Source organism: Lagenorhynchus albirostris, chromosome 18, assembly GCF_949774975.1.
Source record: "Lagenorhynchus albirostris chromosome 18, mLagAlb1.1, whole genome shotgun sequence".
NCBI lineage: Eukaryota > Metazoa > Chordata > Mammalia > Artiodactyla > Delphinidae > Lagenorhynchus > Lagenorhynchus albirostris.
The window spans coordinates 4,149,199-4,389,757 of NC_083112.1; the positions used below are offsets into that span (position 1 = coordinate 4,149,199).

The 240,559-nt window shown below is 43.0% G+C and overlaps 2 protein-coding genes across 26 annotated transcripts; one reads left to right on the forward strand and one right to left on the reverse strand.

The window, feature by feature from the left end:
* Positions 1–8,192: 8,192 nt before the first annotated feature.
* On the reverse strand, positions 8,193–21,072 carry RNF6 (ring finger protein 6). 13 transcript variants are annotated; one of them, XM_060129062.1, is made up of 7 exons: positions 20,825–21,072; positions 20,059–20,132; positions 18,269–18,479; positions 17,275–17,370; positions 13,673–13,791; positions 9,922–10,039; positions 8,193–8,752 (listed from the first exon to the last, which is right to left on the reverse strand). In XM_060129062.1, exons 3-7 carry the CDS (start codon positions 18,459–18,461, stop codon positions 8,748–8,750), a joined length of 531 nt encoding a protein of 176 aa, XP_059985045.1. In that variant the 5' UTR covers positions 18,462–18,479; positions 20,059–20,132; positions 20,825–21,072; the 3' UTR covers positions 8,193–8,747. The 13 variants fall into 13 exon arrangements, with proteins under 13 accessions (XP_059985045.1, XP_059985048.1, XP_059985044.1 ...); XM_060129065.1 differs by lacking the exon at positions 9,922–10,039; XM_060129061.1 differs by lacking the exon at positions 8,193–8,752 and having other exon boundaries at positions 8,759–10,039.
* A 14,882-nt stretch (positions 21,073–35,954) lies between these two features.
* CDK8 (cyclin dependent kinase 8) lies at positions 35,955–156,549 on the forward strand. Of its 13 annotated transcripts, none has more exons than XM_060128804.1 (15): positions 35,955–36,164; positions 88,019–88,094; positions 88,808–88,846; positions 99,370–99,480; positions 102,744–102,884; positions 121,115–121,172; positions 123,504–123,635; positions 130,270–130,413; positions 132,838–132,907; positions 133,714–133,786; positions 136,374–136,471; positions 137,085–137,163; positions 137,287–137,445; positions 155,131–155,225; positions 156,017–156,549. In XM_060128804.1, exons 1-15 carry the CDS (start codon positions 36,037–36,039, stop codon positions 156,078–156,080), a joined length of 1,467 nt encoding a protein of 488 aa, XP_059984787.1. In that variant the 5' UTR covers positions 35,955–36,036; the 3' UTR covers positions 156,081–156,549. The 13 variants fall into 13 exon arrangements, with proteins under 13 accessions (XP_059984787.1, XP_059984788.1, XP_059984789.1 ...); XM_060128805.1 differs by having other exon boundaries at positions 137,290–137,445; XM_060128806.1 differs by having other exon boundaries at positions 130,285–130,413.
* Positions 156,550–240,559: the final 84,010 nt, after the last annotated feature.

The following is a 240,559-nucleotide window of genomic DNA, read 5'->3' on the forward strand; positions in this document are numbered from 1 at the left end:
TTGGGTGTTTTACTCTAGTTTTAAATAGAAGTCTTCTCAAAGGCACTGAGAAGACTAGGAATTCAGTGGCAATGGGGTAGCACTCCTCTGGCATCTCCCCACACTATCTGTAAAGCTCCTGGAAAACAAGAGGCTACACCTCTACAGGCTACAAAACTTGGAGCTAAACAGCCTCTAGCTTCCTGTGACTGAGTTTACCTGCGTCTCCCGCAGAGCTCCAGGGGGTGGCAACCTACAAAATCAGGAGGACGCTCCGGTGGGTGAAGATCATCGAGGTGTTTGTTCTTAGTCACTTAACTTAAATTCTCCCCCTTTTCCCAAGGTCTAAATTCAGCCCTGCCATATGCATGCTGGGAGCTGGGAATAGATTGTGTAATTCGCATTCACGTTCTGTACTGCTGCTTCCAAAAGATAGATGAACTGAAATACTGTAAATAAAGCTAACTAATTTTCACTCAAATTTCCGACAGAAAATGAAAATCTGTTTTTTTCAATCCAGCTTCTAGAGGTTCTGCGGCTGTTACTGTAAAGTTGAAAGTTCATTGGTGGAGTGAATTATCTTGACTCCACCTCTCCATTGTTTAGGAATGGATACATTTTGTAATTAACATTTGAGGTCTCTCCTTCCCTTTGGCTTTCTTATTTGGACACTTTGTTGCAAAATGATCTTTGAAGTTTGTGTATTTTCTTTTAGGCGAGTTTGCCTTTAAGACTCAGAATAAGACTCAAATTCTGACTTCTTTGGCTGCAGATCAACTTCAGCCATATTTCCCAAGACCTTCTCAATGACTGCTGGAAGTGTTTCTGGCATTGTTTTGGTTGGATACAAATTTGTATCCTGTGATGATAATTTCATTCTCAGTGATTCTTATTTTTAAATTTTGTTTGGTCCCTAAGGGGGTGTGCTGAGTTGAAACTTGAAATTGTATTATAAGAGGGGGCAGGGTCTAAAATGAGAACTAAAAGGTGGTACAATGCTGTCTGTGTAAACAGTGGAATGATAATGATATCATCCTTTCAGTTCTCTATAAGGTTCTGGAGAACTCTGATCGCTCTCTTCTTTTACTACCTGTATCAACTCAGGGAACTTGGGCACGACTACTAGCAAAGATCAGTGGTTCCCATTCCCATAGGGCAAAATGTAATCCTTCTGGGGCAGGTGACCACAACTTGCTTTATTTCCTTATTTGTACATGAATTTGGATCATAAAAGATACAACATGATTGAGACAATTTGAGCAAACCAAGCCCTACATATTTTTTTAATAGATCTTTATTGGAGTATAACTGCTTCACAATACTGTGTTAGCTTCTGCTTTACAACAAAGTGAATCAGCCACATGCATGCATATGTCCCCATATCCCCTCCGTCTTGAGCCTCCCTCCGACCCTCCCTATCCCACCCCTCTAGGTCATCGCAAAGCACCAAGCTGATCTCCCTGTGCTATGCTGCTGCTTCCCACTAGCTATTTTACATTCGGTAGTGTATATATGTCCATGCTACTATCACTTCGCCCCAGCTTCCCCCACACCCCCATGTCCTCAAGTCCATTCTCTATGTCTACGTCTTTATTCCTGCCCTGCCACTAGGTTCATCAGTACCTTTTTTTTTTTTTAAGATTCCATACATATGCGTTAGCATATGGTATTTGTTTTTCTCTTTCTGTCTTCACTCTGTATGACAGACTCTAGGTCCATCCACCTCACTACAAATAACTCAATTTCGTTTCTTTCTATGGCTGAGTAATATTCCATTGTATATACATGCCACATCTTCTTTATCCATTCATCTGTCAATGGACATTTAGGTTGGTTCCATGTCCTAGCTATTGTAAACAGTGCTGCAATGAACACTGTGGTACCTGTCTCTATTTGAATTATGGTTTTCTCAGGGTAAATGCCCAGTAGTGGGATTGCTGGGTCATATGGTAGATCTATTTTTAGTTTTTTAAGGAACCGCCATACTGTTTTCATAGTGGTTGTATTAATTTACATCCCAACAACAGTGCAGGAGGGTTCACTTTCACCACACCCTTTCCAGCATTTATTGTTTCTAGATGTTTTTGATAATGGCCATTCTGACAGGTGTGAGGTGATACCTCATTGTAGTTTTGATTTGCATTTCTCTAATAATTAGTGATGTTGAGCATCTTTTCATGTGCCTCTTGGCCATCCGTATGTCTTCTTTGGTGAAATGTCTATTTAGGTCTTCTCCCAATTTTATTTTATTTTATTTATTTATTTATTTTTTGCGGTACGTGGGCCTCTCACTGCTGTGGCCTCTCACATTGCGGAGCAGAGGCTCTGGACGCGCAGGCTCAGCGGCCATGGCTCACGGGCCCAGCCGCTCTGCGGCACATGGGATCTTCCCGGACCGAACCCGTGTTCCCTGCATCGGCAGGCGGACTCTCAACCACTGCGCCACCAGGGAAGCCCTGTTTGTATATTTTGGAGATGAATCCTTTGTCTGTTGTTTCATTTGAAAATATTTTCTCCCATTCTGAGCATTGTCTTTTTGTCTTGTTTATGGTTCCTTTGCTGTGCAAAAGCTTTGAAGTTTAATTAGGTCCCATTTGTTTATTTTTGTGTTTATTTCCATTACTCTAGGAGGTGGGTCAAAAAAGATCTTGCTGTGGTTTATGTCAAAGAGTGATTTTCCTGTTTTCCTCTAAGAGTTTTATAATGTCTGGTCTTACATTTAGGTCTTTATTCCATCTGGAGTTTATTTTTATGTATGGTGTTAGGTAGTGTTCTAATTTCATTCTTTTACATGTAGCTGTCCAGTTTTCCCAGCACCACTTATTGAAGAGGCTGTCTTTTCTCCATTGTATGCTCTTTCCTCCTTTGTCTTAAATTAGGTGACCATATGTGCATGGGTTTATCTCTGGGCGTTCTATCCTGTACCATTGATCTATATTTCTGTTTTTGTGACAGTACCATACTGTCTTGACTACTGTAGCTTTGTGATATAATTTGAAGTCAGGGAGCCTGATTCCTCCAACTCTGTTTTTCTTTCTCAAGATTGCTTTGGCTATTTGGGGTCTTTTGTGTTTCCATACGAATTGTAAAATTTTTTGTTCTAATTCTGTTAAGAATGCCATTGGTAGTTTGATAGGGATTGCACTGAATCTGTAGATTACTTTGGGTAGTATAGTCGTTTTCACCATATTGATTCTTCCAATCTAAGAACATGGTGTATTTCTCCATCTGTTTATGTCATCTTTGATTTCTCTCATCAGTGTTTTATAGCTTTCTGAGTACAAGTCTTTAGCCTCCTAAGGCAGGTTTATTCCTAGGTATTTTATGCTTTTTGTTGCAATGGTAAGTGGGAGTGTTTCCTTAATTTCTCTTTCTGATTTTTCGTTGGTGGTGTATAGGAATGCCAGAGATTCCTGTGCATTAATTTTGTATCCTGCAACCTTACCAAATTCATTGATTAGTTCTAGTAGTTTTCATGTGGCATCTTTAGCATTTTCTATGTATAGTATCATGTCATCTGCAAACAGTGATAGTTTTACTTCTTCTTTTCCAATTTGTATTCCTTTTATTTCTTTTTCTTCTCTGATTGCTGTGGCTAGGACTTCCAAAACTATGTTGAATAAGAGTGGCGAGAGTAGACATCCTTGTCTTTTTCCTGATCTTAGTGGAAATGCTTTCAGTTTTTCACCATTGAGTATGATGTTTGCTGTAGGTTTGTCATATATGGCCTATATTATGTTGAGGTAGTTTCCCTCTATGCCCATTTTCTGGAAAGTTTTTATCATAAATGGGTGTTGATTTTGTCAAAAGCTTTTTCTGCATCAATTGAGATGATCATATGGTTTTGATTCCTTAATTTGTTAATGTGGTGTATCCCATTGATTGATTTGCATATATTGAAGAATCCTTGCATCCCTGGGATAAATCCCCTTTGGTCATGGTGTATGACCCTTTTAATGTGTTGTTGGATTCTGTTTGCTAGTATTTTGTTCAGGATTTTTGCTTCTATGTTCATCAGGGATATTGGTCAATGCTTTTCTTTTTTTGTGATATCTTTTTCTGGTTTTGGTATCAGGGTGATGGTGGTTTCGTAGAATGAATTTGGGAGTGTTCCTCCCTCTGCAATGTTTTGGAAGAGTTTGAGAAGGATCGGTGTTAGCTCTTCTCTAAATGTTTGATAGAATTCGCCTGTGAAGCCGTCTGGTCCTGGACCTTTGTTTGTTGCAAGATTTTTAATTACGGTTTCAATTTCATTACTTGTGATAGGTCTGCTTATATTTTCTAATTCTTCCTGGTTCAGTCTTGGAAAATTGTACCTTTCCAAAAATTTGTCCATTTCTTCGTGGTTGTCCATTTTACTGGCATATAAGTGTTTGTAGTAGTCTCTTATAATCCTTTGTATTTCTGTGGTGTCAGTTGTGATTTCTCGTTTTTCATTTCTAAGTTTATTGATTCGTGTTCTCTCCCTTTTTATTCTTGATGAGTCTGGCTAAGTGTTTATCAATTTTGTTTATCTTCTCAGAGAACCAGCTTTTAGTTTTATTGATCTTTGCTATTGTTTTCTGTGTTTCTATTTCATTTATTTCTGCTTTGATCTTTATGATTTCTTTCCTTTTACTGACTTTGGGTTTTCTTTGTTCTTCTTTCTCTAGTTGATCTCAGTGTAGGGTTAGATTGTTCATTTGAGATTTTTCTTGACCTAAATAGACATTTCTCTGAGTAATGTAAATTTTTGTGGGCTGGCCTGGAACAGAAGCCTTCTCCTCTTGCCTCAAAGTACAAACGTGTGGTATTATTTCCATGGTAAATGTATTCTGAATTTCCAAAAGAAAATCTTACCAACAACTTTTAATGTACTGATACAAGCTATTTGTAAGCCAGCATCTACCTACATACCCAAACTTTTATCCATTACTTATTAAATACATAGAGTGACCTGTTGTGTACCTGGCCTCATGCTAGGGACTGAGGATGACTTGAAGAAGCTCACGGTTCTCAGGGGAAGACAGAGTGTAGCCGAAGCTCCTAAATGGGGGATGACATGATTCTTGGCGCATTTACCTTGGCCCCTTCCTCCATAAAAAATATCAAAATTATATTCTACTGCTGTGTTGGTATAATGATAAATGTGATACAGGTTACATCATAGTTACATATACATATATATTTTGATGATTTTAAAAGAAACTAAAACATTTCCATGGGCCCCTAAGAAGTACTGCGGGTCCCAGACCTCGCGTCTGCTGTGCCCTGGAGACAGGACAAGAGGAGCATTTGCAGAAGCGATGCTGGAGGTGAGAGTCGAAGGATAAACAGGAGTTAACCAGAAAGGCCGTCACAGGAAGAGAGAACAGCACGGTCACAAACTTGGAAGTGCGAAGGGCAAGGTGAGGACCCCAAGAGGCACCCTAAATGGTAGAAAATGAAGTTGCGAAAGGTAGGCAGAGGCCAAAAATATAAAGATCTTATATGTTATTGTGAGAACAGTGAGGACGTAAGGGAGACAGCTGGGGACGTGGACATGGGACGCACCCAAATGAGCCTGCGGAAGGACTGCCCTGAGAGACTGCAGGGGGGTTGCCGCCACTTACGGGGTGACGTGGGACACGAGCACGGCCCTCATTGACCTGACACAATGGGAAGGAGACGATGAGGATTCCAAAGGACGCAGGCTGCTCAACTGGATGTGAGGAAAGAGGCAGGAATCCGGGTTCTTATTTATCCCCTTCTCAGCCCTTTCTTTAGTGCTTGACTCCCCATCAAACATACACCAACTCAAGGCAAGCAACCAACCAGCTATGGGAACAGCCACCGTCGGAGGGATTTTTCCTGATCACTCTCCCATTCATCGGATTGGACTAATTCCTCCTGGTTTTTGACCGTCTCTCCAATCCCTCCTGTTCTGACACCCTATTTAAACCCAGTTCTCCACCTCTTATCAGGCTTATCAGTGTATTGATCACAATTTTGTACTTGAACTTTGACTCTGCACTCACAGCCAAGAGGCGGAGGTTCATTCTGACCCCTTGGAACCATCCTCAGCAAGCCAGTGCCACCTGACCTCCCCACAGGGGAAGGGGATCAGACGTTCCTGCCTTCATTGAACTGGTGAATGGCAGAGGCATTGAGCTCAGAAAAAGAAAGTGAGTAACACTCTGGGTGAAGATTATTTCAGTTCTGAATATACTGACCCTCAGGTTCCAAAGGGCCAGCCTAGCAGACGTTAACCAAGGCTGTCAAAATGCGGTCCTGGAGTACAGGAGAACGTTCTGAGCTAGAGATGGAGATGTGATGCAGGAGTGTGCAGAGAAGAATTCACGTAGAAGCCTCAGACGTCCTCGGAAAGCCCTGTGTGCAAGGTTGGCCCTTGGCTAGCATCCAGGAACTTGACTTGGGGGTGTCCCCACTGTTCCCTGACAGGCGTGTCTCGATGGGCCTGAACTATCTGTGCAAATCATCTGGTTTACGCTGAACACCTGCTTCCCTTCCAGGAGCTTGGAATTTTAGTACGTGCCAGGCAGAGGATGCCTACACGCCCAGCCCTCAATAAATCTCGGCCACTGAGTCAGTGATGAGCTTCCGTGGGAGACAACATTTCTCCCACATTGTCACATTCGATGCTGGAGGAACTAAGTACGTCTGTGTGACTCCACGGGGACAGGAGTCTTGGAAGCTGGCCTGGCTTCCTCCAGACTTTGTCCCATGTGCCTTTTCCCTTTGCTGACTGTGCTTTGCCTTCTTCCCCTGTAATATATCTGAGCTGTAAGCACGACCGTATGCTGAGTCCTGAGTCCTAGCCAACCACTAACCTGCAAGTGGTCTCAGGAAACTCCAGCACAGGGAGTTGTCAGGAACACCAGGTAATTCAGTGCTGGGAATTAGAATGGAATTGATCCCCTCGCAGTCTACATGGTTGCAGTGGACCGGCCACATGACCTGACCCCAGCTGGTCAGAGTGCAATGGTCCCTTTGCCTCATCCTGCAGATAAAAATGAAGATGGTGCCCTCCGACTGTAAAGCACACTGGTCTGAAATGCAGCAAAGGGTCAAGGGAAGATTAACGAAAGGCTCCCGGCTATGCCAGAAACAATACCTTATTTAACTAAGATTTAGAGCCATAGAAGGATACTCCTAACAAAATTCGAAAAACAAACAAACAAAAACCTAAGGTGTTACGGCCATGGCTATTCCCCCAAGCAAATCAAGCATAAGACAAGATTTCTGGCATTGGATGCAAGACCCCAAATGAAGTTGTTAAGGACCTAATTAAAGTTTTAAGGAAGCTGCACTGTCACAAAAGCCTCAGCCCGTTCCACAGTTATGACTGTTCAATATTGCCGCAGTTCCCGAACCAAGCACGCATATCAAACGTGCTCACCAGCACCCCTCAAACCCTCCCGCCCCTGCCTTCACTGGTGCCGCCACCAGCGCCAACAGGGAACTCCTCCCTCGGGGCCTCTCTGAAGGGGCCCCGACTCAGGACCTGAACCAGCCGTATTGGCTGACCAAACACGTCCAGCTAAGTGAGGCAGCAAAGAGATGCCATGAGACCGTTTCTGTCCTTCATCCTACTAAGCTTGCTCAGCAAGGCCTGGTGTATATTCTGCACCAGCAATCGATGTGCTCAGGGACACGTCCTTCCCCCTTTCTAGTTTGATCTTGATTCCACTTCACTCTAGCAGGTAGATACAAGCTACACGGATCATTTATCCCATAAGCTGGATGGTGAGGAGTTGAAATTAAACCTGATCAAATCCAAGCTAATGAACTAGAGAAAGCCCGCGCGCAGCAACGAAGACCCAACGCAGCCAACAATAAATAAATACATTTTTAAAAAAGCGCTTATTATCAAATCCAAGCTAACGGAAGAACGGACACCATCCAGAGAACCTGAACTCAAAATTGTGTCACTTCACACTACAGAAGCTATACGTGACCTTGGACCGTCTCCCACCGGGAAGAATGTGAACATGTCTGAAGCTGCACAGAAGACAGTTGGATTATAGTCAAGTAGGAACATTTTGTGATTAAATATGTAATTGTCTTCAAATGAGACATTAATAGAGGAAAAATACGTCTGAAAGTGTTGAGTTTCCAGAAGAAGTGTGACTGTTGTTTTTTTAAAAATGAAAAAAGAGAAAGAAAACTATAGGGGCCAACTCAAGAGTCTTCAGAGATGTAATGCTCAAAATAAAACAACAAACATACTTGCTGTAAGTATTTATGGATCCCCAGTTATCACAAGGGCAGATACATCAGGGCCTAATACACTCAGTCACTGAAAAGCACCCCCAACCTGTCTGACGACATCAAGGAAACGAGCACCACTGCCACTCAGTCATGTCCTCTGGAACATGGAACATTTGGCCCTCTTGATGAGAGATGGCTCTGGCTTCCTGGGAAATCTGTGCATCTGTGTTGAGAGATATCCCAGGTCTCTGATTGCCAGAGTCATACAAGGTTGAGGGAGAGACCCTACAGGAGTCGGCTGCCACTGCAAAGGTAACAACCACCCACTTCACATGGGCTCCTATTTCTACACCATTTCTTCCTCCTCTGGCCAGAGGTTATTCAAATGGAGACATGTAGGAAGATGAGAAGTTCACTGTAAGTTCTTGTCTGGGAGAAATATTCACGGAAAGGCCTCAGACAGCTTATTAACTCTGACCTTAACACAGCATCTTCAGATGCCTCATTCATCTCTTTGCTGGATTCATCCTCATAGTATAGATTCTGTTTGATATCTTTCAGGAGTGGTCCTTCTCTTTTCATTCTTAGGAAAGAAAAGGTGTATTTGCACATGGAAACAAACACATGATATAACAAAGTTACAAAATTAGACAAGTATCTTTGGGAAGGAGTTAGGCTGAAAACTTCCCAAAGCATTTCAGCTTCTCCAGGATGCAGGGTAGTGGAAAGAGCACAGGCTTTGGAGGCAAATGGTCCTGTGACTGACTCTCTAACTCTGCCTCCTACCATGTTAAGTGGCAATAATATTTCAAGGAGAGCATGGGAGATTTAAACTAGGAATTCATGTTAAAGACTGAAAGAAACACAACCTAAGAGTGAAAGATAATCAAGTCGTAACAATGCTAGTCGAAATTATAGAACTCTGAGATACAAGAAAAAGAGGGTAATAGGATGTAATACGTAGGAAGGCAGCTAGGAAGCTGACAGTTTAGAAACAGAAGTTCACAAGACAGCCACACTATATAGAACAAGCTCTAAGGACATGTCATGGAAAAGAGTCAAATGAAGAATTTTTTTTTATAAATTTATTTTATTTTTGGCTGCGTTGGGTCTCCGTTACTGCACGCGGGCTTTCTCTAGCTGTGGAGAGCGGGGGCTACTCTTCGTTGCGGTGCGCGGGCTTCTCATTGCAGTGGCTTCTCTTGCTGCAGAGCACGGGCTCTAGGCGCGTGGGCTTCAGTACTTGTGGCACATGGGCTCAGTGGCTGTGGCTCGCGGGCTCTAGAGCGCAGGCTCAGTAGTTGTGGCGCACGGGCTTAGTTGCTCCGTGGCATGTGGGATCTTCCTGGACCAGGGCTCTGCAATGGCAGGCAGATTCTTAACCACTGCGCCACCAGGGAAGCCCCCAAATGAAGAATTTAAATGATTTGTTCCTTTCTTTATTGGAAGCACAAAGGGTACAATCCTTGCTGAGTAGATGCTATAAATAGACAATGAGCCTTTGTGTTTGTCATCAGCCTTGTTTACTGGGAGATGAATGAAAATATTAAAGAAAACACTTCTTTGTTCCCAACTAGGGTACCAATCTACCAAATTCATTAGGCTTTCCTGCTGCTTTCAGGGACGTTTCCATACAGTGCACAATCCAATTCTGCTTCCAGTGCCTACGTGGGAATCCCTTCACGTGCTGGTCCTCCCATGTCTTGCAAACGACTGAGGATCAACGTGCTTTTTTCTCTTCTTTATCCTTACTTTGTTCATTTCCCCTTTTGTTTTCCTCTTGATTTCCCGAACTGCTCAAACCAGGGGAGGTAGAACTTCCTGAGGAAGGTTCCATATGAGCAGTAACTGCTGGATTTAGTCTCTTGTCCTATTGGGGACAAATGGTGCCACGAAAGTGAGTGTGATAGATACATGAATACGGCTCCATTTCAGGTCAATGTCTACACTGGCCGAGCTTGTAACTTGTCCGCCCTCCTCCACTCAGAGATTCTCCACCTGTGAACACATGACTCTCCCACCTCCTCACAGTGAACTAGAAACCAAATAATGTCTTTTTTTTTCAACATTTTTATGCCCTTTTCTTTCTTTCCAGTTTCACTTCCATCAACCTAGGTTAGATAATAACTGATGATGATGATAATTGATAGTAAAAATTGATCATAATATTTCCTTTATTGGTTTCTCGCTTCCCATCTCTCTCCACTCCACCGCATTCTGCACACTGCACCGTACCAATCTTCCTGAAACATGAAAAGTGATCTTACCCTTCGTCAGTACGATTTATGAAGAGCCATCTAGACTCTGTAAAGCAAAAATCCCGTAAGTCTGGTATCTAAAGCCTTCAAATCAAACTCCCCAGTCCTATGTCCCATATGTGACCTACAGAAACCGTTTACTCCAAACAAAGTCACCACCTTTACTAAAACCTCTCACTCCACGGGCTAAATGCACCCCCTAACAAGTCCTGTGCATGCATCTTACTGAACGAACTACATATAATCACTAATTGGAAACAAAAACTAAACCTTGAGATATACCTAAATTTCACAGAATCGGCCTTGAGGTATTTGTTCTTGCGATTTTGTCCAAGTGGTATCACCATAGCGAACTATGTCATTTATTCATAAACAAACATCAAAGTCAGAACAATAACTCATTGTATTGCTCGATTTCCAATTTTCTAAGAGCAAGTATGTCTTTCCCATGAAGACAGGGACTTTGTCCTCTACTGAATCCTCTACACCAGTAACACTGCCTGGCATCGAGTTAGTGCGAAACAACTACTTCTTTCAGTGAATAAACCACGGTGGACCAATAGAGAAGAACAGTTGACACATTTTAATATTTATTGGTAGAAACAGATCTTCAATGCATACTTTGTGTTTTAAAGTCTACATTCTCTTAACTTTTTTTGCTGTTGTTGTTATTGTTTCATTTGGAGTTTTTTGGTCTCCAATTGAACTTAACATATTATCTATGCATTTGATTCTTTATAGACCTTTGTTTTTAGATTTTAAACTAAATTTGAAAACCATGCATATTGTATATCTTACTTAATGTAATCCAAAAAATTGTTTGCACTTTCAAAAAGGTCACAAAAAGGTAGAACTCAAGTTAAATAACCTGTATGTTCTAAAATGTCCACGTTCCATTTCTGAAAAAAGAAATACTTGTTCAGTGTTATATATTGCTTGCTGTCTAATAAGTCAGATTGTCAGAGACGCTTCATAAATTATGTCTATTTTTAAATATCTTAATCTACTTCCTCCCAGAGATGATCCTGTAAGTATTAAACATTGTGCCATACGCAGTAATAGCCCAACAGTTTAAAATAAGAACCAAACTGGTAGTTTTTAGACTGAATACGTTAACCTTAAAATTATATACCTATATATACACATGTGATATGCTGCATATTAAATTTAATATTTCAAGTAACTTTAATGCATTTAGCAAACATTCAGCCAAATATTCTTTCATGAAAAGATACTGTCCTTAGAATAAAAAGTTAAAGAAAGGCTTATTTAGACACCAATGTCTGGACATGGTACGAAGCCTGAAAGTCCAAGCAAAATCTGCTGGACTTCTCAGAAAAAGAATATTGATTTGTAACCTACTGAGTTGTGCAGATACAAAAGTGCTTAGCATGACAAAATTACCAAAATAAAAACATTTTAAAAGTTATTTGGTTCTAGCAATATTAACTATTCTGTACTTTAGGATAATTTAACATTTGCATTTTAAATTTTCTATAAATTTTCTCTTTTTAACAAGTTAAAAAAGCACACAAAAAAATAGTTCAAACTATAATCATCTGTTATTTTTCATCCTGGTTAGCTCATCACAAATAATTCAACAAAAGAACGCCTGAATACTCAGCTCTACTAAGATGCAACATTTGACTGGATCCAGCATGTCACCCGTTGTTTGCTGTACTGGACCCTAAGACAGGCTGCCGACAGATAGGACACGTGCAATTCTCTGAGAGCCACCGGTCGATACAGTGGATGTGAAATTCATGCATGCAAGGTAACTGCCTGAGCTTGTTTCCAGTTACGTAGTCACTGATGCAAACGCTACAGATTTTCCCTCGTTCACTATCGATACTGCTGTGCTCATAGCTCCGGGTGGAAAGATTGTCCATCTGCTCTTTGGTTAAACCGCGCATGCGGTCACCGTCCTCCCCGTCGTCAAGCAAGAAGTGAGCGAGGCGAAGGATAGGGAGGGTGCCGGTTCCCACCCAGTTACTTGAATTTTGCGGCTGCCTGCCGCCTCTGCTGGGGGCGCGAGGCGGGGTGTCCGGGCTGTCTTCTCGGGCCCACCTGCCTTGGGGGGACCCTCCCCTGTGCTGGCTGACGGCCTCACCGAGGAGACTCACTTCTGAGTGTGTCTCTGGCCGACGCTGACCACTTCTCTGCGCCTCTGACTCCGATTCGGCCTCCATTAGAGAACCCAGTTCTCCAAATCCAGTCATGATCTGCCTTAAAACTGATCGAAGAGCCACTGATGATGGTTCAGCGAGCTCATTCTCAGAAATCCTACGAAGAGGAACAGTTATGGTACTAACGTAGGTTCGCATACCTGAGCGCTCTAAACGAGAGATGGTGCGCCGAAAGCCCCCACTACTGCTTTCGATAGTGACTGTGTTTGCTGCCAGCCCCACCCTGGATCGAGTTCTATTTGCAATACTGTCCCAGTCTCTGCTTTCTCCAGGACGAACCCTTCTCACTTGAAGGTCCAGTGTGATTGTTGGGTGTCGTCGTGCAGCAGTGGAGGACCTGCTGGACTCTTCTTCTTCTACTGTGATTCTTGACACAAGTCTTGAGTTAGAGAATGGAGTATAGGCGGTACCTCTGCCTTCTCGGCCTTGCTCTAGAAAGACACGAGTTATACCTCTCCTCCTAACAGACCGCCTACTAGTTTGCTGAAAAGGTCTACTTTCCCTTTGTGAACTGTGATAAACAGTGCCACTTTGCCTCTGAATCGGTGACCGGCTTCGGCTATTGAAAGTAGACCGTAATCTTATTGGCTCTAATCTTTGGTTTGTATTCCTCACTGTGACATTAGTTCTAGCCCCATTTTCCCAAACATGGGCTGCTCCAAATCGCTGCCCCTCCCTTTGCCTGAGTTCACTACCACCTGATGGATTAGCGCGTGCAGCACCAGTTCTAGGGGTGCCAACTGCCCCCCCAATCCCATTTCTTAATCTACCCAATGCTGACAAAGATCCTTCTACTGAACTCCGCCCCCTCAATCCAAGCCTAGTTCTCGGAACGCTGGCACTACTACCACTGAGAGCCCCTGCGGCTTGGCTCCTGGTTCGCCTGGCCACAGGGCTACTTGATCTCTGTGGCCCATCTGTGGTGTGATCTTGGCTAACATCTGAAAGTGGAACGCCCACATAATCTTCGCCGTCCATTTCAAATCCTCTATTCTCGTGATTTATGTGGATTTCCAGACAAAATTGGAACTCTCCACTGTGTGGGTTTGTTCGACTCACAGCTCTCCAAGTCTGGTTCCCATTCTGTCCACTTCGAGTTGCGTTTCCCGTGCGACGAAAGGTGTTGAGCCATTCCAGCAGAGACTCTTCATTTGAACTTTCTCGAGGGACCCCTGAGTCTGGAAAGCAAACCAAATCAACTTAACATCAATTCCTAAAATCTATCTTTAGATCTTTATTGAAAGCTTGTAAGATAAACTACGTTTTTATTAAATTAAAAATATAATTCAGAACATCTGTGCATTTTAATGAATGAAAGACGGCCAAAAAGCTGAACTTTCTAAAAGAAAGGTGTATACTATAAGCATACTATAATACACACTGTATCAAAATTATACAATTTTAAATACTATTTGTGCAAAGTTGTGAAGAAATCCTCACTCTTGCTTTCTATATGCCTGTTATTGGCAAAATATTAAGGCAAATGAAAAATATATCCAGTATCAAAACTGTACATTTAAATTGCTTTATTGGGACTTCCCTGGTGGCACAGTGGATAAGACTCCACGCTCCCAACGCAGGGGGCCTGGGTTTGATCCCTGGTCAGGGAACTAGATCCCACATGCATGCTGCAACTAAGAGTTCGCATGCCACAACTATGGAGCCCACCTACCACAACTAAGACCCGCTGCAACTAAATAAAAACTTTAAAAATTGCTTTATTCATATGGCAGTATCAATAAAATACAGTGGCAAAACTTATGTATAATTTATCTTGAATTTTTAGAATTCTTTGGTAAAGGTAACTCAATCTTTTTTGCAATTAGGTATTTTGGAAACCTTCAGAATTTTATCCTATTTCTCAGAAACTGCCCAAAATGTGTAAGTCAAGAAATATGGCATCATGAGTAAAATGTTAGAACCACATCATATCTTCATGTGAGGATAGGAGACTTCAGGCATGTTACTTAAGTTCTCTGGCTAAATCCTTATCTGTAAACTTGATAATAATAGTATAGATGTCAAAGGATTATCATGAGGATAAAATAAGACACTGTATATAAAATGATTAGTATAATATCTGGCACATTGGAAGCACTCAATAAATGTTAGCCATTATATATAATACAATAAAATACATTTTCTGTTCATTTAGAACATGAGCTGCATGAAGACAATGAGTTTTGCCTTATTTTACTCACTGTTAAATCCCCAACCTCTACAACAGTATTTGGGACAAATCAGACTCTCAATTAATACTGTTGAATGAATCGATTTAGAAATAAATGTGCCCTGGGACTTCCCTGGTGGCGCACTGGTTAAGAATCCACCTGCTAATGCAGGGGACACGGATTTGATCCCTGGTCCAGGAAGATCCCACATGCCGCGAAGCAGTTAAGCCTGTGCACCACAACTACTGAGCCTGCGCTCTAGAGCCCGCGAGCCACAACTACTGAGCCCATGTGCCACAACTACTGAAGCCCGTGCGCCTAGAGCCCGTGCTCCGCAACAAGAGAAGCCACCGCAATGAGAAGCCTGCGCACCGCAATGAGAAGCCCGCGCACCGCAACAAAGAGCAGCCTCCGCTCACTGCAACCAGAGAAAGCCCACACACAGCAACGAAGACCCAAAAACGCAGCCAAAAATAAAATAAAATTAAAAATATATACACATTTAAAGAAAGAAAGAAAGAAAGAAATGTGCCCCTAATAAACTTCTTTGAGTATGATAGTGCTACTGTGGGAAGCTTTAAGTTTTCCATTTTAACCAGTGGATTATATAAAGTACAAAACTCAGTGAAAAGCATTCTAATGCACGTTAACTACACAGACTTTACCAAGTTCGCTCTTCTCAAAAACAGTTGTTAAATGAGTCTGCTTTGATTTTGTTTCATTACTGCAATCTCTCATAAAAAACGTTTTTAAATATTAAAGTTAAACCTGTCAGTCAGCTGCTGGCATTACTAAGAACAGCAACCGCAGCCACATTCTAAAGGTATAAGCTACTGCACACGTGACGAGTACATTCTCCATTAAAACATATTCAAAGGACCAGTATTACCAGCTATACCAATATAGTACAATTTGCATATCTAAACACAAAGAAGAAAAAGGGTTAACATCCACTTTCCATTTTAATTTGCAAAAAGATATAAGTAAAGGGCAGGTAAACATGAAGTCATTCCAGATGCCACTTCTTCCTTTAATTACTAGAATATAGTGATGGCAGTGTGTGAAAGAGGTCACTCATGTCTCACAAAATCCGTCACCCCATTCTTCCACTGGAAATGCACTGCAGTGTCCTGTGAACAACCTGGCATCTGGGTGTGGCCACGGGACTAAGTTCTCATCAATGGAACGCGAGTAGAAGTGAGAGAGCTCATTTCCGGGCAGGGGCCTGGGCCTTCTCCTGGAACCTGGAACTGCCAGCTGGAACCTAGAAGTGGCTGTGACTTAGCTTGATCATGCAAACCATACCTGGAGCAGCAGTCAGTGCCCAGTGAACCTTTCTGCAACAGTGGAGATGTTCTGTACCTGTGCCGTCCAGTACAGAAGCCACTAGCCACAGGGGACTATTAAACACTTGAGTGTGGCTAATGTGCCTGAGGAACTGAATTTTCAATCTTATTAAATTTAAATAGGCCCATGTGGCCGGTAGCTACCGCACTGGACAGCACAGTTGTAGAAGCACTGTGCTGGCTGCGTGGGTCCCAGAAGGCTTTATGGATTGACGTGTGTCTGCCCTGGACTGAGCACAAAACGGAAGTAAACTTCCATCTCATCCGCCGATGCGTTTGGGGTGTTTAATAGTCTTCACCCTAACCAATACCATGATCCTGATGTAATATGTGAAACCACTACTAACGAACACCTCTGGAGAAGGAAGTAGAACTGGTAAGAGGGACCTTAAAGTTGGCTTTACTTTTAACTCTACACTTCTGTTTAGTTTGAATTTTGTTTTTTTACAAGTGATTTGTTTTTTTGTTTTGTTTTGTTTTTTTTGCGGTCCACGGGCCTCTCACTGTTGTGGCCTCTCCCGTCGCGGAGCACAGGCTCCGGACGCGCAGGCTCAGCGGCCATGGATCACGGGCCCAGCTGCTCCGCGGCATGTGGGATCTTCCCGGACCGGGGCACGAACCCGTGTCCCCTGCATCGGCAGACGGACTCCAAACCACTGCGCCACCAGGGAAGCCCCGATTTGTTTTTTTATAAGAATTTCTTATATTATGACTTAGTGTCTGTTCAGTAAAATGACACAACACAAAACCAATAAAACAAAGCAACAAAAATAGGTTTTCCTGACTCAGTCTTTCTGTATTGTTCTGTATAAATTTTTAGAAGCTAAGTTTAGTTATATAACTTAAAAAAAACAGTAGTGTGTAAAGTCTAAGATTAAAAAGAACTCTGCTGGTAATTAATTGTATACTATTTCATACACATGAGCTCCCTGAAGGCAATGGGTGTGTAAGACATCTTTATATGCAACCCCTGTCCTGTATTACCTAACTATACTGCTCAGCATATAATATGTAAATACTACCTGAATGATTATCACATTTAATCTGGAAAACACTAAAAACAAACATTGTACAAGGTCCTGTAAGTTCATTTCTGCAATTACTCCAATCAAACCTGTTCCTTATGGAAAGGAATCTACAATACCTCTGGTGTTTGTCCCATTTCTCAAGTCAGGCTGAGATGCTAGCTGTTCCTTGACTCCATCTAAACGTTGCTGTAATTCTTCTGATGTTATTTCTCCTAAAACAATGGAAAAGTGCCCACTAAAGTTAAAATCTTTAAATTACTAAGTTTTATGAAAACTCATGAAGGGTAAGACTAATCTTTAGCAATCTGTAGAAGACATTCTATTGTTTTCATGTTCTATAAATTGAAGACAACAAAAAACGTTTATTCATGCAAATACACATCATTTTCGTTGTTTCATTTATTAATGTTTTATTTAAATTAAAATAAGATTTAATTTGAATCATTAATGAAGTGCTCCTAGTTGATATACTTAGAACCTATAAGCTATAATTCTGTGGATTTTCGTCAGAGTTAAAAAGAAATTAAGGAGGGAGTACTTCTAGAGAAAATTTCAAATCTTTATTTACTTGAATTCTACCTAGTTCATTATATGGGTAATGAATGCCCTTCATTATATATGTATACAGAATGCAAATATGCAACACACAAATATGTACAAGCATACAGTTTCGATTAGTTCATCTGTGAAATTAATTTGTAAAAAATTAATGGAGCACATTGAACTTTTTGGGAGTCATTAATTCAGCTAAATAAATAAATAAATGATAAGACCTCAAATGAGTTAGAATTAGGTTTTAAATGAATAATATTTTATTTGTACAAATATTACTTAAGAGACATAGGACTTCATAAATATCTGACACTATCATGTATGTTAACCTGTTGGTTTGACACTTGTGTAACAGTGCTATATGTTCAATATTCTTACCTACTTATAAAATACAGAAGTAAGCCAGTGATTTTCTATGTTGTTATGTTACAATGCTCTTAAGGTCACAAAAACAGTACACTATATTTTGAGAGAGGGAAGATGGGGTACAAACCCCTCCTTATTTTGAAACTTCTAATAATGCTGAAAAAGGTATTTCCTCTTTTACCCATCTCTTACCAGGGGTGCCTAAAAGATTATGGTCTCTCATTAGCCGGTAATCTTCGTCATTGAGATCATTAATAAACTGATAATAGGCTTCTTCTCTGTGGAGACGCTCTTGTTGCCACCTTCTCTCGTTTTCATGATGATTCTGGTCTTGAGATGAGGTTTCTTCACCACCACCATCTGGTCTAGATCTAGACCAATTCATGCTGAGATTCCTGGCTTTCTGTTCAAACAGTATATACAAAATTCAAGGTATTAGCCGTGGACTACACATGGCTTCATATTTTAACTTAGTTTTTTCATTTTCATTTTAAAATTCTGTCCGCTACTCAAATACTTCATATGCCAAATCTTGCAGTGAAGAACTTACATATAAAATGAATAGCAGCTCCTAGGTGATAGAACACAATTGGACCTACTTCTTTGCCTAAAGCCATCCTCTAAGTCAGATTGGATTTGGTTTCACCACACATTTCTCATAGCTGAAAATCAAAGTGATTATCTCATTTTCTACGTCTTTGACTCTCCTGTTGGCCCAAAAGCCCCCACTGATGTTCCAAATATCCGGGTATTTCACATTACCATACAAATTCTAAGCTTGCATTATGCACGTTCTTTACTTCATAAGCAAAGGACTATTGGGTATCAAGAGGGTATCATTTACATTTATTTCCAGTAAGGGTATTCTTCCCCAAAAAAGTTCATAAATGTAATATTACCCCCCCTGCACTTTGCTGAGGTAAAAATAACTTAGCTGAACAGACCTGGAGTTGATTTCTCTTACAGCCAACAGGAAACAACACTCTGTGCACAGCTCTGGGGATTGTAAAAGCACGTAAGAGCTTTTGGGTTTCCCCACAGGAAACCTTGTTCCTAAGCCTGGAATGGTTAGTCCCGGAGGTCTCTGAGTGCCAGTGAAACTTCCTGACCTCGCTAGGCAAACACTGCTTTTGGATTATACTGAAATGTCATTCCTGAGAAGTTTACTTTTAAACCATAAGGAAATCAAGGGAGGAAAGTAATTGTTTCATAAATATCTTAGAATTTCTTAAACACATCTATTTACTAAGTCGTTAAAGCTACAGTTCTCAACTGGGAATGCACATCAAACACCCTTGAGGAAATGTTTTAAACTACAGATGCCCAGAGCTCACCCCCAATCCTAGGTCAGAATTTTCCAGGGTAGGGCCCAGGTCTACCTTCGAGAGCTAATCTGGGTGTTCTGTGGCTGAAATAAACCATTCCTTGACAATTTCTGGTATGTCACTAAAGGGTATGTGTAATACAGCACATGACTTAATAAAGGCTGCAGGATCGAATGACTAGGTGACCAGGGAAGCAACTTCGGTAACTAGGACTCAGTGTTTAATAAGCAAACTACTTTAAAAACAGAGTGAAATTAGCCTACAAGTCTAAATTATTGTATGAGTTAGCAACTAACCACTCTCATGCACATTCTGACATTAAATTACAACTTCAAAGGATTTTTTCACAGTGATCCCTATGTCATTTTTTTAAGGAAAGATCTAGTAGCACTATCCAGTCACATGCAAATTAACATTATCAAAAACTACAGATTTCTTTCCATTTTCAGAATAATTAGGACTAGACCATCATTAGCAAAGAGCATATTTGGTAGGTACAGCAGTAATAAGCTTTTTGTATTAAACAGTTTAAATATCTGAAACCTATCATAAAGTCAAGCTACTTTAATATTATTCAAAACTTTAAGAGCTTCTCCTTAAGTGGTAATTTTCTCGTGCAATTAACCACAATTAAATCCACGTGAATACCTTACTTGCCTTTCCACATACTTTTAATATATGCAATGGTATCCATCCTTCCACTGTTTGTGCTTTTTTTGACAGCTGCCCATCTGAAGCGATAAAGAGAGTCGAATTATTCAATAAGTTGCCTCTTTGAAGGCTAGGAACGGCTAGTCGTCTCCCAACTCTACTGTAAAGTTAAAGCAAAATCTCCAGTGGATTCTGTTAGAAACTCACCTAGAAAATGAGATCCCCAAACAATTAGGTCATGGAAATCTCCCGCACGGCCCGTTTCTGCCACAACAGAAACTAGGCCTTTCTTTCCTCCACCGTCACCCCTCTTGGGATGACAACTCCTCTCTCAAGGCCTTCCTTCCCACCCCGCTCCCACTCGGGGTTGCCAGGCTTAGGGGCCTCCAGCTTACTTCTAAACCTTCACTCGCTCGCCACCCCTGCCCTCCGTCCCGATACTGGTTCTCTTCCTGGAAGTTGCGACATAAGCTCGCGCCGGGGTAGGGCCCCCAGTACAATAAACAAACTGGACTCGTGCCCAAACAACCTCTCCCCAACCGGTTCTGGAGTAACGCTTCCCTTAGCGACCTAGATTCCCACAAGGAAGCCAGTGACAGCGGGGCCTCGGAGCCAATCACCGGCCAGGGCAGGGCATCTAGACCGCAGGTAGCCAATCAGGAGAGGCGGGGCCCAGGGAGGGCCTGCGGTCCCCGCGTCTCCCGGAAGCCGCGGAGGGCCCGGAGCTTCCCCCGAGCTCTCTACGCCGGGGACCTGGCCGTCTTCCCGCTACCTGGAGAGAAGCGTGCGGCCCCGGAGGCTGTGACCGGGCGGCGGGCGGAGCTCGCATCCGCGCCTCCGGAGGCCGCTGCGCCCTCTGCTCGTCTGCTGAAGAGGAGCCTGCTGCAGCGGGACGGTCCAGCCGGAGCGGAGGCTCTGGAGGAGGGACGGCAGGCCCCACCCGTCTCTCCCTACGGCCGGGCCGCCCCCTGCGCGACAGGAGACGCTCAGCCGCCGCCGGGCGCTAGCCTGTACGAGTGGAAACTGCGTCCGGTGGAATCCCGGATGCCGCGTGCCGCGTTCCGGGTTTCGGCGCTCGCGCCAGCGCTGATGTCACGTGGACGCCTCTCCAGCCGGAGTGCGGCGGCCCAAGGACGACTTGGGCTGGAGTGCAACCCAGCGATCTGTTCTTGTCCCTTGACTGCCTGGGTACCACGTAGCTCACCACCCAGGCGCTTTCCCTTATTGCCGATCGGAAATTACAAACCCTAATCAATTCTCGAGTGCCTCTACTCGGGTTTCAGTGAAAAAAGGGAATTCCCGCTAGGAATGCACTTTGAACCCACAACCCCTCCCCACAGTCGTGTCTCTGGTTTTATTTCTGAGATGTGACGCTTACCAAACTCGCCTCACCACTAGTTACGCCCTTGACTGAGTCCCTGCCCATCCTGGTATAGGCTCCCCGACTTCCCTACCCTCTAGAAGATTTAATCATTGCACCGTGCTCACCGTGCTGTGATTCTTCATTCGTTCGTTCGTTCATTCATTCATTCGTTCGTTCATTCATTCCTGCCTTAACTTTGGAGGAGCTAATCTATCCCGGCTCTCATGCTTAGCGCCTGGGTAACAAACTTTAGCATCCATGAGCTACCAGTGTAGTACGGGTAGAAGGGACAAGATTTTTTTAAATCGGCATATTGTTATAGATACGAAAATGGAAATATATAAACGATACAGTCTTCAAGGCCCTTCACGATATCTCTGCTGTATACCACTACAGACTGGGTGCTTCTTGGCATTCTGGAACTACTTGAAGTTCAATTAAGCAACCCCCAACCCCACTTTTACCTAATTTCCTTTATCTCCCAGGATTCATTTCATATCTCATGGTCAAGGGATTTTTTTTCTGATACCTCTGAAGTGGCACTCTAACCCCATCGTCCAGCCACGCATAAAACTAGGCCCATGTCCCTAGTACGGTGGCTCTCTTAGCTTCCTCTGTATAATTATTTTAGCACTTACTCATTTAACAAATATTTACTGGGTGCCACTAGGAATTAGGTGCTCATGCTAACAGCAGAAGATAAGACAAACCAGGCCCGTGCCCTCCTTTTGAATGGAAAAAGACAGCCACTGAACGAGTACCTACAATGATTTTCTGTTCAATTATAGTCCTCTTCCATCTAAGAGTCCAAACTCCTTCAGTTCAAACAAATGGATTTATTCATTTTTAGAGTCCCAGAGCTCAGCATGGCACCTGGCACAAAATGCCCCTCAGCCAACTGCAAGGATGAGCAGAGAAACATGCAAACTTGTTACAAACAGGATTAATGCATGTTAGTACAATGACCTCAGGAATTCCGAGTACACGTCTGAGAAAATCACACGTGAGATATCCAAAATTCAAGCAGAAATCATTTTAAATACCTATACGGGTTGTAATGAGTGTAATACGCCATCAAGTGCAAATACTTTAAAACGTTAAACCGAAAAGACATGTATATATCCTAAGAGTCAAAATATACAAAGTCTCATCAAGTGATTTACCTGGTGGCAGGCTGCAGATTTCTGTGGATAGATAGTCAGGTAATGTATGGAACTTTAATCCAATACCTTGCTTCAATTTTGTAGCCCAAGACAAAGTGACTATAAAAGGGTTCTACATATGATAATTGGGACAGAGAGGTGGATCATTCTGGATATCTGTATTTCCAGCTCTCATAACCTGCCAAAATCTTTGGTCTAATTAACCTCGTTTACTGGGATGCTACCTGGCCTTTTTAGTGTGTAGGCGTCTTTTAACTCCAGGACTTTTTACAGTGAAGAATAAAAAGGTATAAAAGAAAACCATAACATTAAAAGGATTTTCTGTATATTTGCTATTTTATGTACTTATAGTGTTTAAGTGATTTTGGCTTCTTAGAATGACAGCCTTAATTAAAATTTAAAATCCAAACTGAGATGTTGATTTAGACTTTTATGTTTAAATCTTTTTTTTTTTTTTTTTTTTTTGCTGTGCCGCCTGGCTTGCAGGATCTTAATTCCCCCACCAGGGATTGAACCCTGGCCCACGGCAGTGAAAGCCACGAGTTCTAACCACTGGACCACCAGGGAATTCCCTTAAGTTGAAATCTTAATAAGTTTGTGGACAGTATAAGAACAGCTAAGAGAAATTTAGGCTCATCATATTGTTTTCTGATTAATTTTAAGATTATTATTTAAGGATTCAGGAAGACATTAAATCCAACATTTGAAGTACTTATGGATTCAGGAGGACATTAAATCCAACATTTGAAGTACTTATGAATGAAAAAATATTACATTTATAAACAGTTTAAAATGTTTGTTTGAAGATGATTAATTAAATAAGTATTAATTAAATAAGTATGTGAATGAGATCTAAATTTAGTCAGAGTCTAATTCCAAATGACTGTTAAAGTTTACTTATTACTAGAATAATGAGAGCTGTAAACTAGATTTAAAAGCCTAAGGTTTAAGTAGGGCATTGAATTGGAATTTGATAAGTTGAATATTAACTGTTTAAAGCAAAGATTTTTTAAGAGTATTTTATTAATTTCCTCTTAAAATATTTTTTTAAAAGAGCTTTATTGAGCTATAATTTACATACCATAAAATTCACCCATTTAAAGTGTACAATTCAGTGATTTTTACTATATGCACAGAGTTGTGCAGTCATCACCACAGTCTAATTTTGGAATATTTTCATCACCCCTAAAAGAAATCTCACACCCATTAGCAGTCATCCCATTCCTTCCCACCCCACTCCCAGCCCCTGGTAGTCACTAAGACACTTTCTGTCTCTGTGCATTTGCTTATAGGACATTTCCTATGGATGGAATCATGCAAGAGCAGCCTTCTTCTTTTTTTTTTTTTTTTGCGGTACGCGGGCCTCTCACTGTTGTGGCCTCTCCCGTTGCGGAGCACAGGCTCTGGACGCGCAGGCCCAGTGGCCACGGCTCATGGGCCCAGCCGCTCTGCGGCATGTGGGATCCTTCCCGGACCGGGGCACGAACCCGTGCCCCTACATCGGCAGGCAGACTCTCAACCACTGTGCCACCAGGGAAGCCCGAGAGCAGCCTTTTACACCTGGCTTCTTTCACTTAGCCCTGTTTTAAAGGGCCATCCATATTGCAGCCTGGGTCAGTGCTCCATTCCTAAAGAGAAACTTCTTAATAGCCTTTTTCTGCATATGAAAACCACCTCCAAGGACACCCCCTGTTATGGGTTGAATGTGCCCCTCCACTCATATTCTGAAACCCTAATCTCCCCCCCTCTCCTCCCCCATCTCAGAATGTGACTTAATTTGGAGATAGGGCCTTAAAGTGTTAATTAAGTGAAAATGAGGCTATTAGGGTGAGTTCTAATCCTATCTGACCAGTGTCCTCATACGAAGAGGAAATCTGGATACGTGAAAAGATACCAGGGATGTGTGAACACAGAGGAAAGGCCATGTACAGGCACAGCAAGGAGGCAGCCATATGTAAGCTTAGGAGAGAGGCCTCAGAAGAAACGAAACCTGCTGACAGCTTGATCTTGGACTTCCAACCTCCGGAACAGTGAGAAATAAATTTCTGTTGTTTAAGCCGCTCAGCCTATGGTGTTTTGTTATGGCAGCCCTAGCAAACTAATGCACCCCTTACATCAACAGCTTAGAGTTTTACTCTATCAGAAACTCCTCCAGATAGAAGCATGTGCCCAGGGAAATGGAGCAGTCGAACTCCTAAACCTGTGTTCTAGAGAAGTCCATCATTTCCTTTCAGAGAACCTGCCAGCTGCTTGCAAGGAACCACTCTAGACCATGTGACCCCACCTCTCTGGCCATGGCTATTTGAGATAAGGTACATGTTCCAGATTTTCTGGGAATTTGGAATTCTGTCATGGAGATTTTGTCAGTTAACTGTGAGTGAAAGAACTGAAAGGTCATAGAGATGAACAGGCTAAGACCTCTCAGATGGCGGCCATGAGCATGTAAACAGTAATTAGAAAAGGAACAGAGAGCTTGCCAGTTCCCTAGGGGCTCCGTTACTTTGTCAGCAAATGGGTCTGTGTGATTCTCCTATTCCTTTACATCATCCTCTGTTTGTTTTTTTTTTTTTTTTTTTTCCTGCGGTACGCGGGCCTCTCGCTGCTGTGGCCTCTCCCGCTGCTGAGCACAGGCTCCGGACGCGCAGGCTCAGCGGCCATGGCTCACGGGCCCAGCCGCTCCGCGTCATGTGGGATCCTCCTGGACCGGGGCACGAACCCTCGTCCCCTGCATCGGCAGGCGGACTCCCAACCACTGCGCCACCAGGGAAGCCCCATTCTCTGTCTTTAATTAGGTTATTTTACTGGGGTTCTTGCAGCTAAAAATTCTTCCTCTGAATCAAACAGGATTCAAGGCAGGATGCAAAAATCACTTTACATTTTTAAAGCAGAAAGGTATTTATTACAGGGAATTAGGTACCTACAAAATCATTGCAATGGACAGAGGAGTGTGGGCTGTGGGTTGAGCCTCAGACCAACTCCCACATACGTTCAGGACCGACCTCAGAGGAGAGCTACCACCTCTCAGGTTGCCACTGGAGTCCTGGGTTCAGGAATGTCCGGCATCAGCTGCTGTAATACAGCGATCTGGAAGCCAACAGCAGAAATCCTGTTCCCAGAGCCATGGGTTATCTCTTAACACCGTCAAAGCTGGTAACCATGCTGAATCACTACTGCAGAAAATCCTCACACTCCAGAGCCTTGCTTACCAACAGGAAAACAGCCCAAAGCGGGTAGAAATACAGCTTCTCCTTCAGCTCAGTTTTCCACATCTTGTTGAACCCTTTTAACTGGCAGAACCTAATCTGCATCCAGAGCTGTGGTTGCAAGAAAGCCTGGGTAACGTCATTTTTAGTGTTCCAGGCTTTATACAAGATGGCACACCAGAAGAAGGGAAGAATGGAGGTTGAGCAAGGAGGTTGAAAGTACCCAATGTCATTCTCATCAATCTCACCTATCCAGTTCAGCCAGAGACTGTCATGGGTCAGGTTCTCTAGAAACAGAGCCTGAAACAAGGATTCTTGTTCAAGTGATTTTATGAGGGGAGTGCTCTCTGGAAAAGGCGAGCGAAGGAAGCAGGATTGGCCAGGAAGGCAAGGAAATAAGAATGAGCCTCAGCTGATCCCACACAATTCACCAGCAAGTGTTATCCAAGAAGGCCAGCTTTTTGTACCCCCATTACCCCTGGATGAGGTCTTCGATGCAGGAGGACAAGAGAAGGTGGCATCTGGAATGGTTATCCAATGCTCACAGCAGCTGGGGTACAGATGCACTAGCTTATAAGTGGGTTTGGGCAGGGCGCTGTCTTCCACCTTTGCAATGTTCAGATCGCTTGCTTTTTGCATAAAGGTACTCCATCTAAGCACAGTTTCTCCAGAATTCTTATTAGCCACAACATCTGGGAAATTTTATAAGAGGAGGGTGATGGGCCAACCTACAGTCCCTGCTGCTGCAGCTGGTCCCAAGGCCATAACTGATACTATTATACATGATGGTTTAGTTTCTAAGTTGCCCATAAAGCTTAAGTGGTAATTGATTGAAATTCATTTTTCATTTTATTTGATCCCCTACTGTGCCTGACCTGTAGGTTTATCCTTTTCTTTTTTCAGTTCCTTCTTTGGTTATCTGTGTGACCTTTTGCAAATTACTTAATCTCTGCATGCCTCAATTTCCTAATCTGTAAAATGAGTATAACCATAGTACCTACCTAATTCTGAGGATGAAATGAGTTAATGCCTTGCACGTAGAAAATATTCTATAAATATTAGTTGCTATTACTATTATATTATCATCTGTCCTAGGTTGGCTCCCTCCTACCCCCAGAAAAGCAGAACCTTTGACAAGGATTCATGTGAAAATGATTTAGGAAGTGTTCCCAGGAAACACCAGTAAGGGAGTGAGGGAGTAGAATTGGGAAAAAAGAAGCCTAAGTCAGGGTTTTAATACCAGTTCAGACCTAAATTCAGCGGGACACAGGAGACAGTGCAAGTTACCCCAGTGTGGTCCCAATCAGAGGTCATGAGAGCTGGAGTATTCATACTTGCACTCACAGTCACTAAGGTGGGGGTGAGCTTAATTCCCAGAACTTCAGTTTTGTGTGTGAAAAGGCGTTCCAGTAGCCTAAGGGTGGTAGCTCTACAAAGAGAGAAAGAAATCTGAACGGATATGGTCCGAGCATTGACTTGGCATCTGCTACACCATCAACACTCTCATCATCATCACCATCACCATCACCAACATCACCATCTCCATCTCCATCATCATTGTCACCACCACCATCACCATCATCATCACCATCTCCAACATCACCATCTCCATCTCCATGATCATCATCACCACCACCATCACCATCATCATCATCACCATCTCCATCATCATCACCATCACTGTCATCATCACCATCATCATCATCACCACCACCATCATCACCATCTCCATCATCATCACCATCACTGTCATCATCATCACCACCACCATCATCACCATCATCATCACCATCACTGTCATCATCACCATCATCATCATCATCACCACCACCATCATCACCATCTCCATCATCATCACCATCACTGTCATCATCATCACCACCACCATCATCACCATCATCATCATTATCGTCATCACCATCACCATCTCCCATAAATCACACAATGGTACCTAGTTGGAAAGGCATTGTGTTAGGTTCTGGGGACAAAAAGAGCTATAAAATGCAGGCCCTGTTCTTCTACACCTTAGAATCCCATTGAAGAGACAGGATAAACACACAAAAAGAAGTATATGCAAAGTGCCAAATAAGTGTAAATGGTATTGCTATGGGAATGTATTGGCATTGGGTGATAAGTTAAGATCCCAGCAGTACCTGAGTTGGATATCAAAGAGGGGATAGGGTTTAGAGAAGTAAAGAAGAAAGGGAGAGTGTGGATAGGGAAGGAGGGGAATGACGAATGTTTCAGGGAGAATCAATAAACTTGTCCTAATGTAGCGGTTCTCAACCTTGAACGCTCATTAGGATCACCAGGGAGCTTTAAAAATCCCAACACTAGGGGCTTCCCTGGTGGCGCAGTGGTTGAGAGTCCGCCTGCCGATGCAGGAAACACGGGTTCGTGCCCCGGTCCGGGAAGATCCCACATGCCGTGGAGCCGCTGGGCCTGTGAGCCATGGCCGCTGAGCCTGCACGTCCGGAGCCTGTGCTCCGCTACGGGAGAGGCCACAGCAGTGAGAGGCCCGCGTACCGCAAAAAAAAAAAAAAAAAAAAAAAAAAAAAAAAAAAAAAAAAACCAACACCCAGCTGTAGCCCAGGTCAATTACACCAGAATTGCTAGGGTGATTCACCAGGTGTTTCCAGTGGACACCCAAGGTCGAGAACCACTGTTTTATTTGATGGGAAGCAGCACAGGGGAAACTGGCTAGAACCCTACTAGAGATAACAGAAGAGCTCAGATTGTGGGAAACTTAGCTATGTGGAGCTGATTAATCTAATTCTAACGTTTCTATTGCAAGCTGCCTTAAGGTATTTTCATAAGTCAGGCTAAAGTAAATACAGAGGCTGGAATATTAGAGGAAGGAGTTTGAACTTTATGCTGTAGGTGATGAGAGGTCACACAGGGTCCTTGAAGATTTCTGAGCAGAGTAATGATGTAAATAAAACAGCATTTTAAAATTTAAACAGGATGTAGGGTTTCAGAGCAAGAAGGACAATACCTGATGGAACTTGACCTTGGCTGGTAAGGGGCAAAGGCTACTAAGGGTGAAAAAGTCCCAGAGGTTCTGGGCATGGAGTTGCACGGAAACAAATAACCCCAGGTATCAAGTATCAGGTGGTTGCAGAAATGACCTAAGCGTGTTTATGTTCGGTAGAAAGAGACCTCTGTGGCTCACAGGAGATCCAGGTTTGCACAGAAACCAGCCATAAAAGACTCAGCTTTTCTCGTGATTGGGTCTGAGTAACATAGTCCAGCTACCTGGAAGGTGAAACATATTGGAATGAGAGGAGAATCCAGAGTAATGTTACACCTTGAAAAACTGAACACAAACCTAAATGGTGTTCTAGAGATTACTTGCTACGCTGTTGTGTGGCAAAGTATATTTTGAACTGAAAATTAAAGTCATATGCTTATTCAAGGAGAAAAGGACAAGATTATAGTACTGAATATCAATTTAAAGAGGTAAACTTTCTTTAATACTTATAGAACGTGAAAGCAGAATTCGTCATCAACAAATGGGAGAGGTTTTCAGTTTGGGATGGTCTTACCGGTCACTGGAATGGGAATCCCTCAGCTAAGAAAAGGAGAAATCATTTTTAACCTGTTATATTACTTTTTCAGCTGTCTGTTTTATTTAGTATGTATTTGATGGAAGGATTTTGGCCTCATACACAGATATTAATGAAGCAAGGAATGAGGGTAGGTATTTATTTTTAAAATTACTTTGCAAAAAATTAAATGAAAAACTTCAAGCTAGTATTAGGATGTAAGAGGGGAAATCCTGTCTTCATTTTCCTCCTTACCCAGCTTAATGTCATGGTCTGTTATTCTAACTACTCTGCTGCCAATAATCCTCGCTCCCCGCCCCTCATCTTCTTTTCATCATACCCAGCTGGCAGGGCCTTAACCCCGGATGAATCCAACATCTGTCTTTACCCGGTCTCCACCTGGGCTGTTGAGTGCTGGTGATGAAAATCTCACAACAAGGCAGATGGATATTGATACAATGCATAGCTGCACCTGCAAACGGGCCCTTGACATTGGCTAGAAAGTCCTACGATGATCTGCCAGATATCTCTCTGATTCTGCCGAAAGATTGTTTTCAACCCACAGCCTTTTCAGATATGAAACCATTGCTTTCTCTCCTTCCACCCCGTCTGCTCATTCACAGCAGGTGAACTTTTCTTTTACCTTCGAGAGAAAACCAAAGCCATCTGCAAGGGAACTAATTGCACCAAATCTACAGATTCATATGTATCTGTGCCTGGGGAGACTGAAAGGCATGGATGCGATGATATTCTGCACTTCCTACTAACAAGAGGTGGAGTCTACTTGCCCACGCTTTGAATCTGGGCTGGTCTTGAGTCTTGCTTTCACCAACAGAATGTGGTAGAAGTGACATTGTGTCAGTGGTAGAGCTCAGGCTTCAAGAGACCTTACGCTTTACCTTTGCCCTTTGAGAGCCCTCCCAGGCAATGTAAGGAAGGGTGAGATTGACTGCTGAGAGGGGAAGTGGGTTAAAAGGCTCTATAACCTGTGCCTGCCCACCTCTTTGTCCTTATCTCACACAACCTCCCCCCTCACTCATGACACTCCTATCACACAAGGCCTTCTTTCTGCTCCCTGGCTCCCAGCTCAAGGCCTTTGCACCTGCTGTCCCTCTGCTCCATCCACCTGGACCACTTTGCTCCCTCCCCTTAGCAGGTTTTGCTTCTCATCACTCAGATCTCAGCTGAAGCCTCATCTCAGAGTGTCTTTGGCCATCCACCCAATTTAAGGAATCTCCTCACGGACCCACTTTCCATTCATTGCCCTGTTTCACTTCTTCGTGGTACTTCGAGCTTTCTCCCTTCTCCTGTGAGCTCCCTACCCCCTGCTTCCTCATCCCTCCAAATGAAGGCGCTCTCATATTCTTATATGACCCTGCCTCTGTGGCCATACTTCACTGGTCCAGGATGGGCCCCTAACCTAGTTGGTCCAGAGCCCTTCCTGGGATTTTCAGAACTGGAATTGAGAAGCAGAATCCATTATTCTCTAATGACAGGCATCTTACATCAAATTCAGCAACTGTTAGTGGTCATGTGTCGAGTCATGTGGAGCAAATGACTCTGTGAGAACAAATGACACTCACATGATGAAGGGGAGAAAGGAAGTTGTTTTTGAAAGTGTTTTTTTGGTTCTGACTGTTTCTAAGGTCTGAATTAAATTCTGGATGCTTATAGAGTTAGTTGAGAAACTTTCTGCATCAGGATTTTCTTTGAAAAATTATAGAAGACTAGAGCGTTGATTGATTTAACTTGCTATTTCTTGTGTCTAACATTACACTCAAATATAGATGCTTAATATGTGTTTTTCGATAATAAAGGTGATGTGTATTCTACCTGCAGGAAGGGAGAGTAGATATTTTCCGTTTAAATCACACTTTGATACTGAGTGAGAAAACGGAATTAAAAGTTGTAGAGACAGCAAGTGATCACCACTGAGAAGGCCCAATAGGACTCTCTTACGTTCATATATCACGAAGCACCAAATCCTTCTGCATGCTGCCAAAAAGTATGTGTTCAGAGGCAGGACTGAGGAAAAATGCCAAATGGTTTAAAAGGACTGCCCCCCTTTTATTATTATTAAGGTCCATTTCAATCTTTATAGAAACCAAGCCAGTGAAACACATTCTAATTCTAAATAATTATGCAAACTGTGTCCTGGGCACTGTGGGGAGACACAAGATAAGTTACAGACTCAGTCATTAAGGTGTTTATTAAAGGAAAGATATTTTTTTAAGTACATAAAATAAATGACTACAATACAAGGCAGCTGTGATGTTTCTATGTGAGTTACAAATAAAGTGCAATGGTGCCAGGGCTGGGGTAGGAGTTCACGGTAGAGAAACTTCATATTCAGTTGTAAGAACCAGGAAAGGCTGCATGACTAACTTAGGCATTTGAGCTGTATCTTGGAGGATGGGTAGGCCTGCAAAGGTCAGAGATGGTATGAGGAAGCATCCCGCCTTTGAGGATTGGACAAAGGTATACTTGGCATGAGCACGAAGCACACTGAGCAGCTAATGAAGGCCTGAGCTCGTAGGGTTGGCAGGAAAACAACAGAACGTCTGTCTACTGGCATCGCTGTGCTGGGGAATTGGGAGGTTCAGGACACGGTATGGTATGTTCAGTTTCAGAAATTTTACGTTTGCGATGACAGCACATTATCCCCTGAGGCTGAACAGGAGGCAGTGGAAATGTGGGGCTGGTGTCTGAGAGGCATGTTTAGACTGGAGATGTTAAATTTAGAATGAAAAGAACCACATTTTAAGAAAAGAAGCATGAGCGTGATTTGCGCATTGTCTGGGACATGGACCAACGAGGGTCACAGACTCTACAGTGTCACTGGAGGTCATCGTGGAGCAAAGAGACATGATATCAGGATGACTGGAGGCTGAAAATCAAACTGAAACAGCAGCTCTTAGGTCCCTGATGTGTTCAATTCAGTCAAATAACAGTTAAGTCTGAACCTGATTCTTTGATCTATAGCAGGGTCCCCAACCTTTCTGGCACCAGAGACCAGTTTCATGAAAGACAAGTTTTCCACGGACGGGGGTGGGGATGGTTTCGGGATGATTCAAGTGCATTATGGTGAGCTGTGCACTTTATTTCTGTTATTATTACATTGTAATATATAATGAAATAATTATCCAACTCACCATAATGCAGAATCAGTGGGAGCCCTGAGCTTGTTTTCCTGCAACTAGATGGTCCCATCTGGGGGTGACGGGAGACAGTGACACCTGAAGTGTGTTGCTTATGTCCAGTCTACTCCGTAAGATGCAGCTTGTCACTTGCCACTCACGGATATGAGTCTGCAAGCAATTGATTTATTATGGTGTCTGTGCAGTCAAACCTCTCTGCTAATGAGAATCTGTATTCGCAGCCGCTCCCCAGCGCTAGCCTCACCGCCTCAGCTCCACCTCAGATCATCAGGCGTTCAATTCTCATAAGGAGCGCGCAACCTAGGTCCCTCGCATGCGCAGTTCACAGGAGGGTTCGCGCTCCTAAGAGAATCTAAAGCCACTGCTGATCTGACAGGAGGCGGAGCTCAGGTGGTACTGCGAGCGATGGGGAGCGGCTGTAAATACAGATGAAGCTTCGCTCACCTGCCCTGGTTCCTAACAGGCCACGGGGTTCCAGTCCATGGCCTGGGGGTTGGGGTCCCCCGATCTACAGGAAATCCTTCCCAAAACCAGGTTCCCTCCCTCAAGTTTTTGGAATACAAGCATGTGCCCCAAGGGCTTCCCAGCTCATTGCTTTGGCTCTGCAGGCTACTTCTTATCTCCCGTAATTGAGTCTCCGGCTGCTGCCCTTTCCTTTCCTCCAAGCCTGGACACAGGCTCCACAGGTAAGACCCAGCTGGTATCTCGGGGATAACAGAAGGGAATTACCACGCAGAAAAGAAAAACCTCAAGCTGGATATTAGATAGTACTGCTCCTAACACATTAGCCAAGCTCCCCTTTAAGGGGCCCTCGTGGCTCTCTCTTCCTTTGCTCCCCATCGTGATGCTCCTTTAAGGGGCCAGCTTACCTCACACCACCGTGTGCCCCCGACCTGGAGTCCAGACCCCTAACTCACACCATAGCTGCAGAGAGCAAAGCAAGCCATTCTCTTCCCTGGTCCTAGGCTGGCGTCCTTTCCTGTCCCGGGATTACTCATAGTAAGAACACTGTTAGTTAGCTTGACTATAGTAATCATTTCACTATGTATACGTGTATCAAAACATCACGTCGTACCTCTTAAATCCATATAATTTTTATTTTTAAAAAACCCTCTGTTTCTTCATGGGAAGGTCTTATCTTCATCCACAGGGTGGACAGAGTCAAAGCAGTAGTCAAAAGTACAGTTTAAGAAGCCAGAGACCTTCAGGGTTCAGGAATATCGTGTGCAGGGGCTGTGGGAGACAGGTGCAGGGGTGAGGTGGGGCAAGCCCAGTCTCATGCTTCTTACAACCTTTTCTCTAGCGTGGTGGTTTGGTTTCTCAAGATCTATGAGTAAAAACTTGGACAAAAAGACAGCACTGAAGAAATACAAAATATATATGTTTCAGGAAGTCTATTCTAAAATCATATTTAGGAAAAAGAATTGAATTCTGTAATTATGCAAAGGAGCAGTCCCGCTAGAGAATCACCCAACTGACATCACTGACTGGAAACATATAACGCCCCATTCATGAAAGCTTAATTTTCTGGTGCACTTACCCTAAGCTGAGGTCTTTTATATCTCCATTTTGCAAAGAAAGGAATTGAGGGTCCAGGGACATACTGCTAATAAATGGCCCATCAAGATTCAAACCCAGGCCCACCTAACCGGTCAGTGTGCTTAAACACTAAACAGTATTTGATGTACTAGGAAAACCAACTTTGTTTAAACCAGTGGTGAAGTCACTCTTTTCTCCAGGGAAATCTGTATAAGATCCCTTCTGAGGATTTTTCATAAAATGGTATCATGGTCATCATTTGTACATAGATATTTTGGACACAAACATCCTTACTCATTAATTCAACAAATGTTTACTGTGCACCAAAATCAAGCCATGATACTAGGTGTTATGGAAGATGCAAATATTACTTCCTATAGGAATTTATAATCGAGCAAGGGAGAGGAAATAAAAGACAAAACAGAATTTGATGAGTACCACAGGAAAAATGAAAAAAATGTGTGATGGAGGTTAAAAATGGGAGAGATTATATGTCCTTTGGGAGCTGGGGAGCTTTCGTGGAAACGATAGCGATTGGGAAAAGTAAAATAAATATAAATACAAAATTAATATAAAATCAAAAAATGAAAAACAGACGTCTAAATAAGGGGGATAAAACAACATGAGGGATTATTATCAAGATATCAGCACTCCTGCAGCTGACACCTTTCCTACCTCAAAATTATCAACGGTTTCCATGGATTTAGATCAATTGCTGTAATCATGGCTAAAAATTGCTGCGCGTATGGGCAGTGGTGCACAGGTCATACTCAAAATAACGTCCCCTCTGAAAGGATGGGGCGCACTGGGATGGTCGTCTGTCACAAGACTGGTGCTCTTCAGGAGCAGCGTAGCCACACCTCGCTGACTCACTTTTACTGATGTTTGTAATGTGTGTCAACACATTGCTATCTTTGTGCAGCCCTTATCAGACTGTGAACGACAAGAATACACCAAATAATAGTCTGTGAGCTGTTGACCAATACTTCGACTTTTTTCGATAACGATAATGCCCTTTAAACTCTGGAGTTCGGAAGTGGCGCAAAATGTGATTCTGATACAAACTAGCCTCCCTCACACTTGAATTTCTTTGGTTAAGTTTCTAGCCCAAATCAGACTCTAAAGACATCGCTGTAAAAAAAAAAAAAAATTTTTTTTCCCCTAGAGATTGAAACGACTCACCTCCCCTTGGACTACGAATCCCATCATGCAACGCGGCCAAAACCCCACCGCGGGGGGTGGAGCCGTAGGGGGGCCGGCCACGGCAGCGGCGCGTGCATTCTGGGCGTTGTAGTCTGGGGCCCCAGCCGCCGCCGGGACGCCCCACGTGGTGCGTGTGGCGGCCGCTCTGGGCAGCAGCTACCGCGCTCTGTCCGCGCAGCCCTCGGGGAGCGGGTCCCGGTGGGGGAGGCCGGCCGGCCGGCACGGCGCGGGCTGCAGGGAGGGCCGAGCAGCCCGAGGCTTCGCGACGTTTTTGCGACAGCGCGGCCGTGTTCCGCGAGTCCCCTCCCTCCGCTCTCTGAGGAGGTACCGGCTGTTGTGCGGCGCTGCCTTTCTGTCTGAGTGGATGGGAGAGCGAGCGAGCGAGCGAGTGAGTGAGTGTGAACGTGTGTGAGCGCGGCGAGGTGCGAGCGCCCGAGGGGCAGTCCGCCGCGCCGTCCTGCCGCTGCCCGCCGCGGGGGCCGAGCGCGCGGCCGGAGCGCAGGGTCCGGCGCCCCGCAGCCCGCGGGGACAAGGGCAGCGACCGCGCTCCCCGCCCCCAGCCCTCGTCCCTCACCCTTCTGCGCCCGGGGACCGCGCCGTCCCCCCCGGCCGGCCCCCGCCCCACCGCCCCCCTGGATGTCCCCGGCGCCCTCGCGGGGCCTCCTCCTGCCGCCGCGGCCGGGCCGGCGTTGCGGCCGCCGGGCGTAGAGCGGGCGGGTTCCCGGGGGCCGCGGCTGCCGGAGCCTCCCCGGTCCCCACCCCCGCCCCGCGGCGCCGCGACCCCGCTCCCCGGCCTCGCAGGCCGTGACAATGGACTATGACTTTAAAGTGAAGCTGAGCAGCGAGCGGGAGCGGGTCGAGGACCTGTTTGAATACGAGGGCTGCAAAGTTGGCCGAGGCACTTATGGTCACGTCTACAAAGCCAAGCGGAAGGATGGGTGAGTGTCGGCGTCGGGCGGGCGGCGGCGCCGGGCAGGTGGGCAGCCTCCCTCCGGCCTGGGTCCGGCCGGCCGGGCTCGGGGAGGAGCTGGTGCCGAGGGGGCCGGGCCCGTACGAGACCCGGCGAGCCGCTGCCTCTGTCTCTCCTGGCGCCGCTCGTCGGGCAAGGGAGCTGTGTACTTTTTTTTTTTCAGGGGTTTCGGTACAGATTTCTTTAAAATTTCGTTATGAAACGTCAGTTTAAATGATCTTTAAGGGGGGTCGATTTATTATGGGAACCTTCTGGGGCTTTCCTCAACCGCCTCTGGACTGACATCCATCAGTCTGGAAGGGAAGCTGGGATCCTTTTCCCCCACCAGTTTGTGATTGATTTACGATCAAATTCGGATTTTATTTTGGGGAAAAAAATCAGCAAGTCAGTGTGGTTCTGAAGAGTTCCTCTTGGTGATCACCTGCCGCAGAAACGTAGTAGTTACTCTTTCGATATCATTAGCTGTGAGTTTTACCTAGAACAATGGGGGTTTGGTGCAGGGTGGGTGGTGAGGAAAAAGGCTGATGACAAATAGGGGAGTCTTGTTCAGGCCGTTCCCCCCAGATGTAGCAGCTGGCAATGAACTTTCAATAATCTCTTTGCTTCAGATATTCTTCCCGAGAAATATTAAGTCTATGACTGGTAACGCTCCCAATTTAGTTTCCGAAACGGGCAGGTGAAGTGTTCATTTTTCCTTTGTCACTAGGTGAATAGCTTGTGATATTGACAAAAGAGAAGGCATTTCTTAGTTGAGAAAATATAATTTATTAACTCCTGTTTTCCTCTTCTAAAAACGGATGTTGTCTTTATCGCCTTTGACACTGTAGGAAACTGCTGGAAAGAGAACGTCAAAGCTTGTTAGATAATCTTTAGATTTTATTATAAACAAAGTAGGTTTACTTGAACATCGCTGTTAGTTTGGTTAGCTGCTGTTTAACGTTTAAGATAATTGCTTTTTTCCCCCCAAATCACACAGGAGGGTATGTTCAGAACTATATTAGCACTAAAAAAATGAAACCATTCAAAAAGCTGAAGTTACCTGGGTTGGGGGGGAAGCCATATTTATAAATACTTTAGTATTCTAAATATTGGCGAAGGAAGGATCTACCTATTCAACATTTTTTCTTAGATTTACTGAGATATCTATCTAAAATAACTTAAAATGGACTCTAAGAGGAAGAAGATAGTAATTCTCATTAATTTGGAATGTGCATTTCAGTGCTTACATGCAGCAGTAAAGCAGTACTGGTATATGGAGAAGGTAGGGATTTGAAAACTTGATACTGTGGGTGCTGCATGTCTTTAAAAGTACTCTTTAGCAGAATGGATAGTCTGGTGACACTTGAGAAATCAGCTTCTGGAGATGTTGTTGACTCTGTTGTTTAATTATATTTCTCATTGAAGTATTACTCTGTAATAACGTACATATTTAAAAAGTTATCCTTGTTAACTTCCCATACAATATTTTTTAAAGGACTTACACCATCTCCCTGTCCCCCAATATTATGTAATTTGGGGCATATTCATAAAATCCCTGATCCCATGAGATTAGACATTGTAGTGCATTTGACAAGTCTGTCATCTTTTTTATAAAATTCTGGTGATCGTAATTTCTTTCTAATCTCTCTGAGAAAAACCAGTGCTATTTTCATCAATTACCAATTTAAGCTAATAAAACATACAAATTTTATTAATTTTGAATTTACATTTTATGAAAAACTATAATATTGTTTACTAGCAAGAGGTACTTTTGACCACATTTTATATCTCATGGTCAAGTTTTAATTTAGGCTAAGAATAATTTTAGAAGATTAAATTATACAGTTTAAAATTAGCTGAATGTATAATATATGAACACTTCTTTGTCATTCATGATAACCAAAAAGTAGGTAGCATTGCATTTTGGAAAAAGTTAACTTTTTGTTTATAATTCTTTGGGCTTGTTTTCCAGTAGCCTCTAATGATTTTGTATATAGGAAGAACTGTTTTTTAAAAAATGGATGAAATGTCAAGAGAGTTTTAAAATTACTTAAAACAGTTTTTGTGCTCCAGAGGGAATGTTTTTCGGCTTCTTATAACCTCACTCTGGTAAAATGAAGCATTGTATTTATGAAGCTCTTTTGATCTTATGTCAGTGAAATGTAATTTAGTGCATTTTAGTCCTGGTAAAATAAAATTTGTGGCTGTTTAATCTTTTATAAAAAGATGATGATCAAATAATTTGTTTCTAGTATTGATTTACTTTCAAATGAAATTATATATTCTGCAACTGGAATTTCAGAGAACTCTAGGAACCCAGACAATAACACCTTCAAAGAGAATACTGAGATTTACAATAAGATGAAATAAATTTCATTTAGATATATTTGGCTATTAAAATGAAGGTATCTAAATGTATCCTTTCAGTTGTCCAGTGAGCATCATAGACATGAATAACTAGTAATGGAATTTAGACCAGAGGAATTAGCTGCTTAAATTATTGTTTTAGGAAATAAAACAGCTTGAAAGGTCATTTCTTTGATTTTAAGTATTAATAATACTCTCCTGCTAGTATACCACACTTTTGGTAAACTCAGCATTTTAAGGAATGTGGGGAAGGTGGAACACTTTATTTGAGGCATGATTATATACATGGAAAGGGGGCCTTTTATAGTTGTGTTATTTTCAGATTCTAATAGAGTTAAAACATAAATGCACAGTAAATCTTGGGAATAATTCACTCTCGCTGTCACCATAAATGAGATAGAGAGTGTCCTTTGTGTCTGAACACCAAAAGGGTACTCAGTGGGAAGCAGGGGGATTCATTTTCTTTCTGAGTCAATTGCATTTCCTCTTTGCAGAATTTAGGCAACCAAACTTATCTTGTTTAAAGGAATGGAAAAGTGTGAGAACCAGAAAACAGTTTGTGTTTTTAAATTCTAAATTCTCATTATTGGCACTGAACATTGTAGAATTTAAAAATTAATTTGGGGTAAGAGTTTGATTTCCAAATAAAAAAAGCAAAAAGACTTTTCTTGAATAGGGTTCTTAGGCTGCTGTACTCTGTGTTCAAAAGAACAGATACTATATAATTGGGATTGTGTGTGTGTGAATGTGAGAGAGAGAGAGAGAGAGAGAGAGAGAGAGAGAAATATACAGAAAACTTTTGTTGGGGCACTTTTGTAGACAGCACAGAGATTAGTAGGCAGTGGTAATGATAATAATAGCTAAGTTACTGAGTAAGTCTTAGGATCTGGGCAGAGCCCTTTACAGCCATCATCTGTTGAATCCTCACAAGTACCATACAAGTCAGTTGTGTTTTTTCAGTTTTATAGTTGAGGAAACTGAAGTTTTAAAAGGTTAAGCAAATTTGTTCATGGTTACATGACTAATTAAATGTCAGAGCTGGAATTGGGGGATTACAGGCTGGTCTCTTACTCCACAGTCCAGGCTCTTAACCATTATGCTTCATATTAAGATAAATATAAACATAGACATGGGGATTTGGTGTTTTAGTGGGTCATTCAGAAAACATGAATGCCTTATCACAGGACTAGTCTTTTCAATTAACTGATACTTTTTTAGTATGTTTCTGAACAGCCCTAGTTTTTCTAGTGCTGCAAAAGTAAGTGTGTAGCTATGTGGTGTATACACACACACGTATACGTGTATGTCTGTGTGTGTGTGTGTGTGTGTGTGTGTAGGACCAGACTCTAATAGGGCATGTTAGGATGTGAAAATTCTTCATGTAGTGCAAAGAACTCTAAGTTGGGGAGACTGGAGAACTGAGTTTGAGTTCAGACTCTGCCTCTGATCACCAGTATGACCTTGGGCAAATCATTTGCCCTTGTAGACCTTTGTTTCCTTATTTCTAAAATTACGGGGTTTGAGTTGATCATTTTTAGGGCCTTCCTAGTATTATAATTTGAGGAAGTAAAAATATAAAATACTTTTGCAAGATCAGGTAAGCAACCACTAAGACAAAAATTTTACTTTAGACAGTAATACACATCCATGTTTCTTAGTCTCATGCTTTAATGTGGGTTCTCATCAACTGCCAAAAAGAAAATAAGTAGCTTCCAAAGACTTGTCAGCTCCCTTACCTAACATGCCTTGTACCACTGTGGCATTCCCTCCTGTTTACATCTTAAGGTGTGGGATTTATGTGGCTGCTCCCATCCTGTGAACCATTCATTTGGTGGCTAGCACGAGGAACGCTTCTGATTTGATCTGCACTAGAGCTTTTAAGTCAGCTTTAATTCCTTAGCTGTGATCAGAACTTGGTTGGAACCCTTTATTTCCCCTGAAGGATTTGAATAGTTTTTCTTCTGAATATTGCTGAACCCTGTATCTAGGCTCAGTTTGATTTAAGTATTTCTTTAGATGTCAGAAATGCCAAATACAACATGTAATAATCCCCATCAGTGGGGATTTTGCATGCCCAATAAGGAATATTCCTTATAACATTTAAAAAATGTGATGGAAAGGGACAAGCAGAATATTCACTATGCATTCTTATCTACTTGCAGTTGAATTTATCTGCCTGAATACTCAGTGCATTCAGATCCACTGGGTAGGCCACTTTGAGGTTTCACGCTTAGATCCCATTTTCTTTTTTTTTCCTTTTTAAAATAATTAATTAATTTTGGGCTGCGTTGGGTCTGTGTTGCTGCGCGCGGACTTTCTCTAGTTGCAGCAAGCGGGGGCTACTCTTCATTGCGGTGCGCGCACTTCTCATTGCGGTGGCTTCTCTCGTTGCGGAGCACGGGCTCTAGGCATATGGGCTTCAGTAGTTGTGGCTCACGGACTCAGTAGTTGTGGCTCGCGGGCTCTAGAGTGCAGGCTCAGTAGTTGTGGCGCACGGGCTTAGTTGCTCCGCGGCATGTGGGATCTTCCTGGACCAGGGCTCAAACCTGTGTCCCCTGCATTGGCAGGTGGATTCTTAACCACTGTGCCACCAAGGAAGTCCCAGAGCCCATTTTCTTAGTAGCAAACTGGCAAATTAATTCATTTTGCATTTGCTTATTTGATTATTTTACTGTTTCTTCTAACATTGGAAGAAATCCATTCCCTCAGTCACTCAGCGAATATTTACTGGACCCTTCTATCTGCCAGGCACTGTACAAGGTATTGAGAATGCCAAGATGAATAAAATATTCCATTATTTCAGAAGACACCTACTGAGGAAACAAACGTAAATAAACTATAGCAATTTAATAAGCATTATGATAATTAATACAAGGTGCTATTGGAACACAGACATGGAAGCTCCCAACTGCTGAGGGTTTTCAGGATAAACCTCTCAGAGATGGCAGCACTTCGTTGAGTCTTGAAGGACAGGGAAGATTTCATCAGAAAGGGCATTTCTTTTTTTAACTTAGTTTCTTTTCTTCTTTTTTTAATTTTAATTTTTTGGCCATGCCACAGGGCATGTGGGATCTTAGTTCTCCAACCAGGGATTGAACCTGTGTCCCCTGCATTGGAAGGGTGGAGTCTTAACCACTGTACTGCTAAGGAAGTCCCAGAAAGGGCATTTCAAGAGGAATAGGACAAAGGGTTTTTTTTGTGTGTGCTCTTAAACATCCCAACAAATTTTGTGGGTCTGAATTATTTCTTCCCATGCCTTTCCTCGCCGCACCTTTTCTGTTGCCGGCATCTTTGAGCTCCTGCTCCTTGTGTAGTGCTACATACATGTGCTACAGGTGTTCCGTTGTACCCACTGGACATGATGAAGTCTCTGTGATTCAATATGGGGATACATTTATCAGCATGTACTGAGCACCTTAATTGTCTCTGTGGCAGTTTCCCATCACAAGAACATTGGTGAATCAGGGTACAAGCAGCCTCTGAAATCCAACTGTCTGATTTAGGAATATCTCATATGTAAGACTGCCATGGCAGAACAGTGGCTCTGGATAGCAGATGACTCTCCTTTGGCCTCATCTCCATGAGGAGTAGGGATCCAGAATTTTCTGTGCTGCTGAGATGGTGGTGGCCAACAGGTCGGAGGGGAATTCCTCTTGTTGGGACTCTCAGTTGTGTGAGAAGATGGTAGGGAGGTGGCTTCCGGCAACTGAATTTCAGCTAGGAAAATAGAAATAATGACAAATTATTAGAAGTTACTGTAGGTCATTTGCAAGCTTACCTACTTTTTCAAAAATTAGTTCTCTTGGCAATTGTGTTCAGAATTATGATTTACAAACATTTGAAATATGATCCATATGTAAGTTGGGACTGTATATGCCAAATCAGTGTTGATAAATATATATTCTTCCCTGTGGCTGGTGTCATCTTTTTTGTAGTGCCTTGTATTGTTGAATCCAACCCTCATTGTCTCTTTATGTTTTTATTCTTTTTCTGTTCTTAGCTGCTGCTAGAGAATGAAAATCCTACTGTCCTTACCTCTTTCAGAACAATTTGTAAATCCTTTCCTTCACAGCAGCTTAAGTAGGCCTTGGCCATCTATCTCTTTGTTATTTAGAAACTACCGTGATATTTTTTGTCTTAAAATATCTGTTGTCACCTCAAGGCAGTTCTTGAAGTTGTCACTAAAAAGTGACTTTCACCCGTTAGTTTGATCTTAATGCTTAAAGACCTTTAAGTTATCATTTTCTCAAGATTCTTCAGTATAGTGATTGTCAAAGTCACAAAACCAGTCCCTGCTGTAGTAGGCTGCTTTTACTGATAGAGTTATGTCTTGTCCTTCAGGTGTGTTGTCACAGAAAAAATGCTGAGAATCCCCTTTTTAAAATTGAGATATATCACGTACCATAAAATTCACCCTTTTAAAGTGTGCAGTCTACTGACTTTTAGTGTATCCACAAGGCTATGCAATCATCACCACTACCTAATTCCAGAACATTTTTATCGTGTCAGAAGAAACCCCGTATCAATTGGTAGTCACTCCACATTCCCTCTCTTCCCAGCCCCTGGCAACCACTAATCTATTTTCTTTCTCTATGGATTTGCCTATTCTGAACATGTCATGTAAATAGAAATATATAGTATGTGGCCATTTGTCTTTTACTTAGCATAGCGTTTTCAGTGTTCATTCATGTTGTGCATGTGTCAGTGTTTCATTCCTTTTTATGGTTGAAAAATATTGCTTTGTATGGATAGACCACATTTTGTTTATCCATTTATCAGTTGGTGGACATCTAGGTTGTTTCTACTTCTTGGCTATTATGAATAATGCTGCTATGAACCTTCATGCGCAAATTGTTGTGTAGATATATGTTTTTGGTTCTCTTAGGCAAATACCCAGAGTCATATGGTAACTCTATGTTTAGCTTTTTGAGAAACTGCCAAACTTTTGAAAGCAGCTGATAACCACTTTTGAGTGGCTTTACCTTGACTTTGGTTTAGAACCATGATTTGTCCTCTGTCCACAAAACCTGGACACCTTAATTCCCAGGGCACCTTATTAATCAGTAGCCCACCTTATTCCCAGGAAGTGTTCACACACTAGTCTATTGTGGCAATTCTGCAATACAGACTAATCCAGCTGCTCCTCCTCCATCAAATCAGACCGCCTTCCGAGCTTGTTCTCAGGCAGCACCTTGTGCTGGGAGCAGTTTTCCCTCAGCTGAAATTGGTTCTAACATTTAGCTTCAGAAATCTTAACTACCTTATCTTAACATACAACTCCAGTAATTCTCTCTTCACTCACCACCCCGCAAAACAGTTAGTTCTTCATAGATATATTATGTAACTACATTAGTGTATATGTGGTTAATGTTTATATGTCCTTTGGGTCTTTCTGGTGAAGGTTTATGGGTTAGATATTATGGATTTCCTCTAGGGCAGTAATTGTGTTCCCCTTACTTCCTGGCATATTGTCAAATGTCGACAGGTATTTAATACTTTTTAATTTTTGGTGTACCTAAAATTCATATTTGAAAATTTTCCTTTTAAACTTGCTAGACTTAAAAACTTGAGCATATTTTGGAATAGAAAAGCAGCGCCTTGTGAAAATACCCTGAGAAGCAAAGTTTGATGGGCTGGTTAAATTGATACCAGGAACAGAATTGAACAAAACCAAAGGCCAAAGGCAGATGCAAACTTTGTTAATTGACTGAACCAAATAGAAGTCCCAGGTATTTGAAAAATTGAGCCACTACAAAGAATAAAGTATTTTCTAAAGTATACCTTGTAAATGAATCAGTTTACATGGGGATCACACCTATATTTCTAACCTTAAGGAAAATATAATTAGTCTCTGAACCAGAGTTGACATTTAGTTTGTTTAAACTCTGTGGTTGTTTCATATTTGAAGTTTCCTTTTGTTATGTGAATAAAAAATTATATAGTTTAACAACTACTCAAGGTAACTCAGTTACTCCTCTCTCTAGCTAAGCTCTTTAAAATCCATAACTTTATTATAGCCCATGAATTCTAACAAATAATCCTAAGGAGAGGAATTCTTCGCATCATGATGCCTACTCTGGGTGTTTCTGTACACCTGAATTTTATAGCTTTTCTAGAGAACTAAGGGATTTTAAAAAAAAACCAAAAACCCAAACTTGTCAAACAGTGGTATTATGGTTTATATTAAGCAAGTCATTATTTTAGGGGAAAGAGGAGGTAGGTATTGAAAAATTATTTTTATGAGGCTTCTGTTTTAAGGAAAGCCGATAAATCGTGCAAAATTTAAGCTCGTGTAGAATAAATACATTTGTTTGGAGTTTTTTCACTTTATGAAAGAAGCCCTTTAAGTAAGGGAGCTCTCCTAGCATACTTATCCTGTGACTCAGTTTGCCAAAAATTCAGTTTATACACATTTTCCAAGAAAATGTTAAGCACAGAGTAAGGAGTATTTGTATTTGTTTTCTAGTGCTGACTTAACATTGAAGGTTCTTTTAAATGTAAAATTAAGTCATTTAAATATTTGATGTTCCATTATAGTCTCTCTCCAGCTGTAATTTTGCGGGAGGGCAAATATGTGTATTTACAGTTTATTTGGTCTCTGTTCATTGAATGTCTAATGGGCCAGGTTCTGTGCCAGGTATAGGTGATTCAGCAGTGAACAGGCCATAGTTGTAAGTCGTTAGGGAACTTAAAGACTTTGAGGGGCACAGGCAAGTAAACAGGTAATTACAATACAGTGGTATACAGCTGTGATGGAGAAAATGATTAATGAAATCTACTGTGATGTTATTTTTTTTCATTCAAGAATATTATGCGGGACTTCCCTGGCAGTCCAGTGGTTAAGACTCGCGCTTCCAATGCAAGGGGCGTGGCTTCGATCCCTGGTTGGGAAACTAAGATCCCACATGCTGCACAGCCAAAAAATAAATAAATAAATAAATAGATCCATCGGATGGAGAACGTTGATTTTTTTTAAAAACATATTATGCATCTTTCCATGTCAGTAAATATAGCTCTAAATCATCAGTTTTAATTATTGCTGGCATCACATTATACACACACACACACACACACACACACACACACACACACACACAGTAGATATGTATCCAGTTAACCAGTTCTCTAGTGATAGATGAAATATAAGTAGTCTCTAAATTTTAGCCATTGCAGTTAGGGAAGTACCTCCTAGAAAATATGACTACAGTTCTTCAACATAGTATCAAGCTCTTGCAGTGGAATTTTAGGGTCAAAGATTGTATACTTTCAACAGCTGTATTTCTGTTATAAAATAAGATTGGATTATACAATTAATAAACTCTCAGGATAAAAATTCAAACAGTGTGTAAGAATGCCGGAAGATCATTGTCAGCCCCTCTTTGTATATATGCGTATGGGAGCAGATACATGTCTGGATCGACTTTAAAATTTACTTTACTATTTCATTCATTTTGAGCAAATAATACATGAGTATGCAAAAAATGTAAATATACTGAGGAAGTGAAAACTTAAGTCTTCTCACCTCTGTCTCCTCCAGGCACTCATTTCTTCTTTCAGAGCTGTCCACTGATACGTTTCTTGTGTATGCTTTCCAGTTTGTGGACACAAACATCTTTGGACTTTATGGTATTATTTTTCATGCATAACTCTTATTTTTATAAAGTCACATTTATCAGTGGCTGCTGGGTTATGTGTAAGAATTAGTTAGAAAGGACTTTATGTCATCTTTAAACACAAAATGTATGATGGCGTATACGTATATTTTGTTCCTTGCTTTTCTCAGTTCATATGTTTTAGAGACTGGTAACAGCACATGTAACGTAATTCATTTCATCAACTCGTCATTCTTTTTTATGAACATAATGTAATATACATATCCAGTTGAAGGACATTTAGGTTGCTTTCATTTTTTTTTTTATGCCCTTAAGCAGTACTGCAATAAATGTCCTTTATATCAGCCTTTCCACACAACATTCTCTCAGATGGAGATAGAACTTCGCAGGTACCCAGAAAGTTCCCCACAGGGATATTTGCTGTGGATGATACCACTGGCAAGGAGCAAAGTCTTCATGAAGCAAGAGAAACTCCCTTGCTATATCCACAGGGAGTTTTATCCCTCCTGGCTTCTCTCAAAAGTTCTAGAGACTGATCATCACACCCAAGCACAAGTTACTGGTAACGACCCAGTACATAACTGCTAGACTGCTGCAGTGCAGGTCAGTTTCCCGGAATGTCTCTTTAACAGGCGTAGGCTTCAGGCTCTTTGGAGGTCCAATCTTATGCACCATTTATACTCCCATCAAAACTCCCAAAACAAAACTTAATCTGGAAGGAAGAAATGGAAATAAATATAATAATGACATGCTTGAGTCCTGGGGTTAAATGCATTGTAAAGTTGGAATTGTTTATTATTTTGGAAATTTTGCCTTAGGTTTTCTTTCCCCACATAGTCCTATGTATTTTAGATTACTGGTTGGCATAAAAAAATTGAGTCTTGTGGATACTTAAGATTACAGTCATTATTAAGTTTACATGTTATTTTATGTTCACTTTCATCAGATGATCTTTCTCTCTTGTTTCCTGTTGCTTGGCCTTGGTCATCCTTTCATTTCCTGACCAGCACTGACCTTCCTATACCCAGTCTTTTCCTTTTCTCCCCTTTTTGGCTTGCTTTTTCTGTTTGATACTGATTTTGGCTTTGGCCTTGCTCCTTGTCACCAGTCTCAGTAGGATTCCCCTCTGGACTGGCCTCCTTTTCTGCTGCCAATGGAATTTCTTGACTTTGTGTATTCAGCAGAGGGAATTATTTATGTAGGTAAGCAGGCAGCTGATTATCTACTAGACAGTTCTGATGTATTTTATTAATTTGGAAGAGACTTTTAGAAAGTTTTAAGTACTGCTAAACATAACTCTTTCTTCATAGACATAATTTCTCCTCAACAGAAGTTGGAAAGTACTTACTCCTTATAGATAGATAAGAAGCTGAAAAAGTATGCAAACATTTAATCTTTTTATCTGAAAATCTATTTTAGTACACAAGAGTCCAGGGCTGCTTGAGAGTTTAAACCAGGTACCCTGTAGCCAAAAGTTACTACTGTCCTGTTTTAGCCAAGACTAGCTGACCTGCAGAGCCCCTTTAGGTTTTTGACATGTGCTAGGCTTGGACATGCAGACGTGGAAAACATAAGGAAGTCTGTCAAAGTAGCACACACTTCACATATTTCATCTGTTTCTCTTCCGGATTTTTTTTTGTGGGGGTGGGATGGGACCGTTCAGTTTCGGAAGGTGATTCAACCTGATCTTCTTTAAGTACTTGAAGTTTTCATTGCAAGCAAAAATCACTAACCAAGTATACCACTTTTTAACCTTTATTTGACTTGGATCATGTAGCGTTTGCCCTATTTCTGTTGCACTTTGTGAGAACTGGACTCACTGAGTTTAAGTATGCTTGCTGCTTTTAAATCAGAATGCAGTACAATTACATTTTTCCTGAGTGAGATTCTGTGCTATGATTACCCCGGAAATGCTTTGGAATGTAAGATAACATTTGCCACTAGGTATTCATTATTTATTTTAAAGTATTTAAAAAGTAGTTTTGATTTAGTTGCAGTGTACTAAGTAGGGAAATTAAATACCAGTTGTCTTCATGGAGGAAATATTAGTAAAACCTTATAAGAAGTTACACATTTATACTTCATAAGGTTTTTTAATAGCTTTATTGAGATATAATTCACATACCATACAGTTTACCTGTTTTAAGTGTACAGTTCACCATCTTTTAGTGTATTTACAGAGTTGTGTGGCTGTCACCACAGTTTAATTTTAGAATATTTTTATCCCCCCTAAAAGAAATCCGGTATCCATCAGCAGTCATTCCCCTGTCCCTCCAACCCTCCAGCCTTGAGCAGCCACTAATCTGCTTTCTGCCTCTGGATTTGCCTGTTCTGAACATTTCATTTAAATGAAATCATCTAATATGTGGTCTTTAGTGATCGGCTTCTTTCATTTAATATAATGTTTTCAAGGCTTATCCATGATTTAACATGTATCACATTTTGTTTAGTCATTCATCAGTTGTTGGATATTTAGGTCATTTCCACTTTTTGGTTATTATGAATAATGCTGCTGTGAACATTGGTATACAAGTATCTGAGTCCCTGCTTTCAGTTCCTTGGATATATACCTAGGAGTGGAATTGCTGGATCATATGGGAACTGAATGCTTAACTGTTGAGTAACCACCAAACTGCTTCCTCAGTGGCTGCACCATTTTACATTCCCACTAGCAATGCACAAGTGTTCCAATTTCTCCACATCTTTGCCAACACTGATCCCGCCCCTTTTTTTTAATATAGCTGTCCTTACGGCTATCAAGTGGTATTGATTTGCATTTCCCTAATGATGAATTGTACTTATTGTATCATTCAGTATCAGTAAATACTTCTCATGTACTTACTGATCATTTGATTATCTTCTTGTAAAAACATATTTATATCCTTTGCTCATTTAAAAATTGAGTTATTGGGCTTCCCTGGTGGCGCAGTGGTTGAGAGTCCTCCTGCCGATGTAGGGGATGCAGGTTCGTGCCCCGGTCCAGGAAGATCCCACATGCCGCGGAGCGGCTGGGCCCGTGAGCCATGGCCGCTGGACCTGCGCGTCCGGAGCCTGTGCTCCACAACGGGAGAGGCCACAACAGTGAGAGGCCCACGTACCGCAAAAAAAAAAAAAAAAATTGAGTTATTTATCTTTTTCATTATTGAGTTATAGGAGTTCTTTCTATACTCTGGATACTAGACCCTTATCGGAGAGATGATTTGCAAATGGCCAATAAGCACGTGAAAAGATGCATCATCAGGGAAATGCAAATCAAAACTATGAGATATCACTTCATACCTGTTAGGATGGCTACTTTTTTTTTTTTTTTTTTTTTTTGTGGTACGCGGGCCTCTCACTGTTGTGGCCTCTCCCGTTGCGGAGCACAGGCTCCGGACGCGCAGGCTCAGCGGCTATGGCTCACGGGCCTAGCTGCTCCGCGGCATGTGGGATCTTCCCAGACCGGGGCACGAACCTGTGTCCCCTGTATCAGCAGGTGGACTCTTAACCACTGCGCCACCAGGGAAGCCCAGGATGGCTACTATTTAAAAAAAAAAAAAAAGTGTTGGCCACTTGTATATCTTCTTTGGAAAACTGTCTGTTCAGGTCCTTTACCCATTTTTTAATCTGGTGGTTTGGTTTTTTGTTTTTAGTTCTCTGTATATTCTGGATACTGATTCCTTATAAGATATACAATTTACGAATATTTTCTCCCATTCTGTAGGTTGCCTTTTACTCTGTGGATATTGTCTTTTGACACATCAATGTGAAAAATTTTCATGAAGTCCAATTTGTCTATTTTTTCTTTTATTTCCTGTGCCTTTGTTGTCATAATCCAAGAAATCATTGCTAAGTCAAGGTTGTAAAGCCTGTAGTTTGTAGTTTTAGTTCTTTAGGCCATGGATCCATTTTGAGTTAGTTAGCCAGATTTTCTCCTAGAAAGTTTGAACTAATTCATCCTCTCATTCATAATGAACAGGAGTAATGTTTGCCACTCCCTTGATCAGTGTTTTTATTATTTAATCTTTAAAATAATTTTCTTTTAATCTTTGTAAATTTGATAGGAAAGCTATGGAATCATGGTTTTATTTACATTTGTTTCATTAATATTTAAACTTACAGTTTCTTGTTTTTTCATTATTTAATTTCTTTAGTGAATTGCCTGATCATATTTTACCCATTTTCCTATAATAGTTTTCTTAAATTTTTTTTTTGTGAAGTACTTTGCTTCTTGGAATATTAAATTCTTTTATTCATGTTGCAAGTATTTCCAATTTTTATTTCTCTATTTATGATATTTTAATATATAATCATCTGTCATTCTTTCTTTGCTTCTTTTTTTTCCCTATAATATTTTAATACTTTTCCACTTTTAAATACTGGTTTTAATTTTGTGATTGTAACATGGAAGATCCAACTTTATTATTTTTCTTTTAAATTTATTTAATTTATTTATTTTTGGCTGTGTTGGGTCTTCGTTACTGCACCCGGGCTTTCTCTAGTTGCGGCGAGCGGAGGCTACTCTTCATTGTGGTGTGAGGGCTTCTCACTGCAGTGGCTTCTTGTTGCAGAGCACGGGCTCTAGGCATGCAAACTTCAGTAGTTGTGGCACGTGGGCTCAATAGTTGTGGCTCACAGGCTCTAGAGCGCAGGCCCAGTAGTTGTGGCGCAAGGGCTCAGTTGCTCCGCGGCATGTGGGATCTTCCCGGAGCAGGGCTTGAACACGTTCCCCTGCATTGGCAGGCAGATTCTTTTTTTTTTTTTTTTTGCAGTTCGCGGGCCTCTCACTGTTGTGGCCTCTCCCGTTGCGGAGCACAGGCTCCGGACGCGCAGGCTCAGCGGCCATGGCTCACGGGCCCAGCCGCTCCGCGGCATGTGGGATCTTCCCGGACCGGGGCACGAAGCCGTGTCCCCTGCATCGGCAGGCGGACTCTCAACCACTGAGCCACCAGGGAAGCCCGGCAGGCAGATTCTTAACCACTGCATCACCAGGGAACCTCCCAACTTTATTATTTTTAAAAAATATCATCAGGATCATAAAGGTATTTAGAATAGTTACACTCTACACACTCCCAAGATACTTTAAAATGATTGTTTTGAGTTTGTAGATGAACAATGACAATAATCCAAATACATTGTGTGTACAACTTGGATCAAATACTGGTGAAAGTGTTTAATTGGACAAACAACTGATAAGCTTAAAGATAACCAGCACAATTTCACAAGAGAACCAGCTCAGCCCAACTAAGATTTTCTTAATAGCAGTTGACACTGATGTTGTATAGGAGTACAAATTAGTTAATGAAACTGAGCAAATGGGGGCCCCCTTCCTCCTTTCCCTTTTTTTGTATTCCTGCATCCCTCCCAGTCATCCTCTTCCTTGGTCTGGCTACCCCTGTGGCGAACCCAAATCAAGAGTTGCTGTGATCACCCTCCACCAGAAAATCAGGAGCCCTGAATTCCAGGTGAAACACTGTGCTCTCTTGAACTGTACAGTGGACACTCAGGGACAAAACCCCTCATCACCAATATTTTTCAAGTTTCTATCACAGTACAAAAGAGTAACTGAGTAGAAGAGAGAGTAAGATGATTTATTTTTGCTTGGGGAAGAGAAGTGGGAAATAACTGTGGATGAGAAAACATCATGTATATTCAGTATGTAGGAATTAGCCATATGGAAATAATTCTAGAGGGCCTGAATGTTGTCTAAAGGGCTGGTACCTCTCCAAATTTTGATCTCTTTTAAACTCCTTTCATATTCCCCAACTCATTTCTAAATCTGGTTGGGCAGGATTAACCCTAGTGAAGTACCAGTGCAATTATCTGAAGGTAAAATGTATCTGTTTTTCTTCTTCTTTTTTTAATACAGATATTTTTACTGTAATCATTTTATTTACAGAATAATTTGCAAAAGTATATCATTAACATATAGTGCAAATGCAACTAATGTAGATTTAGACACTGCTCTGTAAACTTTCCATACCTTTGTAAAATAAAGCTATCCAATTTAGTCATGATAGTTACCAGAAATGGCAAACATAGAAACACAGTGGGTATATAAAAAGATTCCCATCAGTGGCCATGGTGAATTAACCTTTCCTCCCCAACCCTCCCATACTCCCACCCCAATCCCACAACTGATTGTAAAATAAAATATACATTTGAGATTTAAACTTTTCTTTTTTGAACATCACAATATAAAATGTTAACTGGTGATGTAGTAAACTGATAATTTGTCTCATTTGCCTTAACTAGCGTTACCACCATATAGGCACTTTTCCTCGTAGTCAAATTATGAACAGCATTTTCTGTAATAAGGCATATTCCATGCACATCATTTAGAGAAAGGTAAATTAAAAAATAGAAAAGATTTATGGAGCATGAAATCTGCGTGCATGTAACTTAAGCATATATTTTATATGTACTCTCCTCTCTGTACAGAATAATAAATACCACTATATCTGATGCAAGTAATTCACTTCCAGGATTGTGTATATTAAGTGATCAGACTAATCCCATCATTAAATCATCACCTTGCACTTATCATTAAGACTCCATTACCATGTAGGAAATACATACAGGACATGTTCCACGTGACATGACTTTCTGCTTTACAAAATGGGTCTGGTTTCTGTGTTTCTGTAGAGGTGAACAAGTCAGCAAAGCATCTACAAAATGCCTCTGATTTATGTAAGCGCATTTGTGTATAAATACAATGAAGATTCTGAAGTGGGCAGTCATTTCTACTTCAGTGAGTACAGTTCCCTGCCTCTACTCCATGTTTCAAGGTTTTTCAAAGGGGCCTAAAACTAAAAATGGTTTTTTACATTTAACTTCTTACAGCAACTAAAGATCAGTTTGAATCACATGGACTTCTTTACTGCCCTGCTGATGTTTCTGATCAAGAGGCAAACAGGAACGGTGCCCACATTTTCTATGCATAATTTGCAACGAACGTATCTTTTTTTAAAAATTATTTATTTTGTTTATTTATTATTTTTGTCTGTGTTGGGTCTTTGTTGCTGTGCACGGGCTTTCTCTAGTTGCGGCGAGCGGGAGCTCCTCTTCATCGTGGTGTGCGGGCTTCTCATTGCAGTGGCTTCTCGTTGTGGAGCGCGGCTCTAGGCTCGCGGGCTTAGTTGCTCTGCGGCACGTGGGATCTTCCTGGACCAGGGCTCGAACCCGTGTCTCCTGCATTGGCAGGTGGATTCTTAACCACTGCGCCACCAGGGAAGCCCGCAACGTATCTTTTAAACTGACCCAAATTAGAATAACTAACAAACACATATGTTACTGAATACTAGAAATATTGAATCAAGTGTCAAACTCAAACAGCGAGATTTGCTGGAACATGTAATACCGTATATCATCTCACAAATTTCAGGAAGACATGAGCTCATTTTATTCTGATCATTTTACCAGAAAGTAGTTTATACCTATAAGGTTATACAGATGTTTCTCTTTGAAGGCAGGCAGAACCAATTTAGGAAATTACCAAATTGTGTTTGTAACAAACTGAAAAAAATCTGTAGCACACAGTACACAACTAAAAATACAATAAAAATATAAAGATATCTGGAGAAAAAAACTAAAGCTCTTCACTGTTTCTCCATCAGAACCGAAGTTCTCCATGGGAGTAAGACTATAGAAAAGGTGAAATCACAGGATATCGACAGCCTTCAGTTATTAAGAGACACTTTGCATGACAATGTGAATTATGATAGAAATCAGCAGCAATGAATTCTATGATTATACAAAGCACAAAAGTCAGATTCTGGACACAGACTTGACTGTATTTATGATATTTGACTCTATGTTATTTTAATATGTAATCATCGGTCATTCTTTCATTGCTTCTGATTTTTCTTCTCTGTAGACATTTTTTCTTACATTTCCTTCTAACATTTTTAAAGTTTAAAAAAATTTTGCAGTTAAATTATTTAATCTTAAATTTATTTAGTATAAGATGTTATTAGGGTTCTAACTGTAATTTTTCTAGTCTTGTTAATACTGTTGAATAATTCTTTTACAATTGATTTGAAATGCCACCTTCACCATTACCCTAAGTTCTCTTGAATACTGGACCTTGTCTACTGGTTCATTGATCTATTCCTGTGTTACTCCCCTATTGTTTTAAGTCTTGCAGATTTATAATACCTGGTAAGACCATACCCTTTCATCACTCTTCTTTAAAAAAATGATAGTCTTTCTCTTCCTTTTATTTATTCCATAAACTTCCCTTCCATTTAAACTTTAAAATCAACAATTTAAATTCTAAAAAATATATTTTTTTACTTGGGTTTAAACTGTGTTAAATGTGTTGATTAATTACTCTCCATACTCAGCGGTATGGCTATGTTTTTTTCATTTGTTCAAATTTTATCTTAATGAATTTTGATAAAGCTTTGCAGTTTTCTTCATATAGAGCCTACATATTGTTTATTACTGTGTATTTTGTTTTATTTGGTAGTCACGCATAAGTTCATGTGTCATTTGGTCTCGTAATATTTTTGACATACTAAAAAATGATTCTTTAGCTATTTATTATACAATTTAAAAAATATTACCCAAAAGTAAAGACAGTTCAGTGATTCCCCATTAATCTACCTTTCTACTGTTCTTACCTAGTTAAAATCTTTAATTGTATTTGTGACTGTTTCATCTTATATTTTTAAAATACTTATTTTCTCATATATTTAGTTCTGAACACTTTTAGTTCACTGTCTTGGTTTTTCTAGGTAGATATTCATAACAACTGCAAATACTGACGAATATTATTAATTCCTTTCTAGTACTTCAACTTTAGAAAATCTGATGTTATTGCATTGACTGTAACTTTTTAAAAAAATTAATTAATTAATATTTGGCTGTGTTGGGTCTTTGTAGCTGCGCGCAGGCTTTCTCTAGTTGCAGCGAGCGGGGGCTACTCTTCGTTGCGGTGCATGGGCTTCTCATTACGGTGGCTTCTCTTGTTGCGGAGCGTGGGCTCTAGGCTCGCGGGCTTCAGTAGTTGTGGCATGTGTACTCAGTAGTTGTGGCGCATGGGCTTAGTTGCTCCGTGGCATGTGGGATCTTCCTGGACCAGGGCTCGAACCCGTGTCCCCTGAATTGGCAGGCGGATTCTTAACCACTGTGCCACCTGGGAAGTCCCGACTGTAACTTTTTAATAATGGTAGTGTTGCGGGTATTTTTGCCTTACTTTTGATTTTAAATGGGAATGTTTCTAGTGTTTCTCTGTTAGGTAAGAACTCTTATTTTTATTCTCATAACATTATTAGCTATGAGATGGATGTATGCAGTATACCAGCTTGAACAATTCATTTAATCTCTTTGAGCACTTTGGATTTTTGGTCTGTAAAATAAATTCATCCCACAGAGATCCTTTGCGTAGTATAATAAGACAAGACACGTAGAGAAAGTTTTCAAGCTCTCATAAGAGCTTGAAAAGTTACATGTAAGTTACATATATTTTAATGTATTTATTAAATTAATCTCACTTGTTCAGTCATTTGTGATTCCCTGTTTCTCCATTACCCAATTATGTTAATTTATATTTTTCAAGAAGAATTTGTGATGTTTATTAGTAGTTAATTTTCCTAAATATGTCTTTTTGCAGATGGTAACTTATAGTGCTTCTGCCTGCAATGTCATGGTTGTGTTTCTGAGCAATCTCTTATGAAAAATCCCTTATAAAAACAGCTGTTTCACTGGGGTAAGGGGGCTAGAGGGTTTCTGTTGAACTTACTGTGATACAAGTATTTTTATAGTTGTAATCTAAAAGGAATACGTCTGTTGACTAAAAATGATAGGAATAAACTGAATGTTTCCTCCTTTACCATGTAATCTACTCAGAAGGTTCTTAGATTCCCCTATCATCTTTGTCCTTGACTGTGCAGTCTTGTTTGTAATACTGTTACCATTGCCAGCAGTAAAAGAATAAAAGAATGCTTGGGTAAACAAAACAATTCCACTCCAGAAGAACACCCAGTCAACAATGCATCTGTATGTGGCTGTTCTTTGCATGCAACTGTTATTTTTCCTGTTTACTCTGTGCTGATTCCAGTTTGCATCCTAATAATAACGCCTTTGTGTGGTGATTTTTTACCCCTAATTAATCAGTGATGTTATAACCATATTATGTTGTAAAAACTCATGCTATAAGAGACTTGCCTGTATTTGCCAGTACAGGCTAAATAGTAAGTACTGTAAATATTTGTTGATTGCAAGTGACCAGATGACCCATTTTGTAGATTGAGATACTGTTATTGTTCTAGCTCAGTGCAGGTGTTGATGCTCTGCTCAGTAAACTGTGCTTATTGATAGGATCTAGTTGTACAAATACGTTTGTTCTTGTTAAAGCACTTGAATGGCTTGAAAATTCCAGGGGGAGGGTGTCTCTAGAAAAACACATGTATGGAGGTGGGAGTTGTGCAGATGAAGCAGTAGTCCCTGCTTATCCACATGGGATATGTTCCAGTACTCCTGGTGGATGTCTGAAACCACGGATAGTAATGTAACCCTGTATTTACTATGTTTTTTCCGTATACTAACATACACAGAGTGGATACACTGGGCAAAGGGATGATTCTCATCCCTGGCAAGATGCAAGATTTCATCATGACACTCAGGACTGCACACAGTTTAAAACTTATGAATTGTTTATTTCTGGAATTTTGCATTTAATATTTTCGGACTGTGGTTGACCACGAGTAACTGAAACCGCAGAAAGTAAAACCACTGGTAAGGGGGGACTACTATATTCACTGTACCATTTAGATCATGTGTTGAAAATCAAGTAGAAAATGTAATCCTACCGTTGTACAAAATCATAGTACCTTTTTACTTTTGACGAGTGTCGTCACGTTGTAGGAAGACAAGAACTAGAATAGGTTTGGAGAAAGGCAAATAAAATGATTGGGAGAAGGGTACCATAGAATATAATCTAAAAGGATTTGGTCTTTCAGCTTGGAAGTTACAGGGTTGGATTTGACATATAGTTGGTCCTCGCTACGGTGGGGAGGGGGTTAGGGTCGTTTCTAGGACCCCTTGGATGTCGAAAATCGAGGATGCTCATCTCCTTTTTGACTTCCCTGGTGGTCCAGTGGTTAAGACTTCGCACTTCCGAGATACACCAGAAATACATCTACACGTGGAACAACTCCTACAGAACACCTACTGAATGCTGGCAGAAGACCTCAGACCTCCCAAAAGGCAAGAAACCCCCACGTACCTGGTTAGGGCAAAAGAAAAAAAATAAACAGAGACAAAAGGATAGGGACGGGTCCTGCACCAGCGGGAGGGAGCTGTGGAGGAAAAGTGTCCACACACTAGGAAGCCCCTTCGCGGGTGGAGACTGCGGGTGGCGGAGTGGGGGAGCTTCGGAGCCGCGGAGGAGAACACAGCAACAGGGGTGCGGAGGGCAAAGCGGGGAGATTCCCGCACAGAGGATCGGTGCCGACCGGCACTCACCAGCCGAGAGGCTTGTCTGCTCACCCGCCGGGGCAGGTGGGGCTGGGAGCTGAGGGGTTGGTGGCGTGAACACAGCCTGCAGGGCATTAGTGCACCGCGGCTAGCCGGGAGGGAGTCCGGGGAAAAGTCTGGACCTGCCGAAGAGGCAAGAGACTTTTTCTTCCCTCTTTATTTCCCGGTGCACGAGGAGAGGGGATTAAGAACGCTGCTTAAAGGAGCTCCAGAGACGGGCACGAGCCGTGGCTAAAAGTGCGGACCTCAGAGACAGACATGAGACGCTAAAGCCGCTGCTGCCGCCACCAAGAAGCCTGTGTGCGAACACAGGTCACTATTCACATGCCCCTTCCGGGGAGACTGTGCAGCCCGCCACTGCCAGGGTACCGGGATCCAGGGACAACTCCCCTGGGAGAATGCACGGCGCGCCTCAGGCTGGTGCAACGTCATGCCAGCCTCTGCCGCCGCAGGCCCGCCCCTCACGCAGTGCCCCGCCCTCCCCCGCGGCCTGAGTGAGCCAGAGACCCCGAGTCAGCGTCTCCTTTAACCCTGTGCTGTCTGAGCAAAGAACAGACGCCCTCCGGCGACCTACACGCACAGGCGGGGCCAAATCCAAAGCTGAGCCCCTGGGAGCTGTGAGAACAAAGAAGAGAAAGGGAAATCTCTCCCAGCAGCCTCAGAAGCAGCGGATTAAATCTCCACAATCAACTTGATGTACCTGCATCTGTGGAATACCTGAATAGACAACTAATCATCCCAAATTAAGGAGCCATGTGGATGAGAGGCTCTTGGTGCTGCAGCCAGGAGTTAGTGCTGTGCCTCTGAGGTGGGAGAGCCAACGTCAGGACACTGGTCCACAAGAGACCTCCCAGCTGCACATAATATCAAACGGCAAAAATCTCCCAGAGATCTCCATCTCAACGCCAGCACCCAGCTTCACTCAACGACCAGCAGGCTACAGTGCTGGACATCCTATGCCAAACAACTAGCAAAACAGGAACACAACCCCACCCATTAGCAGAGTGGCTGCCCCAAATCATAATAAGTCTACAGACACCCCAAAACACACCACCAGACGTGGACCTGCCCACCAGAAAGACAAGATCCAGCCTCATCCACCAGAACACAGGCACTAGTACCCTCCACCAGGAAACCTACACAACCCACTGAACCAACCTTAGCCACTGGGGACAGACACTAAAAAAAACAGGAACTACGAACCTTTAGCCTGCAAAAAGGAGACCCCAAACACAGTAAGATAAGCAAAATGAAAAGACAGAAAAACACACAGCAGATGGAGGAGCAAGACAAAAACCCACCAGACCTAACAAATGAAGAGGAAATAGGCAGTCTACCTGAAAAAGAATTCAGAATAATGATAGTAAAGATGATCCAAAATCTTGGAAATAGAATGGACAAAATGCAAGAAACATTTAACAAGGACCTAGAAGGACTAAAGATGAAACAAACAATGATGAACAACACAATAAATGAAATGAAAAATACTCTAGATGGGATCAATAGCAGAATAACTGAGGCAGAAGAACGGATAAGTGACCTGGAAGATAAAATAGTGGAAATAACTACTGCAGAGCAGAATAAAGAAAAAAGAATGAAAAGAACTGAGGACAGTCTCAGAGACCTCTGAGACAACATTAAACGCACCAACATTCGAATTATAGGGGTTCCAGAAGAAGAAGAGAAAAAGAAAGGGACTGAGAAAATATTTGAAGAGATTATATTTGAAAACTTCCCTAATATGGGAAAGGAAATAGTTAATCAAGTCCAGGAAGCACAGAGAGTCCCATACAGGATAAATCCAAGGAGAAATACGCCAAGACACATATTAATCAAACTGTCAAAAATTAAATACAAAGAAAGCATATTAAAAGCAGCAAGGGAAAAACAACAAATAACACACAAGGGAATCCCCATAAGGTTAACAGCTGATCTTTCAGCAGAAACTCTGCAAGCCAGAAGGGACTGGCAGGACATATTGAAAGTGATGAAGGAGAAAAACCTGCAACCAAGATTACTCTACCCAGCAAGGATCTCATTCAGATTTGTTGGAGAAATTAAAACCTTTACAGACAAGCAAAAGCTGAGAGAGTTCAGCACCACCAAACCAGCTCTACAGCAGCTGCTAAAGGAACTTCTCTAGGCAAGAAACACAAAAGAAGGAAAAGACCTACAATAACGAACCCAAAACAATTAAGAAAATGGGAATGGGAACATACATATCGATAATTACCTTAAATGTAAATGGCCTAAATGCTCCCACCAAAAGACAAATGGCTGAATGGATACAAAAACAAGACGCTGTCTACAAGAGACCCACTTCAGACCTAGAGACACATACAAACTGAAAGTAAGGGGATGGAAAAAGGTATTTCATGCAAATGGAAACCAAAAGAAAGCTGGAGTAGCAATTCTCATATCAGACAAAATAGACTTTAAAATAAAGACTATTAGAAGAGACAAAGAAGGACACTACATAATGATCAAGGGCTCGATCCAAGAAGAAGATATAACAATTGTAAATATTTATGCACCCAACATAGGAGCACCTCAATACATAATGCAAGTACTAACAGCCATAAAAGGGGAAATCGACAGTAACACATTGATAGTAGGGGACTTTAACACCCCACTTTCACCAATGGACAGATCATGCAAAATGAAAATAAATAAGGAAACACAAGCTTTAAATGACACATTAAACAAGATGGACTTAATTGATATTTATAGGACATTCCATCCAAAAACAACAGAATACACATTTTTCTCAAGTGCTCATGGAACATTCTCCAGGATAGATCATATCTTGGGTCACAAATCAAGCCTTGGTAAATTTAAGAAAATTGAAATTGTATCAAGTATCTTTTCCGACCACAACGCTATGAGACTAGATATCACTTACAGGAAAAGATCTGTAAAAAATACAAACACATGGAGGCTAAACAATACACTACTTAATAACGAAGTGATCACTGAAGAAATCAAAGAGGAAATCAAAAAATACCTAGAAACAAATGACAATGGAGACACGACAACTCAAAATCTATGGGATGCAGCAAAAGCAGTTCTAAGAGGGAAGTTTATAGCAATACAATACTACCTTAAGAAACAGGAAACATCTCGAATAAACAACGTAACCTTGCACCTAAAGCAATTAGAGAAAGAAGAACCAAAAAACCCCAAAGTTAGCAGAAGGAAAGAAATCATATCAGATCAGAAATAAATGAAAAAGAAATGAAGGAAACGATAGCAAAGATCAATAAAACTAAAAGCTGGTTCTTCAAAAGGATAAACAAAGTTGATAAACCATTAGTCAGACTCATCAAGAAAAAAAGGGAGAAGACTGAAATCAATAGAATTAGAAAAGAAAAAGGAGAAGTAACAACTGACACTGCAGAAATACAAAAAATCATGAGAGATTACTACAAGCAACTCTATGCCAATAAAATGGACAACTTGGAAGAAATGGACAAATTCTTAGAAAGGCACAACCTGCCAAGACTGAATCAGGAAGAAATAGAAAATATGAACAGACCAATCACAAGCACTGAAATTGAAACTGTGATTACAAATCTTCCAACAAGCAAAAGCCCAGGACCAGATGGCTTCACAGGCGAATTCTATCAAACATTTAGAGAAGAGCTATCACCTATCCTTCTCAAACTCTTCCAAAATATAGCAGAGGGAGGAACACTCCCCAACTCATTCTATGAGGCCACCATCACCCTGATACCAAAACCAGACAAGGTTGTCACAAAGAAAGAAAACTACAGGCCAATATCACTGATGAACATAGATGCAAAAATGCTCAACAAAATACTAGCAAACAGAATCCAACAGCACATTAAAAGGATCATACACCATGATCAAGTGGGGTTTATTCCAGGAATGCAAGGATTCTTCAATATACGCAAATCAATCAATGTGATACACCATATTAACAAATTGAAGGAGAAAAACCATATGATCATCTCAGTAGATGCAGAGAAAGCTTTTGACAAAATTCAACACCCATTTATGATAAAAACCCTCCAGAAAGTAGGCATAGAGGGAACTTTCCTCAACATAATAAAGGCCACATATGACAAACCCACAGCCAACATTGTCCTCAATGGTGAAAAACTGAAAGCATTTCCACTAAGATCAGGAACAAGACAAGGTTGCCCACTCTCACCACTCTTATTCAACATAGTTTTGGAAGTTTTAGCCACAGCAATCAGAGAAGAAAAGGAAATAAAAGGAATCCAAATCAGAAAAGAAGAAGTAAAGCTGTCACTCTTTGCAGATGACATGATACTATACTTAGAGAATCCTAAAGATGCTACCAGAAAACTATTAGAGCTAATCAATGAATTTGGTAAAGCAGCAGGATACAAAATTAATGCACAGAAATCTCTGGCATTCCTGTACACTAGGGATGAAAAATCTGAAAGTGAAATCAAGAAAACACTCCCATTTACCATTGCAACAAAAAGAATAAAATATAGGAATAAACCTACCTAAGGAGACAAAAGACCTGTATGCAGAAAATTATAAGACACTGATGAAAGAAATTAAAGATGATACAAACAGATGGAGAGATATACCATGTTCTTGGATTGGAAGAATCAACATTGTGAAAATGACTCTACTACCGAAAGCAATCTACAGATTCAATGCAATCCCTATCAAACTACCACTGGCATTTTTCACAGAACTAGAAAAAAAATTTCACAATTTGTATGGAAACACAAAAGACCCCGAATGGCCAAAGCAATCTTGAGAACGAAAAAAGGAGCTGGAAGGATCAGGCTTCCTGACTTCAGACTATACTACAAAGCTACAGTAATCAAGACAGTATGGTACTGGCACTAAAACAGAAACATAGATCAATGGAACAGGATAGAAAGCCCAGAGATAAACCCACGCACATATGGTCACCTTATCTTTGATAAAGGAGGCAGGAATGTACAGTGGAGAAAAGACAGCCTCTTCAATAAGTGGTGCTGGGAAAACTGGACAGCTACATATAAAAGTATGAGATTAGATCACACCATACATAAAAATAAGCTCAAAATGGATTAAAGATCTAAATGTAAGGCCAGAAACTATCAAACTCTTAGAGGAAAACATAGGCAGGACACTCTATGACATAAATCACAGCAAGGTCCTTTTTGACCCACCTCCTAGAGAAATGGAAATAAAAACAAAAATAAACAAATGGGACGTAATGAAACTTAAAAACTTTTGCGCAGCAAAGGGAACCATAAACAAGACCAAAAGACAACCCTCAGAATGGGAGAAAATATTTGCAAATGAAGCAACTGACAAAGGATTAATCTCCAAAATTTATAAGCAGCTCATGCAGCTTAATAACAAAAAAACAAACAACCCAATCCAAAAATGGGCAGAAGACCTAAATAGACATTTCTCCAAAGAAGATATACAGACTGCCAACAAACACATGAAAGAATGCTCAACATCACTAATCATTAGAGAAATGCAGATCAAAACTACAATGAGATATCATCTCACACCAGTCAGAATGGCCATCATCAAAAAATCTAGAAACAAGAAATGCTGGAGAGGGTGTGGAGAAAAGGGAACCCTCTTACACTGTTGGTGGGAATGTAAATTGATACAGCCACTGTGGAGAACAGTATGGAGGTTCCTTAAAAAACTACAAATAGAACTACCATATGACCCAGCAATCCCACCACTGGGCATATACCCTGAGAAAACCGTAATTCAAAAAGAGTCATGTACCAAAATGTTCATTGCAGCTCTATTTACAATAGCCAGGAGATGGAAACGACCTAAGTGTCCATCATTGGATGAATGGATAAAGAAGATGTGGCACATATATACAATGGAATATTACTCAGCCATAAAAAGAAACGAAATTGAGCTATTTGTAATGAGGTGGATAGACCTAGAGTCTGTCATACAGAGTGAAGTAAGTCAGAAAGAGAGAGACAAATACCGTATGCTAACACATATATATGGAATTTAAGGAAAAAAAATGTCATGAAAAACCTAGGGGTGAAACAGAAATAAAGACACAGACTTACTAGAGAATGGACTTGAGGCTATGGGGAGGGTAGAGGGTAAACTGTGACAAAGCAAGAGAGAGGCATGGACATATATACACTACCAAACGTAAGGTAGATAGCTAGTGGGAAGCAGCCGCATAGCACAGGGAGATCAGCTCGGTGCTTTGTGACCGCCTGGAGGGGTGGGATAGGGAGGGTGGGAGGGAGGGAGATGCAAGCGGGAAGAGATATGGGAACATATGTATATATATAACTGATTCATTTTGTTGTGAAGCTGAAACTAACATACCATTGTAAAGCAACTATACTCCAATAAAGATGTTAAAATGAAAAAAAAAAAAAACAAAACTTTGCACTTCCACTGCAGGGGGTGTGGGTTCGATCCCTCGTCGGGGAACTAAGATTCCATATGCTACGCAGCGTGGCCAAAAATTTTAAATAAACAAATAAATAAAGTGTAGTATTTGCACATAAACTATACATATCCTCTCATATTTTAAATTACCTGTAGATTACTTATAGTAATGAATACAATGTAAATCATATGTAAATAGTTGCCAGTGTGCAGCAAATTCAAGTTTTGATTTTTGGAACTTTCTGGAATTTTTTTTCATGAGTATTTTTCTATCCACTGTTGGTTGAATCCGCAGATGCAGGGCCTGTGGATACTGAGGGCTGACTGTAGAGAAAACTGTGACTATATAGATAGGTTGAATGTGGGCTTGTTTCTAGATCTCAGGCTTATGACGTGTTGTCTCCTTCTATCCCAATCTTGAAATATGACAGTGGGATAGAAGCTCTACAGTACTTTACTTTGCTGCTGAAAACATAATGAATTTCTAGGAAAGTTTAGATGTATTCATGAATGATAGATGTATAATTAATCACTAAATGGAATTTGGGGCTTCATCCCCAGTCTTCTGAGGTTTAAATCAAGGGGCATAAGCCTACTTTCCCATATGGGTGCTGTTTCAAATATGTGGAAGAGGAACAAAACTTTGTGACCCAAGATGTAGAACTGTGACCAGTGACTGAAAACTAAAGAAGATACACTTTGTCACTGTTAACATGAGGAGCAGTTTTGTAACAAAGTTGTCCAAACATGGAATGAAAGGTAGGGAATTCTTTCTCTTTACACATGGCTTCAGTATATCCTGAATGACAGATTGATGGAGTTGTAGAGGAAACTCAAGTATAGTCCTGTCAGCTCTGAATTTTTATAATAAAATATCAGGAACCATAATCAGTTGGAGAACATTGGACCAAACGGGCTAAATCTAGAAAAAGTACAGTAAGGTAAGCTGAAACCTGCAGATGGTTGCTTTACCTTTAAAAGTTAATGAGCCACAAACTTGCTTTACATTTTGTAAACAATACTTAAATTTTTTAAAAAATAATGAAATGGTCATAGGAAAAGTATAAACAGTATATACGTAGTACACAGAAGGGCATGAAGTGGAAAGTAGTAGCTCTCCACTCCTCCAACCATCATGTTTACTTCTCCAGCTAGTAGTAAGGGAAAGGGAGGGTGGAGAATCATTCCACGGTGCCTGGCCTGAACAACTGAGTCAATGATGGTGGTGCCATTAATGAAGAGATGAGGTAAGACTTGGAAGAACAAGAAGCTGTGTGGGGCAGTCTTATTAAATTGTCTTATATTGTTTGTCTGATTTAATTCTTTATGTTTTGAATTTTGATTGGCCTCTAGTGACATCTTGTCTTCAAAGATGTCAAATTATTTCAAAAGGAATAGGAGCTGACTTGAAGAGGGTTTTTTGGACAAATTCGGGTTGATTTGAGCATCAAAAAGAATAATAGATTATAACGTGTTATATAAAGAATCCATGAATCCCCATTGGTAGTAAAAAAACGGAGGGAGAGAGAGTTCTTTACACAAGAATGCCAATCGATAAATGTAGAAGGAATGATAGAATCAGAAAAAGCATTTTGTAACTCGAAGTGTAATACTTGATTCAGGCAAGAATCATCTATGGATACTAAAGTCATTTGGTAAAAGTTTCTTGGGAAATAGAATACTCCTTTTGTCTCAAATATCACCTCACAAATAATTTACTACTTGTAAAGGAGAAATGTCCCTTTATTTACAGAGAGATCTGACAGTCACCAGCTTAACAAAATTATCAATCTCAGCATCACAGGTCGTGGGAGAGCCCATATCGTGTATCTTCCGATCTGATGCAATAAGAAAAAAAATCACCTATGATGTATTCTCACCCAAATGTTTAACTTAAATCCATAGGTATTTATTATACAATTCCTTCAATTCTTCATTAGGTTTAAAATTTTTCAAACAATAAATTTTTTGGAAGTGTTGACCTTCAAACAGCTGTTTTGCCAGCAAAAATGGGTTTATTTGGGAATAGTAGAGAAGTGCAATTTGGGACAAGCAAGCCATAGCAAAAATCAGGCAAATCCGACAAACAAAGGAGAGGAACGTTATAGAGAAAAAGGAGGAAGTTGGGAGGGTTTGTTTTGAATGAAAGTCCATTGGAGAAAAGTGAGAGTGACATTTTCTTATTGGCTGAGTTGCTGTGGTAGTTGATTTGATGTAGGAGATGCAATGTACACTTTTCCTGTTGGGGCCTGTACTTGATTCTTTCCTGTTGATGAGTGTTCTTTTTTTTAACTTTTGGGTTGTTCCACATGGCATGTGGAACTTCCCTGACCAGGGATCAAACCCGTGCTCCCTGCAGTGGAAGCACAGTCTTAACCACTGGACCACCAGGGAAGTCCTGATGAGTATTCTTTTGGGGTCTGTAATTGATAGTTTTTCTCTATTTGAAGTCAAGTGGCACTGCTTAAAAGCTTCCCCTTCTGGCTTCTGACTCCATTTTAGTGAGATTTCCCTTTATTAATTTTCACAAAAGCATGACTTTTAATGACTGTATCATAATTCTATATAGCTGTATATGACAATTTGTTAAATATAAATCTTTCAGTGAGATTATTTTTATAAGTATTTTTATAAATTATTTTATAGGGATGATTTTTATAAATGGTGGTTTTAAACTTTCAAATATTCCTTTGAAACCTATAACAAAGGTAGCGCTAAAAGTAACCTTGAATGACTATGTTACTTTATGAATATTTCACGTATTTCTCCTTGGAGATCCTGTTCTCATTAGCAGCTGAGCCCTGAGTGCCGCAGAAGACTGCATTGATAAAGCTTTGGGAACAGTGAGATGGGGGCACTAGCAACTATACAGGTCCCATGGTTCTATAAGAGTGAGTAGTTCAAAGTGGTTCCCGTAGGAACCTGGTGTTATCTGTCTATAAGTTAAGCCATTAAGCCACAGGTGGCATGTAGTGGTACCTCAGTGTGATTTTTTTTTTTTTTAACTGATAACTGGTGAAAGTGAGCACCTTTTCATATGCTTAATGGCCACTTGAATATCTTCTTTTGTGAAATCTCATTCAGATCTTTTACCTGTTTTTCTACTGGTTTGTCTACCTTTTCCTTACTGACCTGTAGGAATTCCTGATCTTTATTGAGTATTTATGTATTGCAAAAAATTTTCACAGGTTCCATTTGAGGACCTCTGATGCCACAGACTGTCCTGAGAGCCTCAGAGGTTAACTTGGGTAATTTGCACCCAGGCTTCTCCCAATACGCCTTCCTTTTCCAACTCTGGAGATAACCACTGGCATTCTGTACTAGCCTTTTTGAACCTCTTTAAAGATTTAGTCTTATCCTGTCACGAGGGCTAGGATCCTAGTGAGGGTTGCCTGTCTGCCATAATGATCAGCCGGGACATTTTCTTCTACCTTTGTGTTATCTCTCTTTGTTTAATGGGCTTCTATCTTTATAATAGTTATCGTTTTAGGAAGCATTAATGTCTAAATCAAGAATCCTCATTGTTTCCAAGGCATTACAAAATTATGGACTACCCAAAAGCATACCACTCTCAATTTATATATATTAATCCTTTTATCTCTAGCTAAGCAGCTAGCTAACTGGCAAATTCTGGTGAATGCACTTACTTCTGTCATCTGGGCATATTTTGCCTGTAGCAAGGGGTCACATTCTAGGCGCTGAGATGAGATGCGTCCCAGCATATTCTGCCTCATATTTTCTTGTTTCATTCTTAATATATGACCCATCAACAATGAAGATTAAGTCTGAATTTTCTAGAAGAGTTTCTGTTAAGTCTATTTGGGGCACAGTTTGCCAACAGAGACTAATTTCCCCTTTTTTATGGAATGGAGGAGTAGCAAGGATCAACAAACTTTTTCTGCCAGACAGTAAATGTTTTAGGCTTTGTGGGCCACATAACAGTCTCTGTTGTGTATTCTTTATTTTTTTTTAAAGAATCCTTTAACAGTATAAAAAAAACATTCTTAGCTTATGGGCAGTGTGAAAACAGGCTTTTGGGCTGAATCTGGCCCATGGACCATAGTTTGCTGACCCTTGAAGTATTACAACAATGAATGGAAATGTGTGAGGGATAAAGTAATAGGATTTTATATGAGCTTATCCTCTTGCTGAGACATACTCTGTCTTTCCAGTGAGCAATAAAGATTGTGCAGCAGGAGGACCTTGGAGTTGAAAGAAGATCCTCAAACGAAGTGGACAGAAGACTTTGACTACTGTGGCTATTCTTAGACAGATTGGGTAGTCTTTTGCCACTGGGTCAAGAGAAATTTTAGTAACCTCTTGATCTCTTATGACTCCCATGAAGTTAAGTCAGTACATTGAGGGCTTGTTCAGATCTCTCATGGATGGATTGGTAGAAAAGTTTATGATGATTAGGTAATCTCAGAGTAGAAAGTTGCTGAAGTGCTCATATTAAATTGCAAAAGATCTGTTCATGTTTAGGTTTCCAGGGAAGAGCTGTAATCATTGAGGACTTGGTTAAATCATTTAATAATCATACAATTATAGGAAAATGGGAACCCATTGCCTGCAGTAGTCAGTGAGATCTAGGAGTCTTTGTAATTGTCTCTTAGTTACATGCCTTGGAAAGTTTTGAACAATTTGTAATTTGTCAATAATAGGGGATCTACCTCCGTAGGATATATCATGTATTAGTATACTTTAATAATGTCATAACTTCTCTTTGGAAATCTTATGTCCTTTCTGAGCTAAAATAGAAAAATGTAATCAATCTTAGATCTTACCTCACCCTTTTTTTTTTAATATTTATTTCTTTAGGCTGCGCTGAGTCTTAGTTGCGGCACACAGGATCTTTGTTGTGGCATGCGGGATCTTTAGTTGCAGCATGTGAACTCTTAGTTGCAGCATGCATGTGGGATCTAGTTCCTGACCAGGGATCGAACCTGGGCCCCCTGCATTGGGAGTGCAGAGTCCACCAGGGAAGTCCCTTACCTCACTTTTTGAACACAACGAAAGATCGGTCACATATTAGACTAGAGTAGAAGCCCATGCAAATTTAAGATCCTTGAGGTACTGGTTGAGGACTTGCTGAAAAATTGGAGGGTGCCTCTGTGAACTCTTGGGGCATAACTATCCAGATGTATTGTTGACTTTCCCAAGGCAAACAAGTGTTGACTATTTTGATCTAAAGGAACACTATAGAAAGACACAGATCTACAAGTGTGAAATATACAGCTTCAGGAGGCAGTGAAGATAATATTTTGGTTTGGTTCTGTAGGAAAGTGAGATGGGAGGGGAAATGAATTATCCTATTTGTGACCCTGAGATACTGAATAAATTTATATCCCTTTCCATTTTGTTTTTGTTCTAAATCATGAAGATGGGAGTATTACAAGGATTAGTGTGAGGTATGAGTTCTTTGCAAGGTTTTCAATTGTTGGTTTTAGTCCTTTTAGCTTCTGCTTTTAGAGAGTATTGTCTAAATTTGGGTAGACGTTTGGATGAGGTAATCCAGGCCTTGATGGGTTTAGCCCTAATAAAGCTGCCAATATCAGTAGACTTTCCCCCCCGCACACACAAAAAGTCAGACTCCTAACAGTGTTGAATTGGGGCTTGGTTTAAATAAGGAGACACCAGTAAATTAGCTATGACCTGATTATTGGTTAGGAAGATTTCAAGGAATGGGCCATTAGGAGAACATTTAATCTAGTAATTCCTTTTACCAATAGATTCCTCCCTGTTAAATTCCCTGGAGTGGTATCATATAGGAGAAAGAAAATGTTCCTGTTAAAGGCCTGCCAGTGAGTTGAGGGTAGTATGTGAGAATGTCTGAAGGTTATTAGAGGTGCGACCACTGAAGTTGTTTGTCAGCTCCAAGGGAGAGGTTCCGTAATAGTGGTAGGGTTTAATTAAGATTGTTACAGCACTAGCAGTAATACGGATTTTGCAAGGTTGTCCTTTAATATTTAGAGAAATTTCTCCTTGTGAGTTTAAGGATAAAATGTGACATTCTCCATCATATCCCCTTCCTTGATCACCCACTTTTTTTTTTATCCTTCACTTTCTTAACAATGGCAGAACTATTGGTTTTCCATTGTCCTTTCTAATTATAGTATCTACAAGTGTCTTTATCAAGAGACTCATTTATTAACTTGGAGGTTCTATACTCCTGCTATTCCTTTGATGGTTATTCTAGGTATTAAAAGATGCATCTTTGACTTAACCATGTGTAATATTAATTGGTGCATTTACTCTTTTCCCCAATAGTACAAGAATATTAGAGCACTTCAACCCCATTTACTCCCCCCATCCCTGACTTAATATGACAGTGTTGTATCTTTTAATTCTGTAAGTTTATACTCTACAAGATATTACCATTGTTGTATACAGTTAATATTCCTTTAGAATTACAACCATTTTTTCCATTTCTTATTCCTTCCTGCATTATTGTGCTTCCTTTTTGGATCATTTTCTTTCTACCTGAAGAATACTCCATAGTATTTTGTTTACTGTAGTACTCTTAACAAATTCTCTCTTTTAGTTTGTCTGAAAATGCCACCATTTTACTGGGTGTAGAATTCTAGATTAGCAATTTTTTGCTTTCAGTATTTTAAGATATTGTTACTCTTCTGTTTTGTGTTGATTCTGTCAAGAAATCAGCTGTTGGTCTAGTGAACTGTTCCTTTGCAGGTAATGTGTCTGCATTATCATGCTTCGTTTTGGATCATTTTCTCTACCTGAAGATCACCCTTTTTACTTAGGCTGCTATGATTCATAATGCTTCGTGAATCTGTAATTTATTGTCATTAGTTTTGAAAAATTATCAGCCATTGTCTTATTAAATATTGGTTGTACCCTCTGTCTCTCTTTTGTTTCTTTCTCCTCTCTTGATGGGATCCAATTATATGCATGCTAGCCCTTCTCATCTGTATTACTTATGTCTCTGATTTTCTCCTTCATGGTTTTCATCATTTTGTCATTCTATTCTTTATTTTGAATATTTTCTTATGATATAGCTTCCAGTTCATTAATAATCCCTTCTGCTGTACTTCTTCTGTTTTTAAGTTCGTCCATTGTATTATTAAATGCAGTCATTTTTTCGGTTTTAGAACTTTTTCTTTTCTCCTCAAAAATCTGTTGTGTTCTTTTCTTGGGCATTTGAGATTCTGTCAGAATTCTCAGTGTTTTATCATCTTGAATATTGTATGCTTAGTTAGCCCTTACGAGTCTATTTGTATTGTTTGCAGTTTCTGCTAGTTGTTTTGTCTCCTTGTGTGCTTGGTTATTTTTAACTGTGTTTTAGACATTGTGTTTGAAACTTTTCTGTCGAAATAACTTTATGCCTAGGAGGTAGTATCTTCTAACAATGAGCACCTTTATCTGGTGCCTGAAGGACCTAGCAATCTGGGACTACATTAATCTGTTTTCAAGCTTTGATATTTGAAGCTGAGCTTCAGTCCTCGTGAGAGTCAGTATAGTTCTTGTTTCTTAGAGTACTGCTCTTTAGGGTGTCAATCAAAAGTGCATGGGCACTCCTTGACACCCTTTCCTTCTTTCTCCTTGGCTTTAGTGGTCCTTGGACTGTAAGTTTTATCTCCTTAGTCGTGCAGGGCTATCAGAGGCATCATTCAGCTCCTCAATAGCCTCTTTGTAGAGCTAAACATATCTCTTTGGCTATCATTAAATCCTGAGTTAGCTTGTCAATTATCTACTTTTTGTACCATATAAATTGTTATTATTTTATTATAGTTTTTCTTACAGTCTCAGGCCAGTGATATTCTTTTTATTTGTTTGTTTGAATAATTGGAATCCTTTTTTTTCTTTTCAAATGAAATGTTTTGTAGAAAAGTAAGAAGCAATAAAAAGAGGATCTGTTTAGGTTGAAGCAGGGCCAAGGCCTTGATTCTTCTGTACTTCCTTCCCTTTTCCCCTTACTGCTCCTGAGTGATCTCATTAAAATCTTAAGGCTCTGTGAAAGTTTAAAAAATTTGTCTTGAAAGAAAACCTCACATCAGAAGCCTTTAAACATATTTGAGGCATATAAAGAGACATAATAAAAAACATAATGGACACTTTTATTTTTCTACTTAAGGAATAAAACATTAGAAAGTTCAAGCTCCTTGTGCGCCCTTTGTGGGAGGGAGAGTAATGCTTACCCCCACAGAAGATGTCCATGTCCTAAGCCCCAGAGCCTTTGAATATGTTCAGTTAACTGGCAGAGGGAAATTAAATTTGCAGATGGCATTAAGGTTTCTCATCAGTTGACCTTAAAATAGGAAGATTATTCTGGATTAACTGAGTGGGCCCAGTGTAATCACAAAGATCCTTAAAAGTGGAAGAGGGAAATGGAAGAGATGTGTCAGCAGAAGCCAGGTCAGAGCGGCATGGTATGAGAAGGGCTTCACCCATTGTTTCTTGCTTTGAGGATGGAGGAAGAAGCCCATGAGCAAAGGAATGTGGTGGTTGGCTCTGTAAGTTGGAAAGGGCGGGAAACTGATTCTCACCCAGGGCCTCCCAAAAAGGTGCAGCCTGCTGGCACTCTTCATCTTAGCTCACTGAGACCCATGTTGGACTTCCAGCTTACTGCTCTGTAATATAATACGTTTGTGTTATTTTAAGCCAAGTTTGTAGTAACTTGTTAGAGCAGCAATAAGCAGCTAATACACCCTCCCTGATCAAATTTACATCTCTCACCCTAGAAGTAACAAACATGCTGCTGTTAAAATTGCTATGGATGCCTTTATCCCTCCATACCATATATGTGTTAAGTAGTGCTGTGAATGTGTTTAAACTTCATGTAAAGGGTATTGAATGGGACTTACCCTGTATCTGTCCAAAGAATTCTTTTCATCTTGCAAAAACTGAAACTCTGTCCCCATTAAGCACTAAGGCCCCATTCTCCCTCCCCCAGCCCCTGAAGACCACCGTTTCATTTTTTGTCTCTAGTACCTCACGTAAGTGGACTTACAGTATTTGTGAGCCATAGGTTTTTAACCTGTTCTCTCCATCATATTTCCCTCATTTCAGTTTTCCCCACATAACAGCTGGTGTGATCTTCTTAAAATGTCACTTTGATCATGTCTCTTCATTGGCTTCTCATTGCATTTTGTGATGACTCACAATCTTTCACATGCCCTCCCCGTCCTGGGTGATTGGGCTTCACCTCCATTGTCACCTCTCATCATTCCCTTCCCTGTTGGACGAGTTTCAGCCCCTCCTAAGCACCAAGTTCCTTCTTGCCTCAGGGAACCTGGTGCCTTGTGGACTGCTGATGTTAACATCTGGAATAAGATCTAGCAAATAATAAATATGCATTAAAACAGTTGAATAAGTGAAAACAAACTTTCTATCTATATTTTATTGGAAAAAAGGGGGCCACCCAGCAGAGATTTCTCATCCTGCCTTCTTTTCACCTTAGACCTTGTTAAAGAGCTACCTCACATTTTCTTTGTTCTTTACTGTGGCTTTCTGTTCTAGTTCTCCTCTTTGCCCTTTCTTCTATTACAATGCATTTGGCTTCAAATAATAGAAAATTCTATCTCAAAATGATTTTTCAGTAAGGAAGTTTCGATATCTTACAAAACCCTTAAATCAAGATTTAAGGCAGCCTCCAGCCATTCTCCAGGCGCAGCACCTCACTGTTGTCATTGAGATGCCAGGCTCCTTCCCTCTCTGTCCTGTCGCCTTCAGCATTAGCTTCATCCTGAGGCAGATCCTCTCATGCAGGTAAAATAGTTACAGGCACGTGGGGCTCCGCTTCCTAAGAGAGAGATTCTCTCTTCCAGAGGCTCTTTGATGATCAAGTCACGCCCCCGCCCCTCCTTCTCAGGGAAGCCACCCAGCAGTCTTCACATGACTCACTGGCCAGAATTGGTTCATAGCCTGTCTCTGAACTAATCATAGGCAAGGGAAGTAAAATTACTTTTGGACCATTCTGGCCCACCTGGGGGCTAGGGAGGGCTCATCTTCTTTTTTTGTTTTTTTTTAATATAGTGCACCAAACCTGTCTTGCTCCTTTTTTTTTAAAAAAAAAAGTTTTATTTAGTTGTTTTTGGCTGTGTTGGGTCTTTGGTGCTGTGCACAGGCTTTCTTGTAGTTGCGGCGAGCGGGGGCCCCTCTTCTTGGCGGTGCGCGGGCTTCTCACTGCGGTGGCTTCTCTTGTTGCGGAGCATGGGATCTAGGCGCGTGGGCTTCAGTAGCTGTGGCGCATGGGCTCTAGAGCGCAGGCTCAGTAGTTGTGGTGCACGGGCTTAGTTGTTCCGTGGCATGTGGAATCTTCCTGGACCAGGGATCAAACCTGTGTCGCCTGCATTGACAGGTGGATTCTTAACCACTGCACTAGCAGGGAATCCCCAGGGCTCATCTTCTTTTGAGGCACATAGTTACATTAAGGAACAGTAAATAAACCTGAACAAAACAGCATTCTGTAAGAAGGAATCAGGAGGAATGGATACTGGGTAAGTAACCAACAGTGTCAACTGCATATATGCTGTGCCAGACCCTGTGACAGCAAGTATTTGTCACTTTTCCTTGAAGGTGCCCCTTCTCCTTTCTAACCTCTAACCCTCTTTGTATGCTCTGGTGCTTCTGTGCTCATCTTGTTTTGATCCTTCTTACCTTTCGTAAACGTGGGCATATTACTTTCAATTTGTATGCAATTGAAGTTATCAGTATAAAGTAGACAGTTATATCTCTAAGATCTTTGTTATAATCCTCATGTTAACCACAAAGCAAAAACCTACAGTTGATACACAAAAGGTAAAGAGAAGGGAATCAACACATGCCACTGCAGAAAATCATTGATTCGTTAAGGAAGTCGGCAAGAGAGGTTGAAAGGAATATGGGAATTACCAGTAAGCCAGAAAACAGTTATTAAGGTGACATTAGTGAGTCCTTATCTATCAATAATTACTCTAAATGTGAATGGGTTAAAATCTCCAATCAAAAGACATAGAGTAACTGAATAAATTAAAAAACAAGACCCAACTATATGTTGCCTATAAGAAACTCCCTTTAGTGTCAAGGGACACACATAGGCTCAAAGTGAAAGGATGGAGGGCTTCCCTGGTGGCGCAGTGGTTGAGAGTCCGCCTGCCGATGCAGGGGATACGGGTTCGTGCCCCGGTCCGGGAAGATCCCACATGCTGTGGAGCGGCTGGGCCCGTGAGCCATGGCTGCTGAGCCTGCGCATCCGGAGCCTGTGCTCCGCAACGGGAGAGGCCACAGCAGTGAGAGGCCCACGTACCACACACACACACACAAAAGTGAAAGGATGGAAAAAGATAGTCCATGCAAGTAGAAACCAAAAGAGAGCAGGAGTAGCTATACTTAAGTCAGATAAGACAGACTTTAACTCGAAACCTGTAGCAAGAGATTCTTTAAAAGCCAATGGTAAAGGGTTTATTTCACCAAGAGAATAATATAGCAATCATAAATATATACCCCCCAACATTGGAGCACCCAAATATATTAAGTATAAACTAACAGATACAAAGGGGGAAATATGATACAATATGGTAAGGGACTTCAGTAACCCACTTTCATCCAGGCAGAAATCAGTAAGGAAAGATTGGACTTGAACCATACTTTAGACCAAATGGACCTAACAGACATATATATATATATATATATATATCACATTCCATCAAACAGCAGCAGAATATACATTGTTCTCAAGCACACATGGAACATTCTCCAGGATAGATCATATGTTAAGCTATAAAACAGGTATTAGCAACTACCACAAGGGTGTGACTCCCTCTCTGAACCTGCCTGTGTGTCTATCCACACGTATTGTACTTTTTCCTCCTAATAAACACTTTACTTGCTTCACTACAAAAAAAAAAAAAAGGTTTTAGCAAATTTAGGAAGATTGAAATCATATCACCTGACTTTTCTGACCACAGTGGTATGAAACTAGAAATCAGTAACGGGAAGAAACCTGCAGAATTCACAGAATGTGGAAATTAACACACTCTTGAATAACCAACCAATGGGTCAGAGAAGAAACTGAAAAGGAGATAAGAAAATACGTTGAAACAAACACAACTGGAAGTACAACATATCAAAACTTTTGGGATGTGTTAAAAACAGCTCTATGAAGGAAGTTTATAGTGATACACACCTACAATAAGAAACAAGAAAGATCTGAAATAAACAACCTCACTTTACACCTCAAGGAACTAGGAAAAGAACAAACTAAGCACAAAGTTAGCATAAAGAAGGAAATACCAAAGATCAATGCAGAAATAAATGAAATAGAGACTAGAAAGACGATAGAAAAGGTCAATGAAACTAAGCTGTTTTTTGAAAGATAAACAAAACTGACAAACCTTTAGCTAGACTAAGAAAATAAAGAGACAGGATTATTCAAATAATGTCAGAAATGAAAGACGAGATATTACAAACGGTACCACGGAAATACAAAGGATCATACGAGACTACTATGGACAATTATAAGCCAACAAATTGGATAACGTAGAAGAATGGACGAATTCTTAGAAACATACAACCTACCAAGACTGAATCATGAAGAAATAGAAAATCTGAAGAGACCAAAACGAGTAAGGAGATTGAATCGGTAATTGAAAACCTCCCAACACAGAAAAGCCCAGGACCAGATGGTTTCCTTATGGAATTCTGCTAAACATGTAAAGAAGAATTAACACCAGTTCTTCTCAAACTCTTTCAAAAAATTGAAGAGGAGAGGATCACTGTTAAATTTATTTTTTGAGGCCAACATACCCTGGTACTAAAGCCAGGTAAGGACACTACAAGAAAGAAAAACTACAGTTCAATATTTGATGAATATAGATGCAAAAATTTTCAACAAAATATTTGCAAACCCAAGTCAGCATTACATTAAAAGGTTTATGCATCATGATCAAATGGAATATATCCCTGGCATGCAAAGATGCTTCATCATATGCAAATCAGTAAGTATGATACACCACGTTAATAGAATGAAAGATAAAAATCATATGATCATCTTAATAGATGCAGAAAAAGCATTAGACAAAATATAGCCTTTTTTTAATGATAAAAACTCTCAACAAAGTGGGTATAGAGGGAAAGTACCTCAAAATAATGAGTCATATATAACAAGCCCACAGCTAACATCATACTCAATGGTGAAAAGCTCCAAGCTGGTTTTTTTCCCCAAGTGGGAAATTAATTTTTCCCACTACCTTTACATTTTGGGATTAATCTAGTTCTGATAATTATGGGTACTTCCCTCCTTTCCTGTAGTCTTATTGTGCCTTTTCTCTTGGCTTCAAACCACTCAGAATGTTAATTTGTTAAATCATAGGTTTTATACACAATTAAAATTTTTTCACCTCTTTGCTCTCTTTCAGTTTTATACAATTGAAAGATTATAGATATGTGAATGCTACAAATAAAACTTGAACATTCAGGTGGTCTTTTGTTTTAAGGTATCAGACCTATTTTTTTGTTGTTCATAGAATATATGACAACAGCTTTAAATGAAAAGTTTTTGATAGCTTATATCTGCTCATTGCCAGATAAGTTGTTAGTTAGACACTGACAGGAGCAGAGTTTGAGAGTGTGTGTGTGTGTGTGTTTGTGTGTTTTAATGACAAGCAAAACAGTGTGTTAGCTCATGTAGATAGAGGAGGTGTGTTCATTCACACGTGACCCATTTGCACTGTGGTGAAGCTGCCTGAGAGTATTTTAACTGGAAGCAATTTGTAAACGAGTTGGTAGCCACACTTTCAGAACAAACTGATAGAGCCTCGTGGGGAGATATTTTCTGGAATGACTGCCTGTGTTTGAGGTCCAGGTTTGCTGCTGTCTAGCCTTGTGACTTTGGATTCTCTGTCCTTGTATGTAAGATAGGATAATGATTGTAAGTTGTTGTGAGTCATTATTAAACACAACTCTTGCTGTATAAGGGATAATCTGTCATAGCTATGTAAACTGTATAATAACCATGGTACATTTTTTCTTCATGAAACACCTGTATAATTATTCTCATGTCTATTTGAGTTAAAATAGTACTATGGCCAGTTAGTAACTTAACTATACTAAAAAATTATTTTCTTCTTCCTCTTCCTCTGTGTATACATATACACACATGTATATTGGGATGTATATCTGTATATATCTCTCTGTATATATGGGTAAGTATACATGTATATATGTATACACTATATATGTATACATGTACACACATTTACACATGTATTTTAAATATATTTATGTACGTGCATAAATATTTATACAGAAAGCATGTATGCATCCTCTCTATACATAACTACATACATGCAAAACACATTTTATGTAAATTGTTCCAGATCATGTGAGGCATGGACTTTAACATGCGTTTATCTTAAGTGCTTAGTGTAGTACTTGGTATGTGGAAAGTGCTTGTTACGCATTGTCATCATCTCCTGGGAGTCCCACTCTTTGTCTCCCTGTCTGGAAGTCACATTTGTTGAATATACACTTGTGGAGAAATAGGCTTTCTGGTATTTGGGGAAGTTGGGGGCAGAGGTATGCTTCCCACTCCTGGGAAATGTCTCTGCTTCCTCCCCGCAGGTGACCTTGCTCCCAGAATTAGGAGAACACAGGGCTTATAAATCTACTAGTAGAGTGATTTTTTGCAGAATGGTATGAAAGTGCCAAATACAAAAGATTACTATTGATATTGCTGCAAGACTTAAGCTTCTCCAATCTGACCCGACCCCGGCCGGCAGCTAGTGCCCCCCCAGCCCTGCCCACTTGGAGATATACTGCATCTTTTCTTATTCTGTGCAGCCATCTCGTTTCTGGTGAGATGTTACATCCTTAGCTAATTACAGTGAGTCCCTGGCCAATTTTACCTTATGTGTGATTGAGGTAGGGCAGGGCTGGAAGGAAACGGGAGAAAGAGACAGGTTTCTTCTTTCCTGTGAAGCCCAGCACCTGTATCTGGGATTGTTCTTAGGCACCCGGCTTGAGTTTATCACTCTTTAATTCCACTGCTGTTCACTTATGTATTGAAAATAGCAAAATTTATAGTTTGGGTACTTGTTATTTGATTTTTGGATTATTGACAATAGCTTCCTAATTAACATTCTTGCCTCCAATCTTTTTTTTTTTAGATTTTGAGATTAATTCTGATTGAGGTTGACAATTCTTATTCATTATGGTATTCAACAAATATAAAGTATAACTACATGGATTTAATACACTTTATAAAAAATTGAAATATAGTTGATATACAATATTATGTTAGTTTCAGGCGTATAACATAGTGATTCAACTTTTTTTTCTTTTTTTAACACCTTTATTGGAGTATAATTGCTTTACAATGGTGTGTTAGTTTCTGCTTTATAACAAAGTGAATCAGCTATACATATACATATATTCCCATATCTCCTCCCTCTTGCGTCTCCCTCCCACCCTCCCTATTCCACCCTTCTAGGTGGTCACAAACCACCTAGCTGATCTCCCTGTGCTATGTGCTTGCCTCCAATCTTGATCCTACTAGTGTGTGCTGACGTTGTGTGATTTTTAAGTCTAATCAGATCTTAATTTTATTGTTTAACATTGTCAAATATCTATGTAATTCTGTTGAAATTTTCATAAATTTTACATATCTTTGGCATTTGCCAAATTTAACTCTCCTCCCACCATAATTTTTTCCCTGTAATTTTAGGAAGTTTTATTTTTGTACTTGAGTAGTGATAGTTCCATTTAACTGATTGTTTTTGCTGTTTTTTGTACATGGAATTGAGTTGAAAATACTGCTCGATACATGGCATCCTGGCATTGTCAGTCTGTACAAGGCCCTACGTTTTTCTTTATTTTTCATCCTCTCATCTCTGTCCCATTCTCTTCTTCCATTATAATAGGCTCCCATTCTTATGAATTTAAAAGGTAGATTAAGGGAAAAACATTTATAGGGTACCTTAATAGCACATCAATCTTGAGTACTTATTCACAATAATACTTGGAGTACAACACGTTAATATTTAAGAAATGTTCAGGTGTATTCACATGCCCGATGTAATGCTACTTTTAAGAAGAAAATGTTTGGGGCCAAGTAGAAATAAATTAGGCAGATATGCGAAATAGCAGGGAAGACCAGTTATTAGGGAGGAAAATATTACACATTAATTTCTGTTTTCATTGTTGCTCATTTCTTCTAGCACGAATATTAAGGAGAAAAAGAATGATTATATGACCAGTGTCAAAATATAGTTCTTGAAGTCAGGATGCCTGATTATATAACTTTACTCTTTGTAGAGTTATGTTCAGAAAAATGACACTGGGAAGGTGATCTAAGAAAGATAGGTTGGTAGTTGTCTTTGATGGAAACCCCCTACATTTAGTGATATCTGATCATGTTACTGTAATCTTGTAACTAAACAGACAGAAAGGACCAGGAGTTTCTTTCCAGTTTCCAAGGTTAGAAATACTTTTTAAGCTCTGCATAGCTTTTTTTCCAAACAAGGTAAAGATGTGTTTGAAGTATGAGAGCTAACAAATTGAGCTTAAATCCCACAAGATAAGATAATGCAGAGGAGAGAGATTCATAGCTAGGTTTACAAGAAGCTTTGTAACTTCTTGGAGTTTGGCCTCTGGAGTTGCCAAGAGACTTGAAAGTACCTCTTGTTGGGTCTATCTTGCTCACTGGTGTATCTCAGGTACTATAGCTGTGCCGAGCACAGGAATGCCCCCAAATCAAGAATTAGTAGGTCTAATAATCTTTTAAATAAGCTTATGTCATTAACCAGCAAGTTAACTTGTGGATTTCATTTGTCAGAATGATCAAAAGAGCAAAACATGTTAACTACGACAAGGAATTTTAAGCAAAGTATAGCATGGCTAGTTAGAATGTGTTCTCTAAGAGCTGACCGGATGTAAATTAAAGGGACTGGTGTTTCAATTTGCTTTAATGCATTGTGACTTCATGTAAGGTAATTGGGCATCATGAATGTTACAGGCCACCGGAATGCACCTGTAGGAAAGTTTACTTGCCTGCTGCAGCAAGGGCAAGTGCACAACCTGGGAACCAGAGCAAGTGGGGCTTCGTCGGTAGGTTTGGGCTGAATGATTCTAAGGAGAGATTGGGAAGTAGACCAGCTCTGCATTGGATACTGTTGTGAGGTGGGGTCAGTTTGGTAATTGGGTATCTGAGTATTCTGTTCAGAGGTAGGCGGAATGAAGCAGAGCTGGGGACTCATTGGTAAGAGAGCAGTGATCACTCAAAAAAGGGCCATTTTAGTCATTTTGCCATTCTGGTGTGGCCTTGGGCAAAACTTTATTTCCTGTTTGCCTTTTCTACAGAGGCCTTGCTGCTAATCTGTTAGGGATATCACAATCTGATTTTCAGTGGGGTTTATTTTCACTTTCTTAGTCCCTCTTTTTGGCCAGATTCAGCCATTGAGGATATTGTTCTGTGAAATCCAGATCTTCTCTGTGCTGGAATTCTGTTGATCAGGAGACTTCAGAGAGTCTCATCTACTGTTGGACTGCAGTCAGTTCTTTGTGACTACTTTTTGTTGTTGTGGGGTCAGTTATTGAATCATGCAAATCAAAAATGGCTGTGCACATATAAGACTCTGGAGATCACATTTGAACTCTAGAACACTGACAAATGCTGAGAGATTACGGACAGTTTGTAGTCTACTTCTAAGCCAAGAGCCAAGGTCCCAAGTGTGGTTTTGGTGTAGACAGAAACTTTCCTAGGTTTGACATCAGAGGGGCTGTCTGTCTTATTTACTATTTTAGTTTACCATTTTATGGACTTCCCTGGTGGTGCAGTGGTTAAGAATCTGCCTGCCAATGCATGGGACGTGGGTTCAAGCCCCGGTCTGGGAAGATCCCACATGCTGCGGAACAGCTAAGCCTGTGCACCACAACTACTGAGCCTGCGCTCTAGAGCCTTCAAGCCACACTACTGAAGCCTGCGCGTCACAACTACTGAAGCCCATGCACCTAGAGCCCGCGTGCCGAAGAGTAGCCCCTGCTCGCCACAGCTAGAGAAAGCCTGCGAGCAGCAACAAAGACCCAGTGCAGCCAAAAAGAAATAAAAAACAAAACAAAACAAAAGAAAGAGTTGCTTAGTAGTTGAGTGTAATTGCCCAAGAACTAGAGTGAGCTGAGTTGCACCCAAAAGAAAGTGGCTACAATCTCAACAGTTGGCTTGTTTGCATATTTTAGTGAAATCCTGAGCAAATTGCAGCCAGGTATGAGACTCATACAAGGAGTGACTGGGGATGCAAAGAGCAATATTATAGGTATCATTGTTAGAGATAACAAGTATCTGTTAAAAATTCAGAAATTTAAAGCAGCAGAGAGGAAGGGAAGAGCTGGCGGTGCGGGAAGGTGGGGAAAGCATGCAGATTAAAGCCTGACTGTCTTTGGTTCTGGCCATTTAGATTTTGTTCCGTAAGCCCTGGGGGTGGAAGCTCTCTCTCTCATGCTGCTTGATCCAAAGGTCTTGGGTATAAGCTTTCTCATTCTAAGACCATCTTCTGGACGATTCTTAGCAATCCTCAATTTGGGGTCTCTGGCTGGACAGTCTTCCAGTAACTTGAGGAAGTGTTGTGTTGTTGTAATTGAGAGCTATGGATCCAAGGAGTTTTACTGCAGAATATGGCAAGGTCATTTCCATGGGGGTTCAAGTACAGTCTTTCCCTAATGATGCTTCAAAAATAGCCAAACACCTAATCCGAGAGCATGTAGAGCTGATTAAGTGTCTGGCAAGGGAAGATAGTTGTTTACATCAGTGATAAGGTTGAACAGTTCTGGAAAATTATTTTGTTAACCAGAATTATTATGTCACATAATTATCATTTCTTTTCTGTGATGGAAATAATTAAGATATAGTCTCTTAGCAACTTTGAAGTTTGTAATACGGTATTGTTGTATATAATCACTGTGCTGTGCAGTAGATCTCCGGGATTAGAGCTCCAGGATTTTTTATCTTCTTATTGCAAGTTTTACTCTTAAACAACATCTCCTCAGTCCCCCAGCCCCCAGCCCCTGGTAACCACCATTCTACTTTCTGTATTTACGAGAGACTGCACATATAAGTGATATGCATGCAGTATTTGTCCTTGTCTCACCTAGCATAATGCCTTCAAGGTCTACCCATGATCCATGTTACTACAAATGGCAGGATTTCCTTCTTTCTCGTGGCTGAATAATATTGACCCTTTTTTTTTTTTATTGACCCTTTTTAAGTGGCCGTTACCCATCTTCACTGGAAGCTTGTAAAATCTACTGCTTGTCTCCACTTTTCTGAAATGCCTAAATATTGTCTTGATGTGCATCTGTTTTAATTCATTTGTGATAGGAACTCACTGAACCCTTCCAGGTTTACAAATCCTGTCCTTCAGTTTGGGGAGTTTCCTTGAATTACTTTGTAAGTTTTCTTCCTCTCTTTTCTCTGTTCTTTTTTTCTGAAACTCCTAATTATTTGTGTGTTGGATTTCATGGACTGGTTCTCTAGTTCCCCTATTTTTATTTCACATTTCTCTAACTTTGTTTTATTGCTCTGTTTTCTAGGCTCTCTCTTCAGTTTATCTTCTACCCAGCCAGTTCTGCTTCCAGATGGATCTTGTCCTCTCAAGTCTCTGCTTTGGAGGATTTGGCTCTGCAAATCTAATTGGTTCTCAGCTTTCTTTGCTATCAGCTTCTTATTTGGTTTTCTTGGATCCTTGTCATCAGCTACTGTTCTACTGTTTGTCCACTTACATTCTAGTTTCCAAATTTTTATGCTATCTTCTCTCTCATTTTTCATCCTTATGGGTTTATGTCTTTAAAATTTTTTCTTTGCCATAGTCTTAGTAGGGTGTTAGGAGGGGAGTGAAATTTGATATGTGTTCAGTACTCTATTTTACCAAAACACTACTCTTTTTTTTTTAACCACTCCTTTATAGCGATTTTATATTTTTGACTTCCCCTCCCATCTGTTAAAGGCAAGTGTTCATCATGGCTGCGCTCTCTTCTTTTTGGTCTTCTCACATGACACACTTTCTCTCAACTTTGTTTATTTATTTTTAAATGTGATGTTTTCTTGTCATACTCATTTGTTTTGTACACTCCTTGAAGTGAAGTATACATATTCTGCACCCTTTGGAGAGAGCTGGCATGAAAGTCCCCCTCCCACCCTACCTCTGTCTGTTTCTAAGGTAGGCAAACCTCAGGGCTGTCCATGTGTTTCCATGATTTTAAGCTGCTGCCGGTCTTTGCTGTTCTCTGAGCATGCCAGATCCTGTCTGTGCTTCTGTATTTTTATACATGCTTTTCCCACTCCCTGGGATGCCTCATATAACTACTGATTTCTTTTCCCAGCCCCTCCTTCCTTTCCTGACAAACTTCTTAAGTCTTAAGAATCTCTGCTTAAGTAGACTCTTTCTGAAGCTTTCTTTCATCTTCCTTCAACCCTTCAAGGTATAGTTAGTTGATCATTCCCTCTGTTTATGGTACTATTATATAGAGCACTGTACTGCAGTTATCACTGATACAATCTGACTACTTCGACTGGATCATGACTGAACGTAGGGAACGAATCTTTTTCCTCTCCAGGGTGCCTTTTTACAAAAAAGTGTTGTGTGCATGGCTAGAGAGATAAGTGTGCTCTGTAAACCACAAAGCACTATTATGTTATGATGGTAATTATTATTAGGTGATTTTTAAGAGGCAGTTGCATTTTTGATAATCACATCTTTTCAAAGTTTTTTTGTTCTCCCATTTTACCTTTCTTTCTGATAACTTACTTTTATAAAATATAAAACATTAACTACTTGGGATGGGGGAGAGAACTGATTGCAGATTAGAATTTTTTAGCTCATTTTGAAGACATTTTCACATGGCTGTCTTTAACAAAGAGAAAGTCCAGGGGGTGTTGTCAAGGAGGTGAGTTAGTCTCTGGTTTAATTTATTTCCTTCCCCACCGTTCTCTCTCTCTTTCCTTAGAAGGCTCAAGTCTAGGAAGTTATCCTCAACAGTAGATATAACAGAACCTGTTACACTCCTGGGTTGACCATCTGGTTAAATCAGTACCATGCACATGAACTGTCTAATCTCTAACAGATTTATTCTGATCCCAATTTCATTTTATTTTTGTGTCACCCTCTTTAATGTCTCCTTTAATTCTTTCAGAAATCATTCAGACTTGGTGAACATTAAGTACAGATATTCTTAGTGTATTTTTAACATAATGTGTGCCCATGGTGCTTTACAGGAAAGTACTTGTAAATCTGATTGTCGTAAAACAAATCTTTTTTCAGAAAAATAATGTAATTGTGATTTGTTTTTACAACTAAGGATGTGGTGTAAATATGTTATAAAAGGAAAGATAAAGTTACATAAACTTTATGGATAACTTAAAATGATAAAGTATTAAACTTACTGATTTTATAAGGAGTTACTCATCTGTTCAGTCAAACCTTAACTCTGGCTCTATCACTCTGCCCTTACTTTTAGTTTTTTTGTTTTTTTTTTTTTTTGCAGTACGCGGGCCTCTCACTGTTGTGGTCTCTCCCGTTGCGGAGCACAGGCTCCGGATGTGCAGGCTCAGCGGCCGTGGCTCACGGGCCCAGCCGCTCCGCGGCATGTGGGATCCTCCTGGACCGGGGCATGAACCCGTATCCCCTGCATCAGCAGGCGGACTCTTAACCACTGCGCCACCAGGGAAGCCCCCTTACTTTTAGTACTTGACCTCATTTCCAACATCAGAAAAATAATGAAAGCCATCAAAATGAGAACTCCCCTGACTTTTTGCCTCTGAACCAACTTCTTTGCACCGGTATCTATCCTTTCCTCCCTCCTTTGTCTTCCTGTTAACAGTGGAAGACACATTTCTCCTTCTCGCTCTGAATCTAATCTCTCCCCAGCATTTCAGTCTTTGCTCTTCTCGTTTTTCCCTCTCATCTCCTTTTCTCTGGGTTCTTCCTTTCAGTACTTAACATAATCAAGCCTCTTACATCTTAAAAAAAATTCTTTAACCTTGTGTATTCCTCCAGCTGCTGCCTTATTTTATCACCTTCAAAGAATTACCTACTTTTATTGTCTCAGTTAACTTATGCCCCCTTCATTCCCCAGCCTTCTGCAGTATCTGCCAGACGTCACTGCGACTATTTTTGCCTAGTCCAGTGTCCCCTGGTGACTTGATCGTTGCTAAATTCAGTGGACACTGCTCGCTCCTCACCTCACTAGACTTCTCGGCGGCTTTGGATACTGTTTACTGTTCTGCCCTTTTTGGAAAATCCTTTTCTTACCAGTCCTGCTCTTTGGTTTCGCCTCATGTACTCTCCTGGCTTGGTTGACAGTGTGCATATGCTGACATCTTCAGCTTTCTCTTGAGCTTTAGACGTGCTTATTCAGCTTGCCATCCCCACGTAGGTGTCTCACAGGTACCAGACTCAGCCTGCGCACAGTGGAGCCATCATCCTCCTGTTCCCTTGGACCTTTTCCTCCTGCTGTGTTTCCTGTTCCGGGGGATGATGTTGTGTTGGCCTGTTCCCTGGGGCAGGAGTCATTATGTCTGACCCCATCTCCTTCCTCATTCCCAGGGTTCTGTCCTTTGTGCTGCTGGTCTGCCTTCCGTCGCTCCAGTCTGTCCCCTTGGCAGCAGCCAGCATCATCTCCCACCTGAGTAGTTTGGACACAGTGGACTTGGCTGGTCTCTCGGTTTCCTGTCTTTATTTACTGCCCCCCAACATTTAAAAGGCCGCCAAAGCAGAGGAGGATTGATATTCTCCTGTTTAAAAATTGTTAACGAAGCGTCTCCTCTTGTTCTTGGAGTATAAAAAGACTTTTATGATCTGGTTCCTAACTGTATCCCCATCCTCATCTCCCGTTGTTTAATGTATGTTCTTCAAGTGCTTTTCCCTCACCTCATGTGCCCTCACACTTTGTTCCCCTCTTAACACACACACACACACACACACACAGAGCACAGTTTTCAAAGTGCGATCTGAGAAGCTCTAGGTGTCCTCAAAATCCTTTCAGAGGGTCGGCAAGGTCAACACTGTTTTCATAACAGTGCTATGTTATATGCCTTTCTTCATGCTGATTCTCACGAGTGTACAGTGGGTTTTTCTCAAAGGTGACGTGACACGTGATGATGCCATTGCTCTGGTGGATAATGGATATGTGCTTTTGTAGGTTGTGTTTTTTAGGAGTTCCCATTTTTCAATTCTAAGAGGGTTAATATTGATAGAACAAACAGAACCTCTTCAGGGTCCTCAGAGACATCTAAGAGAGTAAAAGGGTCCTGAGTCCAGAAAGTCTGAGGACTGCCATTTGGGCCTCAGTGAGATGGGATTTCCTCTGAGAAGGCTTTGCCTGGGTCTCCAGGCAAAAGAGTGACTTTTGGGTAGCTCTGCGGTTTGTACTTGCTCTGTCACAGCATTATCATATTGTCTTGTGGTGGGTTAGTTATCTCTCACCGCCAGTAGCCACAGAAAGCTCCATAAAGGAAGGAATTCCCTTGTATCCCCAGGACTTAGCACAGTTCTAGAGACACAGTAAGTGCTCAGTAAACATATGTCGAGTGAATCCCTTTGAAGGTATTTGGGGATATGAACTATATAACATGTTTTAAATCATAACCATTTTGTACTTTATGAATGATGCATTCATTTCTTAATTTTTTGACACCCCAATATCCAAATGGGCTTTAAGAGACCGTGTTTTATATATGCACGCACACACGCGCGCACACACACACACACACACACGCACACACACAGGAAGTGTATACATATTAGAGCAGAAAGAACCTATTATTGGAAGTCAGGAGCTTCATTTCTGAATCTTTCTCTTCTGCAAATAACCATAGAGCCTTGGACAAGTCTTTTTATTCCTTGGAATCTAACTTTCCTCATCAAGTAATGGGATTGGAATAGATTACCTGAAGTTTCTCCCATATGAAATTATGTGATTATATGTGAAAGGTGTCGAAGTGTATGTGATTTATATTTATTTTTTATTTTATTAAAAATGCACATACATTTAGATTTATCTGTATATTAAAATAACTTTGTTTTTACAGGAAAGATGATAAAGACTATGCTTTAAAACAAATAGAAGGAACCGGGATCTCTATGTCGGCATGTAGAGAAATAGCAGTAAGTGAAGCTCTTTTTATCATCGTTACTGTCAGCTGATTTATGGGTGTCACCTATATAGGTCTCTGAATTGTATTTGTCACATACACACATTAATTGAAAGTTGAGAAATATTTTTCATATCTACTATCTATAGCAAAATATATTTGTTTTTTAAAGAGAAGTAAAGGTGGCATGTAGTTCTAGTAAAAATTTCTATGTAAATTCACGTATTTGGGGTTAAGTAAATCTCAGTTGTTTATGTAACTATATATTTTTCCAAAAAATGTCACTAAATAGTTAAGGATCCAGTTATTATTATTTCATTGAGTGCAATAAAATTGTTTATCATGTTATATGTTAATTCATATAAAATTAATATTTCTATTTTAATAAGATGAGATTAACGTCGTTACTTATGAACTTAAAATGAGATTATTTGATTTTCATTGTATCTGTCTGTTCATTTGAATAAGTAAAATTATATACCCCCCCTTTTTGGAGGCATACCATTGCCATATGGTAATTAGAATCTCAATTTGATTCTGAAGGAAAATATTCTTCATGTTAATGCATTATTAAATAATTATTCTTACATTTAAAGTGAGTATTCTCTGAGACTTTACTTCAGCTTTTACTGTTGTGAAACTATGGGTCCAAACTTGTCTTTTCTGTCTTTAATCAGAATATTCTAGAATATATATTGTAATAATCGTTACTTTTATTGCTTTCAGCCCTCTGTCTACACAGATATAGGCTGTTGCGACCTGGAGGTATTAATTTAAATAATATTACTCTTTTAACAGATTCTATACCACTGGGTTTTCAACTAAGAGTCGTTTATTGTGTATCATGTTGACAGGAACTAGACCAAGAAGAAGTAAACATAGAACACGTAGAGCAAGTCAGGATCCCTGGCCTTAAGCGTTTGCACACTGATGAGGAAAGGCTTATAATTCTTCTAATAATAGGAATGGTGTGCCGAGCACTGTGGTAGCAGGGAATAGAGAATGGGAAAAGGGTATATGTATCTAAACTAGAGAATCAAGGAAGGTTTCAGATTTTGGAGGACACGTAAGAATTACCTCGATGAGGGAAGAATAGGAATGAGATGGAGGGCATTCTTCACGAAAGGTATGCTGTATTGGAAATTATATTTCATTTCATTGATAAAATTCTTATACTCTTGTATCTTGAGGCAAGATATCTGTACATTAACTGTCAGTTCTGCAGTCGCTTTTAAAGAATTAAAATCTGTTGAACTATGGTCAGTGATGTTGGGCATCATGATAGGGATGACCTTTAGAGGGGCAGGGAGGAACCAGAGGGGAGACAAGAGGGAGCTTTCAGGGTGCTATTCTGTTTCTTGGTTTTGCTTTGGGTCTGGTCATGTGGGTTTCACATGTGAAAACTCACTGAGCTGTTCATGTGCTTTCCTCTGTCTTTATTATTCTTCAGCAAAAAGTTTTAACATCAAACAAAACTCCATTCATTTCAGGAACAGACATTCTTAGCTTTTTATCTATTTTGATAACTGTAAATGCAGTTAAGCACAATAAGGAGTATGAAAGCTTATTTTTAACGTACTTGATTGTGGTTCTTCAACCTAAGGTGAGCAGAAATTTTTAATTTTGATGAAGTCTCATTTACTAGTGTTTTCCTTTTATGACTATTGTTTTCTGTGTCTGGCTGAAGAAATCTTTATCTACTCACTAATTGTGAAGATGTTTCCCTTTGTTTTCTTCTAAAGCCTTACAATTTTAGCTTTACTTCTAAGTCTATGATCTGTTCACTTCATTTCTGTTTGTAGTCTGATGTAATGTTTGAGCATCTCCTCCCCTCACCCCATGTGAATGTACAATTGTAGCATCATTTTTTGAAAAGATTCTTTCCCATTGAATTCCTTTGGCATCTTTGTAAACAATTAAATGACTGTAAGTGTTGGACTATTTCTGGGCTCTATTCTGTTCCATTGATCGCTTTGTCTATCCTCAGCCAATACCAGATAACTCTACTTTACATACAGCAAGACTTGAAGTGAAGTGGTATAATGCCACCAGCTTTATTTTTTGTTGCAGGATTGTTTGGGCTATTTTAGGTCCTTTGCATTAGCATGTACATTGTTGAATTGGCTAGTAATTTTTATTTCTAAAAAATGCCTGCTAACATTATGGTTTGCATCAATTCAGGGAGAATTGAATCTTAATAATATTGAAACTTCTAAGCCATGAAAGTATGTGTTTCTTTCATGGCTTAGAAAGACATACTTTTCCATTTTTTAAGGTTTTTAAAAAATTTCTCCCAACAATGTTTATAGTTTTTTAGTGTGGAGGCTTTACACACTTGTTAAATTCATTCCTAAGGATTTTATGTTTTCTGACATTATTATACATGGGATTATTTTTAAAATTTTGTTTTCCATTTGTTTGCTTCTGTATTTGCTTCTGTATTCAGAATTGATTTTTTAAAAATATATACATTATATTTCTAAATTCACTGGTAGGTTTGGTGATGTCTTTGGGATTTTCTACATAAGTAATTGTGTCATCTATGAATAGGAATAGTCTTACTTCTTTCTCTCTTTATGCTTTTGATTTTTTTCTTTTGCATTGGCTAGAGCCTCTCAGAAGATGTTGAATGGTGGTGAGAGCAGGCATCTTACTTGTTCCCAGTCTTGGGGGAAAGTGTTTTCAGTGTTTCACCATCAAGTTAAATGCTAGCTATAAGTTTTTTATAGATACCATCAGTCAGGCTTAGGAAGTTCCCTTCTATTTTTTGTAAATGGTAATGAATTTTATCAAATGCTTTTTTTCTACATGTCCTGAAATGACTATATAGTTCTTCTCTTATTCTGTTATATTGGTAGACTACATTGATTAATTTTCTAACATTTACCCAGTTTTGCAATAATCCCTGCTTGGTTATATATCACTTGATTTGATTTACTAATGTGTTGCTGAGGAGTTTTAGGTCTTTTGAAGAACGTTAGCCTGTGATTATCGTGCTTGTAATGTTTTTGTCTTTGGTATCGAAGTTGTGCTGTCCTCACGGAACAAGTTAGGCAGCCTTTCTTCATCCTCTGCATTCTGACAGAGTTTCTGTATGGCTGCAGTTATTCTTCCTTGAATGTTGGACAGAATTCACCGACCAATATTATTTCCCTAATAGATATAGAGCTCTTCGCATTTAATATTTGGTCTTGTGTATGATAAGTCCTATTTTTTATGTAATTTGTTCATTTTGTTTGTTACTGAATTTATTGGCACAAAGTTGCTAATAATATTCTTATTATCTTTTCACAAATGTGGCTCCTATAGTGGTGTCCCTGTTTCATTGTGGACTTGTGTTCTCTGTCTATACCATTGATTTTTGCTCTTATCTTTATTATTTCTTCTACTTACTTTTAGCCTGCATTTCTTTTTTATCTTCTTCTTCTTTTTTAAAATATTTATTTATTTATTTAGACTGCACCAGGTCTTAGTGGCGGCACGTGGGATCTTCGCTGTGGCATGCTTAGCTGCGGCATGCAGACTCTTAGTTGCGGCATGCGGACTTCTTAGTTGTGGCATGCGTACTTCTCAGATGTGGCATGGACTCTTAGTTGCGGCATGAATGTGGGATCTAGTTCCCTGGCCAGGGATCGAACCCAGGCCCCCTGCATTGGGAGCGTGGATTCTTACCCGCTGGACCACCAGGGAAGTCCCTCTTTTTTATCTTCTTAAGGTGGACCGTTAGGTCATTGATTTTTAAAAACAGTTCTTTTCTAATATAAGCAATTAAAACTATAAATTTGCCTCCAAGTAGTGTTTTACTTGCATTCCACAAATTTTGTCACATTGTATTATTATTTAGTACAAAATAATTTCCATTTTCTTTGTATTTTTTTTCTTTTATTCATGGATTATTTAGAAATATATTGTTTAATTTTTAAATATGTGAGGCTTTCCAGATAATTTAATGTTGTCAACTACTAATTTTTTTCTGTTGCAGTCAGAGAAAAGAGACTATATTTTAGCAATATATACTGAAATATTTATAGATGAAATCATATGTCTGAGATTCACTTCAAAATAATTCAGGGTGGGGTGGGAGGAGCGGATATGAATATCGATAAAATGAGAGAGGCTGTGAGTGGATGATGATACATGGGGGTGGTTCTATTTTACTATTCTATTTACTTTTGAAAATTTTTCTATAATAAAAATTCAAAAGGAAAAAGGATCCCATCTGTCTGACAAGTCTTCTCAGACCTCACATTTATTATGGAAGTCCATTGTCTGAGAAGTCTGGTTTCCCCACCAGTCACCTCCATTATTCTCTTACGATCTACACCCAGTTTGTTCCTTTCATAGCATTTATTACAAATTATAATTACAAGGAGTTTCTTTTTATTTTTTGTTAACTTATTTTCTGTTTGTGGTCCTACCTCTGCCTGACTGGAATGCATTTCTTCACCAGTGTGTGCTAGCTCTCACGCATAGTCTTTTGTTTAGTAAATAATTGTAAAAGGGAGGGAAGAAGGAAAGAACTCCGAGACTTTCTACTGAAGTGAAGAGCTTTGCATGTCTTCACCCTCACTGTATTCTAAGAGGCCTGCTCTGTATTTCCAGAGCTTCCTGTGAGTCATGATCCCTTTAGCTTAGTGGTGTTCAGAACTCTTCAGTGGGCTCTCGGTGTACCAAGGGGCTGCCTTGTAGTTCAGCTGCTGTTAAAGCTCACATCTGCTTTAACCTAGGCACCTCAGGTTTTTTAAATTTTTCTTTAATTAATTTGCAAGAATTCAATTGAAGAAAAGTTTCCACAGCTTAAAAAAAAACAAATAATTTTGGAATAATTTTACTGATGCTTTTATAGTAATTTCAACTCAACTCTCATACTTAGGGCATACATTTAGAATTTATTATTTTTGCTATATTGTAAAATTTTAATATTAGAAATCAATGTTATTTTGAGAATATTAGAGGTTTTCTTACCTATTTCTCACTCACCATGTAAGTGGTATTTATTGACAAGATAGTTTTAAATGCTATTTATTTTTTATTTGTACTTTTAGAGTTCAGATTAAGGGTGATATTGTGTGGCATTAATTAGAATGAATTAAGCTTATGACGAATGATGTTTTAAAACATTTGTATTTTTACCAGTGATCTTAGTACTCAGGAAATTATAAGATTTTATTCCCAGTAGAATTAGGAAAACTTAGGTGGTTTCTGTGATGAAACCATTGTATAAATTTATTTAAACCTTTTTCCGTTAAACATTTTGGGACATAAAATTTTCAAAAAGGCAAAAACATCTTATACAGTGCCAAGAAGAGGCATCTGCAGCCCATGGGCTCTGTGTGGGGTGCTGAAGCCCATCGGGTATGAAAACTGCTCGCCACCCCCAGTGTCGGAGCACCCGCCTCACGGGGTTCCATGGAGCACTTAAGACCCTTTCCGGGTTACCTGAGCTCCCATTCTGGCTTTACCACTCAACTGGCTTGTAGGACCCAAAGCAGGTGATGTAATTTCCCCGTGTTGTAGTTTCCTCTTTGTAAAATGAGAATAATAGTTATCTCATAGGGTTTTAGTGTGAGGAGCGTAGGTCACTTCTGGGACACAGTAAACTCTGGGTGCACGTTAGTTCCTCAGTCAACGCCAGTTAGCTCTGCTGCAGCCACGGCACGCGAACTGCCTGCTCACTTGAACTTGTGCTGCCAGAGGACTGCAGCGGAAGGTCTCAGCACATTTTATATCCCGGCACCTAGTGCAGCATCTGCCGCAGGGCCTGGCATGTGGCAGGCATTAGCTCTGCTAAATGTAGCCCAGCTTCCTGGTCTTTTGGAAGTGCTTCAGTGTAAATATTTACTTAGAGGCGTTTCGCCACTGAGACTCTCAGCTCCATCTCCAATCCCGCAGAGACCCATCTCCCAGCATAGCGTGTTGTACTTACTCAGTAGTAATAGCTATTTACTGTACTAGTTTGCCAAGGCTGCCATAACAAAATACTGCAGACTGGGTGGCTTAAACAACAGGAACTTATTTTCTTACTGTTGGAGGCTGTTGGTCCAAGATCAGGGTGCCTGCAGAGTTGTTTCTTGTGAGGCCTCTCTCCTTGGTTTGCAAGTGGCCACCCTCTTGTGGCCTCTTCATGTGGTCATCTCTCTGTGCGTCTAATCTCCTTTTCTTGTAAGCTCACCATTCAGATTGGATTAGGGCTCATCCTACTGACCTGTTTTTAACTTAATTGCCTCTTTAAAGGCCTTATCTCCAAATAGAATCATTCTGAAGTTCCGGGGGTTAGGGCTTCAACACAAGAATTTTGGGAGGACAGCCCATAACACTTACCATTACTTACTACCATAGTAATAGCACTTACTATTAAAATCATTGCCCTCAAAGACTTAATATTTGACTAATCAGATTTTTTAAAAATAAAAGTGGATTGATTTTTTGATGAAAGCATTGATCTTAGCCCACAGTTTAGAAGCCAAAGGGCGTGTTGTATGATGCCCTTTAGTTGGTGTATTTTCTTTATTCGTGAACTCAGTTATTCATGTCTTTACCAGGTATTTAATGAGCACGTACCAGGCAGTGTGCTAGAAACTAGCAGTACGGTGCTGAGCTAGACACAGTGCCTACCATTGTCCAGTTCATAACCTAGTATATATTTAAAATATCTGTGTCTCTGGATGATAAGAATTACTCCCCCTGGGTGTTAGGTCTTGGGACGTGTTGTTGTTAGACCAAATTACTGGCTCTGTATTTTAGAAATTAATTAATTTTGAAAGCATTTGAATCCTGATTCTAGCCACTACCTAGGAATGTGACCTTGAGCAAATTATTTAATCCCCTTACACCACCATTTCCTCTTTGTAAAGTAAGAGTATAAATATTTCATAGGGTAATTCCTGATTAAGTGAGATGGCGCATGTTGTATGCTTAGCCCCATACTTGGCGCCTAGGAAGAGCTTAATAAAATGGTTGCTGCTGTTTCCTTTTTAATACAAGAGCTAAACCTCATCTTGGAGGTGAGATGGAGGTGACATCTAAGAATAGCTTTATATGTAGGTTTCTAATCATTGGAGAGAGCTTTTGCCAAAGCTTTGGAGTTTGTTTGTTATAATTTCTACCCTGCTGATTTCCAGAAAGGATTTGAAATAGCTGCCCAGCTGAGAAGTGTGTTCCAGTTGTGAGGTAATGGAGAAAACCCTGACCCAGAACTGACGTGCACTTTGGGCCAGGTCCACTCTTCCAGCCAGCTGGCTGAGCTTGGGCGACCCTGAAGTCCAGGCTTTCCCGTATCACATTCTTTGCCTTGTTTATTAATTAGCAAATGGTCAGTTTTAGATATTGACCTTAAGTTTCTGAGAACTTGTGTATATCTCTGGAGTTTCATAAGTTGTAAATTATATTCTAAAAGCAGAAATATATAACTTGAATTTAATCTTGCTCCTGAATAAAATAACCATCACTTTCCAGAGAGTAATCATTAATATAAATGACTTAATATATAGTCCATTCATAGTCTTTCCTTTGCTGAATTCATTTCAGAGCCCCTAATATATTGTTAACATTACATTTACCTTGATACTTGTTTTGGTGAAGAGTGTTCTTAGAAAAGGTACTGAAGTCCTAAGTTCTAAAACCTTGACTTTCTTACATGTCTGTCATGTATTTGGAACACATTTGCAAGGCACTAAGTCAGTTCTAACTGATAGAGACAGAATATCAGGCTTCATGAGAAGTTTTTTCTTGTCATTGTTGCTGTTGTATTTGTTTTTGCATGGTGGGGTGGGAATGCTTTTTAACTTACGGATCATTAGTGCCACTTGGGTTATTAAATGGAGATAAAATAAGGAGATGAAAGATTTTAAATAGAAGAATGTCTTTCTAGGAGATGAGAAAGGTTAATAAACCCATGCAAATGTGTTCTACTTGCAAGTTTCTGTCTGTATAAGCTCTTTATTATTTCGTGAAAAGTTTACAAAATTTTATTCAACTTTCCTTTGTCATTTATAGAAAAAATAGGTACTGTATCTCACAGAGTTACAGATCTTAGTTCTTATCTGATATTTGGTGGCGATGAATTTTGTATTTTCTATTGTTGCTGTTACAGTTGTCCCTTTGCATCCATGGATTCAACCAACCATGGATAGGAAATATTGGGGGGGATTTCCAGAACGTTCCAAAAAGCAAAATTTGAATTTACCATGCTCCAGCAACTAATTACATAGCATTTACATTGTAATAGATAAGTAATCTGAAGATGATTTAAAGTATAAGGGACTTGAGCATTGGGGGATTCTGGTACCCTCCTAGGGCAGGGTGGGGTTGAGGGGTGATCCTGGAATCAGTCCCCCTCAAATATTGAGGGACGACTGTAGATAGTTTTTTAAAATAATTACAAGCTACAGATTTGTTTTAAGTTTAATTGTTTTGTGATGTCAAAACATAGGCAACTAGTAGAATGGGAGAAAATATTTGTAAATCATATATCTGCTAAGGGATTAATATCTAGACTATGTAAAGAATTACAACTCAATAGCAACAACAAAAAACCCAATTCAAAAATAGGCAGAGAGGGTTTCTCTGGTGGCACAGTGGTTAAGAATCCACACAGTCTGAGCCCTGGTCCGGGAAGATCCCACATGCCGCGTGCAACTAAGCCCATGAGCCACAACTACTGAGCCTATACTCTAGAGCCCGCATATTAGATATTAGGCAGGAGACTTGAATAGACACTTCTCCAAAGAAGATATACCTGTAAGCACATGAAAAGATGCTTATCATTAGTCATTAGGGAATTGCATATCAAAAGCACAGCAAGATACCACATCATACCTATTAGGATGTGACTATTACAAAAAGAAAATTTAAAAAGGTAAATAAAAGTTGGTGAGGGTGTGGAGAAATTGGAATTCGCATGCATTGCTGACGGGAATGTAAATGGTAGAACTGCTGTGAAAACCAGTTTGGTGGTTCCTCGAAAAGTTAAACATAGAATTATCATATGATCTAGCAATTCCACTCCTAGGTATTTACCCAGAGAATTGAAAGCAGGGCCTCGGGTACCTGTACACCAATGTTCATAGCAGCATTATTCACAGTAGCCAAAACGAGGAAACAACCAGTGTCCATTAGCTGATGAATGAATAAACAAAATGTGGTATATAAATGGAATGGAATGTATTGGGTTGGCCTAAAAGTTTGTTCAGTTTTCCCGTAAGACAGCTCTAGTAACACTGAGTTGTCTTTAACTTCATTAGAATCAATTTTGTTAGATTGTATTGTGACAGCTGTCATATTAGTGTGCATTTAAAAAAAAAATCAAAATTGGTGAGTTTTTGTGTAGCCTTTTAATATTGAAGATGGAAGAAAAAAGCAACATTTTTGGCACATTATGCTTTATCATTTCAAGAAAGGTAAAAACACAACTGAAACGAAGAAAAGATTTGTGCAGTGTTTGGAGAAGGTTCTGTGACTGATTGAGCGTGTCAAAAGTGGTTTGCGAAGTTTTGTGCTGGAGGTTTCTTTCTGGACAATGCTCCACAGTCGGGTAGACCAGTTGAAGTTGATAGCGGCCAAATCGAGAACTTAATTGAGAACAATCAACGTTACATCACTTGGGAGATAGCTGACATACTCAAAATATCCAAATCAAGCGTTGAAAATCATTTGCACCAGCTTGGTTGTGTGAATCGCTTTGATGTTTGGGTTCCGCATAAGTTAAAGAGAATAAAACCTTCTTGAAGGTATTTCTGCATACGATTCTCTACTCACATGTAGTGAAAACGTTCCATTTTTAAAACGAATGGTGACGGGTGATTAAAAGTGGATACTGGGGCTTCCCTGGTGGCGCAGTGGTTGAGAGTCCGCCTGCCGATGCGGGGGACACGGGTTCGTGCCCCGGTCCGGGAAGATCCCATGTGCCGCGGAGCGGCTGGGCCCGTGAGCCACGGCCACTGAGCCTGCGCGTCTGGAGCCTGTGCTCCACAACGGGAGGGGCCACAGCAGTGAGAGGCCCGCGTACTGCAAAAAAAAAAAAAAAAGTGGATACTGTACAGTAATGTGGAATGGAAGAGATCGTGGGGCAAGCGAAATGAACCATCACCAACCACACCAAAGGCTGGTCTTCATCCAAAGAAGGTTGTTTATATGGTGGGATTGCAAGGTAGTCCTCTATTATGAGTTCCTTCTGGAAAACCCAACGATTAATTCCAACAAGTACTGCTCCCAGTTAGACCAACTGAAAGCAGCACTTGACGAAAAGCTTCCAGAATTAGTCAACAAAATGCATGATCTTCCATCACGATAACGCAAAAACCACATGTTTCTTTGATGACCAGGCAAAAACTGTTACAGCTTAGCTGGGAAGTTCTGATTCATCCGCTGTATTCACCAGACGTTACACCTTCGGATTTCCATTTATTTCGGTCTTTACAAAATTCTCTTAATGGAAAAAATTTCCATTCCCTGGAAGACTGTAAAAGGTACCTGGAACAGTTCTTTGCTCAAAAAGATAAAAAGTTTTGGGAAGATGGAATTATGAAGTTGCCTGAAAAATGGCAGAAGTAGTGGAGCAAAACGGTGAATACGTTGTTCAGTAAAGTTCTTGGTGAAATTGAAAAATGTGTCTTTAATTTATACTTAAAAGCCGAAGGAACTTTTTGGCCAACCCAATATTTGGCCATTAAAAAGCTATGAAATTCTGATGCATGCAACAACATGGATAAACCTTAAAGACGTTATGCTAAGTGAAATAAACCAGACACAAAAGGGCAAATACTGTATGATTCTACTTATATAAGGTACCTAGAATAGGCAAATTCATAGAGACAGAAAGTAGAATAGAGGTTACCAGGGGCTGAGGGGGAGAGGAAGGTGGGGAGTTATTGTTTAATGGGTACAGAGTTTCTGTTTAGGATAATGAAACAGTTCTAAAATGGATAGTGGGGACGGTTGCACAACATTGTGAGTGTACTTATGCTTCTGAATTGAAAATGGTTAAAATGGTGATTTTTTATGTTATGTATATATTTTACCATAATAAAAACATTAAAACAAAACAAAAAAAGAAACCAACTAAACAATAGCAACCATACAGACAGATTTACACAGTTATATCTTTTCAGTATCTTTTCTCCACTGATTTTTACTCATTTTTATGGGCATCTCAAAATTGTATGGGTACTTATTAGAATTTTAGGATTGATTGCCATTAGGTTTGTATTGCCTTTGAATTACAAATGGTATGGGGTTTTTAATGCTATTTTTATGGCAAAGATTTTTAATGAATCGCCTTTGTTTTGCAGTTACTTCGAGAGCTTAAGCATCCAAATGTCATCTCTCTTCAGAAGGTGTTTCTGTCTCATGCTGATAGGAAAGTATGGCTTCTGTTTGACTACGCTGAACATGACCTCTGGGTAAGGTGAATTGTTGGTGGACATGGAGCCATGGTTTCAGTTGGGGATTAAGAGGGACTGACTGAAAACAATTTTGGGAGCTCATCTTTGTATGAGATTTACATTTTTTTTTTTTTTTTTTGCGGTACGTGGGCCTCTCACTGTTGTGGCCCCTCCCATTGCGGAGCACAGACTCCACACGCGCAGGCTCAGCGGCCATGGCTCACGGGCCCAGCTGCTCCGTGGCATGTGGGATCTTCCCGGACCGGGGCACGAACCCGTGTCCCCTGCATCGGCAGGTGGACTCTCAACCACTGTGCCACCAGGGAAGCCCTCAGCAGATTATTTTTAAAATAGGATTTACAGAAACCTTAAGTAACTATAAAATTTACTCCTTTATTAAATATAGCAGCTACATTTTTTTAAAAAAACCTGAAAGGCCATCTTGGGGATAAGATTAATGATATATATAGATGAAAATCTATAATAGGATAGCCCAAATAATTTTGAAACATACAAAACTTATATCCTGATCAGTCTTGGGTGAAGAACATGTTAACACAGATTTCAGTTTAAAAAACAAAACAAGTAAACAAAACCCAGTATTACGTCAAGTTAATTCATTAGCAACTACTTCAGTACTGTGAGATATATTTTTCTGATATTTACTAAGTAATAAGGTCTTTAAATATTTCACTGTGTTTTGCATCCTATCTATATTTACTAAATTAGCGTGACTGTGCATTTATTGAGCTAAATAAAAGAGAAAACATGCAAGGGATTATAGTATCCTGGCTCAATTTCAAAATCTTCAAAATAATTTATTCTTTCATTCAGCTGTAGTTCGTAAATGCAAATACAAAATTTCGAAATAAAACTAGCACAGATCCTAGTAAAACTGTTTAAAAGTAAATTCACCTTCTGAAAATAGTTAAATAGTTTTAAACTCTTTTGCTAATTTCCAGAAGTATCCTCATTTACATAATTTTAACTTTAACAGACTTCAGAAACTGAAACTTATTTTGGTGTCATATGCTTTCAGATTTAGAAAAAAATGTTTTCATACTGTTTGTAGATTCCTGTTTTCCATGACTAAATGTGGTTTGATTCAAATTATTTTTGTAAGTTGTCTGGAAAGAACTGTTTTCAAACAGAAAATAGACACATGAAATTTTCTCTCTGTTTTATGAAACTATTGTCCAGGGTTCATACTGGTTGTAAATATTTTTTTCTTGTTGGCTTCTGTTCTTTTAAAAGAGATCTAATCAAATTAGGATTCTGTTAATAAAAATTCATTACATCAGGGTGGCCAGTATTGAATTGAACATTCATCATACTGAAATCTAACACAAAATCAAATTATATAATCCAAATTTATGAGAAAATATCCAGGCTGGTTTGTAAAGGTGATTTGTAATAAAACATAGTTGAGCATAGGAGATCGCATTGTATTCACTATGGTTTCTCACAAACTGGTATGTAATATTTAATTTTATATGTAGGTATAATTATGCTTTCACAAATTATACTGCATGTAATGTTGTGCATATAGTCACCATTGGCTTTATCATCATCTTATTAATACTCATTTAAGCCAAATAAGTACTTTAAATGCTCATTTTAATAAAAACCAAATGGTGATTCAATTTTATTAAAACCTATTCTTTATCCATTTTATTTTCTTATTTTAATTTGGATATTGAAATGAATTAGATGGGGTAAGGCAGCAGAGGGTAAGAAAACAGTTGCAGTAAAAAGATCATTTAAAAAAATCACTTAGGTGTTGGTGAGATCTTATGGTATACATATTGCATATTTGTTATATTGCCCTGGAATAAAAATGAAGGTAAAAAATTCTCTTACTGTAGTTTTTTGTAGTTATAAAATATTGGTTAAAAAGTAATATGTAATACCCTAGTGAGAATATAACTAAAGAAGTGGTATATGGCATCAGTTGGTTATCTTACCTCCCTAAATATTTGTTCCTTTCATTCTTACTCTGGCAGGTTTTAATTTTTTTAATGTATTTTAATCTTTTTTTTTTTTAAGCTCTGAGGGCCACTGGTTCTTCTTAAGGTGAACAGACTTGATTGTCACATCATTTCTTAGGATAGGTGACAAACAGTCTAGATTATTAAGAGTTATTGTAGCTCTGTTTTGTTTGCCTTTTCTTAAATACTTTAAAAAAATTACTGAGAAGGAAGTTAACATAATGTAATGCTGCTACGAAAGCATAGATTAATCATACTACATATGTACTGACTGATACCCCTTACCTTCTGAAATAAACCTTTGCTTTTTATTTTTTCTTTGGAAGATAAAACTCCTTCACTCATTAGTCATTAGTTATTTCTTACCATTTTCTACCTCTATATCATAAGAAAGTAGAAATGAAAAGGTTAATGTATAATATTAAATATCTCACTCCTCTTTTAATTATTTTTATTAAGTTCAAGAATACGCCTGATATTCCCTCACAAATACTGGTCAGGAGTCTGCTCTTGCACATGTTAGACACAGGCATGTGCACAGTGGTGCACACAGCAGAGTTGGCTGCAGCTGACTTGTAGATTTTCTTGCAGTTTAAGAGAACTTTAATTAAAATGAAACCTGTCAAGAGTTTGAAACATTGTATCTTGTTTCTGTTGAGGTACATTTATTTGTAAAATGATTTTTCTGTTTATAAAGTGGTATTGTGTTTACCGGATGTCCACTAACATTATATTGATACGTAGAAACCTTTGATGGATGTTACAAGGCTGTTTTTTTTCCTCGTCTGAAGAAGCTTTCATATTTCTAATTATGTCCAGTGTGAATTGGTCATTTACGTGTTATTCCTTTGCTTGGGTGTACTTAATTGAAATATTTTCCCATTTGCTTTCTTTATAACTCATGTATTGTAAATAGGTACCACATCTATGCTATGTTCTTTTTTTTTTCATTTAATCACTGCAGAATAAAAAATACTCTTTTCTTGAAAATTTTCACCAGATAAACAGGGGTCAAGTAACTCTGAAAGTAATTTTTAATTATACTTTAAAAATAAAATCACATTACTTCTCTGTTGTCATCATTTATTTTCTGAGACCGTATCATATGCTTAGGAAATGACATTTTAGCTCTAGTTATTTGGAAAATTTAAGGTTATTTATGTTATCCAGCAGAACGTGAAATTATATTTTCAAATCTTTGGAAATCCCTGAGTGTTTTTCTGTTAGGAAAATATTATATATCAAACTGTCTTTCCTTTTTTAAGCTTCTGGTGATATTTTTCTTTGTTTCAGCATATAATCAAGTTTCACAGAGCGTCTAAAGCAAACAAGAAGCCAGTACAGTTACCTCGGGGAATGGTGAAGTCACTATTGTATCAGATCCTAGATGGGATTCACTACCTGCATGCTAACTGGGTGTTGCACAGGGATTTGGTAAGTTGAAATATAGTTAGGTTTAAGCCAGAAAGATGCATTTGGAGTTGGATGATTTTTTAGTTGTCTCTAGATATCAGTGCTATACAGGCCTGCAAACCTTATAGAGGAAGTGGGAATGCTAGTCTCAAAACTAGCCTAGCCTTGTGCTTTTGTGTAATGCATCCTGCTTCTTGACATACGTTAAGCTGGTGCTGAAGAGGTGAAAGAGGGCACATTTGTTTTGCTAAGCTTTCGGGGTTTTCTTCAAGTCTGTAAATAACGTATTGGCCTGCTTTACATTGAATATTATATGCCAGGCAAACTCTAGAAGTTGGTATGTTTATGAGTAACTTGAAAATAACCCTTTGGAGCCTACTGTATCCTAAGTTGTATATTAGAAGAGGAGCATTCATCTGCTTATTTTTAAACCCACTATGTTAGTAGCAGTCTCTCTGCCAACAGCCTTTAATAATCATGATTGAGTACATTATTGAGTGCCTTGTCATGTTAAGCTGCAATAAATTTTTACGAATTTAGAAACTTCAGAAACTGACTTTATTTTTATTTCACATGGCAGAATAGTTTATGCCCTTTTTTAAAAAAACCCATATAGCATTAAATTGGTGATTAAATGGTGCATTGTTCATTAAATCTTCATAGATTTAAATTATGTAAATCTCAAATTCCCCTTTTCCCCTTTCATATTGCGTAATGTAGTAACTCTAGTAAAGTGTGCCTTCATTTCAAACAATTATAAACACAATACTGGAAGTGATGACTTGGTCTCTAGTCACATGTGTACATTAGGAAAAAACCCGTCGCCAACTTGGAGGTGGAGCTGCTCTGCCCCTCACGCAGATATTCTTTCCAGGCTGCTCTGAATGCTCTCTGCATTCAGTCTCTGGCCTTCAGTCAGGTGTTTTAGTTTCTAGTTCTTTCATCTGTCTTCAGTAAATCTTGAAATAAGTTTAGTGGTAGTTAGTTTATCTCCAGTTGTCAAATCTAGAAACCATTTAGAGTAGGACCAATAACACATCAGAAATTTGGTTGAAATAACTTTTTCCCTTATGCAAAAAATTTTCCTTTATTTTTAATAGAATTAGGTTATTTTACTTATAAACAATGAATTTATAGAACATGAATGTGAAAAATCCTTTGTCGTGGGCTTCCCTGGTGGCGCAGTGGTTGAGAGTCCGCCTGCCGATGCAGGGGACACGGGTTCGTGCCCCGGTCCGGGAAGATCCCACATGCTGTGGAGCGGCTGGGCCCGTGAGCCATGGCTGCTGGGCCTGCGCGTCCGGAGCCTGTGCTCCGCAACAGGAGAGGCCACAGCAGTGAGAGGCCTGTGTACAACAACAAAAAAAAAAAAAAAAAAAAAAAATCCTTTGTCGCTCTATGAAACTGAATATAAATTTCAGCTTTTAGGGGTAGAGTGAACTTAGGGAAAAACTATTACTACTTTTGAGTTACTGACCTTTTTTATGATTCTAAAAGAATAGAATCTGGTTTTTCCCCATAGAGTTAATTATGCTACGATAACGCTACATTTTCTTTCTAATGTAAGTATTTTCTCATCACTAAAATATGTATGTTCATTAGATGAATACAAACTGATTTTTAAACCAGTATTTAATTTTTATGTTAATGTATAATATACCTGAACTACTCACATTAGTATTAACTACAGTAGTGAAAATAATTTCAAAGTCTGATTTCTTTTGTGTCTCTCTTGGGAGAGCTCTTTCTATTGATACGGCCAGAACAAGTTGTCTTTGGCACAGAGACAGTATAGAGCAGGTCATCTCAGAAGTCTCTGTTGGTGGTGTACCAGGAGACAGATGCAGTGGAGCAGTGCACTTAGGTGCAGGTGACAGAGGGATGCACTGTCTGTAGCTGATTTAAAAATAATAAACAGACGAAAAGTAGTTACTTTTGAAAATTTTATTTATTAATTATTCTTGGCTGCGTTGGTTCTTTGTTGCTGCCCACGGGCTTCCTCTAGTTGCCATGAGCGGGGGCTACTCTTCGTTGCTCTGTGCGGGCTTCTCATTGCAGTGGCTTCTCTTGTTGCAGAGCACGGGCTGTAGGTGCGCGGGCTTCAGTAGTTGTGGCACGCGGGCTCAGTAGTTGTGGCTGGCGGGCTCTAGAGCGCAGGCCCAGTAGCTGTGGCGCACGGGCTTAGTTGTTCCGCGGCATGTGGGATCTTCCCAGACCAGGGCTCGAACCCGTGTCCCCTGCATTGGCAGGTGGATTCTTAACCACTGCGCCACCAGGGAGGCCCGTTACTTTTTATTGTTACCGTATGCTGGCAATTCTGAACAGTATCAGTGATAAAATATTCCTGTTCACTGAGGCAAACTGTTCCTACTCCTGTGCCCTTCTTGATATGCCACTGCTCTCTGTTTAAAAGTGTGTTCATCCAAAATATTTTGTAAAATGTAAGCGGTTTTTCTGCTGCTGCCTCCTTTGGCTTTCCCATCTGAAGTGTGGTTTCCTGTACTGTCTGTGCGTGACTTCTTAGTGATCCTTCCAAACTCCTGACCCTTCTGTGCATCACAGGCACACTGCACCATCGTCTCCTTAAAACGATAACCTCTGTCCCAGGCTGGATCTTACTGTTTCAGGTACCTGCCTCTTGAATTATTCTTCAGTTCTTGAAGGAAAGATTCATTATCATAGTTTTTTAAAAAATATGTGCTCACCTTCCTGCCAGCTGAAAATTAAATTTTGGAGTTTGATATTATATAGTTTTTCAACGATAGCTACATAAGATATTCATATATGGAGTAATCAAGTATTTACTCTGAAGAACATTCTTTAGAAGCTGTATGATATGCCTTTTTTTAACCCCTTCTCAAATAGTTGTTATGATTTGCGGATGAGATAGTTACTCTATGAGAATGAATATAATTACGAGTTAATTATATTCTTTGCTCCTTTCAGTCAGGTTTAGATGAAATGAGACGATACCAACCTTAATAGATCTATGTAGATATTTGTTTGTTTGTTTATTTATTGGCCGTGCCACATGGCTTTCAGGATCTTAGTTACCCAAGCAGGGATCAAACCTGTGCCCCCTGCAGTGGAAATGTGGAGTCCTAACCACTGGGACCACCAGGGAATTCCCTACATAGATTTCTAATGTTAATAATTGAACCAATTGGTTAAGTTGCTGACTTGCCACAAGAAACTTCATATTAAGGTGGATAATTGGCATAGACAGCCTAAAAACACCATTTGAAAGTAGCCCAGAATGTTACTGAAGCTTTTGCTTAATAGCATTGGCTTTATTATTAATAGAAATACTGATTTGAGATGATAGAGTTATGAAGTTCTTTGATATATATAGTTGTTATTTAATAAATAAAGATTAATTTTGTCACTACTAATGATTATGTAGTAGCAGATCAGTAACTCAGTAACTGGGATCTGTCATCCTTGGCAGGAAATAGAGATCTAATAATTCTGGAACTCTTGTTGGGCTGAAGGTGGTAATGTGTACACATGTGTGGATGTTTTAAGAAAAACGGGCTAGAAAGGAAAAACATTCAGTATTTATTTTGTGAGATAATTTATGAATCCAAAGTAAACTTTTTAGTTTTAGAGCATTAAAATATGTATGTATAAGTTGGTTTGCTTATACACTTAATCTGTTTGCTGTAAGTAGAGAGAAATAAAAACAGAGGTGTGTGTAAGTTAGCTATGTTGTTTCCTTTGACTACACCCTTCTCCTTTCTTCTTTTTTCTCCTCTCCTTGGAAATTAAAATCGTTTGACTAATAGTCTGTAGTCCTGGTTCTGGCATTACCATCTGTATTAATCAGCGTTCTCCAGAGAGACAGAATGTGTATATATTAGAGAGAGTGAGATTTCTTTTAAGCAGCTCCCTCAGGCAGTTGTGGAGGCCTGGTTAGTCAGAATCTGCTGGGTAGGCTGGCAGCTTTGACAGACCCAAGGGAAGAGGCGTAGTTGAGTCCAAACTCAGTCTGCTGGCAGAATTCCTTCTTGTTCATGGAGGTCAGTTTGTTTTATTAAGGCCTTCACCTGGTGGATGAGAGCCACCCACGTTATGGAGGGTAATCCCCTTAACTCAAAGTCCACCCATTTAAATGTTAATCTCATCCAAAACCACCTTGACAGAAACATCCAGGATACTGTTTGACGAGATACGCAGGCACTGTGGTCCAGCCAAGGTGACAGATAAAATAAGCACCCCATACAAGTCGGTTAGCCAAGACGCCCGTTAAGGTAATGTGAGAAAAGGCATTGCTGGGTCACGTCGTCCATCCACCCCACCCCACCCCCGTTATCTGCTGTTTATTTAAAATAGGAGTGTTCTGTTGGCTTAAGGAATACTAAGATTTTTTTGCCAGATACCATAAAGAGAAACTAAGTGTGAAATATTACGAAAGCTTCAAATAAAGATATGTTTAAGTGACTCAGAATAAGGAAAGGTTTGAGATCTGTTAGCCTGATTGTATTGAGTTTGGTGATTTTTTTCTGAGCCCAGTCTAGTAAAAAACTTGAAGCACCAAAATCATATTCGATACTTTTTGTGTAGAAGCTAAGTTTGATTTGGCAGTAGTGACTGAACTCTTTCCTGTGAGAGGTAGTCCTCCTGGATTGAGTTAAAGCACACGGACAGAGTGTGAGAAGTTCTCACTAACAGTGACTCCATTGTGACCTGTGTGAGGACATCCAGCCAGTTTACTCTATCTGGCCTCTTTCAGTAGAACTGATGTTTTGTTTTTTTGTTTTTTTTGTTTTTGCGGTACGCGGGCCTCTCACTGCTGCGGCCCCTCCCGTTGCAGAGCACAGGCTCCGGACACGCAGGCTCAGCGGCCACGGCTCACGGGCCCAGCCGCTCCGCGGCACGTGGGATCCTCCTGGACTGGGGCACGAACCCGTGTCCCCTGCATCGGCAAACGGACTCTCAACCACTGCGCCACCAGGGAAGCCGAGAACTGATTACTTTTTATAAAACTTTCTAAATTTAGGGATGGTTTTCTTGTGAAATCGTGAAATTTCAAACTCAGTTAATTTTTCTTTTGCTAGGAGAAATTCTGTGATAGATTAAGAATTTGAAAAACGCTTGTCAAACGTATGCATGCTGGTGTTAGTGAACTAGAGATTAAAAACACCAGTACAGGGCTTCCCTGGTGGCGCGGTGGTTGGGAGTCCGCCTGCCTTTGCGGGGGACACGGGTTCGTGCCCCGGTCTGGGAGTATCCCGCGTGCCGCGGAGCGGCTGGGCCCGTGGGCCGTGGCCGCTGGGCCTGCGCGTCCAGAGCCTATGCTCCGTGGCGGGAGGGGCCGCGGCGGTGAGAGGCCCGCGTACGGCAAAAAAGACCGAAAAAAAACACACCAGTACAGTCTGACTCCAGTCTCCTTTTTTTCTTTTCTCTCTTTCTTTATAGTTATTTTCCAGCCAACCCCAAGGTTGCCCTGCCTTCCTGAATCCCTGCTCCCTTCATCTCCAGCATCTGAAATTCTATTCATCCTTTAAAGCTCTGCTCCTGCTACCTCATCAGTAAAGTGCACCCCTCTTCCACCTCCACTCCCCCACTCCCACCCCAGTCACACTAGCTGGGAGGGAGAATGTTTACTTCTACACCCTGTAGCAGTTACTTTGAACTACCCCTGGGGCACTTGCTAGTTTTGGTAATTGTATGTCCTCTGTTTGATGGTAAGTCCTGAGGGCAAAGACTGTGACTTTATATATGTTTGTATCCTGCCCAGCGCTTAGCAAAATACACATTAGTGTATACAGTATTGCTTATATTTGTTGAATGAATGAACTAGCCCATTTGTAACAGAAGCAAAGTGGCCTCCAAGGTTATTCTCCATAGCTTATCTCTGATATTACCTGATGCTGGTCCATATCTGCAGACACACAGAGACTCTGCTGTGTTTCTTCCTTTTACTCCCTCTTATCTCTCCTGTGATTCAGTGCAGTGGAACAGTGCAGAAAAAGTTCTTTTCTATTTATACTACATTTTAAGTCCTTTCAGTAGCCTTCCTCTTTCCACCTAAAAGAGCTCAGCTCGCTCTTAGCAGTCAGTTCAGAGACCATTCAGCTAATGATACTGATCTGTTGACCTTTTCCATTGCACTCTTCCTCTACCCCATATTTTTGTTCCTCCCACTGAGACCTATTTCCTGGCCCTTTGTCTGTTCTGATGTTCTTCTCTTCATGTCATTTATTTTTTCCAATTTTCCTTTAATCTTAAGGGTCGAACATTTCCATCATAGTTCGTTTACATCCCTCACTTTTTTTCAAGAACATCTTAAAGTACCTTCTGTGTGAATTATTCTTTAATTGTAGGTGAGGGGCCCATACCTCCCTTCTCCTATACATCCCAGCTGTTCTGAACTTGCAGCTCTCATGTTTCACTTTAATACTACATTTAACTGACCAGTTCATTACTAATCACAATGTAAATATTTTAATTTCTAGCTAATAGTTGTTCATTTTAAATGTTCTAGTGAACTCAATGTTGGCTGAATTTTGTGCTTTTTGTTGAAAATATTCATGCAGTGTATCAGATATACCATAGAAATGATTTACACTCAAATCAGACTTGTATTTAAGTAAGTATTAAAGACTTGGGCTTTTGACATGTTTCCTAAGGAACTTAATAGAAAGTGGAGAAGTAGTTATGATGACTGGCCTATTTACCATTAATTTTCGTTAAGTATATATCAGGTTCTCATATGGTCATTAACGTGTTCTACTTTAAAAAAAAAATCTAATGTCCAAAATTTCATTTGAATTATTACCTTAATGGTTTTATCATAGTGTTAATTAACTTGGAACTACCAGACACATAGGGTTGTATTTTTGTCCTGTGGCACTAAGTGGATAATATAACATAGTGTATTATATTATATACTATAATATAGTATTAAGTGAGATATACTGTAATATAAGTTTCCACTGTGTTGTTTTCTTTTTTCATTTAAGCTGAATTACAAGGCTGTATACAAACTTTGGAGTGTTTTGGAGTATTACAACTAGCTGCTAGTTTGTCACTCCTGCCCTAAACCAATTCAAAGTAGTTTTTTTTGGGGGGGGGGGTATAGCTCAGTGGCAGAGCATTTGACTGCAAAATAGGCTCTTTGTTTTTTTGTGTGGTTGTTTGCCATAGTAAAATTTCCTAGAAAATAAATCTTTGTAGAGATTTCCTTTGGAGTATCCCAGTGGGGATGTGCTATCATGTGTAGTATGTGATGTGACATAGCCCAGTGGGCCATTGCATAAACGTATTTAAAAGATGCTGGAGCTATTTCAGAGCTTTAATCTGACTTATTAAAAACAAATCTGATAGTGCCGCTGCCATGCAGTTTATTTTAATTATACTGGGTAACTTGGAATCACTTGGTGGGGTTTTAGCTGTTTGGTGAAGGATGAGTTGGTTTCCTGTTCAATACAGTCAAAATCTTGGAGTGAGCCATTGACTCAAACTCAGTTTCATAGGGCCTACTTTATGAAGGCACCTAGTTATGTATTGATGGTAACGTGATGAATTATTGGGGTATTTTGGATCTGATTCTTCTTGAGTGAGATTGCCTGCTTTATTAGTTTTGCTTACTAATACTAAAGTTTGCCCACAATGATATGGTTAGTTGGTTTGTTGGGTTTTTTAGATGCATTTTCTTTCTTTTTTTTTTTCACATCTTTATTGGAGTATAATTGCTTTACAGTGTTGTGTTAGTTTCTGCTGTATAACAAAGTGAATCAGCTCTACGTATATATGTGTGTGTATATATATATATATATATATATATATATATCTCCCCATATCCCCTCCCTCTTGCGTCTTCCTCCCACCCTCCCTTACCCACCCCTCTAGGTCGACACAAAGCACCGAGCTGATCTCCCTAGATGCATTTTCTTATTGACTGTTGAGCTCTGTACAATAAGTGGAAGACTCAGAAGGAAAGAGATTAAGTGACCTGATTCTGGTTACTTAAGAGAACTGTTTTCAAAGCTGGGTCACTGAATTTAGGGAATTTTTCCTCTAGATCAATGATTTTTAAATTGCAGGTTGTAAAAGCCATAAATGAGTTGGGAAATCACACAACACAACCAGCCTTTTTATTTTTTTAATGGAGTAGAGTAGAATAGAGAAAATATCAGAGTGCATCATATGTCTTGAGGGAAATTATTGTTTCATGAAACTTTTGTTTCAGTTATACATGGGTATATGTGAATGTGGTCATACAATATTAAGTGATTTTTGTTCCTGTGGGTTGTGTTCAAAAAGGTTTGAAAGCTGCTGCACTAGACTGTTTCCCAAAAGGTCCTTGATATGGTTAGGAAAAGAGAACATCAAGGAAAAAAAAGTAGTCATATCTTTAGAAAACACTTTGTCCCAAATTATAAGTACTTTAATGTTTTATGCAAATTTCTTGACATTGATAATAAAATATTTTGAATAGCCATAGCCCTGTAGGAAATATGTTTTTCTAAGTAGGGTTTATTTACGAGTAGGAGAATTTCAGGCAAATTTCACCTTCTTCCTTTAATACCTTTCTAAATTGTCTGCATAGTTTGCAGTTAACATATATTATTGTTACATGGAAGAAAACAGAGGAAGATTCTATTTAGTCTTTATTAAAAGTTCACACATAATATTGAGTGTGCTTTAGTGTATTTATTTTATGGTAGAGGATGATTGCTATTAAGAAAAAAAAGAGCCATGCATACACTTTTTTTTCTGCCTAAAAAAAGAGGACAGTACCTTCTTCAGGGTAAAAAAAAGAAAAAAGAAAAAAAAAAAGAAAGAAAAAGGCAGAAAGGACCCTGCCACTGTCCAAATGCTGAAAGAGGCAAAGCAACAAAATAATTGACCAGCTGGGAAGAAAGGAGCCTGCGTTCTTGGCCTCTGTTCTAACTGCTGTTGCCCCTTCTCTGTGCTTAGCTTCCTTGAAATGAGTGTTGGGAATATATTAAGCATGTTTCTTTACAACAGAGCTTTTTTGAAGAAAAATGCTTTGTGACTGTCAGGTTTAATCACTGCTTATTACTTGAGATTTGCTTCATTTACTGGGAGTGAATGAAAGTAAATAAATCTCCAAGGATTTACTCTAATTTTCTTATTTGTCTAATTCTATAACTAGTAAAACATGTAAAATTGTGATCATAAAATTTAGGCTTGAAGATAAAGCATAGGTTTTATTGATAAGAATGGGTTAAGGCAAACTTAAATGAGGTTTGCATTAATTTTAGTTAACATAATGAATTGTGTTTATTCTATAGTATATTTACTTAAATGACCAATTGGGCAGTTTTCTTTCTTGGAAGTATTTGATGGTTTGTAAACAGTCTGTTTGATTTCTTGATATGTGCCATGTTTGTGTAATTTTGATATTGATGTTGAGCATACACAGTGAACTGCGTTCTATTGTTTTACATAATGAAAAAGTGGCCTACTTAATTTTGCTGTATAGCACAGCTGCAAATACCGTACCTGCTTATATGGGCAGATTACAAGTTGATTATGAAAATATTATGTTACTTAGTTTGCATATTGCTTCTAATCTACTTTCTTTAGAGTCTGAGTCTTTTCAGACACTTTATCAGCACAATGCTAGAATCTTTTAAGTCAGATTTCTCACCAATCAAGAACAGATATTCTAAATAATTTAATTGAGTCTTTAAAAAAAATGGAGTGTAAGATAATATCTTTGAGTAATCCTAAAAATTGACTAGAAGTAGAGGATTATCTGAGTTTTAAGTCACATACATTGGTATCTTTTCTCTTTTTTTAACATAAAATGGAGCCAGACCTGTCTTTTCATCTCTTTGATAGAGAGTCATCTGAAGTATTAGGACTGTCTGGCACATAATAAGTGTTCAGTAAGTGCATTTTACTTCAGTCCATCATCACATTGCCCTAGAACTATGAATAAGTACCTTAGGGGCGGGAACTTTATCCATTTCATTTACTGCTGTGTCATTATTACCCAGAGTAGCACATATTAGCTGCACAATAAATATTTATTGATTGAATAACTGGATTCTTATCAATGCTACCTTCAAAACATATCTCAGATTGAACTACAGTAAGACGGTCCTATAACTGAGATTTGAATGTGGCGCAGTTGGCATTGGTCCCAGTCATCTGACCAGTGTCTTTTCTCAAATAAGAGTGACCTGTAGTGCTTGTTTTCAGGGAGAAACAGCTGTGGGAAGAGACAGCCATGAAGGGAAGAGCAAATTAGCAGAGATTCTGGAGTCCTCCTAGTGTCTCTGGGTCAGTGTCTCTGGGTCAGTCCAATGAACAGGTGCCGACTAACAGGGAGATTCCAAAACCCCTCACTGCCAGGATATGGATTTGGATTTTCCAGGTGGACTTCCAGGTGTGCTCATTCGTGAATTCCTGTTCATTAACCCTACAGTAACCTGACCTCCCAGTTCATACAGTTCACACAGTTGAGTTTTTTGCAGTCCACTTACTGCCTCTTGACTTTGCTTCTTATCATTTCTGTCACTACTGTTCTAATCCATGGTACCTGGATTACTGAAAAAGTGTCCAAGTGAATCTTCCCTACTTGCAGTCTTATGTTCCTATGGTCCAGTATCTACATAGCAATCAGAATGATCGCTCTAAAAAGCAAATCACACCATGTCATTCCCCTACCTAAAGTTCCTCAGTAGCCTCCTGCTTGTGAGACAGGTGTACTCAAAGTCTATCCTAAATATTTATTATATCTTCTTGCTGCGAAGACTGGAGAGCTGCAAGCTGCAGCATTGTTTTATGTATCAGTAAGATAGAAAAAACATGCTGGCAACTTGACTGTCATACCATGGAGGTTATAAGACAGAACCCAGTCACAGAAATATTAAAATTTTAAAAGGAAAGTAAAAATACATAAAGTGCATTTTTCCCTTGACATTTGGTAATGGTAAGTAGCTAGGACTTAATTACTAGTGCAGTGGCAAATGATTGAGGTAACTGTTTTTCTGTCTTTAGTAAGAATTGTTAAGTTTCATCATTATGTGTGATGTTTGTTCTCGGGTTTTGGTAGATACCTTTTATCAGGTTAAAAATGTTCCCTTCTATATCCAATTAAGTTGTTTGTTTCTAAATCAAGAATTGATTTTATTAAATGCTTTTCTTCATCTTTTGAGATGGTCATATGGCTATTTCCTTTAATCTGTTAATATGGTAGCTGACATTTATAAGGTTTTATTTCAGTTTTAATGTTGAACCATCCTTGTCTTAGTGGGATCAGCCCTACTTGGTTTTGATTTTCTTTTCTCCAGTTGCTGTTGGATTCCCTTTGCCAATACTTTATTGTGTCTATATTCTCAAGTGAAGTTGGTCAGTGATCTGTTTGTACTCTTTTTTTTGTTATCATGATTATACTAGCCTCAGAAAATGATTTTAGTCTCTGGAATAGCTTGTATAATAGAGGAATTACTTATTCTTGAAAGGTTGGTAAAAGTCATCTGTAAAACTGTTTCTGGTGCATTGAAATGAGGATGGATGATTTTTGACTATCATTTAAATTTCTTTAATAGTTGTTAAATTATTCTGGTGTTCTACAAAACCCTGGATAGAATAAACATTTTAAAATAAATACAAATTACCGTAATTGACCCTGGAAAAAGTAGAAAAACTAAATGGACTGGCAACTATGGAAGACTTAAAGACATTTGTCACAGGGCTACCTCTAAAAAAATGTAACAAATGCACATTTTTCACAGTTGCTTCAACCATGAAGCAACAGTTAATCCTGCATTATATAAACTGTTCCAGAAAGAAAGTTTCCTTAATAACTTTGTAGGAAGAAAGCATAACACTGACACAGACCTAATAAAGATAGTAGGTCAGTGTCATGTATAAATATTTATGCATATATCCTATATAAAATATTAGCAAATAGTATCCAGAGGAATGTTAAAAGAATACTACTGTGCTCCAAGTAAATGAAGTTCATTTCAAGAATGTGAAGATGATTCAGTCTTTGGAAACCTATTAACAGAATTCATATTAATAATGCTAAGAGAATAACACTGTGGTTATCTCAATAGTTATAAATATAAAACTTTTGCAAAATTCAATGTTTGACAAAGTTTAATATTCATTTCTGATTGAAATTCTTTATAAAAATAAGGAAAGAAGAAAACTTCTAAGCATAAAAAGTGTACATACCAAATCAACAGCTGTTATCTTTTCTGTTACCTTTTGTTATCTTCTCTGTTCTAACCTTTCTGTTACCACTATTATTTAACAATGTCCTGGAACTTTTCTGGTCTAAAAGTAACCTAAGTAACTATGATAGGGGAGGCTAAATAAAATAGGATCAATACAATAGTACTATGCATTTATTTATTATTTGTTCACTGTTGAGTGAACAAATACAGGAATCAAAAGAGCCTTTCTGGGCTTCCCTGGTGGTGCAGTGGTTGAGAGTCCGCCTGCCAATACAGGGGACACGGGTTTGTGCCCTGGTCCGGGAAGATCCCACATGCCACAGAGCGGCTGGGCCCGTGAGCCATGGCCGCTGAGCCTGCGCGTCCGGAGCCTGTGCGCCGCAACAGGAGAGGCCACAACAGTGAGAGGCCCGCGTACCGCAAAAAAAAAAAAAAGCCTTTCTAGGATATTTATATAAATGTAAATAATATAGAGAAATCTGGAATTATGTCCACCAAAATACTTGTAATGACCTAACTCTGTGAGGTGAGGTTTCAGATAAATTTTACTTTCTTTGTACTTTTCTGTATTTTAATTTTCTACAAGATGTGTATTTTTATTACTTTAACTCTTAAAAAGCTATTGCTAATAATAAACAGTTTTTTAATCAATAAAAGGCATAAGTAACTAGAAGCTAGAAAGGTGATCAAAAACAATTAGGGGCATTTCATAGGGAGATGTAGAGAAATCATCCTGGAGGTATTATCCAATCATGCATGGTTACCTCGCCCCCCAGAAGTCTTCAGTTAAGAATCACTTCAGTTGTGAGTCACTATTAACAGATTATAGTGTTAGCTGTCATTATAATATATTTTGGACTTTTAATATATCAAGCATCGTATTAAGTCTTCTATGTGCATTAGTAACATTTATCTTTGCAATGCTAACTTGTCATTATTTTTATCCATATTTTATAAATGAGAAAATGGAGGTGAAGGTCATAGAACTAATAGCTGATAGCATCCTTGATTTTCTTTTAGCCTGTTCTTAACCATTTAACCATACTTCCTCATCTTCTGAAGAAGTCTATTATATTCCTCAAATGTTTAGGGGAAGAAAAAAGTTGAGAACTATTGGTCTAAAGTCTGTGTCTATTCAAATATAGAAAAATATTATAGTATCAGATAAAGTATATTTTATTTCAAAAGACTGAAACATATTTTGTAACAGCAGAATGATTAAAATAATGGATATACACCAAAGAACTTACGGTTTGTTCAATTTGGCAGCTGTACAAAAGGAAATAGAAATATATAATTGTGTACTTTGACATTCTTTAAATCAGATTTTGACAAAATTTTTTAAATAAAGAATGAGCAAAAATTATAGAATGAAGCAATGTGATATAATAGAATTGCTTGGCATTTAGGACTATATAAAAGAACATATTTTAAAATAAACATTCACTGGGAATTCCTTGGTGGTCCAGTGGTTAGGGCTCCAAGCTTTCACTGCCGAGGGCCCAGGTTCAGTCTTTGGTTGGGGAACTAAGAATCCTACAAGCCGTGTGGCACAGTCAAAAAATAAAAAGAATAGAAAAAAAAAGAAAAACCATTTGCTAAAAATGTATGTCTAGAAAAGTTCAGTGTGTACTAGAAGATGAAGATATTCATGGTAAGTATTCACAAAGACACAAATTCTACATTAATCTCTCAACACAATAAAAAAAACAAGTAAAAGCAGAATTATATTTTTTAGCTATTAGACATCAATTGAAAATGTGCCATTTGAGATACAGATCAGTGTGTGTCGTAGTACAAAATGATTAACAGCCAAACTGAAACAAAGTCATTGAGTGTCCAGAAAGTGTGCCACCAGGTTGTGTTGTTTATAGTGTGTAAGTTTAGTTCTGAAAAAATCTTGGAGAACAGCACTTAACGGTGGTTTCTTAGGGATCCCTGTCTTCTTTTCATAGACAGATCCATTAAAAACCAGCTTTTCTTGTTGACTCAGAGTCTCCATTTTGCCTTGATAACGTTAGTGAATATGAAGACTCTGGTTTTACTCCTAGAATAACAAGTTGTTAACTTGACAGAGATGCCAGTGTTCTGCACTTCCATACCTGTGTGAGGTACCTCTGATTGGTGATGGAAGTTTCCAGACCAGCCCAATTCCTGTCTTTCTCAAGATGCAGCTCCCTGCGGTCCTTAGTCTTCTACCAGAGTTGGCCCCTTAAATGAAACCAGTTTGCCATCCCTGCTGTATGCCAGAATCATCAGTGTGCTGTTTCCCATCGTGACAGAGCCTGGAGGACAGAAAGCCTCTACAGGGATGGTTATCTCTGTAACACAGACATCTTGCTTTAGGAAATGTCAGTGGGGTTTTTTTTTTGGAGCACAACAACATAAAACAAGAAGAAAAAACATGAGACTGTAAAACAAGGGCATGTTCTTTTAATTACAAACAGTTTTTTTCTGGGAGAAATAAAGCAAGAGAAGGCTATCGTAGTTTCAAACAATCAAATAATTATACTTCAAACAAGTATCTCATTGATCTATTTCATTGTTCAGCAGGCAGTAAAGGGTGTTCTGTAATCATTTCTGTGCATAAGATAACTATTCTCGAAGATGTTATCATGATGTTATAGTACTTTTAAGTCATGTTGGACCTCTGCTCTCTATAGCAACAAATAGTTTAATGGAGTATGTGCCTCATCAAAATGTCACCAGCAAAGTATGTTTTTTTTAAGGTGATTATGTCTGATGGCACATGAAAGATCGCAGACTATTTACCAAAGTCATGGTTAGTACTGATTGTTTCATCAATTATCACCAGTTACTTGGATGCTTTGGCTCTAGAGCTTAAAACTGCTACCAAATTCTCCCACTGAAAAAAGAAAGAAAAGAAATTAGCTTTTTGGAGAATATAATATTGTTTCAATGTGGCATTAAGTACGAAAACAAAAATTATCTGTCAGGTCTTTTGAAGACTTCCTTAAAACTGATTAAGCAACAAAACAAATACTGACAAGAGTATTCATGATCTCAATGGTTTTTTTGCCAGTTTCTCTTGAGATTTCCATTAGATCACATTCACAAAAGAAATTTAGTGTGGGATGTGTCTACTAAATCAGAGTATCACGCCCTGGGGCATATGGATACCACCGTGGGAGACACCATGAGGAGGGACTCGTTGTTTATAAACAGTTTTATTAAAACAGCACTTAAAACCATTCTCTTTTGTTTATGACTACATAGCATGCCCAAACTGAACTTAAATCCATTAATTTAAGTGTGCGTGGTGACTCTCGGCCCCAAGATCTACTTCAGATCATGCAATAGGCAGTGAGTTGTCTTGCAAAGCAAGTTTTAATTATTAGCTGGAGCTTTGGCCCCAAACCCTAATACTAGGAAAGACTTTGACAGAGAAGCTGTTCCCCACCAATGCTGAAACCCAGGCTTGGGACTTGGCCAGTCCAGTGAGTCTCTAATAAAATGAAGACCAAGAGAGGGAGTTTTTCCCCCTTTGCCTAGTAGCAGGCTGACCAGTACCACCCATCCCAGGGCTTCTCAGATCTGGGTCCGGCTGCTGAATGAGTAAGAAAGCAAAAGAGAGAGAGAGAGAGCTTTTCCACTCCATCTAAAATAGAAGGAGGAAAGTGATGCCCATGTGTGCTTGTGCTTTTGCCAGATATGGAAGTAATCTTTTAGGAGCACTTAAGTGCTAGAAAAATCCATCACAGCAAGCCAGTTAATCGGCTTGTAACTGTGGAGGAGGGAGTGGGATTCGGGATGTGGTGGAGGAGTGATGGGTGGTAAAAGAGCCTTTAACGCTTAACTCTGTGTGGCCTCATAGTTCGAATTGTTTATAATCAGAGTGTATTCATGTATTACTTACATCATTAGAGGGTAGGCGTGGAGAATCAGGTTTTCCCAAATAATGCAGAGGAGAGTTCTTACGGTAGAAATAACGGGCTAGCACTGACATAGTTGTGTAAGGTCTAGTCACAGAACGCTGCAAACACACATGTGGCACGAGAGTGGTGGAAGGCGGGGCAGGAGAGCTCAGTGGGTAAGAGCTTGTAGGTGCCTGGCATTCCATCATAAAGACTTCTACCTTATTCACAGGCGGTGAGGGGCCACGTAAAGGTGAAATACTTTAGTAATAAAGCACAGCAACAGCATTCAAAGAAGCTTTGAAAAGGTCGTCCCTGCCTCTGTTACTCTAACCTTTCTTGTTCTTCTAGTCCTTACTCAACACTTTTTTTTTAACCCAGTTGTAATCACAGTCTATATATAATTTTCTGTTCCACTGTTTTCCTAATAATTTCCTCTGTTACTGTGGAAGATTTTAAACAAGGGAGTGATGATGTGATCAGCTTTGTCTGTTAGGAAGGTAACCCTGGCAATAGTACAGAAGACTGAATTGACGGGAGGAGAATCAAAATGGGGTTCAAGAGATGTCTAGGGAGTCGTGCCCTGATGAACCATGAGAAGAGAGTTCTAGCCCAAATATCCAGTCCCCTCCTGAGCCACACTGTGACTGAGAGCAGGCCTTTCCCTCAGCCAGACAGACGGGCTGCCTCTTCTCTTGGAGGGCACCCCCCACACACGCTGTCGGCGTTTCGCACGAGTCTCTGAGACCTGGCTTCCTCTGAAGCAGGCTGAGCTCTGCAGTGTCCCTGATGAGCAGCTTTGTTGGCAGCTCCACGTGGCTCACAGGGAGTGTTGTCAGTGCTGCGCTTCCTCTCGGTGCTTCACCAGCTATCTCAGTGGGCGGGAGCGTGTGTGATGATGGACATTCTGAAAACATTTTCTTGAACAAAACATTATAGTTATGGTAATACACGTCCATTTAAAGCTTGCTACATAAATTACCTTCAGAAGGGTCTATTAGGAAGGGGCACTGCACTGCTCAGAGACGGGGCACATCCTGCTACTGCCCCCCCACCCCCATCTCCGTGATTGTACTTGGGGCAAGTCATGCACTCGCTCTGGTGCCTAGTTTCCTCATCTTAAAAACTAGGAATTTTCAGCCTTTGAAATGTATGTGCTACCATTTCAGCAGTGTTTTTTCACTGAGGATAAAAAAATAATTTTGGTCTTTGGTAGTTGGTAGAATAAGGTACTGTAAGTTACGTTTTATCAGTAATAGCATAGGGGCTGTCATTAAATATGGTCAGGGAAGCCTGTGAATTGGTTACCACTGTAAACAGCCTTCATTAAAATCTTTAACTTGATTCCAAGATTGCTTTGATGGGTATTTGAAAGGCGTCGTGATCTGGTTTCACTTTTATTCATCAGACTGGTAGAACTGCAGTCAGAGCAGGCCGATGGCAGGGTGGCAGCCTGAGAGACGTTTGGGGACTGCCTCTTCCTCCTTTCCCTCTCTCCTCCTTGAAGAGGGACAACCCTTCTGTGTTAGTATAGTAGACGCCACTGTGACACATTTTAGATGGCAGTTAACCTTGTTATTTCTAGAGACTTAAGAACTGTTTGAAATACTACTTTTGTAAAATCTCACTTTAAATGTTAGCTTCCCTTTTTATTTAAAAATGAAAACCTCAAAGATGTTCAGGTCATGGAAAATTCCTATTACTCTGCTAACTCATTTAGAAGAGACTTTATTAAATTGATTTCTCTATAATTTATTTGAAACATAGGTACATATTATGCGGTTTGCAAAAAAGGGTATCAGGTGGTCCCTTCCCTATAATTAACTTGCTGCTTAGTGTTAAATTATATTTGAAGATACATTTTCCCTTGAAGTTGCAGGACATTTTATGTAACTGAAAGAGTTAGAAGGAAGCACAGCATTTTAACTTTCTGCCAGCTGTTCCGCAGTAGTGAAAGCAGACTGATAACAGGGCCAAGAAAAGCCTTAGCTCTGCCTGGAGAAAAGCACTGCCATATTTGGCCTTCATGAAGTTGCATATTGCTTTGCATATATACACATAAAGTTTCTTTGGTGACTTCCTGTGTTTGATTTTAATTTTTGAGTAAATGTGGTTTTTTTAAAGGTGGATTTATGTTATATTGGCATATTGTCTATTTAAAAGAAACCACTACTGTCTACTGAAAAAAAACACTATTTTGTTTCCACAGAAACCTGCTAATATTTTAGTTATGGGTGAAGGTCCTGAGCGAGGAAGAGTAAAAATTGGTATGTTATATCTTTGATAAGTCACAGTGTAGCACTCTTTTAAAACTTTTGCAGGCAGCTTTATCACTTCTAATTTTTGCTGTAATAATATGCATTTATTCATATAGTTCCATGTGATCGAAGCCATTTCTAAAGAGTATACATTAAAAGTGAAAAATGTTTCACACTCTTGAAAGGTGTCAGACAATCTTTAGAGACTGAAGTGTTCTAATTATAAAATAAGCCATGCAAGTTTCTTAGAAATTTTGCTTTCATTAAAAATAGCCTATAGAGGTGAGTGGCTTCTATCCATGTTAGAAGCCAGCCTCACCTTTAGTCACAAGGGCATACAGTATACTAGTAATTATACCATCGGTTCTGTTTACCTGAGCCACATTAGATGAGAACATATGCCTCTGTTAGCCTCATCTAGATTAGGAATTACAAACTAAGGATACCACTGAGGCTGAGTAGGTTCTAATGGGCCTTTGCCTGAAGGGAAAAAATTAACAAGCATTCTCTACCCCGGCATGTTTTCTAATAGCTCTGTTTTCTTATATATCAATGCAAAATTTTACCCATTCCTGGTCTGATAACCTGTAAGGATAGAACTAGATTTATTTTTCCTAACTGGTTATTTTTTCATTGTCATTTGCGAGTTGTGTTTGTCACATTTATTCAGTTTGTTTTGTGTGTGGATAGAAGAAATGTAGTCACTAAATTATATTAATTTAAGAGCAGCAAGCAGGCTTATGGGAGTATGTAACAAAGTAAATAGGGACTTCTGATTGTAAGATTTAACATGCATTAGAATTATCAGCTGATTTGTACCACCTCACCAACAAAGAAAAGCCCAGGCATTCTTAACCCTTCTTCCCTCCCCTCCCCTATAAATTCCCCAAGTCTCATTTTCTACTTCTAATTAGACTCTCGAAATACTCTTGATATAAATTTTGCAAGTGTTTTAGTAGTGCGAACATTTGACACACCTCGAAATGCTCCTAGTCATTGACTTGCTTTGAGAACCAGGCCCTGTCAGTGCTTACCATAGTATCAAATGCCTGTTAAGTCCTTACATGTGCTTTTAAAGGATTTCATCCAATCCACCTTGGTGGTATCAAAGTCAAATGTAAGTTCAAAGCATGCAAAATCTAAAAGACCCAGCCAAACAGTATTTACAGATGTGTTCTTTACTGTAAGATTTAGGGGAATTTTATATGTTAAAAGTAATCTAGTTTGGAATTATACTTCTGTGTAACATGTATGATGTTGGCAGGTTTGGGGGCCACTAACGGCTTAAAGTATTCACATTTAAGAAGAAATATTAGTTCTTCTGTAAACCAGTATTTAGTAATCCGACTCATGGTTTTAATTCTTTGCCAAATTTCTGTGGGTTTTTTTTTATCCTCTGTAATTAAGTAGATTAGATTGGGGCCTACTTCGTTAAAAATATATATTAGGAGAGCAAAATTAAACAAATGGTGGATGAATCTTGAAATTTTCGAATAGGTGGTATGAATAGTGATTGTTCATTCAGCGTGTGTTTGGCAAAAGCAATGTATAATGACACTGTACTTGATGCTAAAAGGGGGAGAGAGATGAAAAAGAGACAGTTTTTGCCTATAAGAAGGTGGCAGTTTATTAGGAAAAATGTCCATGCCCGAATTACCACGCTATGTATTAAACCGTGTGAAATGCCGTGAACTGTATCTCATTACAGCTCCAGCTCTGAGATACGAGTTTAAGACATTTGTCAAATCACTTAATTTCTTCTAACCTCAGTTTCCTCATTTGAAGAAGGAGGTGATTGAATTATATGATGTTTAAAGTCTTTTCCAGCTTAAAAAACAGGCATGATTCTTTAAAGAAAAAACTCCACCCAAATAAATGGGGGGAAATAGTGGTATTATTATACTGTACAGTCAGCTTCTGATTATACCAGTGAACATGCTTATTGGTGCAAATAATGGAAAGCCTCACCCTAACTGATCTAGTTTCTTGGTGCTTGTGACCAATAAAAAGAATGGGAATGCAGCTTCACAGCCCTGTCCCAATGGTGGTGAGACAGATGGAAGGAAATCCTCCCGGAGGGGTAGGGTCACCCTTGACCTCTGGCAGCAGAGTGTGTCTGTAACCCAGTGGAAGAGTGAGTGACAATAGTTGGCAATGAATGAAGATCTCAAACTTGTTTTATATTTAGACTCTGAAAGGGGTGAGATGTTGTGTTGGTTTTGTTAGTTTTCTCCCCCCGGAATTCACATTTTTCATATCTTAATAATAATAGTAAAATTAGAGTAATCAATGAAATTTGTAAAAATCTGTGTCCTTAGCATTGCTGTTATTTCTTTACAGCTGATATGGGCTTTGCCCGATTATTTAATTCACCTTTGAAGCCTTTAGCAGATTTGGATCCAGTAGTCGTAACATTCTGGTACCGAGCCCCAGAATTACTTCTTGGAGCAAGACATTATACCAAAGCTATTGGTGAGTAGAACTAATTAAAATTCCATGACTTTTTAAAAGTGGCTTTGTTGTTGTAAAGTATACATATTTCTGTATATTTTTAAATCAAGTAATATAGAAAATTATAAAAGTAAGAGCAAAAACTAACATAAAATTCTACTCTCTAGAAATACCATCATTAGCATTAGGGGTGTACCATTCCAGACATCCCTTTCTGATAGATAAATAGATGCTAAAAAAGTTTTTAAATATATGGGACTATACTATGAATTCTAAGTAAAAAGTATTTTAATTTTACTTGAAGAGAGAAATAAATACAGTAAAATTTCTTAATCGTTGAACTTCAAACAAATGTTTTCTTTCACCAAAAGAAATACTAGCTTCTAAAAGATCCCCTTAAAATTAAGGAAAAAAGATTATGAAAATAAGTAGGCGTTTAGAACATCTTAATTCACTTTTCAATTTTTGATAGTATTGATTATCTCCCTATTTTGAAGAATTAGGAAATTAGTGCTCTTCTACTTCTTCCCCCACCAACCTCTCACTTTATAGTACCATTGTCATCATTATTATTATTACCACTTTGTTGATGTTTACAGCATTTATTTTCTGTTTGCAAACCATAATGCCCACTGTTGTTTATACTTAGGCTGCATATTCTAATGGATTTGATGTTCAACTACCACAATCCTTTTATCACAACTTTTCCATTAATGACATCTTTATTCTGCTTCATTTTATTTGGTAGAATGTTATCATCATGTAGTTTTTTCTTACGTGTTTTGCCTTTCTTTTTTCCTTTTTTATGTGCCTTTATTGCTTACTTAACTTGTTCTGTGTTCTCCAGGATGGTGTTAAACCCATTTTTATTTTTTTTGGATAACTCCACCCACAAGTCTTCTATATTTCGCTCTATTCTGGATTGGTTTTCATCCCAGTTTTTCCTTTTTTTTATTCCTCTGGGTGGGATCTATTTCTTTCTGGATTTCATTATTTCATCCCTTACTTTGCTACAGCATATTCTTAAGTAACCTATCTTAGAGGTAAATTTTCTAGTTCTTGTATTTCTGAAAAAAATGCCTTCATGATACTTTCCAGTTTGGTAGGGATTAAAATTATAGGTACAAAATGATTTTCCCTCAGAATTTGGTGATGTTCATCCATTGTCTTCTAGCGTCAGTGTTACTAATGGAAAGTCTCACATTGATCTTGTTCTCATTCAGTGGTGAATTACCTGGGGTTTTGTCCTTTCTGAAAACAAATAGAACTTCTCACCCTTGTATTTCACAGTGGTGTGCTGGCCACTTGGTAGGCACATTCAGTTCGAAGTTTATGTCCCATGTCTGTGGGAAATCCTCTTGAGCTAGTCTTGATTGGCTCCTCTGTGTTTTTATTTCTCTTTCCTAAACTGAGGATAGGCAGATGTTGGATTTCTTGGATTGATCCTTTATACCACTTTTCTTCTCATGCTTTTCTGCCTTTGTCTTTTTTATTTCTAAGAACCCCTTCTTATTCTCTGATTATTTTTTTAACATATTGTATTGCTTTATGGAAAAAAAAAAGCTTCTTAAATACACTGTGAGGACAGTGATAAAGATGCTTTTGAATTGTTTGTAATTTGCTATATTTCTGGAATAATTATCTGTGTTTTCTTTGTAGTCGCTTTTTTTTACTGATATGTCTTGTTCTCTCACTTTCATGTGGCTGGTGTTCTTGAACTGTTTGTTGACCCTTGATGTCTCTTTGCATTTGAGAATCAGGTTACAAAAAGCTGCTTGGGAACTTAGTGTACATGGATCAGAGGGCTCATAGATTGGCAGGCTTTACTTCAGGGTGATCCAGCAGAGAACTGCCATTAACTGGGGAATCCTAAATGCCAGTATGCACATGTCTTTGCACTGAGGACATTCAGATTCTTTAAGGGAAGAATCTCCAACTTTTGGCCCAAGCTTTGTGTACCTGGTAGCCCCAGGGCAGTAGTGGGTGGGGAGGGATCAAGTGTTCAAAATACAGACTTTGTAGCTGATTCTCCGAGCACAGAATCTCCCCAGAGCAGTGCGGGGCAAGTCTGCTTCCCACTCAGCAGTAATACTGCGGGCTGGGGCCTTCTCTGAACTGTTTGCAGAAATGTTTTTATTTGTATCTCTGCTAGATCAAGTCTGCATATGTCCAGTCTCTTTTCATCCATATCTTAGTCAAAATACTCCCTCTTCAGAGAGAACTTCCTTGGTCACACCATCAGCCTTACCCATCACACTTCCGTCTTCCTGTCTGAAATCCCCTAAATGGGTAAGCCTTGACCAGCTGTTCACCACTGGAGGCCATTACCTGCATGGTGAGAACTGAGTACTCTGCTGAGTGAGTGAATGGGTCTTGTCCCTGATGGTCTCCTCTGGTTCTATTACTGTGGATTTGGACCTTTATTTCTTTGCTGTCATTTCAATATATACTCAAGAAGAGGAAAGGAAAAATACTTGTAATCATTCTCCCATATTAATCTGGAATCCAGCATGTCTTTTTTCACAAAATCTTTTATGTTCACTAATCTTTATACCTGCTTTGAGATCACATTTTATTGTATAGAAAAATAAAGGTAGATTAAGTTAGTCAGGTATAAGACTTTTCTGTACTATACCATTGCAACTTTTCTAAAAATCTAAAATTATTCCAAAATAAAATATTTATTTTTTTAAAAGTCAATTAGGAGGAAAAATAAAAGTTATTGAAGCTAGCCCTGTTTTTGAATGTATATTACTACCTAAGCACACATTTATTTGGTTATCTTTTTTACAAAGGTATTCTAAATGGTTAAGCATGAAAACTAATATGACACATAGATATTTTTTCCACCTAGAAAATGAATATTTAAAAGCAGTGTTACTTTTGGTAAGACATATTAAGAGGCTATACAAATAAGGAAATAATTACCTAATTTCAGCTGCTGTTAACAGAAAACTCAACACTGAATTGATTTAAATTGAGTAAAAAATAAACTATAACATAGGTTTGTGACTCTGGCTCATCATTTATTACTTTTTTCTTAAGAAATCTATATTTTATTGTGAGCATTGAGAATTGTATAAGCTGTTATTCACCAGGACAGTCTGCAGTCTAGCAGTTTTAGGTTAGGGCTGTTTGTCACAAAGCTAGACTACCAGCTGTTAGATAGATTCCTTTGTTCAAATGGCTTTATAATTTAGCAAAGAGAAGGGCTTCCTCCTTCTCATCAGCATCAAAATTTATTGGATAACTGTTAGACTTTTTAAAACCAAAATGAACGCAGATTATGTCGTTTACCCTTAAGGGATCTCCATCCAGTTGAGACAACAGTATGACTGTGTGCATAAACTATGTTGTCATCTTTGAACAACAGAAGTAACCAAGACTAATGCTCTGACTTGTAGCCTTAGCTCTGCCACTCGGGGAGGGGGACGGTGTTTAGGCAAGGTGTTTGGTCCTTTATGGCCTCATTTTTTGAAGATGAGAATTTAGCCTAAATCATCTCTCAGATCCCCTTCAACTCTGAAAGTTCTGTGACGTTGGATAGAAACCACTGCCTTCTGAGGTAGCGAGAGCACAGAGGGAACTGACTTGAGGGCAGATGACTTGAGACCAAGGTCAGTCCCAGTCCCTCCGCATATGCCTGGCCTGGCCCAGAGCAATACTGGAAAATGCTTTCTTCTATCAAAATGTTTGCTCAAAAAAGTGATAATGTAGATATCTTACAAATTGCTTTTTTGTTTGAGAGAGAGACAGAAATCATATATAAGCCATTTTTAATATAAGTTTTAAAAAATAGAATCCAGGAGTAGAAAATGAAACGTCTTCCTTGCTTCCAGTCTCTCTCACACGGTTCGTTCCTCCAGCTCCACAGGTGGGTAGCCTGAGCATGCAGTAAAGCACTCAGCACATCCCCACCACCACCCTGAAGGCACTTGCCCAGCGTTTTGACTTCCCTGTCTGGTAGTTGTAGTAGGCTCAGCAGATAGAAGAACCTTCTTGGTTGAATTTACCTATTATTTGCTGGATGTACGTTCATTTTAGTGGTCTCATTTAGAAGGGTTAAATCTGTCAGTGGAGTTTAGTGGGTTATGTTAGACTGAAGGTGCTAAGAAGAAGCAAGAGAGCATAGGGGAAAGCTGAGCACATCAGCCAGCATGTTCCCACCCTCGTGGCGAATAGATCTTAGTGCTGCGCTCATTCACTCCATTGTATGGAACTGCAAGCCAAGTCATTGAACCCAAGAGAGAAAATGATAGCTTAGTCAACACTGTGCTCCTGGGGACAAAGTTTAATTCAGTTTTGACTGTTGGGGGTTTTGTTTGATTGACCTTGTGGAGAAGGCTGAAAGAGGGGTATCAATCTTTAATTAACAGTCAACTAGGGCAGTCTTAAAAGTTTTACTAAAGTCTGAACTTCAGTGAAACCGGGAGGATGTGAATTTACTCTTTCATTGAGATGGAGGCTAACTGTTAGTACACTTGTTGATGAAAACAAATTTAACACATCTTTCCTCCCCCCATTTGGTTCTGTGTAGCCCCCAGTTGCGGTCCACTTTGCCTGGTTAGCTCAGTAGCTACACATGAACATCACATACTTTGAGAAATAGATGGGATTTGTATGTTTTTAATTTGGAAAGTCTTTCTAGAAGGAGTTTGACAGGTAGGTGAGCAGGAAGGGACTTTCCCTTGGCACAATCTGAAAAAATAGGCAAGATAGGAGAGACTTGTTTACAAAGATTTAGAAATTTATCCGAAGTAATAGCCTGATCAGCTAACTCAAATTCGTGATTAATGTCTGGATTTGAAGAAGGGAAGGATGGTGAAATTGATAGAAGGTGAAAGATAATAGAAAAGATAGGAAGAGAGAGGTTATTTAGGGTAAAGTTAAGCAAGGTTCAGTAAAGTAATTATGGAAATCCTACTTTCCTGACTTTTTTTTTTAAAGCAACATAGGATAGCTAAACTATTTACTTACCTCTCATCTTCCTTTACATGTTTTATTTTTTTGTTCGAGTTTTCATAACGAAGCTGAGTTGTTACAGCGTCTCTTGGGTGCTATGAGTAGCGTTTTACAGATGCAGACTGACCCCCCCCCCCGGCCCTCTTGGTGACCCCACTCAGCTTGCCTATCTTCCCTTGGATTGAGATGATCAAAGGTCAGCTTCCTATGGGATAACCATGTATAAAGAATAATCACAAAATAATTAATTTTCCCGCTTACTCTCTGGTAGTAAAATGAAAATAGGTTGGCTTTTATTTCTTGATGAGACTTTTCCATATGGTAGTGTTGGCCAGACTTGGTTCTCTGATGGGGGAGAAAACTGATGGGCAGACAGTGTCATTTTTAAAATCACTTGCTGTAGTCTCATTTGTCATCTTAAAGTAAATAGATGTTTAACTTGTTACTTTGAAATGTAAGTGTGATAATTTTACATTAAATTAAATATCTATATTCCAGTTGTAGATTTTAGGAATTTTCAGTTATCTATAAATTAACATTTTTCCCACTTTCTATTTAAGTGACCATTATTAACATACCTGACTAATCGGCCTTAATAAAATAGTGATGTTACTTTGTCCTTCTGTAGTTGTGTTTACCACAGTATTGGTTAGGTCAGTGAGAAACCACTTACTGAGTGCTGCTGTGTGCACAGCATTGTGCTGAGTGTAGGGAAGTTACCATGGTCGATTTAGGGATTTGTTGAGTAGAAATGGAGGCTTGCAGCTTCAGATTCCAGGTTGGCATGTATATCTTTCCACTGCCAATAGTTCTCTTAGTAAGAATTTAATGTGAATGAAAGTTAGCCTGTATCTTAAAGTGAGTGAAGGAAATTTGTTGTATAAAGAGGAATCCATTTGCCTGGCTTTTAAATAATTCTTATGAATTTGTCACCTCTGTGCCTATTTAAAGGTAGTATTTTGCCCCATATTCTCTTGTCTTTATAAAACACTTAAACTTGCAAAGTCTGAGTCTGCTATAGCATGGAGAAACACTTGAACAAGAAGCTCTTCCAGTATAAATACTGTTTCATTAGAATATTTGAGGCTAGGCATTGTCTTTTTCTTGTTGGAACAGTACCTTGCTAACTAGTGCTAACATGGCAGGATAATTGTTAAGCTTCACAAATTAATAAGTACATAAACTAGATAGGAATAAAAAATATTTTTTACCTCAAAAAATGGTGCTGATTGTTTTTGGCAAGTATGCACAATTTCACAGGCTGTTTGGGTTTTCTGTTTGTTTATTTTTTCGTTTCGCTTTATTTGTTTATGGTTCCCATGTTCCATCTGCAGCTTTGTATGTATTTCACAGATAAGGTAATGTTTGAAGCACTTACACTCACCAAAATTTTTAGGTAATAAATTCGATTAAACTTGGACTGAGACCACTGGGTGGGATGGAGGTTTAACAGGGAATGAAACACTGGGGTGGGTGGGGTGGGAATATGTATGTACAGACAATATTCCTTGATATTTATAATTGCTAGGAATTAATATGGCTTACTAGGGGAGAAAAAGAACTAAAAAACACTCCCTGCCAACATAAAAATGCATTTTCTTTTGGAAAGAACCACTTTATTTTCCTCCTTTCTTTTTTCCTTTCCTTTTTTTTCTTTTCTTTTCCTTTTTTTTTCTTTCTTTTTGTTTTAAAGATATTTGGGCTATAGGGTGTATATTTGCAGAACTACTAACGTCAGAACCAATATTTCACTGTCGACAAGAGGACATCAAAACTAGTAATCCTTATCACCATGACCAGCTGGACAGAATATTCAATGTAATGGGATTTCCTGCAGGTACACATTATGTTTTTGTTTTTGTTTTTAAATCACTGTTGTTTGAACTTAGATATCTTCATTGGAAAGGTGTATATTTTTAGCTGATGAAAGCTACTCTTACTCAATTCTCTGTGTTGATGACTTGCATTAATCAAAGACCCATAGAAATAGCAAAATTTGTAGAGTTCACATATTAGCATAAAATATTTAGGGGTTTCTTGAATTTGCAGGGTGTATTTTTGTTTGGTTTTGGGTTTTGTTTTGTTTCATATTTAAAATGATTGCAATATCTGTATTTAAAAGGTGCCTTTAGTTCTCACCATTGGAGATGAAATAAAATTCAGTAGTATATATTTTTGTCTGGCAATCTATATAATAATGTCATTACTTGGTATTTGATTACAAATTTTGAACAGTATTTCTGTTTAGGGCACTGTGCAGTACATTGTATTGAATAATAGCGTTTTTTGCTATATAACTCTTGTCAGTAAGAACATTCTTTGAAGTTAGAACAGTCAGGATGGGAGTGAAGGGCTCACATTGCACAGTGGCCATGCCTGCACTGATTGCAGCAGGGAGGGAGTTGTTGGGTGTCCCGTCACAGGCTTTAGATCTCTAGCTACATCCCAGTCCTTTGTGCCACAAGACAGCCGTTCATCACCCACCAGAAACTCTGCCCAGAGGTCCAGAATAAAGAAAATTTGTTTAAAACCCCTACATAGTTCTGGCTAGTCAAGTACTTATTAGACGTTATTTCTTATTATGAATTTTTCTTAGGTCAGTAACTCAAAACTAATACAGAAATATCTGGGAGTTACAATTCCACATCCCTTGTAAGTGTTAATTATCAGTAAATGCAGAATAACTACCTTTCTCCAAAATTGACTGACATTTCTACAAAGATTGCTTTGTTGTGATGGGAATTTCATTTATTCACTAAATATTTATTGAGCACCTGCCATGTTTCAGGCACTGTGTTAAATATGAAATATTGTTCATATAACAGACATGACTCTTGCCCTCTTGGAGTTGACATTGAACTGCTCTAAGGAGAATGTTGAGAGAATGGGAGTAGTTTGAGTAATGGGGAGAATGGCCTTTTCTTCCCACCTCTGAACGTACCCATCATTTCAGAGGCCCCAGGGGAAAGAGCATGGCTTACAGGGGTGGAGTTGGGGGGCAGCCTCCATTGGTGATGGTTCTAAAATAGTTCTTAGTATGTGGTTCCACAGTTAGGGTAGGCTTAGCTTATAAGGAACCTAAAAGGCAGGCAGCAAAAGTTAGACTTGTGCTAAAGAATGAGACTCTGTGATAAGTCCTTGAGAACTAGTGACATGGCTTATGTTCAATCTTAGATTAGTATGGCAGGGGTATGTAAAAATCAATTTAAGAAAGGTAACTCAAGTCAGGAAACCAGCTGCTTACCTGTAGCGGTACTCCAGGTATAAAGTGATTTGGTTGGAGAAGAAAGAATAAAGATATAATTTTTGACAGGAAGCATGTAATTGAGGAAAGAATAAAAGATTATCTCAGGATTTCTAGCTTGAGAAATTGAACAAGGAAGTAGTTAAGGAGAAAATGCCATTTAGGAATTTAAAGTATGTGTTTAGTTTACAATATGTGATATCTGGAGGTTAGGTAGCAAATATTTTTATAAGTCAGTTGAAAGAAAAGCAAACCTCTGAAGGTCATTTAAAAGCTGAAGTGCTGTGAAGCTACCTGGTAGAGTGCGGGCACCTGTGGGCTCGCAGTGAAGTGCCCTGAGGGTGACAGCAGGCTTCTAAAAAAGCGTGTGGTGTCTGAGTAGCTCTAATGCCAGCAAGACTGATCTAGGCATTTCCCACCTAATGTATCCAGTAGCTGGAAACTAGCCAAGGCACCAGCTGACTTGTTAATATGCTAGTTGCATCCTATTCTGTTCCATCTCAAAGAGCTGCTACTGCTTACCTTGATGACCACATAAACCAGTGTATTTAATGAGGGGAAAGTGAGGAGGGCCGTAGGAAAAGAGGTACAGCTTAAAGCTACTGAGGGGGAAGATAGTACACTTTTTGTTGAGGAGATTGGGTGCTGATTTAACCAAGAAATTTGGTGGAACAAAAGTGGTTTTACAAATAGAAATAGAACTATTAAATAACAGAAATATTTGTTTATAACTTGTTCCTCTGTTGTTACAGAAATTGAGGTAACTTATAGTAAAACATGTAGAAAGTAGGCATTCAAAAAGTAAAGTTAAAAAGAGATAGATTGAACTCAGTACAAGGTATGGGGAATTGCATTTACATGTTTAAGATGTTTACTATAGCTGACCATTTATTTGAAGTCTGTGCTTTCATGGAAGTTAAAAGTATAGGACAGGTAATGAAAAGTGAAGTAACCTTTATTAAAATTCTTGAGAATAGGAACCTAGACAATATAAAATTATATCAATGTATTTCACAGATAAAGATTGGGAAGATATAAAAAAGATGCCTGAACATTCAACATTAATGAAAGATTTCAGAAGAAATACGTAAGTTGGAAAGAAAATAGACCTTTTATTGATTTTTGCTTTTCTAGAATTCTTAGTATAAGATTGAATACTCAACATGGTAGAATACTCAACACAAGATCATTCTATTAAATAATTTTACTTATTTAGTCTAATAAATACTTCTGCATTATGATAGTCTTCATTTCTTAAGATGTTTGAATGGTGATAGAAAGAAGGTGACTATCTTATATTAGCTGATTTGGATATGAGAAAAAAGTCAGTTCATTTCTTTCCATATTTATTACTTTCTGGAAGCTGTGCATCCATGGAAAGTATCATAGCTGAAGCAGTAAGAGACTGAAATAAACAAACCTTGCTGATAGCCACCTGCCTACCCACCCAGGTTGGTTGTAAATTTAAGTACGTTTTAATGGAGAAGAAGGAATATTTCGTTTATTCTCAATGTAAGATCAAGGGGATTGGGAGAGGGATTTTATAGACCTGTGACAAATTTTTTTAAATTTGTATTTATTTTAAACTTACTAATAAGGCTGAGTTAAACTCTTGACCCATATGTTATTTAAGATAATTGTTGAGATAGCATTCATGTGAACAAAGCCAAACAGTGTGTACATTATTCATGAAATTATCTTGCATTTAATCCACAGTATCCATTCAGAAGTGACTGGTGTGAATACTGAATGGAATATAAAATTGATTGAATACCATTTTCAATATATGTTCTGTGTTGGTTATCATTAAAATAATTCTGTTTGGAAAAACTTCAGCCAATGTAAAATTAACCTCATATCTAATATAGCTATTTCATAGTATTTCTCTTTCAGGTATACCAACTGCAGCCTTATCAAGTATATGGAAAAACATAAAGTTAAACCAGATAGTAAAGCATTCCACTTGGTAAGCATTAGAGAAAAGTACTAAACAGTACTAATGCATTTTTTTCCCCCGGTAAGCCCAACTGAGGCTTTTTTGAGTCAATTTCTGTGGTTACTCAGCACTCTTAGAGTTCTTTAATAGTAATACTAATGCAGAGATCTCGTTGGTGCATATAGTAAAGATATCAAATACTTGTTTTTCTAAACCCATTAATTAGAAAAATTAATTCGAATTTCTAATTAATTAGAAAAATTAATACTAATTTTTCTAAACATTAATTCACAGACTTAATGTTTGGTTACATTAGATTTTCTAAAGAGAGTCAGTGTACCAAGTCTGTCAAGTCATTTTTAAAATTCCATTTATTGGTTTTCATCAGTTATTTTAAAATTTCAAAGAAGAATCAAGATGAAAACAATCCCACTGTTCAGAAATAAGCTTTACAGATTACCTCTTTATAAGTTTACCTCTTATAGACTTGGCTGTTAAAGGTCCTTCAGGGACCTTTATGTGCTTTTTCTGGAAGAATATGAGAAATGTAGTATATAGATAGTATATAATGGAAAAATGATTTGACCTAGAATCTAAATGAATCTGCACTATCAAGGTAATTTGTGACATTATATTCAACTATTGTCAGTTTAAACTTGTTTACAGTAAACTTTCCATTTTTACATCATAACAATTAAAAATGTTTTTCAGTTTTCAAAAAAAGTAATATAAAGGGGGAATTTGGGGAAGCGGGTTATATTTTGCTTGGCTTTAAATTCTTTTAATCCTTTATTCCCAGTATTTTTAAATGAGTTCATTAAATGGGAATTTTTTTACTTTGAAAGGATTAAGCTTTCCTTTATTACAGTACCAGGCCCCTTGGCAAATATTTCTTGTATTTCTGCTTTTTCTTCTCCTTCTCCTCTTCTGCTTCTGCATCTTCTTCAGTAATTTTTTATCATGTTGTGTATCATACATTTCATATCTAATCAGCAATTTAAAAAGCAGTGCTTAACTGACCATATTACCACACAGTGTATTATTATCCAAATCATGGCTTCTTATAATGTACTTAAAATAGTACCCAAATTGGAAGGTAAGTTAGATCCTTCAAAGTTATGGCCTTATTTATTCTAACAAAATAATGATAATAGTGGTAGAACAAAAGTCACAATTTAGGGGAATTATCTTACGTCCCCCCAATTGACTGCTACTCAGTCTAGTCTGAGGAGACTCTCGCTACCACCACCACCAAAAAGTGTAGAGAGATAGGCTTCCTTTACAGCTTACTTGCTTGTTTTTACTAGGGTGACCTATCTTGGGTGGTTCCATCTGAAAGCTCTAATACAATTCCATTAAAACTGTTGAGTATTTTAAGTAGCAAATGCATGCTTTTCCTTTCAATCTCAAAATAAATTGTGCTTCCACTGAAATATCAGCTCATTAAAATTAAAGTCTCAGCATCCCAGCATTTCATCTGCATTTAAAAATATTTTCTGTCCGTTTGTTCTCTGATTGTGTCATCTCCCACTGTCTCCACATGTCTGCTAGTTGCTTGGTTTTCAGAGTATGGTCATAGGTTAGCAGCACCAGAGATATCTGGGAGTTGTTAGGAAGTGCTCCAGGGATGACTCTGGTGTACTCTAAAGCTTGGAAAACACTGCATTAGATCAGAGATCTAAGCTAAGAGACTACTGTTTAGATCATCTCTTAAATCACATATTTACATCAAATACTCTAGTTCATAGAGCCTTCAGTAAATTATATTTCAGCCAAAAGATACTGAGTTTTCACGTTAGTGTGACATTGCTTTATGTAATAATAGTAATAATAATGGCTAACACTTATATAGTGCTTTCTTTGTGCCCAGCACTGCTATAATTGCTTTCCACATATTAACTCGTTTAATTCTGAAAATAAACTTATGATAAAAGGTACTGTTTTTAATCTCCATTTGAGAAATGGGGTTACAAAGTAGTTAAGTAACTTGTTCAGAATCTCTCAACTAATAAATTCATAGCTACACCTCTGCACTTCGCGAGCTCTGTGCCAGCCACCACATTTATTCAGACCAGCACGGCACTGTCAGGAGGACTCAGACGCCCGTGCTGTCTGGCAGGGCAGCTCCAGCCACGTGTCCTTGCTGGCATGACTGAGAAACTGATTTCTTAATTGGTTATTAATTAATTAATTTTTAATTTGGTTTAATTTGGTTATAATTCATTTAGATTTAAATCTAAATAGCCACATGTGGCTGGTGTATTATTTGTGTTATAATAAGTTTTCCCCCTTAACAGAAAATACAAGAATTTTAGTCCCATTTTAAATTGGATATAGCAATTTAGGGAAAAGGTCATTGGTTTAGAGTAAGAAGACATAAGTTTAGTTACTTCTTGTAGGAGAACCAAGTGAGATAATGAATCTTAGAATGACTAAAATGTGAATTATTACATTAAATGGAACAATTGGGAGGTTTTTTTTTTGTTAGTTTGGGGGAATAAATACCCTCCAAATTCTGGTGTTATTCATCAAAAAACATATGCCTCCCAAAAATGTGCCAAAGAGTATAAAACAAAGAGAAGTAATGCAGTGATGTGTTTATGATTTGTGGTTTCAGCTTCAGAAGTTGCTTACCATGGACCCAATAAAGCGAATTACCTCAGAGCAGGCTATGCAGGACCCCTATTTCCTAGAAGACCCACTTCCTACATCAGAGTAAGTGATCAATTTATTAACTCACTAGCATGATAGACTTCTTTGCTGCATGCTTTATTTTAGTTGTCAGCTCCAAGTTGCCATTGCTCTCACATGGGGACCCAAGGAAATCCTTACGAGAAGTGAAAAAAGCTCTGATGACTGAAGTGTCGTCAGGGGTTTTACAGCTGTCACTCCTTCAGACTCCCTGAGCTGGCTCACTGCTTGCAGTTACAGTATTGTGTTCCAGTTGCAGACTCCACTCCCAAATATATTTGTGTTTCCATACTCTCATTTTAAATGCAGTTTGGAGAGTAAAATAGTGACATTCCAGCTGGAATCTATCTTTTGGTTGTGGTGATGAAAAAGGAGCCTGGGATCAAAGAAGAAAGCTGAGTCCTATCAGATGATTATTGATTACTTTTATACAATGAAAAGCCCTCCCCTGACCTGCTGTGATGTCACTGCTTAGAAGAAGAGATTCATTGCGTCACAGAGGCATGAAAGGTGCTTATATCACAAATAAGCAGGCAGAGAGTCCATCTTAAAAGATGAAAACAAAAACCACTTAAATGCAGCATTTGAAATATTGATTACTATACCCGAAATCACTTTTCTTTTTTCTTATGATCAGCGTTTTTGCCGGTTGTCAAATCCCTTACCCCAAGCGAGAATTTTTAACAGAAGAGGAGCCTGATGACAAAGGAGACAAAGTAAGTATTAAAGTGCGCTTGGCCGCTTCTTGTTTGATTCGGTGCCACTCTGCCGTTTCCTGGCTTGGACATGTTCTGTTCTCCTCCTGAGCTGAGCTTTATTTTTGTGTTTAACCACTTGAGAAGAACCAGCAGCAGCAGCAGGGCAATAACCACACGAATGGGACCGGCCACCCAGGGAATCAAGACAGCAGTCACACCCAGGGGCCCCCGCTGAAGAAAGTGAGAGTCGTCCCTCCTACCACTACCTCAGGTGGACTGATCATGACCTCAGACTATCAGGTACTTCCCGTCTGTTTCGCATTGACCTGCCTTGTCAGTATTGCATGTGGGCTTGTGACCACTGGAAAATGCGACGTCGTTAAGAAAATACCGACCTTTACATGCCTGGGAAACACGTTGACATGAAGAGTTATTGGCATTGAAAGCACTTGGTGGTACAGTAGAGGGGGCTTAGCCAGACTTGACATGATCAGACGTAAATTACGCCATTCATTAACTCTGTGACCTTGGACAAGGCTTTAGCTTCTCATCTGTAACATGAGACGGGCGAAGCCTAACCTGCCGTTGCCGTGGGAACAGCTGTGGTGAACTTCAGCACCCAGCGTACAGTGGGCGCTCAGGAAGTGATGCCTGTCGTTTCTGAAACCACAGTGATTAAGGACTCAGGCTTCCAAATCCCAGCCCCGCCACTGACTTCTGGGCAACCTTGAGTAGGTGGTTCAGATGTTCTCAGTTTCCTCATTTGTCGGATGGATGTGGATGATGGTCAGCGTGAGGCTGTGGTCAGGATTCCATGAGCGGACGTGAGCTAAGGACAGTGGCCGGCCCGACTGACAGGCATTTAGTAGATGACACCACTCACCTATTCGTTCTTACTATCGTCGTCATCATTAGAATTCTTAGTAGCGTTCACAGTGCACAGGACACACTTCCTGAGTGCTGGTGGTGGTGCTGGTGGTGACTGTAATCATGGGAAGAGCTTGCTGAGTACTTACCAAGTGCCAGCTCTTCTACTAAGTGTGAAACAGACATCATTTCCTCCAAGCGTTACAACTCTGTGAGGTCAGCATTATTGTCGTTTCAGAAAACTGAGGCTCTAGAGGTTAAACCCCTTTCCCGTGTTCACCCCACGAGCTGGAGGCAGACTCGGGACGCAGACTCAGATCTGCTGGGGGTGGCTCCGATGCCACTTGTGGATCCTCTCAAGTGACATGGTCAGGTCCTTTGCCGACAGACCCATTTTGAACATCGTGTACCACCTCCCTGCTGGTTCTAATCCTATTCTCAACTGATCTGGATTTCAGTGTGGAAGCATACTGAAAACTTGACCAGTTAGAGTTATTTCCCTACTAAAAGAGAGAAAGAGGTCTTAGTAAACTAATACGGCTCCCAGAGCCTGCGGCTCCACCTCAAGAACTAGATATGAACTCTTTGCTGTGGTTAACGGGAGGTCCGGCCCACCAAACCCTGGGAATCATCGTCTGCCCGAGTAGTAATTGTCCTCCTGTAAGCTCACAGACAGGCGTCTTGTGGGTTGATGTTTGCTCCACTACCTTTTCCTCCCCACCTGGAGGGAAAGAACGCACCTGTCGGCACGAGGATTGTTTGCACGCCCAGGTGGTGCGTCCTGAGCGTGAAAATGGAGCAGGGTGGAGCATGCTGCCGTGCTTCTGTTTGTTGACGTTATTATTGTGGTGGTTTTTGTGGGTGGTTTCAAAAATAGCATTTCTGACTACAATTTCACATGTCCACTCTTTTTAAAATGTTATTTTCGCTAGGGCTGGCAGAATTTCAAATTACATGATTTATTAAACATGCTTTGAAAGAAGAAGGTATTAAATCACGGTTAATCTTTCGTAGTGTTTGTCTTGGGGAACTAACAGTATGAGAGAGAGGTGCAGGCGTGGGAATAGCAATAGGAGAGATCAAAACTAGAGGACTCTGAACGCTGCCCCTTGCACTGTTTGTAGAATTGAGAATACCACTCTTCTTACATTTTAATAATTGTAACTTTACTTTTGTATATCACTTGTAGCAGAAAGTAAGATTCATTAATGTAAAGGGCGTAAAAATATCTAATGCTGAAGAAATGATTCTGCGGTACCCTTTTTTGTCATATTCATTTTTGTTCTTTAGTCATGCGTGTGTGCTGAGAGTTTTCTATTGAAGAAACAAGCATGTAGATTAGCTTTGAATTTCTTAATGTACACATCATTGAGTTCAAGAGTAAGCATCCCAGGCAAGTTAGTTATCATTTATCAGGTAGATACAAAACAGCATAAAAGGGAGTTCCTGTTATAGAAAAAAACTGAACTGCACAGCACAGTAGTAAGACTCAGCTTAGTGTTATTTTACCAGAAATACTTCTGACCTTCATAAAGAAAAGCTGATATTAAAAGATTTGGGGGTTTTGTCATTTTAATTCTAAAGCCAATACATAGCACAAGACTTTTAAAATTCTTACTGCCGTAAAATAGAAGACATTTCAACCACACATAAGCCTTGCTGGCTCAGGATACAGCCAGCGCATAGAACACCTGAGTCACATCTGCCCTCCCTCTCCTTTTCCAGCGTTCCAATCCACATGCTGCCTATCCCAACCCTGGACCAAGCACATCACAGCCACAGAGCAGCATGGGATACTCAACTACCTCCCAGCAGCCTCCACAGTACTCTCATCAGACACACCGGTACTGAGCTGCATCGGATACTGTCCGTGCACTGTCGCTGTGCTGCAGGGCTGCCTGCGGCTCTCGGCGGGAACCTGGAATGGGCCATGAGAATGTACTGTGCAGCCACGTAGTCAAATGTCCGGTAGCCGAGTTCCACCACTTTTCACAGATTGGGGTAGTGGCTTCCAAGTTGTACCTTTTTGGAGTTAGACTTGAGAAGAAAGTGCTAGCACAGTTTGTGTTGTGGGTTTGCTACTTCCATAGTTTACTTGACATGGTTCAGACTGACCAATGCATTTTTTTCAGTGACAGTCTGTAGCAGTTGAAGCTGTGAAACATGCTAGGGGCGAGCATTTGTCGTTGTATGTGGTGAATTCTTCCAGTGTAACAACATTATCTGACCAATAGTACACACACACACAAAAGTTTAACTGGTACTTGAAACATACAGTATACGTTAACAAAGTAACCAAGACTCAAAATGAGATTATTTCGGTACACCGTTCATTTTAGTGTCTTAACAGTGGGTTGATTCGTTTTCTACATTAATCAGTGTTTTTTGACCAAGAATACTGCTTGGAATTTTTTGAAAGTACAAGAAGCCACATAGTTTTTCCAGGAAGGTTTCAAAACTCCCAAAGATTGATTTCCAACTTATGAGTTTGTTTTTACTTTTAATCTATGACTTGACTGGTATTAAAGCTGCTATTGATAGTAATTAAATATGTTGTCATTGATATAAACCTGTTTGGTTCAGCAAACAAACTAAACTGATTGTCATAGACGGTGTTTCATTTTTCCTGTTGGTGTTGCTGACTTGTGAGCATGCTTTAAAGATGAAAAAAGCATGAATGATAACTTCCTTAAAAAGGTGCGGCATCCAATTCAGATACTTTGTCCTGATTTGAAAGCTGGTTGGTGTAGTGCTACTAAAATTTTGTTCAGTTCATTTTCTTTTTAAAAACTTGTTCGCACGTTGTTTAGGGTGCCCTTACTTCAGCAAAGGAGAAGGAGTAGGAGAGCCTTAGAATTTTTGAGGAAAAAAGAAAACCTATAACATACAATGTACTGTATCAAACTATTTTACATGAATGACACAAGTATTCTGAATTTAAAGAAATTGAACATTGTTAAAAACAAGGTGTTACGTAATAAATTTATTTTTCATAAATCAAAATATGGAGTCAATTGTATTTTTATATACACAAAGGTGTTTTATTTTAAAACGTGCCTTAACAGGTGGCCTCCAAATAAATCTCTTCAGTTGTTTTCATTAATAATATCTAGATCTTCTGCCTCCATAATGAACTAATGACTTATGGTTTAGATACGGATTCGTTTCTTTGTTACACTTAGTGCTATAATACAAGATGTGAAATAGACACCTTTCTAGTAGAAAGAAATCATAATGAGCCTTCCATTTCTAGAATAATGCCAAATTCTGTGATATGCTGAGCCTACTTTGACTCTTTTATCCCAAACAATTATTTTTACTTCCTCCTTCGACACAAAATACAGAAGATTAAGAAACTACCATACTCCTTTTCTTAAAAATTCAACTCATTCATATAAAGCTATTCTAAAACATGTTAAGAACTGAGGAATTCCGATAGTGAGTGGCCTGACCCTAACGGTAACGGTGGTCTTTAGGAGCTGAACCCGTGTTTCCGTGTTGAGTCTTCCCACCCCAGTTCTGCACACGATGCCCAGATCTGGCTACAGAGTTCCCCCGCTGTGTCACCGCCGTCAGTCTTACCTGTATTTCCCTTCCGCTCTGATTGTCTTCTGCTTTTTTCTCCCTGCCTTTAATGAAGTGCTTTTAAACTTAGTGTGTATGAGAATCATCTGGAGTTTTCTGTCTTCTCGGGGTCTGGCCCCCGAGGTTGTTTTGGTAGGGTTGGGGTGGAACATGGAATCCTCGATTTCAACAGGGTCCCCAGTTGGTTCTGATGCAGTAGTTGAGGGACACGCACGAGGAACGCTCCCAGGCTGGTCTAAAGCTTGAGCAAACAGTAGCAGTTAAGTGGCTCGGAGAGAGGGCTGCTCTGTTGACAGCCATCTTCTCCTGCGTGAATTTCAAAAAGCAAAACCCACAATAACAAGTTCCACTTGAAGTGTTGGAAACGTCTCGGGCACGGTCCTCAGATTTCTTTATTCCTTTATCAACCCCCATTCGCTGAGCAGCCCTGCCCAGTCTTGCTGGTGACCATCAGATTCACAAGTCCAGCCTCTTTCCTCCCTGAGCTGCAGACTCATATATTTAACTGCGTCTGTGACAGACGACAGACACCCACACCTGCTGTGGTTCTCTAGCCCGCTCCCTGGCTCTGCTTCTCCACGAAGCACCTCTCATCCACACCTGACTGCTTTCTGTCCCTTCCCTGTTCCATCCCAGGCCTCTCCTCTTCACACTTGCTCCCTGGCTGCCGAGTCCCAGATTCCCAGCCCAGACCTGTCAGGCACATCTGACCCATGACTCAGATTCTCGCTAGACTGAATGTACCCAAACTTGCCTCCTGCCTCGACCGTCCAGCCTGCCGTCCTACAGACTTACCCGCCTTCCCAGTTGTCCGAGCCACAGGGAGACCTTGGCTCCATACACGCGCACGCCCACGACCCCCTCCACCCCACACCCGGCTCTTCCTTCAGTGGCTCCCAGCTGCTGTCTCCTCCCCCTTCCCCGCACCTGTCTTCTTCGTCACAGCAGCCTGGGCGGTCCTCCTGCCGTTCCCCCTCTCACCCCCATCCGTGGCAGCCAGACCCCTTACTGTGCCCAACAAGGCTCTGCGTGTCCTGCCGTGTCTTTCCCGCCCCGTCACCTGCTTGCTCCAGCTCCAGCGCTGTCCTCGCTGTTCCTGGAACCTGCCATGCGCTTGTGGTCTCGAGACTTCTGCACTTCCTATTCCATCCGCATCTGTCTCTCCCCAGCTTCTCAGCTTCCTCCCTCACCTCTTTCAGGTCTGCTCAGATCTTATCTTATTAGAGGCTCCTGCCTTGCACTGTGTATAAGACTGCAGTCTGTCCTCGTCTCCCCACACCAGCCAGCATCCTGCCCCCTTGGCCCGGCTTTATTCTCTACATGGCACTGACCATCACTAACGTACACTTGCCTCTTGTTTTTCCTCGCCCCGCCCCAGAAGGTAAACTCCACAAAGGCAGGTTTTTGGTTTTGTTTTTAAAATGGAAATATTATTGACATACGACACTATGTAAGTTTAAAGTGTACAGTGTGTTGATTTGATACTCATGATTCCACCTATATGACGTTCTGGAAAAGGCAAAACCATGAGGTCGGAAAACAGAGCAGTGGCTGCCGGGGTGCAAGAGTGAGATAGGGATTGACTGCAAAAGGACGTGTGGGAATTTCTCTGAGTGATGCAGCCGTTCTGTATCTTGATTTTTGCTGCGCAAGTGAATGCAGAAATCCTCAGAACTGTGTAGGTGAGTCTTAGTGGCTTTAAACTCAGCCTTAATAAAAAACAAATAGGAAAAAAAAAGCCTACAAAATCCAGTGTTGGCAACTGGAATGCTCATACATTATTGGTGGGAATATAAAAAACAGCCATTTGGGGAAACAATTTGATGGTTCCTTATAAAGTTAAACGTATACTTACCATATGACCCTGCAATCACACTCTAGGGTATTTACCCAGTGGAAAGGAAAGCATGTCCACACAACAGTCTGTACATGCATGTTCAAAATACCTTTATATTATAGCCCGCAAATGGATGTCTATTAACAGATGAATAGATAAATTGTGAGATATCCATGCAGTGAAATAAATTATTCAGCAATAAAAATGAAAGTTTCGTAGAATCTTGATTGTAGTGGTGGTTACACGTGCGCATATATGCGTTTTTCAAAACTCATCAAACTGTACACTTTAAATTGGTGATTTGTATGTAAATTGCGCATTAAACTTGATTTAAAATTTAGTATTTGTAAAGCTTTAGCACATGCCTAGCTTTTAAGCGTGCATAAGTGTTAGCTATTATTAGTGTTTTCTCCAAATGGAAATCCGACTTTTTTCTTAAGACTTATAGTATGACCTAGTTCTAGCAGGTAAGTTAAACTTGGAGTCATTTCATGACCAGACGTTTCCTAGCCTCTCACGAATCAGCTTAGAGTGTTTCAATGAGCGAAACGGAGAGCTAGCGCATTGATAATCCCAAGGCTGGAATATTCAAAGGTCCCCCTGAATTCAGTAGTCTTCATTAAGATTTTTTTGTTTTAATTCTGCAAGGGTTTGGGGCTCCTGCTTTTCTAAAGTGTTACTAAACAATTAATACAATCTTCATCTCATGTATGAATTTGCTCATAACCTGAATGTTCTTTGAGCGAGCAAGAGAGTTGAATTCACTAGATATTTACTGAGCATTTGGTAAGTGTTTGATAGTCCGTTAGGACTTGTAGCCAAACAGAACTGAAACAAACCTCAATCGCTGTCCTCAAACACTCAAGGAACTACATTTACAGTTAATTGAGGAGTCAGGATACACACAGGAAACACAATAGTGGACGCCATGACGGGATCAAGCACTAAGCAAAGGGCTGGAACCATGACTCTCCCGTCTTGAGAGGAAGCGGCACTGTGGGAAGGGTTTGGGGTGGGGAGGATTGGTGTGGAGCATCTGAAGAACACGGGGCTTGGGGTCAGAAGACCTAGGTCTTGGCCCTGCCGCTTACTTAATGTCAGCCTTGGTCAAGTCATTCACCTTTTCCAAGCCCCTGTCAATAATAAGAATTGTAATCGTAACAATGATGTTTTCACTGTCACAGAAACGCCAGAAGGCATTGCGTAGAGCAAACTATGCATCACGCTTCAAAGTTGCGTAATTAGCTTTATTATGTCGCCTGGACCCTAAAGTTACAGCGAATGCCTACCACGTGACAGGCACTACGTGAAGCCTTTTACACATAGAATTACTCCTCACGAAAGCTTTGTGAGTTAGGTAGTATTTTCCCCCATTCTGCAAATGAGAATAATGGAGTTCTGAGAGACCGTGCCCTGCTCAAACTTATTCAGCTATGTGACCAAGTCAGATTTGCTTTACCTCAGCTTCCAGGACTCAGAGAAAGGAATAAGCCTAGGAATGTCATACAGGGTGAAGTGTGCATCTGTCCAGAGCACAGAACATGTCCTGGGCAGCAGGAGCCAGAGATGAAATAAATAAGCTTGTGGGCTGCCAGCGAGGGCTGTTTTATTTTCAGATGAAGTCATTTCTTGGTGTGCTTTCCCATTTAAATTACAAAGTGCAAAAAGAATTTGTATTTTACTAGTTACTGATAATGTCTGTTGAAAGCATACTCAACAATATAAGGGATTTTAAAACCTGACGCTGGTTCAGTAGGCCCTAAAATCTGCTTGATTAATATGCGGTAATTGCTTTTCCAGTTGAATTTCTGCACTGGCGGAAAATATGCTCTACATAGGCAAAAGCAGACAACTACAATTTTTCTCTGATGTCGTCAGAGGCTTTCACTGTGCCAAGTTACGCAGGACTCCTGTGCACGTCAGACTCCTCCGGGCCCCTTCTTCCTCCAGCTGCTATTACAGTGACTGTGTCCACATGGGCTGCAGCCATGTTCGGGCAGGTGCTTTGCCGGGGCCCACGGCAGTGGAGCTTCTCTGATGCCTCATCCGTGCAGAATGCTCGTAGGACCCACTCTGAACTCAGGATACGAGGGGCAACTGATACCCAGGGTGTTACCCTTGACCAATGGATTAAAAGAATCAATGGCGGACTTCCCTGGTGGCGCAGTGGTTAAGAATCCGCCTGCCAATGCAGTGGACACGGGTTCGAGCCCTGGTCCGGGAAGATCCCACATGCCACGGAGCAACTAAGGCCGTGCGCCATAACTACTGAGCCTGTGCTCTAGAGCCCGTGAGGCACAACTACTGAGCCCACGTGCCACAGCTACTGAAGCCTACGTGCCTAGAGCCTGTGCTCCCCAACAAGAGAAGCCACCGCAATGAGAAGCCCGTGCACCGCAACGAAGAGTAGCCCCCACTTGCCGCAGCTAGAGAAAGCCCGCGTGCAGCAACGAAGACCCAACGCAGCTAAAAATAAATTAATTAATTTATAAAATTAAATTGAAAAATAAAATAAAGAGTTAAAAAAATTTAAAAAAAAAAGAATCAATATATAGATGCTTCCTCCTTTGATCTCCCAAAGCAGAACAGTTTGGAGAGGCATTTCGTAAGGCACTTTAGAAGGTCTTGACAGAACTGAGCCCCAGTCACCCACGGTGGCAGCCAACTGAATAATGCATCCTTGAATTGGTTTTCCTTCCTTGTTCTCTCCCTCACCTGACACTACTGCTCCCTGAGATCACATTCACACGTAAATCAACTGCGCACAATGCTTTGTCTTGGCTTCTGCACTGGGGTAGCATGGAATCCAGGCTAAAAAAGTGTGTTCAAAAGATGTCAGCGGTGAGGAAGCCATTGTTGGTCAAGTAGGTCGTGCTAGGCTATGCTTCGCAGTAGTATCAATTTACTAAGATTTTCCCTGTGGTGGTTTGGGATGAGCTACAGGTGGGTCATTGGATTGGATTATGAAGAAGTTGGGGCCCTTGAACAGTATGGGAACAATATGTGTGTGTGTGTGTGTGTGTGTGTGTGTGTGTGTGTATACAAAGAAGATGTGTGTGTATGTGTATTTTTACATATATACACACACTCATCTTCTTTATCCATTCATTCATTGATGGACACTTAGGTTGTTTCCATACCTTGGCTATTGTGAACAATGCTGCAGTAAACACGAGGATGCAAATACCTCTTTGAGATACTGATTTCATTTCCTTTAAACAGATACCCAGAAGTGGGAATACAACCGTAGTTGTATTTTTAATTTTTTGAGGAACCTCCATACTGTTTTCCATAGTGGCCGTACCAATTATTGGGCTGGCCAGAAAGTTCAGGTTTTTCCATAAGATAATGTAACAGAAAAACCCAAACAAACTTTTTGGCCAACCCACTACACTCCCACCAGCAGGTGCACAGGGACTCCCTTTCTCCACACCCTCACCAACACTTGTTATCTCTTGTCTTTTTGATAATAGCCGTTCTAACAGGTGTGAGGTGATATCTCACTGATTTGCATGTTCCTGATGAGCAGTGATGTTGAGCACCGTTTAATATACCTGTTGGCCATTTGTATGCCATCTTTAGAAAAATGTCTCAGTTCTTCTCTCCATTTTAAAGTTGGATTCTTTGGTTTTTTGCTGTTGAGTTGTGTGAGTTCTTTAAATATTTTGAACATAAAACCCTTTCCAGAGATATGATTTGCAAATATTTTCTCCTATTCTGTAGGTTGCTTTTTCATTTTATTAATGGCTTTCTTCGCTGTGCAGAAGCTTCTTAGCGTGGTGTATTGGGTTGGCCAAAATCTTATGGAGAAACCCAAATGAACTTTTTGGCCAACCTGATACTTCCACTTTTATTTTACTTTTGTTACCTTCTCTTTTGGTTAGTGTCAAATCCAAAAAATCATTGCCACGACCAATGTCAGGGAACTTACCCTCTCTGTTTTCTTCTAGGAGTTTTATGATTTCAGGTCTTAAATTTAAGTCTTTAATCCATTTTGAGTTGATTTTTGTGCATGGTATAAGATTGGGGTCCAGTTTCATTCTTATGCTTGTGGCTGTCCAGTTTTCCTGACACCATTTATTGAGGAGACTGTCCTTTCCCCATTTGTTCTATATTCTTGGCTCCCATGTGGTAAATAAGTTGACCGTATATGCACAGGTTTATTTCTGGGTTCTCTATTCTGTTCCATTGATCCATATGTCTTTTTTTCATGCCTGTACCATATCGTTGTGATTGCTATAGCTTTGTAATATATTTTGAAATCAGGATGTGTGATATCTTTAGCTTTGCTCTTCTATCTCAAGATTGCTTTGGCAATTGGGTCTTCCACAGTTCCATACAAATGTTAGGATTATTTTTTCTGTTTCTGTGAAAAATGCCTTTGGTATTTTGATAGGGATTGCATTGAATCTGTAGATTACTTAGGTAGTATGGACATTTTAACAATATTAATTCTTTCCCAAAAATGATCAAAGTGTCTTTCCATTTATTTGTGTCTCACTATCCTTCATCAAATCATATAGTTTTCAGTGTACAGATCTTTCACTTCCTTGGTTAACTTTATCCCTAGGTATTTTATTCTTATTGATGCATTGTTAAGGGATCATCTCCTTAATTTCTCAACCTAGTAATTTTTTTAATTGGATGCTGGATATTTTGAATTTTGCTTTGTTGGTTGCTAGACCTCGTTATATTTGTTTAGTGTTGAATTTTGTTTTGGCACACTGTTAAATTAACTGGATCCTTTTGATACTTGTTTCTAAGCTTATATATCAAGTCTAGAACTGCCTTTAAGTCTAGGGCTAATTAGTCCCCACTACTAAAGAAATGTCCTTCTGAGAATTCTGCCAGAAGCCCCAGCTACCACTCTGACTAGTAGGACACAGACTATTCTCAGCCCTGTGTGAACTCCAGGAAGTGGTTCTCAGCCTCTGGTAGAGGCCTCTCATGCATCACTTTGACTTGAGGGGACCCTTTTGCAGATCTCCAAAGCTCGCTCTCTGTGCAGCTCTCGCTCTCCAAGACATTGCCCTTAAATTCCAGCCACCTTAGCTTCCGTGCAGTGCAACTTCCATCTGCTCAAAACACCAAGCACACTGGACTTTATTCAGATTCTTCTTTCCTGTACTGGGAACTGCTTTCAAGCAGTAAGCTCATGCCACAGTAAGACTCACTTTGTTTCTTGGGGAAACAGTACTTGTGCTGTCCATTGTCTGATGTCTGAAAACCAGTTTTGAAATATATTTTGTCCAATTTTTGAATTGTTTAAGGGGGGAGGGTAAACCTGGTCCCATTACTCCATCTTGGCTGGAAGCAGGGGTCACATCCGAAACAGTTTGTTAGGTGGGTCAAACATTAGGCAGATTCACAAGTTTTATTAGCATCATGATATAAGTGAGTTTGAGCTTGATGAGACGGTCCGTACATTTTCCTAAAATCTGTGTACTCTGTGTCATACGTGACCAAACATAAGGCAGTCTGGTATATAATGGGATCCTCTAGTTTCCCAATGAGAAGATTAAAAAAGGAAAAGCTTAGATGGATAGATAGATGATATACAGATGGATGATAGCGATTTAGACATTGATATAGATATCCTTTAAGAGATGGAGATGGAATGCTTAAATATCTGCTTTCAGTTATAAGTATGTAAAATTACACATTAGATAAACTAACATGATTTTAGAATATTGCTTTTTCCTGCTCTCACTTAACATGAAATAGTTTTATTCAATCACTTATATGCGTCTTTGGCTTTAGTAATTTTGTCCTTGCTATTATCTCTTTTTGAGTTTCCTAAAACATCATTTTATATCATCAGAGTTGTATGAAGCACGGCCTTTTTGACTTTCAATATATGTTGCTCTCCCTGGAAATTTTACGCAGGCCACAAGGAAATGGCTTGCCTTTCTGTGCTTGTCTTTTTTCTGTTTGTTTTCACTTAGTGATCACCACATGTAAAACACTTACTTTGTGGCTTTTGTAAGTGATTTTTATAAGCATTGTTAACAATATAAACAATTGTAATCGAGTGTCACAGCCCCAAGAATAATTACTAAATACTAAACCTGTTCAATTTTTTTGTCTCTGTTTTTCAAAATCCATTCCATCAAATGACCTCTATAATCATCCAAAACTAGTGTCTTAAGGTCATTTTAGACTCAGCTTGCAAGATAAAATATAGGGTGTCCACTTAAACTTGAATTTCAGGTAACCAATAAATACATTTTGGTGTAAAAATGCCCCACATATTGTTTGGAACATACTTATACTAAAAAAAAAAAATGTTGTGTATCTGAAATTCAGATTTAACTGGGCATACAGAATGCCCAACTACAGATTTTTCTTTGTCAAATCCGACAATCCTATTTTAGACCAATGCCTACCTCAATTAATCTTTCTAAGATACTGCTTATCAGATGATTCCTTCTATTTTGAGTGATAATATTGAGAGACGACCTCACTTTATATTTAGACATGAGCAGTAGTGTCCTCCATCATTGTCTTCCTGAGTATGTAATACCATAAGCACTCTTAAATATATTTCCAGGCATTTTCCCTTGCTGGAAGGTGGAAGTTAATTCAGAGGATAAAATATTAGAAAACTCAGTTCACCAATTTTCTGAATATGCCACCAGAACCCGTATTACTAATTCAAGCACGATGTCTGGACTGGGTGAGCGTGCTCACTTTTCTTTTCATATTTTCAGCTTTATTTTCCCTGAGCCTTTCGGCACACGGACAGTTTTCAAAGGCAAATGTCATCTTTCTCACCACCATCCTGACTGCACAGAGTGTAGGTAGGTATTTCCTAAGCCACACATGCTTGCGAGGCAATTTAAATAGCAAGTCGGTAGGATCTAGGAGGAAATCTAGGATTAAAGAATCTCTTTAATCCAATGGACTGTTTTTTCTTTGTTTGTTTTACGAAAACATAAGTCTTGAGGACTGAGTTTCTTCATAAAACTAAACATGTTTTCTTCATTTATTCTTGGGCATGGTCACAATAATGCTTTCATTTTCCCCTGCTATATTATTTAGAAAGAGTAATTGAGTTTACCCCAGTACTGCGGAATCCTGGTGGGGTGTCAGATCTTTAATAACTTAACTCGTTCTGTCACTTTATTGAATTAGGAGGAAAAAATAATGTTTGCCACTTTGAATCCCATTTTAGAATCTATGAAAAACTGCTAAGTTCATCTGTGCTTCCTGAATACCCTCGGTTAATATCAAATTGTACCCAGCTTGAATCATTTCCTATGATTCAGAAAATCATTTTTGTTCCATCCCCAAGGATACAAATTGGAAGTAAAGTGATAAAACTTGGAAGTAACACAATAAAACATCCCTGGGAAGCATGAGAATCTTAGATTAACCACTTGGAGGGTTTAAGCTCTTGCCCAGATGTGCTGGAAATATCCTTTCCACACAGTGAAAATATTCACTGCCTTCTTTAATGCAGTGATTTTCTCTGGCTTGCTTGCTTTCTTCTTCTCCTCCTCCTCCTCCTTTTTACTTAGAAAAGCAGCTGCTGATCTTGCTGGCAGATGACACTGCTAGTTCTGAGGAAAATTCGAGAGCTCCCCACCTTGGAGGCTGATGCAAGGTGGTAGGGGGAGCTGAGTGCTTGGGCCAGAAACTTCTTCATGCCCTGGCTTAAAAGGCATTTCTTCCAACACATTCCTATCCCTAAAGAGCATCCCTGCTTTCCTTTCCAGCACAGTTCTTCCCCTACCAGCCAGACAACTGACATTAACCAGAGCCCTACCAGCCCTGTCACCCGCTCCCACACCGGTGACTCATTTTATGCGATCGATTTCACATTCTTAAAGAAAGAATTTTTTAAACTATAATTTAACAAATGGCACTTCCTCGGTGCTCTGGTGTTTCCATTCTTAAGGGCAAGTGCGCCCGGGGCCAGTGCGTTCACAGCATCCTCTCTCATCCTGTAACTATCAAGCCAACTTGAAAAGATGCCCGGCGGTCTTTGCTTTACAACTTGATTTCTTTCACAGTAGTTTATACTGAATGATGACCTGTGGTCCAGAGTGAGACTGAAAATGGGCCGTCTGCTCCTTGCCCAAGGGAATGGCAAGTTCTGGAGGAAGAAATGTGGAACTGTGTTCCGACCTGTGCTGGTCTCTTGGGGAAGCACTGGGGCAAATCAGTCTGCTGCTCTGGGGCTCGGGTTTTCCTGCATGAAACAGGGAGCGTGGAGAGTAACAGGTCCAAACAGGAGGACTCCAGGGCCGCTCGTGAATCCCAAGCTGTCTGCGTGGACCGCCCACCCTCTGCGAGCTTCACAGGAGCAGTACCCAGCCTGATGTGCTTCCCCGAGGACTCTAGCACCCAGGGGTGGCACCCGGCACGGCGGCAGGCAGAGAGGGGGCATTTGATGGTTAAATGTCAGTTTAACTAGTTCATCTACAAAGATGATGTTTACAGCTACAGTTTCTAGTCGACGTTTCCCCCCCCACACCCCACTGAGCAGAACTCAGGATGGGGGGCATCGGGCAGCAGGGAGAAGGGAGCAGTAGATGCAAGGTCAAATGTCTTCTCTTCTATGGTTATTTAAAATAGATTTTCATTGCTTTTTCTCTTCCTGGGGGAAGTTGCTTAAATATCAAAAATTTTGATTTTCGTTATCTACTAAAAGCATGGAACATTTCCAAGCACAGTTAAGTACTTGCCTAACATCGTCCAGAATAAATAACCAGGGACATAATTCCCCTGCTCCTGTTACCTCGCGTGGCTCTGCACCACACAGGTTCTCTGGGCTTGAGCAGGGTGTGGTTGCTTTTGTCTCCAATCCTAGAAAATGTTGTGTTCCTTTGTGTTGGGATAAAAAAAAAAAAAGGGTATTCTGGTCCCTTTGAGTCAAGAAAATTCTTTCTTGCTTTTTAAAAACAAAAATTTATCTTATTTTTTTTAATTAAAGTATAATGGATTTACAATGTTGTGTTAGTTTCGGGTATACAGCAAAGTAATTCAGTTATGCATATGTATATATATATTCTTTGTCAAGTTCTTTCCCATTTTAAGTTATTACAGATATTGAGCATAGTTCCCTGTGCTCTGCAGTAGGCTCTTGTTGTTTATCTATTTTATAATATAGTAGTGTGTGTGTGTTAATCCCAAACTCCTAATTTATCCCTCCCCTGCACTCCTTTCCTCTTTGGTAACCATAAGATTGTGTTCTATGTCTGTGAGTTAGTTTCAGTTTTGTAAATACGTTTGTTTTATCATTTTTTTAGAGTCCACAAATAAGTGATATCATATGATATTGGTCTTTCTCAGTCTGACCTACTTTGCTTAGTAGGATAATCTCTAGCTCCATCCATGTTGCTGCAAATGGCATATTTCAACTATGTTTTTTAGGCTGAACAATATTCCACTGTGTGTGTGTGTGTGTGTGTGTGTGTGTGTGTGTGTGTACACACACACACACACACATATACTACATCTTCTTTACCCATTCCTCTGTCAATGGACATTTAGGTTGCTTCCACCTCTTGGCTATTGTAAATAGTGCTGCTGTGAACATTGGGGTGCATGTATGTTTTCAAATTAGAGTGTTCATCTTTTCCGGGTGTATGCCCAGGAGTGGGATTGCTGGATCATATGGTGATTCTGTTTTTGGTTTTTTAAGGAAACTGCATACTGTTCTCCATAGTGGCTGCATTTACATTTGGCTCCATTTACATTCCCAGCAACAGTGTAGGAGGGTTTTGCTTTTCTAATTTCACGATACCAGTACAGGCGGACCTTGTTTTATTGCACTTTGCTTTAATGTGTTTCGCAGATACTACGTTTTTTACAAACTGAAGGTCTGTGGCGACCTCGTGTTGGTCAGGTCTGTCAGAGCCGTTTTTCCAACAGCATTTGCTCCTGTCTTCCTGTCTCTGGGTCACATTTTGGCAATTCTCACAATATTTCAAACTTTTTCGTTACTGTTACGTCTGATTATGGTGGTCTGTGATCAGGAATCTTTGATGTTAACACTGTGACTCACTGAAGGCTCAGACGATGGTAAGCATCTTTCAGCAGTAAATTATTTTTAATTAAGGCATGTCCATTTCTTTAGACATAATGCTATTTGACTGCACACTTCATAGACCGCAGTATGGTGTACACATTAACTCACATGCACTGAGAAACCCCACATTCATGTGATTTGCTCTCTTGTGATCTTCCCTTTCTTGGTGGTTTGGAGCAGAACCCGTGCTCTCTCTGAGGTCTGGCTGTATTTGGTTTGTCTATGCCGAACATAAAGGAGCCCAAAAGCCTGAAAGCAGCCCTGGAGGCCAGTGTCGCCTTCCCCACTGCTTCCCTGCTTCTCTGTCCACTGTTCACCAGGTGCCGTCAGGTCCCCACTCCTGCTCCTGTCTTGGGGGTGAGGGTATCAAGGGTAGGGCACCTACTTCCTCCCCTGTGTTCTCCCTGGCTCTTGTCTCCGTAAGCCAGCACGATGCCCCACGCTCTGTGAGCATTGAATACGTTCCGTAAAGACACAGTGGGCGCTGACATTTGTAAGTGCCTTGTTCATGTCAGCCACCATCTCATTTAATGCTCACAGCCATCCTAGGCCACAGGCCCTATTATTATGCCCATTTTCCAGATGAGGAAGCTGGTGCTTAGGAGGTCCACATTTTACCCAGGATGCACAGCTCCGGCAGAGCCAGGATTCCACTGAGGCCCAGCTGCCTCTGGAGCTGGCATCTTTACCTCCACAGTGAATCAGTGATGTCATATTGTTCCATTAAGTCAGTGGAGAGGGGGGCAGCAGTCTTGGGACAAAGCTGACCCCGAGGATGGCAGAGCAGAGACCACAAGAAGCCGGGGGGCTGGAAGGCTGTCCCCTCGCTGGACTTGCAAATTCCATAACAAATAGCCTTACTCTTTTTGTGTGTGTGTGTGTGTGGTACGCGGGCCTCTCACCGTTGTGGCCTCTCCCGTTGCGGAGCACAGGCTCCGGACGCGCAGGCTCAGCGGCCATGGCTCACGGGCCCAGCCGCTCCGCGGCATGTGGGATCCTCCCGGACCGGGGCACGAACCCGCGTCCCCTGCATCGGCAGGTGGACTCTCAACCACTGCGCCACCAGGGAAGCCCTAGCCTTACTCTTGAAGCCATGTTAAGTTGGTGTTTGGCTCTTTGTAATAGAAAGTACTCTTACTGACATACACTGGGCAAGCTGGCTCTGCGGTCCTTCATTACTGCTGCGTCTTCCACTTACTAATTATTTACAGAGGTGCTTCTTTTCCGCAGGAACATATTCATTAATGAAATGTTAGCAAATATTTATCATATACCAATTGGAAATCAAACTACACCAATAGATGATTCAAAATATGTTCACATGCTTTTGTTCTCGTGAATATATTTTTTTTTCCTGTTTTAACTTCTGTGTTTATTTCATGCCCCTAAGAGTTTATGAAATGTCCGGCTCTACATGGAGAAAGAGGTAACATTCATTTCTTGGTGGCGCACCACAAGCGTGCTGTCTGGGCAGAAAGCCCTTTCACACTCACTTGCAGGCTGATTGATTTCTTTGCGAGCTGCACAGTCGCAGCCTTGTGGGAAGAGTCCACCACGTTCAGACAGCAGTGACAGGTTTAGAAATGGTCTGTCTTTGTCCAAGCCGAAGTCTCTTCTGGATCCTTGATTATGTCTAAATGGTGCTCTTATCCTTACACAGAACCCACCTTCTCAGTCCACCAGGAAGCACTTGATTTGTTTCCCAGCCCCGAGGATGGGAGAAAGCAGCAGTCTAAAGGGTAATCACACAGCCAGGTGAGCTGTGGCTTGGGAGAAAATGGGTTTGAATGCTGAAAGAGTTTGGTATTATGCTAACCTATTTACTAAGGAGTCTGCTCAGCCCTGCCTGGGAAATTGGATGGGCAGGCAGGGAAGGATTCCGGACACTTCCAAATGGGGATGCTCTGGGTAGCTCTAATTGTCCTGGCTGGAGAGAGGGCGGTGAGCAGGCAGTCATGAGCCGGCAGTGCCCATGGTGCGTGTGACCTGGAGAAGACAGACCTACAGATGTGGGTGAATGAAGGTCTTCACAGCAAGCCCAGCTCTTGTGGGGGGAGCACCTTGGGCTCCAGCACCCACAGAGGACTGATTTCCCTAGTGCTGTGGCTCAGGTTTGCTTAAGTGACAAGGACAGCCAGCGAACAGGATGAGGACAGGCACCCTGATGGAGTCTTGACCAGGCGAGATGACCCTGGCCCATGGTCCTGACATGCCTGCACCCCTCTGTGGGTTTAGGAGGGCCCTGTCCCAGCAGAGTCGGCAAGGTGAAGACTGAAGACAGACAGCGGCTGTGATGTTAGAGTCTCCTCGGGCTGCCCTTAAAACTTCATTCATTCCTTGGGGCCAGCCGGACATCGTGTTAGATTCCAAGGATGAAGGAGAATAAGTGTGTGTGTTGGGTGGGTGAGGGGAAGGTGGTCTGTGTTGCGAGTCGAATAATATTTTGCATGTGCTAAACTAGCTTCTTATTCACAGAAATGTTGTCCTAATCCGTTCCTAAAATGAGAAATTTTATAACACAAAGCCATTCCATTTGTAAACACCAGGGGCTTGAGAAACAGGCCCACGGAGGGGCTGGGAAGCCTTAGAGCAGCTGGATTCAGCTTCTGAAATCATCCTCCAGATGTGCGCCAGACGCCGCCCAGCCCCTGGAGAGTGCCTGCCGCGTGGCCCCCAAGCCCCCTCCCGGAGGTTTCCAAGTGAATCTCTACCACTTGCTGTGACATGGCCTGCAATGTCCAGCTGAGGCCAGAGTCAGCCCACACCTCTGCGGATGAAAGAGCGTCGGGACTTTCTGGAGGAAGTAGACATGGCTTGTGACAATCTTTTGGAAAGAGAGGGTCCCCAAGCCGGGACCAGGACAACCGCAGCCCCGCTGGAAAGGCCAGGCGTCTGGTCTCCGAGCCTCGCTCACCAGGTGTGTGCCCGGGAGCCTGCAGGACCGCTGGGCCCCCTGGTCCCTGAGGAGCCTCCAGTGCAGACCCTTCAACACTATTTCCCAATGAAGCTACACACGCAGACCCAGAGCAAACTGACAGGAGTGGAAGCTGCTCATCCCACAACCTTAAAATTGCATCCCGTCCCCCCCCTCACACCCACCCCGTCCCCCCCTCACACCCACCCCGTCCCCCCCTCACACCCACCCCGTCCCCCCCTCACACCCACCCCGTCCCCCCCTCACACCCACCCCGTCCCCCCCTCACACCCACCCCGTCCCCCCCTCACACCCACCCCGTCCCCCTCCTCACACCCACCCCGTCCCCCCCTCACACCCACCCCGTCCCCCCCTCACACCCACCCCGTCCCCCCCTCACACCCACCCCGTCCCCCCCTCACACCCACCCCGTCCCCCCCTCACACCCACCCCGTCCCCCCCTCACACCCACCCCGTCCCCCTCCTCACACCCACCCCGTCCCCCCCTCACACCCACCCCGTCCCCCCCTCACACCCACCCCGTCCCCCCCTCACACCCACCCCGTCCCCCCCTCACACCCACCCCGTCCCCCCCTCACACCCACCCCGTCCCCCCCCTCACACCCACCCCGTCCCCCCCTCACACCCACCCCGTCCCCCCCTCACACCCACCCCGTCCCCCCTGACACCCACCCCGTCCCCCCTCACACCCACCCCGTCCCCCCCTCACACCCACCCCGTCCCCCCCCTCACACCCACCCCGTCCCCCCCCTCACACCCACCCCGTCCCCCCCTCACACCCACCCCGTCCCCCCCTCACACCCACCCCGTCCCCCCTCACACCCACCCCGTCCCCCCTCACACCCACCCCGTCCCCCCCCTCACACCCACCCCGTCCCCCCTCACACCCACCCCGTCCCCCCCTCACACCCACCCCGTCCCCCCCCCACACCCACCCCGTCCCCCCCCCACACCCACCCCGTCCCCCCCCCACACCCACCCCGTCCCCCTCCTCACACCCACCCCGTCCCCCCCTCACACCCACCCCGTCCCCCTCCTCACACCCACCCCGTCCCCCTCCTCACACCCACCCCGTCCCCCCCTCACACCCACCCCGTCCCCCTCCTCACACCCACCCCGTCCCCCTCCTCACACCCACCCCGTCCCCCCCTCACACCCACCCCGTCCCCCCCTCACACCCACCCCGTCCCCCTCCTCACACCCACCCCGTCCCACCCCTCACACCCACCCCGTCCCCCGCTCACACCCACCCCGTCCCCCTCCTCACACCCACCCCGTCCAACCCCTCACACCCACCCCGTCCCCCCCCTCACACCCACCCCGTCCCCCTCCTCACACCCACCCCGTCCCCCCCTCACACCCACCCCGTCCCCCCCTCACACCCACCCCGTCCCCCCCCTCACACCCACCCCGTCCCCCCCTCACACCCACCCCGTCCCCCTCCTCACACCCACCCCGTCCCCCTCCTCACACCCACCCCGTCCCACCCCTCACACCCACCCCGTCCCACCCCTCACACCCACCCCGTCCCACCCCTCACACCCACCCCGTCCCACCCCTCACACCCATCCCGTCCCCACCCCTCACACCCACCGGGCCCTAGGGGTTAATCTGCTTTTTTTAGCGCAGTAATTATTTTGTGACAGGCACAATTATATGCATTGTATCTGTGCAGGCGTGACAAATCTGTTGATTTGTTAAACTGTGAACTGTTAAAATACGCCAATATTTTTGTAACTGCTTTGGCATTTTTCATTTTAAAAAATATATCAGGTGATTTAATAAAAAGTAAAAAAGGAATCGGGCCTGGCCTTTTTGAACCTCAAAGAGGTCCTGCCTGGCCTGGGTGGCAAGGTTCACCCAGGTGGAGAGAGGCCTTGCTCAGAGTGTGGTCCCTGGGCCAGTAGGTCTGCCTCGCCTAGAACTTGTTCAGAACACGGACTGCGCCTTTGCATAAGATCACCCAGTGATTCCTAACAGCCGCAGGGAGCACAGAAGATGTGTCCAGCGCTCTGTCCCCCAGCACTGGGCCCCTCGCTGTTTGGGGTGAAGGGGTGAGCCCCCTCCAAGGCAGCACAGAGCCCCCCAGGGAAGGTGAAGGTCATGGAGACCTGGGCTCCCAGATCCAGCCACTCCTCCCTCATTCACAAAAAATTATACTGTTACACTTACTGACTTTTATTTGTCAATAACAGCTCTATGGCAATTTGCTTTCTTTCTTGTTTTATAAGTCAAATTCCTGGAGACAGAAAGTAGCATGGTGGTTCCCAGGGCCTGGAGAGCAGCGGAGATGGGGCCTTCATGCTTAATGGGGACAGAGTTGCAGTTTTGCAAGATGGAAAGAGTTCTGGAGATGGAGCGGGTGATGGTTACACAACAAGGAAATATCCTTAATGCCACTGAACTGTACACCTAAACATGGTTAAGATGGTAACTTTGATGTTACGTATATTTTACCGCATTAAAAAGAAGCGTTAAGGAGGTATAGTCAGTGGGACGCAGTGGCTGGTTCCTGGACAGGAAAGAGGAAGAAGCAGCTGTCCTGCCCGGCTCCTCCGGCTGTCCTGACTCACGGTTACACCCTCCACTTTCTCTTCCCAAAGCTGAACACTCTCACGGTCACCAACAAAGCACCTACAGAGGCTGCACCCGGGACCAACGAGGGCCCGAGACCTGATGGAGAGGACAGTGCGGGGCGCGGCTCAGCGGAGCCCGCCGCCGCGGGAAGGATTCTACCGCCGCGCGCGCGTTTAATGGGGGAGGCTGCCGCCGCGGGAAGAATTCTGCCGCCGCCGCGGGAAGGATTCTACCGCCGCGCGCGCGGAGAATGGGGGATGCCGCCGCCGCGGGAAGGATGCCGCCGCCGCGCGCGCGGAGGACGGAGGATGCAGCGGCGGCGGGGCGGCTGGGTTCCCGGCGGCCGAGGCCCGGGCAGAGGCGTGAGGGCTGTGGTTTGGCGCCACCACTTCCAGGCCAGGGCCCCGCGTCCTGTGTCTCCCCTTTGTGCTCGCGGGCTTCAACAGCCGCCCTGAAGTGGGAGCTGGAGGAAAGGGGGCCCCTGGGCTCCCCAGGGCGGCGTGGGGTCGGGGGAGCGGCTACTGAGGCCTGAGGGGCGGGGCTGGGGAGGGATGGAGAAGGGGGCGGGGAGGAGGGGCCCTGGGGGTGGCCGGGAATGGGGGGGTGGGGGTAGTGAAGGGCCCCTGAGGAGCAGGGAGAGCCCCGGAGAGGCGTGGGCCAGAGGACCAAGGTGGGAGTCCGTCGCTTAGAGGCCGGGACGGCTATTGGACCTTGGCCTCCAGGAGGGTCAGATACAGACGCTGCCCTACAGGGCTTCTGAGGGGAGTAGAGGAAGGAGCGTGTGGCCCTAGCTGAGGCTCTGCGCTTGGAATCCGGGCCGGGAGAGGAGGAGGCAGCGCAGAATCAGGCAAAGATGCAGAGGGTTTTGCCAGCTGCTCGGAATCTAGATGGCCTTCCCTTGGGCTAATGCGGTTGTCAAGAGAACTCTTTCCTGTAACCCTTGGGGTCCCAGGGCAAGATCCAGGTCCACAAATCAAAGAACAGGTCACAGAGCTCCTACGCTGTCACAGGCCCTTGGCCCGCGCTCACCTCTGCGTCCCCAGCCGTCTCCCAGCCAGTGTTCCCCGGGCCGTGTGGTTACCACTGAACAGTTATCTGACTGCTTTGCGGAGGAAACGAGAGCACGCCACCCTCCTGGTGCCGCCCACTCTCCAGCAGCCTTTGTTGGGTCCGGTGGAGACTGGCTGTTCCCTGAGTCCAGCGGCCGTACCTCCTGAGCTCCCACACCCTGTCCTGTGTCACACGTGGCACCCTTGCCCAGCATGCCGACCCCTCGGCCCTTGGTCTTTGCCTTAAAACTCCTGGTGGAGCTTGAAGACACTTCTAGCACTTCTGTTCCTGACCCTGGTCACCCCACCCTCCCCGCCTGTTAGCTCAGCACCAAGTCACTGCGTTATAATGGATTGTAAACCCACCTCTCTCCCCGCAGACTGTGGGCAATCCTTGGGGTCAGACCTACTTCGGTCGAGCCTGGTGTGGGGAGGTGGCGTTTCTTGCTTCTGTGATATGCAAACCCCAGGGCCCTTAGCCAGGCGGTTTCAAGGGCAGGCACCGAGGGACACTGTGATGGCCCGAGCCTCACAGCTCAGCTCAGCAGGCAGGGCTGCCCCAAGCACTGTATAAAGTAGCCGCCAGCGCCCCCTTTTGCAGATGAGGACCTGAGAGGTGCCACTGAGCAGCTGCAGTGCAGGGATTTGAAGACGGGTCACCCACAGGTGCTGGCTGGGAATCCAGCACTGTGCCTGGGCAGGGGTTGGTGGTCCCAGAACCCGCAGGGTTGGGGGCGCCCGGATGCCCACTGTCTGGACAGTGCCCGCCCACCCTGCAGGACAGATGCCTGGGTGCTGGGGCAGGTCCTGCTCTTTCCGTGGTTGCCCAAAGCTCTGGTCGTGGCATCAGCTTTTCCGTGGCCTTAAAATGATTGCTATGTTCAGTTTGTATTTCAGCTCATGGAAATGAGGAAGAAAATCCTGGTTGCATCAGGCTATAAATCTAGTGTTGTTCACTCCTAATTGCACATGGGGGCAGAGATGTTTCCACAAGTAAAATTCACAGGTGATCACCAAACCCAGGGGTTACCGAATACTCCAGTGTCAGACCCTCCAGAGTTCACAAACACTAAGCAAAACAAAACGGGCCCACAGGGAGCGAAGGAAGAGTAGGGAAGGGTGTGAATCAAATTCCTAGTCTCCACCCCAGAGATCTGGCTTCCAGGCTGTGCTCAGGAGTCTGTATTTTAAATTCCCTGGTGATTTGGATACACCAAGGCTTGGAAGCCAGTGGCTTGAATGGCCCAGAAATCGGCCCCGCACCCCAGTAGGCCTCACCTCCCCATAAAAATGTGAGCGGATGGCCCAGGCTACACAGAGCAGCAGAAGGAGTGCATGGGGAGTCCAGCCCCGGGGTGGGGTGGGGTGAGGCGGGGGGCACAGCGCTGACGCAGCCGGTAGCCTCCGAGGACTTTGGTTTTCCTATCTGAGAGAGAAGAAAATTAGACGAATTTTCCTGTTAGGAATTTATCTGATTCTATGAGACTTGAATTTCTTATTATTCACTGAGGGTGAGGATATTTTTAAAGGAATGGGGATCAGTCCCCGGAGGGAAATTGTCATGTGTTTAGTATCTCTTCTGGTTTCTGCTAAGGAATCTGGCAAGACCTTCCGTCCAGCTCTGTCATCTTCCTTCCCTTCTGATCAGAGGGCCAGTTATGCTGGTGACCCCTGACCCTCAGGCCTTTCACTCTTTGCCCAAGTCTCAGAAATCTTTCCTGACTTTCCTGCTCTTTCTTTCCCTGGAAACACCAGAATGGCCATTTTCAAACCTGGCTGTATATTAGGGTCACCTCTGAAGTTTTTATGAAATATTAAATACTGCGGCCCTACCCCCAACAGTTGAATCCAAACTTTGGAGGTGAGGCTGAGGCATCTGCGTTTTTAAAGCTCCCCGACTATTTGAGATGCACAAGATGGTTGGACCAGCTCCCCAGGGCTGGTCTGGAAGCAGGGTGACTGGGTCTCCAGCCACTACTTTACCCAGGTAAGAGGGAGCGAAAGTGTAGGGTTGAATTTGCTGTGTTGCCAGGTCCTCTCTGCCCAGGTCCACATGCCAGCATTTTAGATACACCAGATCAATAGTTACAGGATAAAGCATCACATATACTGTCGACGTGAAATGAAAGAGCCAGGCCAACCGGCGCCACCACATACCCAACCGGCTGACCCAAGTCAACTCCCGCCACCACATACCCAACCGGCTGACCCGAGTCAAGTCTCCCGAGGTTCAGTTTTCACATTTGCAAAGTGAGGCCAGCATTTTCCTCTGGTTATGTGATGGATCAAATGGGATAATGTGTATGAACTGGCTTTAGAAACTATCAAGTGCTATAAAAATTGAGTGGGTTTAAGCACCTTATATGTAGAAGGAGTTCACATATTCAACTAAAATTATGTCAGTTCTTCCCAAATTGACTGACATGTATGTATTGAGTGCAATACCAATACTAATCAAAATCCCAGCGAGCTTTTTTTTTAATAGAAATCAACAAGCTGCTTCAAGAATTTGCATGGAAATGCAGAAGACCCTGAATAGTCCAACGGCTCTGAAAAAGAAGTACAAACTTGGAGGACTCACATTCCCTGGTTACAAGCAACAGTAGTCAAAATAGTATCAGCGGGGCTTCCCTGGTGGCGCAGTGGTTGACAGTCCGCCTGCCAATGCAGGGGACACGGGTTCGTGCCCCGGTCCGGGAAGATCCCACAGGCCGCGGAGCGGCTGGGCCCGTGAGCCATGCTGAGCCTGCGCGTCCGGAGCCTGTGCTCCGCAACGGGAGAGGCCGCAACAGTGAGAGGCCCGCGTACCGCAAAAAAAAAAAAAAAAAAATAGTATCAGCGTAAAGACAGGCAAGTAGTTCAATGAAACGGAATATTGAACTCCAAAATAGACCCATAGATAACTGGCCATTGGATTTTTGACAAAATTACTAAGGCAGTTTAATGGAGAAAGAATAATCTTTCAATAAATGATGCTGGAACAACTGGAGAGCCATATATATATATATATATACACACCTTTATCTCATACCATTGATAGGAATTAACTTGAAATGGAACACAGATGTAAATAAAAGGCAAAAGAGCTGAAACTATAAAACTACTAGAAGAAAACAGGAGAAAAATCTTAGTGACCTAACATAGGCAATGATCTATTAAATAGGACACAAAAAGCAAAGATTAATAAATTAGATTTCATCAACATTTAAAACTTCTCCTCCTCCAAAGATAGTGCTAAAAAATTAAAAAACAAGCCACAGGCTGGAAGAAAGTATTTCCAAAACATGTATCTGACAAAGGACTTACATCCACAATGGATAAAGAATGCATACAGCTAAATGAAAACAACCCAATGTTTTAATAAAATGGACAAAAGATTTAAAGTATGTTTATAAGTGAAGATGTGTGTGTGGCAGATGAACATGTGAAAAGATGCTGTAACCTTACTAATCAATGAGATACCTACTAGAATAGCTAAAGGTAAAAAGTCTGTGGCAAGGATCTGGGGTGACTGGAACTCCTGTGCACCGATGGTCAGAATGAAAAACATTACGGTCACTTGGGAAAACAGTTTGACCATTTCTTATAACATTAAATATACACTTACCATGGGATCCAGGACCTTCACTCCTACCATATGTCCACAGCAGATTGCACTCAAATGTTCTTATCAACTTTGTTCATAACAGCCCCAAACTGCACATACCTCCAATGATCATCAACCTGTGAATGGATAAACAGATTGTGGTACATCCATACAGTGGAATACTACTCAGAAAGGAAAAAGGATGAATTAGAGATGTGTGTGTTAGCATGGATGAATTGCTAAAATATTCTTCTAAGTGAAAGAAGCTGGACACAAAGGCTATAGACTATTTGATTTCACTTATGTGAAATTCTAGAAAAGGCAAAACTCTGGTGATAGAAAGCAGATCAGAGGTTGCCACGGGTCAGGCAGTAGGAGTAGGGGGATTGAATACAGAGGGGCATGAGAGCACTTTTGGAGAGATGGAAATATTCTCATGATTGTGCTGTTAGTACCTAACTGTATACACTTGTCAGTACTCACTGAATTGTTTAATTAAAAATGGTGAGCTTTGTTGTATGTAAATTATATTTCAAGGAAGCTGACCAAGAAAATTACTGAAGTCTTCTGCCTGTGCTGCAGGTAGAGATCTGTACACAGGATGGAGAAGTTGGTTCTAACCATGAGAGGGAGAACAGGCTGGAGGGTGTTTGATCCAAGTCTTGAAAGATGGATAGATAACGATTTGCCGAGTAATAAAGGAGAGAAAACAATTTTAGGCAGCGTGGGCAGAAGAACAAAATCTCACAAGCTGGAAATAGCCAGACAGATTCTAGGAAATGTAAGTGGTTGGTTGAAACCTAAGGTTCCAGGAAGAGCATGTCCGGAAGTGAAAATGTGGGTGGCAGTACAGCTTGAAGGGTCTCATACCACATACTAAGGCACTTAGGTTATATCCTATAAACAAAAAGAAATTGCTGAATAGTTTTAAGCTGTAATAAACATACTCAGCTTTGTGTTTTGTAAATATTACTCTGGAAGCAGGGAGGAGGACAGATTGGAGTGGACAGCAAGATTGAAGGCTGAGAAACCAATCAAAAGACTAATAAGACGAAAAAAGAAGCAGACTCACAGATACTGAGAACAGACTAGTGGTTACCCGTGGGGAGGGGAGGGAGGGGTAATATAGAGGTGGGGGAGGGGAGGTACAAACTGTTGGGTGTCAGATAGGCTCAAGGATGTAGTGTACAACACAGGGAATATTTTGTAATTGCAATATCTTGTAATAGCTATAAATGGAAAGTCACCTTTAGAAATTGTATTTAAAAAAAGACTATTGCCATCATTCAGATAAGATACACCGTGAGTTTTGTTCTGTGGCGTAGAATGATGCAGAGGGAAGAGTGATGAGAGGCATTAAGGGGGTACAACTGGACAGAATGTGTCTGAGGGTGTGCATAACAGAAGGAAGAAAGGCAAAGAGGACTCCTTGGATTCTGGCCTGGGTGACGGGGTGGCTGGTGGTGACTTTTGTCAAGATTGTGAATACAAGGAAGAGTGAGTTTGGGAGGGAAAGATGAGTTCAGTTTGGGGCATGTTGGGTTTTTTAACGGTCCGTTCTAGTAGAGTGTCTGAAAGGAAATTGAATACCCAAGAGTAAAATTCAAGAGAGAGATCCAGACTTGATGTGTGGTTCAAAGTCATCCACACATAGATGGCAGCTGAAGCTAAGGGGTGAATGAGGGTGAACGCAGAGGGGCAGGTTATGAAAGGGATGAGTGGAGAACGGGAAGCCTTCATAGGAGCTGAGAAATGACGGTCCAAGAAATAATGGCGCAGCTGAAGCAGGAAGAGTGTGGTGGGGAGAAGCAGACCAGTGAGGGAGATGTTAGAGAAAGATGGTCAAACACTGTCCAGTGCCACCTAGAGGTCAAACATGATGAAGACAAGAAAGAGGCCATTGGAACTGCCAAGCGGGAGGTCGTTGCTGTTATGTGCCAAGGTGGTTGCTGTGACGTGGTGGCAGAGCCTGATGGCAGAAGGCCAAGCTATGAGTGAGATGGAAAGAAATGCGGACAGTCAGCAGGCAGTTTGGCTGTGACATGAAAGAGAGAGGAAGGTAGTGAGTAGGTAGGGAGAGGTGTAGGATCAAAGTGTTTTATAAAATATTGGGAGACTTGACAAACTTCATTGGCTGTTGAGGAAAAGCCAGTGGAGTAGAAGTTGAAAATATACAAGGAAGGAGTGACCACAGGACTCCACAGGAAGGAGTCCACCCTCAGGTGCACTTTTGTGGTCCATGCTCTGGACCCTTCTCCCTCCAGCTCGCCCCCCATCACTGCTCCATGGCCCTTCAGCGATCTCTGACCATTGTGCTCCTGCAGACTGGTCTAGCTCCTTCTGTCTCCCCGTACATGCTCTTCTCTCTCCTTGGAAGGGTCTTGCCTCCGGGCAAAGCCAAGCCTTCTTCTGTTCAGCATTTTCTGGCTCTACAGGCATGCCTGGGGGCTCCCTCTGCTACGTTCCTCCTACACTCTCTCCTACTTCCGTTACAGCACTGATCTTGTCACAGTAGAATTTCTTGCTGTGATATTGTGATTTATAAGAAATATACATTTGGTCATTCAGATGACCAAAATATATTTCTCATCTCTACTGTGGTTTTCTTCCATGGTTCCTGGCTCACAGCTCTGACAACCTTGGAATTTCCTGATCAGTAAGAGCCATGCGAGCATCTCTTGTTACAGTATTTGGTCTCTTGTCCTCAGTTCCTGAAATTGCTTCAGAGCCATCAAGGTGAAATGGGTATCTTGTTATTCATAATAAGCCCCTTGCCACCACAACTGGGTTTAGGTTGATGAGGTGACTTTTGGAAGGTACTTAGGATGGGGGCTGGTTGCCAGGGGAACCAGCCAGGAAATGGGTGGAACTTTCAGCCCCACCCCCTGATTTCCAGGGAGAGGAGAGGGGCTGGAGATTGAATCAGTTGCTGATAATTTAATCATGGTTTGAGCAATCATGCCTATAAAATGAAGATTCCACATAAACCCAAAAGGATGGGGTTCGGAGAGCTTCTCGGTTGGGGAACCCAAACCCTTCCATGTGCCACCTCGTTGGGGACTTGACCCTCCTGTATCCCTTCATCTGGCTGGTGGTTTGTATCCTTTAATATCCTTTTTAATAAACTGGTAATCTAGCAAGTAAACAGGTTTCCTGAGTTCTGTGAGCCACTCTAGCAAACTAGTTGAACCCAAAGAGGGGGTTGTGGGAACCTCTGATCTATAGCCGGTCGGTCAGAAGCACAGGTAACAACGCAGACATCTCCGGGCAGATAGGGTCAGAATTCAGTTGAATTATAGGACACTCAGCTGTTGTCCAGAGAATTGCTTGGTGGTGTCGGGGGGAAACCTCCCATCCACACATTGGAATTGAGTCCAGAACCTCATTACTTGCATATCTCTTAACTAGACTGTAAACTTTTGAAGTTAAGGACTGTCTTTTCATGCTGTATCCCTAGCTCTTGGAACAATGATAGGTTCTTAGTAACTTGATGAATGAATGAGCGAATAGATGAATGAATGCATGAATAAGAGAATGAACAGCGGAGAGAGAGACCCAGGATTCTGACCCAGTGGGCCAGCACCTGCCCAGCATCCTATGAACAAGGTGTTCTGTGAGTGTTGTTTCATTTAATCCTCACAGTAACTTCGAGGTCAATACCACTAGCTTATTAGTTAGTCCTCACTTTACAAGCAAGGGAACCGAGGCTTAGAAAAGTGGTTGTCCAAGGTTATACGGAATCTCATTTGCAGAACGGGGCTCTGAACTCTGGCCTGTGAAGGTCTCTGTCTATTCTGCATCTTTCACATCCAGCTCTTTTGAGCCTCACGGTCTCAGTAAGTGATTAAATGCTTGGATTTTTGAGCCAAATAAACCCCGGGCTCAAATCCCAGCTGTGCCACTTAGGAGCTGCTGTCCTTAGGCAAGTTCCTCAACCTCTTAAAGCTGCAACACTATCTGTACATGGGGGTGATGAGATGACGGTGGAAGCAGTGGAGGAAGCAGCAGTGCTGCCCTGAAGTGCGAGACCTTGTGTTCAGAGCTCTTTGCACAGTGCCTGGCACGGGGTGAAGTCTCCGTACATATTAACCATCGCTTTTATTGCTTTTAAAGGGAAGTCGATTCAGAAGTTTTCTTACAACCTAGATCTATTCAAATCCTGGTGAACAGACTCACACCCCTTTATAAACCAGGGTAGCAAATTATTAGTTCACGGTAAGAGTGCCAAGCAGGTCAGACACCAAGTCACCCTCCCTTTCTCCCCGCTGGGGACAGTGGCACGGACACACTGAGAAACTCTTATTACCCGCTTCGCAGTTTTCCAGATTCTCTTATGACTATTATTCCTTTCTTTGAAATGTCGTCCTGGCTTCTTTTCACAGAGTGTCACGTTTCCGAGTTCATTCACATTGAGCTGGTAGTGAAAGTCTCCTTAATTTAAACCTTCAATCAAAGAGGATAAGCCGTCCCTTTTGAGCCCAAGATCTTGGGGTCTGTCTTACTTTGAGAACGGAAGTCCCTCCCCCATCCACTGACGACACTGTTTATCCTCAAAGGAGAGAAAAGCAGGTTTTCATTTATGGGCCAGACGATGTATCATATAGAGTTGGGAAGACTTCCCCGCTGGAGATCTCAGCAGCAGAGGGCCAGGCGTGTAGTCAAAAGACATCATTGATGTGACGGGAACAGAAGCCAGTGCCCTCAGCTGCCCTGAGGATGTCTTTCCGGAGATGTTTGTCTGGTCTGACATTTCTGACATTTGCAAGTGGGACTGCCATCTTAAGTGAGGAAGCAGTTGGTAGCTCTCTCCTCCAATCGGCCCTGAAATGGCGTGAAATCCCTTTGTTTTCAACAGCCCACAAGGGGACCCGAGAGATGTGATGTCCTTACAGGAAGGTCTTTTTTTTTTTTTTGGCCATGCAGTGCAGCATGTGAGATCTTAGTTCCCCGACCAGGGATTGAACCCGTGCACCCTGCAGTGGAAGTGTAGAATCCTAACCACTGGACCGCCAGGGAAGTCCCACAGAAAGCTCTTAAATCACAGCTGGGTCCTGGCCTGAGAGCTGCCAAGTGTGTTCTGTCCTGTCCTTCTCTCTGTCTCTCTATTTTTGTCTTTCTCTGCACCCCCCTTGTACTTTCTTTGTGTGTGTGTGAACCTACGCTTTAATAAAACCTACCATGTAGGTTAAATATATTTAGGATAAAATGTACTTTTATCGTAACTCCTCTTAACATTAAATAAAAATTCGGAAAGGTCAAGGAATGTGTCATGGGAGTATCAGGAAAGAGCAAATCTCAAACACTGTATCTGAGAAAAGATACTTCCAATCTGGATTTAGGGGTCCAGTCTCCACAGAACCAAGTTTCCCATCTTAGCCTCACATTCTGATGATTTTTGGACTGTTCATTTTCCCCTAAGTAAGAAAACACAGAGCGTGTTATATGTGAGGTCATGTTCGCTCAGACCGTACTCCTGGTGATGGGACTGAGGTGTCCTATAAGCTCAGAGATTCCACCACAAGCCTTCACATTGACAGTGATGACATTTCTAAGGCCTTAGACACAACAACCCAAGGATATGCCACACCATAGTGAAGGCGTGGCTTTCCAACTTCAGGTAAAGGTATTTTTCCTTCAAGCATAATTTGTTTATCAGTTTGGCCTAATTTCTTTCCTGGCTGAGCTGTGGAGTTGAAGCTTACTGGCCCACCAGCTGGGTCAGGTGGGTTAGGGGATATCTTCACTCCTTCATCCAAGTCCATGAGATGATGCTTCCAGCATCCTGTCCTCACAATCCCACATCCCCCATAACCTCCGTATCCCCACCTGCCCTAGTGACACCTGGGGCCTCACGAGACCTTGGAAGTGCTTCCCCTCCCTTGGCCCACCTCCTATCCTTCTACCTTGACCTACTTTCCAGTCTCTTCCTGCATCCTATTCATCTACCCAGTAGAAACATGCTCGCCTTCCCATCTTAACAATTGGCGGTGGGGGGCAGGGGGGTGGGGGTGAGGGGGCGTGGCTAATTTGTAGTCTTTGCCAATGTCTGTAGTGTAAACACTCCCATAGTGAGACTGTTTCAAGCCAGTTGTAACACGATGCTCATGGAATTCCTGAAAATGTAATAATCAGCTGTCCCCAAAGTAGGGGGGTTCTGGGACATCACTGCAGCCTTCCCTTGACTCTGCCTTACTTGACCCATCTTTCTCTCCCTCTTGGTGATGAAACGTCTCAAAGAGCAATCTACAACCATCTCTTATACTTCCTTACTTTGTGCCATCCCAAGGCGTTTACAATTGGAGAGGTTTTAACCTGGTCAGGATCATTAGTAATTTTTGTTGTTATTACGAAAGTTATCCATGCAAAATCCAAAAGCAAAAAAAAATTTCATCCTCAAGAATGGAGTTTGAAAGAATTACTGTCGATGAGCTTTGAATCGCAAGCCTACATTCTTGTTCCGCATCTTCTTTAGCGTCTCTGCACCATCGGTCACTAGTGACCAGAGGTGCCCTCCTCTTCTGCCAGGGGCTCTCTTTTCTGTGGCCTCCCCGAGGCTGCACTGTCCCTTGCTTCTTCCTCCCCCACTCCCACGATGACCTCGTCCCAGAGCTCTGACCTCTGCCGTCTTTTCCCTTCATTAGCTCCATCGACCTTGACGTTGGTGACTCAAAAGCACACACTTCCACGCGGGACTTCTCCTGAGCTCCAGTGCCGTGGCTCAGCTGCCTGCAGGTCCTTTCTGAATAGTCCAGAATAGAATCCACCAGCTTGACCTCGTCATCTTCTCCGCTGTCTGCATTTCCTCCTTCTGTTCAAGGGGCTCTGTCCTTCCAGTCTCGCAGGCTCCAGTACCATAGGGCTCCTCTGCACTCTTCACCCACACATCCTGCTTGTGGAATCTCCCAGCTACCTTCTATGCACTTGCACCTCCACACCAGTACCTACTGGCATACCTTCTGGCCTCTAGAACTGGTAAGATTCCTCTCCAGTTGATAAGAAACCCAGCTCTAAGATTCATAATTGTAAAGCATAGCTCTGACCAATCTCACCTTCCTGCTCAAATACCTTTGATTACACCTGAGGTTTAACCTCACCTCAAGGCCCTCAGTGGATGACCCTGGTCACGTCCCAACGTTATCCCCCATGCCAGCGTTCACCTGCCCCCGAACTTGGTCCACGTTGGTCCCTCTGCCTGGAGCTCCTCGTCTCCTGTTTCTCCATTTCTAAATCTACCCATCTTCAAGTTCAAAGGCCACCTCTTCCGTGAACTCTTTTCTGAGCTTCCCCAGCTGTAAGTAATTGCACCTCCATTCTCTGAGCTCTCAGAACACTTTTCTTTTGTGACACATCACTTTCTGCCTTGCATTAGAGACGTTTGTGAAAGGAAGGAGGAAAACTTAACATTTATTAGATCATTCATCGCATTAAGACTTTTTATTAGCTCCTTCAAGGTTTACACAAGGTTTACACCTGGGAGGTGTATACTATATTACTCCTTGTTACAGAAGATGAAACAGTTGCTCAGAGTGGCACTATGAAATTGAATTCTGATGGCAGCCTTCATATCTGTGCTGTTTCCACTCCATCGCGTGTTATGTCTTAACCTCCTCTGGATGGTAACCTCCTTGAGAGTAAGGACCGTGTCTGTTTCATCTTTACACACCTCAAGACTCCTGGCGCTGGGCTCGGCACCCGGCCGGCACTCTGACGGCTGTGGGACTAGATGAAGGCTGAGCTGACTGACTGGTCCGTGCACTGCCCTTTCCCAGCCGTGCTGCGCATTGCAGCTGTGCATTCCAGAGTTACACTTGCTGTAATGACCTCATAGCCCATCCAGTTTAAGTGTTTTTCCCTGTTCTCTGTGTCCTGCTTATGTGTCTCTCTTTGATTGGCAAGCTTGGAAGGAGGCAGACATGGAATCTGCGGTACTCTTTTGTTCAGATCCTAAGCATAACAATCAACAGATGATTCCTGGGGATGGAAACAAGTTGTTTTTCAATTTATTGATGATGATTTTGTGCTGCTTTTTGGACCAAGTCTACTTGCATTTCCTCCACCTCATTTTTAAAATTATTGATTGATTGATTTTGGCTGCACTGGGTCTTAGTTGCGGCATGTGCGGCACGTGAACTCTTAGTTGCGGCATGTGGACTCTTAGTTGTGGCATACATGTGGTAGGGGATCTAAAGCCTCCATCTCATTTTCACCACAGAAATTGTGGCTAGAGTCCACTGTGACCTCACTTTTGTATGAACATTATTAATGCTCAAGACCCCCAGCCTATTACGACCTATTTTACTCCTCCCTCCGCGTTCTCCCCCCTTCCCCTCCCCCCACCCCCAGTGGCCCAGAGCCCTCCCTCCGTCTCTGCGCGTCTGAGCAGGTACAGGGAGAGGCGTCCTGCCAGCCACACAAGTGGTCCTGACTTCCTCCGCCGAAGCTCCCCTGCCCTTCCTCTCTGCTGCTTAACTCATCCTACAGGCTAGCTGGGACTAGACGACTGTTCACGGAATTGCTGCATTAACTCCTTACTCCTTCCAGCTGGGCAGTAGCTTTATGGCGTAATTCAGTTGAAGAAGTAACTATAATGGCAGGAACTCAGGCACCATGGTGTCCTGTTGAGAAAGATGTTTTAGGGCAAGAGGACTCTCCTGCGGGCCCTCCCGGCCGCCTGACTGGCTGGTCCCGTCCACACGCCGTCCTCCGCCTCCACCACGCTGCGCTTGATTTGCGGCAGGAAGTGGCGAGGAGCCAACGTCCCATTGCTGCCCTCTTACGCATCTGACGCACAGTGACTCACACATCGGGTTGATAACACCGCCGACAAACAGAAAGGTGATTCCCCCAAGAGCAAGCGTGATCCACGGGTCCCGTGGGGCTGCGAACTCCCCCGGCCTCAGGACGTGCTGAGGAGCCTCCAAGACCAGGGGGACAGGGCTTCTGCTCGGCTGACTTGTCTACCAGCGACGCCCCTGACAGAGTGACATGGTGCCGCGTCCTGCGACCCCCGCCCCCAGTGCTCTCTGAGGCCCACGACGGGGCCCCCCAGAGATGCCAGGGCCCGTGGGCAGGGCCAGAGAGGGAGGGGGGCCCACGCTTCCCTGTCCTGCCCAGGGTGGGTGAGCATGTTCCTGCAGGTCCTTTTGCTTTTCCAAGAGCGCCAAAGAGTCTCTGACTCCCTGGGTGTGTTGCTTTGATAATTAGAAAATCCTTGTCTTGCCTCCAAATTCCTGCATAAATCCCATCCAAGGCCCCGAGTTGATGGAGGGTGGATTTCATGGGCATCAGAGGCCCTGAGCAGCTGTCATGGGATTTCTGACTTCTGAACGCATGTTCGTTCCCACGGAGAGCTCCAAGGACATCTAAGCCCTTGGATGTCCCTCCTCGCCTGTCCTCTTTCCGTCCCCAGTGTGCAGGCTGTCACGGGTATTGTTGCATCTGTTAGGGGCTCGTTCAATAAAAGGTTGTCCTTTTTAATCCAAGGTTAATGCAGTGTGTTCTTGTTTGTTTGTGTATATTTATCTGAATCTCAGTGTATCGTGGGATGAAATGAAACAAGTAGAATTGGTCTGCGGTGACTATGGGTGATGCGGTTTCTAGCCTCTTTTTGGAGATGAGAAAATGTTTATTTGTGTCAGGTGACATGCTGAAAAAAAGTGGCTGTTCCTGACGGAAGGGTTAGGAACTGGCCAGATCATTGTTAGACGTCATACACAAGAGAGGTAGATAAATAGATAGAAATATATATACATTACACTTACATTTTATGTGCCTGTTGTATCTATCTGTCTATGTAATTATAGAGAGATGCTAATTTCAAGTACTAAATGATGGCAGTTCAAAATTTCTTTTTCTTTAAGGAGAAGGCAAACCCAGGCCAGGCTGTGAGACAAAGGAGTGTGGGCTGTTCTCCCAGTGGAGGTGGGGTCTGATCTCCTGCACGATTAGGAACAGTTGTCGCGTGCTGGCTCCTGGCCCTGGCACCGAGGATTCGCACGCAGGCTCACGAGTTCAGGAGGGAAGCGGATGTTCAGGGCTGTTTCCAGCGCTGGCAGAGGCAGGCCCTGGCCAGGGCTGTGCTCACAAGGCAAGGTCATGCCAGTGCCCCAGGGGAATTCCCCCAGCCTCTGGCGGGGCAGCCTTCGCCAAGGTCTGGCATTCGTGCACTTGACCTTTCAGGGGTATGTGAGCAGGAAGTAATCCCAGCAGCCGCATCCCTGAAAGGGCAGAGCAGCAGTGCTGACTCTGCCGGCAGCGTTCAGGGGCAAGCGGCTCTGAAACGCAGCCTTTGAAGCCCTAACGTTTTGAACAGTATCTTGATCTCTCAGAGGCATCATTATAAAAAAGCATAAATGTGATCTTCAGAGGCAAGATCATCTAATTCAGATGCCAGTCTCAGGACCAGCTGCATCAAATAACCTGGCAAACTTGCTGAGAATACGGATTCCTACCTCCCATGCTGGGTTCTGACATGGTAGGTCTGGAGCAGGCCCTGGGAGCTGCGTTTCGGGAAGCTGCTGTACAGCTGGATTTGGGGACACTGGCCTGGTCTAACTCCCCGCATAGAATCATAGAAACCCCTTCCACGATATTCCTGAGCCAACAGCATTGTTTCTCTTCCTGAGCTGAAATCTGCCGCAGAGAACTGTTTACCCGTCTGCCCTGGTTTACCCCTTGGCACAATAAATGAAAGCCTTCTGAATGTGAGGGTTTGGGGAAACAGCCCAGGGCAGGGGGGTCGGTCGGTTGTGAGTAGGAGTGTGTGTGCTGTGTGTGTGTGTGTACAAAAGCATGCACCTTGCATGTGTTGGGGGATTGACCAGAGCAGGAATGAGGCAGAAGGGAAGCTGACATTTAGAGATCAAATGGGGGCTTGGTGCGTCCAGGTCCAGCAGCCACTGAGGTTGGGGAGGATGGACAGGACAGGTGTGCACAAGCCGGGCAGCGCCGACACCAGACCAGCTTATCCAAGCGACTCCACCTGGTGGGGAGAGCCTGACCTTCAGAAATGGGGGCTGGAAGAGAGAGGCAGGCAGCCAGCCTTGGGTACCAAATGAAGTTAAGGAAACCGGTCTGGGGAAACCTCAAAATACCCAGGAGACCTGAGCAGAAAGAAGTCAGCCGTCCCTCCACGTAGGGAAAGAAAAGGAGCTCCTGGCTCACAGTGTCAGAATAGTATCAGAATAGCTTTCAGCGCGCAGCTGTAAAAACAACTTCTAGATCCCGTTCATTCGTGGGGCAAGGGCAGTCACCCGCACGGGCCCCTTCATTCTTGCGGGGGCAGGCAGGGACTACACATAGGGTTGGGTCTCACTGGGGGCTTCTGTGCTTCCAGGATGGGGCCGGCGCCACGCCCTCGGGTCTCCAGCTACCTCTCAGTTTTCAAGGACTCTTTGCCACCCTGGTTGAGCACCTTCAGTCAGTAACACAATATTCCAGAAGCCGTCTAATCAGTATGGAGCAGAGCGGAACCAGTACCTTCTTTGGTCTGGACACCACCGCTAGCTTTGTAGCCCCCAATCTCCCAGTCAACGTGGCGGTCCTATAGTCAGACTGGTTTACGCTGACCCTGTAGATGTCTAAACCCTCTAGAACATTGTCACAGAACCTCTCTTAAAATCACATCTGAATGCAGGTAGAGACTTTACATTTTTCCTTTCTCAATTTCATCTTTTCGTTTTGACATAGCTTTTCTAGGTTTTGGCGGTTTCTCTGAATCCTGGTCTACCACCGACATCTTTCCCGTACCCCACAAGTTGATGTCACCGGCAAACTGGATCAGAATGACCGCAGTGTCCTCCTGTAAATTCTTAAAAGGAGTTTGGACAATGTAGAATTGATATAAATCTTTGTGGTGAAGCAGTATAGAGACCTCCCTCCACCTTGATGTTGAAAATGTAATGTTCTTCCACCAGCTACAAAGTTACCCACTTGGACTGTGGAGCAGGGCACTTTGTAAATGACTCAGTTACAGCATTTATCAAACTGTATCATCATCACTTCTTTACACAGCTGTCTCACTCACCAGGCTGAGTTTCTCCAAGACAAGGACCGTGTTTGATCCGTTTTCGTGATTTCAGTGTCTAGCTCCGCGCAGTAGGCGTGAGGGGTATGTGGTGTGGATAACTCATCTGGGTGACATTTCCCCAACTTGTCTAGAGATGAGAGGAAGCCTAAATCATCCTCTTGTCCAAATGAAGACACTCTTTCATCCCGCAGCCTTTCGATCTAGCAAGAAATGTAATGAAGTATGAGGTTAACTGGACACAAGTGAATTCCCCAGAATCATTCATTCTTCTCCTTAATGTACATGAAACATTGGCTTAGTAACATGACATTGGTTTGTTAATCTAACCTCGACGTATGTTAGTGCTCGAGGTCACACTCACTGTCTGTGGTTTGGTGTCCACCTTGTTCTTGCCCCCCAACCCCGCCAGTATCCTCAGTCCTTTGCCTCTCACCATCCCTGTGATTTCTCAAAGACTCCTGTCTCTGTGCCGCCAACAAGCCTCCCCCTGGCTCCCCAGAAAGGCCTCACTTGGACCTGCGTATCTGACTTGGTGGAAAGCCCTCAGTGCCAGGTGCCTATTTCCTCTTCTTCTTGGACCCCACTTCGCTGTTCGCCAGGACTGGAAGTGGGTCTCTGGGGCCGGGTCTGGAAGTAGGGGGTGGGGATGTTGCCTGGGGGCCTACGCCCTCTCATGCGTGGCCTGGGGCAGGGCCAGGAGACACGGAGAGGGGCCTGCAGGGCACTTTTAAACATGCCCTGCCGGGACTCTTGAATGACCGTGTGGGGAAGAGGCCTCCACAAAATCATGGAGACTGGTTTTCCTGCTCATGCTGGGAAGGGGTAGGAGGAGGCTTGATGTGATGGAGAAAATGTGAAGAAAGTGGCTTGTCTCCCCTCACGAGCGTCTCAGAGCTAACTTACACCATCTCGTAAGGCTTCCTCCCCTTCCGGCTTTAAGATCATTTTCACTGAGAGAGAAGAAGACAAAGGGAGAAAACTAGGATTGAGTATTTCTGTCTTCTCCAAGCTCTCTTCTGCCATCGGGCCACTGGCCGAGCACAGCGTCAAAGATTCCAGGCTTAGGCTTCCTGAATCCAGTCTCACAATTTGCATTACTCCGTCCTGCAGGTCCATTCTCAACTGTATGCTTTGATCTCACACATTCACTTAACAAAGATTTACCGAGCACCTGCTGTATACGCTGGTGGTTCAGCCCTGAACAAAATGGGGAAAAAACCCCAGAAACCTAATCTCATCTAATGGATAAACAAGGCAAACAAGTAAATACTTGATGTGTTGGGGGCGATAACTTGGTGCAGGAGAGCACAGCAGAGGTGGGACTGGGTGCTGGATCTCGAGGCGCAGGGCAGTGGAGATTGGAAATAGCCCATCTGGGAACATCTCACGGGGAGGTATTATGTCACCTCACAGGTAAGGGAGGTGGGGGGCAGGCCATGCAGGTGCCTGGGGGGAACCACAGACCTGGGGTACAACACACTTGCTTGTTCAAGGAGGCCAGAGTGACTGAAGTAGAGAATTGAAACACGTCCCAGTAAAGTTAGAATTCCCCAGAGACCCTGCTGGCATCTCCTTCTCTGTGTCAGAAGAGACCACCCTGAACTCTGGTGCAGGAGTGCTTCAGGGGCCATGGAAGTAAGTGGCTAGGGCTCTGTCCCACTCTAGGCGGCCCCAGATGGCTTTCTGAGTTTTTTTTTTTTAACTTTTCTTTTAATAAATTTATTTATTTTATTCTTTTTTTTTTTTGGCTGCATTGGGTCTTCGTTGCTGTGTATGGGCTTCCTCTAGTTGCAGTGAGCAGGGGCTAGTCTTCGTTGCGGCGCACGGGCTTCTTATTGCAGTGGCTTCTCGTTGCAGAGCACGGGCTCTAAGCGTGCGGGCTTCATTAGTTGTGGAGCACGGGCTCAGGAGTTGTGGCTCGCGGGCTCTAGAGCACAGGCTCAGTGGCACACGGGCTCAGTTGCTCCGCGGCATGTGGGATCTTCCCGGACCAGGGCTCGAACCCGTGTCCCCTGCATTGGCAGGCAGATTCTCAACCACTGCGCCACCAGGGAAGTCCCGGCTTTCTGAGTTCTTGATGGCAGGCCATCCACTGTCATTTCATTCATTGATTACACACTTAACTACTGAGTGCCCATTGTACAGCCACGAACAAACATTCCCAGCCCTGACCTCATGTGCTTGAGAATGCCAAAAATGCGAAGAATTGTTCTGATGGAGGCCATGAGGGGTGAGGCGGCACACAGAGAGGTCTAGGTGGCTTCTGGCCGGAAGAGATGCCCAAACCCCATCCTGAAAAAGGGACAGGAAGGAGTGGGCCAGGCAAAGGGGTGGGGAAGAGATTTCCAGTGGATCATGCCCAGGGCACCAGGGGTCCTGCACTTATTCAAGGCACTGTCTGAATGGTGCCGGATGTCCGGAGGGGGTGATGGTGTGGGGTTGCTGGAGGTGGGGGGATGGCAGGGGGATGAGAGTGGCCTGGTCGTGTCTGGTCCTATCACAGAAGACTGCAATATGAATAAAGTGGATGTCACCCAGCAGTGTGACAAGAGGAGGGACACGGCAGGGGAGAGGCACGGCTCGATTTGCCCTCTCTGATGACACGAGGGGAACAGATTGGAGAGAAGCACAACCGGCAGCAGCAAGACCCGTGGGAAACGAAGGTGTCCTGAACGGTGGTGTCCCAGGGCCTAGACAAGTGGACAGACTCAAGACGAGGCGCCCGATTAGGGGGGAGGGAGGGGCGAAGATGACACCCAGGTGTCTGACTTGGACACGGTGGGAGGCGGAGGCGCCATTTCTGCTAGCGGCGCATCTCTTCCAAGCTCTCACTTGTAGCCCAGGTTTGCTGGAAGCACAGTCAGAGGACTCTGACGCCCAAGACGCGCGGAGGGCGTGTGCTCTCGGGCGAAGGCAGTGAAGGGAGGAGGACCGGGCTGCTGAGAGCTAGGAAGGCTGTGGTCTCGGCTGGCAGCCCTGGGGCAGAACCGCACGGAATTGTTTGCACCTGGAGGCAAAGGGTACCCCTCTGTCAGTCGGTCATTGGCTGTGGGCTGCCTGGGGGAGGGACGGTGGAAGCTTCTAATCCCCCGGGGTGAGTTGGATCTGGTTCTGCCAAAGACAAGTCTCCCAAGAAGGGGACACCTGTGAGTCCCTAGCAGCCAATATTCCTGGGGGCTGGGGGGCGGGGTGTAGGGAGCCGGCTGCCCCGATCCAATAAGAGGGGCCTGGGAGGGGCGTCCACTCCGCTCCCAGGCTCTTCTGCTCTTCCATTGGCTGGGAAACCAGATGACCAAACTGACTTGGGGGATGTCATGGCATGAATGTTTGTGTTCCCCCCAAGTCTATATGTTGAAATCCTAACCTCCGACGAGATGGTTTTAGGAGGTGGGGCCTTTGAGAGGTTATTAGGTCATGAGGGTGGAGCCCTTGTGAAGGGGATCAATGGTCTCATAAAAGGGACCCTAGAGAGCCACACACACATGTGAGGAGACAAGGAGTGTGCAGGCTGCAACCCAAAAGGCCCTCATCAGAACCGACCGGGCTGGCGCCCTGATCTCGGGCGTCCAGCCCCCAGAACTGCGAGAAATAAATTCCTGCTCTCGTAAGCTGCCCAGTCTGTGCTGCTTTGGTGCAGAAACGGGGGACGTACCAGAGCAGAGCGGGTAGCTCTCACTGGGGGCCCGACTGACTTGCTAAGGAGCGCTTTTCAAGGCTGGCTTTAGAAATCGCTGTTCCTACTTCGGATTTTTCTGCTTCCCATCCAGTTCTTGGCTGTGTTCGGTATGGTTGAGTTTGCTGAAAAGGTGAGTTCTGAGGAAACGAGCTGTTGTCTGGGTCCCCAACAGACTGTCCTGCTTTTAGGGTGCAGGGTCGTTATGGGGGAGTGGGGGCCCCCGTGGCACAAGTCCCCAGAAAACGCCGTTCCTGGCGTGGTCTATGGGGACAGCGCCCCCAGGAGTCGGGCGCCAGGACCTGCGCCGCCCCGGAGGGCGGGGCAGGGTCTGGACTCGCCCCGCGGGGGGCGGGGCGGAGGGGTCATTGGGCGGGGCTGGCTGCTCTGCCCGCCCCCCGCCCCCCGCCCCGCCCCCCGCCCCGCCCCCCCGGCCTCGTGCGTGGCCGTGACCTTGCCTCCAGCTGGGTTGCCCTCTCTCACTGCATCGCTGGGCCGTGTCCAGGTTGCCGTGGGAACCAAATCGGAGCCCGCGGAGCGGCCGCAAAGTAAACCACTTGTGCAGGGCGGGCGGGATGGGAGGGACCCGGCTCTGTGCCAGGGGCGGGGAAGATGGCCTCGCTCCCGGCGCGGCCGGGCTCGGCTCGCACCCCGGGGTGTCACGCGCGGGGCGGGGGCGCGCGGAGAGGAGGCCTTGGGATGAGCGAGGCTGGAGCATTCTGCATCCGCGCAGCAACATCCCCGCCCGGGGTCATCGCCAGGGCCCGGCCGGCGCCGCCCATCCCGAGATGCCCGCTTCGGGGGCGCAGGAGGCAGATTACTTCTCCCCGCAGCACCCCGCGTTTGCGGTTGGTTCCCAGGGTCCTCTGGCATTCGGTGACCACCGGCGACTCTGCGGCTCCCCTGAATGCCTCATCTCTTGACGTTCAGTCTAATTACCGCCTGTTCAGTTCACCTGCAGTGACCCCGCAATATACACAAGAGCTCAGTCTGGCAAACACCTTTCGTCTTTGTAACTGGTTTCCTTTGTGGGCTCCTTTTCATGCGCCAAAACAAGAGATTTAAAAACAAACAAACAAACAAAACCTCTTGTAATACATAATCACTGTAGAAAAATTAGATAATACAGGTAAGCAACAACCAGAGATACGATTAAAATAATCCAAATCTTTCCACCCAGGGACAACCCCAGTAAGATTGATTCCTGACTTTTAAGGTAAATATGTATGTCCTTTTTAAACAGATTTCATTCACATTATACACATGGCTCTTTGCTTTCCCGACACATATATGCTGAACATCCTTCCCAATAAGTAAAGATAGAACTGTGATCCACGGTATCTTTTTAAATGGCCGTATAGAACTCTTTTGCCACTATAGACAGATTCAACGTGTTTTCCAATTATTTAGGAGGTTTGGATAACTCTTGCTGCTCTGAACAACACTGCAGTGAGCAGTCTTGTGCGTGTATCATGGTGCACGTGTCTGCTTATTTCCTAAGAGCAAACTCCCAGAAAGGGAGTAACATAAAGATTGTGTATCTTTTGAAGACTTTTGCTGCATCTCTCTGGATTGTTCCTTAAGTGTACCTGTTTATGGTCCTTCCAATCTGAGAAGGTGATCATTTTCCTCACACCCATGCCAACACTGGTTATTATTCTTTTAATTTTTTTTCCAAACCAATATATGAAAAATGCATTCCTGTAATGTTTTCTTCCATTTGTTTGATTACTCATGAGAGTTATCACTTTTGACACTTCTTGGCCATCTGTATTTCTTATTTCATTGAGTGCCTCTTCATGACTGCTCTTGGCCATTTTCCCATTAGGGTGTTACTCATTCTTTGTTGTGCAAGCTTTCTACAGTAAACTTTCACACACACCGCCACCCAGAGCACACCCCCCTTCACGCCGGTGAGAAATTCCTGTGTGGATACTCTGGTGGAGAAGCCGTTGAAGTCAGGTTCCTTCCACAGGACCTTTAAAGGAGAGCGGTTGCTCCTTGAATGCAGGGCGTGGAGCTGCGAGGCTCCTTTGTTTACTGTTGAAATTGGTCCTAACCGAGAGGACCGAGCTTGGGGGGCAGCAGACGCAATGTTGGTCCTTGGCTGGACACTGGACCTAGAAGCTGCGAGGTGGGGAGGTCGATTGTGCTGTACTCACCTGTGTCGGCTACGCTAGAGGTCCCCGGGCAGGCAGCATCAGCATTGCTCAGAAGCCTCCTTGGCAATGCAGATTCCCAGGCCCCGGCCCAGGAGACTTGTCAACACTTGTAAGACTTGGTAAAATATACAGACATAATATTTACCATCTTAGCTGTTTTGAAGGGTACAGTTCTGTGGCATTAAGTACATTCACACTGTTGGGCACCCATCACCACCATCCATCCACAGAACTTTTCATCTTCCCAAACTGAAGCTCTGTCCCCATTAAACACCAACTCCCCATTCTCCCTGCCCCTCCCCCCCAGCCCCTGGCAGCCACCCTTCTACTTTCTTTTTTTTTTTTTTTGCAGTACGCGGGCCATGGCTCATGGGCCCAGCTGCTCCGCGGCATGTGGGATCTTCCTGGACAAGGGCACAAACTCGTGTCCCCTGCATTGGCAGGCGGACTCTTAACCCCTGCGCCACCAGGGAAGCCCTACCCTTCTACTTTCTGTCTCTATGAATTTGCCTACTCTGGTACCTCAGATAAGTGGAATTGTACAATATTTGTCCTTTTGTGTCTGGTTTATTTCACCTAGCACAATGTCTTCAAGGTTCATCCATGTTGTAGCAGGTGTCAGAATTTCCTGCTGTTTCAAGGCTGAATAATATTCCATTGTATGGATGGACCACATTTTGTCCCTCCATTCATCCGCTGATGGAACTGACTATGTTTTTTAAAATATTTATTTTATTTACTTATTTATTTGGTTGCACCAAGTGTTGGTTGCAGCAGGCGTGCTCCTTAGTTGCGGTCAGTGAGCCCCTTAGTTGCGACTTGCCAGCTCCTTAGTTGTTGCATGTGAACTCTTAGTTGGGGCATGCGTGCGGGATCTAGTTCCCTGACCAGGGATCAAACCTGCGCCCCCTGCATTGGGAGCACGGAGTCTTAACCACTGCGCCACCAGGGAAGTCCCCTGACTACATTTTTAGGTGCAAGACACACAGAGTTCCCTGGGGACGGGATTCAACACAAATTGTAATCAGCATTTCTGGGATGGGCCTTGGGCCTCTGCGGCAAGTTCTGGACCACTTGCCCTACAAACCAGGCCAAGTCTTCATCCGCTGTGTCCCGTCACACTTATAAAAATAAGCCACAGCCCCAAGGGCTGGTCTCGGCGAGTGAGTCCCACAGATCTTACAGAAAGCTTTTGAAAAACACAAATTCTCCATTCCCCGCTTTCCAGCCAGTTTTACCCTCCACCCACCACCATCCGACAGCAGGACTGAGTGGGTCTGAGTGGATCTGAGAGCCTCTTGGCCACGGCCAGTCCTCCTTAGCAGGTTGAGTTCTCAACCCCCCATGGGACTCTCCCCTGCTTCATTCACTGCCCCCTACCCTGATACCGTTTTTATCTGTTATATATATTTGACTTCTCTCATTTGGAGTAAGGACTCTGAGGCTAAAAGCCTGTATTTTGTATTCACTCATTCCACAAATATTTATTGAGCGTTACTCTGTGCAAAGCACTGTTCTCTCTGGGTACAGAGGATACAGCCGAGAACAAAAGAGACAAAAACCCTGACTTTATTAGCTTTCCTGCTGTGGGGGACATGGACCGTAAACAAGGTGGACGAGCACGATTTTGGCTAGAGATACATATTAAGCATGAAAAATAAAGCAGGGGAGAGAGATAGGAATTTGGGAGGTGATGCTCACCTTTTAGAGAGGGAGGCCAGAGCAGTCATCACCCTCATGGAGGTGACTGTAGGGTAGAAACGGGAGGGAAGGGAGGGAGCCGGCCACACGGGGTATATGTAGGAAGAGCAGCACATGCAAAGGTCCTGAGGCAGGAGCCTGCTGGGTGCTTCGTAGAAGCGTCAAGGAGGCCAGTGTGGTGGGGACAGAGCAAGTGAGGCAGAGGAAGGAAGAAGATGAATCCAGAAAGGCAGCAGTATCAGATCACATAGGGCCCCACAGACCAGCGCTGTCCAATAGAAATACGCCAGCCACGTGTACTTTTCCATTGTCTAGTTGCCATACTAAAAAAAGGCAAAAAAGAAGCAGGTGAAATTAATTTATTTTATGTCACCCAATATATCTGAAATATTATTATTTCAACAGGTGTTCAGATTACTCATGAGACAGTTTACTTTTTTTTGTACTGCAAGGTTGGAGGCTCCGGGGGTAGGGGAAGCGGTTGCATTCTAAACAGAGACAAACAGATCCCTAAAATGATTCCTCACATAAGCACCTGGATCCTGAACTAAATGAAACTAGGCACTTTACAGTGTCCTTTTGAGGAAGAGAGGATAACACATTTGCTGAAATACTTACGTATTCAAGAAAATTCGGGGGGCGTTTAGACAGTGAAGTCGTGGTGAAAGAGACACAGAGTTACTCTCCGCTGGCCGCTCAGCACATCGGGATGGTCCCTCTGCCTGGCCTGGTTGGGTCATTACGTTTCCCAGGTCGGAGCTGAGGGTCAGAAGCAGGGTCTGTCCCCAGAGTAGGTTAGAACCCAGAAGAGGGAGAGCAGAGCCCCTCTGGCTCCCTTTTGTCCTTGTTTACACAGGCTGTCCCAGGCCTTTGCGGTAGGAAAGACCGTTATCAAAGGAGCCATTTGTCATTCAATGCTTGCTTCCCGCTGCCGGGCCCAGGGTCAGCGTCTCAGGACTCAGTGGGGCTCATTCTGTCCTCACCCCCATCAGATTCATCCAGTATCCAGGCGGGAGACACCAGGATGACTTGTTCATGTTTTCTTGATAATCTAAACAGAATGCTTTTTAAATTTTTTTTTAATATTCGATTTTTAATTTTTTAATCAAAGTATAGTTGATTTACATTTCAGGTGTACAGCAAAGTGATTCAGTCATATATATATTCATATATATAGTCATATACATACATTCTTTTTCAGATTCTTTTCCATTATAGGTTATTACAAGATATTGAGTATAGTTCCCTGTGCTATACAGTAGGTCATTGTTGATTATCTATTTTATACATCTATATGTGTATCTGTTAATCCCAAATTCCTAATTTATCCCTCCCCCCTTGCCCCTCTGGTAACCATAAGTGTGTTCTCTATGTCTGTGAGTCTATTTCTGTTTGGTAAATAAGTTCATTTGTATCATTTTTTTAGATCCCACCTATAAGTGATATCACATGATATGTCTTTCTCTGTCTGACTTACTTCACTTAGTATGATAATCTCCGGGTCCATCCATGTTGCTGCAAATGGCATTACTTCATTCCTTTCTATGGCTGAGTAATATTCCATTGTCTATACGTACCACGTCTTCTTTATCCATTCCTCTGTCGATGGACACTTAGGTTGCTTCCATGCCTTGGCTGTTGTAAATAGAGCTGCAATGAACACTGTTGTGCATTTAAGCAGAATGCTTTTGATTTTCCTGGAGTCTGGCCTCCTTCATGCCTTGTCACCATCCCCAGCCCAGCTCAGGAAGCACAGCCAGTGGGGACATTTCCCCTTTGTATGAAAAAATGAAGGTGGGTCCGGCCATTCCTAGAGCTCAGAGTGGCAGAAGGTTAAGACAGAAGCATGGAGTCAGACAGAAACCACGGCTTTCCTGGAGGGCAGGTGTGGGACGGGGACTCTTTCTTTACCAGGTGTGCCTGACCCGTTAGCACCTGTGCCCTGTCCCCAGATTTCAGATTCGGTAGGTCTGGGCTGGGACCTCAGGGTCTGCTTTTCTAACAAGTTGCCTTGTGACGCAGGTGCTGCTTGCCCAGGGACCACGCTTTGAGAACCACTGCTGAATGGCGTTCCCCTGTGGGAACATCCCACCACTGATGTGTCCGTTCTCATGCTGATGGGCGGCTGGGTTTCTGGTCTTGTACTGTTGCAAACAGTGCTTCTCTAGACAACCTTGTGCGTGTCTTTGGGGGCGAAGCCTTAGAATATGCACACGATCAGTCTTAGATAAGCGCAGTTTCCCGAAGTGGTTGTATTCATTTACATGCTCACCAGTAGCTTACGAGGGTTCCTGTTGCCCGCGCCCTCACCAGCACTTGATGTTGCCCATCGTTTTTCTTTCAGACATCCTGGTGAGTGTGCACTAGACTCTCGTGGTGATTTTAGTGTGTTTTTCCCTGATGATGTGCCTTCTCCCCCTCTGTGGCGGCCTTTCCACCCTCTTCAGTGTCTCTTTAAAGACAGAAGTTCGTAATTTTAATATAGCCCAATTTACCAACTTTTTTCTTTATGGGTAGCACGTTTGAGTTTTTCTTAAAAGATCTTTGCCTGCTCCAAGCTGCCACATATGGCTATCTTGAAGTAGGCGTCCAACATGCACTCGGAAATGTAAGTTTAAGCGCGACCATCCCCAACCTTTTGGATCCAGAGCTGTCAGCCGTGGTGTGTGTACTTCTTATCGCATGTGGTCCCCAGGTTTTCCCATTTGTGCTCCATCCACATCTTCTGTGCTCCTGTCCTGCTCCCCTCCTTCCCTCTCAGCCCTGGTTCTTCCACGTGGCCTCGTAGAGCTCCGGCAAGAACACGCCCCCTCCAGCTGGCAGCCCCCTCCTCTTAGACCCCTGTTGGGCTGTGGTCCTGGCCTTCCTTTCGTGAGCGTCTCCTAGGATGACGATGGCGGTGGCCTGCTCCATGGAGCCCAGGGGACACAGCAGCGACCCCAAGATGACCGACTGGCCCGCGTGTTCCTGGGTCAGACATGGCCCCGGGGTCTCCTTCTCGGGCAAGGGGGCCTCCCTTTCAGGGAAACACCTCTGTGTCTACTGCCAACTAGGTCACTGCTGCCCCATCTGGATGTCTGAAATCCCGAATGTCATGGCTGGATTTTAGAATGGACGTCAACCTCCTAAAGTTGGATTAGGGTCGAATTCAGTTCTCCCCGTTTACATGTGTCCCCAGCCCCCTGGGCCATGGCAGTGTGGGTCCTGGACAGAGCCTGGCCCACACAGGGAAGTGGGTCCAGCACATGTGTGTTTGGAGGGAGGGCAAAATGTTGGCCAATGAGAGTGCCCAGGTGGATGCCGGGGCTGGGAAGGAGATACTGAGAGGGAAAACCACAGAGAGGTGTCGGGACCAGGGACACACGAGTCAGGTACCGGCACACATGGCTTGAAAAGGCCCCTTGGAATGTGCTCCGTGTACTTAGGACCCATTTATGATCGCTTGTGAGGGGTTCACCCACAGGAGTCATGTCTTGTTTCTGACACAGGAAGCATCACCCTTTGAAGGGGTAACAGAGTTCCTGAAAACACACTTCCTTCCCCGACAAAGTGGTAGGTGAGGAAATGGCCTGAGTACATTCCCCTTACAGATAATTTTAGATTCCCCCTATTAATGGGCAACCAGAGGTAGGAAACAGAAAATTCACACTTATTTAGGTGTTACTGTGTAAAGCATTAGATGAATTTTCTTCCCTTAGCAGATCTGCCAAGTCGAGTGTTAACACACGTTTGTAACGCACCCGTGGATGGGGTGCTGGGGCAGCGGCAAAGAAACCAGCCGGGGTGAGAGCCACGTGGGGCTTGCCCTCTTCACAGGACACCTGGCAGGCGCTTCACCTGAGTCAGACGGCCATCAACCCTGCAAGAGGCCCCTTGGGAGGTAGGACACACGTGTAGAGAGCAGATGCTCAGTGGTACCAGCTGTTTAACCTTCTCATCAGTGGGGAAGCTTGTTCCCAAGTAGCAGCTGTAGGAATCAGCGAGGGCCACCGTGACAAATACCACGCACCGGGTGGCTTGCACTGCAGATGTTTATGTCCCACAGTTCTGGAGGCTGGAGGTCCAAGATCAAGGTGAGAGCAGGGCCGCTTTCTCCTGAGGCCTCTCTCCTTGCTCGCAGATGGCCGCCTTCTCCCTGTGTCCTTAGCTGGTCTCTCTCTTCTGTGCACCGTCGTCCTGGTGCTTCTTTGTGTTATAAGAACACCAGGCAGACTGGATTAGTGCCCACCCCAAAGGGCTCATTGTAACTGAATCCCCTCTTTAAAGGCCCCATCTCCAAACACAGCCACGTTCTGAGGCACTGGCGTGGGGCTTCGACATAGGAATGTGACACGATTCAGCAGCCGCTCTCCTGTTTCCTGAGAGCTCAGGCGAGCACGGAGGCAAAGCGCAGGAATCAGGAAGGCATAACCTTTTCTAGACATTGTATGCATTTCTACCTCTGTCCAGTAGAGGGCAAACTTTTAAAGTGCTCATTTTAAACCATTAGCCTTGACGTCTAACCCTTTATTGCGTGAATAGTCTCTTTTAAATAAAAAAAAATGCTCAGAGACAGAGAAGATTTGCGCTGTTTATTAACATCACGTATTAACAGTTCAAGTCTCAAAAGGCCATTCTTCCCTTTCTTTGAAAGTTTGGCATGATGAACTAAGATAATTTTCCATTCCTGGGTGAGGATGTCTTGACAATTTTAAAAATCATTTCAAAAAAGAAGCTCTTTGTTCCTATCACCTTTTAGTGTAACTCATATAATTTCAGTTTCATGATTTCATCTTCTAAAACCTTACGAGAGTTAAAGAGTCATCATGCAAGAGTGGAAAGACAATGCATTTAAGTCAGTACTGAATTTATTGCTTGTTTTATTTATTTATTTATTTATTTATTTATTTATTTATTTATTTATTTATTTATTTATGGCTGTGTTGGGTCCTCGTTGCTGCGCGCGGGCTTTCCCTAGTTGCGGTGAGCGGGGGCTACTCTTTGTTGCGGTGCACGGGCTTCTCATTGTGGTAGCTTCTCTTGTTGCAGAGCATGGGCTTTAGGTGTGCAGGCTTCAGTAGTTGTGGCACGCAGGCTCAGTAGTTGTGGCTCACGGGCTCTAGAGCGCAGGCTCAGTAGTTGTGGCACAGAGGCTTAGTTGCTCCGTGGCATGTGGGATCTTCCCGGACCAGGGATCTAACCCGTGTCCCCTGCATTGGCAGGTGGATTCTTAACCACTGCGCCACTAGGGAAGTCCCTATTGCATGGTTTATTCAATTATTCAATTATAAATTGAATTTATTCAATTATTATTATTTGAATAATAATTCAATTATTTGAATTAATGAATAATTATTCAATTATTCATTCGGTCAACAAGCATTTGCTATTGAATGCAAGGCAACGAGCTGAGTGCTGGATTCAAGTCCTGATTTTGCCATTTGGTGGCTATTAGGCTATTAGGGCAAGTCAGACTTTCTGTATTTCCACTTCCTCATTTGTATAAGGGGCCTGATACCGACCGTCAAAGACTTCTTCAGGACTCAGTACAGTTAGGTACTTGGGGAAGTTTGGAAAACTTCAGGATGCAAAGCCCCTGTGAGTAGTTCCACACTTGCCAAGTTTAACCTCCGCCTTGTAGAGCAGTGTTGGGCCGCCTGCTTCTGTATCTCTGGCTGTGTATGCTGGGGCGGGGATCTCACCTGAAACCTGCCGACCGAGACCCTCTGGGGGTCATGCCCAGCACAGCCCGCCTGGTAGGCTCACCAGCTAAAGCTTTTTCAGCTGGACGTCTCAACCTCAGCGCTCCTGCCGCGTGGCTGGGTGATTCTCAGCTGTGGGGCTGCCCAGTGCATTGCAGGGTGGTGAGGACCATCCCTAGTCTCCAACCACTGGATGCCTGCACACCCCTCCCCCATTCCCACTCCCCACCCGTGGTGACAGTAACCACACATCTCCAGACATCACCAGATGTCCACACTGCCCTGGTGGAGGAGCCCTGAGCTGGAAGCACAGAACTGTCACGTTGCCGTCGAGCGGAGCCGCAATCCCACCCAGTTCCTCTTGGGGGCAGCTCGCTCGGTCCAGCCCATGGCATCCACGCTGTCTACATGTCACGTCTAACCTACTCGCGAGCACGGCTACCCTTCATCACATGACCACGTGCCAGCAATGCTTTGCAGAAATGAGCTCTGGGAATGCTTACAGGCCTTATTATGCGTTTATAAGCGAGAAGCCCGACGTCACAGGTGAGTCGGGATCTGCCTCTGAACTCCTGGCTTTCAGCATCTCCACACTGCTAGCAGTTCATCACTCCCACCTTGCGTCACTCTCCTAATCCATTGACAGGCTCTTCGAGGGCAGGAGTCCCACCTTGCGTCACTCTCCTAATCCATTGACAGGCTCTTCGAGGGCAGGAGTCCCACCTTGCGTCACTCTCCTAATCCATTGACAGGCTCTTCGAGGGAGGAGAGGCGCTCTGGAAGCCCGCTGTGCCTGCCCACGAGCTGACGCCTGGCAAATACTGTCCGTGGGTTGACTTAGCAGTTTCTCTCTGGGTACTTACCTTTCAAAAACTGTTAGTGAATTAGGGGCATTGGTCTCCTGTGGACCCTGTGTGGCTCCCGCTCCTAGAAAGGGTCGTTATTAACGGCAGAATCATTCAGCTATATTTAGGGCGACGGCCCGCATCCTGGGGAGGCTGTGGAAATCTTCACCTGTTAGGGGTCCCCTGGGGGGCTTTCTTATTGTTTAGTGGGCAAAATGGAAGTAGCATTAAATCTGATGCCAGAGCTTCCATCTCTTGATACTTGGGTGCAGAATGTCCGTGTAACACACGTATATCAGGAGAGAAGCTGAGCACCAGTCGGAATTGACTGTCGGCCAGAATGAACAGGCTGAAAAGAGAGTAGACGCTGCAAGAGCTCCAAGGGGGTTAAAGGAGCTGAGAATCAGTGGGGAAAGTTCCACAGTCAGCACAGAGCACCAGAGCTGCAGAGGCTAGAGAGGGGGTGAGCAAAGGGTCCCGGGCCTCAGGGTTCCCATCTGTGCAGTGGGCACAGTGCTGCACCTACCTGGCGGCTGCGCTGGGAGGGTCCCTAAGGGAAGCAGCATCTGCGCATCACCGAACAACGCCGAGCACTCAGTATGGACCCATGGTGGTTTCTCTTCCCCTCTTTCATCTGCCTTCTCATGCTGGGTTTTCCCCTTCAGCCCAGGAGGGCCTTCCCCCGTGTTTGTGCCCTGGAAGGAGTGTGTGGGTCAAGCATCCTGCTGCAATGGTGGGAGGGGGTGGAGGGTGTCGGGGGGAGGGGCTCTCCCTCCCAGTATGGGGGCTCCTGGGCGCTGGGGCTTGAGGCAGACTCGGGCGGATTGGTGGCGGCAGCTCTTTTCGAAGGCGAGTCCCGGGCCCTGGCCAGCCCAGCAGAGGCAACAGACAGGCTGCCCAAGGCCTCTGGGGGCATCCTGGACCCCAGACCCAGTGGCACCGGCTGGGCCCCTTCACCGTGGGCACCGAGGTCAGAGGGTGGTTCTCGTCTCACCCCGGCTCCCAGCCGGCTGCTTTGTACTTTCAATCACCTTTGCCTGAAGAGCCTTACGTTTTGGGTGCTGTTTGAAAATATTTTATCAGTTTGCACATAGTCTAGTGCTTATTTTCCTTATCGTTCTAAGTCTTTACATTTTCTTCCGGTCTTTGGTTTATAACTTTATCCATTTTTAACTGCCTTCCAGCCACTGTTTATAATTTTTCTCTTCTCTTTATTTTGCCTCAACTTTTATCTTTTTTTTTTTTTTTGTGGTACGGGGGCCTCTCACTGTTTTGTGGTACGGGGGCTCTCCCGTTGCGGAGCACACACTCCGGACGCGCAGGCCCAGCGGCCATGGCTCACGGGCCCAGCCGCTCCGCGGCATGTGGGATCTTCCCGGACCGGGGCACGAACCCGTGTCCCCTGCATCGGCAGGCGGACTCTCAACCACTGCGCCACCAGGGAAGCCCTCAACTTATATCTTTTAAAAATTCCTTTTATTGTGACTTATAAATCATTTAAATTTCTTTAAGCTCACACCCTTTTCTTATCTACATTTTAGTTTTTACCTGTCTTAACCATTTTTCCACAAAAACAAATGATCTTTCTTAAATTTCCATCTTATGTCTTGTCCTTCTTAATCTCTTTTTTTGGTTGTTGTTGTTCCTTTTAATGTCTTAGTTTGGGGTCATTTCTGCTTTTATTGTTTGTTTGTTTTTTTGTGGTACGGGGGCCTCTCACTGCTGTGGCCTCTCCCGTTGCGGAGCATGGGCTCCGGACGCGCAGGCTGAGCGGCCATGGCTCACGGGCCCAGCCACTCGGCGGCATGTGGGGTCTTCATGGACCGGGGCATGAACCTGTGTCCCCTGCATTGGCAGGCAGACTCTCAACCACTGCGCCACCAGGGAAGCCCTGCAAATGCATCTTAAGTCATCCTGCCCAGCCCGCAGATTTCACCACTGTCGGGCACCGTGCTGTCCAATAGGGTAGCCGATAAGAGTCTCCACTTCATAGGTTTGTTTGGGGGGGATTAAAGGGATCATCCTCACAAAGACTAGCACGTGGTAAATATCCAATAAATGCCAATCAAGACATTGCTGATTTTATTAGACAAACTGACAGATAAGGAGCCGGGAGCTGTGTAATGGGACAGCACGGCCTGTAATCCAGGATCGTGACTTTGTACCGCCTCACCCTGAGTAAGAGGCTAAGGGGTAGAGCTACTGCGGGTGGGGGGGGATTGCAGGGGCACATAATCCAGTTTTTAAGAGTGAATCAAGTCTCACATTGAACACCAGGAGGGGGTTCAATATTTCCCTTTAATCTGTGTCAGCTTTATTAGGTTTGAATCACCACTGCCTTCCCGTCTTCCTTTCTCCCAACTCAGCGTGTTTGGCCTTATGGCCCCAGCAAGTGACACGCTGATTTTAACGTGAAATCTGTCGTCCTGGCAAGTTAAGAGGACATCGGGAGAACAGACTTCTCACGGAAACGGGCACATAGAAAGGGAATGGCAAGTCCCCAATCAGTGCAGAGGCAGAAGGAGGCAACGTCCTGCTCTCAGTGAGTCGGGGTCTCCCGATGGAGATGGTGGGGGAACCGTCCCTGTGATGCTAATGGATCTGCAGGTGTCACCTGTCAGCCTCCACCTCGATCCTCGAGAAACACACGGGAGAGGATGGGAGGACAGAAGGACTGGACACTGAAACCGTCGTAGGACTTTTCAAAATGCGGAAACAGTGAGGACCTATTGACCACTAGGCTGAATGTAACACGGTCTCTCTTTGATGATCCGGAGGACCATTTAGTATCGTGCATTGATTCAGGGTCATTGCACAAAACGAAAGTCACTGTGTGCTGGAAACAGACAGATGTTCCCATAAACACATGAACTGTCAACAGTTCACAGCTTCCTGGGCAACAGGGGTTGAGTGGTTAATAATCTCTTCTATTTACCGGGCACCCTCCATGCCAGGAGCAGTGCAAAGTGCTGTCCTTACATTTTCTGATTGAATCCTTTCGGCCACCCAAAGAGGTTTGTGTGATGAGGAAATTGAAGAGACCAGATACCTTGTATCCAGCCACACAGGTAAAATGACAACAGCTGAGACTGCAACACAAAAGTCCCTAATTTAATAGCAGTTGCTCTTAATTGCCGCACTGCACCGCCTAGAAAAGACCAGATGGTTATGATGAGTGAAAAGAAGTGGAGAAAGAGGCAGAAATAAGCCCTGGGGGTGGGGGGCGGGCAGGGGTGGGAGCAGGCCAGCAAGGCCTCTGTGAAATTCCTCACGCACTGGCTTCACCTCCAGGGAAGGCTCTCCACGTTGGAAACGATGATATTCACACAGGACAAACGCTGTTGTTCCACATGAAAATGCCAAGAGCTGCTCTAAACGAAGGGTTCAAGCTCATGTCAGGTGAGGGGGACCTGACTGGATAAAGAAGATCTAGACACTCGCCCTGTTTACCTTGTGGTTATTGTTTCCCATCCGTCCTATTGATGCCCATCCTCTGAGACCAACCTAGTATTTATGTTCTGTTCACAAACCCAATCCCCCAACCTCCCCATGGTCTACTTTGGATGACTTATACTTTGTCCGTCTCATGCCCTGGCAGGAAGCAGATGGGACCCTCAGGCTAGATGATTGAGGAGAGATGATGGGGCTGTCCACAGAGATTTGGGCAGGGTTGAGGGAAACCAATGAGATTATGGTGAAGGTGTCAAGCCTTCCTGGGTCACCTGCCCTAGAAGGACGGGGAGCAGAGAGCAGATTCCAGGGCCCGGAGAGGGTGCTGTGGGCAAGATCGCCCAACCTGAGCGGCTCCTACAGGGGGTCAGCAATTATTCCAACTCAGTTCCGCCCCCTGAACCCTGCCAGTGTCACCAGGCGAGACCTGCCATTGTTCCCGGGACCCAGGGCGAGGTGGGGAAAGATGGAAATGGAATTGGGTGGGGCTAACAGAAGGACACACAACACAATCCTCTACTTCAAAGAAGAAAAAAGGAAATTAAAAAATTTAAAACCAGAGCAAAAAGAGAAAAGGGATAGGGGCTTCCCTGGCGGTCCAGTGGTTACGAATCCGCCTACCAATGCAGGGGACGTGGGTTTGATCCTGGTCGGGAAACTAAGACCCATCTGCCTCAGGGCAACTAAGCCCATGGGCTCTAGGACCCGCACACCACAACTACTGAGCCTGCTTGCCGCAACTGGAGAGCCCGAGTGCCGCAACTAAGACCCAATGCAGACAAATAAATAAATAAATGTAAAAAGAAAAAGAAAAGAAAAAAGGGATACATTTTTTTTTTAAAGATCAAAACAAAAACCACGGATTGAGAGGTTACAAACAAGCCTTGAGCAGAAAAAATCCCGAAGACTATTGGATTGAGCCTGGCACATACCTTATACACATTTTAATTTATTGCCAGTAGTTAAACATTGGGAGATTTCACACAGGAGTCTGGATTTCCTGTTTTCCTTGAACAATTCTAAAATGCTACGCAGTGGTCCCACAGCTGGACGGGAGACGGAGACATGCAACATCAGTTTCTGAGGTCCCCGCCTGCCCGTCTGCTGTGTCCACTCGCCTTGGGCCCCAGTGGGCAACTCACACCTGCTCAGAGAGGCTGATGGAGCTGAGTGGAAAGATGAGTCTACGCTTTTGGGAAACTGTTCGGGGCTCTGGCATCATAAAGGTAAGTACACCAATTCATCAGAAGAGGGAAGTCTTTCTAGTTCCAGTTTCTGAAAGACACAGCAACTCCTTTTTCTCCTGCAGCGTTTGATGCCCACAAGAAGCTCACCCTCAGAGGAGGGAAGGGAGATGTGGAGTGACAGCAGAGGAAAGCACTGTCAATTCATGCTGCAGACTTCCCTGCTCTCAGGGTCTCGGGGCTGCTCGAGACCCTTCCATGCTCCGCACGGCCCCTGGAGCAAGGGTCCTCAGCAGGGGGAGGTTTTCCACCCCCCAACAACCAGGGGGCCATTTGTCAATGTCTGGAGACACTTCGGTTTTTTTTTCTTTTTTTGCAGTACGCGGGCCTCTCACCGTTGTGGCCTCTCCCGTTGCGGAGCACAGGCTCCGGATGCGCAGGCTCAGCGGCCATGGCTCACGGGCCCAGCCGCTCCGCGGCATGTGGGATCCTCCCGGACCGGGGCACGAACCCGTGTCCCCTGCATCGGCAGGCGGACTCTCAACCGCTGCGCCACCAGGGAAGCCCTGGAGACGCTTCTGATGGTCATGACTGGGGAGATGCTGCTGGCATCTTGTGGGCGTGAGCCAGAGATACTGGTGAGCATCCCTCAAGGTACAGGACGGCCACCTGCCCTGCCCCACAATACACTCCTCCAACCCCAGATGTCAGCAGTGCCAAAGCCGAGAAGCCCTGCTCTGGAAAAAAGTCCAGATCCATTCATTGCACTTTCAAGCTCTCCAGTGCCTGACCGGCTTGTCATCAGACACCTCCTCCCTCACCTCCGCCCCCCTCTACCCCCGGCCCACACTTTGCTCTGCTGCCCACTCCTTCCGTGCTCTCTCCTACGTTGGGGACTTTGCATATGCTGTTCCTTCTGCCTGGAGCACAAACACACCACCTTTATCTGCTCAGGGACAGTCTACAACCCTCAGGTGTCACCTTAGGTATCAGAGCAGTTCCTTTGGGGTGCTCCTACGGCATCCCCAGGCTACTAATAATCACCCTCCATTGTCACCTCTGGACTAAATTTGACCTACTGTGTCTGCAGTACCTGTACCTGATGGCCACTCAACACTGTTGGATGAATACATGGCCACACCCTCATCTCTAACCATCTTACAGAAACCAAGTTCAAGTCCTATAGGGCTCGAGTTTTGTCTCTAACATCACCAGGAGGAAACAAGCAGCTCCTGGGAGGAAGTGAATGAGTTTGAAAGAGTCACCAGGTCACTTCCCAGAAGGAGCGGGCTCTGGCATGAGCCAGAGCGGGCTCTGGCAATTCCCCCTCTCACGAGAAAACGTTTGTTTTATAAGTTGTTCCAACTTGGCTTTGAAAACCCAAGAATGCACGCAAGTTAATTACCACTTGGCAGTAGTCAGCCTGGATTCACAGAAGTGCTCGCTCTTACATATTTATGAAGAAATCATCGACCCGCATTTTCTAGACAGGGCAATTTCAGACACTTCCCGTCTCCAAGAAGTCATTGCTAATATCGAATTCCAATAGTAGATGAAACTGTGGCTGATAGCCAGTAAAAGATGCTTTAAACCCCAATCCTCCCTTGATAGCCCAGCAATTTGTGAGCAGCCTAACAGGCAGAGGAATTCATTGAACTCAGAAGCCTGTTTCTTTTCTGGTGAGGAAGGATGATGGCCCCGAAGGAACCACTTTTGGAACCAAAGTTGCTTACATTCATTCGCCCTGTGCTCGCGATGGAATGTTATTTTTCCAGAAAACCTGAAAGTGTACCTGAAGTGACAGGGGGAACTGCTCTCCAGCGGGAAGGCAGATGCCATTTATAGACCTGAGCCCAGCAGGGCAGGCTGGGGCTGGTGGCATCCCTGCCTGGTGCCAGTCAGACCTCAGGTCCTTGGAGACGAGAGGGCCGCTGGGTTGAGCGTGGTCCCTAGAACTAAGTCCATTATGCAATTAACAGTCGGTGTCGCAGACTCATGGGCTGTCCCAACTCCAAAACAACTTGGAGGCCACATCATCCACCACTCTACACAATGTGTTTCATAGATGAGCACCCCAAACCCCGCAGGCCTGAGTGATGTCCCCAGGGTTACATGGGATGTCAGAGGCAGAGAGGGGACCAGTCCAGTCTGTTACCCTCCCACCCTGCCACCCCCCAGCACTGCCCTGAGGACAGGACACAGCCCTTCACGCTCGGGGCTTAGGCAATCAGCCCTGGTTTTAAGTGTCTGTCTTAGTCTGTCTGGGCAGCTATAACAAAATTACTAGGTGACGTAAACAACAGACATTTATTTTTCACAGTCTGGAGGCTGGGAAGTCCAAGATCAAGGCACCCACAGATCCGGTGTCTGGTGAGAGCCTGTTCCCCGGGTCGCCAATGGTCACCTTCTCCCTGTGACCCCACCTCTCTGGGACCTTTTCTTTTGCTGTACGTGGGCCTCTCACTGTTGTGGCCTCTCCCGTTGTGGAGCACAGGCTCCGGACGCACAAGCTCAGGGGCCATGGCTCACGGGCCCAGCCGCTCCGCGGCATGTGGAATCTTCCCAGACGGGGGCACAGAACCCGCGTCCCCTGCATCCGCAGGCAGACTCTCAACCACTGCGCCACCAGGGAAGCCCTGGGACCTCTTTTATAAGGGCACTAATCCCATTCACGAGGGCTCCCTCCTCATGACCTTATCACTTCCCAAAGGCCCCGCCTCCTCACGTCATCACCCTGGGGGTTGGGATCCAGCCTAAGAATGTTGTCGGGGCACAACGTCCAGTCCCCAGCACAGGTGCAGGAGGGACCTTGGCCACACGGATGCTCAGCCGGAGACACTTAGGCACCTCCCAGGGCTGGCTCTGCATCCTCCCTGCTTCCCACCCACCCTTCTCTTCTCCTGAATCAAAGACAGAGAAGCAAAGCGCAGGAAGGCTTCCAGCATCGCAGACAGCGCTGTGATGGCCTGTAAGTCACCAGGCTGCCTGAAGTTCCTGGCGCCTTCAAGTCCCGTGTGCAGCCCATCCTGCCTGCCTCTTTCAGACAGTGTGACCCGTGCCATTTTCTCTTGCCAAAATAAATACCTGTGAAGGGAACAGTGTCAAGGGGCCTAAGAGGCCTTTTTTTTTTTTTTTTTTTTGTGGGGAGGGAGTGTCAGACACCCCTGGATGAAGGGCCAGACTAGGCGAGAGGAACAGAGCTGGTGGGTTTCCATTCTTAGAGGCACAAACGGTGTGACAGCTGGTCCCCAGTCTCCACGACCCTGTTTATTTCCACGGGCGGTGAGGGAAGGAACTCCTAGGTAATTAGAACCGTCCATGGTGTTGGGACTGCAGGGGATGAGCTCTCCTGCAGCCCAGCTTTTCTACCCAGTGCTTGGGGCGGGGCGAGAGGCATGTGGTCTGGGAGGATGGTGCCGGGCAGGGGAAGGGTGATGCGATCCCCAGGCCTTCCCGGGTCTGGAGGCAAAACTCCACCCCTCACGGCAATCCTGTCCTTCATCAATTATGCTGACACTCATTAAAATGGGCTCTTGATAATAAAGTGGGGGAGGGCTAAACAGGGAGATGGACCCACATGGTGTATCAGTCCCGCTTCCTCTGCAACTTGACGTGAAATATAGATGATGGACCTCAGGGTGTTAAGAGAGAAAAGGCCATGTTCACCCTCATTCCATTTACTAGTCAGACGGGAGGGCCGACGAGAACCTGCTCCAACTCGGAGCCAAGAAGCATGGTTCCCAGATTCGTTGAATTCTGCCTCATCATTAGCTTCCCTAAGAATATTTGCTTTCTAAAAACTTTTTAAAAAATAGGGCTTCCCTGGTGGTGCAGTGGTTGAGAGTCCGCCTGCCGATGCAGGGGACACGGGTTCGTGCCCTGGTCCGGGAAGATCCCACACGCCGCGGAGCGGCTGGGCCCGTGAGCCATGGCCGCTGAGCCTGCGCGTCCGGAGCCTGTGCTCCGCAACAGGAGAGGCCACAACAGTGAGAGGCCCGGCTACCGCAAAAAAAAAAAAATAATTATTATTATTTTAGGGCTTCCTTGGAGATGGGTAACTTGATTTTCTCGAAAACCAGCTTAGTCTATTTGGTCCTTGGTAAAAAGGTCAATCTCTTCCCCAATCCAGTGTGCAAGTAATCTGGGAATTCACCTAAGTAGATAATCCTAAATCCTGAGAACTCTACGTTCATGACTATGCTTATTATAGCACTGCTTACTAGCATGAAGAACAGTAAACACTTTAAATGCTTAATGGCAGGAGAATGGTTACATAAACCCTGTAAATCCCCTGTAAGGAATATTATTCAGCCATTACAAAAGACAAGAAGATGGTAAATTCACGGGAAAAAATTAGGCTGTAAAATTGATAGTATTCGTGTACTCGATAGAGACGGAAAAACACCTGCCATCAGACTTGCTACAATATAACAGTGATGGCAGAAGGGCGGCAGGATCATGGATGATTTCTTTCTCTTCTAAATTTTTCATCCCATAATTAAAATTTTATTTATTTATTTTTTTGGCCTCTTGGATTGCGGGATCTTAGTTCCCCAACCAGGGATCGAACCCGGGCCCTCGGCCGTGAAGGGGGAGAGTACTAACGACTGGACCACTGGGGAATTCCCATCAGTTCCATAATTAAATTTTTATAACAGAAAATATGAATATAACTTTCCAAAGGAAAAATATTCCACTGACCGCCTAAGACAGTTAGCTCTTCCAGACCTGGGAGGCAGCTACCTGACTTGAAAGGAAGCCAAGTGTAGAGGACTTGGTGGTTTAGTGATTCAGCCGGAGTCTCCCAGGAGTCCACCAGTGGGGAGGAGTCACTGTGACAGTGCTGCTTGTTAGTTGGTGTTAATAAAGTGTGGTTTCTAGAACTCCTGCTGTTCTCTGTGCCGGCTGGTAGCATGCAGAGTCTCCCATCCAGAAGCACGTGTTAAGACAACCAGAAAGTACCTAGGAGTACTTTCAGGGCAGTGAGGAATCTGAGAATCATGTGATGGGGCAGCTGAAGTTGGAGCTGGGTGTGCAGAGCTGGGGAAAGAGATGCCACGGCCAGCTGGTTGTCCTCAAATGTTTGGGAAACTGGAACCTTGTTTTGTTCTTAACATCAAATCCCTCCTTCCTGGGGAATTGATATCTTTATCCAGGAGTGATCGAGGAAAAGTCACTGCTCTTATCTGTTGCCCTGGTTTTGATGCTCTATGTGCCGTGTGCTCTTTCATACCAGTGCCAGCCTGCAGTGGGACCTAACTCCCTTCTATCAGCGTGGATTTGCCAGTCATAGACAGAACTCTTCCTTTGTAATTGCTTAAATTCAGATATTAACTATGCAGCTCTCGGCATTATTTCAATAGATACAGTTGCTGCCCTTCCTACTGTGCTACGGCACAGATCCTTGCTCTGCTAGAATTTGTCATTCATTCATGCTGCAGATATTTTCATGAGTGCTCACCACATGCCAGGCCTGGAGCACTGCATTCCCCAAAAGAGACCACGTCTTTGCCCTCAGTAAGCTTAAGTTCTAGTGAGACAGGGAGAGTGAACATTTACTAGGTATGTGAATGTATTAACTTGTTCAATCCTCATCCCAGCCCTACTGGATAAGTACTACTAGTATATCCCCATTTTAGAGATGAGGAAATAGGGGCACATAAATGCTGAGCAACCCATCCAGATAGAATGAGGGTCCTCCCTCTTCCCCATGGGCTAGATTTGCCTCTGTGGGGTGAGATTCCGGAGAGGCCCGTGCTTCTCCTTCTCCTGCCTGGAAATTACTTCTCTCAGACCGCAGTGAGGTAAGAGGTGTCAGAAAGACTGTGGGTGAAAAGAATGACTTCAAAGTTGAGTACTACTTGGAAATTGATTACCGCTAAATGGCTTTCTGTGTCGCATTATCATAGGGACTCAGCGTAATAGCCTCAGGCTTCCTTGGGCCAGCTTGTGAGAATATCAGTTACCTTTTTTCGAGTACACGAAAATATAGGATTTCTTTTCTTTTTAAAAAATTTATTATTATTTTTTTTTATCTTTTTGGCCACACCACGCAGCACGCGGGATCTTAGTTCCCCAACCAGGGATCGAGCCCGTGCCTCCCGCACTGGAAGCTCGGAGTCTTAACCACTGGACCTCCAGGGAAGTCCCAAGGATTTCTTTTCTAGTGAAATGTTTTCTTACATGGACCGTAGTTGGGGAAATATTGTCTTAACTAACAGGGATAACAGCTAAACGCAAGGAATCAGCACCGTGATCAAAGGGCCCCTGCTGCATACAAACCAGGAGAACGTGGGCAGCTGCCTACAGAGGCTAGAGGGAATTCGAACATGCCAACGAGGAAAGCTGACCTCTCAGTGACAGTGTAGATTTCATGATAACCGTTGTTACACTTATTAATTCAGTTACTAACTTTTTAAGGACATGAAGCTAGTAGGAAATGCTAGATGCCCTGTTAATATTACGTTGCCTGCAACATTTTGATGGTTTTCTACACACCCAGTCTAAGATTTTGGAAAAAAATCCATAATGAGGAAGACAAGTTTTTCCCTAGCCTTTGGTTTCAAACTAAGCAATAAGGCTTCCTATTTAGGGCACTCCTATAGAGCTACTTTTCTCTTAAGGTTTATATACATTCCTTTGTTTTAAAAATGAATTTATTTTTTTACATTAACCTCATATTTCTTGCATGCCTACTACGTGTCGGGCATTTTTCCGGGCACTAGGGATCAGAGATCAATAAGGCAGACAAAACCCCTCATGGGGTTTATATACTGGGGAGGGGGAAGATGGCCAGTAAAAAGCATATGAGTGAGTGTATGATGCGGTGTCGGTTGATAGTGACCATTCTGGAGGAAAAGTGGTTACGCTTTGGAGAGCGTGAAGCATTAAAGGTGGTTGTAGATGGGTCACCAGTGTCTCTGGGGAAGTGACACCCTGTAAGTTTGAGTGACAACAATATAAGGTTCACACTGGACAGGCACCAAGGCCATTTCCATGCAAGCCGTGTGACCTTGGGCATCTTACAGAGCACCTCTCTTTTCTCATCACGAAAATGGAGATAGTAATAGTATCTACAAATTTTGAATTCTCCTACTTTCCTTGCCTGCCAGTTTTTCTTATATATTTTCTAAACAGACAGCAAATGGTGAACATGTGCTTTTCCAAATAGTTTTTCTGAATTATCCCAAGCGAACTTATCCAGTTGGGTATGTGAATGCAACTCTCACAAGAGGTATAACAATCGGTTCACATTTTGATGTACATGTAATTCATCATTTTATATATATAAATATGTATAAGCTTTTTATTTTGAAATGATTATAAACCTCCATGAAGTTGCAGGAACAGGACAGAGTCCCACGTACCCTTCACCCAGCTTCCCCGTGGTGACAGTCATTAGCTTAAAGTGCTCATGGGGGCGGGAGCTGTGGGCGTCAGGGGCATGGGGGGGTCTTCTGTGGTTCAGTCATGTCCTATATTTGGGCCTGGTGATGGTTCCGTGAGCATTTGCCCTTTAGGTGTCAAACTGTACACATCAGCTTGGTGTCTTTTCCAGTCAGTTCTATTTTGCAATTTGTTCAGGGTTAACAGAGAGAGCATGAGGGTGCAGGAATGAAATCTCCTGCTGATTTTTTCTCCATTCCCCCATGAGGCCACTAAAATGACAATAAAGAAATTGTTTGAAGTATAAACTCACAAGGGAAAAAAAATGAGAGAGCAGATGACAGAGTATTTCAACAAATATTTGGAAGATGAAATGAGTGGAAGCCAATTTAGCAGAGTGGGAAGCCTGACACCTTACCATAACCCCCCCCACCCCACCACCCAATGAAGGCGGGAGGGAACTAGGACAGGTTGGGAGATGCAAAAGACCCATAAAAATAGTTACCTGTAGAGGAAAGGGGGATGGGTGGGAAAAGAAGGAGCCGAGGTAAGGCGTCTCAAAATACACACCTTTCTAGAAGTACTTGGATTTTTTTATCACTGATTTTTTCTTTTTTTAAATCGAAGTGTGGTTGATTTATAACATTATATTAGTTTCAGGTGTACAGCATAGTGGTTCAACTTTTTTTATATTATACTCCATTTAAAGTTATTACAAAATAATGTTCTATTTCTTTGTGCTGTACACTATATTTGGTTGCTTCTTGATTTCATTCACAGTAGTTTGCGTCTCTTAATCCCCTACCCCTTATCTTGCCCTCCCCCCTTCCTTCTCCCCACTGTTAACCACTGGTTTGTTCCCTATGTCTGTGAGTCTATTTCTGTTCTGCTATATTCATTTATTTGTTTCATTTTTTTAGATTCCACATACAAGTGATAACATAGAGTATTTGTTTTTCTCCATCTGACTTATTTGCTAAACATAATACACTCTAGGTCCAGCCAAACAAGTGTCTGGATTTTGATACAGGTTAAGTGGTCATCTATTCACAAAATGAAGGCGAGGGAGACGGGGTGCGGGGCAGGTGAAGCAGCAGGTGATTCCTGCCGTAGGGCCGCCTGCCAGGTGGGTGGGAGACAGGCCCCCGCCGCCCTGCGCCTCGCTCTCCGCAGAGCCAGGGGTCTCAGGGACGGGCCCCGGAAGCGCGTGAGGTGACCCTGAGCGCAGTGGACCACGGGAGCGCGCGGGCATGAGACCCTCTCCGGCTTCCTTCCCCACCTTGGGGGGCCGTTCATGCCCCCCACCACAGCCGGCCCAGCGGAGGGCTTCTCTCCAGGTGAAAAGGGCTGTAGAAGCGACAGAGTCCCAGCTCAGTAAGACGGCCAGCGTGCAAGGGGGCCACTGTGACCGCCGGCTCTGCATCGCTGCGCGGACCCACCCGCCACCTGGGCACGCCTCCAAGCCGCTGCACACAGGCAGGCCGGGGATGCTCGGGGGCTGAGTCCGGTCCTCCCGCAGCCCTGCCCACCCACGCTTCTTCATCCACTCCTCCTAATGTGAGCCTTCCAAACAGTGTCTAGTTTCCCTCCTTGTCTTTGGGGTTAATTAATATTTGTAATAATTAAACTATCTTTTAGAGTGGTCTTAGATTCACAGATAGATTGGGCAGGAGATGCAGAGATTTCCCATATACCTCCTGCCCCACGTAGGCAGCGTCCCCCGCCCCCCAATAAACATCCCCGCGGGAGGGGTGCATTTGTTCCAGTCAATCCATGAACCCACATTCACACATCCTCATCCCCCAGAGCCCGCAGATTACACCAGGGATCACTCGTGGTGGTGTACATTCTCTGGTTTGGACAAATGTGTAATGACATGTATTCATCAATACGGTATCATGCAGAATATTCTCACTGCTCTAAAAATCCCCTGTGCTCTGTCTGTTCCTCTCTCTCCTCCCCCAATCCTTTTACTTCTGATCTTTTTACTTCTTCATAGTTTTCCCTTTTCCAGAATGTCATATCCTTGGAATCTTTGTTAATACTTAGCAGGGTGTGGGAGAAAAAAGAGATTAAAAAGTTGGTGTTGGGACTTCCCTGGTGGTGCAGTGGTTAACAATCCGCCTGCCAATGCAGGGGCGTGTCCTAGTTCGAGGGGCGTGTCCTAGGTTCGAGCCCTAGTCTGGGAAGATCCCACATGCTGCAGAGCAACTAAGCCCACGAGCCACAACTACTGAGCCTGTGCTCTAGAGCCTGCGAGCCACAACTACTGAGCCTGTGAGCCACAACTACTGAGCCCGCGTGCCTAGAGCCCATGCTCCGCAACAAGAGAAGCCACCGCAATGAGAAGCCCGTGCAGTGCAACGAAGAGTAGCCCCTGCTCACCACAACTAGAGAAAGCCGGCATGTAGCAAGGAAGACCCAACGCAGCGAAAAATAATAAATAAATAAACTTATAAAAAATATAAAAAGTTGGTGTTTAATATGTCACGTTTAATCATTAATCATTAGAGCAATGCAAATCAAAACTACAATGAGATATCATCTCACACCAGTCAGAATGGCCATCATAAAAAAATCTAGAAACAATAAATGCTGGAGAGGGTGTGGAGAAAAGGGAACCCTCTTGCACTGCTGGTGGGAATGTGAATTGGTACAGCCACTATGGAGAACAGTATGGAGGTTCCTTAAAAAACTACAAATAGAACTACCATATGACCCAGCAATCCCACTACTGGGCATATACCCTGAGAAAACCAGAATTCAAAAAGAGTCATGTACCAAGATGTTGATTGCAGCTCTATTTACAATAGCCAGGAGATGGAAACAACCTGGGTGTCCATCGTCGGATGAATGGATAAAGAAGATGTGGCACATATATGCAATGGAATACTACTCAGCCATAAAAAGAAACGAAATTGAGCTATTTGTAATGAGGTGGATAGACCTAGAGTCTGTCATACAGAATGAAGTAAGTCAGAAAGAGAAAGACAAATACCATATGCTAACACATATATATGGAATTTAAGAAAAAAAATGTCATGAAGAACCTAGGGGTAAGATAGGAATAAAGACACTGACTTACTAGGGAATGGACTTGACGATATGGGGAGCGGGAAGGGTAAGCTGTGACAAAGCGAGAGAGAGGCATGGACATATATACACTACCAAACGTAAGGTAGTTAGCTAGTGGGAAGCAGCCGCATAGCACAGGGAGATCAGCTCGGTGCTTTGTGACCACCTAGAGGGGTGGGATAGGGAGGGTGGGAGGGAGGGAGACGCAAGAGGGAAGAGATATGGGAACATATGTATATGTATAACTGATTCACTTTGTTATAAAGCAGAAACGAACACACCATTGTAAAGCAATTATACTCCAATAAAGATGTAAAAAAAATATATGTCACGTTTAAATGGAAGGTAAGTGAACCCCATTTTTCTACTAATTTTTCTTTTAAAATCGAAAATGAATTCCCTAGGAAGAAAAAAAGTCTTCTGTAGGTTGAATTCAAAACCTGCGGGAGAGGGTTGGATATGGACAGACCCAGGGCCTCTGGAGCTTTCAGCCCTGGGGCCTTCAGCAGTGCTTCTGGAGATGGGCAGGGTCCACCCTCGGGGTGGTCACAGCCTCCGGCGGAAGCAGATCAGGCCAGAGTATCATGCCCCCATCCACGTTCAAAACCCTGTTATATATTAAATTGTGTCCTCCGAAAAAGAAATGTTTGAGTCCTAAACCCCCAGGACCTCAGAATGTGACCTTGTTTGGAGACAAGGCCTTTATGGAGGCGATCAAGTTAAAATGAGGCCATGAGGGTGTGTTCCAATCCAGCGTGACTGTGTCCTCTTGAAAGTGGGAAATTTGGACCCGGACACACACACACACACACACAGAGGGATGATGACCTGAAGACACAGGGAGAAGACGGGCATCTACAAGTCAAGAAGCCCTGAGGCCACCGGCAGCCCAAGGAGGGGATGCGTCCTGGAAAGGACTCTTTCCCACGGGTTTCAGAGGGAGCGAGGCCCTGCTGACCCCTTGATCTTACACTTCTGGCCTCCAGGACTGTGAGACAGTAAATTTCTCTTGTTCCCAGCTGCCCAGCTTGTGGTACTTTGCTCTGGCAGCCCTGGGAATCTAAAGAAACTCCTACAGGTGCAAATTCCAGGTGATGAATTTCCTAAAACTAGGTTTGTTAGTTTCTGGTTTGAAGAGACCAGATTAAAGAGGGGTTTGTTTTGCTTTGTTTGAATGGCATTGGCTTTTCAAATACAAACACTGACCCCAGCCCATCTGGACAATTCCTTACCATTTCGGCTAAAGCAGGGGTTTTCCCCTCTTTGGGCAAAGGGAAAAGAAAAAGACAAGTAGTTAAATATCAAGGCCTGTCTTCTCCTGGGCTTTGAAGATGAAGAAAAGCAGCTTAATTGGCTCTGGCCTGTGTTGGGGGTGATTTGACATTCTTTTTAAAAATAGATAGCCGGGAACATTGTCTCCTATTGAAACGCAGCTCCCTCAGTCTCTAGTTTTAAAGGCACCCCCTGCTTCCTGAGTGTCCCCCGGGCGTGTTCATCTGCTCTCCAGGACCAGCTGGAGACTCAGCCTGGCTTCCCCTCTGCTTACTCTCTGCCAGTGCCTTCTCTTTCTCTCCATCATTGTTAGGATTTTCCCCCTTTCAAGATCGCTCTGATACAGCACAGGGAACTCTGCTCAGTATTCTGTAATAACCTATGTGGGAAAAGAATCTGAAAAAGAATAGACATGTGTATAACTGGATCACCTTGCTGTACGCCTGAATCTAACACAACATTGTAAATCAAACTCCTGTATAAAATAAAAAAATTTTAAATATATTAACATTTGGGTGAAAGGTACATGAAAAATCCTTGTATTATTCTTGCAACTTTTCTGTGTAAGTGTGAAATTTATTTCAAAATAAACATTAAAAAAAAAAAAAAGATCTACCTGAATCCCCAGAAGTTTGGAAGAGAACAATGCACTGCTCTGTCTTAACCACACTGTCCCTAAGTCCTGTCTCCACCGTGGCTGGAGGGCACCTAGGTTCTCTTCCACTCCCCTCCTCAACACCCCGCCCCCCACCCCTGCCCAAGCAGCAGGCAAATCCCTGTCTCTGGTGCTCCCTCCAAAGGCTCAGAGCTGACCCGGGAAAGGCCGCAGACCTCCTGTAGTCCAGTCCTGCTAACGTGTGTTTTTCCACATCATCAGCATCTGATCACCCTGGCTTTGCAATTCATGGCATTTATTCCAAACCATCTCCGGAGGCTTTAGGGGAGCCTTACCCTGGAATTTGAAGAGGAAGGGGACATTGTGAAACCTCCTTAGCTCTCGGTGTGTTTTCTATTAGAAACCCTAGGCCATAAAATTGCCTCATTTGGGTATTTTTTAAACGCCAAGTTCTGTGCCCTGATAGCTTTCAGACCACGGCTCTGTGTACACAGTTGAATTGTACTCTGAGGAAACATAGGAATGATTATACGACCGGATCTGTTTATAACAAAAGACCACCAAAGACATGTCCTTTTCACCTCAGCTTAATTTAAGGCTGTCCCAGAAGCTTCTGGAAATAGGGTCTATCTGCTGGGCTTAGGCACTTGACCCAAATGGCGAGCCTGAGGGCTTGTGGGCACATTTAAAATTCTTGGGTTCTTTCACAGGAGATGCTAATGCTTCGAAACATGGCCTCCTTTGTAAAGGTTTGTGTTAAAGGGAAGGCGGTATATAAGGAAACAGTCAGAGTAACAATACCGTTATCACAAATCACAGACCTCTTTGGAATTGTGTTTGATGTGAAATTATAGTCTGTCTCCAACTTCCTTTTTGCAGCTGGGAGCTGTTTACTATTGAACCATGCAACCTTAAATTACAGAGAAGATGGAAAAAAAATCCTTGTTCGGGCATAGTCTGTACTCATCTTTGAAGATATCTTGAATTGAGCATCACATAACATTCCTGTTAGTTATTATATAGGTTAATTCTAACTACTTCCTGGTTGCTTGGGTAGTTTTGAAAGTGGTGTATGTTCATATATAAGAAAAATCTGGAAATTCCGGAAAAACTTCAAAGCTGAAATAAAATGGCAGTGATCTGAAAACTAAAATCAAGCTTTTAACCTTTAAAAAAAAAAATCAACGTCATTGTTAATTTCCCTTCAGACTTTACCCGGGACCTGGCAAAAGAAAACTGCCGGAAGGTCAGCCAGATCGCAGTGGGGCAGAAAATCTGTAGACTCTATTATTACAACTGACTAGCACTATTTGGAAATCAGACATAAATAACGCCAGGGAGTTAAGGAGGTGGGAAGGACTTGGCCATCTCGCAGTGCCCGCCCCGGACCATCACCCAAGAGCTGGCGGCCCTTGGAAAAGCATCTTCATTTTGGAGGTTTCTGCTCCCTTTTCTGTAAAAAGAGATGATCTTTAAGGTTCCTTCCAGTTCTAAAAAGTTCTGTTTCTAGGCCAATTTCTGATTCATTAGCTGACATTGGGTGCTCATAGGAAGTCTTCAAGGAGGAACTGAAAGTTCATCAGCGTCATGAAAATTTGATTCAAGAGTTCCCAGGTATTCTGGGCTAGAAACTGATGCCTTCAAGGAAACTTCAATCCATCAGTTGTCCTCAAGCAGGCGAGGATGGTTCCTGCTCTTGTGGGACACAGTAAACATTGAGTCGTTGACAGGCTAAGTGGACGAATGGATGGACGGACGGATGGTCCTTGAAGTTAAAGACGGAGAGGCAGGAAAGGGCTGAGGAGTGTTTAAAAAGGCAGAAACATGTCTGGAGAAGCTCCATCGTTTTCCTCTCTGACTTCTGATCCAACAACCTCCTAAAGGCTCTCTTCATCCAGGTTCACCGCAATAGGAACCACGAGACCAGTTAGCATCCCTGCTCCAAAGCTTTCCAGGGCCCTGCACTGTGTGTAAGGTAAAGCCCTGTTGCGTCGTCTGACGTGTCAGAACGTGTCCTGGCCAAACTGTCCACGTGAGTTTTCTACTTTCCTCCAGCCTGTCAGAACACTGTCCTCAGACCCCTCCCCGCCAGTGCGCCCGTGCCTGTGCGCTTATGCTTTTCCCAGGCCTGCAAAGTCCTCCGTCCTCTCCCACCCACCAGCCTCCGGGGGCTGATGTGTGCGCCCTGTCCACCTCCTCACTGCCCCTGGCCTTCCTGGATTTCACTCATCCACGTGTGAAATGGTGATTATCCCCCCAATCCCCACTAGACGATAAGCAGCTTGAGGGTTAAGTATTCCATGTAATATTCCCTTCCCCACAGGACACAGCATTGTCTGATTAATAGAAAGCTTTGTTGCCGTCAGTGAGATTTCAGAGGTGCTTGTAGATTTACAGAGTCATTGCAGATAAATTTTATTAAAGTGAAGGGAGGCTGCCTTTCTGAAGGCTATATAAAAATAGACTTTTAACATCAGAATTCCCATCTGAGTAATAAATTGAATTACATATTGGGATTAAAAAAAGAGGTGATATTGGTTTTTCATTTCTTCTGCTCTCTGTTTCCAGGCAACATTGAACTTGTCAAATAAAAAAGTCTAAACACGGCTTCCATGGTGGCGCAGTGGTTGAGAGTCCGCCTGCCGATGCAGGGGACGCGGGTTCATGCCCCGGTCTGGGAAGATCCCACATGCCGTGGAGTGGCTGGGCCCGTGAGCCGTGGCCGCTGGGCCTGCGCGTCCGGAGCCTGTGCTCCGCAACGGGAGGGGCCCCAACAGTGAGAGGCCCATGTACCGCAAAAGTCTAGACAGAAAGCTTTGAGATATATGACCTTAGTTCGAAAATCGTGCCCTTGACTGGCCAGACACGTGACTCAGCACGATGACTAGACGTTCCTGAAAGGCCAGCCCTCTTTTCTCATATTAGGGTTTTCTTGTTTTGTTTCGTTTGGAGTGATTTAAGGAAGAAAACTTGGTGTTGAAAAGAACATAGGATTCGGAGTCACGTACTCTGAATCACGCAGATCCTGAGTTTATTGCTGCGAGGTTGGGAAAAGTCATTGACCCTTACTGAGCTTTGGTTTCTCTGTCTCTGAATGGGTCGTGACCAGCCACCCAGGCTACCTCACGCTGATGCGATGTGTGTGTGATGTGACTGCAACGTTGACCGAATGATGAAGATGCCTTTGATGACGATCGTGATCCTCACCATCCCAGGAAGCACTACACAAAGCTCAGGGAAGGAGAGGCGGCCCTTGGAGTCTCTGCCTGGCCAGGCCTGCGGGAGCATCGCACTTGCTCCCGTTGGCAGCCCCTGCCTGGGGCACAACCCTGCATCCCGGGGTCACCTTGCCGCAGCCAGAGTTAGGATCAGCTTGGCTGTACCTTCTTGCCTTCCCCCTCCTTAATCCTTGGCCAACACGCTCACTGCAACCCACCTCCCACTTTGGCCCTTGGCCTCTGGATTAAACCCTCTTCCAGCCACTGGGACCAATTTGGGGTGACAGCGAGAATGGCGAGCGGTTCCAGCCCGATTCTGGGCTAAATCAGAGAGAGGCCCTCGCCGTTTGTCCTGTGCTTGGTTTTGAGCCCTGGTACACCCCAGCTCTGCATGTGGCCCTTCGGTTCCTGTTAACACAGGGAAAGAACAGCTGTCCTTCCTGTGCAAACGGTGAGGCCTCTTCATCCCTTGTCTGCGTTGGGGCAGCACAAGATCAGGACAGAAGAAATGTGAGAGCCGTGGAGAACCCCTGAGGCTGTGAGCTTCCACTCACCCCTCGGGCCTTCAGACTGAGGGTCACCAGGAGAGATTTTTAAACATTTTATTGGAGTCGAGTCGATTTCCAATGTCGTGTTAATTTCTGCTGTACAGCAAAGTGGCTCAGTTATACATATACATCCATTCTTGTTTTAATATTCTTTTCCATTATGGTTTGTCCCAGGATATTGATTATAGTTCCAGGAGAGAATTTCTAAATGAAAGGAAGGAGAGCTGGATTTATTAGAAAGCTTTCTCCTCCTTGCAAGGTAGAAGGAGCCTTTATCTCCCCACAGAATACGCCATTTCAGGAGAAAGCTAAACCGTTTTCTACTCTGACGAAATAAAATGTTCCTTTGTCAGGAATGGGAAAACCTCAGACGAGGCCCTTCCCTGCCAGATGTGAGGGTGATTTCTGTATTTTCTGTCCACTTTTAAGTCAATTCATATCCCTTGCACATTTTGAGAGCAACAGTGGAGATCTCTTCTGAAGAGAGATTTTTCAAATGGCATTTTAAGCCCTCAAGGCCGGCTCCCGACGTGGACTGGACAGCACCTCTGGGTTACGGCTGGGACAGCATTCTTCTGGAAGATTGTGTTATCCTGAAGCATCATTATTCTCCTCCCTGACCCCGTGAAGCTTACGAGACAGGCCCAATTATTGAGCCATATGGCAAAGAGAATTTTGGGTGAACAAATTTGTATTTCATTAAGATGTAACAGCCTCATAAAAATGTGATAATTAAAATGTAGATGACAGTAGGTGTGCTTGTTGGAAGCTGGCTTGTAGCTTACCAGCTGGTATATCCCAGCTGGCTTGTGTTCCACGAGCAGAGGTTTATAGGCAGGTAATATTTTCAATATTCTGTTCCATCCGTTTTCCTGTTTGGCAATATTTCTGATTCATTGTATGACCCCCTCAGGTCAGCTTTATTTTACAGAATTTCTTAGGGCATACGTCTAGGAGTACAGTCTGTTGAAGGGCTTTTTGTTGTTTTTTAAACAGTTTTCTTATTTACTTGCAAGAGACTCTCCTCCAGGATGGGAGAGAAGAAATAAGAGTGCTTTCCTCACGTAATTCCCCTCTCAGCTTGGAATGGCAAATGCTAAAAGCAGGTTTGCTGTGCAGAAGGCTTCTCCACCCCCAGCCGGGGAGGTTAGAGTTAAGTTAAAGCAACAGGAGCTGTTTTTCAGCTACAGGCTGGCCTGGGGGAGGGAGAGGTGAGCGTTTCCCTCCTCTGCAGCCACCGCATCCCCAATCTGCTCTTTCTTCCTTTTCTCCGCCTGTCCTGTTCCCCCCTGGACCAAACCTACAGGGTCAGAGGCGGGAGGAGAGGGCCAGGAAGGGACGAGCACAGGAGGGGAGGTCCCCAAGCTAATTCTCTCCTGCCAGAGGTGCTTGAACACGGGGACCACTCGGAAGCATAGGGACCCCTAACTCTGAGCCTCCTTCCGTCACGTGAGTGTCATCTTTCCTCTCCTCACCACCGCCCAGCAGCCTGCAGGTTCCTCAGAGCCGTCTTTTTCTGAAACTAACCGGAGGGAGATGTTAGATCTAGATTCCAATTAAGGTCGCCTCTGATTGCACCAGACAAGCCCCTGCTGCGGAGGAAACAGGCTGAGAAATCCGAGATTCAGGAGGTCGTAGAGTAAAGCGCACATCAGGACCAGGGGGCTCACGTGAGCCTTCTTCCTGTGAAAATTACATGAAATGGGAACTACAGAAGTCATCGAATAAAAATTCTATGATACCACCCTTTCCTAACCATGAATTAAGATACAGCACAGGGCACATGGTGGCTTCCAAAGTCAGCTCAGCATTGAATGCTTGAGGGCCATGAAGATAAGGGCGGGGTTCCCCTTAAGTCAGCAGGACTGAGTGGCTCTACCATAGGAGGTGCAAAGAGAAGTGAGGCCAGTGTTCCTGAATCTGAAGAGGGAGAGCTGGGGTTTGTCTTACCACCTGTGGCCCAGACAAAATCTGATGGCATCTGGAACGCCCTCAGCCTCTCCCCCAGAGGCCACCGCGCCAGCCCGCGTTCGGGCACGGCACTTAGCATTTGAGTAAACACGTTGGGTGTGAAATTATTCTAGCTCATATGAGAGAGGAAAGCCAGGTTGATGATCAGAATAGGCATCCCATAAACGTTAGATTAAATTAAATGCATATGTGAGTAAATGAATGATTGCTTACACGAATGAATGCCAGCGGCCTAGTCCCTGCCCTGTTGGAGCCAAGGCAAACATACACGAAACACAACACCCGCACTTGCGTCCCAACCCACGTGGACCGCCGGGGAGGTGTCAGCTTTTATGCTGGGTCACCCAGAGGGCTTGACTGAACGCGGGGGCTTCCTTCTCGTTAGCGGAAAGCCAGCAGCCCAGCAAGGCTGAGTGGCTTCTCTGGGACACACTCATTCATGAGTCAACGCTGTGTAAATAGAACTGTGTATCCACAAGGAAAAATACGTCCATGCCAGGACTTATTCTTTAGTAACTTTTAATTTGAAATCGCGTAATTTCAAATACACAGGAAAGTTGCAAGGATAAGAATAGCACTCAGAGGGAATTCCCTGGCGGTCCAGTGGTTAGGACTCTGCACTATCACTGCCAAGGGCACCAATTCAGGGCACTGATCAGGGAACTGAGATTCCCCAAGCTATGCAGCGTGGCCCAAAAAAAAAAAAAAAAAGAAAGAAAAAGAAAAAGAAAAGAATAGTACACAGAATCCCCGTATCTCCCAGATTCACCTGTTGCTAATGTGTTGCTCTATTTGCTTTATTATTTGCACATTCTCTAACATACATATATTACCTTATATTGCATTATATTCTATCATATCATATGTAATAGGAGCTAGAGATGACTTTCTCTGAAGTACTTGAGAGTCAGTGCCATATATTTGGCCCCTTGACATCTATACACATCAGTGTGTATTTGCTACAAATGAGGCTGGGAGCAGCCTCCTCCATGGGCCCTGCCTCCACGTGGCTAATTTGGGCTTCCTCACAGCATGGCGGTCTCAGGGATGTCGAACTACCATATTGACTTTTTTTTTTTTTTTTTTTGCGGTACGTGGGCCTCTCACTGCTGTGGCCTCTCCTGTTGCAGAGCACAGACTCTGGACGCACAGGCTCAGCGGCCATGGCTCACGGGCCCAGCCGCTCCGCAGCATGTGGGATCTTCCTGGACCGGGGCACAAACCTGCGTCCCCTGCATCAGCAGGTGGACTCTCAACAACTGCGCCACCAGGGAAGCCCTACCATATTGACTTTTAAGAGGGAGCACTTCACACAGCAAAGGCAGAAGGTGCAGATCTCTTGAGGGCCAGCTCAGAAGTCACATGGAGTCATTGTCACCTGTGAAATTGGTCCAGACAAGCCACAGGGCCAATTGGGTTCAAGGGCAGGAGAACACAACCCCACCTCCACTGGAGAAGAATTGTTGGCCATCTTGAATCCACCACGACACCCACCACTTTCTAGCTTGTGGTCTAAGCACTTCTGTACGATTCTCTGTCCCCGCTAAACTCTGAACAGCAGCTCTCTGGGGACAGGGCTCCTGTCTGACTCGCCTTATTAGCCTCTCCCTTGGTGCTCAGCTCAGTGCGTTGCACATAGAAGGTGCTTACTATTTATGGAATACATATTGATGAAAAACAGACTTCTCAACAGTATAACCTCCGCACATCGTTTCTGGGGACCCTGAAACCCTAGGAAGGCTCTTTGATGGTCCCCCGGTCACAGAGCCCCATCTTGTTCATCCCAACGGCAGGCAGGCCTGTGGATCAGCGTTCCACAAGGGCACTGCGACTGGCGCCTACATGGGTTACTAGCTGATGGTGGGAACGTGGCCGGGCATTGATCGTTGGCTTTCTCTGCCATTTGGTGCCTGTGTTTTTGAGTACAAGTCCCGCCTTGAATGGTTAATTGGCTTATCTGGGCCATAATGGATGCATAAAATAAACCAGAAACATATCTTTTCCCTATATCTGCTAACAGAGTAAGGATGCCAGGTTGAAAATACCCTGGGAGAGACATGGAGAGTAGAAGGATTTGTGGTTCGGTAGCAGTGGACGTGGCTGAAAGAATGATCTGTCCACTTCCTCCTGCCCTCCCTGATCCACTGTGACTGTGCTTAGCAATCTATAAAGTCAGCGAGGTCAGCAACTCCTCAGGGAACCTAATGCAGCTCTACTCAGAGGGATTCATCACTTCATTTAAACTAAAGCACAGAGGGTTCGACATTTTCCCCTCAGGTACCAGCACGGCCCCAGCCCTTATGGGAGCCACAGTGAAATCAGAACCAGTGTTGGTCTCACGGGCCAATTTGATCAACTTCAATTTTGGTCCTCAAGACAATTTTTGTTCTGACGTTTAAAAAATTGCCTTGCCTGTCTGTGGGCCCTGATTTTTGTGATGGTTCTGAATGAATTCTGACAAATTAGGGTATCTTTCTGGATCTTGATAGAGATGTAGGAAGATTAATTGCATCTGTCTTCTATGAGAGTTACAAAGTCAGCAGAATGCCAGTCTGGGAAGGCAAAAAGGGAAGCGTTCCTGACAGCAGCTCCATGGAACAGACAGCACATGTGAAAGACCCCAGGGCTCTCTGATAAGGTGGACAGAACACAGCTGAAAGGTATAAATGAACCTCACAGTCTGGAGCCCTGGGAAACAGCTAGTGACACCTGTGAAGGACTAGCCATCATCTTGGCTAAAAAACATCTCATTTATCTGGCAGCCATCTCAAGTATCTGTGACACCACCAAGATCTAGGAAGGAAGTTAGAGCATCTCTGAAAAGTTAAAAGAGATGTCACACAATTTGTGACAAAAATCCATGAATCTTTAGATAGAATTCCAACAGACTTGGTTATTTGGTGTTCAACTCACAGCCAGTGAGAAGCACCTTTAAGAAAAATGCAGGGCTTCCCTGGTGGCGCAGTGGTTGAGAGTCCGCCTGCCGATGCAGGGGACGCAGGTTCGTGCCCCGGTCCGGGAAGATCCCACATGCCGCGGAGCGGCTGGGCCTGTGAGCCATGGCTGCTGAGCCTGCGCATCCAGAGTCTGTGCTCCGCAATGGGAGAGGCCACGGCAGTGAGAGGCCCGCATACCGCAAACAAAACAAAACAAAAAAAAAGAAGAATGCAGAAGGCTTCTAGAGGCAAGAACATGAAAAATGGAAGGAAATCACAGCCTGACAGAGTAGGAGGAGAAAAAGACAAAACCAAACCAAACCCTAAAAGCAATGAAAGTCCTCAACAAGCACAGCATCCTGGGACCAGCTGGGGGAAAGGCAGAGAGCCCTGTATTCTCAAGTCTGTGAGAGCCTGGCCGTGCCCCATTCCGACCTGATATAAAACTAAGATGGGCAGGGCCTGATGGAGTCAACAAGGGGATAAAATACGCTCATTGTACTGCATTTATACATACAGCTTAGAAACATATTCCGCCAAAATGACTAGACATTTTGAAAGTTTTTACACTTAACGGAATAGATATCTAAAAAAATGTATTAACTAAGTCTATTAGTTATAACTGACTGACTTCAACCTGACATCTTAGCATAGTTCGTACAAGATTCATACATGTTGCTGTGTGTAGCAGGAGCGGTTTCTTTTTCCCGCTGAAGAGTGTTCTGTTTCATAGATGCCCTACACTTTGTTTATCCATTCCCCAGTTAAGAGACATTTGGGTTGTTTCAGGTTCTGGTAATCATGACTGAGCCCACTCTAAACATTTTTATGCAGGTGTTTGTGTGGATGTAGGTTTTAATTTTTCTGGGGTAATTATCTAGGTGTGGGATTGCTGGCTCATAGGGCAAAGTGTATGTTTAGTTTGTAAGGATCTCCCAAACTGTCTTTCCAGCTCGCCGTCCTGCGTTCCTGCCAGCCGTGTATGAGAGTTCCGGTGGCTCTGCGTCCTCACCAGCGCTTGACATCCTTGGTTTGGTTGCCCTCCTTTTAAACCATGCTGGAGGGTTTGGACTGAATCCTGGAAGTCAACGGGGGCACGGCTGAAGGGATGTGGGCAGGAGAGCGGCAAGGTGGGATGGGTGTTTCAGGGAAATCACGCCCTCATCAGGGAGACTGGTGAGGGTGCTGTTATTCAGGAAAGAAACCATGAAGGTCTGAATGAAGGCAGCGGCAGAAGAGGGGAGAAGTTCCAAAGATGTATAAGGAGGTAAGCCAGACTTGATCTCCTGGATGTGTGTGTACGAGCGGGTGGGGAAGTGCAGGAGCCGGATAAAGGCAATTGTTTTCTCAACATATTTGTCAGTGGCTTCAGAGTAACTAGAAAAGAGGATTTCCTGGTAGCTCTACTAATTTTTTTTTTTTTTGAGGCTGAGTTAGTTGTGTTGATGACAATGCAGCGCAAATACGGGAATAAAGTTTTATTAGTGTTATAGGCTGAATTGTGTCCCCCAAATTCATATGCTGAAGTCCTAACCCCCAGGACCTCAGAATGTGACTGTATTTGGAGAGAGAGCCTGTAGAGAGGTGATGAAAATGAGGCCATTGGGTGGGCCTTAATCCAATATGACTGGTGTCCTTATAAGAAGAGGAAGAGACACCAGACACACACATGCACAGAGAAAAGGCCACGTGAGGACACAGGGAGGAGGTGGCCGTCTACACCCCAACGAGAGAGGCCTCAGGAGAAAGAAACCCCTACCGTCTTTCGATTTGTATCTCGGAGTTTGAGAAATGTTGGTATTCTCACCTCCCTCCTCCCTTCACCGGGTCACGGGCTCCCTGGATGTAGTGTGACCTCGTTAGTGTTCACTCCCTATCACCCAGTGCAGCGCTTGACTCCAATATCTGTAGAATGAATGACGGAACAGAAAAGTCTTTATCTCATTTGGCATCCTGAGAAACTGTAGCTGCCGGTGCCACTGGAGGCTCAAATGAGAGACACAAATTTTATGAAAACTATATTCAGGAACGCAGCTTCCTTCCATAAAATGTGCACAGTGCAGGTGATGCAGAGCCAGCAGAGGGAAACGCTGGCTTCCCATTAGTTACAGATGGCTTCTGTCTATATTCCAGATGTAAGTCCTATTACTCTTTGCATTGATCATCGTGCTGTAACAGAGAGAAACATTTTGCTGCCGCTTCTACCTGCCTCTGCCCCCAGGCACCCCTGCCCATCACACGCACACACAGCACGCCGCACTCCTGGCCTGGCATGCCTCTCCCCACTTCACCCTGATAGCTCTTATTCATCTCATAAGACTTCGCCCAGATTTCAGCTCCTCTAGGAATTCTCCCGTGACTGATTCAGACGAGATCAAATGCTTCTTCTATACGCTGGCTTTACACGCTGTGAGTACAACTATCATATCATTCACTGCAGGACATCACAGTTACCCATTCCCGAGGTTGTCTTCCCAGTATGCCGTACATCCCTTGAAAGCAAGGGCCTGTCTCTTCCACTAAAAAAAAAAAACAACTTTATCCTTGGCGCCTGACACAATGCCTGGTATATAAGGCGTGCCATGCAGGATAGCTGTTATCATTTTAAATCAAACAGTAGTAAATCATGGGAAGGAATGTTAGGTATTATACAAGTTAGTATGAGTTACTTATAAACTAAATAATTTTTCTTTTCCATTTCCCTTCTTTTTCTTCTGCTGATTTCTTCCTAACATAACTTGTTTTCAAACTGCTGAGCTCTAAGATTGGCGAGAAAAAAAATGGGAAAAAGAGAAAAGAAATAAAGTTAAAGAGAGCGAGGGAGGACATACTTAGACACACACACACACACACACACACACACACACACACACACACACACACTGAGGATTTTAAACGCTGAGATAACCACATTCCATCACTAATTCCCTTAGCGCTTTGTGGTGAAGTGTACGGTGTCCTGAGCCTCTAAAAATAGGGCTACAAAGCACATCTCTTTCAGCAAGGGGCTGAATGTATCAATTAATGCTTACAGAGTACTTTGAGGATGAAAATTTACACACAAATCCTTATTAGTATTGGCTATGCTCTGTACAATAAGCCTTAGATGTGAAATTTACACAACAAATCAAGTAACATGGTTCAAAAATAGAAAAGCCATGTACAAAGTACATATTCATCATTCACATTAATCATATAAAATCAAAAACGCTCACTCCAGACTGGACTGCCAATAATCTGAATTTTTTTTTTTTTTTTTTTTTGCGGTACGCGGGCCTCTCACTGTTGTGGCCTCTCCCGTTGCGGAGCACAGGCTCTGGACGCGCAGGCTCAGCGGCCATGGCTGACGGGCCCAGCCGTTCAGCGGCATGTGGGATCCTCCTGGACCGGGGCATGAACCCACGTCCCCTGCATCGGCAGGCGGACTCGCAACCACTGCGCCACCAGGGAAGCCCCAATAATCTGAATTTTAATCCTTTGTGTGTGTTCGATTGTTGGCCCGGGGTAGGGCTTTGTGATGTATATTTTAATGTACTTCTAGAAGATTTTCCTTTTTTTGTTAGATACATTAAAAAGACCCCATTCGGATGTTTTTTTCCAGTGAAGGAAAATGTTGACAGCCCTAAAAAAAATTCATATATTTCATTTTATGAGATTTGAAATGCTGGGTTTTGCCATATGCGTCCATTGTAGACATGACAACTATTATAACGTAGAGGTGACTTCTTCTGTCACTTTTCTTCAGTTTGGATGAGAGTCCTGTATAAGAAAGAGCTATTGGGTTGGCCAAAAAGTTCACTTGGCTTTTTCCATACAATGTTATAGAAAAATCCGAACGAACTTCTTGGCCAAACCCAATATTTTCACTTCTTTGAAACAGGGGGAAACTTACAGGTGATAACACTGCTGCTTTATGGTAACAGCCTATTGAATGTTGGTCTCCTGCCTCGGATGGTTGCTTCATGAAGCCAGGAGCTCTGCCTGCCTTCTCACTTGGTACTTGGCACACAGCAGGTGTTCAGCAAACACCCCACTCAAAGGATATGGATGGAGGAGGTGGGTGCAGACAAAGTGAGGACAGATATTAATGACGTTAGTGCCGTCTAAGCGAGCGGGAGAGACTGATGGGGAGCACACAGTACGGAAGGCTATAGCACAGGTTTCGACCTTAAACAGCAGGTCCCAGTTTGCTAAGGTTGCTAAATCCGGCTTCAAACTACTCAGTTATGTACATATGTTTTTGTTATTACTTAAACCTATGACCTGAGGAAGAAAGAGGAAGTGTGGTCATCTTTGAAACTCTTTGCCTTAAAGGACAAGCATACGGCTTAGGGTAAGTCAGGTAGAAATCTGGGCTCTCTGGAATCCAGTCTTACTCGTTTTGGGGTGCCAACCGCACCTTGGGTGGTATCTTGCACTTCTTCTTTTCTCAGTGTGGTACGTGGGTTGTGTTGATTTTATCCCTGGCTACTGTTTATGGGGGCCTTACTTTTTGTCAAGTTGAGCTCAGCATGTTACAGGCGTCACCTCTGATCCTCACTACACTGCATGGAAGGCATCCTTACACCCATTTTACAGAATGAAGAAACTGAAGCCCGAATTCCACAGAATGTGGATTTAAACCCACTTACTCTAAGTGATTCCTTCCCTAAATTATGCTATGTCGGGGGAGAGACTGCGTTTTGGATTTAAACATGTGACTTGAACACGTCATTTAACTTTTATGGGCATCCGTTTTGGCATCTGTACAGTGAGGTGTGAAAACAGTTAACCTTTCAGGTCTATTTTCCTCTAAAATTCTACCAGTAGAAGGAGGCAGCGATGAGACTCCCTGCTGTGATGGAGCTGTCCATGGTCCTGACAAGACTGGTACCAATAATGCAATAATCAGCTTATCGAAGGAAGGAGCGCAGGAAGCCCAAAACGCCTCCATTAATAAAGATTTGCTGTTATTCTCTGGGTCTCTTAAGTAATTAAGCATGCCATCTCCTACTGCTGGGTGTCTGGGTTATGCCGGGAACCAAACCTCTGCAAATCAAAGATGCAGGTAGATGTGCACACACACTCCTTTCCCCTACAAACCTGAAACGCCTGTGTGTTCCAGCCAAATGAGCTGTAGAACATTTTGTCTCCTTTTTGTATTCTTTTGCCTTGAATTACAGATTCTTTCTCTGTGAAGCAGATGTTCTTGGACCTGATTTTCCAAGCTTAGCCACCCTAAGAACAAAGTGAGATTAACTTAATGAGTTCTCTAAGAAATCAAATAAGTTCCTTTATTTTAGAATATTTTCATTGCTTCTCTCATTTATGCACATAGATATGTTTCTATAAAGGGATATATATTTACTGTATAAGCAGTAATATCCACGTCATTTCAAAAAAAAGCTGTAGTGGATACAGGAATGTTGAAAACATGAGATGAGCACCCGCCCATACTTTTCTCTGTGAATCATGGCTAGTTACTGAATTTTGTACCATCATTTCTTATCATTTACCTTATACATAACCCTAATGTATAATTTAACTTGTAAAATAGCATGAATAATAAACCTCTGGTATTTTGAAATCTTTTTACTCCATTATGACGTTTGCAAGGTTATGGGGTTTTTAAAAATTAATTAATTACTTTATTTTTGGCTGTGTTGGGTCTTCATTGCTGCGTGCAAGCTTTCTCTAGTTGTGGTGAGCAGGGGCTACCCTTCGCTGTGGTGCACTGGGCTCTAGGTGCGCAGGCTTCAGTAGTTGTGGCACGCGGGCTCAGTAGTTGTGACTTGCGGGCTCTAGAGCACAGGCTCAGTAGTTGTGGTGCACAGGCTTAGTTGCTCCGCGGCATATGGGATCTTCCTGGGCGAGGGCTCAAACCCGAGTCCCCTGCATTGGCAGGTAGGTTCTTAACCACTGCGCCACCAGGGAAGTCCCAGGTTTGGGTTTTTTTTTAAGCAATATTTAAAGGCCTAAGGAGATCTTTCCAAACATACTGAAATAGTGTGTCCCACTGACAATTAATTATAAGCTAGAACTACCTTAATAAGGATGTACTGGACTGCAAGAAAATAAAATTCTAAAAGCAACAAGTTGTCAGATTATGAGCTGGGCACTGCTCTTAGTGGTTGCCTGAATCTCTGTTTGAATTGTGTGTTCACACACATCTGCATATTTATAAATATGGTTTCACGCTTTCAAATACACACATATATATTTTCTTACATGCACGTATAAAGTAAACATATGACTGAATCTAAGCTATTTGCATATGGAGCCAGGGAGAATTCTTTTTTTTTCCCCCAAATCATCTTCCTGAATGATTTGCAAGGGGAAGAAGGTCTTCAAAGGGAGAATTCTGAAGGTGCTTGGAGCAAACAATGAACGAGGTAAATTCTCAAGTCACGCCAAGGAAAAGAAGCAGAAAACCTCGTACCCGGTGCTCATCCCAGCCCCAAGGGCTAAGATGGGCCTTAGGGAGAGGAATATTTCCCCAATTCATGCACAAAAAGAAAGGCCCTAGGGCTGGGAGGCCTGAACGGAACAGAAGGCTATTTCGACTCCTAAAGAGTTTGCAGTTCTGGGAATGTTGGAAGCAGCCCCCTGGGAAGAGCCAGCATCACCCTGAAGGTTGTGGCAGAAACTACTGCCAGGAGACAGAGGTGCCCAGCACTCAGGGTGCTGTCCACAGGCCTGGCCAGGTAGCAGCACGGGGCAGCTGGTACAGACTGAATACATTCCTCAGAAGGCAGCAAGGACCCGGGACGGCGTTAGTTTAACTGTGTTGGGGGAAACGATGTCAACCTCCAAATCAGTTACATTTTTCACATTATTATTTTTTTAATAGATCTTCATCAGAGTATATTGGTTCATAGTACTGTGTTAGTTTCTGTTGTACACTAAAGTGAATCAGCCATATGCATACATATGTCCCCATATCCCCTCCCTATCCCACCCCTCTAGGTGGTCACCGAGCTGATCTCCCTGTGCTATGCGGCTGCTTCCCACTAGCTAGCTATTTTACATTTGGTAGTGTCTATATGTCAGTGCCATTCTCTCACTTCGCCCCAGCTTCCCCCTCCCACCCCGTGTCCTCAAGTCCATTCTGTACGTCTACATCTTTATTCCTGCCCTGCAACTAGGTTTGTCAGTACCATTTTTTTTTTTTTAGAGTCCATATATATGCATTAGCATATGGTATTTCTTTTTCTCTTTCTGGCTTACTTCACTCTTTATGACAGGCTCTAGGTCCATCCACCTCACTACAGATAACTCAGTTTCATTTCTTTCTATGGCTGAGTAATATTCCATTGTATATATGTGCCACATCTTCTTTATCCATTCATCTGTTGATGGACACTTAGGTTGGTTCCATGTCTTGGCTATTGTAAATAATGCTGCAATGAACACTGTGGTGCATGTCTCTTTTTGAATTATGATTTTCTCAGGGTATATGCCCAGTAGTGGGATTGCTGGGTCATATGGTAGTTCTATTTGTAGTTTTTAAAGGAACCTCCATATTGTTCTCTATAGTGGCTGTATCAATTTACATTCCGACCAACAGTGCAGGAGGGTTCCCTTTTCACCACACCCTTTCCAGCATTTATTGTTTGTAGATTTTTTGATGATGGCCATTCTGACCAGCATGAGGTGATACCTCATTGTAGTTTTGACTTGCATTTCTCTAATAATTAGTGATGTTGAGCATCTTTTCCTGTGACTCTTGGCCATCTGTATGTCTTCCGTGGTGAAAAACATACAGACCTTCTATTTAGGTCTTCCGCCCATTTTTGCACTGGGTTGTTTGTTTTTTTGATATTGAGCTGCATGAGCTGTGTGTATATTTTGGAGATTAATCCTTTGTCTGTTGTTTCATTTGCAAATATCTTCTCCCATTCTGAGGGTTGTCTTTTTGTCTTGTTTATGGTTTCCTTTGCTGTGCAAAAGCTTTTAAGTTTAATTAAGTCCCATTTGTTTATTTTTGTTTTTATTTCCATTACTCTAAGAGGTGGGTCCAAAAAGATCTTGCTGTGGTTTATGTCAAAGAGTGTTTTTCCTATGTTTTCCTGTAAGAGGTTTATAGTGTCTGGTCTTACATGTAAGAGGGAAGTTTATAGCAATTCAATCTCACCTCAAGAAACAAGAAAAATCTCAAATAAACAATCTAACCCTGAACTTAAAACAGCTAGAGAAAGAAGAACAAAGAAAACCCGAAGTCATTAGAAGGAAAGAAATCATAAAAACCAGAGCAGAAATAAATGAAATAGAAGAAAAGAAAACAATAGCAAAGATCAATAAAGCTAAAAGCCAGTTCTATGAGAAGATAAACAAAATTGATAAACCCTTAGCCAGACTCATCAAGAAAAAAAGGGAGAGGACTCAAATCAATAAAATTAGAAATGGAAAAGTAGAAACCACAACTGACACTGCAGAAATACAAAGGATTTTAAGAGACTACTACAAACAACTATATGACAATAAAATTGACAACCACGAAGAAATGGACAAATTCTTGGAAAGGTACAATTTTCCAAGACTGAACCAGAAAGAAATAGAAAATATAAACAGACGTATCACAAGTAATGAAATTGAAATGGTAATTAAAAATCTTCCAACAAACAGAAGTCCAGGACCAGATGGCTTCACAGGTGAATTCTGTCAAACATTTAGAGAAGAGCTAACACCCATCCTTCTCAAACTCTTCCAAAACACTGCAGAGGGAGAAACACTCCCAAATTCATTCTACAAAGCCACCATCACCCTGATACCAAAACCAGAAAAAGATATCACAAAAAAAGAAAATTATAGACCAATATCACTGATGAACATAGAGGTGAAAATCTTGAACAAAATACTAGCAAACAGAATCCAACAACACAGGAGAAGGATCATACACCATGATCAAGTGGGATTTATCCCAGGGATGCAAGGATTCTTCAATATACGCAAATCAATCAATGTGATACACCACATTAGCAAATTAAGGAATAAAAACCATATGATAATCTCAGTAGATGCAGAAAAACTTTTGACAAAATTCAACACCCATTTATGATAAAAACTCTCCAGAAAATGGGCATAGAGGGAACCTACCTCAACATAATAAAGGCCATATAGGCAAACCCACAGCCAACGTCGTTCTCAATGGTGAAAAACTGAAAGCATTTCCACTAAGATCAGGAATAAGACAAGGATGTCCACTCTCACCACTCTTATTCAACATAGTTTTGGAAGTCCTAGTCACGGCAATCAGAGAAGAAAAAGAAATAAAAGGAATACAAATTGGAAAAGAAGAAGTAAAACTGTCATTGTTTGCAGATGACATGATACTATACATAGAGAATCCTAAAGATGCCACCAGAAAACTACTAGAACTAATCAATGAATTTGGTAAGGTTGCAGGATACAAAATTAATGCACAGAAATCTCTGGTATTCCTATACACCAACAAAGAAAAATCAGAAAGAGAAATTAAGGAAACACTCCCATTTACCATGGCAACAAAAAGCATAAAATACCTAGGAATAAACCTGCCTAAGGAGGCGAAAGGTTTGTACTCAGAAAACTATAAAACACTGATGAAAGAAATCAAAGATGACATAAACAGATGGAGAAATATACCATGTTCTTAGATTGGAAGAATCAATATTGTGAAAATGACTATACTACCCAAAGCAATCTACAGATTCAGTGCAATCCCTATCAAACTACCAATGACATTCTTCACAGAATTAGACCAAAAAATTTTATAATTCGTATGGAAACATGAAAGACCCTGAATAGCCAAAGCAATCTTGAGAAAGAAAAAAGGAGTTGGAGGAATCAGGTTTCCCGACTTCAAGCTACACCACAAAGCTACAGTAATCAAGACAGTATGGTACTGTCACAAAAACAGAAAGATAGATCAATGGAACAGGATAGAAAGCCCAAAGGTAAACCCACACACATATGGGCACCTAATTTACGACAAAGGAGGCAAGAACATACAACGGAGGAAAGGCAGTCTCTTCAATAAGTGGTGCTGGGAAAACTGGACAGTCACATGTAAAAGAATGAAATTAGGGCACTCCCTAACACCATACACAAAAGTAAACTCCAAATGGATTAAAGACCTAAATGTAACACATTATTGTTTATATTTACTTAAATTTTAATTTGTAGCTATGTTGTTAGTGCATGAGTATATACTGCTTTAGAAAGCATTCAACAGTTAGAAAAAGAGTAGAATCCCTTTTGTTATCACCCCTGAACCTGCTTCCCTTTTCCTTTCTTCAGAAATAACCACAATTTATTCCTGCCATATTACAGAACATTTTTCCAGAAGAAAAATTATTGACTGAAACTCAGTGAGAATACAAGTTGTAATATTGTCTTTTTTTTAAGAAACACCTGAAATATCTAGAGTTTAGACAATACAAAATGGCAAAAAAAGAAAAAAAAAAGAGGGGCTTCCCTGGTGGCGCAGTGGTTGGGAGTCCGCCTGCCGATGCAGGGGACGTGGGTTCGTGCCCCGGTCCGGGAGGATCCCACATGCCGCGGAGCGGCTGGGCCCGTGAGCCATGGCCGCTGAGCCTGCGCGTCCGGAGCCTGTACTCCGCAATGTGAGAGGCCACAACTCTAAGAGGCCTGTGTACCGCAAAAAAAAAAAAAAAAAAAAAAAAAAAGAGCTTCCCATGAGATGTTGGAAATATTTACTCTGTAAGCCCAGCTTCATAAATTCAACATGTCTCAATGGAAGGAAAATGGCGTGAAAGCTCTGGGCTTACATGACTAATTGATGTGCCCTCCGGAGTGTTTCCTGGAAGAAAGAAAGAAAGAAAGTGAGGGAGGGAGAGAGAGAGAAAGGAAGGAAGGATGGAAGGAGGGAAAAAAGGAAGAAAGAAAGAAAGGGAGGGAGGGAGAGAGGAAGGAAGGAAGGAAGGAAAGAAAGAAAGAATCTCAGTCCTGAGGTTGTATCTACGTAAGGAGGCCTCTGCCAGTGTCTAAGCACTTTTTCCCAAAGGCTGTTTAGTGTTCCACACCGATGACTCAAGTTAGGCGAGAGGTAGACAGGTGGCACCTACCACGGGTGACCTGTTAACAGGGTATCAGGAGACTGGATTTTCATAAAACATGATAAAATGCCCTGGTTTGCAGTGTTTCGCAAAGCAGACATGATTCCCCAGGCACAGAATAGACAGCCAAGGCTTCTGTGTGCTGGTTGATTCCTTTCTCACATGTTTTAGTGGAACCACGGACTCCCGGGATGTAATTCCACGACTCAGGTGCTCTGAACATTCTGTAATCTGGTAAATGGTACTTTCATGGCCGAAAAGAGTTCACGCAGCTTCCCTCTGGCTACCATCCAGGGCAGAATCCTTGGCACCGGGCATCTCGTTCCTTTGACCAGATGGACGGGATGCGGGACTCTGGATGGGTGACCTGGCCGCTCTCCGGAGGTCAGGACAGGAGACTGGATCCCTTCACGGACGTGGGAATGAGTCAACAGAGCATGGGCGGGCGCCCATGGTGGATACACCTGCTCTTACAGCCAGCACCTTGAGCGCCCTGGCAGGGCTCGAGGACAGGCCAGTCGCCACGTGTCCTGTGCTTTGCTGGCACTGATGGCCTCTGGAGGAGAGAGCACCTGGCTTTCTCTCTTTGTCACCCATGCCCAGGCAATCGGTTCATGGCAAGTTTGAGCAGAATTATTTCTTAGAAGTCGTCTGGCAGCCAGATTGTTTTTGGACTGATATCATCTTGAAAGGATCTATTAAAGGAAATGATTAGTTGGGGATTATGATGACCACACACCTTGGGGGCGGGGGAAATGGGTCCATGACCTGCTGCCCTGAGCCTAATTCTGGACAGCCCTGTTGTGTGTTGGGGGGGGTCCCGAAGGATTTGGAGAGAAGAAGAACCCTCCTGAGTAAACTTACAAAGCTGGTTTACTCCATGAGTAAAATACTCTTAACCAATGGCCTCCAGGCTGACAATCAGGTCGATCTATTCAACAACCGGGGAACTGTGCAAAATGAGGGCAAGCAACAAAACACAGCCCAGGCGCTGCCCTCGAGGGACTGACAGTTACTTACCGCTGTCCCGCGCACACAGCGCAGGCCTGGCCCACGGCAGGCGCTCAGTACACAGGCGTTAACCAGGAAGGCAGGAAGGATCCGTCACAGAACGCGCCTGCAAGCGGGGAGGGCAGGGATTCAAGGAGGGTTTGAAGAAGGATTTGTAGCATTTTGAGAAGCACACTTGGCCATGTTTGAGAGCACTGGCTTTGGAGTCAGGCAGGCCTGTTTCAAATTCTTTTTTTAAAAAAAGTATTTATTTATTTATGTATTTTGGCTGTGCCGGGTCCTAGTTGCGGGGTCCTTGTGGAGGCTTGCAAACGCTTAGTTGCAGCATGCATGTGAGAAGCTAGTTCCCCGACCAGGGATAGAACCCAGGCCCCCTGCATTGGGAGCGTGGAGTCTTACCCACTGGACCACCAGAGAAGTCCCCTGTTTCAGCTTCTTACTGCCGCTTACACACTCTGTGATCGTGGGCAAACTGCCGAATAGTTCCGAGCCTCAGTTTCCGCATCTGTAAAACGGGGTCAATAATACTGACCTTGCAGCATCGCTCTACAAATGAAAGGAGATAACATATGTGAAGCCTTTAACACACTCGATAAGTAGAGACAATTATTACCATGTAAAAGATATGACGATGTGTTCAGGGAACTACAAGCAGCTTAACAAGTGTGGATCTGGCCACGTGTGCGTCAGCCGAGAGCAAGGAGGCTGGAAGGGGGTGGGGCCGCCTCGAAAGAGCCTTGTGGGGCAGCGTTTGGGCTCTGACCTAAGTCCAGAGAGAACCGGTGGAAGGTCTGGCTGGGATAGGAGTGAAAGCAGGATGGAGGGGAGCGGGGAGAGGGGAGGAGCCCTCTCTACCCTCGGGTGTTGAAGTGTAAACACAGGGAAACACGGCTGTTTGCTGAAGGCAAAGGAAGAGGGAAGACCACCAGCTCAGAAGTCCTTGGCTCCCAGCCCGCAGGCTGTGTCACAAGATCTCAAGGACATTTGCTAACTTTGCAGGTACTGTCTTCACACTGAGGGGCGTGTGCCTGTTCTGGGCTTTGACTGGACGCGTGGTGTGGACGTGCAGCCGTAGGACGCAGGCTGGGAGGCGTGCTCACGGCGGGCGTCACTGAGCCGCGCTCCTCCGCTCACCCTGCGTGTCCCGCTTGTTTTCAAGGAGATCTATGAAGGCTCTTATTTTCCACTTCCAGGTTTTCTGTCATCTTCAGAGGTGAGTAAAGAAGATGTGGGGAATACAAACACTGATTAGGGCCAAAAAACAAAGGCAAAAACCTCTCCAAAACGAGTTCGGCACACCAGCTCTTGGACCCTGGAGGATTAGGGACCTCAGTTTCTCCAGCTGTACAGTAGTGGTCCCTGCCTCCTTAGGACTGCTGTGAGGACTCACAAGAGAGAAGCTGCCTGGAGCACGGACGCCGTAGGAGGTCTTCAGTCTGTAGGAACTGAACTTGACAACGATGGTGAAACAGACCCTGACACCTGCCAACGAGGATTCCGAGGTGGGAGCTCCAGGCACAAAAGCAGTAAGGACGATGCATCTCTCCCTTCTGTCGCTTAAAAAGAGAACGAGACCAAAAATAAACCCAAATAAAACAAAAAATTTCCATTCAGGGCCTGCTCTGTGCAGAATTTCAAAATAGGCAAAATTTATTTTTGTCTTTCACTACCCTGAATTAAAAAAAAAACCCATAACATCAAATTTCCCTTCTTAACCATTTTAAAGTGAATAGTTCCATAGTGTTAAGCATATTCACATTGTTGTGAAACCAGTCTCCAGAACTTTTTCCATCTTGCAAAACTGAAACTCCATACCCATGGAACACTGACCTCCCCCGCCCCCCTCCCCCAGCCCCTGGCAACCACCATCCTACTTTCTGTCTCTATGATTGCTCTCGGTATCTCATATAAGCGGCATCATGCAGTATTTGTCTTTTTGTGACTGGCTTATTTCACTTAGCACGATGTCCTCAAGGTTTATCCATGATGTAACGTGGGTCAGGATGTCCTTCCTTTTAAAGGCTGAATAGTATTCCACTGTATGGAGGGACCACACTTTGTTTATCTGTTCATCCCCCAAAGGAAACTTGGGTTCCTTCCACCTTTTGGCTACTGTGAATAATGCTGCTCTGAACATCTATACAAATAACTCTCTCTCCTCTTCCTCCCTCCCTCTCCTTCCTTCTGATTTGTAATCCAAGTTTCTGGTGATTTCACCCTTTACTCAACATTCTGTCATCAGGAAAGGAGATCTGAGAAATCATTAACACCTTGGTGCAAATGTGATTAACGTGTTATCTCTAAATGAGAGCGAATTTTAGAAAGAGAACCTAAGGGGAAGGCACATAAGGAGATGAATACAGACTGTTGGGTTTCAGGCTGAGGTCTCTGAACGGGGGCTGTGTGGGCCTGTGGACCCCCCCGGAACGTCTCAGAGCGGACTAGGGGTTCTCCACCCATGAATGCACAGCTCTGTTCCCATCAGACCAGAACGTCCTTGTCTTATGTGCCAATTCCAAACTGAGCCCATCTGAAGCATCAGACTCGCAGAGGAAATCTCAACATTAAGCCTCCACGCCTCCTAATCATTTCATTTTATACCAGGAGGGAAAATCCTTATCAGATACTCATTCTACTCAAATCACGGCTCAAGTCAAAGCCCGGAACTCTCCTTCACGCCGAGCCTTGGCCTCGCTCTGGCTTCTCAGGAGCCGGACTTCCTGCGTCTTTCTAATCCAGCCGCCGTGGGTTTACTAATCTTCTCTTCTCTTTTCCTCCTGATGGGCTCCTGCTCTGCCCTCCACACCTGTCAATTCACCCCCCTCCCATCATTCACCACCACGATCGTGTTGTTGCCAGAAACGCAAACCCTCCTACAGGCCACGACGTGCAAGCGAGGAGATGTTTTTCCTCCTACAGACTTCGCACTCTGTGTTCTCAGGAAATGTTAATACGCTGCAGGCATTCGTGGCTGTTCAGTGAAGTCTCGCTCTTCTTTCTTCAGTGGTAGGCTGTCAACTTTAATCAGCTGCGAGACCTGCGTGCTTCCTTTCGCGATGCCTCTCACATCCCTCCCCCGCTCTCCGCTCCACTCAGGCTGGGGGTGTGGGCTCGCCGGGAAGACAACGGTAGATGTCAAAACAATTCTGGCGGCAAATGCAGAGTTTGGAAGCGTAGCCTGGGCTAATTACCAAGCGGTGGGGTGACCAACCAAGAGTCAGGTGAGCGGGACCTGTTGAGTAGGGATGAAGGTGGCAGAGGATGAGGGTGGGTGCCAGGTTCAGGAACAAACGCAGAAGAGAGAGCAGGAACCAGAAACCCAAGGAGGAACTGGATCCTGGAGATAGCGTTCTGCTGACTGCTTTTTTTAAAAAAATGAGTAGACCACTCAGCTGTGTTTTGGGGATATGTTCTTTCTTTAAGACTCCCCATTCCCAATGAAAACCCTCACGGTATTTAAAAAATATCTTTCTTAGACCAGTTACACTAGAGTCTCTGGAGATGGGCAAACCAGAAGCTTCCCAGGGGATGTCAGAGAAGCCAGAATTAAGCACTGCTTGATCCTCTGCCCCTGCATCCGTCCTCCATACTGCTTCCAGATGAACCTTTGTAGTGATGCTTTAGGACCTCCTATGGCTCTCCATTGACTTCTGAGTTGGCCAGGTTCCTCGTCCTCTTCTTTGAGACCCTGGACGTCCTGGCTGAGCCCGCCTCCACCCAGTGGCCTGCCTGTCTTCCTCTCACTGCCCATCTTGCTGTTTTTCCTGCAGTGTCCTTGGACGTGATGCGGGGAGCCTGCTTGACTCCTGCCGTACGGAGGCCTTGGGTGGGACAGGCCCAGGTAAGGTACAGGTGTGGGAAGGACAGCCCATCTGGCAGGCAGAACACGGTGTCTGAAGCCATGTGAGCAAACACACTGAAACCCAGAGCAAGGTTTGGAGGGGTCCCGTGATGGGGGATGTGTGGAAATGTTCAGGTTCCAGTAGACAGGAAGTCCACAGATCAGAGCCGGCGCCCAGCCAGGGATCTGTGGTCCTACAGCCCTAGAGGGACTAGTTGTCAAGCCTTGTTGGGCAATGAGAACAAGGTAGAATGTCGTGCCTCTCTGTGCCTGGTTTTTCTGATAAGAAAAATGGGATAAGATTATTTTATGGATAATCTCAGAGGAATATTTTGAGGATTAACTGGATCATATTATGTAATAAGTACTTCAAATGGTGTCTGGTATACAATAAATATATGATCAATGTTAGCTCCTAGGGAAAGAAGGCGGGCAGGGCTGGGTTGAGGACCCACCTGGCCCTCTAACACCCTTCAGGTTCCTCCTTTTTATATCTCCGAAGTCCCACCTAGCCTTTCTTTTCTTTTTTTTTAAAAGCAATTTATTTTATTTCATTTTTGGCCGCTCTACGCAGCAGGCAGGATCTTAGTTCCCTGACCAGGGATTGAACCCTCGCCCCCTGCAGTGGAAGCGCGGAGTCCTAACCACTGGACCACCAGGGAAGTCCCCCATCTAGCCTTTCAACTCCATCTCAGACGCCACATCCTTTACTCAAGATTTCCTCTTCCGAGCCTCCGACCAGGAGTGCCCGAACCTTCCCCTGCATCCGTCTGTCACTCTACACCAGGTACTCTGAATGTGCCTGCCTTCTGCCAGTCAGTTGGGCACTTGTTTTATTCCTTTTTGGAACCATATGCCGGGAAACTGCCACGGCTGCCAGGCTGTAGTACACATGAATTGTCTGAGTTGAGTCGCACGTTTTGAAGACAACGAATTGGCCCTACAAAAATGCTACCTGAAATCTCCCAGCTGGGCACCTGTGAAACGCGGAGGTTTAGTGCTTTGAGGCAACTGTCCTTCACTTGTTGCTTCACACCTGTAAGGAAGATTAATTGCACATTCAAAATCTGATCGTTGGTCACGTGTAAAGCCTGGCCGTTTCAAAGAGTTCCACCATTAAGATCTTCGCTATCTGCAAGGTCGGTTGCAGATAAGATTTCAGGTTGACTGAGTAAACCAGTGTCTGGCCACAAACTTGCAAATGTTTGGGATGGCATGTCGGTGCTGAGCAGTGGTGGCCTGTCATTCTCGGCCCATGTTAGCGTGAGGAAGTGGGCTGTTTAGGTGGGGCTGCGCAGTCAGCTGCATTATATTTGGAGAAGAAAAATGCTAGACTTGCCGGAGTTGTGTTTGACACTTCCCTCCCGCACTTCTCGGCAAATAAACTGTAAGTCGTTTGTTGTTCTCCATCTAGACCGTACTTCCTTCTCAAACGTTTTTGTGTCCCATTTGCCGGGGAGCTGCAGGATCTTAATTGTAGGACAGCATCAAAACCTGCCAGTGAGTTGGTGGGAATGAAAATGGGTGCAGCCACTATGGAGAACAGTATGGAGGTTCCTCAAAAAATGAGAGCTACCATATGACCCAGCAATCCCACTCCTGGGCATGTACCCAGACAAAACTATCATTTGAAAAGATACATGCACCCCTATTTTCATAGCAGCGCTATTCACAACAGCCAAGACATGGAAGCAACCTAAATGTCCTTTGACAGATGAATGGATAAAGAAGATGTGGTAAATATATACACAGGAATACTACTCAGCCATAAAAGGAATGAAATCATGCCATTTGCAGCAATATGGATGGATCTAGAGATTATCATACTAAGTGAAGTATGTCAGAAAGAGAAAGACAAATATCATATGATATCACTTATATGTGGAAGCTAAAATATGACACAAAGGAACCTATCTATGAAACAGAAACAGGCTCACAGACATAGAGAACAGACCTGTGGTTGCCATGGGGGAGGGTGGGGAGGGGAGGGAAGGAGTGGGAGGTTGGGATTAGCAGATGCAAACTATTATATATAGAATGGAAACACAACAAGGTCCTACTGTCGTAGCACAGGGAACTACATTCAATATACTGTGATAAACCATATTGGAAAAGAATATGAAAAAGAATGTATGACTGAATCACTTTGCTGCACAGCGAAAACTAACACAACATTGTAAATCAACTGTACTTTAATAAAACAAACTTCAAAAAAAACCAAAAGCAAAACCTGCCATTGAGAAGTGGTCGGCAAGGCGGGTACCTCTTTGCCCAAGGCTGTGTGTTAACCACACACGCTGACGTGAGCATGAGGGTTCGAGGCCACACAACGAGCACGTTTCGTCTGGGTTAACTGGCCCTCCGCACCATCTCCTGCCCAAAGCCCACTGAAAACTGACCAGCAAGGGCTGTTGTTGCCCTGGGCATAGAATAGGTGCTCAACAAATGCTTATAGGTTGGTTGCCTTGCGACATTTCTTCAATGTCTGCAGGGAACAGAAACGGTGTCTATGCCTGAGGAGCGTATGCGTTTAACAGGAGAAGTACTTTCTGAGTTGGGCTAGAAGGTGTGAGCCTGTAAAGCAGGTAAAGAAAATGAAGACGTGAAGGAAGGTGGCACAGGGCTTTGGGACGTCATGGCCCGTGGATTCCTGTGTTGAAGCCTGAGCCCCACCTCTTGGGGTCACCTCTGGGCAGCAGGATGCTGGGGTGATGTGGAGGTGATGGGAAGGTGTCTGTCCTGGCTTTGACCCAGGGTCTTTGTTTTTCTGGAAGCATTCCTGCCTTTCCCCTGGGCTCTTGGGACTCCTCTGCGTGTGTGGGAGGGGTTAAAGCATGGATGGATGGATGGATGGATGGATGGATGGGTGGGTGGATGGATGGATGGATGGGTGGGTGGGTGGATGGATGGATGGATGGATGGGTGGGTGGGTGGATGGATGGATGGGTGGATGGGTGGGTGGGTGGATGGATGGATGGGTGGGTGGGTGGGTGGGTGGATGGATGGATGGGTGGGTGGGTGGGTGGATGGCTGTCTGCTTAGTTTGAAAACAAACATGGGAAACTGGGAAACTATGTAGGTCAAATGGGTAAAGTTATTGGGAATGAAGATGGATCATTTATTGATTCAGAAAGCCTTTAGCTTTCAGTTATAATTGAAGAAATACAATAGGGACCATTCAAAGAGATGATGACTTCATTGTGAATCATATGAAGAGAACTGTCACTGTTGCATGGGGGGCGCTGAGATGGGGACGGGAATAGATTCATGCTGTGTTAAATTTCAGCTCTAAAGACCCGACTCTAGGGCAAGGAAGAGAGGCAGTGTGTGGACTCCAGGTAAGAAGCCAGGGCAGCACTAAACAAACAGGGCTGCCAGGTCCCAGAGACTTGATGGTTTCAGGTCCTCAGTCCTGGTGTCTGGAGCCATGTTTTGTGGCACCTGCCTGAAGCTTCTCTCTCGTTCAAAAAAAACAAAACAAAACTGGAATTACAGACAGATCATGGGGCACTGCTGGTATCCCCAGCCTGGCTGAGCCTGACCTCTTCTCCTGGTGTCCACTGGCAAGCGAGTGGGAAGTGTCTTTTTTTTTTTTGCGGTATGCGGGCCTCTCACTGTTGTGGCCTCTCCCGTTGCGGAGCACAGCCTCCGGACGCGCAGGCTCAGCGGCCATGGCTCACGGGCCCAGCCGCTCCGCGGCATGTGGGATCCTCCCGGACCGGGGCACGAACCCGTGTCCCCTGCATTGGCAGGCGGACTCCCAACCACTGCGCCACCAGGGAAGCCCATCTCTGACATTTTAACCTCCTCTCCTCTTCCTTCCAGTCCAGGACCAAATCCTGGGGCTGGACCCCTGTCCCATGCCCCACACCCACGTTTTCTCTTTGCTCTCTCTGCTGCTTTCCCAGTTTGGACCCTCGTTACCTGTCACTAACTGTGAGAACTTAACTCACCTCCTCACCTCGGGTCCTTCCTCTCCAACCCACCTCCCGTCCGTCCGGGCAGGGCAGGAGCCCTACCAAAGCACAGGTGCTCATCCTTTCAACTCCTTCCTGCAGCGCTGGGCCAATTTGCTCGCTCACACACGTGGTTGGATGGATGAACTGCCTCTGGTGGGTCCTCACCATCTATGCAATAATGTCTGAATTTCTTAGCAAGACATTCATGACCCTACAGAGTTAAGTCCTAATCTCTTCCTCCAGCTTCTCCACCACTTTCTCCCATTTCTCCCCAACTCTGCCATTTCCCACACCGGGGCGTCCTTCTCCAACATGTCGGCTTGTCAAAATGACATCTACCCTTGAAGGTTCAACTTGAAGGTTATCTCTTCCATGCTTCCACTCGGATAGATCTATTTCCCCCCTTCATGATGTTCCAGTGGAATTTAATTTATAATTGACTTCTCTCCTAGAACCTACTACCTTTCTTCCTTGACTAACAATGTTTGCATTTGATAACATTCCTGGGTTTCCCCTTCCAAGCTGGAGGGATGCTCCTTGGTGGCAGGAAGAAACATGATACTTGGCTTGTCGCCCTCCAGAACACCTTGCAACCTGTCTCCTTTTAGAAAAGTTTGTTGAATATAATTAGCGCTTTGTAGTAAGTAAGAACATTTGATTATCGCTTATGGGTAGTGAGGGCTAGTGGACCTGACATGGGGAATCGCAAAGAGGAGTCAAACAGCCCTTTCCACCCAAAATGACGCAGACTGGGAGCTAAGGCAATTAGGAAATATTCTGGGATTTATTAAAATAAAAATCCTCTATGACCCCAGGCAAGTTATTAACTTCCTTCAGCCTTAGATGCCTCATCTATCAAATATCTTATCTTCAAGGGCTTTTCTGAGAAAAAAGTAAAATGTAAAAAGCACCCAAATCTGTTAAGCTCTTTAATTTTTATAGGAAAAGCCATTGCATAATAACCCACATATAAATGGGTTTGGAATGGTTAACTAGCAAAACTCCTAGGCCCCAGTGGTCAAGGGGAACGTCTGATAACAAAGGCACGTTCCTCAGGTAGCATCCACCTGGGAGCCGTTTTCTTCCGTCAGAGCCCTGGTGGCTTCTCTAACTCGACCTCACCACACACGAGACCAAAGCCAGCCCAGCAGCTGTAGCGGGGCACTCTGCAGTCTGCAGTGCAAGAGACAGCTGTATACTTGTTTCAGGAGCAAATTAGGAACAGTAATAACCCAAGCAGCAAAATGAAGACTCTGTAGTTTAATAACCGAATTCCGAGCAAGTGCTCTTCAATTTTTGTAATAATATGAAAATAATGTACATGTGGATCTAAAAGCAACATCACTCCCAGATAGGAATGAACACATTCTCTGTGGGCTCCAACGGGACCAGCACAGGGTCATTGCCCTCAGCGACATCCGTTTACAGGGTTTGATTTTTTTTTAATTCATTATTGCAATACATAGGCTTATCCTATACCCAATTTACTATCTGTTTAAATACGTCTCGTGGGCTTCCCTGGTGGCGCAGTGGTTGAGAGTCCGCCTGCCAATTCAGGGGACACGGGTTCGAGCCCTGGTCCGGGAAGATCCCACATGCCACGGAGCAACTCAGCCCGTGCGCCACAACTACTGAAGCCCGCGTGCCTAGAGCCCGTGCTCCGCAACAAGAGAAGCCATCGCAATGAGAAGCCCGCGCACCGCCACGAAGAGTAGGCCCCGCTCGCCGCAACTAGAGGAAGCCCGCGCGCAGCAACGAACACCCAACGCAGACAAAAATAAATAAATAAATTTATTTTATAAATAAATAAATAAATAAATACGTCTTGTGAACTTGAGTCCGCGTCATAGCTTTGGTTCAGTCATTTCCAGGTAACCCTCTGCATTGTTTGTAAAATACTGACTTAAAACAGATTTCCTTCAGGTGGAGAAGGGAATAGAGCTGATAAATAAGTGCTGTCTGGACAGGGAGAGGGCAGAGACGAGGAATAATTAACATTCCCTGAACACTGGCCATGGTACAACCACTTTTATGCTCATTTTATCTGAGGTAACTGGGGGCTCAGAGACACTAAGTTACTGTCCTAAGTGAACAGGGGTGTGGAGTGCAGATTCTGAGGGGTTCATTCAAGAGCTCACGCTGTCTGCAGCCCATCCCCCCTGCCTCCCAAGGTTCTGGGGCCCAGAGTGAGCAGACGATAAATGGCGTCTAATTATGGCCCGTGCTTATCTTGCTGTAACGCACTTGGCAGCCAGGTAACTTCAGATCCAGATGCTTTCCCCGCAGCAAGGTCAGACTGTGAGGCTATCGGATGAGGGTCAGGAGAAGCTGACCAGTGTCGCGGGGCTGGGGCAGTGTGGAGGAGGCAGGACACACAGGCCCGCGCTGCCAGGCTGCCCACCACCCAGACACCTTCCCTCTTCCTGTTGCTGCCGTGATCAGCTTCATGGCCTTCGCGGGGGATGGAAGCCTGTTTCCCATGCGCTCACCATGGAAATTTGTAAGACTGATGTCTTGGAGCCCTCTGTCTTTAAGTGCTGTTTGGATGGCTCGGACATTAGATATTCCTCTGCTATCATGAAATCCATTCAACAAACATTAGTTATATGCCTAGCATGCCGTAGGGGCTGGGAATTCAAGATGGATAAGAAATAGCCTCTGCCCTATAGGGACTCCCTGTTTGGTGGGGGACAGTGAAATAATTGTGGGAGGAAAGGCAGGTGGAGGGGTACAATGTGAGTGCAGAGGCAGACGTGGATAGATGCAAGAAGGCTCCGGAGAGGGTGCCGTTTGAGCTGCCTAGTGAAAGGTGGGCTTCCCAGGTGCAGAAGGGAAGGGCACCACAGGTGTTCAGACAGCCCAGGCACATGGGGAGAATGCTAGTAGTTCAGGATGCTTTAGGGAAACTGGTTGGAGCTGGAAAATGATTTGACTTATCTTGTAGACGGTAGGAGCCTCTGAAGGTTTTTGAGCAGCAGAGAGGTGCAATCAGATCTATATGAATTTTAAAAATCACCCATAAAATAATGTGAAGACAGGCTGAAGAGGAATAAAGCCAGGGTACATGTGTTAGAAATATTCTAACACACAGCACAGAAGGCAGTGGCAGTGACCTCAGCTTGGGTAGTGGCACTAGGAAAGGAGGGCAGGGAACAGACAAGGGACGTACCAGCTGTGGTCGCAGAAGAGTGGGTACACGTGGCCATTTTCACAGCTGTCCTGGTTCATTGGAAAAATAGCTTTTCCACAAAAATATCACCGACTCTTGAGCGACCCTGGTTAAATAACGTAATTTCTCTGTGCCCCATCTGTAAAATGGGCGTAATTCCATGTACTGAACAGATGTTATGAATGTTAAATAGAGCAAGCACATCATACTGCAAATTATGAATTGTCAATATGTGTGAATTATTTCCACCTGCCCATAATTTTCCTCACTTGAAAATAAGGTTAATATCAATATACTGCCCTGCTCTCATGAGATAATTGGGCTAATATTCCGATTGAAGGTAAAGCTCCTCATTTTTCTGGGGTAGATTTTATTCTTGTGAGATGTGGGTATGTAGGTATGTGTATTTATCTCACTCTAGGGTCAAGATAAAAATAGATACTATCCTTCAAAAGAAAGCTAAATGAGTGAAGTGTGTTTATGAAGATTTATGTGTGGAGCTAAATTAACTCCTGAGAACTGAGGTATTTATAGCCATTATTTCACTTCATTCTAAGAACAAGTACAGATGAACATGTCAAAAATGCCGACAATTATTGTGCTCTTATAATTTGATTTCTTATGTATTCTAATTATGTTCTTTTAATTAGTAACCACTCTTGTTCTTTCGCTTCCCCTGAAGTGAGACTGAATTCACTTCCTAATGCAAAACAGTTTGTAATTTTTACGTAAGATGACATGCTATTAAGTAAAAAGAATGACAATTGTTTTTCCACTAAAGACTTCGTAATGACAAAAGAGAACTTAAGTAACTCACTGAGTACGTATCTCATTTATGAAGCGTCTTGAAAAAGTCACCGTGTCATCACTCCCAGATTCATCTGATTCGAGGTAAAGACGACACTGAAGCTGCCTACATTTTAACTTTGGGAATTTATCCAAGATTTTGACCAGGCAAGAGGGATGTGGAACAAAGATGGCACATTTCAAAAGGTTTAAAAAAATATAGCTGTGAGGATCTCATTAGGAACATGCTTGAGAGCTTGTTCAGTTGTTATAATAACACGGGACAGCGTGCATTCAGCTCACTGGCGGGTCAGGACCGGCTGCACCACGTGCTTCACACACATCATTTCACGGAACACGAAATGACTGATCGCTTCACATCACCAGAATTCTCTTTAGCGCGATGCGTTATCATCACCTCCCATGCTCCCAAATTTAATTTTCCTGCTTCAGCATATCAGTTCCTGGGGATAAAGGCACCTATATATCAGGTTGGACAAATATTTACAGGGGAAAAAAAAGGGAGTAATGAAGTCTTGAGAAGTTAGAGATACCTAGTCTCTGTGATCCCATTTCGTAGGCTCTGCTTGTCTGTTATTATAGAATAAGACATTTTTGTTTTGCAGATACATGCTGAAATATTTAGGGTACGGTGTCTGGGTGTCTGCAATTTACCTTCAGTGGTTGAGTAACAAAAAACTGCTTGTGTGCAGAGAGGTAGAGAGACAGAGATAAAGTGGCAGTGGGAGACAGGGAGGGAGACAGAGACTGATAAAGATTGAGGGAAAAAAGGGGCAATGTGCAGACAATTGGTAAATCTTTTACCCAGAACTAAAACTGAAAAAAAAGTATATGTGAAGAATTTTTTAAGATTTAGCAATAGTTGAAGGGCAATAGAATTTGTCTGTGAATGCATTCAAGGTCCATAAATAAAACAAAGGTGACATCTCCAAAGCAAATTTTTTCTCTTTATAATGGTAACCTCAGTATGTTGACATTATTACGGTAACTATGATTCCCATTTTTAAAAAGATGATTAACAGACTTTATTTTTTAGTAGAGTTTTAGATTAGATTAGCAGAAAAATTGGGCAGATAGTACATAGACTTCCATATACCCACCCGCTACCCCTCTAGCCCCTCACACAGTTTCTACTATCATTAACATTTTCTTTTAGTGTGGTTACAATGAATGAACCAATACTGATGCATTTTTATTAATTAAAGTCCATAGTTTACATGAAGGTCCCATTTTGTGTTATACATTGGGTTGTACAGTCTATGGATTTTGACATACGTATAATGAGGAGTCCACCACTATAATATCATACACAGCAGTCTCACTGCCCTAAAAATCCTCTGTGTTCTGCCTGTACTTTCCTCCCTCCTCCTAAC

Excerpts from the sequence above, each read along its gene's own strand:
- CDK8 (XM_060128804.1), top strand. The coding sequence starts at position 36,037 with ATGGACTATGACTTTAAAGTGAAGCTGAGCAGCGAGCGGGAGCGGGTC. Across the intron at positions 88,095-88,807 it reads CGGCATGTAGAGAAATAGCA|CCCTCTGTCTACACAGATAT; the intron begins GTAAGTGAAGCT and ends TATTGCTTTCAG. Across the intron at positions 133,787-136,373 it reads ATAGTAAAGCATTCCACTTG|CTTCAGAAGTTGCTTACCAT; the intron begins GTAAGCATTAGA and ends TTGTGGTTTCAG.
- RNF6 (XM_060129052.1), bottom strand. The coding sequence starts at position 18,461 with ATGAATTGGTCTAGATCTAGACCAGATGGTGGTGGTGAAGAAACCTCA. Across the intron at positions 17,371-18,268 it reads TAATCTTTTAGGCACCCCTG|GAGAAATAACATCAGAAGAA; the intron begins GTAAGAGATGGG and ends CCATTGTTTTAG. Across the intron at positions 13,792-17,274 it reads AAATGGGACAAACACCAGAG|ACTCAGGGGTCCCTCGAGAA; the intron begins GTATTGTAGATT and ends TTTGCTTTCCAG.